At 39.8% G+C, this 282,345-nt stretch overlaps 2 protein-coding genes across 2 annotated transcripts; one reads left to right on the top strand and one right to left on the bottom strand.

Moving 5' to 3' along the window:
• Positions 1-70,128: 70,128 nt before the first annotated feature.
• On the top strand, positions 70,129-152,251 carry MROH2B (maestro heat like repeat family member 2B). The gene is made up of 42 exons (XM_049859415.1): positions 70,129-70,144; positions 71,268-71,329; positions 74,972-75,082; positions 76,816-76,975; positions 77,656-77,754; positions 84,182-84,336; positions 88,013-88,153; positions 88,759-88,851; positions 88,942-89,011; positions 90,590-90,703; positions 91,540-91,613; positions 93,786-93,908; positions 95,637-95,750; positions 96,531-96,687; positions 96,825-96,865; positions 97,495-97,636; positions 98,185-98,228; positions 100,234-100,341; positions 110,456-110,572; positions 114,774-114,881; positions 115,592-115,744; positions 123,945-123,971; positions 124,724-124,843; positions 125,078-125,157; positions 128,359-128,494; positions 128,591-128,686; positions 128,956-129,045; positions 129,424-129,544; positions 133,833-133,930; positions 136,483-136,635; positions 139,251-139,408; positions 140,286-140,412; positions 140,981-141,168; positions 142,857-142,997; positions 143,787-143,901; positions 144,710-144,856; positions 145,099-145,281; positions 149,569-149,724; positions 150,060-150,194; positions 150,516-150,618; positions 151,603-151,668; positions 152,145-152,251. Exons 1-42 carry the CDS (start codon positions 70,129-70,131, stop codon positions 152,249-152,251), a joined length of 4,749 nt encoding a protein of 1,582 aa, XP_049715372.1.
• Positions 152,252-169,196: 16,945 nt separating this feature from the next.
• Positions 169,197-263,490, bottom strand: C7 (complement C7). The gene is made up of 18 exons (XM_049862925.1): positions 263,311-263,490; positions 257,225-257,280; positions 254,273-254,348; positions 251,295-251,436; positions 248,848-248,995; positions 241,463-241,601; positions 222,335-222,505; positions 220,791-221,034; positions 217,652-217,765; positions 208,045-208,211; positions 205,322-205,550; positions 202,882-203,053; positions 199,434-199,521; positions 196,853-196,985; positions 192,075-192,266; positions 187,868-187,958; positions 175,278-175,462; positions 169,197-172,797 (listed from the first exon to the last, which is right to left on the bottom strand). The coding sequence occupies exons 1-18, from the start codon at positions 263,314-263,316 to the stop codon at positions 172,625-172,627; spliced, it is 2,526 nt and encodes an 841-aa protein (XP_049718882.1). The 5' UTR covers positions 263,317-263,490; the 3' UTR covers positions 169,197-172,624.
• Positions 263,491-282,345: the final 18,855 nt, after the last annotated feature.

The raw sequence follows: 282,345 nt of genomic DNA, 5'->3' as shown, positions 1-282,345 counted from the left end.
ATATTAAGCATTCTCACAAACAGAAATAAGAACAAAAACCATACGTTTTCTTTAATTATTCAATAAATGTAGAAATCTACAACAGCTTGTAAAACAACCTCCATGCATTCATTCAACAAATAATTCCTGAGTGTCTACACTGTGCCAAGTCCTGTTCAGGTGCTGGGGAATCAGCAGTGAATAAAACAGACAAAAACCCTTTCCTTCAGGAAGCTCACATTTATGTAGGGGAAGATATCAGTAAATAAAATAAGTATGTAAAATATATGGTCTGTTTGGTGGTAGTAAGTGCTATGGGAAAAAAATGACGTAGGGAAGGGAAAGCTCCACTTTGAGGTGTTATTGCCTGCAAGGGAATACCTGTAATAACACCCATCACTGTGAGGATAACCAGATTCAAGCGGAAACTACTTTGTTTAAAGTAGTTAAGAATAAACTTCAGGAGTTCCGTCCTCTCAGGAAGGAGAAAAGAGATTTTCTTTGCCTTGGCTAAAGTGCATCACAAAGCTTTTAAGCTGAAGTATGTGATGGAAGAAATATGGTCAGAGAATTGTGAAGGAATAATTTTTAGAGTAAATCACATCGTTCTTATTTAGGCCATACCAGGTAGACACCCATTTCTTAGAGAGGCCAGGATATCATTTTGAATTGGGGAAGAGGAGGGTCTTGAGAACAGTGGTTCCAAATATTAGCTTGCATCTGAATCACCTGGAGGGCTTGTTAGATACAGACTAATCATACAAATGGCTGGGACTTAGCCCAGTTTCTGATTCAGTAGGTCCAAGGTGGGGCCTGAGAATTTATAGTTCTAACAATTTCCCGGGTGATGCTGCTACTGCTGATCAGGGGACCACACTTTGAGAACTCCTAGTTTAGAGAAAAAAAAACAACCAAACCAAACCTGCTGCCATTGAGTCGATTCCGACTCATAGTCGGACCCTATAGGACAGAGTAGAACTAACTGCCCCATAGAGTTTCCAAGGAGTGCCTGGTGGATTTGAACTGTTGACCTCTTGGTTAGCAGCTGTAGCACTTAACCACTACACCACCAGGGTTTCGTGGTTTACTGAAGGAGTTGCCAAACAGATATCCTGAATTAAACCAACCAGCCAAACTCAGTGCCGTGGAGTCGATTCCAACCCATAGCGACTCTATAGGACAGAGTAGAGCTGCCCCATAGAGTTTCCAATGAGCGCCTGGCGGTTTCGAACTCCCAAGCCTTTGGTTAGCAGCCCTAGCATTTAACCACCACAACTCCAGGGTTCCCCTCCTGAATTAGCGATCGAATTTTCAAATGAAACCTACCCAGCCAATCTCCAAGCAGGCAAATGGAAGCCAACTCACTTCCTCTAAAACTCATTAGAACTCCCCCCAAGTTGCGGGGCCAGGGGGTATGCACCACAGACACCTAGCAGCACATTAAATGTGTTAACCGTTCCTCCTCCATCTTGGTAATCATTGGCATGTTGGCAAAATCGAATATCTTGCAATATCAAAAGAGAAGAATGAGGATGGAAAAAACCCAGAAACAGAAAATGAATGTTTCTGGTGTAACAACAGTTGAATGGAACTTTTTATTTCCCGGAATTCAGTAAATGAGACTCCAAACTAAGGGCAAAGAGGCATTAAATACTCCCACGCCGTAAGGAGCTCCATTAATAACTGGGTCAAGAAAATTTCCTCAGGATTGAATTGGTTCTGCTCTACTCAACTCTCATACCAGCCCCACAACTTTCCAGTTTGTGAAACAGGACTAGAGGAGGGAGGGAGCCCTGGGAATCTCCAGCAGCTGCATAAATGTCTACAGTGAGAGTGAGTCCTTTTCCTCCCGTGGTGAAGAGCAGGATCCTGAAAGTATCCACTAAAACTAGGCCACCAAAACCCCAAAAGAATTATTGGTAGGTTGCGGGGGTTCCTGCAACCAGGATGTAAAAACACCACCCTCACCAGCTGGGTGCTGCGGAATCTTAGAGCTGCCGTTGGAGAGGGGAATCCTGGAGGGGTTGCTCCATCCGGGGGGGAGGGAAGGAGTTCTCCCTTGCATCAGCGTGAGACCACTTCCTGCCTAGGGAATGCTGAAGGCACGATGCTTCCAGCAGTGGCCTGCGGTGCTCTGCCTGTGAGAGGGGATTGGAGTGGTATGACTGGGAAAAAGAGGTTGCAGCCCTTTCTCCATTTGAGTCCCAAGGTCCTGCAAAGGAATGGAGAAATTAGGTGGTGCTGTGCCTCTGCACGAAGTTATACAGAATGGAAGAAAGGCAGCAGCTCTGAGGCTCTCCCCAGTCCGGGACATGAGCCTCTGGAAACCATAGAAAAGAAGTACCCCACACGGGGAGGTCTTGGATTAGGAGTAAACCAAATAACCACCCTCAGGCAACTGACAGAAAATATGGGACTGGTCCCAGATTTAATTAAGAGGAGAGAAAAATGGAATTTGACAGAGAGCTGTGATTAGGAAAAAAAAAAGTCTTTCTCTTTACAACCCATAGTATAATAAATGGGTTATACAAACTATTACATTCATATTGTTTGATTAATATCAGTCATTCTTGCTTTAAATTATTTTACATTCTTTTACTTGCAATCTTCCCTTTTAATGGTGATTAACGGGTCTTTTTACCACTTCAGCTACCTTTGTTTTAAAGATTTTTTTTGAGTGCACTAGTCCATTAAAGTTTGCGTTAGGTAAATTTGCATACCATTTACCAGTTAAATTTTCACTCTCATGTTAATATTAATGTAGCAATTTGGTACAAGTGTTAAGAGCTAGTGGTAAAATTATCATCATGAACCAGAGAACAGAACTGAAATGTATTAAATATCTGTAATTTGGACCTAGAATTGCCAACTCAGTCCTAGAAGATTAAATAAATTCCAGATCAAAGGTAAAAAGCTTTATCCTCTTAGGTTACTGGAGATGAAAACTAAGTACTTATGCTTGTAGTTTAAGTAACTAGAAACCAACTCAGATCTTTTTTAAAATATGTATTTTAATTTTTGTTGGTTCCACAGGCAAGATACTGCCGAAATAAATGATACCCCCAGTTTAATGAATTTTATGACTAAAAAAAAAAAAAAAAGACATGTTAAATATCCTAGATGGCCTAGAGGCAGAGACACAGCACAGCTCTATGATCATAATTTTAGATTCCTGTCCTCTGGTGAGGTGACATTCAAGCTTAACTAAAGGTTTTCTCTTTCTGTGTAGTCTTCAGTAAAGCTCTCTAAATTCTAGAATCTGTTCTTGTTTTGTTCTTTTTCCGTAAAAACCTTCAACTCCCACAACCAACATTTCTTAATTTTAAATATTGAGCTTTTATGTTATTCCCAAAAGAGCACTCATAAACTAAATCCAATCCACATGTCCCTCTCTAAGTCCTGATGGTAATGAAAATCTGACAGATCATGATGTTTCTGGTTGGTGTAGGGCACCAGAGTACCCTGGAGCTTGATTAATTGGGTTCTAAATGTCTGGCTGTCTCTAAGGTCACCTTTGTTTTTGTTTTGGGGTTTTTTGTTTTTGTTTTTTAAAATGCATCATGTGTGAAATCAATGAGGCATCAAGTTTCTAACCAAACAATTGGCCTGCAAAATTATATTTGTATCCCACCTGGTTATGAATGTGAGACAGACCACTGCTACCCTATTTATCTTCTTGACAAGTTCTAGCTGCACAGCCTCAGTTCCCCATGTCAACTGTCAGTTATTACAGGCATTCGTTACCAATCAAGGGGCTCCAAGGGACAGATGGTACATTGAAAATCATGCTCACAAATATTTTTATAGAAAGATGTTCATTACATTATTTATAGTAGCAAAAATGACAGACATTAAATGTCCAATAATAAATTATGGTCTCCCCCTATGATGGAACAGTATGAGGCCACTAGCAAGCATGTTTTTAAAAAGATTTTAAGGCACAAAATAAAAAGTAAAAAAGTCAGACTACAGAATATATGTGATTATATCTATGAAATGTGTGTATACAAATATAAATACTTTTAAAAACATTTTGCATCTATCTCTAGATGCAAAAATGGCGCAGTGGCATCCAACCTAGTTTAATTTCAGGGGGTGGAGAGAGAATCAAGAATAGCATCAGCCCAAGGCTGATTTCTACGAGGTGGAGGTCAGACATACTTCCTATCTCCAACCTGTTTACCGGTACTGACACCAGCCATCCCTTTCACGGCACTCTCTACTTCTCTACTGTGTTCAATAATTCCTTGCAATGGCCACAGAACTCATATACCATACTCACAGTTGTGGGATTTATTAAGGAAGTAACAAATTACAATTCGAAATTTCGAATGACTCAGGATACAGTATTTTGATCGGGACAACTTCTCTTGGCTCTCGGCTCTTGGCCCCTCGGCCCCTCACCCTGGCCTCTGCCCTACTTGGGCAAGTTTTTCTTTAACTCTGCTAGTAAGTGCCTGGAGGCATCCCACAGTGCCAACAAGCCTCCTGCCTGAAGCTGCTCAGCTCTCTTGCTCTGTGGTTTGGCATGCCCACTGTAGCCTCCTTAATCCATGGGCCAGGAAGCCCACCGTGCAGTCTTGCACTGGTCTTCTGGTTCTGCTGCTACCGTTTCTCTGCTGCTGGACTCCTGCCATCTCACACCATCTCTGGTATTACAACTTACTCTGGCTTCTGGGTCTCGGAGGTTCTCAGTGCAGGGACTCTGGGTTCAAAAGACACGATCTGCTCCCAGCTATTCTTGATGGTAGTGAGATCCCCTTCCTAGCCTCTGGAATTGACTCCTATTATTAATTGAATTGTATCTCCCAAAAATATGTATTGTAAATCCTAACCTCTATGCCTGGGGTTATAATCCCATTTAGGAATGAGTTGTTATGTTATGAGACAGGATTAGTATACAGTGCATCTTCAGTCAATCTCTTATAAGATATAATACGAGCAGATTATGTAAGCAGGGATGGGGGAAGATTGATGCCAAGCCACATGGAGACCTCCAAAGAACCAGGAAACAGAAGCTGAAGAGATAAGGATCTTCCTCCAGAGCCCAAAGAGAAAGAAAGCCTTCCCATAGAGCTGGTGCCCTGAATTCACACTTACAGCCTCCTAAACTGTGAAAAATAAATTTCTATTTGTTGAAGCCATCCACTTGCGGTATTTCTGTAATAGCAGCACTAGATAACTAAGACAGCTCCCTTTAAAACTAGCAGAGTGGCAAAACTGACTAATCCCCTTGTTAGGGTTCCACATACCTTATTTGTATGGTCCTGGTCCCACAAACATTCCATGCATGTTATTTACATTATTAGCAACCTGCCCATTCCCCTTGGTGGGCCACAAGCACCTTATTTGCACAGTCCCACCTAATCATTTTGTAGGAGTCAGAAGTCCCTGTCTAGAAAACCCCTTCCAAACCAAACCCATTGCTGTCGAGTTGATTCCTATTCATAGTGACTCTATAGCACGGAAAAGAACTGCCACATAGAGTTTCCAAGAAGCGTCTGGTGGATTTGAACTGCTGACCTTTTGGTTAGCAGCCGTAGCTCTTAACCACTACGCCACCAGGGTTTCTACCCCTGGCTAGAAAAAGGGCCTATTAATTCACTGTACTGTGCTGGAATTTGGAGTGATTTTTCTGGGATTTATATTTTCTACACTTTCTAAGTTTTCTGCTTTATGCTTTTCTGTATTTTAAAAATTTTTTACAATCAGCGTGAATTTTTTTATAATTGGGCATGAAAAGTAGTTTAATTTTTTTCTCTTCTGCTTAGATGAGCAGAGCAGATAATTAATTCTGCCTGTATTGACACATTGATAATCAATTGATCATAGAATTCAAATCAGCCCCTTTGGTTTTTGAGTTAAGTGAGGGAAGTGGCAGCTTTCAGCCAGACATGTGAGCTTCACATTCATCCATTCATTCATTCACAAGTATTTACTGACCATCTGCTAAGTCACAGGAATTAGTACTATAATCATTCATAGACTCCTGAGGCACTTACACTATAGTGGGGAGATTTTAAAAGTATGCTTTTAAAAGCGTTATATAGAGTAGAAAGAAGTAAGCCACTAATTACAGGTACAGATAATATCTCAAGGGGAATTTTAAAAAGATGACAGTTCTTATAATAAATCAAGCCTAAATCTTCAAAGTTTGATAACGGTTGGAGACACCAAGTAGCTGTTTTAGACAAACCTTTCTGAGACTCAGTTTCCTTAGGTGAAAAATGGGGAAATACCAGCTACCTCACTAAGTTTTTTCTAGGGACTGGCTGGAGTAAAATACACAGAAACGTCCACACACCCCTACCAGAGAGCCTAGAATGAAATGCACATTCACTGCTTGGCTATTATTATTATTAAACACCAATGGAGAGAGTTGGCTGGACGTCACGTGTTGTTTCCTATCACCTGAGACACTTCCTCCAGTGCCAATCTTGCCATTGAAGCCTGATTTATTGGGGAGTTCATGAGCTAACTAAGAGTATTCAGAGGAGAAAAATGGCTGGAATATTCAGAATTCAAAATAATTAAGCTGATAAAATGTGCTTCTTCATTCTGATCAACATCAGCAATAAAGGTTTTAAGTTCTCTTTAGAATGGATCACCATTCCCTTCCAAGTACATAGTGATAGCCTGAGGTGTACAATTGAAAACCTAAATCTATGATGCCATAGCAATACACACAGAAGACCCATCCGTAGACAATGAAGAAGAAATTAGATCACTTAGTTGCAAACACGCTCCAGGGTTTACTTACTTTGGAAAAGGCTAAGTTTTGCCTAAACTATGAGGGCAAAGACACATCACATGTCAAAGCCCACAAGACCGGAAGTTTGTGCCCCTTATAAAGCTGCAGTAGTCATACTGTTGGTTCCAGAGCACTGCCCTGACTGAAGCATTGCCGTGTAAACACAACCAAAAACACATTGTTTCTTTGGGACACGTCTCAGAGGTAGTAATGCACGCTGGTACATTTGTGTGGCTGTCAAAAAATACTGCTCACCAATTTTGCTGGCTCTCCACTTCCCCTGGAAACAGTAGGATTGCCCTTCCTGGCTCCCATGGGTTACAGTGCCATACAATTTGTTCTGATCAGTGAGATGTGAACGGAAGTACATATGTGGCTTCTGTGCCAAACATTTAATTGCTGGCATGAACATCGTCCAGAGCTTCCCTTCCCCTGTAGCACATTTGAGACACTAGCTGCTCCATCAACTTGAGTCCTTGCCTGAAAAACATGAACAGAATCTCTACCCTCTGCAGACCTTCTATGCATATGTGGCATGAGTAAAAATAACGCTTTCTTGTTTTAAACACAGATATTTGGTGATGGTTTATTTGTTACTTCAGAATCTAACTTACCATGCCCGATATTAGCTCTATGTGTAAAAACTAAAACTGCACCCACTGCCATCTAGTCAATTTCAACTCATAGCAACCCTATAGGACAGAGTAGAACTGCCCCATAGGGTTTCCAAGGAGCAGCTGGTGGATTCAAACTGCCAACCTTTTGGTTGGCAGCTGTAGCTCTTAACCACTGTGCCATCTGGGCTCCTTTCTATGGGCGTTACTGAGTAAATGGGTATTACTATTGCTTTGAACATGGCCTATAATCACTAGTAAGCATGGGGGAAAAATACAGAAACAAATTAAGATTGGAGAAGCGGAGTGATTATGCTTAGTTCTTGAATACATTCTTAATTGCATTCATGATTATAGAGAAATTGATTAGTGGAAAATTAAACTTACAAAGGAAAAATAAATCCTGTGTATAGAGTTTACCTGCTAGGACTAAAAATAAAAATAAGTGCAAAAATGGGAAATACTCTCCTAAGAGACTCTCATTATGTTTAAGTAATTCTATAGAATTCTAGAAGCACTTATTTAAAAGAGCACTTCAAAGTAAGTGAAGCCCCTTGATATTTCTTGATTACCAAATCATTTCCATTATTTTTCACACCAATTGCTTGTCAACGTTGCATTCTAAAGAATTCCAGGCATTTACTTATGATGCAAATGTACAAAAATGGATTTTTTCAACCATCTAATGCTTGGAGGGACTAGTCCTCAAAGTAGAGGGTCGGCAAAAAAGAGGAAGACCCTCAGCAAGATGGATTGACACTGTGGCTGCAACAATGGACTGAAACATAGCAACGACTGTAAGGATGGCGAAGGACCGGATGGTGTTTCATTCTGTTGTACATAAGGTCACTAGGAGTCAGAACTGACTCAATGGTACCTAACAACAACAACAAATGCTTGGCTATAACTTCAAATCTAATTAGTCTACTGTAAACCAAAACAAAAGCAATTTTTTTTTTTTTTTTTACTGTAGCAGATACTATTTATTTTTCCACTACTCCCCAGGAAAAGATTCCATTTAGCCCCCTCCCAGTGGACCATATTTCAGGAAAGACTGGCCCCAGTTCCAACACGAGACACAAGAAGTGAATCCTAGTTGGTTTAACTCAATCCATGAGGTCCCATTTTCCTTGCCCATGTGGTTTAGACACGTGAATGTGATACAATTCTGCTGAGTGGAAGGTGAAGTTCATCTTCTGGAGGACTCCTGAGAAGGATTTTCCCACTCTTCACATCCCAATTGTTCAAAGCCTCTAGCTATGAAGGCTGAGCTTACAGAGGTTAACAGTAGATTTAAATGTTGAATTTTCCTTTGTGGATGGCTGTCTTCTTCATTGAACAACATGCCCATTTTACTCAAGACTAGAAATCTCATTTTTCAGATCATTGTGACTTTTTGCTCTCAGTTCCAAACGATGCCTTCAGCCTTTGGAAGACTTTATTGCCCGCCTCCATTCCCAAAGAGAGTTACTGAGTAGGAATAAAGAAGGAAAACTGCATCTAATCTCAAGGCCCTGTCTGTCAATGCAAGGCACCATAGGAGTTGCTTTCAGAGAACATTGGATAAGCTGAACCGAGGATAATGAAGGACTGTAACCTCTGGGTCCTCAGCCTCTGGAAATCATGCTCTTAGCACCACAAGACTGACCACTGACTAACACTAAGAACTTTCTAATGTGTCTTTACTTTCACCTGGCGTATTAATTTCTTATATTTGCACCATACTGGGACCTTCTATAGGGTCGCTATGAGTCGGAATCAACTCGACAGCAACAGGCTTGGCTAGGCAGGCTTGGGACCTTCTTGTGACAAAGTACCACAACCTTAGTAGCTTAAAACAACACAAATTTGCCACCTTACACTTTTGGAGGTCTGAAGTCCAAAATATGTTTCATTGGGCTAAAATCAAGGGTTGAATTCTCTCTGGAGGCTCTAGGGGTGAATGTGTTTCCTTGCCACTTCCAGATTTTAGGGACTGTCTACATTCCTTGACTCATGACCCCTCCCTCCATCTTCAAAGTCCAGCAAGAGCATCACTCTGACCTCTCTATCATCACATCTCCTCTTTCTCTCCTGCTTCCCGTTTTCTCTTATAAGAACACTTCTAGTTACATTAGGCCCACCCAGATAATCCAGGATAATCTGCCCATCTCAAAATCCTTACCCTTATCCATCCTTTGTGCTGTGTAAAGTAACATAGTCACAATTTTGGAGATTAGGATGTGGATATCTTGGGGAGGAGGGTATTATTCCACCTGCCACACGTGGCACAGTTCAGATATCATTAGCCACGATAGATTTAGGATTCTCCACGAACACGGAAGTTTGTTTTGTTTTTAATGAAAGAGAAATAAATTTAAAAAGTCCAAGATTATCTTTACTAATAGAAAGGGTATCTTGACCTCTTTGCTCCTGACCCCATAAAATAGGACCCAGATCTTCCAGAATATTCCAAAATACTTGGACTATTTCTCAAAATATGGTACCAAAACCACCTCAGGTCATGTTACACAAAATGCCTGTCTGTTGACTGTTTATTACGGTCTTCAACAAAATAATGAGCTAGAGCCAGAATGTAAATCAACAGACTGTTTTCTTCATCTACAAAGTGTTACCACAACAAAAAAATCAACTAAACAGTGTGATTAGTGATGAAGTTGATTCGCATCCTGTCACTGGCTCTTTATCTCATGAAGAACAGCAAAAATCATTTCTCAGACACGCATTTAAAAACAGTTGGCCCTTAACATAAGAAAAAATTCATTCATTCAAGTAATGGCCTTTTGAAAATGGCATAATGTACTGGCCAGGTGGGAGACAGCCCCCTTTTTTTAGATGAACTAGTGTTGCCAATCAGAGATGACAATTTGGGAGACCTATGCCTGCAGACCTCAAAACCACTAGAGCATTGGATCCACTGAGAAAGGGAGGTAAAATGAGGCTAAGACTGGCCATAATTTTACCCCTGGCTCTCTCTTACTAGTTGAGAAGTTCTTTTGAGGCCAATGGATGATGAGGAAAGTAGAGAACAGAGGCCTCCTGACTACCCTCATCAGAACATCTAGAACTGGCTGATTTCTTAGATGTAAAACCTGTTACAGGATTGCTGTGAGTTGGAATTGACTTGATGGCACAAAATAACAACAACAATAAAACCCATTATTATTCAGTATACCCATCAAAATATTTTTGGGAACAAAAGCTATGGATTGAAACATGACAATATACTGGATTTACTCCAAGATCAGGTAGCTGTCTTCCAAATTTCTTGACATAGATGACAGAATGCTTCCAATGTTGCATTCATTTGTTGAAGCATCACATTTGGTATTCTGTCAATTCCTGGAGCCTTGTTTTTCACCAATGCCTTCAGTGCAACTTGGACTTCTTCCTTCAATACCAACAGTTCTTGATCATATACTATCTCCTGAAATGGTTGAATATGGACAAATTCTTTTTGTTACAGTGACTCTGTGTACTCCTTCTACCTTCTTTTGATGCTTCCTGGGTTGTTCAATATTTTGCCCATAGAATCCTTCAATATTGCAACTTGAGGCTTGAAGTTTTTCTTCCATTCAGCTTGAGAAATGCTGACTGTGTTCTTCCCTTCTGGTTTTCTAACTCCATGTCTTTGCACATTCCAAAACCCTTAATGGTGCTTATGAGGAACCTGTACATAGACCAAGTGGTAGTCTTTTGAATAGAACAAGGGGATACTGTTTGGTTTAAAATCAGAAAAGGTGTGAGTCAGGGTTGTATCCTTTCACCATACTTATTCAACCTGTATGCTGAGCAAATAATCCGAGAACCTGGACTATATGAAGAAGAATGCGGCATCAGGATTGGAGGAAGACTCATTAACAACCTGTGATATGCAGATGACTCAACCTTGCTTACTGAAAGCCAAGAGGACTTGAAGCACTTAGTGATGAATATCAAAGAATACAGCCTTCAGGATGGATTATACCTCAGTATAAAGAAAACAAAAATCCTCATAACTAGATCAATAAGCAACATCATGATAAATGGAGAAAATATTGAAGTTGATAAATATTTCATTTTACTTGGATCCACAATCCACACTCATAGAAGCAGCAGTCAAGAAATCAAACAATGTATTGCATTGGGCAAATCTGCTTCAGAAGACCTCTTTCAAGTGTTAAAAAGCAAAGATATCACCTTGAGGACTAAGATGTTCCTGTCCCAAGCCGTGGTATTTTCAATTGCCTAATGTGCATACGAAAGTTGAACAATGAATAAGGAAGGCTGAAGAAGAATTGATGTCTTTGAATTATGGTGCTTGTGAAGAATATTGAATGTACCATGGACTGCCAGAAAAAAAAAAAACAAATCTGCCTTGGAGGAAGTCAAGCTTGAATGTTCCTTAGAAGTGAGGACGTCAAGACTTTGTCTCACATACTTTGGACATGTTATCGGGAGGGACCAGTCCCTGGAGAAGGACATCATGTTTGGTTAATGTAAAGGGTCAGAGAAAAAGAGGAAGACCTTCAATGAGATGGACTGACACAGTGGCAGCAAAAACTGGCTCAAACATTGTGAGGATGGTGTAGGACTGGGTAGTGTTTCATTTTGTTGTACATAGAGTCAGAACCAAATGGACAGCACCTAACACAACACTCAAAGACCAAAATCAGCAAGAAGAGAAATCTTGAGAAGCTTAAATCATTCATCCTGGTTTGTAGGCACAAAAATGTGCTGCCCAGATGTCCCTCCATGCAAGGACTAGCAGCTCAGTTACTGGCAGTCAGTATCAGAGAGACTCTAGCTATCAGCTCCTTCAGGGTTTGTCTCAGGTGCAGAGAACCATATCATCCAAAGTCACACCTTTCCAGAGACAGCCTACATCCAATAATTAAACAAGACAGAGGGAGAATGTCCAGGGCAGTTCATCCCAACACAGGATAACTCTGATACACAATACTCACTCAAGAACTCCGCCCAGCTGGCTGCGGCTTTTCTGGGCCTCTGTTATCACTGTTCAATATCTTCCATTCCCAACCCTGCCTCATCACCCTTCTTTTCACAGGTAGTGATCCTTAATTAACAACTTACACACCAAACTCCTTCTCAGCTACGGCTGCCAAATTTAGCAAAGAAAAATACAGGACTCCCAGTTAAATTTGAATTTCAAATAAACATTTTTTAGTAAAAGTATGTCCCGTGCAATCTCAGACTTATACTTAAAAAGTAATCATTGTTTATCAGAAATTCAAATTCACCAGAAAGTCCTGTATTTTATCTGGCAGTCCTCAACATCTTCTTCCAAAGGACCCAACCTAGGACATTTATTTACACTTTGAAGGGGGTATGTCTGCAGTGCTAACCAAAGGCAAAAAGGTGAGCAATTTGGGACTAAACACATAACCCTGTTTGTAGAATGAATTGTCAAATCTCAAAACTGGCGAGTGATCCCTCCCTCCATCTTGAGCTGAATGCTGGGAAATTAGATTCCCATACCTAAGTAGAGATAAGACTTCTCTAAAACCTTAAACGGGAAATGAAATACCCTTTGCAAATTAGTAGCTGCTTTGATAAAATAGCTTGTCATTTTATTGAGGTTGTATGAGAATCCTTAACAACGGAACTCCTGACAATTTGCCTTTAATTCAGAAATTGCGGCATGAGCTCATATGGGTAGGTCTTTCCAAATGAAGAATCTCCCTGTCTTTAATCCTGGAGGGGAGAAGCTAGTATTGTAAGGAATGGATAGTATTTGGGACCAATGCGTGTCGTCTTTATGAGGTCTTAATGGTAAAGATGGAAGCAAAGGGCCCTGAAGGTAAGCCGGGTGTCTACCTAGGACATTAACAAGGAGTTAGAAAGAAAAAGAGAGTTGAAACAATATTATAGGAAGATGTGATCAGCAAGTTGGGCACTGACTAAGACTGCCTTCTGACTCTTGATAAAAGGGATAAAGATGATATAGATTCATTGCCAGTTCTTAAGACAGTGTTGATGGACCAATATTTAAGCCTAAATCACCTAAGGAGATTTTAAGGAGAGAACAAACAGATCAAGGATAGACACCTTATGGTAAAACTATCAAAATATTATTGGAAGAAAGAGAGTTCTGGTGGACATGTTTCTCTGTAGAGATCAAGGCCATTCATCCTCACCATCCGCCCCACAATAGTCCTTGCCTTGGAGATGAAGGGCTCAGAGGAGGAACAGAAGGGCATTAGCCTTCCCTTATTTGTCACCCTAAAATGAGAATCTCAATAAGATGCCTCCCTGCTCCCCGCCCCCCCCCCCCCCCCCCCCCCGCTTTCAGTGCACTTTGTGAGGCTGATTTCAGTCAAGGAAATAAAAGTTTGTTCTACTGGATTGCAGCCAGTTCAAAACAAGCATGGACAGGAGTTGGAGCACAATTCCTACCAAGCAACAATAGTCATAACCCGTTTGCTTCACCTTCTACAATCATGCTCCTGCCTTTCCACGTTTATGAAGGCAATGCAAAATGGGTGCAGAGGTCAACTTCAACAAACCTGGATGGCTCCAGATCAGTTTTTCTGAGTGCTAGAGAGCCCTTCCTCTGCATTTTCCTTGCTCACAATCTGGCTTCAATCGGAGCCTTGGAAAATTTTTTTTTATAGCTTAGCATGGATTCCACAACTCAGTGGTAGTACGGGACTCCACAGGTATTCATGCTTGGCCTCTTCTGTCATTTTCAACAAAAGCTGAATATGTCTTTCATTTTCAGGTGAAGTTTTCATTAAAAATTCAATTGATTTCTGTCCCCAATTGGGTGAGGGGAGAATATTATGAAAACAAAACAAAGACAGTCTAGAGAATGATCCCAGAAGCTCAGGTTCCCTGGTAATGGGCTGATCAAGGCAGGACAAACTTAGCTTCCCACTGGAATTCAATTTAACTTCTCTCAAGGTTGACAGATGTCAGTAGATGTTGTTCTCAGACATGTTGTCATATACTATTGGGACACCTAGCCCAGATAGTAAATTACCTGCATACAGGGTTGTTCTCATAAAAGTGTAGAGGGCGAGGTTGGGGGAGTAAAAGGAGGCCAGGAAAAACCCCTCTTCTAGATCATGAACCCACTAGCCCCTTTGCCCTACCATCATCGTGCTTCCTCTGCTGGCATTTTGCTATTAAGTTTGCCAGTAAAACCTATATATTAACCCAATCATGAGAGACACTATATATTTGCCTTTATCAATCTTGCCACACCCTGGAAAAATACTTTTTCATCTATTCTATATTTTATATGAACTATATAATTAACATTATGAAGAGGATTTTAATAGCCCCGTCTTACAGATAAAGTTCTAAGGAGATCAAGTTCCCAATCACACGATTGGCCTAGATGGGATTCTAACAAAGGTCTGCTTAGGCTTTGGAGAGTAAGAAGAAAAAGCTGAGGATGATTTTGAAGTGTCTGACTTCAGTGTTTAGAACAAAGACAATGATTTAAGTAACCATATTGAACACAGGAGAAGAATGTTATGGAGAGAAAAACGAATTTAGTTTGAGACATCTTACGTGTCAGGTGTAAAGAGACATGGTAAGCTTTACTAATTGTGTCTCCTAAAACTGATCACAATATACATGAGGAAAAAAACTATGTTAAGATTGTCTTGATATTCGTCAAAACAGCTACCACAGAACTATTTACACAGCGTATTATCAGGATATTTTTGACTTAAGTAAAAGTGTAGAGAAATAACAAAAAGATAGGCTAAACTACAAACTTGGAAGTCTTCTACCAGTGACAGAAGAAAGGATCTGAGTAAATAATCTCCCTGAGAGAATAAAGCCCAGTTTTCTTTTTTGAATTATTCATTCACTAATTCATTTCAGCACTTATTTATTCATTTAACTGGGAGCTTCCTAACAAGTGCTGTTTTAGGGACAAACATAATCTCTGTTCTTATGGAGCATAAACTGTCACAGGGAGACAAAAAATAAATTATTAATTATAAATAATTATTACAAACGTGCTGAGTGTTATGAAGGAAGTAAAAAGAAAACCATGTGATAGAGAATCAGGGGAAGGAATAATAAGAGAACACCTTCTTTAAATAGGATGGTCAGGAAGCACATCTTTGATAAGGGAATATTCGAGTCACGAACGGAAAATCTGGAAGAAGCCAGATACATGAAGTCTTGAGGTAAGGGTGGCAGGCAGTGTGAACAGCATCTGTAAGGACCCTGAGAAAGAGTTGGGGCTTTTATAAGAAATGAAGCTCATTTGACTTCTGCTTCTAAATAGGATGGAGGCCAATGTGCTGCTAAAAATAGGAAAACCAGTCCAGTTGCCGTCGAGTCGATTCTGACTAATAGCGACCTATAGGACAGAGTAGAACTGCCCTATAGAGTTTCCAAGGAGCACCTGGTGGATTCGAACTGCCGACCTTTTGGTCAGCAGCTGTAACTCTTAACCACTGTACCACCAGGGTTTCCAAAAGCCATACAAATTAAAAATAAAATATTTAAGGCCTAAAAAGACTGCAGAAGCAGCAAGGACTAAAGGGAATCAAATTTTAGAGAAAGACACTTTGGGGGGTAAGCTGAGGAACTGCCTCTATCCTGGAGGCAGATGCTAATCCTGGCCATGAACCAGAGGCTAAGCATCAGGGTAGGCATTGGCAGTGGGACAGTACTTGGGGACAGAGAAACCAGTAGGAACTTTTGGTTGTGCAAGGCCAGAGTGATAACTTCAGAGACATGTTATCAGGAGGGACTAGTTCCTCGAGGAAGACAGCATGCTTGATAAGGTAGAGAGCGGAAAAACAGGAAGACCTTCAAAAAGATGGACTGACACAGTGGCTGCAACAATGGGTTCAAGTGTAGCGACAATTATAAGGATGGTGCAGGACCAGGCAGCGTTTCATTCTGTTGTTCATGGGGTCACTATGAGTAGAACCGACCGGACTACACCTAAAAACAACAACAACATGGCTACTTTTCTTCCTCAAATACTGGCTGAATTCTAAAGGTACACAGAGTAAGAAGATAAAATTAAAGATGAAGCCTCAGAAAAGCTGACAGATTTCCTGCAGTGTCTCAGTGCTTAGGAGAAAAAACCTGGGAGGCGAAAAGCAACAAGTAAGAGCTGAGAGCTCTTGAGAAAGTGATAAAACGACAATATACAGATACATTTTTCTTAGGGGGATTTCACAATATGAGAGCATTAGCACATCTAGGGGCTGAGACTCCAGGCAGTGCTGCCTTTATTAGAAAGTTATTTGTGGGGAATTTAAAAAAAAAAAAGGCAGAGCTTCTGGCAGTTCTCCAGGGTAGGTGTGCAAATAAATAAATAAATACTTATGGAGCACCAATATAATCTCTCTTTCACAGTATTCTCCCATTTCTGAAGCTATATGGGGTAGGAGGCTTAAAAGCTAGGTCAAAAAGCTCTGGAAATATTATAAAATTAGATTGTGGTGATGACTGTACAACTCTGTAAATATACTAAAATTCACTGAATTGTATGATATGTAAATTATATCTCAATAAAAGCTGGTTAAAAGAAAAGAAAAGAAACTCTCAGAATTAGAGTGGAAATTCCTGCCATGTCTCACACAGAGGAGATAAAGTCTTGCAAACTTTCAAAGAAAAGCCCTAGAGGACCAAGCCCTGAGAACAGGGTGACCCAGAGACAAACTACAACCTAGACTCAACTCAACTCAGTTCATGAGTGGACTGAGGCAATCAGTTCCATACACTTTATTTGCCTAGCAGAGGAAAGAATGAAACTTTCATGGTGGGAGATACCATCAACTGGGGCCTTTACAGTTTTTCATACATAATATCTCATATTTAATCAAAAATTACTGGCACGTGAACACACAGGACTATATCATGGTTATATAACCAATAACCAAGAGCCAATAAAAGCAGACCTATAGGTGACCCAGATATTGGAGATAAGAGATTAAAATAACTATGATTATCATGTTCAAGAATATAGAAAAAAAAGAAGGAAATATGGCCAATATAGCTGGACCATATAAGAGAAAGGGAGATTAGATTGAAGAGATAGGCAGGAGCTAATCATGCAGGGTTTTCTAGGCCAAGGTAAAAGTATTTAATTTATTTTAAGTGCAATAGAATGGTTTTTCATGGTACAGGTAGTCCCCGATTTATGACATATTCAGTTACAATGAACCGCAGTTAAGACCATCTGGGTTTTTTTGGGGGAGGAGGGGTTATACATCTTATTATTGGTCATATGTACTACATACAATGTTGCAGCACGTAACTTGCTGATGTTACCATTCTCAGATGTTCACTTGCCAATGTTCAATTTTATGATTTACTATTCAAAACACTGCCATATAGATTTAGTTTTCTGAACTAAATCAAAAGCTTCAGTTGCTTGAAAACATGGACCCAAATACCGATCACTTTGCTAAAGTTGATAGGTATATTCAGGAATCAGTGAGATGTTACCACGAAGAATACGAAGAAGAAAAGGACCAGATAGATAACTCTTACTAATTTTCTGACTAGAAACGCCATCCCCATCCACAATATCTAGAACCTTCCACAAGTGGAGTTATTACCACAACTGACAAAATTCTAATGTTGTCCAAATTTTTGTGATTTGTGTATTTTTGTGTATACATATATTAAAATATACCTGTAAGTTTATATGTAATGTTTCTAATCCCCAAAGACAAATAAAGATCAGACTGATAAAGGTATTGATAACAAAAGGCAATAATAATGAAAACTAAAAAAATAAAAAAAGAGGTATATGACTCACATAAGAACTGACTTACAGTGGAGTTATTTGAATAGAACCACGTTGTAAGTAGGGGACTACCTGTATTATGCTGTTGTTGTTAGGTGCCGTTGAGTCAGTTCCAACTCATAGTGACCCTATGCACAGCAGAAAAAAACATTGCCCGGTCCTGCGCCATCCTTACAATCGTTGTTATGCTTGAGCTCATTGTTGCAGCCACTGGGTCAATCCACCTCGTTGAGGGTCTTCCTCTTTTCCGCTGACCCTGTACTCTGCCAAGCATGATGTCCTTCTCCAGGGACTGATCCCTCCTGACAACATGTCCAAAGTATGTAAGATGCAGTTTCACCATCCTTGCCTCTAAGGAGCATTCTGGTCGCACTTCTTCCAAGACATTTGTTCCTTCTTTTGGCAGTCCATGGTATATTCAATATTCTTCGCCAACACCACAATTCAAAAGCATCAACTCTTCTTCAGCCTTCCTTATTCATTTTTCAGCTTTCACATGCATATGATGTGATTGAAAATACCATGGCTTGGGTCAGGCACACCTTAGTGTTCAGGGTGATATCTTTGCTCTTCAACACTTTGAAGAGGTCCTTTGCAGCAGATTTGCCCAATGCAATGCATCTTTTGATTTCTTGACTGCTGCTTCCATGGCTGTTGATTGTGGATCCAAGTAAAATATATTATGTAGGGAAGTACAATAACTCAATTTTCATTTTAGAAGGAGAATCAAGGAAACCAGCTCTATAACTCTAATTGAGCTGAGAAATGATAGTAACTTGGATTACAATTGCTGTAGAAAATATGGAGAAAAGTAGATGGGTTCAAAATATATTCAACATATATTTTGGAGGTAAAATTAACCAGACTTTCTGATGGTTTGAATGTGGTTTATTGGAGAAAGAAAGACATGAAGGACAACTCTTGAGTTTCTGGTTTGAACACAATAGGGTAGACTGGTCGTCGAATAGGTTAGGGAGCTGAGGGAAGCCCAGAGAAGTTGGAAGACCTTCCTAAGACTATCAACTAGTTAGCAACAAAATAAAGACTAGAATCCACGTCTCTGACACACATTCCAATGTTCTCTACCATATTAATGTAACATTCTTTTAGGAATTCATTTCAGTATTATTACATCCATCTGGCACAAACAGCAAAATGCTCAACTACTAGCCAAAAGGTTGGCAGTCTGAGCCCACCTAGAGGTGCCTCGAAAGAGAGGCCTGGAGATTTGCTTCTGAAAGATCACAGCCTTGAAGACCCTGTGTGCCACAATTCTACTCGGACACAGACAGGGTCACCATGAGTCAGAATTGATTATATGGCAACTAACAACAACACATTTTATAAACACTACACAGAAAAATTTTGTCTTTAGGAGTTTAGTTTCTAGAAGTGGTCAAATATTAATTTTATGGCTTCAGTCATGAGTGGCTAATGCGAATGCCTTCAGAACCAGGTTGTTGTTGTTGTTAGGTGCTGTGGAGTCTGTTCCAACTCATAGGGACCCTACGTACAAAAGAAGGAAATACTGCCCAGTCCTGTGCCATCCCCACAATTGTTGCCATGCTTGAGACCATTGTTGCAGCCACTGTGTCGATCCATCTCATTGGTAGTCTTCCTCTCTTTTGCTGACCCTCTACTTTACCAAGCATGATACCCTTCTCCAGGGACTGAGCTCTACCGATAATATACCCAAAGTATGTGAGACGTGGATCTCACCATCCTTGCTTCTAAGAAACGTTCTGGTTGTATTCTTCCAAGACAGATTTGTTCCTTCTTTTGGCAGTCCGTGGTATATTCAATATTCTTCACCAACACCACAATTCAAAGTCATCAATTCTTCAGTCTTCCTTATTCATCATCCAGCTTTCACATGTATATGAGGGGATTGAAAATACCTAAGGCAATGCATCTTTCAGAGCCAGGTAAGTTACATAAAATGTGTAAAGATCAAGTTGTATGGTAACAGAGAATGGGGATTCTGTGGATGAATGTGCAGTGCACAGACATTCAAACTTCACTTTTAAAATGTTTTTAATCACCCTCCTGGCCAACTAAAACATTTTTAAATGCAGTTTATCAACTGCTGCTAATTCGTTCAAATATGTTTAGCAACAACTTATTTTGCTTTTTGGCATAAGCAAAATAAGTGAATCCTTTCCAAGAACCCTCCTCTTGGTTCATCCACTGATGGAAAATTACAGTGTTTCTAATTGCATAAATATTTACATTTAAAATAGAAGTCTAATTTTTATTCCATAAGCAAACAATAAAAGAGAGCCATGTTTAAACCAATGATAAGACTGTATTAGGATCCAGAGATTAACACACTTTTTAACAGCAAAAGTCCAAGTGAAATAAGTGGATTACCTTGCCTGATGCATTTATTATTCCTTGAGATGGGATACCATCTTATCTCATCCTCATCACCTAGGGAACACGCAACAAAAAAAAAGGAAGAATAGAATGATGACTAAGTGGAAGCTGACAGTGATGTGCTAACATATAGGTATTCAACAAGAAACCTAATGAAGAAAAATCATGACATTAACCAAACCAAAACCAAATCCACTGCCGTCAAGTCAATACCAACTCCTATTTTGCACCTAACCAAAACAAAAAACAAAAAAAAACCCTTTGCTGTCAAGTCGATTCCCACTAATGGCAACCCTATAGGACAGAGTAGAACTGCCCATAGGGCTTCCAAGGAGTGGCTGGTGGATTTGAATTGCCAACCTTTTGGTTAGCAGCCCAGCTCTTAACCACTGTGCTACCAGGGCTCCTACTAAACGAAATTCTTTAATGGTTAGAGAAATTGTTTGATTTTGTTCATGTTCCAGTTGGGAAACCATTCAGCGTAAACGTTTCTTGCCAGTTTTGTAATTTCTAATGTATTAATATAGAACAATATTTGGCTGTCTATCAGTGTGGTATGCCATTGGTAAAATGCCTGAATGTCTTTATAAGCTTAGTCCTTGAAAATGTATTTAACGAAAGGACAAAAATTCAATCATTTATTTAACTCACAAAACAAGATAAATAACAGCGACAATGAAACTCTTGAATTTACATAAATATCTTCAAAGCATGTAACCCACAGGACGATCATTATCAAGTTAACATTCTAGAAATTTTATCACCTTTGCATCTGTTTCTCTAAAACATTTCACCTTTTTCTTTTACTCTCAAGATACCTGCCATGGCTTGATTAATGTATGTCATTCCCCACTCTTTAATAAAAGTGGGCAAGTTGACTGATTTCTTCTGCTAGTTTGTTAAAACTAATAGCTTTCACATGACTATACGAATATGGCTGCTTCCCCTCCTGCTTAAAAAACATATGAATTTATGTCAAAAATACTGTACATGTAGAAAGTAAAAGACTGACTTTGCAACATTTCATGTAAACAAATATGAAACTTCTAAGTAATGACATGTTTAATATAAGCCAATACTGAAATAATTACTACTATTCTTTCTACTGCACCTGTTACTATTAATACTACTGACAGTATTAGTAATAATATTTGATTCTACTCAAAGTAGTATTACAAGATTACCCATTAAATAAATATAATACTGACAAATAAAATATTTACACGTATTTTAAAAGTTATATTTGTTCTTTAAAATGATATTGACACCTTGGGGAACCAGAAAGAGAATTAAGTTGGGTTAGGACCCTAGATCTGCTGAGCTGTAAGACAAAACCAAAAAAAAAAAAATCTAAATGTTAGATTTCTAGGTAGTTAATTAGAAACTATAACGTGACACACATTTTACACAATGAGGGTCAATTTTGTGGCATAAATCTGCAGATGAGCAGGGGCTCCTTGTCCATGAACAAAGTCTTTTTTAAAATTTCCACCCTGGCTGGATACCCCATGGAGTTACCAACTAAGTCAGTAAGAGGGAGAGGCAGAAGTTGTGATCCCAAATTTGAGTCAAAAATTTGAAGAAAAAGAGACAATACCAGGAAAAAAAAAAAAAAGATTCATAAGCACAACAAAAGAAGTCTACACCTAGGAATTTTATTATAAAAATAATATTATCTCCATGGTGCTACACACTGCTCTGAGTGTCTTACACAGGGATTCTGCTTCTGGTAATGGAATACCAACTTCCCAACTGGGAACAACTAAGAAATCTGAGCAATTTTTAAACAAAGTCTGTATGAAAGCACCAGAAATCTACCAAGAGAGTGAAGATCTGTGGGACCAATATCCAAAAAGAGAAAGGAAGTCCGACTTTGAAAAATGGTAGCTGAGGAGCTGAGAAGCTGAGAAGAGTTTTTCACCAATTCATGGAGCTGGAGGTACAGAAAATTGAGTTCAGGGACCACTCAAAAAGAAGGGTCTTTTGATTGGACCTGAAAAGAGCTACACCTGAATGATGCTGAATTATAAATAGACCGCATGTAAGTCCATCATAGTCAAAATGTGAAAAACCAAAGACAAAAAAAAAAGAAAGAAAAACAACAGGACCCATACCTCACACCACGCACAAAAAATAACTCCAAGTGGATCAGAGACCTAAACATAAAGACTAAAACGATAAAGATCATGGAAGAAAAAATAGGGACAACGTTAGGAGCCCTAAACAGAATACAAAACATTACCAAAAATGACGAAGAGCAACCAGATAACTGGGAGCTCCCAAAAATCAAACACCTATGCTCATCTAAAGACTTCACCAAAAGAGTAAAAAGACCACCTACAGACTGGGAAAAAATTTTCAGCTATGACATCTCCAACCAGCGCCTGATCTCTAAAATCTATATGATCCTCTTAAACCTCAACCACAAAAAGACAAACAACCCAATCAAAAAGTGGGCAAAGGATATGAACACGCACTTCACTAAAGAAGATATTCATGCAGCTAACAGATAACATGAGAAAATGCTCTAAATGCAAATTAAAACTACGATGAGATTCCATCTCACTCCAACAAGGCTGGCATTAATCCAAAAAACACAAAATAATAAATGTTGGAGAGGCTTCAGAGAGATTGGAATTCTTATACACTGCTGGTGGGAATGTCAAATGGTACAACCACTTTGGAAATCTATCTGGCGTTTTCTTAAAAAGTTAGAAATAGAACTACCGTACAACCCAGAAATCCCACTCCTTGGAATATACCCTAGAGAAATAAGAGCCTTTACACGAACAGATATATGCACACCTATGTTTATTGCAGCACTGTTTACAACAGCAAAAAGCTGGAAGCAACCAAGGTGTCCATCAACGGATGAATGGTTAAATAAATTATGGTATATTCACACAATGGAATACTACGCATCGATAAAGAACAGTGACGCATCTGTGAAACATTTCATAACATTGAGGAACCTGGAAGGCATTATGCTGAGTGAAATTATTCAGATGCAAAAGGACAAATATTGTATAAGACCACTATTATAAGATCTTGAGAAATAGTATAAACTGAGAAGAACACATTCTTTTGTGGTTACGAGGCGGGGAGGGAGGGAGGGTGGGGAGGGTTATTTACTGATTACTTAGTAGATAAGAACTACTTTAAGTGACGAGAAGGACAATACTCAATACAGGGAAGGTCAGCTCAACTGGACTGGACCAAAAGCAAAGAACTTTCCGGGATAAACTGAATGCTTCGAAGGTCAGCGGAGCAAGGGCGGGGGTTTGGGGACTATGGCTGAAGGGGATTTCTAAGTCAATTGGCAAAATAAATTCTATTAAGAAAACATTCTGCACCCCACTTTGAAGTGTGCCATCTGGGGTCTTAAATGCTAACAAGCAGCAATCTAAAATGCATCAATTGGTCTCAACCCATCTGGATCAAAGGAGAATAAAGAACACCAAGGTCACATGATAACTATGAGCCCGAGACAGAAAGGGCCACATGAACTAGGGACTTACATCATCCTGAGACCAGAAGAAGTAGATGGTGCCCGGCCACAACCAATGACTGCCCTGACAGGGAGCACAACAGAGAACCCCTGAGGGAGCAGGAGAACAGTGGGATGCAGACCCCAAATTCTCATAAAAAGACCAGACTTAATGGTCTGACTGAGACTAGAAGAATCCCTGTGGTCATGGTCCCCAAACCTTCTGTTGACCCAGGACAGGAACCATTCCCGAAGACAACTCATTAGACATGGAAGGGACTGGACAATGGATTGGAGAGAGATGCTGATGAAGAGTGAGCTACTTGTATCAGGTGGACACTTGAGACTGTGTTGGCATCTCCTGTCTGGAGGGGAGATGGGAGGGTAGAGAGGGTTAGAAACTGACAAAACAGTCATGAAAGGAGAGACTGGAAGGAAGGAGCATGCTGACTCATTAGGGGGAGAGTAAATGGGAGTATGGAGTAAGGTGAATATAACCTTATATGTGACAGACTGACTTGATTTGTAAACTTTCACTTAAAGCACAATAAAAATTATTTAAAAAAAGAAAAACAGCTTTTGGAAGCAGTTAAGGAAAAAGTTAAAACAAACAAACAAATTAAAAGGAGCAACAATTAACCTGACAACTGTCTTATGAACAGAAATAACAGAAGCCAAGAGGTAATAGCATGATATTTTGAAAGGGCTGAAAGAAAAAAAAAATACATATAAAATTCTACACGCACCAAAAATATTTTTCAAAAATAAGTTTTATAAAAATATTTTCAGAAAAATGCAACAGAGAATTTATCACAAGCAAAGCCACACTAAAAGAAATAACAAAGGTTGTTCTTTAGGTTGAAGAAAAATGATGCAAGTATAAAGGCTCATATGTGGGTAAATAAATGTGAGCTATATATGTAAAATAATAACACTTTTGGGGATTAAAATTAAAAATAAGTAGAAAAATGAAGAGAGAGCTAAATATATAAACACAACACCACATAAGTTATGAAGAGAATAAATGGAGTTAAAATGCCCTAAGGTCCTTGTATTTTGTGAAAAATGGTAACATATTCATTTAATTATGCTCTTTAATTTAGACTTTAATGACTCAAGGATGCACATTGTAATCTCTAACCCAGTGCTATCGAGTTGATTCCAACTCATAGCGACCCTATAGCACAGAGTAGAACTGCCCCCATAGAGTTTCCAAGGAGCGCCTGGGATTTGAACTGCCGACCCTTTGGTTAGCAGCCATAGCACTTAACCACTACACCACCAGGGTTTCCTTGTAATCTCTAGACCAATAATAATTAAAATAATAGTAAGAACATATGTAATTCACAAGGTAATAAAAGGGAGGATGTGCAATGATTAAAAATCATTTGTAATAAGTCAAAAAATGCATGAAGTTTTAAAATCTTTTAAGACAACATGGAGACAGATAAGATAATAAACCTCATACTACTACAGTAAAACCAAAAACAAAACCTGCTGCCGTCAAGTCAATTCCGACTCATGGTGATCCTATAGAACACAGTAGAGCTGCCCATAGGATTTCCAAGGCTATATATCTTTACAGAAACAGACTGCCACATCTTTGTCCTGTGGAGCAACTGGTGGGTTTGATTGTCCAACCATTTGGTTAGCAGCCGAGCACTTTAACCACTACACCAACAGGGCTCCCTACATCAGTAATTACATTGAATATAAAACACATTGTGTCAGTTCAGGTCCTTCAGGAAGCAGAAACCAAGATGGGATCACAGGGACAAGAGATATATTCGAGAAGTATCTGTGAAAGATAAAGGGAAGAGGAAACGTGAGTAGACTGGAAGAGTCTTAGACCACAATGCTGATCTGACACCTGTGAAGGAAGAGGGGTAAAAAAGGAGGGTTGGATAGGAAGAACCTCAGACTGTAGTGCAGCTCTAAGAAACACTCATCAAGGCTATGTTGAAGGCTGTCAGCTGACTACACTCCTTGCAGCATGTTCTCTCTTGAAGAGAGATTTGAGAGACACATTGTATAGATGGCGTGGTCCACTCTTTAGATCCTTATCTCCACACATGTTCGGAAAAAAAAAGCCTCCTGTGAGCGCTTCTTGCTGAAAGGAAAGTTAGTGAGACAAGCTAAAGTGTCTCTTATTACAGTTGATCTTGGGGCTGCAACTGGGGCTCCCTCCTCTACTAAAAAAAATACCCATCCTAAATTCCCCCACACCCTCAGCTATCATTTCTGCATGTTTTAGTGGCTTCTTGTTGATGTTAGGTGCCGTCTAGTCAGTTTTGACTCATAACTATCCCATGTACCACAAAACGAAACACTGCCTGGTCCTGTGCCATCCTCACAATCGCTGCTATGTTTGAGACCATTGTTAAAGCCACTGTGTCAATCCGTCTCTTTAAGGTCTTCCTCTTTTTTTGCTGACTCTCTACCAAGCATGATGTCTTTCTCCAGTGACTGGTCCCTCCTGATAACATGTCCAAAGTATGTAAGACGAAGTCTTGCCATCTTCACTTCTAAGGAGCAGTCTGGCTGTACTTTTCCAAGATGGATTTGTTCATTCTTCTGACCGCCCATGGTACATTCAATATTGTTCTCCAACATCATAATTCAAAGGCATCAGTTCTTCTTCAGTCTTCCTTATTCATTATCCAGCTTTCACATACATACAAGGTGATTTAAAATACTTTGGTTTGGGTCAGGTGCACTTTAGTCCTTAAAGTGACATCTTTGCTTTTTAACACTTCAAAGAGGTCTTTTGCAGCAGATTTGCCCCATGCAATAAATCATTTGATTTCTTAACTGCTGCTTCCACAGGTGTTGATTATGAATCCAAGTAAAATGAAATTCTTGGCAACTTCAATCTTTGCTCTATTTACCATGATGTTGCTTACTGGTCCAGTTGGGAGGATTTTTATTTTCTTTAGATGGAGGTTTAATCCATACTGAAGGCTGTGATCTGTGATCGTCATCAGTAAATGCTTAAATCTTCTTCACTTTCAGCACACAAGGTTGTGTTGCAAGTTGTTAATGAGTCTTCCTCCAGTTCTGATGCCCCGTTCTTCTTCATATAGTCCAGCTTCTTGGATTATTTGTTCAGCATACAGATTAAATAAGTACAGTGAAAGGATACAACCCTGGCACACACCTTTTTCTGATTTTAAACCATGCAGTATCCCCTTGTTCTGTTAGTGACTTACCCAGCAGTAGTACCTAAGGCTTCATTCCTGAAAGGTTTGAGACCCTGGTAATCCTACTGTTCTCGGGACATGGTTGCTGCACGTGTCTATTCACAATCACAATTGGGTAAAAGAGTAGCAAAAGCGACCCAGCTGGATCCATTGTATTTTATACATATTTCTCCCTGCCCCCATTGTGTTAAAGAGATCCTATCTGCTTGGTCCTAGATACTACAGCCCCAATTCCAGATGTACCATTTTCTTCTTATGATAGACTGCTTCTGGGCCTGTCTGGGGATTGTTTGGACTTAACAGGTCTGACAGAACCTGGCTCATCATGAGAGATTAGGAATGAGCGGTTGCTTGGTGCCAGTGAAGCGTTCTGTCTCTATCAGGACCCAGGAACGCCCCAGGAGCTGTTTCTCAAAAGGCGTCACATTCGGCACTGCAGATGGCTTGGTCTTTTTCTCTTTTCCTGCTTGCAGCCACCTTATTTAATACGTACTGTTGACTCATTAACATTGAACACATGGCCAATGGCACTATAGCCCGTGCCTGAAAAAAGTTCATCTAACACACGTACTCTCTCTGTACGGCACATTGCAGCTTTTTGCACTTAAGAACACTAGGAAGCACTTCAACACTAAGCTTGGGGGTCATTTTAAACATTGAAATCATAAAAAAAAAAAAAAGAGCATAAAAATGCTAGAAATACAGCAGTAAATAAACCACAAAAAGAACACTTGTTTATAGTAAGGGGGAAACAAGAAGGCAGAGTGTTACCTTGTTCGACCTTAGCTGGGAACAAGCATGTTGTGTGATTCAATTTTTTGCCACTCTAAGCATGTCCACAAATGACCACAGCAGGACCATCAGTATTGGTTTTAGGGTTACGAATACATTTTAGACAGCAGGCAAATTCACAAATACAGAATCCTCGAATAATGAGTATTGGCTGTACACACTAAAGTATTTACAAGTGAAATGTTATATATACCCATGATTTTCTTTAAATATCCCAACAAAAAGTAAATAAAGTTCACATATATGGAGTGTGCTAGATGAAATTAGAATACCAATACGTCAAGAAGTATTGAAACTGATTTTACGTGCACATGGGGGGCATATGTGTGGTGGTTATTATACATTCTCTTTTTTGTGTGTACACTTGAAAATTCCCATATTAAAAAAGATAAACAGCAAAAGACATTGGAAAGCTTCAGATCTTTTGCTTTCTTAAAGAAAACACCTTGAAACATTTCACCAGGGATAAGAAGTCCTAGGACTCAGGTAAGTCTCACATGAGATCATAGAGGAAGGCTCTTTGATGTGCCCTACCATAAAATCCACCAGCTGCTCTTTGGAAACCCTACAGGGCAGTTCTACTTAGTTTTATAAGGTTGCTATGAGTTGGAATCGACTGAACAGCAGTGGGTTTGATTTGGTTTTATTTGGTATCATAAAAAAAAGATCTACATAATTTGGGGGAGTATTTAAAAGAGGTGTAATTCTTTCATTGTGAAGAGATGGCCTTGTTAAATTATTAATAGAATTAAAAAAAGAGACACTCTGTAACCTTATTAAATGGGCATACTATAGCACTATGTGTCAAACTTGAATAACTTATGAACACATTTTAATGAAAAGCGTTCTTATAGACTAGAGATATCCCTTTAAATTACTTTCATGGTGTTTATTATAGGTATTTTCATTCTAATCCATATACTATTTAATATAAATTGAATGATATTACTATATTGTCAGTGACTTGTTTTTTTCACTTAACGATATCTCTTGGAAATCTTTCAGGAAGGAATATGCAGAGCTGTCCCATTTTTAAACCCTCTATAAATTTCCATAGTATTAGAAATTAGGAAGTAACCAATCTTTGATTATTACAAAAGATTCGGTATTAAACACCTTTGAACATAAATTTTTATGAGGACCTCTAAGCATCAGATTCCCAGAAGTAGAATTTCTGGATCACAAAGTATATGTGCTGTTTTTTTAATTGGTACTGCCAACTGCCCTTCATTTTGAAGATTTTAACAATTTGCAGTCTAAAAAAAGTTTATGAATATCCATTTTTCCACTCTATAGCACACTGAGTATTATAACTTTCTTAATCTTTGCCAATGTGAGGGCATAAAAACTGTTGCCATCGAGTTGATTCCAACTGATAGCAACTGTATTGCACAGAGTACAGCTGTCCCATAGGTTTCCAAGGAGTGGCTGGTGGATTCAAACTGCCGACCTTTTGGTTAGCAGCCAAGCTCTTAACCACTGTGCAAACAGGACTCCAGGCGTCAAATATTATTTTGGTTGCATATTTTTAGAAGAGTACTTAATGTGTAAAAGAGGAAATACTGTACCTGTAAGTGCAGGTCACATATTAACTTTTATTTCCCTAATTGTATGCTGTTAGAGAATAACAAGTGTAATTGTCGCTGCTTCAGAGGAGCAAAACTTAAAGGTGCTCCCATTATCAGGTCTCTTCTGTGAGTAGATACAATGTTTTCTCTGACCACAATACATTTAAGATAGGTGTTAACAACAGAGAGATAAATTTTAAATATCTGCATACTAGAAAATTTTTTAAATATACTTCTAAATAATTCATAGTCCAAGAAGGATATCATAATAATAACTTTTAAATGCCTAAAAATGAATCATAATTAAAATCTCTATTAACTGATAATTAAAATCGGTAACATAACTAGTGAGACGTAGCAACAATGGTGCTTCTTACGTTAAATGATTATCATTGTTTAAAAGCTAACAATTAAAAAGCTAAAAAAAACAGAATATATTTAAAAGAAGTAGAAAGGAGATCATAAAGACAAGAGAAGATATACATATTTTTAAAAATAAAATCGAGATGATCAACAAAACTAAAATTATTTTTAAATTTCTAAAAAAGTAGACAAATTTTCATATGATTTGTCGGGGGGAAACAGAAAAAATAAGGTTTTGAATAAAAATTGAAGCATAACTCTGAATACTGAAGAAATTAAAAAGAAAATGTAGAGATACAACTTAAAAAAAAAAAAAAGGCATTGCCATCAAGTCAATTCTGACTCCTAGCGATCCTATAGAACAGAGTAGAACTGCCCCATAGGGTTTCCAAGGCTGTAATCTTTACGGAAGGAGACTGCCACATAATTCTCCCACAGAGCAGATGGTGGGTTCCAATTACCAACCTTTCAGTTAGTAGCTAAGACCTTAGCCACTGCACCACCAGGGCTTCTTTTTAGGTTTTTGATGTTGTTGTTAGGTGCCATTGAGTCGGTTCTGACTCATAACAAACCTATACACAACAGAACGAAACACTGCCGGGTCCCATACCATCCTCACAATCTTTGTTATGCTTTTAGCCCATTGTTGCAGCCACTGTGTCAATTCATCTCATTGAGGGTCTTTCTCTTTTTTGTTGACCTTCTACCAAGCATGATGCCCTTCTTCAGGGGCTGATCCCTCCTGACAGCACGTCCAAAGTACGTGACACATAGTCTCACCATCTTGCTTATAAGGAGTATTCTGGCTGTACTTCTTCCAAGATTCTCGTTGTACTTGTTCTTAGGCAGACCATAGTCTTCTCCAACACAATTCAAAGGAATCAATTCTTCTTTGGTCTTCTTTTTTCATTGGCCAGCATTCACAAGCACAGGAAGCAATTGAAAACACCAAGGCTTGGGTCAGGCACACCTTAGTCTCCAAGGTGACATCTTTGCTTTTCAAGACTTTAAAGAGATCTTTCACAACAGATTTGCTTAATGCAATGCATCTTTTGATTTCTTGACTGTTGCTTTTATGGGTCTTGATTGTGGATCCAAGTACAATGAAATTCTTGACAACTTCAAACTGTTTCCTGTTTATCATGATGTTACTTACTGGGCCAGTTGTGGGGACTTTTGTTTTCTTTATGTTGAGGTGTAATTCATACTGAAGGCTGTGACTTCTGATCTTCAGTAAGTGCTTCAAGTCCTCTTCACTTTCAGCAAGCAAGTTTGTGTCATCTACATAAATCAGGTTGTTAGTTAGCCTTTCTCCAATCCTGATGCTCCATTCTTCTTCATATAGTCTAGTTTCTTGGGTTATTTGCTCAGCATACAGATTGAATAGGTATGGTGAAATGATGCAATCCTGAGGTACACTTTTACTGACTTTAAACTGCTCAGTAACCCCTTGTTCTGTTGCAACAGCTGACTCTAAATCTATGTAAAGGTTCCTCATGAGCACAATTAAGTGTTCCGGAATTTCCATCCTCCACCATGTTATTCATAATTTATTATGATCCACACAGTCGAATGCCTTTGCATAGTCTATAAAACACAGGTAGCTATGAGTCAGAATTGACTTGACAGCACTGGGTTTTTTGGGTTTTTTTTAAAACATCTTTCTGGCATTCTCTGCTTTCAGCCAGGATCCATCTGACAACGATATCCCTGGCTCCACGTCCTCTTCTGAATCCTGCTTGAATTTCTGGCAGTTCCCTGTTGATACACTGGGGCAGCAGCTTTTGAAAGATCTTCAGCAAACTTTTACTTGGGTGTGATATTAATGATATTGTTTGATAATTTCTGCATTCATTTGGATCACCTTTCTTGGTAATAGGCATAAATACAGATCTCTTCCAGTCAGTTCACCAGGTAGCCGTCTTCCAAATTTCTTGGCATAGGCAAGTGAGCGGTTCCAGCACTGCATCTGTTTGTAGAAACATCTCAGTTGGTATTCTGTAAATCCCTGGAGCTTTGTTTTTCACCAGTGCCTTCAAAGCAGCTTGGATTTCTTCCTTTGGTACCATTGGTCCTTGCACATACAGTACCTCCTGAAATGGTTGAAAGTCAACCAATTCTTTTTTGTATAGTGACTCTGTGTATTCTTTCCATCTTCTTTTGATGCTTCCTAAGTCGTTTAATATTTTCCCCGTAGAATCCTTCAGTATTGCAACTCGAGCCTTGAATTTTTTCTTCATTTCTTTCAGCTTGAGAAATGATGGATGCATTCTTCTCTTTTGGTTTTCTATCTCCAGGTCTTTGCACACGTCATTAAATGCTTTACTTTGTCTTCTTGAGCCACTCTTTGAAATTTTTTGTTCAACTCTTTTACATCATCATTTCTTCCTTTCGCTTTAGCTACTGTATGTTCAAGAGCAAGTTTCAGAGTCTCTTCTGACATCCATTCTGGTATTTTCTTTATTTCCTCTCTTTTTAATGGCCTCTTGCTTTCTTCATGTATGACATCCTTGCTGCCATTCCACAACTTGTGTGGTCTTCAGTAATTATTGTTCAATGTGTAAAATCTGTTCTCGAAATGATCTCTAAATTCAGGTGGGATATACTCAGGGCCGTGCTTTGGTTCTCATGAACTTGTTCTAATTTTCTTCAATTTCTGCTTGAAATTGCATACGAGCAACTGATGGTCTGTTCTGCAGTTGGGCCCTGGCCTTGTTCTGACTGAGGATATTTAGCTTTTCCATTGTCTCTTTCCACAGATATAGTCGATTTGATTCCTGTATATTCCGTCTGGCAAGGTCCACATGTACAGTCACCATTTATGTTGGTGAAAAATGTATTTGCAATGAAGAAGTCCTTGGTCTTACAAAATTCTATCATGCGATCTCTTTGCATCGTTTCTATCAACAAGGCCATATTTTCCAACTACTGACCCTTCTTCTTGGTTTCCAACTTTCATATTCCAGTCACCAGTAATTATCAGTGCAGCCTGATTGCATGCTCCATCAATTTCAGACTGCAGATGTTGGTAAAATTTTTAATTTCTTCATCTTTGGCCTTACTGGTTGGTATATAAATTTGAATAATAGTCATATTAAGTGGCCTCCCTTGTAGGTGTATGGATATTATCCTATCACTGACAGCGTTGTACTTCAGGATAGAACTTAAAATGTTCTTTTTGACTATGAATGCAACCCCATTCCTCTTCAAGTTGTCATTCCCGGCATAGTAGACCATATGATTGTCTGATTCAAAATGGCCAATACCAGTCCATTTCAGCTCATTAACGCCTAGGATATCAATGTTTATGAATTCCATTTCATTTTTGACAACTTCCAATTTTCCTAGGTTCATACTTTGTACATTCCAGGTTCTGATTATTAATGGATGCTTGCAGCTGTTTCTTCTCATTTTGAGCTGTACTACACCAGAAAATGGTCCCTAAAGCTTGACTCCATCCATGTCATCAAGGTCGACTTTGAGGAAGCAGCTCTTCCTTGGTCATATCTTGAATGCCTTCCAGCCTGAGGGGCTCTTCTTCCCACACTATATCAGACAATGTTCCGCTGCTATTCATAAGGTTTACACTGGCTAAATCTTTTTCAGAAGTAGACTGCTGGTTCCTTCTTCCTAGTCTGTCTTAGTCTGGAAGTTCAGCTGAAATCTGTCTACCATGGGTGACCCTGCTGGTATATGAATACCAGTGGCATGACTTCCAGCATCATAGCAACACACAAGCCCCCAGAGTATGACACACTGACAGACACATGCAGGATTTTTAGGTTAGTAAAAAAAAAAAAAAAACCTTTGCCATCTAGTCGATTCCAACTCATAGCCATCCTATAGGACAGAATAGAACTGCCCTATAGGGTTTTCAAAGACCAGTTGGTGAATTTGAACTGCCAGCTTTTTGGATAGCAGCCAAGCTCTAACCATGGGGCCACCAGGGCCCCCTTTAGGTTACTAGCCAAGTGCAAATCATTGGTGCCACCCAGGGACCTTAGGAGTAATAGGAATTATAGGAATAACATAAAAATTGCTGTACTCCAACAACAAGCAAATAGAAAACAATGATTTTTTAAATTTTTTTCAACAGCAGTAAAAATTACAATGCACCCAGGAATAAATAAAACAAATTATGTGTGAGACCTGTACATAGAAAATTGCATAACTTTACTGAAGGATATTTTAAAAGACCTAAATAAGGACAGGAAACCCTGATGGTGTAATGTTTAAAAGCTATGGCTGCTAACCAAAAGGCCATACCACCCTGTGTGATCATGGAAAGAAGGAAAAATAATATCATAAAAAGATTAATTCTCTTCAAGTTGATCTACAGATGCAATACAAGTTTAATAAAAATTACTACAGGTTTGTGTGTATGTGTATCTCTGTGTGTGTGTGTGTGTGTGTGTGTAAATTAACAAGTGATTATAAAATGTATATGGAAGAGAAAAGGGCCCAAAATAGCTGAGAATGATGAGGGGGTACTTCTTTACTACATAGAAAGCTGCTTTTTGTTGTTGTAATAACTCCTGTGTAGATGCATGGAAAGGCAAATATATCAACGGAACAGAATAGAGAGGCTAGAAAAAACTCAACACATGTATGTGATTTTAATAAATGGCAGATGCCTCATGGCAGAATACTGGAAAATGGAGGGGCTATTTAATTAATGATGTATGGGAAAGAATGAAATTTGACTCCTGCCTCAACCATACACACGCACACACACACAAAAAACTATAGATGATTAAGAACATAAATTCCAAAAGCGAAACTTTAAAACCTTCAGAAGAAAACACAAGTGAATATCTTTGATCTTGAGGTAAGAAAGTATCTCACAAAAGATACATGAAAAATATTAACCATGAAGCAGAGTTGATAAATGCAATTCAATATGATTAGAAAATTCTATTCAATAAAAGACATCTTTAAAAGAATTATCAGACAAGCTACAAACCAGAAAGATATTTGCAAACAAATAACCAACAATAAAATAGTATCAAGAATGTATAAAGAATTCTTACCACTCATACAGAATTGTTTTGATAATCAAATGAGACAATGTATAATGAAAAATATAAATTATTAGTTGATTGACTTTAGACAAGTCACGGATGTTTTTAACCGGAATCAGTTACCATCAAGTCAATTCCAACTCATGGAGACCCAGTGTGTTTCAGAGTAGAACTGCCTTCCATAGGGCTTTTACGGCTGTGACCTTTCAGAAGCATATTATCAGGCCTTTCTTCTGAGGCACCTCTGGGCAAGTTGAACTGCCAACCATTTGCGCCACCCAAGAACTCATAATAATTTATATAGCTAACACTAAAGCAGGCCTTCTGAATCCAGTGCACTATCCTTATTCCACAGCTTTCAACTTGATAGAATATTGTACATACACCATACTGCTGCCACTGCTGCTGCTGCTGTTGTTGTTAGTTGCCATCCAGTCGCTTCCAACTCATCCCTCTCAAATAAATGTTGCTGAAGTTTTACTTTCATCTTCATGCTTAACTTTAATATTATAGAAAAAGAGCTAGTAATGACTTTAACCAGACGATGGCCATAAACAAAACCCAGTGCCGTCCAGTCGATTCTGACTCATAGTGACCCTACAGGACAGAGTAGAACTGCCCCATAGAGTTTCCAAGGAGCGCCTGACGGATTTGAACTTCCAACCCTTTGGTTAGCAGCCGTAGCACTTAAACACTACACCACCCAGGGTTTCCAGTGATGGCCATACTATACTAAAAGTCAGGTTACTTCTGTACCATACTCATAAATACGCTCTGGTGAGCTTAGACAAAATAGCATGCATGATTTTCCTCTTTAATATAAGCTTGGTTCTAACATTCCCAATTAGCTTGTAGGAAGTAAATAAAAATTACAGTGCTCTAGGAAAAGAAATTATAATAAACAGTTTTAATGATCCTGTGGGAGCCTTGATGGGGCAGTGGTTAAGCATTAGGCTGCTAACCAAAAGGTTGGCAGTTGGGATCTACCAGCGACTCCTTGGAAACTCCATGGGGCAGTTCTACTCTGCTTATTAGGGTCGCTATGAGTTGGAATGACTCAACAACAGTGGGGAATGATGCTGTTGGACAATATCCTATTGTCCCAGAGTTATTTTTTCTACTTTGGGTGGAATTTTCATTTGGCCTCCTCCTTCCACTCTGTCCCATCTACACAAACTGGCATCTTTCCATCACTGAAGGCTATATTCCTCAGCACTGAAAATATTTCTTCCAGAAAGGGATTTTTTTGTTTCAGGGGATGTTATTGCAGCCCTTGACAGTTCTGCCGTGACAACAAATTTGTTTCCATCCAGTTCTGTAATGTCAATTTGGCTTCAAACATATCACCTCATGCAGTCCCAGCGTGCAGCATCTCTCTGTTATTTCAGACTTCAATCTGCTGCAGGATCTGAGAACACTGTGAGATGTCTGCAATTCATAGCTATTTTCAGAGTTATATGACTTTCATTAGAAATCACAAATCTATCTTAAACCAGTTTAGATTTGTGTTCTGACAAAAATGTTCAGGCCTAGAGAGTTTCAATGAGCAGGTTTAAAAGAATAATTCAAGGAGTCATTCATGCGGAGGTATGAGAGCAGTTAAAATATGCTCATCTGTATCTTTCTGGTGGATTAAAAAACAGTTCTTCTAGGTATTTAATCCATGCCACGCAACAAAGAAAACACCTCAATATATATAAGGTGATGACTTCCTTAAGAATAGATTATAAAATGAGCCTGATAAATAAACTACAGTCCCGTGAAGCAAAGTGAAAAGATATTTGAAAGAAAGCACATTTGTACTTGTTAAGTGTCTGGCATGTTCCAAACATTTTATGCAATCAAAAGAAGTAGGTAATGTTACTATCCCCATTTTAAAAACCCATTTTAGAGTTGATAAAATTGAGGAAACAAAAAGCAGAACCAAGATTTGAATCAAAGTCGATTTAATTCCAAAACCATTGATCTTTCCAGACTTAGGTACTGAGGTGCACATGTTGAATGAGAGTGTGATCTTGATAGACGGCATTAATGCTTCCCTTTCTTCATTGCTTGCCACCTACATGCCCCTTGCCATATAACTTTGAAGGGTTCTCCCACTGTGGATGGGGAGTAGCCCCTCCACATCTTGGTTCCGGTCTCAGAGATGTGACTTGCTTTGGCCAATGGGATATGAATATACATAATGCAAGCAGAGGCTTGAAAAGCATTTGCATGATTGGGCTTGCCCTCTTCCGTCTCCACCACCCATGAGAGTCACTGGGTCCAGGAGGAGAATAAGAAACACGAGAAACAAAGCCACGCAGCCTGGATCAACTGACTCCAGCCAGCTGCAGACGTGTGAGTGAGTGTAACCAAGACTAGTGGAACCTCCCAGCCACACCCTGCTACTTCAGCCACCTCAACTAATTTGCAAATCTGTGAAAATAAACGTTGTTGCTTATGTATTGAGTTTTGGGGTGACTTGTTACACAAGATTTCATGGTGATAGCTAGCCAAGAGATCCCCATACCCTGTCCCAAAATGACATAAGGAATTGGGCTCTGATACATGTTTTTCTTTTTAATGTCCAGGCTGCAAATCCTAAAAAGACTGAACGTTACTCCCACGTACAATGAAGGAAAACCTTTCAGTCAAACAATCCTACAAATGTCCCTTAAGAATTCCTGAAATGTTTAAATATCAGCTGTATTACACAATTAAGCAACTATGAAATAATAAGTCTCAAGACCACAGCTATTTGACTTCAGAGAATATAACCATATTTCAGGGACAAAGATTAGATTTTTTTAAGAGACACTGGGAAGCTGTAACATTGAAAGAAGGTGAGGCATAGAGATCTCAACCTATAAAAAATGTGCTTTAAAATAATTCATATGGAAAGTTTGACTAATTTTTATCTTTTCTTGCTCCATAGAGTATATAGAGTCTCTCCTCCCCCAAAGAACTTACTTAATCCTCATTTGCTTAAGAGAATGATTGACAATGTGAGAATAAACAAATCAGTTGGAAATACATCTTTCCATTTTTGCCTACTATTGCTTTTGTGCCTGTGCACTTGAATTGTGGTACAGGCAAAAAAAATATTGAGTATACTGTGGGCCTCCAGAAGAACAAACGAATCAGTCTTAGAGGAAGTACTGCCAAAATGCTCCTTAGAAGGGAGGATGGTGAGGCTTTGTCTTTCTCACTTTGGACTTTTTATCAGGAAAGACCCATCACTAAAAAAAGATATCATGTTTGGTAAAGTGGAGGATCAGCAAAAACGAAGGAAATACTTCATGAGATGGATTGACAAGGTAGCTGTAAAAATGGGCTCAAACGTATCGATGATTGTGAGGATGGTGCAGGACCAGGCAGTGTTATGTTCGGTTATAGGTAAAGTCGCCACGAGCTAGAGCTGAGCTGTTGCCAGCTGACAACAACTAACACTCAGGGCATGTTTTGTTTCACATATTCTTTAGCATCTGCAGCCTATTTTTTAAAATAAGCCTTTTTGTTTATCCTTGGTATGTTGAACTTTACCCATGCTTTGAGACTCAGTTCCAATTTTCTCTGTAATGAAAGTTTCCATAAACTGTTCTCTTTCTATGCTAATGGCTTGCCACTAACCACAAATAATCTCTGCTGCATAGATCTCCCATAGCAATTTGTCTGCACCTTTTTAATAGACATTTCACACTTCCCAGTTGGGTTTTTAGGTACTTTTTGTGCATATCAAGCCATCTGTAATACCTCAGGTCACACACTCAATTGCATCCAGAAGCCAGAGGGTACAACGATGAGTGAAAAGGGCTGGAAAATGGCAATCATTTGGTGATGGACATTCTCCCTCTCACTGGAAGGGAGAAAGCTCTTCTCAGGATCAGCTAATTTTGCCAATAGGGGCATATAAGCCCAGAGCTAGCAAATCTTCCAATTTTGTAAGAAGATCAAAGAATACAGTCCATACCTAAATCTTACAAAAAATAGACAGCACCCTTGACAGGAAATTTGAAAATGATCCTCCTAAATAGTGATTTAACTCTATTGAGTATTCTGAGGCAAACAGGAGCAGTTTCATTTACCCACAAGTTGAAAATCAGTTAGCTGTGATCTTAAAACTGAGTAAGTAAAGATTTTATGCTATTTACTGAGAACAAATGACTTATTTTATTATCTAAATTTTAAACCCTTTATTATGCCTACTAGCAATTTGGTCAGAAAAATAGCAAAAGAAAGAGGAAGGGATAACAAGAACCACAGTGTTTGTGTTAGGATAAACACTAAATATCTCTAATTCGAAAAAAAGGATACTATGCCCTGAACAGTAGAGGTATTCATTTCTCTCTACGATGCCTTTGTTTGACTGTCCTGATTGGTACTGATATTCAATAATACCTGGGACAGGCTCCTTCTACTATGTTTTTCTGTCATCCCTAAGTGATATACTTATCCTGTGTCAAAAATGGCTCACCACAATATCCACATTCTAGCCCACAAGGAGGAGGAAGGAAACAGAGGTCAGTTTCCTTTCCTTCTAAGAGTATGGCCCAAAAGTTGTACGCATCATGTCTACTCACATTCCGTTGGCTATAGCCATGTCACATGATTCCTTGATGGCAAGGAAGGCTGGGAAATGTAGTCTTTATGGACACAGTTCTACACAGTTAAAGCTTCAATTACTATGAAATGAAAGCCTGGGTATTGATGAGACAAAGTACAGTCTCTGTAACACGCAGATAAAGAGAAAACATTTTGACAAATTTTTAAACATTGATTCTGCTTCAGTCAACGAATATAAATTCATAAGTAAATCTGTCTCTATATACACTTTTTAAATAAAAATTGCTTTTTTCCCTCACTTCCGCTAGATAAATATTGAGGAAAGATATTTAAAAAAAAAAATTAAAACAGAAATAAATTTTCGTCTGCTTGAAGTGGCCACAAGTTTTGATCAAGCCCTTCTCTTGCACATTCAGAGAATTGATATTGGATAAATTTTATTTTGAAATGAAAAGGGGCAAATTTCACCAATGACACTCAAGCAAGTAATCTGTATTTATTCATTAAGTGATTATCTATTGATTGAAGAACAGCCATGGGTAAGGCAATATGTTAGGCACTGAGAATACAAATAGGTAGCACAGTACACATGCCCTTGTCTTCATACAGGGAAGACAGAGTTTAATCACATAGTCACACAAAAGAAGCATGCTTACAGTTGGTGGTGTTGTTATTGTTGTTAGGTGCCATCAAATCATTTCTGACTCAGTGATCCCATGTACAACAGAACGAAACACTGCCCGATCCTGCTCCACCCTTAAAACTGTTGTTATGCTTGAGTCCATTGTTGCAGCCACCGTGTCAATCTATCTTGCTGAGGGTCTTTTTTGCTGACCCTCTACTTTACCAAGCATGATGTCCTTCTCCAGTGACTGGTCCCCCTGATAAAGTCCAAAGTACTTGAGACAAAGTCTCTCCATTCTTGCTTCTTAGAAGCATTCTGGCTGTACTTCTTCCAAGACAGATTTGTTCATTTTTCTGGCAGTTCACGGTATACTCAATGTTCTTTGCCAACATCAGAATTCAAAGACAACAATTCTTTTTCAATCTTTCTTATTCCTTATCTAAATTCCTTATCTAGCTTTCACATATACATGAGGCAATTGAAAATACCATGGCTTGGGTCAGGTACACCTAAGTTTTCAAAGTGATGTCTTTGCTTTTCTATACTTGAAAGTAGTCTTTTGCAGCAAATTTACCCAATGCAATATGTCGTTTGATTTCTTCACTACTCTTTCCATGGGTGTTGATTGTGAAGCCAAGTAAAATAAAATCCTTGACAACTTCAATCTTTTCTCTGTTTATCATACTGTTTCGTATTGGTCCAGTTGTGAGGATTTTTATTATCTTTATGTTGAGGTGTAATCCATACTGAAGTTTGTATTCTTTAATCTTCATCAGTAACTGCTTTAAGGTTGTATCATCAACGTATTTCAGGTTATTAATGAATCTTCTTCCAATCCTGATGCCATGTTTTTCTTCATATGTCCAGTTTATCCGATTATTTGCTTGCCATACAGACTGAATAAGTATGGTGAAAGGATACACCTCTAACACACACCTTTCCTAATTTTAAAACACACAGTATCCCCTTGTTCTGTTCAAACTACTGCCTCTTGGTCTATGTACATGTTAATCTTGAGCACAACTAAGTGTCTTGGAATTCCCATTCTTTGAAATGTTATCCATAATTTGTTATGATCCACATGTTTCAGTTTCTTGTACTGTGGTGGCTTGTGTGTTTCTGTGATGCTGAAAGATACACCACCAGTATTTCAAATACCAGCAGGGTCACCCATGGTGGACAGGTTTCTGCACAGCTTCCAGACTAAGACAGACTAGGAAGAGAGACATGGTGATCTACTTGTAAAAAAATTGATCAAGGAAAACTTTATTAATAAAACCTTACAGATGATAATAAGTGCAATTAGAGTTGGTACAGAGTGCCAGGCAGTGTGTAGGCAATGGGAATATGAAGATAAACAAGCCCTTGTTATAGTCGGGTGCCATCAAGTTAGTTCTGACTCATAGCAAAACCATGCAACAGAGTAGAATTGCTCCATAGGGCTTCCTAGGTTGCAGTCTTTATGGGAGATGATCACCAAGTCTTTCTCCACATAACTTCTTGGTGAGTTTGAACTACCAATCTTTCAGTTAGAAGCTGAGTGCTTAGCCAATTTGCTACTAGGGCTCCTTAAACGAGCTCTTGGAGGACACAAAAAAAAAGTTTTTCATTTAATACTCAAGCACCAACTCTAGCTCTGTATGTATCTTCAGGATCTAAGAAATTTCCACCCGGAAAGGTAGGATTACCTTCTAAGCACCATAGAGCTACTCCTCCTAGATGTGCTGTATTGATATAGCAATTAATTTTTTCTCTAATCGAGTTTTCTGCCTAAAGAGCTGAGTAGTCTGTATGAATAATAGAAAACAGCTCAGGGATGTGTTTTTCCCAAACCGTGCTCACTGCTTCTCTCATGGAAATCTTGTTGAGCAGCCAAAATGATAATTGACTTCATTAAAAGCATCCCAATCATCAGCGTTCAGCAGAAATTGAGAAGGATGCTGGGAAATTGCAATTGCCAAGTGCCAAGATGCTGGGTCTAAATAAAAAGGAGCAAGTTTTCCTGGACAGGAGAGTAAGGTAATCAATAAAGTAGCACCTTTAGATTACATAATATCCAGAATTTTGGAAAACTGTCGTTTCTGATTTTAAGGTTTTTTGTTGTTATAAAAATATAGATAACACAATATTTGCCATTTCAATATTTTTCACACGTACAATTCAGTGAGACCAATTACCTCAATCCTTTCATGCAATCTCCACCAATGGCCATTACCAAATTTTCCGTTACCATCAACAAAAACTCAGTGCTACCTAAACAATGATTCCCTCCTTTCCCCTCCCTCCCACCCCTCACAACCACTATTAAACTCTGATCTCTATACATTTGCCTATTCTAGACATTTCATACTAATGAGATCATACAATATTGGTCCTGCTGTGCCTGGATTATTTCACTCAGCATAATGTTTTCAAGGCTCATGCATGTTGTAGCATATATCAAGACTTCATTTCTCTTTATGGCAGAATAGTATTCCACTGTATGTATGTACCACATTTTTTTTATTCATTCATCTGTTGATAGGTATTTCGGTTGTTTATACCTTTTGGCTATTATAAATATGTACACACTAATATTTTTCTTATTTTGTTATTAATATTTTATGGCTGTTGTGTTTATAAAATCCCACCCAAATCCTCTGCCTCCTTGGACTAGTTGCCCCCTTCTGGCACCTATATGCTCCAGACTGACCTTCACTTAATTCCCATCTTTACCTTTAATAGCAAAGAAGCACCCTGCTCTAGCATTCTCCACCATGCTCAGCAAAATAACAAACCTTCTGAACACCCAATAATTGCATTTTCCAACTCACATTGAGCACCTTATGGCTTCAGTAAGGAAGTAGGAAAGGGGGTTATTCCTGAAGTCAGGAGACCTTAGCAGCTAGCCCTGGTTCTGTTTTTTTCTTGCTGTGTCTGTAATCTTGGGCTGTTGCTAGGCTTTCAGCAGCCTTGGTCTCCTCCGCAGTAAAATGTGGTTTAAAATAACTGCCCTCTCTTACTCTGTGGGGCTTTAATGAGATGAAGGATAGGAAGGCACTTTGAAGATAATGGCAGACCTGTATAAGCAAAAGACATGAGGATCAGCGTATCCCCTGAATAAACTGGATTCTGGATGTTTCATAGGCCCTGAAAATCTAGCTATCCTTGTGACTTTACTCCTTCCCCAAATTCCAATATACTAAAGCTTATCATGATACCTAAAATGTGTACTTTTACAGTTGTTCCTTTAGATTGGGCTTTATATCTCCAGAAGTTTCTCTGAAAGTACACAGTTTTACCCATTATTGCTAACAACTGAGCCCACAGATGAAGACAGTTGGTCAGATTATTCCATTTTCCTCTTGTCAAATGAGCTGAAACACCAAAGAGAATTGGATAAGGCATGGGTAAGTTTGGGCTGAATAAGGAAAATTTAAGCTTGGCTGAGCTACTTGAAGATAACCTTTTATGAGCTTGCATAGGGCACAAGGAGGAAAGAAATTGGCCCCAAAGGAGAAATGTGGATGCACGTACTACAGAGGACTTCATCTACTTAATCACTTGCCTCAAATCTAGACAATAATGGCCCAGTCTGGCCATGAAAAGTAATTAGCTTTCTTTACAAGTTCCTTCCCTTACCTTTTCTGGGAACCTTGGCTTTCTCGTTTATGAAATAAGAATAGAAATACCTGCCTTATAGGTTTATCAGAGGATTAGATATCAAAATAACAAAAAATTACTACTTGATGGTGCAGTGGTTAAGAATTTGGCTGCTAACCAAAGGTCAGCAGTTTGAATCCACCAGCCACTCCTTGGAAACTCTATGAGGCAGTTCTACTCTGTCCTATAAGGTTGCTATGGGTCGACATCAACCTGAGGGCAACGAGTTTTTGGTTTATATGCTCAATAAAATACTGTTTTCTTCCCTACCTATTGTCTGTGAGTCTTTATTGCATGCAGTTCCTACTAGGGGTGCAGAAAGAAGAGTTGGCATAAAAAGGGAAAACAACAGTTAAAGTTTGCCCCTGATGGGATGCTTCTTCCCTTCTTTGGGAACTATAAGGCCTAGAAAGTTCATGTAGTCACGGGCAAGTAAAAAACAGAGACAGGAGACTCTATGAGATGTGAATTGTTATTGTTATTTTTTAGGTGTCATTGAATTGATTTTCAACTCATAGCAACTCCATGTGACAGGGTAGAATTGCCCCCATAGAGTTTTCTAGGCTGTAATCTTTATGGGAGCAGATTGCCAGGTCTTTTCTCTCAAGAAGACATGGAGTGGGTTTGAACTGCCAACCTTTCAGTTAGCAGCCAAGTGCTTAGCCGTTGTGACACCAGAACTCAAAGTAAAATTAAGCAAGCAAATGAATTGTAAACTGGGCCCTAGCCATGTTAATGGGATTCAAAGCTTCAATCCCAGTTAAATAGTGTACTGAGAGAAATTGCAGCTATGGTCCCAGAGCCATCCTCAACATTTAAGAAATTCTTGGGAATGAGAGAGATACAAAACAAAACAAAGAAACACAGAGAGAAAAACCTCTTAATTTTCAAAAAGAGGAGAAAAGCAGATCCTGAAAACAGTAATTGGATACCCAAAAAGAATTTTAGACAGTATTAGTAAATACATAATTAATAACCTTTTGGAAAAAAGTACTTGATGACTGAGAATCTGAACATTTCTCTGAAGCTCTCTGAACATGCTTTATTGATAAGGTTCTTAGACTCTAGGAATGCCATAGACAGTGGATTTTTATTTCAACTGAGCACTTGATAAAAACTCTCACAACCTTGTAGTCAATAGAGAGAAGTATATGATAGATAGATATATATACAGGAAGGAAAATTTATAGACTTGTTGAATCACAATCCTCAAATTGCTGGGTTATCAATATAGGTATAGAAGGAATAATCTGGGACCCAGCTATAGTTTCAATTCCTGCTTGATTGTCTTCGCCCCTGTCTACTCCATCTCTAGAAGCTGACTCTCCAAATTCTTTCTTTATACAGCGTGAAACCATTCCCCTTTCCTAGCAAGTCTTGACAGAAGCAGAATCTACATCAAAAAACTCCTTCTCCAATTATGTGGGAACTTGGAATTAAGTAAGAATTCTAGTGTTATGCGTAGAGTTCATTATCTTAGTCACAATGGGGGGGGGACATATTTTGCTGATACTCCCAACCTTCCAGATCTACTTCAAAGCCAGTTAGACTCAGGATTCAATGAGGAGCCAGGATCAGATCTTGTGCACCTGGGTCATAGTCCTCAAAATGCTAGAATCATTCCCTTTTGCACATATATGAAGAATCCATTAATTGTTATCTTGCCCTTTTACCTTTTAGTAGCTGACTCTTGGGCCATTGACTGAAGTTTTAGGAGGTCACCTAGCTCCTGTAAGCCTTCTTTTCATAGTCAGTCCCTAGTCCTGACCTGACACAATCACCCTTCCTGCCTACCAAAAAGGATCTCCCCATGTCATTTGTAGGTATGTTTTGGTCTGTATTTGCCTGCTACCTAGAACCCTTATATCTGGTACTCTTCTCACCTGCCTAAGTGTACTTGCTTTCTTAGTTCTCCTCTGAATATTTATCCTTCATCTCAATAAAGGCGCCTCTGATTCCCTGATAATCTCCTGGCTAGTCCGGTGTCACCAATTCCTAAACATTTGACTCAGACCACCACATTATAGCCTCTGAATTATTCAAAAATGTTTATTTTTTAATTTATTCACTCAACAAGTATTTGAGTACCTATTATATGCCTTGCACTATTCTAAGAGCTAGGGATAGAGGAAAGAATAAACCAGTAAAAGTTCCTGCAATAATTTAAAGTAGATATAGTCAATTTCCAGCTTGTTGTACTACAGCGGTTTGTGTGTTGCTATGACGCTGGAAGCTTTGTCACCAGTATTTCAAATACCAGCAGAAATGGCTATGGTGGACAGGTTTCATCAGAGCTTCCAGACTAAGACAAAGTAGGAAGAAGGACCTGGCAACTTCCTTCTAAAAAAAATGACCAGTGAAAACCTTCTCAAGAGCAGTAGAACATTGTCTGGTACAGTGCTGGAAGATGGGCTCCTCAGGTTAGAAGGCACTCAAAATGCCACTTTGGAAGAGATGCCTCCTCAAAATCGAGGTGGCCTTAATGACATAGAGGAAGTAAAGCTTTTGGGACCTTCATTTGTTGGTGTGGCATGACTCAAAATGAGAAGAAACAACTGCAAATATCCATCAATAATCAGAATGTGGAATGTACAAAGAATGAAGATAGCAAAATTGGAAGACATCAAAAATGAAATGAACTGCATAAAGATCAATATTCTAGGCACGAGTGAGCTGAAATGGACTGGTATTGGCCATTTTAAATTGGACAATCATGTGGTCTACTATGTCAGAAATGACAACTTAAAGAGGAATGGCACTGTATTCATAGTCAAAAAGAACATTTCAAGATCTATCCTGAAGTATAATACTGTCAGTGATAGGATAATATCCACGTGCCTACAAGGAAGACCAGTTAATACAACTATTATTCAAATTTACACACTAACCACTAATGCCAAAGCTGAAGATTTTCCCCAACTTCTGCAGTCTGAAACTGATCAAACATGCAATCAGGATGCATTAATAATTACCGGTGACTGGAATGCGAAAGTTGGAAACAAAGGAGGATCAGTAGTTGGAAAATATGGCCTTGGTGATAGAAATAATGCTGGAGATCACATGACAGAATTTTACAATACAAATGACTTATTCATTAAAAAAGCCTTTTCTCAACAACATAAACAGCAACTATACACGTGGACTTCATCAGATGGAAAACACAGGAGTCAAAATTCTAAACCCATTGTCATCGAGTCGATTCCACCTCATAGTCACCCTATAGGACAGAGTAGAACTGCCCCGTGGGGTTTCCTAAGGAGTGGCTGGTGAATTCGAGCTGCTGACCTTTTCCTTAGCAGCTAAGTTCTTTAACCACTTCCCCACCAGGGCTCCTTCAAATCAACTACATCTGTGGAAAGAGATAATGGATTCCAACTGCCAATCTTTTGGTTAGCAGCCAAGTTCTTAACCACTGTGCCACCAGAGCTCCTCAATATCATCAGTCAGAACCGACTGTGGAACAAATCATCAATCGCTCATATACAAGTTCAATTTGAAGCTGAAGAAAATAAAAACAAGTCCATGAGCACCAAAGTACAACCTTAAGAATATCCCACCTGAATTTAGAGACCATCTCATGTGTAGATTTGACACTTGGAACACTAATGATGGCAGAACAGATGAGTTATAGGATGACATCAAGGACATCTACATGAAGAAAGCAAAATGCATTAAAAAGAGAGGAAAAAAAGGAAAAGACCAAAACGATTCTGAAACTTACTCTTGAATGTCGAGTGGCTAAAGTAAAAGGAAGAAATGATGAAATAAAAGAGCAGAACAGAAGAATTCAAAGAGCAGCTTGAGAAGACAAGCTGCTTTAGTATCATAATGAAATGTGCAAATTCCTGAAGTTACAAAACCAAGAGGAAAAACTCACTTGGCATTTCTCAAGCTGAAAGAACTGAAGAAAAAATACAAGCCTCAAGTTACAATATTGAAGAATTTTATGGTCAAAAGACTGCACGACACAAGAAGCTTCAAAGGAAGATGGAAGGAATACACAGAGTCACTGTACCTTGTCTGTCTTAGTCTGTACCTGAACAGAAAATTTCAAAGGGCAGCTCCAGAAGACAAAATAAAGTATTATAATGACACATCCAAAGAGCTGGAGATAGAAAACCAAAAGGGAAGAACACGCTCGATGTTTCTCAAGCTGAAAGAACTAAAGAAAAAATTCAAGCCTTGAGTAGCAATAGTGAAGATTCTACAGGGAAAATATTAAACAATGCAAGATGCATCAAAAGAAGATGGAAGGAATACAGAGTCATTATACCAAAAATGTTCAACCATTTCAAGAAGTAGCATATGATCAAGAACCGATGGTGCTGAAATAAGAAGCCCAAGCTGCACTGAAGGAATTGGAGAAAAACAAGGCTCCAGGAATAGACAGAATACCAATAGAGATGTTTCAATAAACTGTTCCAAGTCTGGAAACATTCACTCTTCTATGCCAAGAAATTTGGAAGATAGTTACCTGGTCAATCAACTGAAAGAGATTCATATTTGTGCCCATTCCAACTAATAGTGATCCCATGAAATTCATAAATTATTGAATAATGTCATTAATATCACACACAAGTAAATTTTTGCTAAAGGTAATTCAAAAACCATTTCAGCAGTACATAGAAAGGGAACAACCAGAAATCCAAGCCAGATTCAGATGGATCTTGGCTGAAATCAGAGAATACAAGAAAGATGTTTACCTGTGTTTTCTTGACTATGCAAAGGCATTCTACAGTGTGGATCATAACAAATTATGGATAACATTATGAAGAATGGGATTTCCAGAACACTTAATTTTAATTGTGCTCCTACAGAACATGTACATAGGCCAAGAGGCAATAGTTTGAAAAGAACAAGGGGATACTGAGCAGTTTAAAATCAGGAAAGGTATGCGTCATGGGTGCATCCTCTCATCACACTTAGTCAATCTGTATGCTGAGCAAATAATCCGAGAAACTGAACTATATGAAGAACATGGTATCAGGATTGGAGGAAGACTCATTAACAACCTGTGATATGCAGACAACACAACCTTGCTTGCTGAAAGCGTAGAGGACTTGAAGCTCTTACTGATGAAGATCAAAGAATACAACCTTCGGTATGGATTACACTTCAACATACAGATAACAAAAATATTCACAGTTAGACCAATTTAGTCTCATAATAAATGGAGGAAAGATTGAAATTATCAAGTATTTCATTTTACTTGAATCCACAATCAACGCCATGGATGCAGCATTCAAGAAATCAAAAAATGTATTGCATCAGGCAAATCTGCTGCAAAAGAGCTCTTTAATGTCACTTTGAGGACTAAGGTGGGCCTGACCCAAGCCATGGTATTTTCAGTCACCTCATATGCATGCGAAAGCTGGACAATGAATAAAGAAGACTGAAGAAGAATTGATGCCCTTTGAATCATGGCACTGGCAAAGAATTTTGCATATACCATGGACTGCCAGAAGAATGAACAAATCTGTTGTGAAAGAAGTACAGCCAAAATGCTTCTTAGAAGTGAGGTTGGCAAGACTTTGTCTTATGTACTTTGGACATGTCATCAGGAGGACCAGCCACTGGAGAAGGCATCATGCTTGGCAAAGTAAAAGTAAAGGATTAGCGAAAAAGAGGAACACCTCAACGAGACAGATTGACACAATGGCTGAAACAATGGGCTCAAACACAGCAATGGTTGTGAGGATGGAGCAGGACCAGGCAGTGTTTTGTTCTGTAGTACATAGAATTGCTATGAGTCAGAATCAACTTGATGGCACCTAAGGACAACAACAACATAGTCACTTTGGAAAAAAAAAAAAAGGAATGAATAAACAGTAAAGGACAAAACAATCAAAATAGACTAGAATTATAAGTCAAAACTATTTAGACTAAATGTATAAGAGCAATCCACAAATATTTGAATAGCATTTTAAAACCCCTTTAGCAGTGACAAAGCTGCCAAAAAAAAAAAAGAGAGAAAGAAAGACGACTTGAAATCTCAGACTGAAGTAAAAGAAGTTCAGTGTACACATATCAGTATGGAATACTCTGGTCAGGACTTTTAATATGAGGAAAGGTTTATAGAAAAATAGGAAAGGCAGTAAGAGACCTGGAAACCACGTTATTGGAGGAATTATTAGAAGGTAAGTTTGAAGATTTTTCCTAGAAAATAGAAAATCTACAGAGGTGTAGAGTGGTTCTGGAAATCTCTTCAAAAATTTGAAGTACTGCCAAAAGAAAGAGAGAATGGAAGTATCCTATTAGAAGGAAGAGAACTGTGGACAAAGACAGGATTCCCAAAAGCAAAGAAATTAGCTCATAAGATTGAATTTTCCAATAATTTGAGTTGAATCAAAATGAAATCAGCTGCCAGTGGGAAAGTAGTGAAGTCTCTGTCCCTGAAAGCTTTCCAGCAGAGTCTGAGTGAGTAGCCATCTGCTAAGAATGGGGGAGGGGGGCCTACAGTAGGGAAAATTTGCCATATAGGACCATCTATGGTTCCCTCTAATATTAACGTTTGTCCATGCGTACACACGCTCCACCACACACCAAAAGAAGGAGAGATATTTCCCAAGAATTAGAAACATGTTCAGACAAGCCTGATAATCCACCTGCAGTGGAGAAGCTCTACTCAACAACATAAAAAAAACAAAAAACAAACCCAACAACATGCTCAGGACAAATTGAGACAAAATGGTCCTCGTGAGAACTGCTAATTCAATAGCTTACATAAAACTGTCTAAATTTGGGTGTGCATATGGTTCTCATTTAATAAACATTAAAAGTGACATTTCTTGACAGGCAAGGGAAATATTTAAGTGCCAACTTCAGAGCCACAAATCTGTTTAAACACCAAAACTTGTGAATGAGATACTTAAGCAATTTATAATTTAAATATGGTATGTTCCACTGCTATTCATAAGGTTTTCACTGGCTGATGCTTTTCAGAAGTAGACTGCCAGGTCCTTCTTCCTAGTCTGTCTTAGTCTGGAAGCTCAGCTGAAACCTGTCCTCCATGGGTGACCCTGCTGGTATCTGAATATCAGTGGCATAGCTTCCAGCATCACAGCAACACGCAAGCCCCCACAGTACAACAAACTGACAGACATTGCACTGGGCAAATCTGCTGCAAAGGACCTCTTCAAAGTGTTGAAGAGCAAAGATGTCACCCTGGAGACTAAGGTGCGCCTGACCCAGGCCATGGTATTTTCAATCACATCATATGCATGTGAAATCTGGACAATGAATAAGGAAGACCAAAGAAGAGTTGATGCCTTTGAATTGTGGTGTTGGCAAAGAATATTGAATATACCATGGACTGCCAAAAGAATGAACAAATCTGTCTTGGAAGAAGTGCAACCAAAAGAACAAACAAATCTGTCTTGGAAGAAGTGCAAACAGGATGCTCCTTAGAGGCAAGGGTGGCGAGACTGCGTCTTACATACTTTGGGCATGTTGTCAGGAGGGATCAGTCCCTGGAGAAGGACATCATGCTTGGCAGAGTACAGGGTCAGCGGAAAAGAGGAAGACCCTTAACAAGGTGGATTGACACAGTGGCTGCAACAATGAGCTCAAGCATAACAACGATTGTAAGGATGGCGCAGGACCTGACAGTGTTTCATTCTGTTGTGCATAGGGTTGCTATGAGTCGCAACCAACTCGACAGCACCTAACAACAACAACATACATATACACGTATACACATGAATATGTTTTTTAAATATTCATTCCTACATTTTTAAGTTTGTCCTTGTAGGTACTCACAGCTGAATTATAGAGTTTTGATGTCTTTAAGCTTATTTTCTCTTCTTTTTCTCAATTTTTTTTCTACTACACCAATGTTTTGTAAATAGATGAGAAATTAATTATTCTGATATAACCCACATGTTGCTGAATCTCAATAGGCCGGAGTACGTTCTGCTTCATGTTAACCTTAAAATCATGTTTAGTACTTGTCTCATTTCTCAAGAAGCAAATACATTACAAATGTTATAGGTAAACCATGTAGATTTTATTGATTGTTCTGTTGGGAGAAGGCAGAAGATTCACATAGCCCTATACATCGAAATCAAATTAATAAAATCTCAAATTAAAACCTATAGATTAAGAGACATCTCAACTAATTACAATGGGTGGATAATAATGGAATCCTTATTCAAACAAATAGTATCTGTTGTCCTTAAGGTTGTGTGTCAAATTGGCTGGGCCATGATTCTCAGTGGTTTGGCAGTTATAATGTAGCTTGGCAATCATATGATGATGTCATCATTTCCATGATGAGATTTGACATAATGTGATCACCTCCATGATGGGATCTGCTGTGAGTAGTCAATCAGTTGAAAGAGAGTTTCCTTGGGCCTGCAGCCTGCATCCAATATAGGTGGACTTTCTGGCAAGGTTCAAGGGCTTTTGCTCACTCTGGACCCTGCAGGTGGCTCATGTTTGTCTGACCTACGGCTTTTGAGACTTGAGCTAGCAGCTTACCTGCTGTCTTACCTGCTGATCTTGGAATTAGTCAGTCTTCACAGCCTGTGAGCAAGAGCCCTGCTGTCTGACCTGTTGATCTTGGGTTCATCAGCCCCTGTGGCTACGTGAATCAGGAGAAGCCTCCAACCTGATTCACGGACTTGAGACTTTCCATCCTGTACAACCATATGAGCCATTTCCTTGATATAGATCTCTCTCTATATATATTTACGAGTTTTACTCAGTTGCATCTCTAGAGAACCCAACCTAGGACATCCTCTAAAAATGTAATGAGACTATGGGGAAATTGAACTCTGACTGGAAATTTAATGATATGTAGAAATTTATTGTTAATTTTTAAAGTACAATAATTATATTATGGTTACTTTTTAAGGACTCTTGCATCATTAACTTTTAGAGAAACATTCTAAAATATTTGTGAATGAAACCATTAGATGTCTAGGATTTGCTTCAAAATAATGCATGGATAGAGGAATGGAAGGAGATACCACTGAAAGAAGATTGGTCATAAGTTGATAATTGTTGAAACTGGTGATGGAAAAATATATGAGGGTTTATTATACAATTCTACTTTTGCATATTTTTTAAATTTTTCTTAATTTTTTTAAATAAAATCAAATACCAGTTAGATATTTCTCTTCTTTCCCAAATCCTTCTTTAACCATAAGTCACCAAATTTTCCCGGTTTACTACAGTGCCTCTCCGACTCCTATATTTTTTAAAGCAATTTAAATCTCACCTCGCACTTACAAATTTCACACAGCAAAACAAAATCCTTGCAGCAAACCAGCCATAGTCCCTTAGAGAGCAAATTAAAGATTATTAATTATGCTTGGAGCCTATCACTTGAGATCTTGTTCCTCATTTCAAAACACCTGTTTAATCACAAAAACTAAGTGTAATTCTCCTTGTATATCATTACACTAGAATTTTTAAAACAAAGAAAATAGATTACCCTAATTTCTTATGTCAACAGCATTAGAATTTGTGTGTGTGTGTGTGTGTGTACATGCCTGTCTACCCGTGTGCACATGCATATATAGGTATATGTGTATCGTTGTGTGTGTGACAGAGAGGCACAAAAGCCTAAAGGAAGGTGTCTTTTCTTTTTATAAGTGAAATGTATTTTTAGCGTGTACAGTAATATTCTTGGGAACAAAATAGGTGGCAGCAGTTCACAGGACAACAGGGCAGGAGCAAAATACATACATATAAGAATCTTGGCAGGCTTCTTGCCAAGGTCAAATAAGAGAGACCATATTTACCTTCTACCTAAAACAGCTATTAAAAAAAAAAAAAAAGACAAAACATAAGAGACAACAATTTTCAATGAACACAAGGCAATGCAGGACAGTGATCTCTAAGAAAAGGATAAAAATGAGATGAACTGAATGATTTCCCAAGATTATTGCCTAGAGAAAGCTTTCAGGTCTCAGCACAGGGAAGACGAACCCAGGTAGAGCCTGAAATTCTCCAAGTTGAAGAGATGGAGTCCATAGAGGGCAAAGTAGATACAGCTTATAGTGACTTACAAGGAATCTGGGGCTTATCAAGGAAAAAGATTTGGCCACAAGATAGCAGCTTTGCATAAGCTACTTACTGGGTCCCATGCATTGAGAACTGTGCTCAGAGAGTGGTCCCACACCCAGGAGGTCTTCCACGGGCAAGCGGTGCAGGGATTCTCCAGAAGGGAAAGAGGTCGTGAAAAAACCTTGGGGAAGCAGAGATGGGGGGCAGTGCTTACCTGCAGCTTCCATTATGTTCTTCTGCAGCAAGCTGGGATGTCTCCAGGTCAGAAAGCTCTAAAGGCAGCAGCACCTTTGAGTTCTTATAAATATACAATTTGATCTTGTCTATTTTTATGGCAGGTAGATTTTGGGTACAGTTTACATAAACCAGGCAAGCTCTAAGCAGCTGAAATTTTTCTTATATGGTTTTTTTTTAAAACAACTAGATGTGTATAAATTTGAGTTTGGTTCCAGTGAACTTTTGGGGTTAATGGACCTCAGCTTACCTCGAAGAAGTAAACAACTTGGGACCAATACAGAAAGGCCATTTTTTATTCATTCATATAACAAGTTGATGTAGCAGAATACTGGAGAGGAAAGGGCTGTAAAAGGAGGGAGTCCTGAATATCTGCAGAGGGTGCCCCTCCAGCCTTCAACTGAGTATTGAATAGGGCATGCATACGAGAAAACTGAAGCTGGAGGAAAAGAAGTCATGCAAAAGAAACAGAAGGAATCATCTCCAAAGCTCACACAGACCTGGGAATAAGCCATATTACCTACCAGCTGGAGTGAAAAAAATCTCATAATTCATGGGGTATCTGATAGTACTCAAAAGTATACTGCCTTAGTTTGTTGTTGTTAGCTACTGTCAAGTCAGCTCCTGACTCATGGCAAACCCATACACAAGGGAATGAGACCAATGTGATCCACAGGTCTTCATTTGCTAATTTTTGGAAATAGATCATCAGGCTTTCTTCTCAGTCTATTTACTTCGAAAGCTCCACTGAAAACTATTCAGCATCACAGCAACATCACAGCAGGACTTCACTGAGAGTTGAGTGATGGCTGCATTTTAGGTACTTTGGCCTAGAATTGAACCCAAGTCCCCTGCATGGAGGGCAAGAATTCGACCACTGAACCACCACTGCCTCATTGTCTCGGTAGTGGGATGGAATTAACCCTATATTAAGGTTGTCTTCTACTCATAAGGTTTTCACTGGCTAATTCTTTTCAGAAGGAGACTGCCGGGTCCTTCTTCCTAGTCTGTCTTAGTCTGTAACTGAACAGAAGATTTCAAAGGGCCTTTTGAGAAGACAAAGTAAAGTATTATAATGACACATCCAAAGAGCTGGAGATAGAAAACCAAAAGGGAAGAACATGCTCGGTGTTTCTCAAGCCAAAAGAACTAAAGAAAAAATTCAAGCCTTGAGTTGCAATAGTGAAGGATTCTATGGGGGAAAATATTAAACAATGCAGGACGCATCAAAAGAAGATGGAAGGAACACACAGAGTCATTATACCAAAAAGAATTAGTCAACGTTCAACCATTTCAAGAGGTAGCTTATGATCAGGAACCAATGGTACTGAAGGAAGAAGTCCAAGCTGCTCTGAAAGCATTGGTGAAAAACAAGTCTCCAGGAATTAGCAAAATATCAATTGAGATGCTGTAACAAATGGCTACGCCCTGGAAGTGCTCACTCTGCTATGCCAAGAAATATGGAGACAGCTTCCTGGCCAACTGACTGGAAGGGATCCATATTTATGCCTATTCCCAAGAAAGGTGATCCAAACAAATGTGGAAATTATCAAATAAGATCATTCAAAAGTGACTGAAGCAGTATATCAACAGGGAACTGCCAGAAATTCAGGCCGGATTCAGAAGAGGGCGTGGAACCAGGGATATCATAGCTGATGTCAGATGGATCCTGGCTGAAAGCAGAGAATACCAGAAGGATGTTTACCTGTGTTTTTTTTTTTTTATTACGCAGAGACTTTTGACTGTGTGGATCATAACAAATTATGGATAACATTGCAAAGAATGAGAATTCCCTAACACTTAATTGTGCTCATGAGGAAACTTTACGTAAATCAAGAGGCAGTTGTTCGGACAGAACAAGAGGATGCTGCATGGTTTAAAGTCAGGAAAGGTGTGCATCAACATTATATCCTTTCACCATACCTAATCAAACTGTATGCTGAGAAAATAATCCAAGAAGCTAGACTATACGAAGAAGAATGTATCAGGATTGGAGCAAGACTCATTAACAACCTGTGTTATGCAGATGGCACAACCTTGCTTGCTGAAAGTGAAGAGGACTTGAAGCACTTACAGATGAAGATCAAAGACCACAGCCTTCAGTATGGATTACACCTCAACATAGAAAAAACAAAAGTCCTCACAACTGGACCAATAAACATCATGATAAACAGAGGAAAGATTGAAGTTGTCAAGGATTTCATTTTACTTGGATCCACAACCAACACCCATGAAAGCAGCAGTCAAGAAATCTAAAGATGCATTTCATTGGGCGAATCTGCTGCAAAGGACCTCTTTAAAGTGTTGAAAAACAAAGATGTCACCTTGAAGACTAAGGTGCACTTGACCCAAGACATAGTGCTTTCAGTCGCATCATATGCATGTGAAAGCTCGACAATGAATAAGGAAGACTGAAGAAAAATTGATGCCTTTGAATTCTGGTTTTGGCAAAGAATATCGAATATACCATGGGCTGCCAAAAGAAGGAACAAATCTGTCTTGGAAGAAGTACAACCAGAATGCTCCTTAGAAGCAAGGAGGGTGAGACTGCCTCTTACATACTTTGGACATGTTGCAGGAGGGATCAGTCCCTGGAGAAGGACATCATGCTTGGTAAAGTACAGGGTAGTGGAAAAGAGGAAGGCCCTCAATGAGCTGGATTGACATAGTGGCTGAAACAATGGGCTCAAGTATAACAATGATTGTAAGGATGGTGCAGGACCGGGCAGTGTTTGGTTCTGTTGTGCATAGAGTTGCTATGAGTCGGAACCAGCTTGACAGCACCTAACAACAAGAACAATAAGGTTGTCTTGTCCCCCATTGGAGCCCTGGTGGTGCAGTGGTTAAGAGCTTGGCTGCCTGCAGGCAACCATCTAAGATACATCTACTGGTCCCATCCTGACTGAAGCATGGGAGAATCAAGAAGACCAAAGACAAAAGGGAAAGATTTGTCCAAAGAACTAATGGGCCACGACTACCACAACGTCCACCAGGCTGAGCCCAGAACAACTAGATGGTGCTCAGTTACCACCACTGACTGCTCCAGCAGGGATCACATTAAATGAACCCGGAGACAGCAGGAGAAAAAAGTAGAACAAAATTCAAATTTACAAAAAAAAAAAAAGAGACCAGGCTTGCTGGTGTAACAGAGACTGAAAAAAAAAAAAACCAGGAGTATGGCCCCCAGACACACTTTTAACTCAGTACTAAAGTCGCTCTTGAGGTTCACCCTTCAGTCAAAGATTAGACAGGTCTACAGGGCCAACAATAACACATGTAAGGGACGAGCTTTATAGTTTAATCATGTGTACAAGACTAATAGGCACACCAGCCCAAAAGCAAAGACAAGAAGGCAAGAACAGACAGGAAAACTGGCAATTGGAAACAGAGAATCTGGAGTGAAGAAGGGAAGTGTTGACACATTGGGGGGTTGGCAACCAATGTCACAAAACAGTTTGTGTACTAGCTGTTTAATGAGAAACTAATTTGCTCTGTGAACTCTCACCTAAATCACAATTTTTAAAAATACCAAAAAAAAGAGTTTGGCTGCTAAACAAAGTGTTGGCAGTTTGAATCCACTGGCCACTCTTTGGAAACTCTATGAGGTAGTTCTACTCTGCCTATGGGGTCACTATGAGTCAGAATCTACTCAATGGCAATAGGTTTGGTTTTGGGGGTTTGGTTCCACCTTACAATGCTCCAAAGTAAACTTTCAAAGGATCAAACTGTTTCCAAGTAACTTAACTGTGTCACCAAACAAAGCTCAAAAATATTTATGAGAATACAAAAATAATCAATACCCAATAAGATAAAATTCACAATGTCTGTCATCCAATGTGGGAAAAAAAATACCAGACACTCAAAGACTGATAATAAGAAAAGAAAAATAAGCTATAAATAGAAACAGTAAACAAGAATATTTAAAAAGCAACTGTAATTCTACTGTAGATATTCAAAAAGCTAGAGGAAAGATTGAGCCTGTTAAATAGAGACTCAGAAGACATAAAAAGATCCAAATCAAACTTCTAGACGTGAAGACTACAGAGTCTGAAATAAAAGGTACACCAGGTGGTATAACAGATTAGACAAAACAGAAGTAAAGATTAGTAAACCTGAAGACACAGCAGTAGAAAATATCCAAAACATCCAGAAAAACAAAAAAGACAGGAAAAAAAAATTAACAGAATATCAGTGAGTTGTGAGACAATCTCAAGTGGCCGAACATATATGTAATTCAGTCCCTGAAGAAGAGAGAGTGGAAGGAACAAGAAAAATATTTGAAAAAATGATGGTCGTTTTTCTCCAAACTTGATGAAAATTATACTTCCACAGACTCAAGGAACTCAATAAGCCCCAAATAAAACAAACGTGAAGAAAACAACACTGAAGCACATCATAATCAAATTGCATAAAACCCGTGATAAAGATAGAACCTTAAAAAACGGCCAGAAAAAAAAGACATATTACATACAAAGAAACAAAGATAAGAATGGCAATAAATTTCTTGTTGGAAATAATGTATATCAGAAGACAATACAATAACATCTTTAATGCATTGAAAGAAACAATTGTCAATGTACAATCCATATCCAGCAAAAAATATCTTTCAAAAATTAATATAAAATAAAGAATTGTTCAGACATACAAAAGTTGAAATAATTCACGACCAAGAGATCTGCAAGACAAGAAATGTTAAAAGAAATCCTTGATGAATTAAAACAATATCAGATGGAAAATTGAATTTATAAGGAAATGAAAATCACCAGAAATAATATGTGAGTGAATATAATTTTTTTAATTTCTTTAATCTTTGAAAAAAAAGAAAAATAAATAAGCAGCTGTTTAAAGCAAAGATAAAAGAAATGTATTGTGAGGTTTAAAAGATATATAGAAGTAAAATGTATGATGAAAATTGCACAAAAACTAGGAAAAGGAAAACAGAATTACACTGCTGTAATGTTCTAATACTATATGTGATTTGTAAAATATTGTTTGAAGGTGGACTGTAAGATGTTGAAGTTATATACTCTAAATGCAAAAGTAACACCTAAAAAAATAGTTTTAACTAATAAGCTATCAAAAAAAAAAAATGAGATAAAAATGGAATAGTGAAAAATACCTGACATTCAGAAAGAAAGCAGAAAAGAGGAAGGGGGGACAGATGGGCAAATTGAAAACAAATAGCAAGGTAGAATTAAAGTTGTCTTAAACCCAAACATATCAAAAATCATATTAAATGTAAATGATCTAAACACTCCAATTAAATGGTAGAGATTTTACATTGGCTCTGTGCTGCCTACAAGAAACACAATATAAATACAAAGACATAGATAGGTTAAAAGTAAAAAGATACAAAGAAGATATACTGTGATAACCTAAGCAAAAGAAAACTGGAGCAGCCATGTTAATATCAGACAAAGCAGATTTCAAACCAAAAAATTTTACCATGGATAGAGAGGTCATTTTTATCAAAAGGACATAACAACCTTAAACATTTGTGTACCTGAAAACAAAACTTCAAAATACACAAAGTGAAAACTAAGAGAAATGCAAGGAAAAATAGATAAATCCACAATTATAAAATTTTCAACACCCTTTTTCAAATGATTGATAGAAAAAACAAACAGAAAATCAGTAAGGACATAGAAGACTTGAAAACGCTGTCAAGCAACATGACTTAATTGATATTTACAACTCACTTCATCCAACGACATCGTAGTACGCGGTCTTTGATCAAGATGAACCATATTCTAGGGTTGTAAAACAAGCCTTAATAAATTAAAATTTTTTTTTAATACAAACTATATTCTCTTACCAAAATGGAGTTAAAGTAAAAATCATAGCAGAAAGATATCTGGAAAATTCCTAAATATTTGGGTATTTAGATATTTATCACACCTTTCTATATAACCCATGAGTCAGAGGAAAAAATCAAAAGGCAAATTAGAAAACATTTTGAACTAAAGAAAGATAAAACACAACATATTCAGTTTTGTAGAATGCAGCTAAAGCACTATCTATATAGAAATTTAAAGAAATAAGTGCCTATATTAAAAAAGAAGAAAGGTCTCAAATTAATTAACTGCTTTCACCTTAATAACCCTGTTAAAGGATGAATTTTGGGGTTTTTTTTTTTTGGAATTTTTTGGAGATGCCATGCTTTTTTCACTGATGGAATGGATGCTGAATGATTGTAAGTTGGTAGTTTTTTAATACTTGAAAAAAATCGGGTGCCAATTGCAAGTGGGCCATATAGGTCTCATGTTCCATGAAGTACATGACAAACAGTACATATTGGTCCCATGGCCCAGGAAGCACATCACAAACTGTCTTCAGGGAGGTGAGCACTTTATAAAAGATGGCATCAGGGAGTTGACTAACACAAACAGTCCATATCAGCACCATGTTCCATGAAGCACATCATACATGTGGTACATATCAGTCCCATGGCCCAAGAAGTGAATCAGGAACTGTTTTCACCCCCAAAGTAACTCTTTTACAAGAATATTTCCAAATGTCAGTAACCGTACCTTCCCAATAAAAAGAAGCATATAAACATACTTGCAAGACTTATTCACCAAACAGAAGCCAAAAGACACAAGTTTTATACGATCACTCCTCCACAAAGCATCTCCTCATGTGAATGGTTTTGAACACTCAAATGTGGCGCAGATCAACTTCCTTGTTTTTTAGGCAAATGCATCCGTATCTGCCATGATGCCAGACCATACCAGAGTGGCTCAAATGTCTGCCAATAAGGGAGGCAAAGCCTACCTGGCACTATAGACAGAAGCACGATGACGTCCCTCCACACCAAAGACCCAGAAAACTAAGTAAAACAGAGACAAACATCAATCCTGGAGCCCTAAAGTATCAAGTGACAAGATAAAGAACTCAACTAAGCACCGAATGGGATAAGAAGCTGACAGAGAACAGAGAGAGAGGAGAGATACAGAGTGGAGGTCCTTATCAGCTAATGTGACACGGATTTGCCATCTTGTACTCCCTAGCCACCGAGAACAGCAGACAGGGAGTACAGGAAAGCAGCTACAAGAAGCTTCCAGCGGGAGACAGAGCACCAGGTAACCAGCAATACACGCTTTCCCACCCCACCCTTCTTTCCTCTGATCAGCTTCCACCGCTTCACAGTGGGCTGCAGTTGCTCGGCCAGAGAGGCGCTGGCTCCTTGCCACTTGAATTCACCCTGCCCACACTGGCCAACTCCTTCAGTGACATTTTTTTTGTTGCTGTTGTTGCTTTTTTCAGCTTCATTTGGTTTCTTTTCCCTCTCTCACCTTCTTCCCTTTCTTTCTCTTGAACACCTAGCTCCATGTGCCATCTCCATTCCTTCTTGACAGGCTGTGAAGCACCACTCAGCTGTGGAACCACTTTCCCTGGTCTAAGCCACCACACAGATGAGATCCCTGGGGGCATTTTTACTTTTTTTTGTTTTGTTTTTCCTCATTTCTCAGTTTCTCATCTCTCTCTACATTCCTTCTTTTCATGTCTCCTGAATACCTGGTTCTGTGTGCCTTCTCTGCCCCTTCTAGACAGGCTGTGCAGTGCTGCTCAGATTGGAAGCCACTTCCCCAGTCTGAGATGGCAAGCCACTGTGCTTCCTTGGGGATTTATTTTTCCTTTCTCAATTTCTCATCTCTCTTTACCATCCTGAACACCTGGTGCTATGTGACCACCTCTGCTCCTTCTTGACAGGCTGTGCAGTGCTGCTTAGCTGGGGACCCACTTCCGGTGGGCTCCCTTAGGGCATTTCTTTCTTTTTTTTTTTTTTTCCTTGATTTCTTGCCTCTCTCTACCACCTTTCCTTTCCTTACTCCCAACTGCCTGGCATCTTTTTTTTTTTTCTTTCTCTTTTTTCCCTTGGTCCTTTCTCCCAACCACATAGCCATATGCGCCTTTCTCTCTCCTCTTTTTTTTTTAATCTAATTTCTTATCTCTTTCTCCCTTACTTCCTTTCCATTCTTCCACCCACACAGCTGTGTGTGCCAAATCTGCCCCTTCTTGATGGGCTGTGCTGCACTCCCTAGCTGGAAAGCAATTGGCACCCCATTTTTTCAAATATTAAAAAAAACTACCAACCTACAATCATTCAGCATCAATTCCATCCATGAAAAAACGTGACATTTCTCAATTTCATCAGTGAAAAAACATGGCATCTACAAAAAATTGCAAAAAGAAACACCAAAAATTCATCCTTTAGTGTGGTTATTAAGGTGAAAGCCGAGGTAAATAATTTGAGATCTTTCCTCTCTCTCCTCTTCCTCTTCATTCCCACACCCACTTAGCTCCATGCACCACAGCCTCCCCCCTCCTCCTGCCTATCTGCACCATGTGCTGAGCATTGCACCCCTGAGTAGCACAGGCATGGTCTACTAGAACCTGCCCTGCACTTACCCCCAGCCCCACCCTGTCAGCCCCAGTAGGTGCCACAAACAGCCCATCTCAGCACCTCCCCTTCCACTGGACCTGCTCTATTTCACCACAGCTAAGCGATTGGCCCTGCCCATTGGACAAGGTGGTGAGAAGTATCATGCCTACAAACAAGCAAACAACAATGAACACCCCACCTACCTGCTCAAATATAACCAAATAAAACAAAAAAGTAGTTCAAAACAAACAAATCTACAATCAATAAATGAAGAAAATAACTACTGAATGTCCAAGAGACAGCAGACAATATCAAAACATATAAAATAAAACACCAGATGACCTTCCTGTAGAAGAAAAGGCTCTGGAACTACCTGAGAGGGAATTCAAATCTCTAATATTCAGAGCTGTCCATGAGCTGAAGGAAAAAGCAGGCAAAAATGAGGAAAGGAAGAGACAAAATCACGGAAAATACAGACAAAATGATGGAAGAACTCAGGAAAATAATACAGGAACAAAATGTCAAAATAAATTCACAACTAGAAATCATACAAAAACAGCAGTTAGAAATCCAAAAGATAAGCAACAAGATTTCAGAAATGGACAGTGTTATAGAAAGTTTGAGGAGCAGGTTTGAAACCATGGAACACAGAATCAGCAAAATTGAAGACAAATACTTGGACACCCTTTGAGGAAAAATCAGAGGAAAAAACAAAGAAAAATGAAGAAACTCTGAGAATTATGTGGGATACAATCAAAAGCAAAAATTTTCAAGTGATCAAAGTTCCAGAGCAAGGCGAGAAAACAGAAAGCACAGAAGGGATCATTGAAGAATTGCTGACAGAAAACTTCCCTAATATTATGAATGATGAAAAGCCAACCATCCAAGAAGCTCAACAAAACCCATATAGGATAGACCTCAAAAGAAAATCACCAAGGCATATCATAATAACACTGGCTAAAACCAAAGACAAAGAAAGAATCCTGAGAACAACTCAAGAAAAATGAAAAGTTACATACAGAATGGAAACAATGAGACTAAGCTCTGATTAGTCAGCAGAAATCATGCAGGCAAGAAGGCAACAGGATTACATACATAAAACCTTGAAAGAAAAAAATTGCTAACCAAGAATAATATATCCTGCAAAACTCTCACTCAAATATGATGGTGAAATTAGGACATTTCCAGATAAACAGAAATTAAGAGAATATGTAAAAATGAAACCAAACTTACAAGAACCATTAAAGGGTGTCCCTCCAGTTAGAGAACCAACAACATCAGATGACAGCCTGAATCTCAGATGCAAGACCACACCGGCCAGATACCAACCTAGGTAATGAACTCTCAAGGATTAATCAAAACAAAACATTTACAAAAAGGAATCAGAGAGATTAATCTGTAAAGAACAAGAGTGTCAGAACAATAAAAGAGGGAGTAAACAGTGTAGATATAAAACTTTCAAATGGAGAGGAAAGCAAAGGCAATACCAAGTAATAAAAGACTGGTTCAAACTTAGGAGGATTAGGGTAAATTTCACGGTAACTACAAAGAAAGTTAGCAAACCTACTCGTCAAAATAAAGAAAAAAACATAAAGCCTCAATAAATGCAAAATCTACAAAAACAAAAGAAATGAAGAAGAAAAAAAAAACACGAACAAAAGGAATTCAGCCCAGGAGAATAAGAAGAACAAATAAAACATCAGCACCACAAAAAAAAAAAAAAAAAAGCACTACAAAATGACAGCAATAACTTTCACCTGGTAATAATTGGGGCAGTTCTGCTCTGTACTATGGGGTCGTTCTACCCTGTACTATAGGGTCACTATGAGTCGGAATCGACTCGACGGCACTGGGTTTTTAGTAATAATTACACAACATAAATGGCCTAAATGCACCCATAAAGAGACAGAGAATGACAGAATGGATTTTTAAAAAACTCCATCCACATGTTGTCTACCTGAGACACACCTTAGAAACAAAGGCATAAATTGATTAAAAATCAAAGGATAGAAAAAAATATTTCAAGAAGACAGCTACCAAAGAAGAGCAGGAGTGGCAATGCTAATATCAGATAAAATGGACATTAAAACAAAATCCGCCGTAAAAGACAAAGAAGGGCATTGTATAATGATTAAAGGGACAATCCATCACGAAGACATAACAATAATAAATATCTACACACTCAATGACAAGGCTCCAAAATACATAAAACAAACTCATATGCCTGCCAATAAATTCCCAGGGGCAGCAGAAAATGTAGCAGGAACATATATGTGCCAGCACCCTTGAAAGATGTAAGAAACTAGGAAACAGAACAAACTGAACCCAAAGCAACCAGAAAAAGAACAGAGAAATAAAGATTAGGGGAGAAATCATTGAACTAGAAAACAGAAAAATAATCAAGAAAATTAATGAAACCAAAAGTTATTTGTTTGAAAACTTCACTAAAATTGATAAATCTCTAGCCAGATTGATTTAGAAATAAAAGAGAAGACACAAATTGCCAATATCAGGAATGATACATGTAAAATTACGATAAATTCTACAAATATTTTTGTAGATTTTTGTTATATTTGTTTAAAAGCTAACAAGAGAATGTTACGAACAACCCTATGGAAATAAATTCAACAACTGGATGAAATAACTTCCTTGAGTGACATAAACCAGTAAAGCTCACTCAAAGAGGGACAGTGAGAGAATCTGAATAACACTATATTTATTTTAAAAATTGAATTTAGAGTTAAAAACCTTCCCACAAATAAAACTCTAGGCTCATTGCTGATTGGAGAACTAATACCAATTGCAAACAAATCCTTTCAGAAAATTGAAGAGAACAAAATGTCTCCCAACTCATTTTATGATATAAGCATTAGCCTGATACCAAAACCAAAGACTTAAGAAAAGAACACTACAGGCCAACATCCCTCATTAGCCTAGATACAAAAATCTTAATAAAATTTCACAAAAATGAATCCAACAATACATAAAAAGGATAATATATCTTTACCAAGTGGGTTTTATCCCAGGAATGCAAGATAGTTTTAACATAGAAAGCTAATCAATACAATTCATCATATTACAACAGGAAAAAGCAAAACTATACGATCATCTCAATAGATGCTGAAAAATCACTTGACAAAATGCAACATCCATTCCTAACAAGAACTATCAGCAAACTAGGAATAGAAAGGAACTTCTTCAATGGGATAAAAAGCATCTATGAAAAACCTGTAGCTAATAAACTTAACGATAGAAAAAACTGAATGCTTCCCCCTAGGATCAGGAACGAAGTAAGGATTTTCCCTCTCACTACTCTATTCAACACTGTACTGGAGTTCAAACCAATGAAATTACTCAACAAAAAGAAATAAAAGGTGTTCGGATTGGAAAAGAAGAAGCAAAACTGTACTTATTTGCATGTGATATTATCAGTTAAATTAGTTAATTAAGATTTCAGGATACACCAATATTTAAACATCAGCATATAGCATTTCTATATGCTAGCAATGAACAATCTGAAATTTAAAATTTTAAAAATACTCTATAATAACGTAAAAAATATAAACTGCTTAAGAATAAACTAACAAGAGGTGTGTAAAGACTGTGCACAGAAAACCATAAAACATTCCTGAGGAAATCAAAGAAAACCTAAATAAATGTAAGTAATACCTTGTTCTGGAATTCCCATTCTTCGCAATGTTATCCATAGTTTGTTATGATCCACACAGTCAAATGCCTTGGCATAGTCAATAAAACACAGGTCAACATCCTTCTGGTATTCTCTGCTTTCAGCCAGGATCCATCTGACATCAGCAATGATATCCCTGGTTCCATGTCCTCTTCTGAAACCAGCCTGAATTTCTGGCAGTTCCCTGTTGGTATACTGCTGCAGCCGTTTTTGAACGATCTTCAGCAAAATTTTGCTTGTGTGTGATATTAATGATATTGTTCTATAATTTCCACATTCGGTTGGATCACCTTTCTTGGGAATAGGCACAAATATGGATCTCTTCCAGTCAGTTGGCCAGGAAGCTGTCTTCCATATTTCTTGGCATAGACAGGTGAGCACCTCCAGCGCGGCGTCTGTTTGTTGAAACATCTCAATTGATGTTCTATCAAATCCTGGAGCCTTGTTTTCCACCAATGCCTTCAGAGCAGCTTGGACTTCTTCCTTCATACCATCAGTTCCTGATCATATGCCACCTCTTGAAATGATTGAATATCAACTAATTCTTTTTGGTATAATAACTCTGTATATTTCTTCCATCTTCTTTTGATGCTTCCTGGGTCATTTAATATTTTCCCCATGGGATCCTTCACTATCGCAACTCGAGGCTTGAATAGTTTCTTCAGTTCTTTCAGCTTGAGAAACGCCGAGTGTGTTCTTCCCTTTTGGTTTTCCATCTCCAGCTCTTTGCACATGTCATAATACTTTAATTTGTCTTCTCGAAAGGCCCTTTGAAATCTTCTGTTCAGTTCTTTTACTTCATCGATTCTTCCTTTTGCTTTAGCTGCTCGACGCTCAAGAGCAAGGTTCAGAGTCTCCTCTGACATCCATCTTGGTCTTTTCTTTCTTTCCTGTCTTTTCAGTGACCACTTGCTTTCTTCATGGATGATGTCCTTGATGTCATTCCACAACTCATCTGGTCTGTGGTCATTAGTGTTCAATGCGTCAAATCTATTCTTCAGATGGTCTCTAAATTCAGGTGGGATATACTCAAGGTCATATCTTGGATCTCATAGACTTGCTCTGATTTTCTTCAGTTTCAGCTTGAACTTGCATATGAGCAATTGATGGTCTGTTCCACAGTCGGCCCCTGGCCTTGTTCTGACTGATGATATTGAGCTTTTCCATCGTCTGTTTCCACAGATGTAGTCAATTTGATTTCTGTGTGTTCCATCTGGCGAGGTCCATGTGTATAGTTACCATTTATGCTGGTGAAAGAAGGTATCTGCAATGAAGAAGTCGTTGGTCTTGCAAAATTCTATCATTCAATCTCTGGCAGTTTCTATCACCAAGGCCGTATTTTCCAACTACTGATCCTTCTTTGTTTCCAACTTTCTCATTCCAATTGCCAGTAATTATCAATGCATCTTGATTGCATGTTTGATCAATTTCAGACTGCAGCAGCTGATAAAAATCTTCTATTTCTTCATCTTTGGTCCTAGTGGTTGGTGCATAAATTTGAGTAATAGTCATTTTAACTGGTCTTCCTTGTAGGCTTATGGATATTATCCTATCACTGACAGCGTTGTACGTCAGGATAGATCTTGAAATGTTCTTTTTGATGACGAATGCAACGTCATTCCTCTTTGGAAATGTGGATAACATTGCAAAGAATGGGAATTTCAGAAAACTTGATTGTGCTCATGAGGAACCTGTACATAGATCAAAAGGCAGTTGTTCAAACAGAACAAGGGGATACTTCATGGTTTAAAGTCAGAAAAGGTGTCCTTCAGGGTTGTATCTTTCACCATACCTGTTCAATCTGTATGCTGAGCAAATAATCTGAGAAGCTAGACTATATAATGAAGAAGAACAGGGCATCAGGAGTAGAGGAAGACTCATTAACAACCCGTGTTATGCAGATGACATATCCTTGCTTGCTGAAAGTGAAGAGGACTTGGAGCACTTACAAAGAATACAGCCTTCAGTATGGGTTACACCTCAACATAAAGAAAACAAAAATCCTCACGACTGGACCAATGAATAACATCATGAAAAACAGAAAAGATTAAAACCATCAAGGATTTCATTTTACTTGGATCCACAATCAACACTCATTGAAGTAGTGGTTAAGAAATCAAAAGAAGCATTGCACCAGGCAAATCTGCTGCAAAAGACCTCTTTCAAGTGTTAAAAAGCAAAGATATCACCTTGAGGAATATGGTGCGCCTAACCCAACCGGTGGTGTTTTCAATCACCTCATATGCATACGAAAGCTGGACAACGAATAAGGAAGACCAAAGAAGAATTGACGCCTTTGAATTGTGATGTTGGCAAAGAATATTTCATATACCATGGACTGCCAAAAGAATGAACAAATCCGTCTTGGAAGAGGTACGACCAAAATGCTCCTTAGGAGCAAGGATGGCGAGACTACATTTCGCATACCTTGAGCATGTTATCAGGAGGGATCAGTCCCTGGAGAAGGACATCATGCTTGGTAAAATAGAGGGTCACAGAAGAAGAGGAAGACCTCCAATGAGATGGATTGACACAGTGGCTGCAGCAATAGGCTCAAGCATAAGAATGATTGTGAGGATGGCTTAGGACTGGGCAGTGTTTCGTTCTGTTGTGCATGGAGTCACTATGAGTTGGAACCAACTCAACGGCACCTAACAACAATAACAACAACTCAGGATATTGAGAGTCTCAAGCTGCCTTTAATTACCCCCATACCTCCCTTACCTGTCAATTTATGGCTCCACCCTCCAAAAGGTGAGTGAGGGTGCTAGAGAAGAGTAGCTGCTGTTCTTACTCAACCACAATCAACACCCCTGAATGGTGTTATCCACACTGAGTGATTGGGCATGGATCTTGGCCAGTGCTTCTCAGTACGAAGAGTCACCTGGAGTATTCATTAAAAACGGAGATTCCTGACCCTCATTCCTATTTACTAGGTCTGAGGTGGAGCTTGAAAATTGGCACTTTAAATAAAGACGCCAGGTAATTTTGTTATAAAGCACTTGTGGACCACATTCTGAGAAATAGTGATATTGACTTGGAAAGCTGAAAATGTTCTTTACCACCAGTCTGCTGAGAACTTCTGTAAAAGTATCTGTCTATGAAAAGAATGATAAATTCAAAGTTTTAGTTCAAAGCATTTGTCTTCTAAATCTGAAAAAGGCTTCACTGACGAAGGGAAGATGGCTAGAGAAGCAGCAGCAGCTGAGAACTGTCATGGGCCCCATCCACATCCAGCCCTAGAGACTCCTAGTACCCTTCCCACTCCCTCCCTAAATCCGTCACATTAACATACGGTCTGGACATACATTGCAGATTGTGGTTATGTAGGTTTGGGGTGAAGGTGGCATTGGGTACAAATTTGGCCCCATGCTAGCGAAGTTGAAAGCATTATGACCAAGAGGTCTAGATAAGAAGTGATTTGAAAACAAGAAGAGAGAATGGAGTCAGAAAAAAGCCTGAGCCTGCAGTGAACCCAAAAGCCACAGCAAATCAGTGAGGGGAGGTGGGGAGGAAGGCAGAGAAGGCTTTGTTTTGCTGCTGTCAGTTGGTGGTTGCATTCAACTGTCCCTGCTGGGCATTCCGTTCCACTGAGCATGCCCAGTTTGTGTGACTAACTTTCACCAAGTAGAACAATCAACAAGATCACCATAAAGGCTTTACCAACACCAAGTCAGTAAAGTGACCACTGAAAACTCTTCCCGAATTCGTGATCAATGGACCCAAGTTTAAGGAGAGGAACTCCTTTGGTCTACAACAATGGTTTGAGGCCCAGTCTTTAATTTCTTCCTTCTTCTCAAATACTCTGGTGTCCACCAAAGGGACAATATTAGGTGAGATGCAGCCATTTTGTTGGTCAGCAGGAGCTCAGAAGCAAGAAAATGTCATAGTGGTAGAATACAGCATCATTCTCCTCAACAGCAAGCCATCGCTGGAAGCTCCCAGATCACTGTACCGATCAAGTGGAAGAGGGACTTTCATTTAGAGAACCTTACGTGAACCTTATATGAGACACTTGCCAACCTGTTTCTTTGATTTTTAACTTTACCCTTTGTGATACTTAGGTGCTATCTCTTAGAGAGCCTGAAATAGCCAAGACTTGACTCACGCCATGGAGGAATCCATAGGTAAGCATCATCGGATCCTGAGGAGTTAGGGTTCTGCTGTGTGTTTTATGTCTCTGTGATCATATGCATAGGTAGAGGCTGGAGGATGGTAAGTCATTGTAGGAGGTCTGTACACCTTAAAAGTTCTATGAATGATATGCTAAAATAAGATTATTTCAATCTGTTCTCCATTTATTCCAAAATAATAAAATCATACTGATTGTAAAGGACCAGTGTTAGCTTGGTTAGCCTGAGAGGTAACTATGGACTTACTTGTTTTAACTATTTACAGTCTACCTGAGGGGAAAGTGGATACATATCATAGAAAGGCAGTTTTTCTATTAGTTTTAAATCCTGTAAGAGTCCTTTGGAAATACTTCCAAGTATGGCTGCCTTTCTCCTTTGTCAAAACACTGTACTATACGGTCAGTATGAGTTGGAATTCACTGAACGGCAAGGAATTTGGTTGTTGTTGTTTTAAAGGGGTGTGGGATTTAATTTGGAGGCTCATGGGAAATCACCTCCTCCGAAAGCATTTCTCCTACCAACTTGTCATGTGGCTTGAAATTCCTCATTTGCTTTGACTCTTTTTTTTTTTTTTCGGTTTTCCAGAGTGCTCGATTCAAATATAAATATTCCTGGAAAGGGCAAGGCAAAAACGTTTAGGCCATTATCAGAAAATAGGAAGTTCCCGCAAACATGAAACCAGAAGAGGGACTTGGCAGGGTAAAGAGGGTGATAAAGAGGAAGAGCATGTGGAAAAAGAGGGAGGGAGAAGGAGCTGAAAATAAACAGCTATAGGGCATCATTGCCTTCAATTCAGGCATAGAAGGGACTCGGCTCATGGAATCTTAAAAAGTCAGGCCTTGCCAGAGAGACTATATAAGCATTTCACACTTGACTGGAGGTTAATAGGGATCCAACAACTTTACCTTCCCCTCCACATTTAATTCAAGTTTTTAAAAAATTTACTGAGTATTTTTTACTTAGTGCTATTTCCAAGTATGTCAGGGATATGAAATATTAGACATAATCCCTGCCATCAAAGAACTAGCAGTCAGACAGATAAACAGAACAAACCTTCTATGACTATTGCATTTCAGCACATCTTACTTCTTTTTTTTTTTTTTTCTGTACGTTTTAGAGACTTTTGGAGATATTAATCTCACTCTAGGCATGCTGAACAAAGAAGATAATATTAGCAAGGTAGGGCAAAAGAGAAACTCTCTTTCCCATTTACCTTTTCTAGTCCACTTGTTGCAACAATTATATAAGCCCTTCTTTGCCTCAACTTTCTTATTTCTCTCTGGTTGTTTACATGACATGCCAGCGTAATGCATTATACTATTTAAACAATGTTTAGTATTTGAGGAATCACAGTACCCAGCTCCAGAAGCTCACAAAAGTATGCTCCTCTTTACAACCTTATACAGGCATATATGAGAAGAGAGGGATGTCAGACTCACAATCATGGGAATTAGGTCCTCCTTACTGCATAATATGAATGCCTCTATGGAAACTCCGGGAGCCCTGGTGGTGCAGTGGTTCAGTGCTCAGCTGCTAACTGAAAGGCCAGCAGCTCAAACCCACCATCTGCTCCACAAGAGAAAGATATGGCAGTCTGCTTCTGATTATAGCCTTGGAAATCCTATGGGGCAGTTCTACTCTGTCCTATCGTGTTGCTATAAGTCAGAATGCACTCCATAGCAAAGATTTTTGTCTTATGGAAATCCCAAAGTTCTCCTCTACTCAACTGCAATGCTATTTCACAACGAAAAAAGATTTTTTTTCCTTTGGGAGTTGAAGACTCTTTTGGCTTCAACAACTTTGTATAAAATAACAATAACTACCCTTCACTAAGTGGGGCTAGTAGCAATTCAGTGGTAGAATTCTTGCCTTCCATGTGAGAGACCTGGATTTGACTCTAGGCCAATGCACCTCATGCGGAGTCACTATCCATCTGTCCATGGAGGCCTGTGTGTTGCTATGATTCTAAGCAGGTTTCAGTGGCACTTCCAGGCTAACACAGACTAGGAAGAAAGGACTGGAAATCTACTTTCAAAAATCAGCCAATGAAAACCCTACAGATGATGGCCTGATCCATAATCAATCATGGGCATGGCGCAGGACTGGCCAGCATTTTGTTCCATTGTCCATGGGGTAGCCATAATTTGGGGGCTGACTCGACAGCAGCTAAGAATAACAACCCTTCATTGAACACTTATCTAGGAAGTAGAGTGTTAGGTGCTTTCCAAACAATAGTCTTTGGAACGTCACAACGTCTTTACGAGGAAGATACTGCTATTTCCATTTGACAACTAAGAAAAGTTAGGTAGAGAAAAGCAATATTACTTGCCTAACTAAGAAAGCAGCAGGACTATATTCAAACACACATCTGACTCAAAAAAAAAAAAAAAAAGAAGCTCCTGATCATTATTCAAGTTGCCTCCTTGTGAAGGGCATGACATACCTTTATCTCTTAATTCAGTGGTTCTCAACCCTGATTGTATATTAGAATCTCCTAGAGTATTTTGAAAATATACCAATGGCCAGGCCCCAGGGCCAGAGATTCTGAGTATTTAAAGCTCCTGAAGAGAGCCTAACATTTAAGCATAGTGGAGACCCATTACATTAATCTCTTAATAGGAATTCACTTTCCAGTAGAGTAACTTTCCCAAACATTGAGAATCTCTGGGCTCCAGAGGTACTAAAGAAGAATTTCCAGGGAAGAGATCCAAGAATATGCCCTTTTAACAAATATCTCCAAATGATTCTTAAGGTAGGCCAAGTTAAGGAAATGCTACAAAAGCTATAGAAACAGCTGGAGTTACTTAGAAATGACAGCTGAGATTCAGACTGTTTGGTTCAAAATGCAACCTCACTACTTACTTTTAATTTAAGCTCTCTGAGACTCCGTTTCCTCACCTGTAAAATGAGTAGACTAGTGGTACCTAAGGCAGAGTTTGATAGATGTTCCAGGTTAAGGACCTGGCACAACTTCTGGAACATGGTAAGGTTATGGTGTATTAGCCTTGCAGAGAAACCACATGAAGCAAGAAAAGCACTCACAGTGATGGTTAGAAGGCTCTGGAAGCACTGGCAGGGAGAAAAGCAAGGACAGACTATACCTAATTCTCAAATTTTCCAAGGACCAACCCTGAGAGGATGTGCAAAGGAAGTTGTTTCACAACTTAAACATAAGTGCAATAACTAGAAACAGCAGGTTCTTGCAAATGTTGGAGACTTCAAGAGTACCATTCTCTCACTTTCAGTTTCCGGAGGCTGTGTGTCCACCTCAGAGATTTAAGAGAGACCTCACACACAGCAGCCGTTCAAGCCACATGCTTCCAGGAGGCTGCAGCTCTGTCCCAAAGGATTCATAACCTCCCCTCCTCAAAGGCGTGCATGAAACAAACCAAACCAAACGTGTTGCCATCCAGTCAATTCTGACTCATAGCAATGCTATAGGACAGAGTGGAACTGCCCCAAGAGTTCCCAGGAGTGACTGGTGGATTTGAACTGCTGACCTTTTGGTTAGTAGCTGAGCTCTCAACCACTGTACCACCAAGGCTCCATGCTTGAAACAAGGCCTTATGGATCTCCCGTGGGATCCAGTTTCATAGCTTAACAACCTCTTCAGGAATTACAGTATGTTTTGTAGTACCATGGAGCCCTGGGCAAAAGGTCAGCAGTTCACATCCACCAACTGCTCCTTGGAAACCCTATGCGGGCTGTTCTACTCTGTCCTATAGGGTCTCTATAAGTCAAAATCACCTCGACAGCATTGGGTTTGGTTTTTTTTTTTTTTTTTCTGTAGTACCATAGTCACTCCCTGGCAGTAAGAGCTGCAGCTAGGGAAATATGAACCTCTCCATTCCCCTGAGTGCCCCACAACAGTGACTTTCAAGAGACTTAGACATGTCAGCTAGTCTGCTTCTGTCTTCCATTAGATCTTGCCATAGTCACCCTCCAACTCATGGCAAGTCCATACACAATGGTATCAGACTATTGTGATCCATAGGGTTTTCTTTTTTTAAGTAATTTATTTTATTGTTGTTGTTGAGAATATACACAGCAAAACATACACCAATTCAATGCTTTCTTCATATACAATTCAGTGACATTGATTATATTCTTCAAGTTGTGCAACCATTCTCACCCTCCTTTTCTGAGTTGTTCCTCCCTCATTGACACAAACTCAAGAAAAAAAAAAAAAACTGCAGTCAAGTCAATTCTGACTCAAAGCAACCCTGTAGGACAGTGTAGAACTGCCTCATAGGGTTTCCAAGGCTGTAAATGTTCACAGAAGCAGGCTGCCACATCTTTGTCCCGTGGAGCGAACCACCGACCTTTCGGTTAGCAGCCAAGCCCTTAACCACTGCACCAAGGCACCTTACTGCCCCCTAAGGTTCTTATCTAATCTTTCCAATTGCTGTTGTTAATTTGATTGCATATAGATAGATCTTAAAAGAACATAATGTGCAAGGCAGACATTATTTACTAGCGAGGTGATCCAGAGGGTTTTCGTTGGCTGATTTTCAGAAGTAGATCACCAAGCCTGTCTTCCTAGTCTGTCTTAGTCTGGAAGCTCCTCTAAAACCTATTCAGCATCACAGCAACACAGAAGCCTCCAGTTAAAATAGTTTTTGAATGAGCTCTGCTTTATATACAATCCTTTGACTCCTAACGATGCATATTATGTTCAGGAAGCAATGATTAAGATTTATAAAGTCCATTGTGTAGTAGAGAGATATATTGTGTAAATTAATTGTGCTATTCATTTGCACTTCAGCTAATCCCTTTTGTTCTACAACCCAAATTTCTGTGTATATACTTACATGTTCACAGGAAGACATTTATTGTCATCTCACTACCATTGTCCAGAACACTGAAATCTTGGATGATGCAATTGTGCAACGGTTGATTTATTATGCTTCTAAGGACATGAGAGACAACAATGTAAGTTTGGTTTCTGACAGTGAATCAGTGTCAGGACCAGAAACATGGTTTTTTAAGTGACCCATATTTGTTCACATGGCTGTCCATTGGCTTTTCTTCATTGTTGTTGGGACCACAGAGCACTGTTGTTTTTTCTCGTGGTAAATCAAATACCACTAGAGGGTCTACTGTTAATCCTGTCACAGATGAGTAGACAGAATCAAAGCCAAGGCAAGTTTTAGAGGTAATATCATCCAACCCACTTTTAGATAAGAAAGTTTTTGTTTGGAAAGGAAAAAAAAAAAAGAGTTTTTCAAAGTAACACAGCTATCTAGTGGCAAAACAAGTATCTTGGCTTTCATGTGAATTCTTGTCCTTTTATGTACATGCTTATCTTTGTCTGCTGGACATTGTGTCTGAAAAATTATTTGTAGAAATAATTTGAGACCTAGGATGATGCTATTTTCTTCCAGAAAGGATTTTTACTTGTTCCTGCCAAGGGCACTAAAAATCTATAACCAGTTTCAAAACTTGAGAATTGGTACGCCACTTGGGTGACTCACAGACGGATTGCAGTCCATGTGAGGACGGGTTTACTTTCAGTTAAAACTTACATCTAAGTACAACCCTTTGGGATCTTAGTCCACAAAAATGGCAGGAGGAACTACACGTTGGTTGACCTTGAACTCTGACTATTGTCCCAAAATGCCACAAAAACATCCTAAACTGTAGAATTTATCTCTCTGGATTTCCTTTATTTTCCAGATCTAAACTAAACTCAATGTTGTTAGCTTCTTGGTGCTTTTTTAAATATGTTTTTAAATACCTTGTCTAGGTCTTTTTATTGTCCTTGGCAGGAGTGTTGATCAAATTTACATAGTCCACCATTACCGGGAAGAGAAGTCCCTCCCAATATCTCCAATACCGAAGATGATTAGACCAAGACAACACTGAAATCTAAATCTCTTCACTCCTAGCCCCAGCTTCCTTTCACTATTCCCTTTGATCTTTCAACCACATTACTTCATATCACTTAAACATAAAAAAAAAAAAAAAAAGAATTCCTACTTTCGTGGTATCTGGTCAATTAGCAAGAAAACATGTACTGACCCCAAGTTCACAAGAACCCTGTTAACACGAGTTTTTTTTTTTTTTTGTACTTTAAATAAAGGTTTATAGAACAAACTAGTTTTTCATTAAACAAATAGTACACTTACAGTTCTGTGACACTGGTTAACAACCCCACAACATGCCAACACTCTCTCCTCCTCAACCTTAGGCTCCCTATTACAACTTTCCTGTCCCCTCCTGCTTTCTCGTCCTTGCCCCTGGACTGGTGTGCCCAGTTAGTTTCATTTTGTTTTATGGGCCTGTCTAATCTTTGGCTGAAAGGTGAACCTCAGGAGTGACATCATTACTGAGCTAAAAGGGTGTCCAGGGACCACACTCTCAGGGTTTCTCCAGTCTCTGTCAGACCAGTAAGTCTGGTCTTCTCTCTCATTTTTTTTTTTTTTTTTTTTGTGTTTTGTTCTACGTTTTTCTCCAGCTCTCTCCGGGACCCTTCATTTTAACCCATGGTTTTTAAGTGCATTCACATTAGCTCTGCTTTCCCAGTTCCTGACACATCACCTAGAGTCCCCCACCATAGTTTTGTAATAGCCCTTTCTTCCTCTAGCCCAAAGCAAGTAAAACTTATAAATATTATGTAGACTATTTCCCCTCCCCAGACTCACTCTTTTCACTTTCTTTCTCAGGTTCTCAGAGAAACCAGAATGCTAGCTGGTGAGGTTTTGGTGTCCCTTGCTGCACATGACTTCAACTCTGTGATGTATGAAGTACAGAGTAACTTCAGGATCCTGGAGCTACCAAATGAATTTGTTGTGCTTGCCCTGGCTGAACTGGCAACCAGCTATGGTATAGAGGGAATACGCTCCAAGCTTGTCCTGGGAACAATAACTACTAATTATCTAAAACCTAACAGGAGTAAATGAAATGTGGAGGGGAGAGTATCTCTGCCTTCTGCTGTACGAAAGAATACTGATGGAGGGTTTTGGCCAGTTATTTAGGCCTACATGAGTCTGCTGATCAGACATTAATCCATGCTGTTCTGAGTATGGCCAGACTCTCTCCCACCTTCACCTTCTATTCCATGTGGTCCTGGGCTTGTGGAATCATATTTTTGTGGAATCATATTCTGTGAACCACTCAACCCTTATTTGCCTTAAAGATTTCCTACCAATTGTTTCTTCACTACTTTATTTAACAGATATTTATTGAGCACCCATGACACGTGCTAGGCCCTGGGAATACAGGCAAATTCTACTGGGAGAGATGGGCATTGGTAAAATAATAATCAAAATAAGCAGTTGCCGCTGAACGACAGGCATAGGTAGCTGTACAGTTAATGCTGTGTTTTAAACAAACCTTACCTTAATTTTCTAACTACAGCCTGGCATTAAGGTAGGGAATGGATGGAACTAGAAGTGTTCTTCCTACCCAACAACAACAACAAATGCTTTTTGTTGACTTAAGGAGTCAAGGTACCCTTATGCATGAGAAGATAATGCCTTTCTCCTCTCGCACCTGCACCGCAGTGTCCCAGAGCATTCCCTTCATGATGATGACCCTGCTCACCATGCAAACTATGCTTAGGCTGGCCGAAGAGGAAAGGATGAAGGAAGCGTTCTGCGTTGGTGGGTATCCCTGTGGCTTCTTCTTCACTTAAGACCAGGCTATAAATCAAGAAAATGTCTTATTTCTCCTTTTACTCTAATCTTGTCCTTTCTAATGATGATATAGCTATCTAATGCCTACCATGTGGCATTAGAGGGGAATGTTCTCACTCAGTCCTCACAATAACTGTGCCAATTAGGTGTTATTAGCCTATTTTACAGATAATAAACTGAGGTCCATGGGAATTAAGCAATTTTCCTGAGGTAGTGACACAGTCAATAGGATGCAGAGGTGGCATTCAAAGCCAGATCTATATGGCCACCCAGTTTATACTCTTTCCATTGCCATTTCTACTAAAAAAAAAAATTTCTACTAGCCTCCTTTAATTTATATGTGATGGTTACGAGAGCTTACCAGCTCTTAACAATAGGCTAAATGTTGGCATCTGATAATAATGCAATATTATAATAATGAGATCCCTAGTGGCATAATGGTTAAGAGCTCGGCTGCTAACCAAAAGGTCGGCAGTTCGAATAAAACAACCACTCCTTGGAAACCCCATGGGCAGTTCTACTAGGGTCATTATGAGTTCTATAGGGTCGCTATGAGTTGGAATTGACTTGACAGCAGCGGATTTTTTTAATAGTAATGATGATAAGAAAACAATCTAATCAAAATACAATCAATCATCCAAAATCAAAGCAATCAAAAAAAATAGGTAAAACATACCACAATCACAAATCCTCTCTACCCCAAACCAAAGTATATCTATAGTAATCAAGGGTCCACAGAGAAGAATGTGCCCTGGGGTTTCTAGGAGAAGGCATTTTCAGTTCAGGGGAGGGCTTCTTCTCTCCAGTTCAAGTTAATTTCTCATACAACAATTTATATACACGTTGTTATGTGATCCCAGTTCCTTTCCCTATAATGTGACAGCACACTCATCTCCACCCCAGATTTCCCATGTCCATTCAACCAGCTCCTGTCCCTTTTTGCCTTTTCATCTCACCTCTGGATAGGAGCTGCCCATTTAGTCTCATGTATCTACATGAGCTAAGAAGCATTCAACTTATGGGTTATCATTTTATGTCTTATAGTCCCTTTGTCTGAAGAACTGGCTTCGGGAATGGTTTTAGTTCTGGGCTAACAGACAGGCTGGGAGCCATGCCTTCCTGGGTCCCTCCAGTCTCAGTCAGATCATTAAGTCTGGTCTTTTGACAAGAATTTGAGTTCTGCACCCCACTTTTCTCCTGCTCCATCAGGGACTCTGTTGTGTTCCCTGTCAGGGCGGTCTTTGGTGGTAGCCAGGTACCATCTAGTTCTTCTGGTCTCAGACCGATGGAGTCTCTGATTTATGTGGCCCTTTCTGTCTCTTGGGCTGATATTTTCCTTGTGTCTTTGGTCTTCTTTATTCCGCTTTGCTCCAGGTGGGTTGGGGCCAACTGATGCATCTTAGATGGCCATTTGCTAGCTTTTAAGACCCCAGACACCACTCACCAAAGTGCGATGCAGAACATTTTCTTAATAAACTTTGTTATGCCAATTCACCTAGAAGTCCCCTGAAACCATGGTCCCCAGACCCCTGCGCCTCCTACTCTGTCCCTCAAAGTGTTTGGTTGTATTCAGGAAACTTCTGACCTTTTGGTTTAGTCCAGTTTTGTTGACTTCCAGGGGAAGGATTCCTGAATGGATCTGGAGACCTAGACTCTGGCCTCTACCAGGTGGTCCTTGACCTTCTCACAGCTCTCAGTTTCACCTCTATAAAAACAGGCATAGGTGTAAAAACATCACATGAAGTGATTGCTAAAATCCCTTCTAACTCTAACATGCCCCGGTACTAATATTTTGTAATATTTAAAAGCCCATGCTGTCAGGAATGCCTTCTTCATCCATAAACCAAGTCTCTTCTGTTTTATTTTTCCCATTTCCCCTTGTTCTGTCCTCATTGAAGGTAATATTTTTATCTGAAACATATTGAGATTTTACTGTGTGCCTCAGCACTGTCCTAAATATGACAGTTCTTCTCTAGGACTTGAGCAGCTATACTGGGTTAATCTACTTCTCTGTTGCTGTTGTTGTTGTTGTTGTTTAAATTCCTATTTATATCACAACTAACCATATGTTCAATAATTTCTGCATTCAATTGGATCACCTTTCTTTAGAATAGGCGTAAGTATGGATCTCTTCCATTTGGTTAGCCAGGTAGCTGTTTTCCAAATTTCTTGGTATAGATGAGTGAGCACTCCCAGTGCTGCACCCATTTGTTGAAACATCTCAGTTGGCATTCTGTCAATTCCTGGAGCCTTGTTTTTGGCCAATGCATTCAGTGCAGCTTGGACTTCTTCCTTCAGTACCATCGGTTCCTGATCATATGCTACCACCTGAAATGGTATTCTTTTTCGTATAGTGACTCTGTGTATTCCTTCCATCTTCTTTTCATGCTTCCTGTGTTGTTTAGTATTTTCCCCATAGAACCCTTCAATATTGCAACTCAAAGCTGAACTTTTTCTTCAGTTCTCTCAGCTTGAGAAATGTCAAGTGAGTTCTTCCTTTTTGGTTTTCTAACTTCAGGTCTTAGCACATATCATTGTAATACTTTAGTTTGTCTTCTCAAGCCACCCTTGAAATCTTCTGTTCAGCTCTTTTACTTCATCATTTCTTCCTTTTGCTTTAGCTACTTGACATTCAAGAGCAAGTTTCAGAGTCTCTTCTGACATCTGTTTTGGTCTTTTCTTTTTTTTTCTGTCTTTTTAATGACCTCTTGCTTTCTTCATGTATGATGTCCTTGATGTCATTTCACAACTTGTCTGCTCTTGGGTCATTAGTGTTTAACACATCAAATCTATTCTTGAGATGGTCTCTTAATTCAGGTGGGATATATTCAAGCTCATACTTTGGCTCTTGTCAACTTGTTTTTAATTTTCTTCAGCTTCAACTTTAACTTGCACATGAGAAATCAATGGTCTGTCCCACAATTGGCTCCTGGCCTTGTTCTGACTGAGTATACTGAGCAAGTAAAATTTTGCTGAAGATCATTCAAAAACTTCTGCAGCAGGAGGTTGACAGGGAATTGCCAGGAATTCAAGCTGGATTCAGAGGGAACCAGGAATATCATCGCTGATGTCAGATGGATCCTGGCTGAAAGCAGAGAATACCAGAAAAATGTTTACCTGTGTTTTATTGACCATGCAAAGGCATTCAACTGTGTGGATCATAACAGATTATGGGTAGCATTGTGAAGAACGGGCATTCCAGAACACTAAATTGTGCTCATAAGGAACTTGTACATCAAGAGGGTCATTTGAACAGAACAAGGGGCTACTGTGTGGTTTAAAGTCAGGAAAGGTGTACATCAGGGTCATTTCCTTTCACCATACTTATTCAATCTGTATGCCAAGCAAATAATCTGAGAAACTGGACTATACGAAGAAGAACGGGGCATCAGGAATTGAGAAAGACTCATTAACAACCTGCATTATGCTGATGACACAACTTTGCTTGCTGAAAGTGAAGAGGACTTGAAGCACTTACAGAGGAAGACCAAAGACCACAGCCTTCAGTATGAATTATACCTCAACAGACAAAAAGAAAAAAAAAATCTTCACATCTGGACAAATAAGCAACATCATGATAAATGGAGAAAAGACTGAAGCTGTCAAGGATTTCATTTTACTTGGATCCACAATCAACACCCATGGAAGCAGCAGTCAAGAAATCAAAAGACACATTGCTTTGGGCAAATCTGCTGCAAAAGATCTCTTCAAAGCGTTAAAATGCAAAGATATCACCTTGAAGACTAAGATGAACCTGACTTAAGCCATGATGTTTTCAATCACCTCATATACATGGAATAGCTGGACAATGAATGAGGAAGACCAAAGAAGAATTGATGCCTTTGAATTGTGGTGTTGGTGAAGAATACTGAATATACCATGGACTGCCAAAATAACAAACAAATCTGTCTTGTAAGAAGAACAACCAGAATGCTCCTTAGAACCAAGCATGGCAAGACTGTGTCTCACATACTTTGGACATGTTATCCAGAGGGATCAGTCCCTGGAGAAGGACATCATGCTTGGTAAAGTAGAGGATCAGAGAAAGAGAGGAAGACTCTCAATGGGATGAGCTGACACAGTGGCTGTAACAATGGGCTCAATCATAACAATAATTGTGAGGATGATGCCTGCCTGGGCAATGTTTCGTTGTGTTGTACATGGGGTCGCTATGAGTCAGAACCGACTCTAACACCAACAACAACAAAGTTCCTTTTGTCCACGTTATCTCACCTACTTTTTTATTTTATTTAAAATTACATTCCGTGTGTTATTGTGACCCTCCTATTGCTTCTGATACAAGTCAGAAAATATATGCATAAATGAATAAACAACTAATGATGAATGATGAACAGTAGAGTTGCATGACTGATTAATGTATTTGCTGTTAATAAGTTGTATACCTGTAAAATGTTGAATTGGCAAAGGCTTTATGATAGATATATGTACGACAATGATAAACAAACAAACAAAAAGGAGTAGCTGCTGAGGCTACTATGTACAACCAAAAACTTCATGGGATATTGTTCCTTGGTTTGATGGCTGCAACGATGGGCTCAAGCATTACAACTATTGTGAGAATGACACAGGACCAGACAATGTTTCATTCTATTGCACCAGGGGTGCTATGAGTCGTATGTAATTGACTCAACAGCACCTAACAACACATCACAACTAACATTGTGCTTCTGGAAACATTAGAGTCTCTAATAACATTTCTACCACCAGTATTGATAACTAAGAAAGAAAAACTGAAAATTATCATGGCAATTAATAAGGAAATTCTCTGCCTTTATGTTATAAGGTTATCTAAGTGCCATTTGGTCCTAAAGCAACTTTATGCATGATTTCTGAAAAGGAAAAGATAGGAAATTTATCGGCTTTCATATACAGTATATATCACTCAATCAATCAATACATAAGCAAACATTGTGCTGGTTGCTATGGATATTATTAATGGACAAGACACCATGCATTCCCTCATGTTGCTTAGAGGCCAGTGGAGGACACACACACAAAAAAAATTATATTAAATTGTAGTAGGAGACCTTCAAAGAAATCTGAAGGAATTTGGAGGAAATGTGGCTAGTTCTAAAACTAACATACTCAGGGTCTCCTCTTTTCCAGAGTATTCTTTGTGTGTGAGGCATTTTTGAGGGTGTGAACTATGAATTTTGTTTTTAATCTAATGAAATGAATGACATGGGGACTGCAGGAAAAAATAGATTATTTAATGCATGTGATGCCAATATATATGGATTAGTGGCCCAAATGGTATTTTTGGAGGTCAAAGATTTATTTTTAAATTTATTGAAGTAAAAGATACACACTGAAAAGCATACAAGTCAGAAGTGTAGTTTGATGACAAAGTGACATATCCATTTGACTACAACTCTAGTTGAGAAATGGAACATTGCCAGCTCCCCAGAAAACCCCCTTTATATTGCCTTCCAATCACACCTTCCACCTTCTCCCCAAGGATATCCACCAAGGGTAACATCAAACCTGACTTTTAACATCATAGATCTGTTTGTGAGATTCATACATGTTATTTTATTTAGCCATAGTCTATTTTCATTGCTGTGTTCCCTTATATGCCTATACCATAATTTATTTATCCATTCTACCGGTGGTAGATACTTGGACTGTTTTCTGTTTGGGGTTATTACCAAAAAAAAAAAACTAATATGAACGTTTTTATGCATTTTTTGGTACTTATATGCATGCATTTCTACTGGTTGTATACCTAGGTGTAGAATTGCTGAGTCATGGGGAAGGTATGTTCGATTTTGGTAGATAACGCCAAAGAGTTTTCCAAAGTGCTTGTACCAATTCACACTTCCACTAGCAACATGTTGCACCATAGTCTTATCAAACACTTGACATTGACTGTCATAAATTTTAGCCATTCTCAATGTTACGTAGTAATAGCTCATGGTTTTAATTTACATTTCACTAATTTTTTTTTTTAATGTGGTCAAGTACTTTTCATATGTTTATTTGGTACAGTCCTAAGATTTTATAGAAACTGTTGTACATTTAAGGAATCCTGGTTACACAGTGGTTAAAGCACTCAACTGCTAACCAAAATGTCAGCAGTTGCTCTGAGGGAGAAATGTGGCGGTCAGTCTGCTTCGGTAAAGATCAACTCTTAGGAAATCCTATCCAGCAGTTCTACTCCACCACATGGGTTCACCATGAGTCGAAATCTACTTGATGGCAATGGATTTGGATTTTTTTTGTTTGTTTTATTATACATTTGCTAATTGGGATCAACTCAACAGCAGTGGGTTTGGTTTAATTTAATTGTCAGTGCTCTTTTCTCAAATTTTATTTTATCATTCTTCCCATCTTTATACTTTACTAAGTCTGTGGTTGTGTTTTTAAAATGCAGCCCTTGAGAAGTTCAGCAAGGCCATTTACAAGTACATCAACCACTGGAGAGATTTCCCCTATCCCAGATTAGATGCCAACCGACTCTCTGACAAGATCTTCATGCTGTTCCGTTATATAATGGAAAAGTGGGCCACCGTGGCCTCACCCATGCATGTGAGTAGGGACCTCGGAATGCCACAAGGTAGCTCTTGTTCCATGCGGGTTGAACTCCTGTTCTCTTTTTGTAGTAATAATTAAGCTCAGTTCTTTTGAAAAGCTACAGGGGAGTATTCTATCAGGTTTATCAAATCTTGCCACCTATTTCAAATCACCATTCATTCAACTAATATTTCTTGAAATGCTATGATATGCCAGGCACTATTCTATATACTGGGGATATAGTAGGGATTGAATAGACCAAAATCCTGATATTCCAATGTGCAGAGAGATCAATAAACAAGATAAAATAAGTAAAATATGTAGAATCTTAAGTATTTCATGTCCTTTATATCATAATTCACATTTCAGCTGAGTCACTTGTTAAGAAAAAAAGAGTCCAAACAAAGTTCCTGTGTTTATGAACATCAAAGTCAAAATAGCATCTAAAGAATACACTTGGCTGTTTCAAAATAGTGTAATGCCTTATAGAGAACAGTTTATATGTATTACAAGTACATTCACCTATACAATTCCATCCACATCTTTAATTGCTATTTTTTTTTCAAGTAGGCTAAGTTGTATCCTATTTAGTTTTCTTGTCTTTATTGCTGTGTTACATATATAAAAGGCCTACCAATTAAAGTCCTTCTCTAGCTCAGTTTCTTTTCTACACATTAAGCTCTCAAAGCATTTGTTTTAGAACATGCTGCGGGTAGTTAAATCATTAGCAAACATAGAACTTTCAATACATCCCCGTAGACACCTGGGAAACAAAAGTCAATACAAACTTGATGGCTGCTCTCCTTGTTCACCACAAGAAGGGTCAGGCAGGTAAACAAGAAAGCACACAAAGCAGTAAGGAAGTACATAGAGGGACACACTTCACTTCCCTGGTGTGCGCTGAAAAGGCAGCCACATTCAGCCCTGCTGTCCATGAAGTTGTTTGCTACAGGGAAGGAGCTTCCCTGAAGTGCAAGTAAAACTACCTCGAGGTTGGAGATAACATGCACACTTGAGTGACTGTTATGGGTGAGGGAGAGAGGGAAAAACAGGATGAAGAAGCAGAAGGAAATGAAACCAGAAATATAGTCATGACCAAATAACGAAGAGCCTGGGATGCTACACAGGCATTTGGGCTTTTTCTTGCAAGAAATGAGAAATCTTTGAAGGGCTTTAAGCCAGGATCTGAGTACTAGAAAAGGCATTCTAATATTACCTTTGAAGATGGATGGGGTATAGGGGTGGACATGTGGTCGCTGTGAGTCAAAATCTATTCGATGGCACCTAATGAGAACAAAACCAGTTAGGAGGCTACTGAACTATTCCAGGTCATAAATGGTAAGGGAATATACTAATGCAGCATCAGTGGTGCTGGTCAAAGGATCAGATGCTGGAGGATAGAAATCAACAAGACTTGGAACTGCGTGGATGTTAATAATAAGGGAAATGGAGACACCTGGGATGACTCCTAGATCTCTGACTTGAGTGATCATGGAGTCATTAATCAAGATGAATAAAATGGGGAAAAACAGATTTGGGGAAGTACAAAAGCATTTTTAATTTTAGACATTTTGACTTGGATACCTATGGGACATCCAAGTGGAGATATTATTAGTAGGTTTGGGTATATTTGGGATTAGAGTTAAGAAGGAAAGCAAAGGCTGGATAGATAGATTTGGGCATCAGTATATAACTGATGGAGCTCTGGTGGCACAGTGGTTAAGAGCTCAGCTGCTAACCAAAAGGTCAGCAATTTGAATCCGCCAGCCACTACTTGGAAACCCTACGGGGCAGTTCTACTCTGTCCTATAGGGTCACTATGAGTCGGAATCAACTTGACAGCAACGGGTTTGGATTTTTGATTATGTAACTGATAACTGAATAAATGGTTTGGGTAGATGTAATCAAAGAGGGTATGTAGAGTGGGGAAGTGCCAAAAACAGAGCCTTAGGGAGAATCGATATTGAAGGGGCAGGCAAAGTGAGAGGGACCGATGATGGAGAAGTCAGAATGTACTGCTAGCAGGGCAGGAGAATCAAGTAGAATGAGATCTTCTAAACTAAAAATGGAGATATTTTCAAGAAGCAAGGAGGGATCTAAAAAGGCAATTGGTACAGTGCCCAAGTAAGAAAATTCTGAAAAGTATCCATTGCATGGAAATATGTGGTAGAAGACATACACCTAGCTGACACGCAGTCCTGTGTAAAATAAATGGTTGTTATTATTAGCTATAGGAGTCACTGGGTGGCACAAATGGTGAAACTCTGGACCACTAACCGAAAGGTTGGTGGTTCAAACCTACCCAGAGATACCTCGGAAGAAAGGTCTGGTGATCTGCTTCTGAAGTCACAGGCTTAAAACCCTGTGGAGTGCAATTCTATTCTGCACATTTGGGGTCGCCATGAGCCAGAATGAACTTGATAGCAACTAATAACAACACTATAGTCACTCAGTTTTCAGGTTGTTTGTTGTACAGCTGATACAAATAGTTTATCATGCAATATTAGGTTGAAAAAGCAGAATATAGAACTTATATTAAAGAATGTTGTCAAATTTTAAGAAATTAAAACGTAAAGAAAAATATAAGAAAGAATAACCAAAAAGAACCCATTGCCTTCAAGTCAATTTCCACTCATAGCGACCCTATAGGACAGACTAGAACTCCCCCGCAGGTTTCCAAGAAGCAGCTGGTGGATCCAAATTGCTGACCTTTTGGTTAGCAGCTGAGCTCTTAGCCACTGCGCCACCAGGGCTCCAAGAAAGAATAGGCCAGGTAAATAAAAAATATATTAAAAATATACAAAACGGAGATTATCTATGGGTACTATTTTTGCTTCATCATAATTCCTGCATTTTCTAAATTTTTATAATCACTATATTTACATGTATATTTTATATTCTGGGAATTATTCATTTTCAATGTCAATGAAAGACAGACTATAGTGAATTGAGGGGTTATTGGGGGGGGTGGGAAATGAAGGTAGCAAATGTAGACCACTCCTTCAAAAAGGTTTGCCTGAGAGAAAGGAAAGAGAAAAAAATTAGGTGAAGACTGTAGTGAAGGTCACGGGGAAATAAAATTTTTAACATAAGGGAAATTTTAGACTTGTTCATAAATTGTAAGAAAGTGACTATTTTCGAGGGGAGTTTAAAACTGGGGGCAAGTATTGAGATGAATGTTACTATAGTTAGAGATGTCAAGGATATAGATACAGAGATGTAGAAGTAGCAGTAGCTATAGCTGAAAAAACCAACCAGTTGCTGTCAAGCCAATTTAGACTCACGGCGACCCCACGTGTGTCAGAGTAGAACTGTGCTCCATAGGGTTTTCAATGGCTGATTTTTCAGAAATAGATTGCCAGCTTTTTCTTCCGAGACACTTCTGGGTGAATTCAAACCACAGCATTAACCATTTGCATCCCCCAGGGACTCCATAAATATCTAGCTATAAAGATATGTAGAACTAGATACATAGGCACATATACAACTCCACCTCATGCAATAATCTCAACCCTGATTTTTTTAACTATATGCTTTGACTTTACTAAGTCCAGAGAATGTCTTATAACTCTCTTTAGCTGAAAGTGGTAAGGGAAGGTTTTCAGGAGTACATAAAGCCTTCCGACATCTGAGAAATGCATAAAAAGCATAATGAAGCATTAGAAATGGTGTTTGTTTGTTGCCTTTGCAGACTTTGGCCATTGTTAAGGCCCATGGCCCCACAGTGAGCCTGCTGCTACACCGGGAAGATCTCTGTGAATATGCCCTGGGCCAGGTTTCCTGGCTTCTGAGCCAGTACAAAGACAAAGAAATTGATTTCCACGTCACACAGGTAAGAGCCACACCTTAAAAGAATTGATTCAGAAAGCCAATTGCAACCATTCAGAAAGATAAGTCCCAGGAGTGGCTAAGAAACTTAAACACCTATTTAAAAAAAAAAAAATTTCAATACTTGTTGGAGAATAGGAGGTACAGAAGAGGTTGACATAGCTCAATGATGGAAACTCCAGGAAAGGACTTAAAATGTTTATTCCAAGTCCAAGCTGCTGAGACATTGAAATGAAGCAAGGTGGTTCTTGTTGTGCGCTGTCAAGTCTTTTCCGACTCATAGCGACTCTATAGGACAAAGTAGAACTGCCCCCTCAGGGTTTCCTAGACTGTATTCTTTACAGGAGCAGGTTGCCAGGACTTTTCTCCCACAGAATGGCTGGTGGGTTCCAAAAGGCAACCTTTCGCTTAGCAGCCACGTGCTTAACCACTGCACCACCAGGGTTCCTGAAGAAAGGGGCGGGGGCAGAATTATTAGAGAAAACTCATAACTGCAGGAAGGTTATGGATTGTTCTCCTTACAAAGCATCAGTTAATTATCTGCTTTCCACACACTGTGCCGCTGCTTTGTGGGCAGCCTGCAGCTAACCTTTGAGGCCTTCCATTTAGAGCCTAAGACAGATATTGACTGCAGCAGTCCTTTACGATATTGACCTTCCTAAGAACTTGAGGAGATCCATCTTTTTCAACTTGCTCCACCAGGTGAGAAAACCATGATGTCAAATCTGATTGTGGAATTTTAACTGATTTTCCTTTTTCACATCTACCACCTAATATTTCCTCCCCATTCAGGTCTGCAGAGTGCCAGAGCCTCCAGTAAAAGAAAATGAACTTGAAGCTTCAAGCTGTTTCCTTATTCTAGGTAGGACCAAGGATCCCAAGGGTTTTTAATAAAAATCTCTAGGTGACGTCTCCAAGTGACAATGATGACCATGATGAAGGGTATACACACTGTCACATTAGTTACTTTCACACACATACAAAATATTTCTTCTATGTCTGCCCTATGCACACAAGTTCCCACGAAGACAGGGATATGTAGGGTAACCAGTCGTCCCACTTGGGTTAGAGGCAGGATATTTAGTACTAAAACCTGAAAAGTTCCAGGCACACTGGCCTGAGTTGGCATTCCTATGAATGGTAAATGCTTTTTTTTTTCTTGGTATTTGAGGTTATTTGAAACTATGTCAAACCCAAAGTCACCCTTTTTTCTCCCAGGTCATCTCTTAGTACCCAAGCCTCTCTGGCCATCTATCAGTCACTCTGTGTCTCTCTCTTCCTCCTTCCTTATCTCGTTTTCCTTCTTGCTCTTGTACCACAATTCCCTCCATCACCTGGTTAGAATATCTGACCCAGGTGACGTAGGAGGCACCAGGATCATAGGGTCAGGAAACAAAACTATGCTCCAGAATGTAATGAAGATAAGGGACAGTGGCAATGATGGCCAGGCTTATAGCCCCTATACCTCCATACTACCCCAAAATGTGTCATTTCTACCACTTCATTGCATACCTTTCTATTATGCTCTAGTTCTCCCCTAATTGACCCTTCTGCTTCTATACTTGTCTCTTCCCTATGTCCCAGCATAATTAACTAACTGGCTTTATCCCTGACAATTTACAACACAAACACCTCTGCTCCAGCCAAGTATTTCTTCACTTTTCCCTGATTCCTGCCCTACCCCTCCATCGATCTAACTTCCCAGCTGGTATTCTACCTACAAAAAATGTCAGCTTTCCTTCAAGTCCCGCTTTCTTCAGGAATATCCAAGGTGCTAAAAATAATAACAGCAAAGGCTTTCATTTATCAACTACCCGCAGCTTATATGACCCTAGCATATATCATCCCATTCTATAGATGAAGAAACTATTTAAGCCCAGAGGTTCAAATAGTTTGTCCAGACTCACAAAATAGCAAGTAGTTGAGCTAGGATTCAAACACTGGTCTTTCTGAATTGAAACCGTCAGTGTTTTTAGCCTTTCCACACTGTTGTTTCTAAAATCCTATGGAGCTTGTCTTCTTCACCACTTGCTTCAGGATTTAATGTGAGAACTACAATGACAATTATGTCATGGCCTTTCATGGAAGTCTTTCAGGGATATGAATCATGCATTCCATTAGTCATGGCAGCCTAGTGACTAGAAGGGGCAGATTGAATATAGAGAGAGCAATACATGGGAGATTCTGCTCTTTCTCCTTCATCTGTAACAGTCTGCAGGGGTCACTATCAGAAGAAGTGGGCCTAGGTATAGAAAGCCTTCTTAGTGACCAAACTGTATGATTAATTCTGTGGTACTGAAGAATATTGCAATAATGAGATCAAACTAGCAACCTAAGAATGACCTTGACAATCCCCTTGGAATCGCCTCTTCCCAAACACAAGTATTTTACCTAAGATGAAATTGAGTTCTTACAACTTAAGTATTTCTTAAACCTACAGCCCATTCCAACCCTGCAGACCTGATGGAATTTTTTGATGAGCAAATAAGAAGTAATAACGAAGCCATCCGAATGGGAGTCTTATCTTTGTTAAGATCAACTATCAATGCTGAGGGTAAGCAATAGGGAAGAAGCCAGAGTGTTTTATTTTACACCAAGAAGCAACCTTATGTCAATGTATTCTTTAACCCTATCCTGTCTTTGAGATGTTTATACAACCTCACATTCAGGTGAATCCCAGTCTTTTTGGTCTTTTAAAATAGGCATTTTCTGTTAACACTCTTCTTTCATGCTTGCTGTGGAAGCACTCAGTTGAGAAGAATGAGTAGAATATTTAAGAACCAAATTTAGAATTTAGAAGATCTTAGTAAGTTAGCTAAGTGGCCCAAAACATAAGAGGAGGTGAGGATATGCAATATTCTAGATATTGGTACAGTTAGAAAAGAGCACAATTTAAGGAATTACCATACTTCATTGATTCTGGGAAGCACATGTTTTTGTAATATTGGAATGCATTTTAAAATTGGGAACATCTTTAATTTTAAAATTGATATGTTGGATTCAATAAAATATGATAGTTCCTTTTGTACAGCACGATAAAGATTTCTAAAATTCAGTTAATATTAGGATTTATCGAAGAATCTGCAGATAAGAAATATGAAGTAATCTCAAAAAATTTAGAGCTGATCCCTCTGGCATGATATATTGAATCCACTTTGGAACTTAACATTTTAAACAAGTTAAAGTGCAGTGTAATAGAGAACAAGGAAGCCAGTAATATCCTTGAAGTATCGTAAAAGAAGAGGTTAGGTAGAAATTTAATAACAGGATCTTAAGGACAAGAGACATTTCAAATATGTACCATAACTCTAATGAGTTTTCATCAATCCTAGAATAAATATACTCTATTCCTACTGAATTGGTCTCTCAATTTTTCCCACTGTCTTTCAGAGCCCAAGTTGAGGGATCACATGACTTCAATTGAAAGAACAGTCAAGGTCATCATGAGTGACCCCAGTGTAAAAGTAAGAGAATTGATTGATAGATACTTTTATTTGATTGATGGTAGTTTTAAGAATGAATGAAATGGTTTTGACTTTTTAAGGATCAACTTATGAAATTGCTTTATAAAGAACTCAGTGATCAATTCCATTTTTAAAAGAACTCTACCTTTTCCAAAAAGATGAAGTACACCAAGGTAAAATCCTACTTTCAGTTCAGATGCTTCTGGGTAGAAAATAAATTTTTGCCGATGGCACCACTATGCCATTCTCTTCAAATAGTTTAATAATAATTAGTTATAAAGATAATATATATTCCTCCAAAAAATAATAACCCTGAACACTGTTCTTAGCATGGGCATCCTATTTTTCAACCAGAAAGTGCTTAGTGCAAGTCCTGCCATAGTAGGTTGCTCAAATATCTCCTGATTGATTAATTAAAATGCTTGATATTAGAAAAGATATAGAACTTATGCTGGTACAAATCAAAGAGTTGTTTGTTTTTTTGTTTTGTGTTTTTAATGAAAATCACATTTTGTTTTGAATTAAAACCCTACACGGGAACCAATGATGAGGAGAAAATGCCCCTAAGAGACTTCGGTTGCCTGTGACTATGCTTAAAATAACAAAAACTAGACAACTAAATAACAATGGAGTGATTATTTATAAAATCCCGATCCAGCAGCTTACCAACCCAATAGGAAAAATAGGAGAAGAGTTTAGGGTAGTGTTGTAGGGTAGCAACTTTCACCAAAGCCTTGTGCAACAAAGAGATTTTTATTGTGACATATCAGAAAACAAAAATGAGAAACTGGCTACAAGCACTCAGGCTATGAACAGACCAAAATCCAAAGAAGTACAATCTATGAGTGCTTTTTATACAGTTTTAACAGGCGCTGATTCATTATGATCATTTCCAATCATTGGGGCGTGTACCTATGAGTAAATTACTTACAGACCATCATTGGTTAAAGTAAAGACAAAGAAATAAGATCATTACTGGGAGACCTTTTCTTGTTCTTTCTTTTCTAATTTTGGTCTCTTAGCTCAAGGGTCCCAGGTCTGTCACATGACGGTTGTTTTTTATTTGTTATGTGGACTACAGGTGATATTGGGTAGATCTTTAACCTAGTGTAAATTGTTATTTAGTTTTGGTACGCACGTCTACAGTCCATTGAACCGATTAGAGCACTCTGTCCCATCCCTTTGGTGTAGTTTCTTATTGTTTGAAGTCCTATAGATTCTGACAAACAAGTTGGCCTTTTGTGGTATGGTCTGCTCTAGTTAGGTTAGCCCTTTATCAGCAGAATAAAAAGAGTACAGGAGTTTTAAGGAAGGCCAGCTCCTTAGGTAAAAAATAGAAAGGAGGTGCACCTCTTTTCCCCACTCATGCAGACTTTTCAGTGCCTTTATGCTAACTGCTTCTGCCACTGTATAGCCCTGCTTTCCTGGTCAAGTCATTCCATTCTTCCTACCCTCCATTAAAAGAGTCATTCACTAAATGATTAAACATTAGCTTTCTGTCCTCCAGGGAAGCAATATGGTAAACAAATTAAAACCAGATTATTAATAAGTGACAATACAGGTTCATAATCCCTTACTCCAGTCCCTGGGGTCAGGTATATTTCAGAATTCTCAATTTTTTTAACTTCAAAAAACCAGTCCACAATTAAACCCATTAATATTTCTGCAGCAGAATGTATGCATACACACGTTACGAAGAATAAATAAGCCTACAAATAGCTTTTAATTAATTCAGTTTGAGTCTTGCCATCAAATGAGTTTGTGCTAAATGTAAGGAAAAAAAACCCAGTGTTCAGAGTTTTTATGATTTTGAAATTGTAGATAAGGAACTGTGGACCTGTATTTCAATACACTATCTTTCATTGAGGACTTTAAAAATGAGGCAATATTTTAGCACAAAGTTACCAAAATTTCATAATGTATAGCAGTAAAAATATATGTCCTTGGGGACTGGGAAGAAGGTTTTGGTTCAAGAGAATCTTTATCTTAACCTTAAAATCATAACCTATAGGTTACCACCTGCTTAGTTTTCTTACGGTAATAAAGATCATTTAATTTACACTCCTGTTTTTAAAGGCTCCCAGTAAATAACCCATAAGGGTTAAGGAATAAAAAAAGCTAAAGTTTCAATATGCCCAATATAGTGCTGCAAATGTATTTTTCTTACTGTAGGTGAGAAATTCCATCCTTCTCCTCATCCAAACCATGTGTGAAAAGAGCTACATTGAAGCCCGAGAGGGATGGCCTTTAATTGATTATGTCTTCTCCCAGTTTGCAATATCCAACAAGAATCTGGTATGAAAAGGGTGCAGTTTTGAGCATTGTACCAACAGAGTCACTAGGGTTGGTGTCACCAAGTGCAGTAACTCAGGTGTCACTGCCCCCATGAACCTTCTCCTACACCAACCATATAGAATCCTTAGTGATGTTTACTATCAATTTAAATCGTAGACTAGTGTGTGATATAGTTGTAAGTTGCTTAAATGTAATATTTCTTAGATTATATGACTACTAACAACAAAATTGTTTTGTAAAATCATTCTGCATTGAATTACAACATTATTAGTAACCGAGCAGAAGGCTTTTTTTATTTTATTTTTCTCCTTTTCTTTTAATTACTACTTCATTCTCAAAAAAGTTATTGATTTTTTTTTAAGTTATTGATACAGGTTCACAAATACTAATTACCATATATTGTAACTAAAGCACCCAGAAAATTTGACAAAATCACCAAGTATAAAAAACACTGCTGCAACGAAAATGTGTGCTTGTGGCGGGTGCAGACAAAACCACGTAATTCCAAGCATCATTGTAATTGAGTAACGATGACAGCTCTGACCAGAGAGCATTAGAAGGTTTAAAAAGTAAATTAGCATTGAGTTTTAGCCTTGTAGGTATATTAGTATATTGATACTTGTAAGCTGAGTTTACAAAAAATGTTTCTGTTGTTAGAATTAACTACAGGGATATAAATTTCTACTGAAACACTGCACAAAATTTTAGACAGTCATTTTGGTGTCATCCCCTCTGACAGTGCCACCCAGTGTGGTCCACACCTCCTATATGCCCCTAGTGATACCACTGCATTCTACTATAATACATGAGGTAGAAAACTGGCTTAATAAAAAAATGGCTGAGATTCAATCGAATAATTGATTTAAAGGTATTTGTATTTCAACCTTATCACTTTTATTGATGAATAATTTTTCAGTCTCTAGTTTTCTCAGTTCCTTTTGACTAATATCACTTCTAAATTATGCAAAACACAACCAGGACCAGTTGTCATCAAGTCTACTCCAACTCATGGTGGGTGACCTATGTTTGTCAGTGGAACTGTACTCCATAGGGTTTTCAATGGCTAATTTTTTGGAAGTAAATGGCCAGGCTTTCTTCCAAGGCACCTCTGGGTGGACCCAAACCTCAGCGAAGAACATTTGTATCAACCAGTGATTCTATAACAAACACGCGATAGATTAAAGTATAGTTTTTCCTAAAGACAAAACAACCTGGCCTCCAAAATCCTGGGAGGTAGATTGTAGAGGGGTGGAGAGAATGGATTGCATGCGATAAAAGCAAGAGACACCAATACTTGCTCCATTGGGGTCATCTCCCCTTAGATGACTGTGCTGAAAAGCAAGTGCTTAAGAGCTTAGTAATCTTAGCAATTTTGTCACAAGTAAAATTACTCTCCATTCCACTAGCAGGCAGTATCTTTGAAAATCTTTCCCCAGAGTAAATTGCAAAGGCCTGAGGAGAGCAGGGGGAGGGAATAGCTTCTGCTCCACAATGCTCACAGTTTTAGCTTTTCTGTTTTAGCCAGAGATGTGTTTTCTAACTCATTCCTCCAAAGGACACTTTAAAACAGGGATTAGATGCTGAGGACCAAGACCACTGGGTTCCATGAGCCCCTTAAGTTGAGTAACTACATCCTCCACTCCAGAGTGTGAGAGCACATCCAAGTAAGGTCTGACAGGGGAAACATTAAGGATAGCTAGCCAGTGATTTATTTCGTCTTTCTTAAAGGAGAAATTGATGAAAACTAACTCCCCTGAAGATGAGAAGGGGGAGAAATCTGTCCAAGAAACAAGTCTTGAGGTCTTAAAAACCCTGGACCCACTGGTCATTGGAATGCCTCAGGTAACAGTATTTAGTCACCACTTTTTAGGATTGGCTTAGGGGTGGATTAAGAGCAAAGGGATGAGATATGAGGTCAGATGTAACTCATAGGAACTGGAGTAGGATGATATGATAGGAATGAAAACATGGAAGGGCATGAGAGATCCTATGATGATAAAAGGACTGGGCTTGGTGGTTGAATATAGATGGCAAGAAAGAGGAAAGAGTCCAAGATGACACCAAGGTTTCCATTAGGACAAGGTAGCTTTTCAAGAGTTATGACACATACTGACTAAAGAGACTACAGAAGTTCCAGATATCCAGAGAAAGAAGACCAGAGCCTGAAGCAGAGAGTAACAGCAACCCAGTCCCTATTTTCTCCCAGTGGTTCTCACTTGGGCCGGTGTCCTTCCCCCTTGGAGCTTTTTGGAAATATGTGGGGTATTTTTGGTCATAACGTTGGCAAGGGGCTTACTGGTACTTGGTGAATGAAGCCCAGAAATACTACATATCTATCCTGCAGTGCCTGGAACAGTAAAGAATTTTCTCACTCAAAATTCCAACAACAGCCCCATGAGAAACACTGACCAACACTCCCTACAATTAAAAAAAAAAAAAAAAAATTAGCACCTGAAAATGGATGTGCTATGCAGAGATTTTATTTAATGATTTCATTTGACTTGGCCTTAATAGTGAAATGATAACAAATGAGAGAAAAGTTTCTAAATCAGAGAAAACTGCACAGTGAGGACCAGGGAGAAGTAATGGAAAAAGAATGAACAATCATTATATTTTCCACAGGTGTTATGGCCAAGAATCCTGACTTTTGTGGTACCAGCGGAATATACAGGAACTTTGTCCCACCTGTTTAATATCATCAGAATCCTGATTATGGCAGAGGAGAGGAAGAAACTTAATGGCAAGGAGTCAACAGCACTTGTCATCTCTACTGGAGCTGGTTTGTATATTCAAAAACACAGCAAAACTTTTCTCTGATGAGAGACTTGTTTCCTATAGCACTTGGATCTCATATCCAAACCAAATATGAATTCTTCAGCCCCCACAATGATAATGAAAATTGCTTTCTCTTTCTAGTCAAACTTCCTACACCACAGCAGCTACTGGCCAGACTTCTGGTAAGTGAGTAACAAAGAACCAATGTGGGAAAAGTTTAAGCTGGTGTATATCTAAGCTCCAAACAAGCACTAATAAAAATCACATACATACTCCAAACGAAAATACAAACTAAAATGACAAATACATTTTCTGCTATACTAATGACACTCATGAAGGTTTATTATGTCAAGATTATCTTCCCACTCTGAAATGCTTGTGAACTTTATAAATTTTAATGTAAGCATAGGCTGAATCTGATCCATACATACCATTCAAATCCCATTATCTATTTCTTGTATTTTCCTTTTCTCCCTTTGGCTACATCTGTATCTATGTACTCAAGTACTATTTCCACATGCCATTATTTCATTAATAGATGTATCTGAGTATTGGTACCTTCCACTTATTTTGGTTGGTGTTCTCTACATATTTTTTTTCACCTTTATCCTCGGTGGGGGGAAAAACTGGGGGGATGGATTTTCTAAATGTTAGTTTTGCTCTAGAATAAGTCAGAATCAACTATGCTGATTCGTTAGAAGATTATCCAGTGTAGGAATCAAGAGAATCTAGAACAATGGTAAAATAAGAAGGTAGGTGGGCCTTCTAAATACCCCTGAAATTGATTAACATTTTCTTTTCTGTCCTTCAGGTAATATCTATGCTCGCCAGTTTAGGGAAATTGCTTGGGGCTGGTGCAATAGGACTTTTGAAGATATTGCCTGAGATCATTCACCCAAAATTGGTAGACCTCTGGAAAACACGCTTACCTGAGCTTCTACAACCTCTGGAAGGTACAAGGGAGTGGGATCAGGTCTTTATCCAAGCAGGCAAGAACGCAAAGAAATGAGAACCGTTTCTCTGTCTAAAGCCATTATTGTTCATTTTAGACAATAATACAATGACCTTGATATGCAAGGTAGACAACTGTATTTTTTCTTGACTATGTTCTATTTCTCTACCAAATACTCGTACTACAAGAAGACCTAGTGGGTAACATCCTCAGCAGGAACTTTCACTTTTGCTCTAGTCCTTTTCTGTTTCTTTCACTTGGTATTTTTCTAGAAGGTTGTTATTATTCATTCAGATTCAAATATTTAAAATAAGGTCATTTCAGTACTTACTGTTGAAATTAGCAAAAAGCCTAGATTGTCATGGATTGAAGACCTTTTGTCCACCAGACTAGCTCTTCAAAGTCACCAGCATAGTAAATTTCATATGAAATAACCATTCTGAGTACGACGGGAGCATGAAATGGAGTCCCAACATCTACGGGATACTGGCAAGGTAGAATTTGAGTCTTGATTTTTTTTGCAGTTACTGCATCAATTTCTATTTTCAGGAAAGAATGCTAGTATCACACTATGGGAAACCATGCTGCTTCAGGTAAGAGTGCCCTCTAGGCTAATTGTTGACAATGGGGTGATGAAATCAGCTAATATTACTCATCTTAACTAAAAAGGACAAAATTTCAAAAGGCAGTAAACGACATTTCCTTTTCTTGAGAAAACTACTAGAATGTTAGAAGTGGTTGTTTAAGGATTATGCTCTTTAAATCACAACTTAAATAACAGCCTTGAGTCTTCACAATTTGATGAGTTTAAGATAGTTATGAAGGTTTCATTTACTAATATTTTTATCTGTGCCTTTCTTAAGTCTCTAATTTTCAGGTTTTTCCTCTCCTTGCAACTGTATTCTTTTACTAGTCATACAAAGAAACAGAGATTAATACAAATCCCGTTTTTATATTCCTAAACACAACTCTTTTTTCCTGAATCGTCTTCTCACTGTCTTTTTCCTGATATCTACAAACCAAAAGTGCTACATTGTGCTCCTTTTCCAGACAAGAATCTCCTTCTATTACCCATAAACTCTATGGACCTTTACAACTAAACAGTGGCCACCAAACCAAAAAAAACCCATAGCCATAGAGTCGATTTCGACTCATAGCAACCCTATAGGACAGAGCAGAGCTGCCTCATAGGGTTTCCAAGGAGTGGCTGGTGGATTTGAACTGCTGACCTTTTGGTGGTAGCAGCCAAGCTCCTAACCACTGGGCCACCAGGGCTTCGCATAAGGCCAAATCCCAGAAATGGCAAATTGCAGAGTTGGACATTGGCTTTACAAAGATTTCAGGGACCTAGAAGTGAGCCAAGGAACCCATGGACAGGGAGCTTTTAAGATAGCAGAACTTCAGTTCATCGACCACCTACATTGGAACACCTATGCTTTCTTAAAAGTATCAATTTTCAGTGACCTCTCCAGAGTGTCTCCACCTTTTATCTCAACCCCTTCTAGAATCAGGATCTCTGGGGGTGGTACTCGAGAATTGACGTGGTGATTCTTATCCGTTATAAAATTTGAAAACCATTCTCTACTCTCCTAATCCTCAATTCTAGGATTCACCTCCTCTCCTATATCCTTGTCTCTTATCTCCCCTTCCTTCCTCAAAATTCTTACCTTATTTTCTTCTACTAAAAAAAAAAAAATGGCTGTTTTTACTAGGAAAGGAGGTTTTTTTCTCTAACAGGAAAACGTAAGAACAATTTCTTACCCTTTCCCAGTCTTGGGTCTACCTCTAGCCACCTTTTCCCATAACTATCTGCGAGTACCTTATTCCCTTAAACTTCTAAGGCTGTTTAATTTCTTCTCTTTGAAGGACCCATTGAATATCCTCCTATTTAAAAAAAAAAAAAATGCATTCAAACCCTTTCATTGACCTCAACATTAAGTGCCCTTTTATAAGCTTAAAGCTGAGAAAATATGTAAGGAATAGTAGATTTTGAAAATTGCAATTGATTTTGTCCTCCAAAAACATAATGACAGCTTTTTACATATTGTTAGACATGGGTTCAGGGACTGATTATGGTTCTGGCTCAGGAGAATGGTGAAACCAGGAATATTTAGTTAATAAAGTTGAGGTTAGCAGAAATGAACCTATACATCTAATTAATTGTTTAAGACACTTAACCTTATATTCCAAGAATCCTCATCCCCTTTTTTTCAGTATTTAATAAAACATGTATCAACAAATGGAGATTTTTCAAATCTATCAAAACTTGAAAAATATTAATTTAAGTTTCAGCTAGGATTTGTTTCTATTTTAAGTCTTTTGGATATTTTTATTTAAGAGGGGGAAAGAAAAGGCACTTACCTAGAGTTATTTCCAAGTTCTGCATATTTTATTCTTAATGAGATTTTAGAACATATTGAAAAAATGGCCTTTAAAATAAACTAAGAGGAAAAGTTCCAAAGTAACTAGTTATTTTATGAGGAAAGAGATAATACTAATCAACATATATTTGTATTTCTAAAAGATAATAAGAATGTAAAAAAAAAAAAAACACATTGAACAGTCACATTTATATCTAACTTTCACTTCCTACAACAGTTGCTCAAAGAATCTTTGTGGAAGATCAGTGACATGGCCTGGACCATTCAACTGAGTCGGGATTTCAACCACCAAATGGCAGGTTACAGCAACACCTCCACTGAGAAGGTTGGTTTTTCAGTTAAAAGGACCTTGTGACCCAAATTCACTGCTCAAATTCCATTTTGTCTGTACTACAACCAAAAGGAGAGAGGAACGGTTAGAAAAAGAGTTTCCTTCCTTTTAAGGCCAATTCCTAGAAGTTGTGTACTACTTCTCTCAACATCACATTTGGCCAAAACTTAGTCACATAGCCGTACCAAGGAAGACCGAAGTGTAGTGTCTACAGGATAGGCATGTGCCTAACTAAGATTTTAGGGTTCTTTTCTAGAGGATGGTGAAGAATGGGTACTGGAAGGCAAATAGCAGTTCCTGCAACAGCACTGGTTTAATGTCAGCTTATGTTGTGGTTTCCATTGGGCAAGTTTTGTGAGGCTATCTACTAGAAACAATTTAACAAAAACTTAGAGCTAAATGAATTCTCAAAGGTCGATTCTTCCATTCTTCCATCTCCAAAGGGCCCCTACCTAACCCTTCGTATTGTAGCCATCCATTGTAAATGGGGTTTGAATCCAGTTTCTTCTGTTTACTTCTTATGTAGCCTTGTTGTTGTTGTTGTTGTTCGTTGTTGTGGAGTCAGCTTTGACTCATGGTAACCTTATTTGTAGCAGAACAAAAGGTTGCCTGATCCTGTGCCATCTGCACGATCATTGGTGTGTCTGAGTCCATTGTTGTGGTTACTGTGTCAATCCATCTCATTGAGGGTGTCCCACATTTTCACAGACCCCCTACTTTACCAGACTTTATACGCCTTTCTAGTAACTGGTCTTTTCTGATGACGTGTCCAAATTAAGCTAGTCAAAATCTTGCTATCCTCATTTCTAAGGAGCACTCTTTTTGTATTTTTTTCTAAGACTGGTTTTTTCATTCTTCTGGCAGTTCACAGTGTATTCGATATTCTTCGACAACACCACTGGTTTTTTCATTCTTCTGGCAGTTCACAGTGTATTCAATATTCTTCGACAACACCACAGTTCACATGTATTAATTCTTCTGTTTCCTTTTTCAGTATACAGCTTTCACATGCATATGAAGTGATTGAAAAGACCATGGCTTGCTTGGGTCAGGCACACCTTAGTCATCAAAGTGACATCTTGGCTTTTCAACACTTTAAAGAGGTTCTTTGCAGCAAATCCTTTGCAATACAGAGGTTCAGTATACCATTGATATCTTGACTGTTGCATCCATGGGTGTTGATTGTTGATCCAAGTAGAATGAAATCATTGACAACTTCAATATCTTCATTTTTCATTATGTTGTTTATCAGTTCAATTGTGAGGATTTTTGCTTTCTTTACATTCAGGTGTGATCTATACTGAAAGCTGTAGTCATTGACTTTTATCAGTAAGTACGTCAAATCATCTTCATTTTCAGCAAGCAAGGTTGTGTCATCTGTGTACCTCAGGCTGTTAATGAGTCTTCCTTCAATCCTGATGCTGCATTCTTCTTTGTAAGGTCCAGCTTCTTGTATTATTTTTCCAGCATACAGATCGATTAAAGTAAGGTGAAAGGATACAACCTGATGCACAAATTTTTTAATTTCAAGCCACATAGTATCACATTTTTCTGTTTGAACAACTGCCTCTTCATCCATGTACAGGTTCCACAGGAGCACAATTAAGTGCTCTGGAATTCACCACTCATCTATCACTTTGTTGTACTGTGGTGCCTTGCGTGTATGTGGCCTTAGGTAAGTTATTTAACCTCCCTGAAGCCTCAGAGATCACAATAGAGGTTCATGGATGGTGCTGGAGAAAAATGTAGAACAAAATTCTAACTCACAAAAAAAGACCAGACTTACTGGCCTGACAGAGACTGGAGAAACTCCAGGAGTATGGCACCCAGATACCCTTTTAGCTCAGTAATGAAGTCACTCCTGTTATTCACCCTTCAGCCAAAGATTAGACAGACCCATAAAACAAAACAAGACTAAAGGGGCACGCCAACCCAGGGGCAAGGACTGGAAGGCAAAAAGGGACAGGAAAGCTGATGAAAGGGAACCCAAGTTCGAGAAGGGAGAGTGTTGACATGTCATGAGGTTGTTAACCAATGTCATAAAACAATATGTGCACTGTTTAATGAGAAGCTAGTTTGTTCTGTAAACCTTCATCTGAAGTACAATTAAAAAAAAAAAAAAAGATTTACAGCCTTGGAAATCCTATGGAGCGGTTCTACTCTGTCCTGTAAGGGCACTATGAGTCAAAATCAACTTGATGGCAGTGGGTTTGGTTTTAGTGGTTAGACTGTCTGATTTGGAACAGAGTACTAATTCTCCAGATTGGTCTATCAAGCCTGCAGAAAACACCCACTGGGAAGATTTAGTGAGCAATGCCTCATTTTCTAATCATACAAACAAGCCCCATGTGTTTTGTGTAATACCATTGATCCGATAGCTTCCAGACCACAATATTTCTCCAGGATAATAATGGAATAGGTAGTGTCTTAGTCATCTAGTGCTGTTATAACAAATACCACAAGTGTTGTTGCTTTTAGGTGCCGTTGAGTCAATTCTGACTCATAGCAACCCTCTGTACCACAGAATGAAACACTGCCCAGTCCTGTGCCATCCTTACAATAATTGTTATGCTTGAGCCCATTGTTGCAGCCAATGGGTCAATCCATCTCATTGATGGTCTTCCTCTTTTCCACTGACCCTGTACTTTACCAAGCATGATGTCCTTCTCTAGGGACTGATCCCTCCTGACACATGCCCAAAGTATGTAAGATGTAGTCTCACCATCCTTGTTTCTAAGGAACATTCTGGTTGCACTTCGTCCAGGACAGATTTGTTCATTCTTTTGGCAGTCCATGGTATATTCGATATTCTTCACCAATATCACAATTCAAAGGCGTCAATTCTTCTTTGATCTTACTTATTCACTGTCCAGTTTTCACATGTATATGGTGTGATTGAAAACACCATGGCTTGGGTCAGGCAAACGTTAATCTTCAAGGTGACATCTTTGCTTTTCAACACTTTAAAGAGGTCTTTTGCATCAAATTAACCCAATGCAATGTGTCTTTTGATTTCTAGACTGCTGCTCCCATGGGTGTTGATTGTGGATCCAAGTAAAATGAAATCCTTGACAACTTCAATCTTTTCTTCATTTATCATGATGTGACTTAATGGCCCAGTTGTGAGGATTTTTGTTTTTTTTAAGAGGCGATCCATACTGAAGGCTATGGTCTTTGATCTTCAACAGTGTTTCAAATCTTCTTCACTTTCAGCAAGCGAGGTTGTATCATCTGCATAACAGAGCTTGGCTTGTTAATGAGTCTTCCTCCAATCCTGATGCTGTGTTCTTCTTCATATAGTCCAGCTTCTCGAATTATTTACTCAGTGTACAGATGAAATGGGTATGGTGAAAGAATACAGTCCTGTCGCACACTTTTCCTGACTTTATCCACTTAGCATCCCCTTGTTCTGTCCGAAAAACTGCTTCTTGATCTATGTAAAGGCTCCTCACGAGCACAATTTAGTGTTCTGGAATTCCCAATCATTGTAATGTTACCTGTAATTTGTTATTATCCACACAGTCCATAGTCAATAAAACACAAGTAAACATCCTTCTGGAATTCTCTGCTTTCAGCCAGGATTCATCTGACATCAGCAATGATATCCCTGGTTCCATGCCCTCTTTTGAATGTGGCCTGAATTTCTGGCACTTCCCTGTCAATATACTGCTTCAGCCTCTTTTGAATGACCTTCAGCAAAATTTTGCTTGCGTGTGATATTAATGATATTGTTCTATAATTTCCACATTCGATTGAATCACCTTTTCTGGAAATAGGCATAAATATGGATCTCTTCCAGTTAGCTGGCCATGTAGCTATCTTCCAGATTTCTTGACAAAGACTTCTAGTGCTGCATCCATTTGTCGAAACATCTCAGTTGATATTACATCAATTCCTGGACCCTTGCTTTTCGCCAATGCCTCCAGTGCAGCTTGGACTTCTTCCTTCAGTACCATCGGTTCCTAATCATGTGATGATACCACAAGTGGATAGCTTTAACAAAGAGAAATTTATTTCCTCACAACAAAGTCGGCTAAAAGTCCAAATTCAAGGGAAGGCTTTCTCTTTCTGTTAGCTCTGGAGGAAGGTCCTTGTCCTCAATCTTCCCATGGTTGAGAAGCTTCTTAGGCACAGGGACCCCAAGTCCAAAGGACGTGCTCTGCTACCGGTGCTGCTTTCCTGGTGGCATGAGTTTCCCATTCTCTGCTTGTTTCCCTTTCCTTTTATCTCTTATAAAATAAAAGGCATTGCAGGCCATACCCCACAGATATTCCCTTTACATTGGATCAGGGATGTGACCTGGTAAGGATGTTACAATCCCACCCTAATCCTCTCTAACATAAAATTACAATCACAAAATGGAGGACAACCACACAGTACTGGAAATCATGGCCTAACCAAGTTGATACACACATTTTTGGGGGAAAATATTCAATCCATTACATTGTACCCTTTGGCCCCCAACAAATCACATCCTTGCAACATGCAAAACATATTCATCCCATCATATCATAGAAAAAGTCTTAACTCCAAGTACAAAATCCAAAAGTTCCTCTTCATCTGTGAAATCTAGAATACAAGTTATCTGCTTCTAAAGGTGTAATGGGAGAACATGCACAAGCTAGACATTTCCATTACAAATGGGAAAAATTGGAAGGAAAGAAGGCATAACAGATACCAAGTAAGTCAGCAGAACACATTACATTAGCTCTGAAGGCTTGAAAATAATCCTCTGTTCTCCGAGACCATTTACACAATGGTCCTGCCCTCCAGACTCTAGGTACTGGCCATACTCTTTGGATCCTGAGTGGAGGCCCCTTGGCCCCTGGCTTCAGCTCTGCCTTCCAGGCACACTGGGACAGCAATACTCCTCCCTTAGCTTTAGGCACACAATTCTCCTAGTCTATCTGAGTGGCAGCTCCACTCTTAGAAACACCAGAGGCCGTGGCTCCACCCTTTGAAACCCCAGAGGTCCTGGCCATACCTTTTGAGGCTGAGACAGCTTGGCTTCTTGTGTCCCGTGTCTCTTCAGCTTCTGCTTCCTGGTTTCTTGGCCTCTTGGTTCCTTATGCCTCACACCTACATCTGCCCTGCTGGGGCATATGTTTCAAAGCTCAGTAGCTCCACCAATAAGTGCTAGGAGGCACCCCACTCCACCAGGAAGCCTCCTGTGCAGAACAGGCACAAGCTAGACACTCAGCTGAGAGATGCACTCAGCTCTCTCACTCTGTGGGTCAGCTCCAGTGATGTCTGGTGCTGGTCTCCTGGTTCTGCTGCTGCCGGTTCGCTGCTGCTGCCACCGGTCCTCTACTGCTGTTTCTCACCATCCGCGCCTTCTTCGGTGTTAACAGTTCTCCTTACTTTCTTCTGAGTCTTCTCTCCATTCACAGTTTCAAAACCACTTCTACATTTTAGGTATCTGTTAGCGCAACACACCACTCCTGGTACCAAACTCTGTCTTAGTCATCCAGTGCTGCTGTAACAGAAATACCACAAGTGGATGGCTGTAACAAAGAGAAATTTATTTCCTCACAGTAAAGTAGACTAAAGTCCAAATTCAGGGCATCGGCTCCAGGGGAAAGCTTTCTCTCTCTGTCGGTTCTGGAGGAAGGTCTTTGTCCTCAATTTTCCCATAGTCAAGGAGCTTCTCAGGGCAGGGACCCCAGGTCCAAAGGACGTGCTCTGCTCCCAGTGCTGCTTTCTTGGTGGTATGAAATCCTCATTCTTTTGTAAGATAAAAGGTGGTGCAGGCCACATCCCAGAGAAACTCCCTTTACATTGGATCAGGTATGTGACTTGGTAAGGGTGTTACAATCCCACCCTAATCCTAACTAATGTAAAATTACAATCAGAAAATGGAGGACAACCACACAGTACTGGAAATAATGGCCTAACCAAGTTGATACACACATTTTTGAGGGACAAAATTCAATCCACGACAAGTATGAAGAGCAATTCAAGCAATGAGCTGCATAGATTTCTCTAATCCTTACTCTGAACACCAGGAAAGTAAGAGTCTATCAATTAGCTTTTGCTACATAACAAACTACCCCCAAACCTACTATCTTAAAATGACACACATATTTAGCTCACAGGTTGGCAGTTTGGGTTGAGTTGAGCTGAGCAATCTTCTGGATCTTTACTAGGCTCACTCAGGTTTACTGGGAGTTGGCTAGTCTAGACTGTCTCAGCTTAGACAGTTTGTTTCTGTTCCTTCTGTTCCTGTGATAGACAAGCTGTCATGGTGGTAACAATGAAGTATGCAAATTCTCTTGAGGTCCGTGCTCAGAACTGTACTCAAAATAAGGCTTCATGACCTTATTTTTCTAGTCATATAATAAGTACCTCCTCTTGTGAATTTCTTCCTTGTGTCTCACCTCCACAAGAATATAAATAAGCATATATACTTCTGCCACATTCTACTGGCCAACACAAGTCACAAGGGCAGCCCAGATTCAAGGAGTAAGGAAATCAACTCCTCTCTTTGGTGGAAGTTACCGCAGAGTCCTACCTCAAAGGGACATGGATAAACATAGAATAGAAAAATTGTGACTATTTTTGCAGTTTACCACAGTTTTTCTTAGTGCTAGTTTCCTGATTTCTGGGATTCCTACCAAGTACCAAAGAAAGAATATATTATGAACTGAATCTGACCAAAATCATCAGAGAAGCAACAGATTAACAAGACTGGGAGGCATTGAGGATAACCCTTTACACATGAGTCGTATTTCCCTCTGGCTGACATCAATTTTTTCTGCAGCACAACTTTTCCAGACTTCTTCCCAGTCTTTCACCAATGTGGAGTTAGACAGATCTTCGCAGCTTTACCCCTAAATACTGTTACTTCAGTTGTATGAAGTTTTCCTCATTATAATTCCATTGTCATGTAGTAGAGACCTTTTGCCTGGGCAACCAAGACTGAAGTGGGAGATATCTGGTCAGATTCTCACTATTGTTGTTGTTGTTGGGTGCCATTGAGTCAGTTCCAACTCATAACAACCCTATGTACAACAGAACATAACACTGCCCAGTCCTTAGCCATCCTCACAATCATTGTTAAGCTTGACCCCACTGTTGCAGCCATTGTGTCTATCCATCTCATTGAGGGTCTTCCCGTTTTTTTGCTGACTGTCTACTTTACCAAGCATGATGTCCTCCATGGACTAATCCCTCCTGATAACATGTCCAAAGTATGCAAGACGTAGTCTCGACATCCTTGCTTCTAAAAAACATTCTGTTTATACTTCTCCCAAGACAGATTTGTTCATTCGTTTGTCACTCAATGATACATTCAATATTCTTCCCTAACACCATAATTCAAAGGCGTCAATTCTTCTTTGGTCTTCCTTATTCATTATCCAGCTTTCACATGCATATGAGGCTATTGAAAACACCGTGGCTTCGGTCAGATGCACCTTAGTCTTCAAGGTGACATCTGTGCTTTTTAACACTTCAAAGAGGTCTTTTGCAATATGTTTGCTCAGTGTAATGCACCCTTTGATTTCTTGACTGCTGTTTCCATGGGTATTGATTGTGGATCCAACTAAAATGAAATCCTTGACAGCTTCAATCTTTTCTCTCTATATCATGATGTTGCTTATTGGTCCAATTGTGAGGATTTTTGTTTTCTTTATATTGAGGTCTAATTCTTACCAGAGGCTGTGGTCTTTGGTCTTCATCGGTAAGTGCTTCAAGTCCTCCTCACTTTCAGCAAGCAAGGTTGTGTCATCTGCGTAATGCAGGTTGTTAGTGAGTCTTCCTCCAATCCTGATGCCACATTCTCTTTCATATAGTCCAGCTTCTCAGATTATTTCCTAAGCATACAGATTGAATAAGTATGATGAAAGGCTACAACCCGACACACACCTTTCCTGACTTCAAAACACACAGTATCCCTTGTTCTGTTTCAACAACTGCCTCTTGATCCATGTACAGGTTCCTCATGAGCACAATTAACCATTCTGTAATTCCCATTACTTGCAACGTTATCCATAATTTATTATGATCTACACAGTCGAATGCTTTTGCTTAGTAAATAAAACATAGGTAAACATCTTTCTGGTACTCTCTGCTTTCATCCAGGATCCATCTGACATCAGGAATGATAGCCCTGGTTCCATGTCCTTTTCTGAATCTGGCTTGAATTTCTGGTGGTTTCCTGTCAATCTATTGCTGCAGCCTCTTTTGAGTGACTTTCAGCAAAATTTTACTTGCATGTGATATTAATGACATTGTTTGATAATTTCCACATTCAGTTGGATCACCTTTCTTTGGAATAAGCATAAATATGGATCTCCTCCAGTGGGTTGGCCAGGAAACTGTCTTCCAAATTTCTTGGCATGCACAAGTGAGCAACTCCAGGGCAGCATCTGTTTTTTGAAACATCTCAATTGGTATACCGTCAATTCCTGGAGCCTCACTTTTTACCAATGCCTTCGGTGCAGCTTGGACCTCTTCTTTTAGTGCCATCAGTTCTTGATCATATGCTACCTCCCGAAATGGTTAAACATCGACCAATTCTTCTTGGTGTAATGATTCTGTGTATTTCTTCCATCTTCTTTTGATGTTTCCTGTGTCACTCAGTATTTTGCCCCTAAAATCCTTCAATATAGATTCTCACTACTTAAGGCTATTCTTGCTCTAATAGTTGAGATAAGAGCAACCACTCCATCTGTTTTATCAGCTTTAATGTCTCCCTTTCATCCTGTCAGATTGATCATCACAATTTCTCTTGAATATACCAATTTAACTTCGTGTGTTTCTACTAATATTTTCTTTATTCTGTGCCATAGATTCTCCTTTCGTTAGAATGACCAATCAATAGATTCAACCCTCTGAGCTCTACAGGGTACTTGAAGTGGATCTCCACTGGGCAACTTTTCCTCTTCCATGTGACAAGATAGAGATTCTAAACAAAGAGATGCCAGTCTGATGTCATATACTTGTAAATGATATGAATCTTAGAAAACAAATCAAAGCTCCATGACTATGTTTTTCTAGCCATATGAGAAGTACCTCCTCTTGTGAATTTCTCCCTTTTGTCTCACCTCCACAAGAATATAGAAAGACATATAGGCACATATGGAAACCCTGGTGGCATAGTGGTTAAGAGCCACAGCTGCTAACCAGAAGGACAGCAGTTTGAATCCATAAGGTGGTCCTTGGAAACTCTGTGAGACAGTTCTGCATATATTCAAGCATGTGCTGTGGTGTTCAAATGCAAGCTACCACTTGGCCGTCCCACTTCCCCAGCCACAGCTATAAGTCTTGTCTGGCTTCTAGTCAGAGAGAACAGGAATCCATGTCCTACTTGCCTTTCCTTCCTCCTGACACTACAGAAGTAACCAGAATAAGGCTGATATAAGAAATCCAACATTCTCACCACTCTAAGGTATGTGGCAGTCATCAAATGATTCCTCACATACTCTTTCACCAATATTCCTCCATTGAGAGGTTTCCCTCCCTAATTTACTCAGAGTTCCTTGCTGGAGATACAGTAAATACGCCTATTGTGACTTTTCTTGACCCCTGACACTGTTCTGGGTCAGCACTACTGGCCAACTCACCCTATTCCTGGGATAAAAATAACAGTAGATCTTACTAAGTATTACTTTCAAAACCATAATAAGTGAAATCTCCTAAATTACAAACTAAGTTAATATGTCTTAGAGGTTGAGATTACCTGATAACATCATCTTCAAAATAACCCTATTTTCATTGAGCATGTTTATTCAGAAAGCATTTACTGAGCACTTATTAGCTACAAGGGACTGCACACTGGAAATAATGAGTAAAACCCTCTCCTACGAAGAACTCATGGTCTGAGTATAGAGACGAACAAGAGAAGATCTCAATAAAAAGAGAAAGGTATTACAGTGGTAGAGCATAAAGCATAGAGGGATGCAGAAAGGAGCACAGGAGGAGGACAGAGCTTGCAGGAAGCAAACAATTTCAAGAAGAGATAATGCTTGAGGCTTATGAGCTGTTATTAATCAGTTATTAAGTCACCCCAATGTCTTTCCTTCAGATGACCACCTTAACTCTTTCCAACTTTTGAACAGAGTCTTTCATTCCAAACTTTCACATCCACTTGTCTTTTGTTTTCCAGAAGTTCCTTTGGAAAGCCTTGGGAACCACCTTAGCATACTGCCAAGACACAGGCTTTGTAAGCTCACAGCTTAGGGAGTTTCTAATTGCTCCCAATCAACTAGGGGATCAAAGACAGGTAGGAACCTTTCCTCTTAATTGTCTCTTATTATCATGATGATTAATCCCATCCACAACTCCCACGGAGCTTATGATAATATTTTATTTTTTCTAGAATTATCCATGAATATACTCAGAATCATAAAAAAAAATTTTTTTTTTTATACTCAGAATCAGTCAATAGAATTTTTTAGAAAAAAAATGAGGCTTCCCTGTTTAACTATATTATTTAATCACATTTGTGAAAACGTTGAAAAACTAATTTCAATCTTTCTTGCTTAATAAGAGTATCTTTAATATATTTTGACTTCTGACTTTGTAACTTAGAGTATCATTGTAAACACCAAAACCATTGAATTTACAAGCTGAAAGTGGATTTATAGACCTTTGGTTTTCAACCTAGAGAGAATATAAGCATAAACTGGAGAGCTTTGACAAAGCGCATTTGCTTTTTCCCAACCATAGCCTAGGGTAGAAAGCAATAAAAGGGAGCTTATTAAAAGGAAAAACTCCCCAGGATTTATACCACTAATAAATACCACCTAGTATAAAAATAAGGAGCCCTGCTGGCGCCATAGTAAAGTGCTCAGCTGCTGACTGAAAGGCTGGCAGTTCAAACTCACTCAGCCTCTCTGCAGAAGAAAGACATGGTGATTTGCTCCTGTAAAGATTACAGCCTAGAAAACCCTACAGGGTAGCTCTACACTGTCACATGGGGTCCCTATGAGTCCATCTCAACACAACGGCGCCTAACAACAACAGCAAAATTATAAAAATAAATTACTGTAGTCTGTTGATAGATGTACTCTCTTCAGGAATTCTGAAATGTTCAGAGTTCATTCTCCCACACTAAATGGCCCCAAACCATGAAGACTTTACTAAATTTTTGAAGCTGCCTTTCTATTACTACTGTTTCTCTTTTTCTTGTCAGATACTGAGCTATTACTTATTGTTCTCTGCACTATTTCTAACACCATTTTCCCCAGTCTTAGTTGATCGTTTAATTCTGCTATGGGCTGGGAAAACAAAGTAAGTTTATAAGCACATAATAAGACTCCCATTCAAGGTCAGGGTTTCAAAAACATTCTCAAATTCCTTTTTTACTTTACTGGGCTGAGGGCTAGGGACCATGGTCTCAGGGGACATCTAGCTCAATTGGTGGTAAGTAGCGTCTGGGGTCTTAAAAGCTGCGAGTGGCCATCTAAGATACATCTACTGGTTCCATCCTGGCTGGAGCAAAGAAAAATGAAGAAAACCAAAGACACAATGGAAAGACTAGGCCAAAGGACTAATGGACCACAACTACCACAACCTCCACCAGACTGAGCCCAGAACAACTTGATGGTCCCCAGTTACCACCACTGATTGCTCTGACAGGGATCCCAGTAGAAGGTCCCATACAGAACAGGAGAAAAATGTGGAATGAAGTTCCGGGACACCCTTTTAACTCATTACTGAAGTCATTCCCAAGGTTCACTCTTCAGCTAAGGATTGGATAGGTCCATGGGGCAAACAATAACACACATGAGGAACATGCATCATAGTTCGATCATGTATACAAGACTAAATGGACACACCAGCCCAAAAGCAAAGAAGAGAAGGCAGGAAGGGACAGGAAAACTAGATGAATGGAAACAGGAAAACCAGGGTGGAGAAGGTGAGAATGTTGACATATCTCGGGACTGGCAACCAATGTGACCAATCTGTGTATTAATTGTTTAATGAGAAACTAATTAGCTCTATAAACTTTCGCCTAAAGCACAATTTTTTTTAATCTTTTTTTTTACTTAATCTCAATGAAGTTGAATTTGTTTTCAATCCCCTAAACAAGACTTTCCCATTCATATAACTCCAGAGCTCTGATTGTGGAATCAGACTACCCAAAAAAACCCATTGCTGTCAAATCAATTCTGACTCATAGCAACCCTATGGGACAGAGTAGAACTGCCCCTTAGGGTTTCCAATGAGCAGCTGGTGAATTTGAACTGCCCACCTTTTTGGTTAGCAGCCATAACACTTAACCACTACGACACCAGGGAGTCGGACTAAAAACCAAAACCCAAACCCATTGCCGTCGAGTCAATTCCAACTCATAACGACCCTATAGCGACCCTATAGGACAGAGTAGAACTGCCCCATAGAGTTTTCAAGGAGCGCCTGGCAGATATGAACTGCCAACCCTTTGGTAACACTTAACCACTAGGCCACCAGGGTTTCCGGGCTCAGACTAGCTGGATTCAAATCTTGGCTCCACGATATACTATCTATATTCCTCATGATCCTCTGAGGGAAAATAGGGAGAAATAGAACCCATCTGAAAGGTTATATTCATATACAGAGTTTAGTGAGTGGCTTCATGGGAGGAGAACATTTGAGATTTGAATTGCAACTTTGAAGAGCTGAGAGAGAAAACTAATGAAAAATAACAGAACATCTATGCAAATCTGAAGGCCCAGTTGAGGTTGAAACTGTAAACTTCTACTGCCAGCAATTTTCTGAGCAGAAATAAGTAATAGGTGAGCTGGAGAATTAAGAGGTACCCAAGGCTTCAAATTGGTTCCAACTGGTTCAGTCATGACCAACAAAGCAAAACTGGAACAGACCCAAATTTTTACCATCTGGATGCTCCAGAACAGTAACCAGAAAGGGAAAAATTACAGGTCGGAGCCCTGGAATGAGAGACTCGGAAGAGGCATAGTGAACCCTTTCAGGAGCCTGATACGTGAGATTGGATTATTGTCAAGCCTGTGGGGAGCAGTGCATGTTCAAATAGGTACATCAGCCACCACTTTTGAGCAGAGCAGCCCTGTTTCTGACTCTGCTCAAAATCCAACAAACAAAAGATTTGGTTGTTATGCAATATGCACTCTGCCCTTGTTTTCTAAAAGGGAAATTAGTTTTCTAGCAGGTTCAGTGTGTTTAAGTTTTCCTGTTCCTATTCACCCAAATTTAAAAAATTCAGATCTGTTTCAGTGTTGCTTCCATGGCCATGACTGAGCCAGGAAGAATGAACTGGAAGCCCTGGACATATCCAGGACTTGGACTTTGCCAGACTTAAATGAGAGAAGGACAAAGGGACATAGATCATAGAGTGGAAAGTTTGAGAGAGAAACAAGAAGTCAGGAAGATAAGTTGGGAGAGAAAAAACACAGAGCATTATGGGATAAGAATACAAGGAGAATAAAAGACACAGAGGACTTTATATTAGGGCTTGGTCCTGAAGCCCCAAGGAAGGAATACAGAGCTGTCAGGCCACAAGCTTTTAAAGAATCATTCCAAGAATCCTCTGCCGATGAAATGTAGGTAGCCTGGTATTTAAGAACTAATAACAGCACTAGTCAAGGCCTTGATGACAGTGGTATGGTCTCTGGGTTCTTGTGGTGGCTCTGGCAAAGTTAAGCACCAGATGAGATATAATAGGATTCACAAACGAATTGCCACAAAAGTATTATGTGAAACCAGCCTGGGGCAAGAGAGGTCGGGTGGGAAGAATACGACCAATATAACCTTAGAGTGTGGAACAAGAGCTACCAACTTTCAAAAATGTAACCACTTAAGATATAATAAAGTTTCAGCCCCAGAATGACATTTTGAAGATATTTGTCAACTCAAGCTCAAAAAGTGCTCCATTGGCTTCCCGCCAATATAAGGTTTTAAAAAATCAAAATCTTAACCTGGCCTAAAAGGCCCTACTAGAACCAGCCCCTCTTCCTCTCTGACCTCATCTTGCACTGCTCTTCTTGGTGGTTCACCCAGATACTCTACCCTCCTCTGTGAACATCAGGGCATTTGCACTTACCTTCTCTCTGTTTATAATGGTCCTTCCCAGGTGGTCCAATGGCTTACTCTCCCTCACCTATTTCAGTTTTCTGCTTGGTGTCACCCTGCTAATGAGGTCTTCTCTGACCACCCTATTTAAATGGCAAACTTCCCCCTGCTCTCACCAGCTATTCCTCTTTCCTGATTTTCTTTTCTGCATAGCACTTATCACCATCAGACATACTATATATTTACATGTTTACTGAATTTACGTGTTTACTTAATGATACTTCACTGTCACTTCATTGTAAGATCCATAAGGATAGAAATTATGGTAAGTTCTGTTCACTACTATATCCTCAGCACCCAGAATAGTGCCTGGCACATAACTGATGCTCAATAAATATTTGTTGAATGACTGAATGATTAAACTCAAACTCTCATACCTTTTCTGATTTTAGGGAATAACATCTATTTTAGGATACTGTGCTGAGAACCACTTGGATATTGTTCTAAAAGTCCTTAAAGCATTCCAAGATCGAGGAAAGTTTTTCGTGAATCGATGTAAGGTAAGGGCAAATTATACTGATTGTATACTTACTCCTGCCTCCAGGGCCTCATTTCAAGTCAGGACTGCCCAAGCCCAGGCCTTGTAGAATGATCAGGTATGTAAAAAGTCTCCTCCATTTTTCTCTGTCACTAATGCTGAGACCCTGAGTAGCACAAAAGATTAACACACTCAGCTGATAACAAAAAGGCTGGAAGTGCAAGTTCAGCCAGACCCTCCTTGGAAGAAAGGCCTTGTGATCTAATTCCAAAAAATCAGCCATTGAAAGCCCTGTGAAGCACAGTTCTATTCTGGCACACATAGGGTCACCACGAGTAGGAATCAACTCCATGGCAACTGGTTTTTTGGCTTAATGCTGATCTGGAAGTTCATAGTGAGCTCTGGGTGTGCCTAGGTTGGTCCCTCCATCAACTCCTCAAGTCTCTTGAACAACCCCTGCTTTCCCTGGTGAAGATGGATTTGATCAATAATAATTAGCATAAATTTTTTCATAGTTACTTTTCTTAAAGCCCTCTAGGTCCATGGTACAGTCCTGGGTCTTTAATTTGGATAAGCGAGAGTGCATAAATTTTTGAACTCATTTTAATCATCCCAGTCTGATTCCTTAAGCCCTGTAGTGTTCTGTAGAATTGGGCAAGGGGGAGAAAGAACCATGAAAGAAAAGGGAACTACCTTGTTCACATTTTTCATGTCTCCTCTCCCTGATTTCAGGGTCTTTTCTCGGGGAAAAAAAACCTGTCCAAGACTGACATCATGGTTATCTATGGAGCCGTGGCCCTCCATGCTCCCAAAGAGCAACTTCTCGCCAGGATAGATCAAGACATTGTGTCCCAAGTGCTGCTCCTTTACAACCAGTGCTGTCAGGTAATAGCCACCATAGGCTGCATCTATTTCCAGGCTGGCGCTCCCAAACCTTGATGGGGTTCAGCTCTGGGGACTCTTCAGGGTCAAAAGATTCTGCTCAGACCAAAGAATACAGGCCAAAGGAAACATAGGGCCTGTCATGTTTAGAGATGAAATATGTGGGAGCAGAAAAAAAAGTTATTATACAAGAGGAACAGATCATTTGTTTTTTTCCTAAGGCCTTGGGTAATTTATGTCCTACCACTGTCCCTCCCAGTTTATGTCCTACCCTAGATATCTTCACACATAAATTGAGTCCAAAGTGACTTTACCCTTGTTTGAACTTAAAACAATTATTCCCGTGCTACTTTTGGACAGTTAGCTTATAACCTGTTGCTGCCAAGTCAATTCTGACTTATAGTGACCACATGTGTGTCACAGTATAACTGTGCTCTATAGGGTTTTTGATGGCTGATTTTTCAGAAGTAGATAGCTAGGCCTTTATTCCAAGGTGCCTATGGGTGGATTTGAACTGCTAGCCTTTCAGTTAGCAGTCAAGTGTTATACCGTTTGCACCGCCCAGGGATGCCAGCTGGCTTATTGCTTCCCTGTAATCATGCTCCACTGCTAACCAAAAGATTGGTGGTTCAAGTCTACGCAGAGGCACTTCGGAAGAAAGAAATGGAGATCTACTTCCAAAACATTAGCCATTGCAACTCCTATGGAGCACAAGCATATTCTGACACACATAGGGTTGCCATGAGTCAGAATCAACAGCAACTGGCTAACTGGATTTAATATTCTCTGAAGTGTTACTTCCCCCACGTGTCCATCAGTTTCTCATACTGTGGGGGCTTGCATGTTGTGATGCTGGAAGCTATGCCACTGGTATTCAGATACCAACAGGGTCACCCATGGAGGACAGGTTTCAGCCAAGCTTCCAGACAGGAATCAAATCAACTACACCTGTGGAAAGAAACAATGGAAAAGCTCAATATCATCAGTTAGAACAAGGCCAGGGGCCAACTGTGCAACAGACGATCAATTGTTCTTATGCAAGTTGAAGTTGAAACTGAAGAAAATCAGAGCAAATCCTTGAAAGCCAAAGTACGGCCTTAAGTATATCACACCTGACTTTAGAGGCCATCTCAAGAATAGATTTGGCCCTTTGAACACTAATGACTAAAGACCGGATAAGTTGTGGGATGACATCAAGGACGTCATATATGAAGAAAGCAAGAGATCACGGAAAAGACAGGAAAGAAAGAAAAGACCAAGATGGATGTCAGAAAGACTCTGAAACATGCTTTTGAACGTCCAGTACCTAGAGCAAAAGGAAGAAATGATGAAGTAAAAGAACTGAACAGAAGATTTCAAAGGGTGGCTCAAGAAGACAAAGTAAAGTATTATAATGATATGGGCAAAGAGCTGGAGATAGAAAACCAAAAGGGAAAAACATGCTCAGTGTTTCTCAAGCTAAAAGAACTGAAGAAAAAATTCAAGCTTCAAGTTGCAATAGTGAAGGATTCTATGGGGAAAATATTAAATGATGCAGGAAGCATCAAAAGAAGATGGAAGGAACACAAAAATCATTATACCAAAAAGAATTAGTCAATGTTCAACCATTTCAAGAGGTAGCTTCAGACCAGGAACCGATGGTACTGAAGGAAGAAGTCCAAGCTGCACTGAAGGCATTGGCAAAAATGAGGCTCCAGGAACTGATGATATTCCAGTTGAGATGTTTCAACAAACAGATACAATACTGGAGGTGCTCACTCACCCATGCCCAAAAATTTGGAAGACAGCTTCCTGGCCAACCAACTGGAAGAGATCCATGTTTATGCCTATTCCAAAGAACGGTGATCCATCCGAATGTGGAAATTATGGAACAATATCATTAATATCACATGCAAATAAAACTTTGCTGAAGGTCACTCAAAAGAGGCTGCAGCAATACATCAACAAGGAACTGCCAGAAATTCAAGCCAGATTCAGAAGAGGATGTGGAACCAGGGACATCATTGCTGATGTCAGATGGATCCTGGCTGAAAGCGAAGAACACGAGAAGAACGTTTACCTGTGTTTTATTGACTATGCAAAGGCATTTAACTATGTGTATCATAACAAATTTTGGATAACATTGTGAAGAATGGGGATTCCAGAACACTTAATTGTGCTCGTGAGGAACCTTTGCACAGATCAAGAGGCAATTGTTCCGACAGAACAAGGGAATACTGAGTGGGTTAAAGTCAGGAAAGGTGTATGTCAGGTTGTATCCTCTCACCATACCTATTCAATCTGTATGTTGAGCAACTAATCCGAGAAGCTGGACTTTAGGAAGAAGAACGGGGCATCAGGATCGGAGGAAGACTCATTAACAACCTGCGTTATGCAGATGACACAACCCTACTTGCTGAAAGTGAAGAGGACTTGAAGCATTTACTGATGAAGATCAAAGACTATAGCCTTCAGTATGGATTATGCCTCAACATAAAGAAAACAAAAATCCTCACAACTGGACCAATAAGCCACATCATGATAAACGGAGAAAAGATTGAAGTTGTCAAAGATTTCATTTTACTTGGATACGCAATCAACATCCACGGTAGAAGCAGTCAAGAAATCAAAAGACACGTTGCATTGTGCAAATCTTCTGCAAAGACCTTTTTAAAGTGTTGGAAAGCAAAGATGTCACCTTGAAGACTAAGGCCATAGTATTTTCAATTGCATCATATGCATGTGAAAGCTGGACAAAGAATAAGGAAGACCAAACAAGAATTGTGGTGTTGGTGAAAAATATTTAATATACCATGGACTGCCAAAAGAGTGAACAAATCTCTCTTAGAAGAAGTCCAACCAGAATGCTTCTTACAAGCAAGGATGGCAAGACTGCTTCTTACATACTTTGGACATGTTGTCAGGAGAGATCATTCCCTGGAGAAGGGCATCATGCTTGGTAAAGCACAGGGTCAGTGGAAAAGAGGAAGACCCTCAATGTGACGGATTGACACAGTGGCTGGAACAATGGGCTTAAGCATAACAACGATTTTAAGGATGGTGCAGGGTTGGGCAGTGTCTCGTTCTGTGGTACATATAGGGTCGCTGTGAGTCAGAACCAACTCCACGGCACCAAACAACCACAACAACAAAATATTACTTAATGGTAATTGTTTAATCCTTCATATGATATTACTTACAAACTACTTAGAACAGTGCTTCACAATAGTAGGTGCTATTTATGTATTTTTAAGTGAATAAAATTGAATTAATCTACTCAATCCACCCTGTGTTGGCCTATGCTCCTCCACCACATTCATTGCAGCCACCCTGAACCTCCTTGACGCCCTTGGAACATATCAAGAATGTTCCTGCCTCAGAGCCACCAAGCAAAGTTGCAATTCTTTTGATCAATTCTGTCCCTGACAGCACTTTCTACAAACCTTTAATAAAAAGCCTTATGTTGTTGTTAGGTGCCATCGAGTTGATTCCGACTCATAGCAACCCCATGCACCATGGAACAAAACACTGCCTAGTCCTGCGCCACCTTCACAATTGTCGTTAAGCTTGAGCCCTTTGTTGCAACCACTGTGTCAATCCATCTCGTCAAGGGCCTTCCTCTCTTTTCAATGACCCTCTGCTTTACCAAGCATGTCGTCCTTCTCCAGCGACTGGCCTCTCCTGATAACATATCCAAAATACACGAGACCGCGGTCTCACCATCCTCACTTCTAAGAAGTGTTCCGGCTATACTTCCTCCAAGACAGATTTGCTTGTTCTTCTGCCATTTCACGGTATATTCAGTATTCTTCGCCAACACCGTAATTCAAAAGCAACCAATCTTCTTGGGTCTTCATTATTCATTGTCCAGCTTTCACATGCATACAAGGCAATTGAAAATACCATGGCTTTGGTCAGGTGTACTTTAGTCCTCAAAGTGAAATCTTTGCTTTTTAATACTTGAAAGAAGTCTTTCACAGCAGATTTGTCCAATGCCATATGTTGTTTGAGTTTTTGACTGCTGTTTCCATGGGCGTTGGTCGTGGATCCAAGTAAAATGAAATCCTTGACAACTTCAATCTTTTCTCCATTTATCATGATGTTGCTTATTGGTCCAGTTGTGAGGATTTTTGTTTTCTTTATGGTGAGATGTAATCCATACTGAAGTCTGTGGTCTTTGATCTTCTTCAGTAAGTGCTTTAAGTTTTCTTCACTTTTGGCAAGCAAGGTTGTGTCATCTGCAAAATGCCGGTTTTAATGAGTCTTCCTCCAATCCCAATGCCACCTTCTTTATATAGTTAGGTTTCTCAGATTATTTGCTCAGCATACAGATTGAATAAGTATGGTGAAAGGACACAACCTTGATTGTGTTAGTCATCTAGTGCTGCTATAACAGAAAATATCACAAGTGGATGGCTTTAACAAAGAGAAATTTATTTTCTTACAGTCTAGTAGGTTACAAGTCCAAAATCAGGGTGTCAGCTCCAGGGGAAGGTTTTCTCTCTTTGTCAGCTCTGGCAGAAGGTCTTTGTCCTCAATCTTCGCCTGGTTGAGGAGCTTCTCAGGTGCAGGGACCCCATGTCCAAGGGACCCGCTCTGCTCCTGGTGCTGCTTTCTTGGTGGTATGAGGTCCCCTGTCTCTCTTCTTTTATATCTCAAGAGATTGCCTCAAAACACAATCCTGTAGGTTGAGTCTTGCCTCACTAACACAACCGCCGCCCATCCTCCCTCATTAACATCATAGAGGCAGGATTTACAATATATAGGAAAATCACACAACAGGGGGAATCATGGCCCAGCCCAATTGATACACACATTTTGGGGGGCCTATGACACTGATGCACACCTTTCCTGACTAAAGCACACAGTAGCCCATTGTTCTGTTGGAACGATTGCCTCTTGGTCTATGCACAGGTTCCTCATGAGCACAACTGTTTTGGAATTCACATTATTTGTAGTGTTATCCATAATTTATTATGGCCCCCACAGTCAAATGCCTTTGAATAGTCAGTAAAACACAGGTAAACATCTTCCTGGTATTCTCTGCTTTTAGCAAGATCCATCTGACGTAAACAGTGATATCCCTCGTTCTATGTCCTCTTCTGAATATGGCTTGAATTTCTGGCAGTTACCTGTCAATGTACTGCTGCAACCACTTTTAAATGATCTTAGGCAAAATTTTATTTAGATGTGATATTAATGACACCGTTCAATAATTTCTGCATTCTGTTCAATCACCTTTCTTTGGAATGGGCACAAATATGAATCTCTTCCAGCCGGTTGGCCAGGAAGCTGTCTTCCAAATTCCTTGACAGAAACAAGTGAACGGTTACAGCACTGCATCCATTTGTTGAAACATCTCAATTGATATTCTATCAATTCCTGAAACCTTGTTTTTCGCCATTTCATTTAGCACAACTTGGACTTCTTCCTTCAGTGCCATCAGTTCCAGACCTTATGCTACCTCCTGAAATAGTCAAACATCAATAAATTATGTTTGGCACAGTGACTCTGTGTAGTCCTTCCATCTTCTTTTGATGCTTCCTGTGTCATTCAATATTTTGCCCACAGAATCCTTCAAAATTGCAACTTGAGGCTTGAATTTTTTCTTCAGGACTTTCAGCTTGAGAAATACAAAGCGTGTTCTTCCTTTTTGGTATTCTAACTTCAGGACTTTGCACATTTCATTATATTTTGTCTTCTCAAGCCACCTGTTGAAAACTTCTGTTCAGCTCTTCATCATTTTTACTTCATCATTTCTTTTGTTCATTTTAGCTACTCTATGTTCAAGAGCAAGTTTCAGAGTCTCTTCTGACATACTTTTTGGTCTTTTCTTTCTTTCCTGTCTTTTTAATGACCTTTTGCTTTCTTTGTGTGTGATGTCCTTGATGTCATTCACAACTCATCTGGTCTTCCATCATTAGTGTTCAATGCGTCAAATCTATTGTTGGTATGGACTCTAAATTCAAGTGGGATATACTAAGGTCATATTTGTTAATATACAGACCTGTATTTTTATATTTGTTAATATACAGACCTACAGAATCAGCATCCCTGGGGAAGCTCTATTTGAAACATAGGTGATTCTTATGTAGCTAACCTGATACTAGTCAGCAAAATGGCTGAATTGACAGTATGTATAAGACTCTACGGTGGCTTGCACATTGCTGTGATTCTGGGAGCTATGCCACTGGTATTAAAGATGTATGCATGAATCTCATCCATAGCCAGCTTTAGGGAGCATCTTGATATTGAAGATTATACCTTATAGTCCCATATCTCTTCTTCAGTGTTTGATGTTTGATACATAAGTAAGTGCTCTTGACACTCATTCATGTGTGTATGTGATAAGAAAGGAATCACGGGGCGCTTACAATATTGTAGATAGACGTATGTGCTGGTGGAAGATGGAGGACAGTGATCCTCGCACCTGAGTTGTATCAGAATTACCTGGAGAGTATGTTAAAAATAGAAACACTGAATGAATCACAATCTCCAAGAATGGGTCACAGACTCCGTATTTTTTACATGCTCCTTAGGAAGTAATATGATGCACCCAGGATTTGATAACCAATAATGAGAATGGAAAACACAACAAAAGATGTTTTATATTAAATTAACTTTTAGACGATCATTAAGGAAAACACTGACAAAAATAAAAGAGGAAAGGAGGTTAAGATATTTTATTAAGATAAAGACAACTGTACATTTTCAGGGTACAGTCAATTCTCTTGTAACACAGCATACCCCCTCCTAAAAAACCACTGTGCTGTGCCAAAGCTCACAGTAAAAACCACAGAAATTACGGGGAAAATGGGTTAGAGGCACAACACTCAAAAACATTTTTAAGTGTCATGTTAAAAAAAAAGTTAAGTTGAAGAAAAAAAAAGTTAGGACCTAATAAAAAATTTAAAAACCAGTAACACAGTTTTACACATGGTAAATAGTTTAGAAATACATAAATTCTATTTTTTAAAATGACAATCTACCTAAAAAATGTAAAATCTGCTTGTGAAAGTGAGTGTGGGAAGAGTTACAGTTTGTGATTTACTATAAGATGGTGGAAGGATCATTAGCTGAAGTTTGACAGATACAGAGTCTTAATGCTGGATACGGATAGAGGTGGCTGATGACACAGAACAAACTGAGATCTGTTGGTAGGTGTTTAAGATGTGTGTGTGTGCATTTTGAGTACTGGTAGTCCCTGACTTACCACAGAGTTCCATTCCAATGACTATCATAAGTCGGTTCTGACGTAAGTCAGATACCTCTTTTTTTTTGTTTTGTTTTCATTATTATTACTTTTTATTATTAGTATTTTTATAAATCCAATCTTTTATTTGTCTTTGGGGGTTGGAAACACTACATATAAACGTCAGCAAATGACACTCTGCTACACTGTATATAGTATATATTACTAACGATAAGATTTTTTTAAAAAGTTGTAAGTGCAGTTCGTTGTAAGTTGAATATGTCGTAGGTCATAAGTCAGGACGACCTGTAGTCCTATGCAGCTATTCCTACGTCCGAGTCCTACGTGGCATAAAGTAAACAGTTAAGCATTCAGCTACTAACTGCCTGGTGATCTACTTCCCAAAGATCACAGCCATTGAAAATCTTGTGGAGCGAAGTTCTACTCTGAAACACATGGGGTCACCATGAGTTGCTGTCAACTCGAAGGCAACAGGTTTGGGTTTTGGGGGTTTATTCCTATGTTACTCAGTTCAACTGAGTGTCGCTTTCAGCATTCACTTAGTTTTCTCACCGATAAAGTCACATATAATCAAATGCAGAATTCAAATTCACATTATGTTCAATTGTTCCCTTACATATCAACCGCGGTAGAACGAATTTGTATTTTCAACAAGAGTTGTAGCAGAATTGACTGTACTTTCAGTTCCTGAGTCATCTGCCTCTTACTCTTCATTTTATATCTTTTTACTACTCTTCTTCCCCCCAAGGGCCTTTCCCATTTTCCTTACCTTTAAACTGAGTAGGAAGCCTCGAAACCCAAAGGCTTGAAGTCTTTACCCTGCCTTGGGTAGCTTATTTACAACTCACTTGGGAAAAGAATCTGCCAGTGTCTAAGGTCTCACTTAATAAATGGAAAGAAATGAGTAGGGACCCCTGGCAAGACTCTGTGTCCTGGTTCCCCTTTTCCTTTACCCTGATAGGTGGATGCCTGTCCACTGCTCACTATCTGCTTTTGTCTTTGATTTTTCAGGTTCTGGGCATGTCTGTGATGAATAAGGTATGAATAAGGATAAATAAGATGAAAGATACAGATATAGGTGATATAAATACAGACATAGACATAGATATGTTATCATGTCTTATATACATAGATGTGTGTTTGATACTTATATATATCATGCATGCTCCCTGGAAGTGCAGTAAGCATAGCATGTCCTCTTGATTCAATTCCAGAGCAAAAGACCCTGGTATTTACTAATTAATCCAGCTCTGAAGTCAAGATTCCTGAGCCTAATCTAGAACAAAACAAGGAGTTTTATTCTAGTTCTAGGTGTTCTGGAAATTAAACTATAGTGTTTTTCAAACTCTGGGTTGTGACTCACTGGTTAGCCATAAAATCAGCTTAATAGATAGCAACCAGCAAATTCTTCTGTAATGAAATAGAAAAAGTAGGAGAGTACATCACATATAGCATTGATGTTAAAAAAAAAATTATCTTGATTATATAATGTATGAATGTAGGTGGTGGGTAGAATTGCAAACTGTGTCTCATACTGTGGTTTATGGTCAAAAAAGTTTGAAAGTCATTACTCTGAAGAAACCTCAACCTGTGGTGAGTGATAACGGAAGAGATTAACCTTCGTTTTTCGACTCCCCTGTAAATTTGATGCTAAGTTAGAGGTAGAGGTGCCAAAGGGAACAAAGATTCTTGCTCCTGTCTGGGCACATATTTCAACCCCAGGTTGACTGTTTATAGACTCCGTGTAGTACTTAAGACCTTGGCTTGCACCAGGAATCCTTTTGCTTTAGGACATGGATCTGCAAATGAGTTTCACAAGAAGCATCACGGAGATTGGCATTGCTGTCCATGATACTCAGGAGCAGGGTTTCAGGTTTTCCTACAAGGAAGTGCTGCTCGGTTACATGCTGGTGAGTGTGCATAGAAGGCATCAGGAAGGCCCTGGAAAATCCCAGTACCAACCGTACAGGGCTGTCTTTTTAAAAAAATGGATAAAACCCACCAGTCCCAAATAACACAGATAGATCTCTGCTGTACTTCTGACCCAAGGCACCCAAGGGTCTGATGAGGAGGCAGAGGTATTTGGGAAGGTCAAAGGCCCCCAATCCTTTCTGAATTGTTTCACCTCCTTGTTTGTGTTGCAGGACTTCATTAGGGATGAGCCTCTGGACTCATTAGCAACCCCTGTTCGGTGGAAAGCCTTAATCGCCATCAGATACCTCAGGTAGAGAAATTCTCGTTTTTCTCATTGAAAAGATGTTTCCCATCCCTACCTCCTCTCCTGGTCACTGACTTACCTACCAGTGCAGATCCCAGTGCACCCTCTCAAAAGTGGGCATGCCTCATCAGTGGGCTTAAAATAAGGGCTTTTTCTCCTTCTAAAGAGTGAAGAGCTGGATGAGAGGCAGGTCATTTGGTAATTGACAGGGACTAAACTCAGAGGGATCAGATATGAAAATACATGAAGATAGACATTTCTGTGAAAAAAGACATTTTTCTTCCTAGATCTTGGCCTCTGGGCAAATTTTAATATTCCAGTTCAAAATTTATGATAGCTCTAATCACATTCTATTTGGCTAGCTGCAACAAACCTAAAGAAGAAAATACTTTTTAAGCTAACTTTTAAAATAATATTTTTCTTGCAGTAAAAGAAATATGAAAAAACACTCTTAAAAAAAAGAGAGAAAGAAGTAAGAGTTCACTGTTAAGATTTGGAAAGTACAGAAAAATTCTTAAAATGATGAAAATCAGTCTCCTATTGCCAACATTTTGGTATATTTCCTTTAACTCTTTTTCTAGCCATTCATTTTCATCACAGAGTTGAGATCCTTTTCTGCATATGATTTTCATCCTGCTTTTTCTCACTTCACCTTACATATTCCCACAGTATTACCAATTCTTCACAAAGATAATTTTTAATAACTTCCTACCCATTAGAAACCCTGGTAGCATAGTGGTTAAGAGCTACAACTGCTAACCAAAAGGGTGGCAATTCAAATCCACCAGGCGCTCCTTGGAAACCATATGGGACAGTTCTACTCTGTCCTATAGGGTCACTATGAGTCGGAATTGACTCGAAGGCAATGGGTTTGGTTTTTGGAATAACCCATTGTATGAAATATGCCTTATCTTACTCCTATTGCTACATTTAATGTGTTGCCTACTTAAAAAAGAAAAAAACTATGAATAATCCTTTCTTGAACACTTGTATGTAAAAAGTATTCTCCGGGCTTTAAGCACAGAAGTTGAGAATTTGGTTCAATAAATATTCTCCAGTGGCATTTCATGTATCATTGAGCTGGGTTCTAAAAGGACAGTGATGGACGAAATATGGCCCTGCCCTAAAGGAGTTTTAGCTTACTGGGGAAAATAGATACAAAACACACACTCATAATTTCTCTAATAAGTGATGAGAGGCAAAATAAGGGAAGTCAGAGGTTGTCATGTCAGCAAAGATGAGGGAGGGTTGAGGAAAGCTCAAATAAATAAATTTTGAGGCTGAATTAAGAGCTAACCAGGCTCTAAAACAGTGTTATCACTTAGAAACATAAGGCTAGCCACGTATATCATTTGAAATTTTCTAGCAGCCACATTTAAAAAGGTAAAAAGAAATCAGGTTAATTTTAACAGTATATTTTAGTTAATGCAATATATCTGGTATAATATTCTTTCAACGTGTATTCAATAGAAAAAGTTAATGTGACTATTTATTTACATTACTTATTATACTAAATCCTCAAAATCCAGTGTATATTTTATACTGCCAAAAAGCCAAACCAAGTCCTCAGACCTTCTGTTAGCCCAAGACAGGAACCATTCGCAAAGCCAACTCTTCAGACAGGGATTGGATTGGACAATGGGATAGAAAATGGTACTGCTGAAGAACGAGCTTCTTGGATCAAGTAGGCACATGAGACTATGTTGGTATCTCCTATCTGGAGGGGAGATGAGAGGGCAGTGGGGGTCAGAAGCTGGTGGAAAGGACACAAAAAAAGAGAGTGGAGGGAAGGAATGTGCTGTCTCATTACGGCAAAAGCAATTAGGAGTATATAGCAAGGTGTATATAAATTTTTGTATGAGAGACTGACTTGATATGTAAACTTTCACTTAAAGCACAATAAAAAATTACAAAAAAAAACCAAAAACCTATTGCCATGGAGTCCATTCCAACTCATAGAAACCCTATAGGACAGAGTAGAACTGTCCCATAGGGTTTCCAAGGAGTGGCTGGTGGATTTGAACATCCGACCTCTTGATTAGCAGCTGAGCTCTTAACCACTGTGCTACCAGGACTCCATTTTATACTACAGCGCATCTTAATTCATGCTAGCCGCAATTCAAGTGTTCAATAGCCACGTGTTGCTAGTGGCTACCAGCGCTTGGGAAGGGTAGCTCTAGAAATTGCAAACTAATCTCTAGTGAAAGAACGTAGATCCTGGGGCCAGAAGTGGAGGAAGAGATGAACTGTGAAGGGGCGTGAAAAAAACCAGGTGATAGAAATGTTCTATATTGATTGTGATGGTGAATTCGTGGATGTATACATCTGTCAAAACTCATTAAATTGTATGCTTTAGATTGATTAAATTATGCTGTACATAAATTATACTTCAATAAGTCGATTTTTTAAGAAAAATCAGCCATGCAATAAAGACAAGAAGACTGTTCAGTATATGTCAATGCATTCAACACTCTCAACAGAGCTTTCCCAACTGGTGCAACCTCTTTCACCCTGCTCCTACACTATCATCCTTCTTACGTTCTTTGCTAATTTGGTAACTGACATGTAGTGTCTTATTGTCTTAATTTGCATTTAATAACAAATAAAATTTTTCATATTCATTGAATGTTTTCATGTTCTCAACTCACGTCCAGGTTTGCTCATATCTTCATGATGTCTGTAGTAAATGTCAAGAAGGAAAGAGAAAAAGAAAGGAAGGAAAGAAAGAGGAAAAGGGAGAGAGGGAGGGAGGGAGGAAGAAAGGAAAATTCTAGCATCTCTCATTCAGGTCTGTATTCATAAGAGCCTATAGTATGGAGAGACATGCAAAATCAATAAAACTTACTGCCCCAAACTTAGAATCTAATTGGGGACATCTCGCACACACACGCACATACCCACACATTCTGAAGAAAACCAGTAGGTTAACGTTATCACAGACCATATAATAAAGTATTAAGTAATACAGAATGAGTGATGATTTGCATATCACTTTAATAAATAAGACCTGAGGCATATTGACTGTCCACCAATACAGTTTGATCCTATATCCCCAACCTTTCCCTATTCATGTTACACCCCCGTCAACATCCCAGCATCCCAGAAAATGTATCTGAACCCTTCAGAATTGATTGGCAGTCTTTGGGCTCTCTACTCAATTTCATGTGTCATCATAACATCCATTCCTGCACATGGTTCTTGTTTCAGTAAACTGAAACCTCAGCTCTCACTAAAAGACAATCTCAATATTCTTGAAGAGAATATTCGGAGGCTGCTGCCCCTTCCACCTCTGGAAAAACTCAAAAATGAGGGCCAGACTGACAAGGACAAGGAGCACATTAAAGTAGGTCGGGGTGAGGCCTGAGCAACACCAAAGGCTGCGGTGGGACTTGACTCTCTCACAGAAATTTGAACCTCACACACTCACATTTGCTTTCAGTTTCTCTATGAACAATCCATAGATGCTCTGGGCAAGCTTCTGAAGACCGTGATATGGGATAATGTGTCTGCGGAGGAATGTCAAGAAATGTTTAATGTGAGAAGCGCCTCTCCTCAAATGGGTTCCCACATTCCCTCCTCTGCCATCCATTGTGCTTCCCAAACTTGACCACGTCCTCTTCCCAGGAAAATGTCCACCTTGACCCACTTAACCCACTATAGAGGGTCAGTCCAGTTAAACATTGTTTGTGGGGCGGTGAGCATCCTGTAAAGAAGAGGCAGAGAAAAAGCAAGAGTGAGAGAGAGAATGAGGATGAAGGAATATAAACAATACCAAGGAGAGGGTGTTTATTCTTTGACCAACAGCTTCTCCGAATGTGGCTTGTTTCACAAAGAGAGTGGGAAAGAGAAAGAGCCTTTCAGATCACGGCAAAGGTCCTGGAAAATGATGTTGAGGTAAGTAACCCCCTAGAATGAGAGGATTCCATTGCCAGGATCTAATTCTCTGAGGCCTCTGGAAAATCGAAGCTCCTTCTTTGAAACAGATCTTCAGTCCCCAAATGGAGTGCTTTCCTGAGAACCCCTGAGTGGTGTCTCCTAACTCGAGTGGGGTGCACACTCCAGAATTAAGCCATTTGGTTATCTTTGTTGTCTTGCTTGCTTAATTTTCCATTGCTCTGAAGGAGTCAGGACTTTTTAGAGGAAAGTTCAAGATTTCTTTTCATTCTAAGAACCTGCAAGAAGAAAATAAGGGGTTTAGTTTCTGGTGTTGGGAATATCCTGGGACAGCATCAAACCACCGCCTCACTTTGGGGTGACTCCTTTGTCCTGCAGGCTCCAGAGAACTTTAAAATTGGCTCTCTCCTCGGGCTTCTGGCTCCACACTCCTGTGACACCCTGCCCACCATCCGCCAGGCAGCTGCTAGCTCAGCGATTGGTCTGTTCTGCATAAAAGGTGAAAGTTGGAAAACCTAGAAATGAATAGAAGATACCCAGTTTTTGTTTTTTATTCTCAGTTTATCCCTAGTGCATCAATATGCCTTTCTTTCCTCTGCCCTCACTGTCTCTCCCTCCTGCTCCCTCTCCCTTTCCTTCTCTCTCTCTTCTCCCCAGCTCAGCAATTTCTGAATTCTAATACTCTAGTATGTCATGAGTCCCTGCATGGCACAAACGATTATGAACTTGACTACTAGCCAAAATGATGGCGGTTCAAACCCATCTAGAGGAGCCTTGGAAGAAAAGCCTGACGATCTGCTTTTGAAAAGTCACAGCTCTGAAAACCCTATGGAGCAGTTCTATTCTGCACACATGGGGTCGCCATGAGTCTGAATTGACTCCATGGCAACTACCAACAACAATTATAACACTTTTGTCACTGAATTTGTCTCTCTTGAATCTAAACCAATTTTTTCCTCAGTGGCTTTTTCTGTTTTTTGGTTTGTTTTTGTTGGTCTTTTAGCAAAGATAATCATGCTAAAGCATCATAAATATCCACTAAAGTAGATAAAATGTTTTGAGAGTGTCCATTTTAAATTGCTGAGCAATTGAGCATGTTAGCAACACTTCCTCTGTTAGGTGATTTTCTTCTGGAGAAAATTGCACTACTATTATGGTGCTAAGTGATTTTCAACGCTCTTGAAGGGAAATAACTTTGTGGGGGTGTTTTCAGCTTGAAGAGCAGCACCTCCGCCTGTTCTCCAACAAGTACATGTGATTAATTGTCAATATCCGTAAATACAAAGAATTTTGAAACCTCAGTCTTAGACCAAAATCAACAAACATGGCTTCCTGTCCCAGTTAAATTAGCAGATCTTTCACCAAGGACAGCCTGACACTGTGTGTGCACAATTTTATGCAGACCAGGAACACTCGGTGTAGGTTAGCTACCATCTCATGCCCAGGTACCTTTCTTCATTCATTAGGTACTCACAAAATATTTATTGAGTGCTTTTCCATCTGTCTGGCACCCTTCTGATGCTGGGGACACAGAAACATTAGAGTTTTAAGACTTGTGTAAGAAAAGTGTTAAAGACAAAGGGTGAGATTTTGTTGGGGAATACCTATGACCTACCTACCAGTTGTCATCGAGTCGATTCCAACTCATGACCACCACATGTGTGTCAGAATAGAACTGTGCTCCAAAGGGTTTTCAGTGGCTGATATTTTGGAAGTAAATCGCCAGACCTTTCCTCCGAGGTACCTCTGGGTGGACTTGAACCTCCAACCTTTCAGCTTAGCAGCCTACACATTAATCATTTATACCACCCAGGAACTCCAGTTGGTGGAGTAGTCAGTCAAGAATAAAAATAAAATTTTTCAACAGAATCAGAGTAGGTGTGCATGTTCCTTGGAAGATGAAGAGATAATGCAGTAAGGAAAAATGCTCTTACCAAGCCAAAAAAAGTGAATGAAAGAAATAAGACAGATGGAACAGTTCCAGTTAGGGGAGAAAGAAAATGTGCCAGAGAGGGACATCACAGGAATAAAAGGAATTTGAATTCTATTACTGTTCTACCCATTTTTCCTTTAGCCTACTTTATTTTCCTGAAACATGTACAACTTCAGTTCCTTGAACAATCTCTTTGTTAAGAAGAAATCCCATACTCCATTATTTACATTAACTCCTTTTTCCTTTATTAACCCTATAGCATAACTGAGTGAGAGGAAGAACATGAATTAAACATCTACTAGGTACAAAGTAATTACTATGGCATTAAATTAATACTCATGTAATACTCATGGATGTGACTCAGTGAGTTTGGAAATGAAGGATCTGAGAATAAGAAATTCACCAGTTACTTGAAATTGTTAAGTGCCCTCCAGTCTATTCCAACTCTTGGAGGCCCTGCATACAACAAAACAAAACACATCCGATACCATCTTCACAATCCTTGCTATGTTTGAGCCCATTGTTGCAGCCACTGTGTCAATCCATCTCTTCAAGGGTCTTTCTCTTTTTTACTGACCCTCTCTAACTTACCAAGCATGATGTCCTTCTCCAAGGACTGGTCCCTCCTGATAATATGTCCAAAGTACTTAAGACAAAGTCTCCCCATCCTCACTTCTAAGGAGCATTCTGGCTGTCCTTCTTCTAAGACGGATTTGTTCCTTCTTCTGGCAGTCCATGGTATATTCAGTATTCTTTGCCAATGCCATAATTCAAAGGCATCAATTTTTCTTTGGTCTTCTTTATTGTCCAGCTTTCACATGCATATGAGGCAATTGAAAATGCCATGGCTTGGGTCAGGCACACCTTAGTCCTCAAAATGATATCTTTGCCTTTTAATATTTTAAAGAGGCCTTTTGCAGCAGAATGGCCCAATGCAATACATCGTTTGATTTCTTGACAGATGCATCCATGGACATTGATTGTGGATCCAAACAAAATGAAATCCTTGACAACTTCAATCTTTTTTCCATTTATCATGATGTTGCTTATTGGTCCAGCTTTTATTTTCTTTATGTTGACGTGCAATCCATACTGAAGGCTGTGGTCTTTGATGATCAATAAATGCTTCAAGTCTTCTTCATTTTCAGCAAGCAAGGTTGTGTCATCTGCATATCACAGATTATTAATGAGTCTTCCTCCAATCCTGATGCCATTCTCTATACAGTCCAGATTCTCAGGTTATATGCCCAGCATACAAATCAAATAAGTATGGTGAAAGGATACATAACACTGATGCACACCCTTCTTGATTTTAAACCAAGCAGTATCCCCTGATTCAGTTCAAAAGACTGCCTCTTGGTCTATGTACAGGTTCTACCTGAGCACAATTAAGTATTCTGGAATTCCCATTCTTTGCAGTATTATCCAGAATTTGTTATGATCCACGCAGTCAAATGGCTTTGCATAGTCACTAAACACAGGTAAACATTTTTTTGGTATTCTCTGCTTTCAGCCAAGACCCATCTGACATCAGCAATGATATCCCTCATTCCACGTCCTCTTCTGAATCTAGCTTGAATTTCTGGCACTTCTCTGTCAATGTACTGCTACAAGCATTTTTCAATTATCTTCAGCAAAGTTTTACTTGTGTGTGATATTAATAACATTGTTCGATAGTTTCCACATTCTGTTGGATCACCTTTCGTTGGAATGGGCACAAATAGGGATTTTTTCTAGTCAGTTGGCCAGGTAGCTGTCTTTCAAATTCCTTGGCATAGACCAGTGAGTGCTTTCAGCATTGCATCCGTTTGTTGAAACATTTCAATTGATATTCCATCAATTCTTGAAATTGTTTTTTGCCAATTCCATCAGTTCAGCTTGGACTTCTCCCTTCAGTACCATCAGTTTTTGATGATGTGCTACCTCCTGAAATGGTTGAACATAAACCAATCATTTTTGGTACAGTGACTCTGTATATTCCTTCCATCTTCTTTTGATGCTTCCTGCTTCATTCAATATTTCATCCACAGAATCCTTCAATATCGCAACTCGAGGCTTGAATTTTTTCTTCAGTTCTTTTGGCCTGGGAAATGCTAAGCAGGTTCTTCCCTTTTGGTTTTCTAACTCCAGGTCTTCACACATTTCATTTAACACTTTATTATGTCTTCTTGAGCTGTCCTTTGAAATCTTCTGTTCAGTGGTAGACCAGTTACTTAGATAACTGAAAATAGTGGACTTGGGCTTTGAATCCAGGTCTGTCTGATCCCAAAATCCATGTGTTCCATTGAGCTAGGCTGCCTTCCACAAAATGGTTCAAGTGTTGGTTTCCACAATTATTATACATATAGTCAAGGAACAGAAAATTGTTAGTTTAGATTTATAAACTAATATTAACAATCTCTTATGCAGTTGTTGATGTAAACTTCCTTAAAAAGTTTCTTTTTTATTCCCCCCATAGTAGCTCACTGCAAAATGAAATTCCAACAGAGATGACAGGATTACGGAGTAGTTAGAATCTGGGCTTTGGTGTCAAACAGACAGGGTTCAAATTCTGATTCTTAAATGGCTTTACCTCTCTCAACCTCAGCTTTCTCATCTGCGAAATAGGAATAATAACAGGAGCACCTACCTCAGATGATTTTTATGAGTAATGAGATAATTCTGTACAGAGGATTAAGCATAGTACCAGGCATGTACAATCTACTCAGTACATGATAACTATGATACTTGCCATCTTATTAGGTGTCTTTTGGTGCTTTTGTTAAAGGCATCCAGTAACACATCAAAATATAGCCAGCCTCTTTAACCCCCTTTGGGTCCTTGAACTCATAGATTTCCTCTTTGTTGATTGTAGGCATCCACCTGGAAATGGAAAGACTGCAAGGTTTGCAGGAAGGCCTGGAATGTGATGATGTGCAGGTCCAGATCAAGATTTCTTCTAAAATAGCTAAGGTAATTGATGTGAAAGACTGACCAAGGGATGTAAAAAGGATTCTGGGTTGGTTTCTAAATAAGGAAGCTATGTACAGCCCACTACAGATGAGGGCAACTGTCTACCTGTTTGAGCAAATGAAAGACCTTTTATCCACTTCTTTTTTAACTCTGGCTACAAGTGCCCAGTCAACACGGAGACTGATTATCCACACTCAGGAAAATTTTGTGAGCCAAGTGGTTTTCCCCAGGCTCTGGGAGGCAGTTGAGGGGAGTGGAAGGAACAAGGACATTGGAGTCAATCAGGTGCACCCTGTGTGCACTGCTAGAAGCACAGTCTCCTCATCTTGAAAAAAAAAAAAGACCGTAACCTCAGAGTTGTTGTGAGAATTTGTCCATTGATTCATTCATTTATTCAATCATTTATTCATTTACCTAATATCTCCTGAGCACTTATCATATGTTAGGCTAAGTTTTAGCCTCTAAGGATAGAAAAAGAAAATACCTGCTTTCATTAATCTTGCATCCATGTAGAGAGAGCCAGACAAATAAATATAATGTCAGGTAGTGATAATTGAGAAAAATAAAGCCAAGAAAGGGAATAGAAGCAGGAAAGGCACGATGCCCCAGAGAAGGCCACTCTGAAGGAGTGAACCATGGGTGTGTCTGAAGAAAAACAGTCCAGGCAGAGGGGAAATAAGAAGTGCAAAGGCCCTAAGGTGGAGAAATGGATGAGAAATGAGATCTAAGAAACTAGCCCAGGAATGATGCAGGGGCCTTTGATGTCAGAACCACGATTACAGCCTTGTTAAGGACCTTGGCATTCACTCCAATTGAAATCAAAAGCCAACGGGGAATTTTGCAGAAGAATCAGGGCCACTACGTATAATTGTGCCAGTTGTGAAATGTGCAAAGGCACCCCAAGTGAGGTGGCACCATTCATAACTTAGACATTGTAATTTATATGTGTATTATGACAGTTTTCCATGGATGGCAGTAAAGTATGGAACAAAATCAGTACATTATGATAATATTTTTACAGAGAGAAGGGAAGTATGTTGAGGATGGGGTAGCTTTGCCTAATTTGCAAAGGCCCCCTGTAGGCTAGGGATGGTTCTGAGAGGAGGAACATGATGTGACTTATATTTCTGAAGTCATTCTGTCTGCTGGGTGGTGACTAGACTATAGGCTGGTAAAAGAAGATTAGTGAGGTAAGTTTGGAGGATACTACAAGAATCCAAGTGCTATTACGGTGGCTTGGACTAAGGTGGCAGCAACAGAGATATTAAGAAAGTGGTCAGAATATAAGAGAAAAGCCAGTTGGAGGGACAGGGAGGAACACATTAAATGCTGAGGAAGTACTCAAACATTGAGTTCCTTCCTCTCCTCCTAGAAAAAACACCCATCTCAGTGTAAGAACAAAACAGATGACCATTGAGCTCAGACGTTAGGCAAGTATTTAGGCTTACATGGAACAGAAATAGTAGTCTAGTCTTTTGATGTTGGAACCATGGTAACCTAGTGAAGGGCTGGTATGTGGCAACTAATCTTGGAAAAGAGCTCTTTCTTCCCAAAGATAGTCCTGTAAAATATCATCAGACTATTTAATGCAGGGAAACCCTGGTGGCGTAGTGGTTAAGTGCTATGGCTGCTAACCAAAGGGTCTGGCAGTTCGAACCCACCAGGTGCTCCTTGGAAACTCTATGGGGCAGTTCTACTCTGTCCTATAGGGTCGCTATGAGTTGGAATCAACTTGACAGCACTGGGCTATGGGTTATTTAATGCAGAATGAAGTCATTTGTAAATACGAATGTTTTCCTATCTACACACTGATAATCATTACCTTCTTGATTGAGTAAAGCCCCAGGCAGTTCTCCTCGAACTCACTCAAATTGCCAAATTTGCCCACCACTTTCATTATACACACAGACATGTACTCGTACTTACACACTGATATCAACCAAACATTCTGTAGCTTTTGTACCCACGCACCAAGACTATAAACTCTTAGTTTAGTTTTCTTGACCATTTATTGACTGTTCTTAACACTGGGACCTGGAAAAGCAAAAGCAATGAGGGTTTAAAACAATCCATGCTATCTATATGGATACTGTAAGACACCTAAGTATATAGCACGGCACTTAGTACATGTTGATAAGCTCACCTGAATTCTCAAGCCTTAGACATTCTTTGGCAGATTTAAGACATTTCTATGATACATGAAATGTCTGTGAAAGTGCTTTAAAATATATAAATTGCTATATAAACATTACATGTTATTTTTCCCTGATGGAATATACCAGAACTTTAGGCTTGGAGAGAGAACTTGCTCAGCAATCCTGGAATTCAATAAACCTGGAATGATAGTAAGACAATCTCATGGAAATTTTGCTTACAGTTAAAAGGTTATGTTCTTGTTCCATTTTAGGATTTTTCTCCAGTTAGTATAACCCCAGTCATATGCTGTCTGGAAAGCCTAGTGGTTTCTAAAATGAGCCTGGCCAGCGTGTTGCAGGTGTCCAGACAGACAGTAAGGTGGTTGCTAACATGAATCTTTTTGGGTGCATCCTCAGATGGTCAGTAAATTCATACCAACTGATGAAGTTCAAATGTTCCTGGAGGAAACACTGGATGGTCTAGAAAGCCTTAACCCCACTTGCACAAATGCCTGTGGCGTATGGATGATCGCTGCCCTGAAGGAGCAAGGTGCTGCCTTGGAAGAGCAGGTAAGCTGACAGCTTGTCAATCAAGCAGAATTCTAATACTTTTGAAAGGCCAAGTTGGAGCCTGCTGATTGATTTGTCCTTTGGTGGGCAACAGGCAAGAACATGCACAACCTAGAGATGATGCAATAGAGACTCAAGACTCAACACGAGCCTTGTTGTCAAGTTATTAACAACAAGGCTCGTGTTGAGCAGCTGGGTCAAACTGTCCTTATTGCCTTCCAAATTGTCCTTCTCTGGCCAGAGGAAGCAGCTCTAAACCAGGGTATTGGGATTCTGGAACACTGAGCTGTTAGATCTGAAAGGATAAAAGTAACCACACGGATGCTGTTGAGACAGCTACTGAGGGCCAGCCCAATCCATGATCCCTCTGCCACTGTTCTGGCTGCTCTTCTGTACACTGTAGGGTTTATTCTCCAGTGAGCAAGGAGAACAGCATTGAGAAAGTCCTTTTCATGGATTGAATTATGTCCCCCCAAAATATCTGTCAACTTGGCAAGGCTATGATTCCCAATATTGTGTGATTAGCCACCATTTTGTCATCTGATGTGATTTTCCTGTGTTGTAAATTTTACATCTATGATGTTAATGAGGCAGGATTAGAGGCAGTTGTGTTAACCAGGCAGGACTCAGTCAAGAATATTAGGTTGTGTCTTGAGTCAATCTCTTGAGATATAAAAGAGAGAAGTGAACAGAGAGACAGGGGGACCTCATACCACCAAGAAAGCAGCACTGGGAGCAGAGCATGTCCTTTGGACCCAGGTTCCTGCATGGAGAGGCTCCTAGGCCAAGGGAAGATTGATGACAAGGACTTTCCTCCAGAGCCAACAGAAATAGAAAGGCTTCCCCTGTTGCTGATGCCCTGAGTTTAGACTTCTAGCCTTCTAGACTGTGAAGTCTAGTTGAAGTCATCCACTTGTAGTATTTCTGTTATAGCAGCACTAGATAACTAAGTCATCACCCCTCTCTCCCTACTGGAGGTTTAAGCAGAGTGAACAGGATTGAAATTCAGTAAGCTGGGTTAAGAGCTCCAAATGAAGATGCTTTATCTTCTTTCCTCAAGTCAGAAACAGAATAGGGGCAATATAAAGGTTAATGAAGAGGAAAAAAATCTTTAAATGAAAACATCTCAAGGGGAATGGGAGAGAGAACTTCTGGTCCCATTAACCCAGAATTGCTCACATTCGATTAAAAAACTGTTCCCCAAATCATGGCTTTTTGTGTAAGAACATGAGAAATGGCCTCTGAGCTAATTATGTTCCAATCATTTTTTTTTTTAATTTATTGGAACCATCTCGTGGGGAGGGCACTAGATTAGGCATGAAAGAATCAAAGGTAATAAACTTGGTGTGTCCATGTGTTTGTGTGTATAAAATAAACCCATTGCCATCAAGTCGATTGTGTCTGATAGTGACCCTATGGTACAGAGTAGAACTACCCCCTAGGGCTTCTAAGGAGCAGCTGGTGGATTCAAACTGCCAACCTTTTGGTTAGCAGATAAGCTGTTAACCCCTACACCACCAGGGCTCTGTGTAAAACATAAGTGGGAGATATCCACACAATAGGTAAAGGCTTATAATAGATCCTCACCAAGCATCACTGAAAGGGGGTTATATGGTAATCATATTTGAAGGATATTTATGATTAAGGAATTATTTAGGGAAAATGTTATGTTTAACCTAAAAAAAAAAAAAACTATCAAAAATTTTAGATGCCTTAAGATCTTGTCTTTCCCAAAAAATAAGCGAAATATCTATTAGAAGAAAGTTAATTTAGATTAGAAAATAAGCCTGTGCATGTCAGAAATCCAAAAGTGTAATATCATTCCCTACTGCCCACAGGTTAGCTTCCAAATTCAGAAAGGTAGCCTTCAAGGTATCCTAGGATCTGGCTTCAGTTTTCAATCAAGCCATCTTCCCTTCATCACCCTCATTCTCTCTGTGTTCCTAAGGCATCTTTCTCCTATTCCAGAACATCTTTCCAGCATTTTCTTGTGCCTATTCTCACGGTACTGTTTTTTTTTTTTTTTTATTATTTTATTCTCTCATACTTTTTGATTTTATATCTTTGCCTGTGTTCTTTCTGACGAGGATGCCTTTCCCCATCCTCTCCCCCTGCCTTTTGAAATTGCTACATTTTCTTCAAGACCGAGACCAAATGCCCCTCTGCGGTGACCTCGGTTGCTTCTGGATTCCTCCTTCAGTTGTATGCACCTCTGTACACCATTTGCCATATACTGCCTTGTGTACAGGCCTTTGGGTATAGGGCTGATATTATTTATTAGAACATTCACTCCTTTTGCAAAAGGGCTACATATTATTCCTTTTGAAAAAGGGCTACTATTATTCGTCTTTGGTAAACGCCCTACAGCACTTACCATAACACCTGACATAAGGTAGCCTTTTACTAAATGTTTGCTAAATTAAATTAAGAGTAAATATCCAATTCACCAATAATACTTCTGAGCAAGAGGTAGACCACGTTTAGAATTTTTTTTTTTACAGCTATTTATAATTCATCAACCCCCCACCCACAATATGCTGATAGTATGTTCCCTTAGCCATTCATATGGAGGGGAAATGGCTACTTAGTGTTTGATTTGGCTTACTTTTTTTTAGCTATTGGAGATCTTGAACACAATTTACCATCACATGCCAGTCCTCAGACAGAAAGAGGAAAGTTTTCAGTTTATACTAGAAGCCATATCCCAGATAACCAGCTTCCACACGGATGCAGTTGTTGCCAACATTTTGCAGAAGCCTCTGCCCTTTGACAGGTAAATTCTAATTGAGTTGATCTCTTCTCCTAGGAAAGGCAGCTTCTGCAAGGCATCGGGGAAGGATTTGTTGTTTGAGGAAAACGCAGCCAATAAGGGTTGAAAACGTCTCACCTTAACAATAATTTTAAAATTGGTATTTGAAGCACATGTAATGTTTTCTCGAGTGGTTTTCAGATATACCCTCTATGAATAATATGGTAAAACCTTCAAAAGCCAGAGCCCGTGTAAGGTGGAAACCTGTCAGAGAAGAAAAACTCAAATGTATTCCACTAAAACCAGCAATAGAAAAGTGGTAAGACTGCACCCTGTCAAAGATGGAAAACTCGAGAGACCCAGAAAAACAAGGCAGCCCTGTTAAGTTCCAGCTCTCACAGGTTTCACTGTAATAAGATTCCTTGGGGAAAAAATACACCATAGGAATAAGTGAGTATTGAACCAAAAAAAAAAAAAAAACCCATTGTCATCAAGTCGATTCCGACTCATAGCAACCCTAAGGACACAGTAGAACGGCCCCATAGAGTTTCCAAAGAGCCCCTGGTGGATTTGAACTGCCACCTTTTGGTTAGCAGCCATAGCACTTAACCACTACAGAACCAGGGTTTCCAAGACAGTATTAAGAAGTGACTATTTTGCCTTTTTCTGGTTGCCCAGAATGCACCTACGTGAGCAGTTTCTGTCTTAGAAAACCTCAGTTTTGTAAGGATAGGATACTGGATCATTTAAATAAAACATCCTTCTTACCCCCAAGCTTGACAGCGTGTTCATCTGCCCTTGAAATTTGTGTTAATCATACTGTGGTTTCAGAATGAGTCAAATGGTAAAGTTCAAATTCCAAAGGCTTATGCTTCATCAGCTTTCTGTCTTGCCACCCTAGGGACACAAAGACACTGTGGAAGGCGCTGGCTGAGAACCCAGCCTCCAGTGGTAAGCTCTTGCGAGCCTTAATAGACAAACTGGAGAAAGGGTTGGAAGATGACATAGCCACAATGGATGCAATATCAGTGAGTTGGACAACCCATCGCATTCCTGGAAAGGTGCCCTATTCCATGATCTGCTGTCACCCGGGACTTGGTGAAGTAATATGAATCACACCCCGTCCCCTCTCGTACCCTGATTTTAACTCCACTCCAGTTTGCACTGGACTAATACGGCAGTGGGTGATACGGCAGTATGGCAATAATTTTGTCTGTGGCTGATCATCTTTAGAAGTAAAATTCTCAGCAGTCCAAAGAAAATCTATGTATTTGTACTTTTAAATGAGTCTACAAGATATCCAAAGCACCCATTTTTGTTGAAAACCCCAGTAATGAAAAACATTGCATTTTGTATGAATGATGTCCCCTGACGTTTGGAATCACCCAACACAGCAGTTCAGAAAAAGAAACAGTCTGAGTTAAGAAATTTCCCCAAAAAATGACCACGCTCCTTTTTTTTTACATTTTTATATTGAGCATGGTCAACTTGGAGAATAATTTTGGGGGGAGAAAATAAACTTGGGGATCAGCCCAAAGAGAAGATGTCCTCAAAAGAGAAGAACCAGCCTGACCAGGAGGTCCTTTCTCCCCACAGGTGGCCTGTGCTATGCATGAAGTGGTATCAACGGGCACCCCTGTCTCAGGCCTGTACCCAGAGCTGTTCACCCTCCTCTTGAAGCTGGTCAGCTGCACACTGGGCCAGAATATGCCCACTGCTGCCTTGAACTGGAGGCGACGGGTCATAAAGCAGGGAGAACTGCAGCAGGTTGCAGATCCCTGCAGGTAAATTGCCATGCTGAGAAAGCCTTTCACAAATGCCCTGATCCCACACTTCAGGAGGGGGCTGTGGGTGTCAGGACCTGTGCCCTCTGTCCTGGCATTAACTGTTGTTATTGTTATTGCTGTGGAGTTGATTCTGACTCGTGGTGACCCGGCGTGTACAGAGTAGAACCTCTCCATAGGGTTTGCAAGGCTGTGACCTTTCAGAAGCAGATCACCAGGCCTATCTTCCAAGGCACCCCTGGATGGGTTTGAACCACCAACCTTTTGGCTAGTCGTCAAGCATTTACCCATTTATGCCACCAAGAACTCCAGTATGGCATCAACTACCTGTGAAGAAGTAAAACTAGTATGACTTTCCCTAAGACTTTGATACCAGGCTTTAGAGGTTTTTTGTTTGTTTTGTTTTGTCTCTCTAAGCCAGTGCCAGTAGAAATGCCCAGGACAGTCATATAAGAAGTAAAACCAAACCAAACCCATTGTCACCAAGTCAATTCTGACTCATAGCAACCCTGTAGAACAGAGTAGAACTGCCCCATTGGGTTTCCAAGTAGTGGCTGGTGGATTTGAACTCCTGATCTTTTGGTTACTAGCCAATCTCTTAACCACTGCACCACCAGGGCCCAATAAGGAAGAAAGTGGCTGTTTTCTTCCCTAGAGAACTCACTGTATTTCCTCTGGTTTCTTTCAAGGACACTTTCTAGAAAAGCTGGATTTCTGTGATAGTCAAGGCCACCAGCAAAAGAAGAAAAATAAATATAAATACCATGTTTCATCAGATCTAAGACTTCATCAATTGAAAAAACACCATTATTTTGTGTGCCATTAAGGATAGGAAAAATGACTCCCAACTCAGCCACAAACCAATGTTTTCTTATAACTTTAGATGTTTATTTTATATTTATCAAGAGAGCTCTTTCAGGAATATTAGGTACAGATTTTTATACTGTATCACATTGCTCTGTTTCTCTGCCCTTTTTAGTCCATAACTTTTTATCCCAACATCAAATCATAGTGTAATCTCATCTAAGATCTTTCAAGCAGCAGGTAGACTCAACACATTTGCTCCAACCATACATGTAACTTGACAAAAATGACAATACAAAGAGCCATACCTAAATCTGTGCATGGGCAGGCCATGGCAACTCCATCACAACTGCTGTCTGGCCAACAATTGTAACCCACTCCATTGCAAGATGCATCCTGATTCCAGAGATGCTACAGTGTGAAAACTGTGTTTTAAAATCAATGAAATACGGTATTTTGCACTTTCTATCCTTCACCAAACAAAACCGAACTCACTGCCATTGAGTTGACCGTCGAGTCTGACTCATAGTGACCCTATAGGACAGAGTAGAACTGCTCCCAAAGAGTTTCCAAGGAGTGCTTGGTGGATTCGAACTGTAGCATTTAACCACTACGTTACTAGGGTTTCCTTTCTATCCTTAGGCCTTTATTTTTTTCATGGAGAGTCGACAAGTTTTGTGGCATTATTTACTGATTCAAGTCATCTGGAGTCCCCCTTGGCCCCAAGACTAAAGTGTGAGAGCCGGACTGCCTATGTTCTTTCTTGCACGGCATCAATTAATCCAGAGATGGGGAGCATTGTGGGGGGCAGGAAGAGTGAACTGGGGAACTCATAATTCCCTGTATGGGTGGACTTACTTTTGTGGTGCTGGCTGTCTCTTCAGGCTCTCAACCATGACTCTGAAATGTGTGCAAGCCCAAGCCATGAGAGAAGGTCTCGCAAAAGAATCTGATGAAGGGGACAACCTATGGTCTCTCCTCAGCAGTCCTGGTACTCACCACATAGGAGTATGTGCACTGGCAAGGTAATAGGCAGATATTCTAGAACAAAATACAAAGGAAAAAAAACAAAAACAGAGTGAAAATACGATACAGGCAGTCTCCAGGTTATGAACGTCCAACTCACATACAACCTGTAGTTACATACCAGCCCCCGTAAGCCTAGGATATTAAAAATTTGAGGTACATACATACAATGGTTCATAATAACAAAGGGTTGTGACACCCATCAAAACGTTATCATTACTGTGTTATCATGTTAAACATGTTTTATTGTATCTGGAAGTGTTTCTTTAATGTTTTCTATGCATAGAAATGTACACTACATATTATACACCAAGACAAACATTTGACTAACTGACATTAGATACGAACCGTTCCTAATTGTTCCAACTTATCTACAAGTTGGACTTAAACGCAGATTTAGAAATGGAACTCTTTCATAGCCTGGGGACTGCCTGTATAGGCAACTTCACTGAGAGTAGTTGACTCTCCCAAGACTTAGAGTCAAAGGAGAACAAATGGGGGAAAGAACAATAAAGTCAAAGAGGGAAGGAAATAGACAGGAAGGCCAGCCAAAACTCACCACCACCACCACCCTCAGAAAAAAAGGTGATACAAGCGAATATCTGTAGTCAAGGTACATTCAAATTGGGCATTTGGACAGGCAACTTCAAAGTTCAAACCTTGGCGCTCTTTCATTAAGCATTTCTTTTTAGATCATTTCTTTGCCTGGTAGATAAATAAACTAGGATTTCTTCTGTTGTTCAGGGGAAAAAAATTCTCTGCTAAAATTAGAGCCTTGCATTTTCTAGGAGCATGGCTGTGTGGCAACATGGAGTCATACTGGACATCATGGATCACCTACTCGTGTCTCTCACCTCCTCCTCAGAGAATCACCGGATAACCGGCACTGCGTTCTTCTCTGAGGCAAGGGACAGCAGCCATCACAGCAGGCTCTCTCAATCCCCTTAGGGTAGTTATCTCAGGGTCAAGAGTTCTGTGAGAGCTGGAGTTACAGAAGAGGGACCTTCAAGGGGAGATTTAGGAGTGGAGGAAGCTACCTGCTGCTGAAGATGCAGCACCTAAGCAGGAAGGGAGAGAGGAAGAAGAGCCCACCCTTGATCTCCTGCCTTCTGGCCTGCAGAAATCAACCTTCCACAGCAGAAAAGGGCTGAGGATAGTTCTGGGAAGGGAAAAGCAAAGAGTGACCAACAAGCATATTATCGCCCCCTTCAAATTCTGGGATAATGGCTACCCCAGCCTATCCAGAGAAGGAACATCATCAGGGATTCATATTTTCCCTGGTGGTACAGTGGTTAAAGCACTTGGCTGCTAACTGAAAGGTCAGTGGTTCTAGCCCACCAGCTGCTCTTCAGAAGAAAGATGTGACAGTCTGCTTCAGTAAAGATTTGCAGCCTCCGAAACCCTGTGGGGAAGTTCTACACTGTCCTATAGGGCCGCTATGAGTCAGAATCGACTCTATGACAGACTTTGGTTTTGGTTTGTTATCTGCCCATTTAGACTAGAAACAGCCTCTTATCTAGGTGTTGTGATTTGCATTCCCATGTAACCTTCAGCTGCAGGCTGCTCACATCTAGAGCTTAGCTCCTGCCTGACTTGCTAATTCACCCAAGGTCTTCCTCCCCTGCTCTTTAATTGTAGTTATTGATTCTTTGGCACTCTCCTGAAGGGAGGCCACTCCCTTAACTAAGGGGGAGGAGTGTGTTGATTTCAGCTCATGAAGGAGCCCATCCTTTGGAAGCATGGGAATCTACGAGATGTGCTGATCTTGATGGATCAGAGTGCCTGGGACTCCAATGCCACCCTGAGGCAAATGGCCATCCGAGGCCTTGGTAACACAGCTTTGGGAGCCCCTCACAAGGTAAAAGGAGTTCTCTGGAAATAATTCATTTAAGTAGAGTTTTGAAATAATTACTTACTAAACCACATAGAGCAGTTGCATAGAAATTAAGTGAAAATCCAGATAAATTGCTGAAGTGGTGGCTCTTGGGCTGAAGTACACAGGACCGTAACAGAATTTCCATTGCCTAGGTTGGGAACTCCTACCCTATTCCAGGATGCATAGATCAACTTCTGAGATTAAGAGACCTTATTTCAAAATAGGTAAAGAAGCATAAGCAGATAATGTTAGAATCTATCATCAGAGGCCTGTATCACCTGGCCCGCACCGAAGTCGTCTGTGAAAGCTTGAAGGCTCTAAAAAAGATCCTGGAGCTACTCACAGACCGAGATGTGAGCTTCTACTTCAAAGAAATAGTCCTGCAAACAAGAACCTTCTTTGAAGACGTAAGTGAGCCCATTCAGGAATCTTCCCTTCCCAGAAGAAGTGAGTGAAAAGAAGAAGGTTCGAGGTAGTGCTTTTAGCAGACAATGCCAGGGTCCCACCCATATTCCCTGGCTGGCCCCAGAGGTCACCTGCAGACAATTTCTGTATACTGTGTTGGTTCCCTGTGTCTCTCTGCCTGAGGGATCTGTGGGGTCTGTGGATCATGATTGGCCTGAGCAGGGTGTGCTAAAAAAACTTGGAAGGAAATGCCCTGGGAAGCACTGAAGAGGCAATAAAGAACAAGAGTTTGTAGATAAATTCCCCAGCTTCCTTACCCCTCAGAAGGATTGAGTTCCACTTACCCGAAGAGTAGCCCACTCATTAAAACTCCCTTCCTTAGCTTTCCTCCATTCCCTATCTCATCCCTACTCCTCTGGCGTGCTTCCTCGTCTCATCTCCCAAATAAACTACTTGCACCTAAATTCTTGTCTCAGGGTTTGCTTTGGGAGAAATACAAATTATAACAGTACTCAATGCAGGACCAGGGTCTGACTAAAGACTATGTCTCCTCCGGTGCTATCTTTTCCGCTTCCAAAATTCAAAGACTCAAAATGCTTGTGCTGTTCGTTTAGTTCAGGGGTCGCAAACTACAGCCCATGGGCCTGACTTTGCAAATGAAGTTTTATTGGAACCCAGTCATGCTCATTTGTTCACATATTTCTATGGCTACTTTCACACTACACCAGCAATGTTTATTGGTTGCCGCAGAGACCACGTAACTTGCCAAGATTAAAATACTTACTCTCTGGCCCTTTAAAGAAAAAAAGTGCCAACCCTTTATCTAGCCTTTGGCCCTAATTTCAAAAAGAGATCATCTACCAATCCTAAGAAGAAAAACAAAAACCAAAACCATTCCCATCGAGTCAATTTCAACTCATAGCAACCCTATAGGACAAAGAACTGCCACATAGTATTTCCAAGGAGCACCTGGTAGATTTGAACTGCCGTCCTTTGGGTTAGCAATTGAGCCCTTAACCACTGAGCCACCAGGGCTTCCAGTCCTAAGCAGAGGAGGGTCATTTTCCTTTATTCCTTCCAAGAAACTTGATTTTATTATTTATTTCTGGTTTATCACTACCATTCATGTGAAATTCTCTTTCATGTCTAACTGAAATCTACTTATTTTGTGATCTAAACTTGTTTCTTGGTTGTCAGGGGAAATAGAAAACTGCTGGTTGCCCTTTCTAGTGCATCCTGCATAAACATTAAGGCTTTATTAAATTACCTATTTACCTTCTAGTCTCCAGACTGAGAAGTCTTCATTTCCTTCATTACTCCTCATTAACCCAATCTTTCAGCTCTTTAAATATTTTACAGGGCAGGGACTGATTTGGACCCCTAAATAAGGTCTGAGTGGTATTGAATAGGATATGAAGAAAAATTACCTCTCAATTCCAACCTCTATTTATCCACTCCAATAGTTTATTTGTATTTGTTTTTTGGGGTTTTTTTTAACCCTTTCTTCCTGAGTGACAAGTTATTAACCATTTTGAACTCTAGATTTCTGTTTGTACTAGAGATCCCTGGGTGGCACAAACAGTTCGCTCTCGGCTACTAACCAAAAGGCTGGCAGTTCAACCGCACAGAGTAGCACTGTGGAAGAAAGGCCTAGTCATATGCTTCCATCTAGAGGACAACCAAGAGAGCCCTATAGAGACAGGTCCACTCTTTAACACATGGGTCACCATGAGTTGGAATTGACTTGGCGGTAATAGTCAATAATCCTCCAGGTTTGCATTTTCTTCAGTTTCTTTCTTTTTTTTTTTTAAATGAGCCAGCCTATTCCTGGCCTTTGAAACCAACTTTCTGCTTATTTCCAACCACGCTCTCCAATTTATCAACATCACTTTTAATTCTCACCTTGTTCTGAAAAATGCTTATGGGCTCCTACCCAATTTACTATCTTCTGCAAAAATAATAAAGATGTTCTTTTTTTTTCATTACACAGATAATTGATGACAATCTTTAAGAGCAAAGGGCTGAAGTCCCCCCTACAGAATTTCACCTGTTAGGTTTTCCTGGGTTGTTGTTGATCCAATGATAATAATTCTCTTGGACCTGAGCCATCAGTAAATCACAAGGCTACCCAAGAATATTGTGGCCAAGATAACGTTTCTCAGTGTTATTGCAGGAAAAAAAAAATCTGAAATCTTTCTGATGGTTTAAATAGAACTTCCTCATTTCTAACAGCTACAAAGTCCATCGTATTTACGTAGAAGGAAAGTCTGACAAATCTTGGGTCTTAATAATGACATGTTATTATTGCCTAGTAATGCTAGCTTTCTGCAAATATGTTTGCTTTCTATAATACTTTACTCCTATATTCTTCTATAGACTGTGCAAACCTGTAATATTTGGGTTTTTTCTTTCCCTTTTTGCAAATATTTAAGTATTTCAAATATTTGAAGTATTTTTTTCCACTTTTTCTTAACGCCAATTGGTTGATGCTTCCTAGGCCTGGTATTAGTTCATTGGTTTGGGAAAATTTTTAAGATTTTTTTTAAAAGTAAATGCATCATCTAACTTTTGGGTACTTTCTATTGGTTTTCTTTCACTTCGTAAAAAGAGAACTTTTAAAAATATATCCTGACCTTATCCCTACTATATTTGAAGAATGCATTTGTACTTCTGTTTCCCTTATAAGAAGTCACATTCATTTATTCATTAGGCTTTTCTGACCTTTTCCTGGAGCCCTGGCTGCGCGGTGGTTAAGAGTTTGGCTGCTAACCAAAAGGTCGTCAGTTTGAAGCCACCAGCTGCTACTTGTAAATCCTATGGGGCAGTTCTACTCTGTCCTATAAGGTCTCTATGAGTCGGAATAGACTTGACTTGGCAACAGGTTTGGCTTTTTTTGGTTTTTTGTTTTGTTTTTCTGTTTTGTTTTTTTGGCCATTTCCTTACAAGCCATCTTTATTTCTTCTGGAAGCACAGTACTAACCTCCTCTTTCCTGGCATTTTTATGTATGTGCCACTTTCTATACACTTTATTTTGCCATCAAAATTTACTCTTCTCTCTTCCCACCCTTGTATTCACGGGAGTGCTTTTTGTTGGCCCTTGTTTATTGTTTATCTAAATAATGTTCTTCTACTCAGGACTACTTTTCCTTTTACCCTTTTGCCTTCTTGTAGATAATTTCTAGGCCTGGGGGGAAAAAAACTTCTAGAACATTTATTTAACTTCATTTCCTTCCTTTGTTGCAACTCTGCAGCCTGAACCATATCAACAAAACATCCAAGATAACAGAAGGCTGTCTTCCTCTACCACCTTACCCTTTGGTTCTTAAAATCATGGCTGACCATCCTGGATAACAAGCCAGGAAGTACTGTAACTTGTCATACTCAGGAATAGGGCTAGACACTTGTTTTTTTGACCTATTTCTGAGATCCGGGACCTAAATTCCTGAGCTGCCTGTACATGCTTTAGAAAGTATTTGAGATGTTGGAGAAGAGTCCTAGGCCTTGGGCAATTTAGATTTGAAGTTGTTGTTATTAGTTGCCATCAAGTTGTCTCTGACTCATGCAATCCCCTGTCCTCGCAATCATTAGCATGCTCGAGTTCATTGTTGCAGCCACTGTGTATTTTGTGTACCTTCCAACCTAGGGGGCTCATCTCCCAGCACTACATTGGACAGTATATTTTTGTGATCCATAGGGTTTTTTCATTGGCTAGTTTTTGGAAGTAGATATCCAGGCCTTTCTTCTTAGTCTGTTTTAGTCTGGAAACTCCGCTGAAACCCATCCACCATGGGTGACTCTGCTGGTATCTGAAATACTAGCGGCATAGGTTCCAGCATCGTAACAACACACAAGCCACCACAGTATGATAAATTGACAGGCAGATGGTGGAAATTTAAAGACCCCATAACTTGAGGCCAGTGATACAACCAGGCTAATCTGTGTTAGATACAACACAAGCAGGAGCTGTCCCTCGCTTCTGCTGCTAAATCCCCCTGTTGATCATTCCCGTGGTCACACTTCCGTACTAGCTACTCAAAGGCAGAAATCAAGTCTCCAGCTGTATCTTATCACTTAAACACCAGGCCCATGGTTATTTAAACTTGGAGCAGTGTAAGGAGAGAATTTCTGGAAAAGAAATCAGGTTATTAGATATGATCTGTGATAAGAATACACTCATGCCTCAGTTCCAGGCTTGCTTTGCTGAAGTGGGGCAGGGAGGGGACAGGGAAGGCCAGCAGGGACTGGCCAGTGAAGGAACACTCATCCATGAGATGCATCTGTTGTCACAGGAGCAGGATGATGTGAGGCTGACTGCCATCTGCTTATTTGAGAATCTGGCATCACTAACCGGAAGAAGGTGGAAGATGTTTTTTGCTGAAGAAATAAAAAAGAGCATGATTTCATTCCTTCTGCACCTCTGGGATCCCAACCCCAAGATTGGAGCTGTAAGTGGCCCAGCACAGACACCTGCTCCTCCTCCTCTCCCCTATAGCTGAGAAATGCTAGCAAGCCCAGTCAAGCTGTACTGAGGGGCAAGATATGAAGTAACCACTATGAACTGAACCTGAAAACTGCTCCTCCAACTGTGGGTTCTCTCTTGCCATGTCTTCCTGGGCTCGTTCTTTCATTATTGAATCTAAGAAGGTGGCCAAGAATGGTTATAAGGTCCTTCAGGCTACTGACTTTTACTGCTCCTGTTTTACAATATTCAGCCTTTTTTCCCTTCTGGAATGTGTATCCTGGCATTGTGTGCAGTGACACAGAAAACTCTGCTTTCTAGGCTTGCCGTGATGTCTTGATCATCTGCATTCCTTTTCTGGGCCTCCAGGAACTCTATGGAATACTAGACCATCTCCTTGATGGCCAGGATTTACCAAGGGCCAGGGATTTCTATAGGCAATTCTGTGTGAAACTGGTAAGTGTGAAATAGATGCTTGCTTCAACAAAAGGACCAGTCAAATCCCAGTAGGGCAAACTATGTAGCAGGAAATCTCTGGCCAGGGCCAGAATTGTCTTTGAAGGATAGCAATGATTCCCGATATTCTCATTACCCTCTGCTCCTTTCCCAGCTCCTGACTGGGATCTGTTCTCATAGGCTCCCGAAACTCATGATTAGTCCTTAAGCCCCAGTGCCTTCTTTTTTAAATTTAAATCAATAATTCAATGAATGATAGCCATAAGATAACTCTCAATAAAATAATTTATGGCAGTGTGAGTGTTCACTCATCTCTTCCAGGCAAAGAAAAACCAGGAAATTCTGTGGATCCTACACACACACTCATTCACCTTCTTCAACAGCAACTGGGAGATGATCAGGAGTGCAGCCGTCAAACTCACAGGTGTGGTCATCTCCACATTCCCTACTCAGTAACATCCTCTCTTTCCCATGTAGATTGGCTTTGAAGGGAAGCTCCACCACTACAAACATTAGTAAGACAGCGACAAAATAAAAAGAAGGCCAAAAAGGAACTCATTTTATGTCTTGCAACATCTTCCCTCAATGGAACCTATTTTATTTTGCAAAATGAAAATGTATAATCCCTTTTGACTTCCCAACACTTACTCTCCTCCAATCAGATCCTTCTCCTTACTGGACCCTCATTGTTTCTTCCAGTCTCCAAGTCTTTACTACAAGCCTGCTGTCCCTGCCTAACTGCCTTCCCCCTCCTCATTCCTTTACATAAACCATACTCAGTCTTCAAAGCTGAATTTAAGCTAAGAGCTTCAGCAGCAACATTACACAAGTGGAAAGAATGCTGGTGTGGGGACCAGCAGACCTTGGCTCTGCTATGTGATTCTGGACAATTCCCTTACCTTGTGTTATCTCTTTGTCCAATCTATAAGATAAAAGATGAAAATAAGGGAGTCTCTGAGGTTAGTTCTATTATGAAATTCTAACTCTTACCATGAAGACTGTTTCAACTAATATGGGCACAATCAATAGGCTCTATTGGACATCTTCGGACTGAGTTAAAAACCTAAGGATTTTTTATTGGGTCATGCATTGTAAACTTTTTGAAGACAAGGATTACAGTATATCTTACACTCCCTTGAAACATACCCTTGAAACCTTGAGAACAACTGGTACCCCCTGTGTGAGCTTTCCCAAGTATACCTTGGGTAAGTGAGTGACCAATTCCAAACACGGCACTCAAGACCTTATGGAGATCTCTTTCACATCATCCTTGGAGAAAGTCAGGCAGTTTGCTCATTTACTAATGTACTAAAGGTCATCTGCCTTCTGACTTGGTGCAGAGTCAGACCTGATCTACCTTTCGTGGCCTCTTCACCTAAAATGTAACTTTTTCTCCTATTGACTTTAGATGCCATTGTTCTCAATTTGACCAGCCAATATGTGGAGTTATTAGACAAAGAACAGCTGACCACACGTGAGTGCCAAACACCATTTCTGTCCAGTTTATTGATATATTCTCAGGGAAGGAGAAACTATTGCTGCTCTGAGTTCCACATTAACCCAGAAATTGAAATTCTTAGTATCTGGTGTTGTCTCTGACGCTCCCTGGACACTGGGGTTTCTCCAGAGCCTAAAGTACCTCCTACCTCCACCCCTTTGCAGGCATCATTCACAGCAGGCTATGGTTTTCCAATTGTCTGTAAATCTACTGATCACAAGAACAGGATCTTCTCTTCCCCTATTTCAAGGTTAATGTCGTTTCTCAACAAGTGGCTCCAAATGCTACTTTTTGGGGTAAATGTGAGCATCAGGGACTAAGCCCCCATGGGCTGATCCACAATGGTGAGACGTGTGGTACTGTGTATGTAGATGGGCCTTGACCTGTGTTGCCCTTCCTGCTGGATTCTGGCTTTCCTCATTCACTGAATTTTGCTATTCTTTCCCTTTCAGGGCTCCAAGCACTCCGGCAAGATCCTTGTATCAGTGTCCAGCGAGCAGCTGAAGCTTCCTTGCAGAACCTCCTGAGAAGGTGTAAAGAGATAAGCATCCCTCTGTGAACCATCAGGAAATAAACTGCTAGGCTTTTTCTAAAACTGACCCCTGTCTTCATCTAAAAACTCCTATCTTTGCAGCATCTTGAGGAAAGAGTTGACACCTAGAATGGGGAACTTGAAAGGGTGGTATATTCTTCACTCTGCAGAACCTCCCTGGTGACTTCTATTAATAGAAATAAACCCTGCAATCCACTTCAGGGATCACCTACAATTGGAGTGGTGACCACCATATAGTTTTGCACAGGTTAGCTCCTGTTTTAGTTATCTAGTGCTAGTGCTGCTGTAACAGAAATACCATAAGTGGATGATTTTAAAGAAAAGGAATTTGTTTTCTCACAGTTCAAGGGGCTAGAGTTCCAAACTCAGGACACCAGCTAAAGGGAAATGCTCTCTCTCTGTGTCTCTCTCTGTTGGCTCTGGGGGAAGACACTTGTCCGAACTTCTGTAACCCTGTCTTTCCCTTGTTCCTTGGCAATCTCCACGTGCCAATTGTCTTCACCCCATTTGTGCTTGCTTTTTTCTCTGCCTAATCTCCTTCTTTTATACTTCAAAATTGGTTAGGTTTAAGACACACCCTACACTAATATGGCCTCATTAATGTAATAAAACTCTATTCCCGAATGTGATTAATCCACAGGTATGCTGTTGCTGTTAGGTGCCATCAGGTCAGTTCTAACTCACAGCAGACCCAAGTACAACAGAACAAAACACAAACCAGTCCTATGCCATCCTCACAGTTGTTGTTATGCTTGAGCTATTGTTGCAGCCACTGTGTCAATCCATCTCATTGAAGGTCTTCCTCTTTTTCTCTGACCATCTACTTTACCAAGCAAGATGTCCTTCTCCAGGGATTGATGCCTCCTGAAAACTTGTCCAAAGTACGTGCGATGAAGTCTTACCATCCTGGCTTCTAAGGAGCATTCTGGCTGTACCTCTTCCAAGACAGATTTGTGTGTTCCTCTGACAGCCCATGGTATATTCAATATTCTTAGCTAACACCATAATTGAAAGGCATCAATTCTTCTTCAGTCTTCCTTATTCATTGTCCAGCTTTCGCATGTATATGAGGCGATTGAAAATACCATAGCTTGGGACAGGTGCAACTTGGTCCTCTGACATCTTTGCTTTTTAAAACTTTAAAGAGGTCTTTTGCAGCAGATTTGCCCAATGCAATATGTCATCTGATTTCTTGACCGCTGCTTCCCTGGGCATAGATTGTGAAACCAAGTAAAATAAAATTCTTGACAACTTCAGTATTTTCTCCATTTATCATGTCGTTGCTTATTGATCCAGTTGTGAGGACTTTTGTTTTTTTATGTTGAGGTGCAATTCATACTGAAGGCTGTAGTCTTGATCTTCATCAGTAAGTGCTTCAAGTCCTCTTCACTTTCAGCAAGCAAGGTTGTGTCATCTGCATATCGTAGGTTGTCAATGAGTCTTCTTCCAATCTTGATGCACTGTTCTTCATATAGTCCAGCTTCCTGGATTATTTGCTCAACATACAGATTAAGTATGATGAAAGGATATAACCCCGACACATACCTTTCCTGACTTTAAACCACGCAGTATCCGCTTGTTCCACTCAAACGATTAACTCTTGGTCTAGATACAGGTTCCGCATGAGCACAGTTAAGTGATCCGGAATTCCAGTTCTTCCCAATGTTATCCACAATTTGTTAGGATCCATACGGTGGAATGCCTTGGCATGGTCAATAAAATACAGGTAAACATCTTTCTGGTATTCTCTGCTTTCAGCCAGGATCCATCTGACATCAGCAATGATAGCCCATGTTCCATTTTCTCTTCTGAATCCATCCTGAATTTCTGGCAGTTTCCTGTCAATATACTGCCACAACCGCTTTTGAATGATTTTCAGAAAATTTTGCTTGTGTATAATATTAATGATATTTTTCAATAATTTCCACATCTGTTGGGTCACTTTTCTTTGAAATGGGCACAAATATGGATCTCAACAGTTGCTTGGCCAGGCAGCTGTCCTCCAAGTTTCTTGGCAGATTCGAGTGAGTAACTCCAGAACTGCATCCATTTGTTGAAACATCTCAACTGGTATTCCATCAATTCCTGAAACCTTGTTTTTCACCAACGCCTCAGCACATCTTGGACGTCTTTCTTCAGTACCATTTGTTCTTGATCACATGCTACCTCCTGAAATGATTAAATGTTGACCAATTCTTTTTGGTAGTGTCTCTGTGTATTCTTTCCATCTTCTTTTCATGCTTCCTGCATCATTCAATATTTTCCTTGTAGAATCCTTCAGTATTGCAAGTTGGGGCTTGAATTTTTTTCTTCAGGTCTTTCAGCTTGAGAAATGCTTAGCGTGTTCTACGGTTTTGGTTTTCTAACTCCAAGTCTTTGAAATCGTCTGTTCAGCTCTTTTACTTCATTTCTTCTGTTCACTTTATCTACTCAATGTTCTACAGCATGTTTCAGAGTCTCTTCTGACATCCACTTTGGTCTTTTCTGTCTTTTTAATCACCTCTTGCTTTCTTCATATATGATCCTTGATGTCATTCCAGTGCTCGTCTGGTCTTCAGTCATTAGTGTTGAATCCATTAGATCTATTCCTGAAATGGTCTCTAAATTCAGATGGGGTATAATGAAGGTCATACTTTGGCTCTCGTGGACTTGCTCTAATTTTCTCCAGCTTTAACTTGAATTTGCTTATGCATAATTGATGATCTGTTCCATAGTCAGTCCCTGGCGTTGTTCTGACTGATGATATTGAGCTTCTCATCATTTCTTTCCACAAATGTAGTCCACTTGATTCCTGTGTATTTCATGTGGCAAGATCCACTTATATAGCCCCTGTTTATGTTGTTGAAAAAAGGCAATTGCAATGAGGCCGTCATTAACCTTGAAAAGTTCTATCATGTGATCTCCAGCGTCATTTTTATTATCGAGGCCATATTTTCCAAATGCTGATCCTTCTTCTTTGTGTCTAACTTTTGCATTCCAATCACCAGTAATTATCAATGCATCTTGATTGCAAGTTTGACCAATTTCAGACTGCAGAGGTTGATAAAAAATATTCATTTTCCTCATCTTTGACCTTAGTGGTGGGTTTGTAAGTTTGAATTATAGTCCTATTAGCTGGTCTTCCTTTTAGGCGTACAGATATTATCCTATCACTGACAGCATTGTACTTCAGGATAGATCTTGAAATGTTCTTTTTGATAATGAATGCAATGCCATTCCTCTTCAGTCCCGGCATAGTAAACCATATGATCCATATATGATTGTCTGATTCAAAAAGGCCAATACCAGTCCATTTCAGCTCACTAATGCCTAGGATATCACTCTTTATGCATTCCATTTCATTTTTTGATGACTTTCAATTTTCCTAGAGTCATATTTTGTACCTTCATGTTCTGATTATTAATGAGTTGTTTGTAGCTGTTTCTTCTCATTTTCAGTCATGCCACAGCAAACAAATGAAGTTTCCGAAAGCTTGACTGCATCCTTGTCATTAAGGTTGCCTCTGTCTTGAGGAGGCAGCTCTTTTCCAGTCGTATTTTGAGTGCCTTCCAACCTGATTGATTCCTCTCCCAACACTATACCAGACAATGTTCCACAGGTATTCATAAGGTTTCCACTCATCAATTTTTTAGAAGTAGACTGTTAGTTCCTTCTTCCTGTTCTGTCTTAGTCTGGAAGTTCCACTGAAATCTGTCCACCATGGGTGACCCTGCCTGTGTTTGAAATATCAGTGGCAAAGCTTTCAGTATCACAGCAACACACAAGCCACTACATTATAACAAACTGACAGATGCTTGATTGTCCATGGGCATAGGGGTTAGGATTTTACAACACATATTTTTGAGGGACACAATTCAATCCATAACAGCCCGCTATCTTGGGGAGCTTAAATTTCAACAGATAGTAAAAAGTGACAGAACCTGAAACAATTTTGCTGCCACTGAAAAGAGGGCCACTGCTGGTTTTCACATTTCCCCTTTCCTCTAATATCTTTGTCAGTCTTGAATTACTACCTATGCTCTTCTCTTTCTAAAATGTAGTCTAAGGGTAAACTTTACCTGTCTTTCCTCTCTCAGGTTGTAATTTATGTGTCAAGACTATGTCAGGCGATTTTCTATAAAAGATCCTTGCTGACATTCTGTTAACTCTCATGACTTCTTTTCCATTTTTTTCTCTGAGCAATCCTGCCTTTAAATTCTGTCTGTGTGCACGCATGCATGCTCACATGCATCTGTCTGTGTGCATGCATCCATACATGTGCGTGTTAACCTTCTATAACACAACACTTTACTTTCTTACAAATCCCACTTGGAAGGTGGCATGTATGAAATTACGTACATAAAAGAAGTTTCTAACACAGAGCCTGACACTCACTTAACAGTAACACCATCATGATCCCTCATTAGCAACATTATTTAATTGATGTAGACCTTTACAATATCTTCACAAATTCCTATTACTTATATGCTAAACTCTTCATCCCCAAACTCTGTGAGGAAACATCTTTTGTTTCTACAGAACCTTCAGAGTATTGAACCAGCTCCCATAATATCCCCTCAATGATTCTTCCCTTCTGGTTTTCCTATCTCTTTATAGTATCCCCTCTCACATCAAATAGGGCTGACCTGTACAACCAATCAATAAGGAGCTCTCATGGTACAATGGTTAAGCACATGGCTGCTAGCCAAAAGGTTGGCAGTTTGAACCCACCAGCCACTCTGAGGGAGACAAGACCTGGCAATCTATTTCTGTAAAGATTTCAGCCTAGGAAACCTTATGGGACAGTTCTACTCTGTCCCATAGGGCCACTATGAATTGGAATTGACAGCACACAACACCAACAACATGCAACCACTATAATATTGCAGAAATGGCAGGGTGTGGTTTCCAAGGCAAGGTCATAAAAGATATTGTGCTCTCTTGAATCATTCACTTGTGGGAAGCCATCTGCCATGTTGTGAGGATATTCAAGCAACCTTATGGATAGGTCCATGTGGAGTGGAAGAAAAATGGATGCCTGCTGCTAACAGGAAGCATAAACTTACTAGGCATGTAAGTGAGGTATGTAGGAAATGGATCGTTGAGCACCAGTTAAGTGTCAAAATGATTGAAACTCCAGCTGACACCTTGACTGCAGTCTATGGTTGCAACATAAAACTTGAATTTCAGGTAAAATGAATATATTTTTAGTAGTCCCAGTTATTGCATAGGACATATCTATACCTAAAAATTATTTGTTGTTTATCTGAAATTCAAATCTAGTTAGGCATCTTGTATTTTTATTTGCTAAATCTGGCAATCTACTGTAATCTAACAAGATTTTCTGAGCCAGAACTATCAAGCTAAACCAAAAACCAAACTCATTGTCAACAAGTCGATTCCGACTCATAGGGACCCTGTAAGACAGAGTAGAACTGCCCTGCAGAGTTTCCAAGGAGCTTCTGATGGATTCAAACTGCCAGTGATTTGGTTAGCAGCTGCGGCACTTAACCACTACACCACCAAGGTTTCCCCATCAAGCTAAGCTACTCTCAAATTGCTGAACCTTGAAACTATATGAGATAATAAATTTTTGTTGTTTTAAACCACTAAGTTTTTAGTTAATTTGTTATGCACCCACAGGTAACTGTTACACAAAGGATCATGACCCCACCAAATTTCTGTGTTAAATGTATGTGTGGATTTTCTGAGTGGGTTAAATTCTCAATGGAGTGCAGCTATTCCCAAGTGTGACATATATGAAACAGAGCAAGAAAAAAGAAGGTAAGCAGTATGAGTTTAGTAGACTACTTAGGCAGGTTATATTAAGTCAAATGACTTTTTAGGTCAGCATTGTGCAATAGAGGAGGACTCAGTGGATAAGAGCTTGGCTGCTAACCAAAAGGTCAGCAGTTCCAAGCTGCCAGCTGCTCCTTGAAAAACCTATAGGGCAGTTCTACTCTGTCCTATAGGGTTGCCAAGAGTCAGAATCCACATGACAGCAACAGGAGTATCTGTGTGTGTCCAGTAGAACTTTCTGAGGTGGTGGAAATGTTCTATATCTGTACTGACCAATATAGGTAGCCACTAGACACAACTGAGCACTTGAAATGTGGCTAGTGCAAATCAGAACTTCAATATTTAATGTTAATTAAATTTAATTTTAATAGCTACGTGTGGCTAATGACCCACCAGATTGCACAGTTTCAGAGCATGGGACAAACAGAATTAAAATAATTTGCGTCAAGTCACTCTAGAACTAAAGAACATCCTCGGCATCAATATAAACTCACTGAGACAGGAGCTTGTCTAATAACTCATCATATATCCCCATCACCACTCCCTACTCATCCTAGCATCCAGCAAAGAGCTTTCTGATAGATCGGTTGATGGAGATTAAGTAGAATGGTCACATGAAACTCATATCACTACTGAAACTTCACCCGTCTAAACCCTAACGTTAAAAGGATTCACTCTGATAAGAATTTCCAAAACTCTTTTTATCATATCCTGGCTCTTACCACTTACTAGTCATGTGACTTGGGAAAATTATATAATCTCTCTGTACTTCCGTTTCCACAACTGTAAAATTAGGACATAATTATCTACTTCAGGGTGCTAAATTGAGGATTAAGTGAGTAATATGTAAATTACTTAGAAGCCTGGCACAGAATAAGTGTTTAATAAATTTTAACTGTGTAATATAAATAATAATATTAACAAATTTATCATCAAAATCACAAATATTAACGTAAACTCAGTGATTGATATGTAAAGCCAGCTGATTCTCCCCACCTTCCACCCCCATCTGGCCATAGTTCTGGCCGTGAATATTGCTGCCCTGCTTGGGAGGCTGAAGATGAGGCAATTCCTCTGTTCAGGAGATCTCAGTTCTGTACCTGGTACTCCTATCCTGGCTCCTTCGTAGTTACTGCCATACTCCATCCAAGCCTTCTTACTTGCTTTCATAACATACAGCATAAATCAGAGTCAGGCTTTGTGGCAGGAGAAATTTGGACTTCCATTCCCTCTCCATCGATAATTTCTTTTAACCTCCCCCCCGTGCCCCATCCACCACTATTCCCTCTCAGAGAGTCACCAACAATTCTCCTTAATGCCTCTTTCTACTGTGTCCTCCAAGGGCACTCTACGGTTTATCTCTATGGTTCAAACACAGCCATGTTGATCCAAGTGAGAAAGACTCTCAAGAGTCTCAGGAATTAGAGAAGAAACGCATGTTAAAGTAATCTTGAAGAAAATATTTACCAGTTGCCGTTGAGTTGACGCTGACTCACGGCAACCCCGTGTGTGTCAGAGTAGAACTGTGCTCTGTAGGGTTTTCAATGACTGATTTTTCAAAAGTAATCATACGCCTTTCTTCTGAGGTGCCCCTGGATGGACTTGAGCCTCCAATCTTTTGGTTACCAACCAAGCCTGGTAACCATTCTCACCATGCAGGGACTACTGAAGACAATATAGATTCTTTTTAATCTCGTTCCTGTTGCTTGCCTCATTACTATGTGCACGTTTAATCATTTTTTTGAGCCACGTTTACTGTAGGGTGGAGATTTTGTAACATTCACTCACTGCCTAATGGGCTAGCTCTGCTTTGGAGGACTCTGAATCACATTATGTTGCAATTCAGTACTCTGTCCTTTAATCTAACAGTGAGAACCAGTGTTTTGCTGGTAAATCATAGTTGTTTGGCTTGGCTGACCATGCTACAAAGAGGGGAACAAAGATCACAGATGGGAAGGAAGAAATAGGCTGCCAGATCAAGAAGCCAGAGGCATTGCTGACCTGGAATTGTCCATACACTGCCATCATTTCAAAGGACAAAATGCAAGAAGAGACAATGATGTATACTTTAAAAGAATCAAGAAAATAACCAAAAGAACAGTGTTTGTTTTCTCAACAGACTCTGAGATTAGAGTAAAAATTCTCTAATAGTATTTTATTACCTGATTTCGTCTCCAGCCTCGCCATTATCCTTCAGGTTATTGAAGTACAGAATGAGAGATCACATGGACAATCAGACTTCATAGGAACCTGTGATAATCAGGAGGCTTTGGTCCAGGCCCCTGTCAGACAAAAACTCACTGACGAGGAATTGCATATAATTATAACCTGAAAACTCTCATTTCTTGGAGTTTCTCTTTCTTACTCATTCATCAGAGATATCCCTTAAACCAGGACAGTAGAAATCATGACAGAGTCAAGAGAAACACAATGAAGGAACAGTGAGGTCCATTACAAAAATATGTGTGTGTGTATATGTGTCTAAGCATATATATAAATTCTCCAAGGCCTGAAAAATGATATTTGCTTCCTACCTCTGCTTTGTCAAACTTGATCCAACAAAACATTCTTACTTGTTCGTATTCCTTCTGGACAAACTGTTCTGCATTTTGTTTATTGAATTATGTGGTTATACTGAAAGCAAGATCAATTTGAATACAATTTTCCAAATATACGTGAGTCACAACTTCCTTTTCAATTACAGAGCCACTGAAAAGTACAAGATAAGAACTCCTTCCTTTACATTGCCCACCACTTCCTCCAAATCTTCTCAGAGGTAAATCCTAAGGATTAAATTGGCCTATCCTCTAACAGTTTCTTGTCTTCACAGCGGTCACAAAAAAGGCTCTGTCTTGGAGATGGAGAGCCTGGAGAACTGCTTATTAGCCTACAGGACAGATTAACCAGGCCATTTTGAATTTTGCATAGAGGGTAGAGGAGAGTTAGAACCCATCTTTACCTCTTTCCCAGTATCATAAGATCATTAATTACCCCACATCCCAACTTGAGAGGCCCTGCTCAAGGTTGATATTGACATCATGAGAATGCGCCAGAACCGTGGGTAGGGGCAGATGAGTCTTGTGCTCAAGGCTCCTGAGATGGCAGTTTTCCTGTCTGTTACATTCTATAAAGGATAGAATGGAGCCCCATCTGACTACAGCAGAAAGGTTATATCAGGAGATAAAGATGGCTAACGAGCAGAGGGCCAAATATTGAGAGATGAATTACACTTTATCCAGAAGACATTAACATTAGGTAGGCAAAAAGAATGTCTTTTTTTTTCTTTTTAAGTAAGGAGAAGAGCAATGTCTTCCTACTTTATCAAAAGAAATGTTGAAACAGCAAATGTTTTGTTACATAATACATTTACTGCAGTGATGAAATGAAATGGATGAACGGACACCAGAAAAAAATGTAATTCTGTTCTTGGTCAAACTAATATATCAAACATTTGTTATAAGCAGCTGTTGTTTGCAAGGAAGGTTCTTGATTCATTTCAAGTAAAATATTTGTAGAAATTTAATTTCTTTGGTTTTGTCTGTTGAGTCAGGTCATTCTGTGGCCTTGTCCTCTCTCATATAATGCCGTCCATATTCTTAATGACGGTGGCAAATGAAGTGGCAATACTACTTCAAAGCTGTATTAGAAGTTTCAGAAATGTTTGGAAAAGTAAAAAAATATTTGATTTTCACATGAGTACATTCATGGCTACGTCCTCTTAACATTTCCTCTGTGTTCTTTTTTAATTTTTTATTATGCTTTAGGTGAAAGTTTACAGCTCAAATTAATTTCTCAGACAAAAAGTTCCTGCACACATTGTTATGTGACCCTAGCTACTCCCTCTGTAATGTGATGCACAATCCCCCTTTCCACCCCAGGTTTTCCATGTCCATTCAACCAGCCCCTATCCCTTTCTGCCTTTTCATCCTGCCTCCAGACAGGAGCTGCCCGTTTAGTCTCATGTATCTGCTTGAACTAAGAAGCACGTTCTTCACGAGTATTATTTTATAGTCCAGTCTAATCTTTGTCTGAAGAGTCAGCTTCAGACAATGGATGTTTCTACCCATTACTACCTCCTGGTTTTCTGAAATTATCAGTTAAGAGCAGTTAGGGTGCAAATAAATGGCTGGATTTCCAGGTGGTTATACAACAAACATTAAATCGGCCCATAGCCCAAAGGCGCCATTCTTTTCTTTAATTGTGCTTTAAGTGAAAGTTTACAGCTCAAGTTAGTTTCTCATACAAAAATTTATACACACATTGTTATATGACCCTAGTTGCTCTCTCTGTAATGTGACAGCACGCTCCTCCTTTGACCCTGGATTTCCATGTCCATTCAACCAGCTCCTATCCCTTTCTGCCTTCTCATCTTGCCTCCAGACAGGAGCTGCCCATCTAGCCTCCTGTATCTACTTGAACTAAGGAGCACACTCTTCACGAGTATTATTTTATGTTTTATAGTCTAATCTAATCTTTGCCTGAAGAGTCAGCTTTGGGCATGTGGTAGTCCTGGGTTAACAAAGAGTCCAGGGGACATGTCTTCTGGAGTTCTTCTAGTCTCAGTCAGACCATTAAATCTGGTCTTTTTATGTGAATTTGAGTTCTGCAACCTATTTTTCTCCTGCTCCATTGGGGACTTTCTGTTGTGTTCCCTGTCAGGGCCATCATTAGTGGTAGCCGGGCACCAGCTAGTTCTTCTGGTCTCAGGCTGATGGAGTCTCTGGTTTATGTGGGCCTTTTTTCTCTTTAGCTAATATTTTCCTTGTGTCTTTGGTGTTCTTCATTTTCCTTTGCTCCAGGTGAGTTGGGACCAAAAGCTCCTTGCAAGCTTTTAAGACCCCAGACCCCACTCACCAAAGTGGCAAAAAGAACGCCTTGATCAAGGTAGTGAAATGGTGAAATCAGGACTTTAGGATGTGACTAACAGAGTAGATAAACTAGTAAATCTGATATGTAATGGGCTTGTGGACTAAGGAAATACATAAGAAAAAAAAACAAAAGAGAATATTGCCTGGAAGATTGAAAGGGGTGAGTCAAAGAAGACTCTGAAGGCTTAAACTTTTATGACCAAGAGAACAACTGAGTGTTGAGAGAAAGAATTTAGTTAGGATGAAAGAGGATGAGCTTAGAATTTTAACTGTCTCCAATTAGTGCATTGCCAATATTGTTTTGGTTACTTTCTTGCTTCTTTTTAAATAAAGTATACTTTACACTACGGTGATTACAACCAAAAAACCAAGCCCATTGCCTATCCAGTCAATTCCGACTCACAGGGACCCTACTGGACAGAGTAGAACTGCCCCATAGGGTTTCCAAGGAGTGGCTGATGGATTCAAACCGTCAACTTTTCAGTTAATGAACACTTAACCACTGCACCACCAGGGCCCGTTGATTACAAGTATATAAAAATAATAAATTGATGATTGAAATGATTTTGGCTACTGCAAATATGCTGATAATTCCTCAGACTTTATCTCCCACCCAGATCTCTCCTGAATCCCAGGCCTACCTTTCTATTTTCCTTTCCTTACAGCACATCTCCATTTAGATGTCTCAAGCTATATCAATCATAAAATGTCCAGACACTGAACACATCATCTTCACTCTTATGAATTGAATTGTGTCCTCCAAAAATATCTGCTGTAAATCCTAACCTCTATGCCTGTAGCTATAATCCCATTTGAGATTGGGCTGTCTTTCTTACGTTAATGAGACAGAATTAGTATGGGATGTGTCTTGAATCAATCTCTTCTGAGATATAAAGAAATCAAACACAAGCTAGCAAGCAGAGATGGAGTAAGATAGATTCCAAGACACTTGGAGATCTCCAAGGGACCGGGAAGCAGAAGCTGAAGAGACAAAGATCTTCCTCAGAGCCAATAGAGAAAGCTTTCCCCTAGAGCCTGCACTCTGAATTCAGACTTCCGGCCTCCTCAACTATGAGAAAATATTCTGTTTGTTAAAGACACTCACTTGTGGTATTTCTTTTATAGCAGCACTAGATAACCAAACCCCTATATCTGCATTCTCTAGCTCTGTCCTATCATCTGTAAGCTCAGTTCCAAACCTAGAGCCCAGGAAGTGAGCCACCACACTCCCCACCTTCGCATCAACTATGTTTAAGTCATCAAGCCTTTCCTTAGGAAACCGTGGTGGTGTAGTGGTTAAGAGCTATGGCTGCTAACCAAAAGGTCGGCAGTTTGAATCCACTGTATGGAGCAGTTCTACTCTGTCCTATAGGGTTGCGATGAATCAGAATCAACTTGACGGCAACAGGTTTTTTTTTGTTTTGGTTTTGGTTTTTTTGGTTTTTTCAACCCCTCACACCCTCCTCTTCATCTCACCTTAGCTGGGGCGTTTACTATCATTTGCTTGGATTACTGAAGAAGCCTCCTAACTGGATTGGTATGCCTCTTCTTCTAGTGTTGCTTCCTCCAATTGCGACCAGATTGATTTTATGTTTTTAAACGAAATTCTGAAAACGATCTTCCCTCCATACTTACATACATTTAGTGGTTCTCCATTGCCTTCATGATAAAATGCAAACTACTGAGCTTAGCCTGATGGGTACCCATACCCAGTAGGCCTATCCATTTCACTGAGTACGTGTCCACCCTTGTTTCTCACCTTTCTCAAAACTGTCCCCTTGCAACCTATCTCCAGAGTACCAAACTACTTAACATTCCCCAAAAGGCTGCAAAAATGTCTTAAGCATACATCTTATTGTTACTAAGTGAAAAAGATTCAAGCAGAGTTAATAGTTTAAAAAAGAGGAAAAAAATGCCAAAGTAATCACTTGAAGACCAAAGAAAAAGAGGGCTGACAACAGAAGAAAGGAAAAAGAGAAAGAAAAGGGGAAAAAAGAGGAAGAGGAGGAGAAATGTTTAGGCTATAATAAAGGTGAAGTTGTCATTACACCTTCATTTTACAGGGCAATAACCTCCATTAACTTGAAATATGAATAGCCTGGTGAAATGAAGCAACTCCATTTCCTAAGATGGGAGTTTAGTCCACAAACTGCAAAGGCATGGAAACAAGAAATGCCCTTCATCCTGATCAGGAGGGGAAAAATGCAGGAGAGAATTTCAAATTCTCATGGAATCCAGGCTTTCTGGATCTATGGAGGCTAGATGAACCCCCAAAACTACTGCCATGAGATAATCTTTAAACCTTAAACCAAAAACATCCCCTGAAGAATTCTGAAAACCAAACAACAGCTTAGCTTAACTAGTAAAGAATGTCTGCCTTGAGCATTATGCTCTTTCAAGATCTACCTATATGGGATCAAATTGACAACAGCAACTGGAATGATTAGATAGGAAACTTAGGGGGCAGTTGAGTTTATGTTAATTGAGGAGGAACAACTCAGAAAAAGAGTGTGAAAATGCACAACTTGAAGAATGTAATCAATGTCATTGAATGGTACATGTAGAAACTTGTTGAATTGGTGTGTGCTTTTCTGTGTTTATCCTCAACAACAACTACAAAATAAGTAAAATTAAACAAAGAAATGACCTCAGTCATTTGCATGCACTTTTGGGAAACAGACTCCCAATTAATCCATATTTGGACTTGAATGAGAAACTCTTTTAAATGCTATGTAAGAAACTTCTGCCTTCAGCCATAATAGAGTAACAGAGACTGGCAAGACACAACTCAATCATAGTATTGACAGGTCTATCGTTGTTAGCTGCTGTCTTAGTTTCTTAGTGCTGCTATAACAGAAATAGCATGCGTGAGTGGTTTTAAAGAATAGAAATTTAATTTCTCATAGTTTAGGAGGTTAGAAATTCGAATTTAGGGCACTGGGTTTAGGGGAAGATTTTTATCTCTTTTCAGCTTCTGATGCTTGGTTCCTTGGCGATCTTCGTGTGGCATCTATCTTCCTGGTCTGTGCTTGCTTGCTTCTGTGCCTACTCTGCTCCTTTTATATCTCTAAAGTGATTGGCTTAAAACACATCCTACACTGATATGGCCTCATCAACATAACAAAGAAAACCCTATTCCAATTGGGGTTACATCCACAGGTATAGAGGTAAGGATTTACAACACATATTTTGGGAGGACACAATTCAATACAGAACAGGTGTCATCCAGTCAGTTCCAATTCATGGAGACCCCATGTACATGTGCTGAGTAGAACCGCTCCATATGGTTTTCAAGCCTGTGACCTTTCGGAAGCAGATCAACAGGCCTGTCACACCAGGCTCCTTTGGGTGGGTCCAAACCTCCAACCTTTCAACTAGTAGTTGAGTGTTTAACTATTTGTGCCACCCAGGGACTCCACGGGTCTACAGGACAGTAAAGGGACCAGTACTACAGTGAAGCAAGATAAGCACTATCCTGGGAAGCAAAACATCCATTTCCAGGACTAGGCCTTCGATTAACTCACCATGTGACTGACTGGACCAGTGACTGTAAAATGGAGATTTTATTTAGCATCTACAGCCAGCGTACTGGACAATGGGTGATATAGAACCATACAAAACAAAGTCTCTCCTCTCATCAGTTCAGAGGTGGGTTTTGGGCCCGGAACTCCTCAAAGATGCCTTTCCCTCACACTTTTAACTCTTTAGTCACTATTGGTTTAACGGTATACCAGCCACTTTTTATGACTTTGTAGGTAGTGTGTTGTTCAGGTTCTCGGGCATTTAGTGTCCAGGTGGGTCCCTTTTGAAACGCATGAAGCTCAGCAGAGCAGAGTTGGAGCCTCATCGTTGTGTAGGTTATTAGGTGATGCTTCCTGAACGTGTTAGTTTTGTAAACATTTGCCTTTTTTTCCTTTACTTCTGTGAGATAAGGCTTGCAAGCATGATTATGGTTTTCCTGTGTGATAGGGAGCCCTGATGCATTTGTTTTGGTTTTTCTGTGTCATATCTGGAAAACCAGAGGCTCCCCATGTAACCTAATGGAAAGGCATCTGCAATAAATTCTCTGCTTAGTTTTTACTGCTATATTGTCACACCACAGATCAGTCGCACTAGGATGCCACTAGCCTTAATGGAGGCTTGTATTACCAGATCATATTTCTCAAAATCCGTATATTACCAACCAAAACTTTAAACACACTCAATTAGCAAGCATCCATTCCAATACTAAAAACACATGCAATCAAAAAAAAAAGTTTTTTAATAAAATTTGGTAACAAAAAGAATCTGTGCACCATGTTCACACTAAATGAACAATCGTTAGTTTATTCTGAGACTCAGTATACTCCAGAAGGCTCATGATCATCATACCAAAGCTATTTAATTCTCTAGGGCCATCCAGTGCATGAGCCTGCCCATGTTTTCCATCACACCTGACTTGAAGAGTTCTCAGTGCACACTGATCTGTGCAGAGTTTCTGGACATAACTCAGTTGTGGTTCCTTGACACTGTCATAAAGCACGTTTGGTTTTTATGTTGTCTGGTGATATGCTAATCCTGAGCCTTTTGTGTAAATCACTTTCTCTTGAAAATGTCAGGAAAAATTTTCCCTCGATGAGCAAATTCCATTTCACTATTACAGAAAATTCCTTTGACTTCTCTGTGTTCCCAGCTGAATTGATCAGCTTACTTTTATTTCATGAGTGCCCACATTGGCATTGTTTATGATATAGGCTTCCAGGAAATGCCGCCCTGTCTTGGACATCACTGATCTGTCGTGCACCTAAGGCTCCTCTCCTGGAACACAGGACAAGTCCCCTCTCCTAGGAATGCCTGGGAATAACAGTGATAACAGAGCGGTTCTTCATGTTTGTCCTTTTACAGGAAATTGTCCTCAGCCTGTGAATCAAAAAGAACACTTTAATGTTCTTTCATCTCCTGTCCACTTCCACCCCACCTCTTCTGAAGTAATGACAGCCTTCCCATCGGGTCTTGTTAACCCTTAGCTGAAAAGGCAAATTTCCTAAGTGATTGATGCTCTGAGTGTAAGTCTGAAGCCTTGCCTTTAGAGCCTGAGGGGAATAAATAAAAAGACAAATTGTAGGTGCTTTGGTTGCCACAGCAGGGGTTCCTATCATGCCATCAGCTTTCTTATCCCCAAATGTGTGAACTGCCTGAAAGACCAAAGTAATTGAAAGGCATGCATAAACCTCTCTGGTTTCTCAGATATTAGCAGAAATTGCCTCCTACCGCGATTGCTTTCTGGCTGAATGTTCTGAAAGGGAAACATTTCATTCCTGGTACAAGTATTGACTACACTTTAACTGGTTTGCTGAGGACAAAAAAAATCCCAGGGGACTGGTAGCTAGGAGGACTAATGTGGCTGCTCTGTTCTGCCAATACCCGACTAAGAATGGTTTCTGTCTGTTTCTGTGTCTCTGTGTCTGTCTGTCTGTCTCTCTCTCTCGCTCTCTCTCTGTCTACCCCTCTACGCCCACTCCCATTCAAAAGAGGGAAAGAGAAGCAGGGGATGTACCTTAACACCCATTTCAACTGTACCCAAAGGATGCAGACTCTTAGTTTATTTCAAGCTTCTGACGAATCCCTTTGCTAGCTATTATGCGGGTCCCGCAAATAATTCAAATGCCTATGATGGATTGTTATGGATTGAACTGTGTCCCCCAAAAATGCATGTTCAATTTAGCTAGGCCATGATTTCCACTATTGAGTGATTGTCCACCATTTTGTCATCCGATGTGATTTTCCTACGTCTTGTAAATCCTACCTCTGTGATGTTAACGAGGCAGAATTAGAGGCAGTTTTTTTTTTTTTATGTTAATAAGGCAGGACTCAATCTACAAGATTGTGTCCTAAGTCAATCTCTTTTGAGATATAAAAGAGAGACAGGGGGCCTCATACCACCAATAAAGAAGTACTGGGAGCATAGCGTGTCCTTTGGACCCAGGGTCCCCGCACTGAGAAGCTCTTTGACTGGGGGAGGATTGAGGACAAGGACCTTCCTCCAGAGCTGACAGAGAAAGAAAGACTTCCCCTGGAGCTGGGCCCTGAATTCAGACTTCTAGCCTACTAGACTGTGAGAGAATAAATTTCTCTTTGTTAAAGCCGTCCTCTTGTGGTATTTCTGTTACAGCAGCACTAGATAATTAAGACATGGATGCATATGTGCTAGAGTATGTGAGGATAAGAAACTTAGGTAGGAACAGAAGAATATAGAGAACAAAGTATAGGAATCAATAATACTGAATAGTATACATACTTGATTTTAATCAAAAGGAAAAGTCATCTATATTAATAGGAAAACAGCTAGCTGTTTCAGGGGATGATAGGAAAACCAGCTGCCCAGAACTGTTGCCTTGGGCAGCTACTCAGTAACTGGACAGGGAAACCACAGTCCCATGTTAAGCTGAGATGGGGCATGGACTCACCAGCTGAGAGGGGAAGCCAGTTAACAGGCTAGTTGCCAGGTGACTCAGGAGAGTCCCAGGGGCCATTTGTCAGATAGTCCTGCTTGCCGTTCTGCATTCCACCACGCCCCACCTCAACGTCAATAACCTTCCCTCTGCTTCAACGGGATTCGCAGTGTCTTGGACTGTTGGTGGGGATGGGGAGGTTGAACACAGAGCAGCTTGGATGGGGCTCTCCAAATCTTAGGGCATTGATGAGCAGAACTTCTGCTGATCAATTATTAGGAAATGTGTGCAGAATCACAAGAAGATCCTCCAAAATGCAATTGGAAGCCCTGCCAAAGTGGCTGCTCTACCCAGTGACTTGCAGTCCCACTTAAATGGTTAGCAATTGTCTGCAGGACCTGGCTTGCCTTCCACCTAGCTCCCGGAAGTAAATGATGGCTAATGCACTAGCCAATTCCCTTTTCTTCCTTTTTGTCTGTTTCAGACTTTAATCCCAGCACTGCTTCTTGCCTTCTTCTCCAAGGCTGGGTCCCATCCTAGCCCACGTGACACTCGCCTGGCCTGAGGCAGTACCAGCTGCCATGGAGTCCATTCTGAGTCACGAAGACCCCATGCTTGTCAGAGTAGGACTGTGCTCCATAAGGTTTTCAATGGCTGATTTTTTAGAAGTAGCCAGGTCTTTCTTCTAAGACACCTCTAAGTGGACACAAACCACCATCATTTTGGTTAGCAGGCAAGCACATTAACCATTTGGACCACCTAGGGACTCCAGAGGAAGGTTGCCATCGAGTAGATTCTGACTCATAGCGACTTTAAATGACAGAGTAGAACTGCCCCATAGGGTTTCCAAGGAGCGCCTGGTGGATTTGAACTGCTGACCTTTTAGTTAGCAGCCATAGTTCTTAACTGCTATGCCACCAGGGTTTCCAGAGGAAGGTTAGGTGGGGGAAATCTCACATTCCCTCTATTCTTGGTCCAGCCTATTTTCATGGCATAAGCCATACCCTCAACTTTTCTCAAACCCTTCTCTTTAGAAAATGCTTACTTATTTTGGAAGTTTTTAAACATTTCTAAAATTTTAAATTGGAAGATACTTTCTTCCTGCAGACCTGCTGAAACAATCCTAATTCTCCAATAGACAACAGGAATGTTTCCCTCTGACTCAAGGAAAGTTTGAGTACAAGAATGTCCAGAAAAGAAGAAAAAAGCCCCCAAATTAGTATTTCAAGAGAGGATTTCTCTACAACCACATTCACTGCTCTCTCCGTCCCCACCAACTAGGAACCCTTGGCTGTCGTTAGCTGCTGTGGAGGCGGCTCTAACTCATGGTGACCTTATGTGTAACAGAACAAAATGTCGCCCATTCTTGTGCCATCTTCATGATTATTGGTACGTTCGAGTGCATCATTGCATTAATCTTCTACTTCTCTAATTCTGCTGAAAATGCTTTCTCAAATCTCTTGTCTCAGGGTCTGCATCTGGGCCTGGGATTTTTAAATCTAGCCCTCTCCCCAGGGTAAGTGCAAATGGTTAAGTGCTCAATTACCAACCAGAAGGTTAGCAGTTCAAACCCACTCAGAGGTGCCTTCTGAAGAAAGACCTGGCAATCTGCTTTGAAAAGATCATGGTCTTGAAAACTCTAGAGCCAGGGATAGATTACCCAATAAGCAAGTTATGCACAGGCTTACTTGTGCCTACTTATTTATCTGTAGTGCACAATTTCACCTGTTTTTCAAAGATGTGGTGATAACCCATGTGAAAACTTGTTCCCTGTTCACTGCAGATTAGTAAGTAAACACAAGTAAGCCCGTGCATACCTTGCTTAATGTAAACCCGTGCATACCTTGTTTACTGGTTAATCCAACCCTGTGTGGAGAAGTTCCACTCGGCAACGTGTAGGGTCAGAATGATCAAATTCAGCTCAATGACAACCGGCTGGTTACCCAGGGAATAAATTAGTTCCACAATACCTCTGACAAACGCGATTGGCTTCAATTAAACCTTGTCTGATATTATGAAGTTTTCCTTCAGTTTAAACCTGTTTCGACTCTGGGTCTTTGTAATTTTCACATATTATATCTGAATCTTCTCTCCATGGACAATTTGATTAAAAAAAAAAAAAGCTGAACCTGGATCAGACATAAGACTTCAGGGAAGAGCACAGTAACCCTTCCTCATGGTAAGAATCTCTAAACAGAAACATAAGAAAAATCCAAAATATTCCAAAAAATAGTATCTTCAAGGAGTTTTTTAATCACTGCCATTATAACTGAAGTTTTGCTAAAGTGTATTTATCAGTAAAAGAAAAATACAGTGATATTAGTTGTATATAACAGCACATTTCAAACTGCATTTAAACCCACTCATTTCACCTCCCACAGTTGCTTTGTTGTTTTGATGAGAGAAGAATAAGGAATAAATAGAAGGCCAACGCTTCATACTAACCTACCTGGTTATCCTCTGAAAAATCTAGGAGTGTATCTGAATTAGGGAAAACTGTCCTCTCAAATATGCAGTCACACTCAGTAGCTAGGTAAGAACTGATGCTTCCATCAAAAAACAAAAAAGGTCAAACCACAGGTCTCATGTTGGACACATATTAAAGGAAAAGCCCCAAAGACTGAATGGTATTTATTCTCAGACCAGAAGGCAGATGGCACCGTTACCACAGCGTGACAGTTAAGTGTTTCAGTCTCCTGACAAGAATAGGACCTGCGACCCCTCCATGCAGTGCTTGATTCAATAAGGCGAATTGTGAGATTACTACTTGGGATGGACGGAAATCATGGCATCTGGCTTTTTTCATCCAATGTCTGCTTTGAATGTGGTTTCATTCAGGGAAGCCAACCCCTGTAATCAGGCAATCGTGTTCTTTCTTTTTTTCCTAATCAATTTGTAGAGTGTGTTCTGGCCCAGGGGCTGGGTCGATTACACTTAATAGAATCATAGGGCTGAATGGAACATTCCGGTTTCTCTACTGTAATTGTCTAATTCCACAGATAAAAAAAAAAAAAATAAAGTCCAGAGAAGTTAGCAATTTTTTCCAAGAACACACAGACAGTTCATGCAAAGGTGAGTCCTGACGTTAAAAAACAGAAAGAAAAAATTTAAAAAAAAGAGTATCTGGATTCGGGTTTGGGAGAGCAAAGAGCTGTGCTTATTACACACATGGCTGGAAGCTGAGCAGCAGAATGCACCTTGTGCTGGGAAGGTTGTCTGAAAGTAAAAGGTCACGCGCATGCTTGAATCCGGCCACAGCTGGCTGCTGGCTTCTGAGCAAGGCCACAAGCAGCCTGCTGGGTTTACGCCGCGCAGGGCATGATGCTGGTGATGGAGACACTCTGGCCCCGGCACCTCAGCGCCCCAGCCTCACACTCCGTCATCGTCTGCTCCTGGCCGTTCACGTCCACACAAACGCTAAACCCTTCTGCCTCGCACTCCGAAGCTTCTCGGCAGACACATTTGCTCAGCTGAGCTGGAAAAATACGAGAGGGTTAATGGCACATCGTGGAGGTGTGGGAGTGAAACACACCACCTCCAAAGTAACCGTTTGGTGACTAAAGAGCTGCAGAAGCTCCCGCCTCTAGCAATATAATAAACTACCCCTGGAAAAGCAGTAGGACCAGGAAATTGAGGCTTTTTCTTGAATGTAAATCTTTATGGAAGCAGATTACCAGGGCTTTCTTCCGTGGTGCATCTGGGTGGATTCAAATAGCTAGCCTTTCAGTTAGCAGTCAAGCGCAAACTGTTTACGCCACGCAGGGACCCTTTCCAGGACAGAGAGAGAGAGATAAGAAAATAGTTAAACTTGCTTTGAGAGAGAGGGTATGAAAGTGCAAAAGGTTACACACACCAGAAAAGCAAACCAGAAATGAGTGGGGGTACACATTTGGAATACGCCAGCCAGATGTCTCCAAAAGGAGAGTAACAAGGTCAGCCAGATGACTATGGCGACTGCCAAACCCAAGAGACCCAGGTGTGGCTAGAGTTATGTATGTCATCATCAGTGCTGCAAACCACAACAGGAGTGAGGGGAAAGGGGGCCAGCGAATACAGGCCAGGAGAGGGAGGGTCTGAAGAGCTAGCAGAGAACTTAAGGACCACACAGTCCAGCTCCCAAATTTACAGACAGGGAAACCAAGGGTAGTGACTTGGCTGTAGCAATCCAGACCTTTCCTTTTCATATTGCCACAGTTGCTTATAATGTCTCACTGTTGTTGTGTGCTGTTGAGTTGATCCCAACTTACAGCAACCCATGTGAAGACTAGAATTGCCCCATAGAGTTTTCTTCGTCATAATCTGTACTACAGATCAGCAGGTCTTCCTTCCTCCCATGGAGCTGCTGGGTAGGTGCATGTAATGTGTGACTTGAGCACTTAAGCTAAGCTATAAACAATTTTTTTTATAAACAATTTAAAACTGACAAACAACTTTTTTGTCACAGATTCTTTTTAATATTACATTTAGCTACCTGGTTATAGACACCTGCTTGGCTGTTACATGGCATGGCATAGCCCTTAGTTTACCTATGTTAAGACACCCCAGTGTGCATCCCTGATCATGAACATACGACTCAAGTTATCTTGTTGCAATGGGAGCTAACCTCCCCTCACCGGACTCTGATCATGCCAGACCAGAGGGACTAAACCACACAAAAACCCGACCTCTTTGTTCTTGGAATGAGAGCTAGGCAGAGGCAGGATCACACTCGAATCTCTGACCCTCTCTAAAGGCTAACACTTTGCCAGAAGCCCTGCCAAAGACACTGCACACCACCCCAGCTATGAGGAACCGCCACTACAGACGAACTTCTGGTCAAGCCTTCCTCCTGAGACCACTCATCAAAGGTAAATGCCAGAAGGCTGAGGAAGATTTGGGCTTTAGTCGCTGGCGTAACTTTACCCTATCCTGATTCTCCATGTCTAAATGTTATGTCTTGGGGTCTTACCTGTGTGCTGTGCCATGACCGTGTTGCAGTAAACTAAATGAGTTTATGCATGACAAACCTGAGCATTTCTCCATTTATTTTAAAATGAAATCCCCAGGAGACACAGGATAGCCAGAACAGTGGGAGGTGTGCCATGCCTTCTTCGAGATCATTGTAGGAGCTACTTGGCCATAGCATTAGCAAATATTAAATCACAACATGAGAAAGTAATTCTTTTTCTATTCTCTTCAAATCCTGATTACCTCTTGGAGAAAGTGTCACTTTGGTGCTAGTATGCTTTTAACACTCCTCTAACACTTGCTAAACTCCCTTTAACACAAAGAAAAAGCATCCTTCAAACTCAGAGTTCTGCCAGCTGCAGTATGTGGCTAGAATCTAAAACCCTTCTTGTTTCATGGCACTTACCTAGTGTTTATGGCACAGTGGTTAAGTGCTTGGCTGCTAACTGAAAGGTTGGCAGTTCCAACCCACCGCAGCCTCTCCTGGGAGAAAGGTCTGGTGATCTGATTCCATAAAGATCACAGACTAGAAAACCTTATGGGGCAGTTCCACTCTGTCACAGAGGGTCACTGTGAGTTGAAAGGACTTCATGCACCTAACAACAACAGTATTTACGGCAAGAAATACTGGCCTTCCTTTTAAGGAAGTGACATAAAATTTCTTTTAAAAATATAAAGTTATATTCCTTAAAAAGTCTATTTAAAATGGAAAATGAGTACACACATAATATGGATAATAGAAGGACACAGTAAGAATCATGGTGGTGGGACAGGAATCACAGAAGCTTGGTAAGACATTCAGGCCATCAGAGATCGGTTCTTGTCCTCTTAGGAACCTGATCTGCACCCTCCCCAGGGACTGGAGTGGGGAAGGACAGGTCACTCTCAGACCAGTAGATCCTCTGGGATCTACTTTGATACACTGCTAAACTAGAAATAATAATAGTTTTTCAAATCTCAGTATTATTACTTTAACATTTTTAGAGTTAAAACACAAAACGTTCTTACCATCACAGCTTTCCCATAGTGAACACGCACCACAAGCTTTCTCGGTTGCAGCAGGCAGAGTACAGCTCTCCCTGCCGGCAAGGGTGTAATTTCTACCCCGACAGGCAAGAACATGCATCTTGCAAACCGTCAGAGACAGGGTTCTTTTACTTCTCTCATCTTGAGCACATACGTCCAAGGAGGATCTGAAAAGAATTTTTTAAAAATTACATTACAGGTAGTCCCTGACTTCAAATGGGGCTCCATTCCAACGACTCAGTCCTAAATGGTTCTAACATCAGTTTTAGTTTTCATTATTATTGCCTTTTATCATCAGTATCTTTATAAACCTGATCATTGTCTTTAGGGGTTGGAAACATTACATATAAACTTACAGATATGATGTTGTTGTTGTCATCACCATTAGGTGCCATCGAGTCAGTTCTGACTCATAGCGACCCCACGTACAACAAAATGAAACACTGCCCGGACCTGCACCATCCTCAAAATCATTGTTGTGCTTGAGTCAATGGACTCTGTTGCAGCCCCTGTATCAATCTGTCTCGTGGAGGATCTTCCTTTTTTCTTTTTTGCTGACCCTCTACTTTACCAAGCATGATGTCCTTCTCCAGGGACTGGTCCCTCCTGATAAAATGTCCAACTTATGTGAGAACAAAGTCTCCCGATCCTTGCTTCTAAGGAGCATTCCGGCTGAACTTCTTCCGAGACAGATGTGTTTGTTCTCCTGGCAGTCCATGGTATAGTCAATAGTCTTCCCCAACACCGTAATTTAAAGCACCAACTCTTCTTCAGTCTTCCCTATTCCTTGTTCAGCTTTCTCATGCATATGAGGCGATTGACAATACCACGGCTTGGGCCAGGCACACCTTAGTCCTCAAAGTGACATCTTTGCTTTCTAACACTCGAAAGAGGTCTTTTGCAGCAGGTTCGCCCAATGCAACACATCGTTTGATTTCTCAACTGCTGCTTGCGTGAGTGCTGATTGTGGGTCCAAGTAAAATGAAATCCTCGACAACTTTAATCTTTTCTCCATTTATCATGATGTTGCTTATTGATCCAGTTGTGAGGATTTTTGTTTTCTTTATGTTGAGGTATAATCCATACTGAAAGCCATAGTCTTTGATCTTCATCAGTAAGTACTTCAAGTCCTCTTCACTTTCAGCAACAAAATTGTGTCATCTTCATATCGCAGGTTGTTAGTGAGTCTCCCTCCAATCTTAATGCCATATTCTTCTTCATATAGTCCAATTTCTTGGATTATTTGCTCGGCAAACAGATTGAATAAGCATGGTGAATGAATACAACCCAGACACACACCTTTCCTGATCTTAAACCACAAACGACTATCTCTTGGTCTATGTACAGGTTCCTCAGGAGCACAATTAAGTGTTCTAGAATTCCCATTCTTTGAAATGTTGTCCATAGCTGGTTATGATCCACTCAGTAGAATGCTTTTTATAGTTAATATGATAACACCAGCAAATTATGCACTGCAACATTGTATGTAGTACATATTACTAACAATAAAATGTACAAAAAAAAGAGATGGTCGTTTAGTGCTGTTCGTTGTGACTCAAATACATTGTAAATTGGGGGCTACCTGTATTTACAAGATTTCCGTTTTTAAAAGCTGAGAATGAGAAGTTCAGAGTAAGGCTCTGAGCTCAGTGCCTCCAGTGTTAACACCCTCAGCAAAAGACAGAAGGGAAACACTAAGTCTCTTCGTTCCTAGGCCCAGTCCCCTCAGATATTCGAAATGAGCAATATATACTCTTTGTTTGCTCACAATTTTTAAAAGCTTAGATATCTAATTTTGATCTAGTTTCATCTAGAACAGATGACATACAGTAAATAAAAAGAGAAGGCAGGTTCTGTTAGCAACAGTGAGTGGACTGACAACAAGGAAGGGGACAGAAAATCAACAAAGAACAAACCCTCAAAGAGATCACAATCAAAAGCAAGAGAAATTCATTGCATTCAGCAGCCTGAGGGTCCGTGCCCATAATACACATTGTCCAACAAGTGTGACTCTAAATAGTTCAGGACAGATGAAACTATATTTTTCAATGCTATTTATAAACCCTGGTGGCATAGTGGTTAAGTGCTACAGCCGCTAACCAAGAGGTTGGCAGTACAAATCCGCCAGGTGCTCCTTGGAAACTCTATGGGACAGTTCTACTCTGTCCTATAGGGTCGCTATGAGTCGGAATCGACTCGACAGCAGTGGGTAGGTATTTATAAAAGTATGTGTGTTTACAAAATGAGAATATTTCCATAAAACTTGTTACTTTTTTCTTAAGCATTGGTGCTCAGACTGTGAGATCCAGCTATTTACAAGTGTCACTGATAAAAAGAATCACATTTGTGAATGATGATAAAGAAGGCATTACTGTACAGAAATCTTAGACAACAGCATTTTTTATACTAAAAGGGGTAGAAAGAGTCTACATGCCCATATTTTATTTAGCTCTGGTATTTTCTTCTTCTTAAGGAGCCCTGGTGGCATAATGGTTAAGCACTCAACAGAAAGGTCAATGGTTTGAACTCTCCAACTGCCCTACAGGAGAAAAGACCTGCTGATCTTAAAGACCTTCGATATTAACTCACTGCTGTCAAGTCAATTCCGACTCATAGTGACCCCATAGGGCAGAGTAGAACTGCTCCATAGGGTTTCCAAGGAGCGGCTGGTGGATTCGAACTGCCAACCTTTTGGTTAGAAGCCAAGCTCTTAACCACTGTGCCACCAGGGCTCTACCTTAGAGATTACAGCCTAGGAAACCCTGTCGGGGGAGTTCTACCCTGTTCTATAGGGATGTTATTAATCAGAATTGACTCTAAGGCATACAACATTTTCTTCTTTGACCAAGGGATACATTAACTTGAAGTTGTTTACATAACAAAATTAGTCCTTGTATTTGTCTTTTAATCTCTTTATTTAAACTTTAGACAGAACTACTCAGACCAGTGGAAAGACCCTGCCTTCTTGTTATCAGTGCTTGATATGATATACAGAAATGATTAAAAAAAAAAAACTCACACCATCTCTGTAAACAACAGGCCACACATTAACTATTAAACACATCAGAAAGAGGATAAAAGTGAATCAAAATAAACAGTGATTGATAGAAAGTAACAGCAGAGTCCAAATATTACCTCAGATGAACCTGAGCTGACCACCATTTCTGTTTACACCATTTAGTCACAGTCCCCTTCACACAAGAAGTTACTTATTATAGGGTATCACCACGATTGATCACCATTACCCATAATAGCCATGATAATTGGAAGTCAAATAATTGATAAATTAGTGTTTTAATTGTTGACATTGAAGGTGATCAGTAAGTCCAGGAGGAGCCGGGTATCTCCGTTTGCCTCTCCAGATCCACTCTCCACCCCTCTCTGCCCACCCTGAGAGGCTGACATGTATGGACCATGTCAATGGACTCCTTGCCCTCTCCCTAGCTTTGGCTGGATTTGGTCAATGAGGAGGACATTAGAGGAAGGGTGTTTATTCTCCTGTCTCAACCTCTGAGGTCTGTAAAATGAGGGACTCGGCTCCTCTTCAGTTGCCAGGTCCACATAGCACTCTCTGTCTCCAGGGTTTTCGTAAATGCTCCCCTCCTTGCTCTAACAGGCTTCTGGATATACAGCACAGCTGTTACTAGCCCAGAGTTGCTGTCCTGCGGCTTCAGGCTTCCTTTACCCTGCCTGCACATTTGTAAATAATCTGCCTACTAAACCTCCTATTGTACTAATTTAACTGTGCCATCTGTTTCTCACTAAGACTGAAACACAGACATCCAGTAACTACTTCCCATATCTTCCTACAATAGACTGATTTCAACTTGGGTTGTTTTTGTTGTTGTTAAGTGCCATGGAGTAGGCTCAGACTCACAGTGACCTTATATACAAAAAAAAAAAAATGGTGCCCAATCCTGTGCTAGCCTCATAATCTTTGCTATGTTTGAGCCCGTTGTTGCAGCAGGTATTTTATTTTATTTTTATTGTGCTTTAAGTAAAAGTTTACAAATCAAGTCAGTCTCTCATACAAAACCTTATATATACCTTGCTATATACTCCTAGTTGCTCTCCCCCTAATAAGACAGCACATTCCTTCTCTTCACCTTGTGTTTTCGTGTCCATTCAGCCAGCTTCTGTCCCCCTCGGCCTTTACATCTCCCCTCTAGACAGGAACTGCCCACACAGTATCATGTGCCTACTTGATCCAAGAAGCCCACTCCTCGCCAGTATCATTTTCTGTCCACATTTTCTGTCTGAAGAGTTGGCTTCTATAATGGTTCCTGTCTTGGGCTAACAGGAGGTCTGGGGACCATGACCTCTGGGGTCCCTCTAGTCTCAGTCAGACCATTAAGTTTGGCCTTTTTACTAGAATTTGTGGTCTGCATCCCACTGCTCTCCTGCTCCTTCAGGGATTCTCCGTCGTGCTCCCTATACAGCAGTCATTGCTTGTAGCTGGGTACCATCTAGCTCTTCTGGTCTCAGAGTGATGTAGTCTTTGATTTATGTAGCCCATTCTGACTCTTGGGCTCATACTTACCTTGTGCGTTTGGTGTTCTTTCTCATTTGCTCCATGTAGCTTAAGACCAACTGTTGCATCTTAGATGGCCACTTGCTAGAGTTTAAGACCCCAGACACTACTCTCCAAGATGGGATGCAGAATGTTTTCTTAATAGTTTTTATTATACCAGTTGACCTAGATGTCCCCTGAAACTATGGTCCCCAAACCCCACCCCTGCTGTGCTGGCCTTCGACGGGTTCAGTTTATTCAGGAAACTTCTTTGCTTTTGGTTTAGTCCAGTTGTGTTGACCTGTCCTATATTGTGTGTTGTCCTTCCCTTCACCTATATTAGTTCTTGTCTACTATCCAATTAGCGAATCCCCCTCTCCCTTCCTCTCTCCCTCCCCCCATTAACCATCAAGAATATTTTCTTCTCTGTTTAAACTGTTGCCTGAGTTCTTGTAATAGTGGTCTCATACAATATTTGTCCTTTTGCAACTGACTAATTTCACTCAGCATAATGCCTTCCAGATACCTCCATGTTATGAAATGTTTCAAAGATTCATCATGGCTCTTTATTGACGCATAGTATTCCATTGTGTGAATACACCATAATTTATTTATTCATTCATCCATTGATGGGCACCTTCGTTGCTTCCATCTTCTTGCTATTGTAAACAGTGCTGCAATGAACATGGTTATGTGTATATCTGTTCGTGTAAAGGTTCTTCTTTTTCTAGGATATATTCCAAGGAGTGGGATTGCTGGATTGGATGGTACTTCTTTTTCTAGCTTTTTAAAGAAGCACCAAATTGATTTCCAAAGCGGTTGTGCCATTTTACATTCCCACCAGCAGTGTGTAAGTGTTCTGGTCTCTCCACAGCCTCTCCAACATTTATTATTTTGTGTTTTTTGGGTTAATGCCAGCCTTGTTGGAGTGAGATGGAATCTCATTGTAGTTTTGATTTGGCATTTCTCTAATGGCTAATGATCGTGAGCATTTCCTCATGTATCTGTTAGTTACCTGAATGTCTTCTTTAGTGAAGTGTCTGTTCGTATCCTTTGTCCTTTTTTCAATTGGGTTGTCTTTTTGTTGCTGAGTTTTTGCAGTAACGTAGATTTTAGAGATCAGCTGCTGATTGGAGATGTCATACCTAAAAAGCTTTTTCCAGTCTGTAGGTAATCTTTTTACTCTTTTGGTGAAGTCTTTGGATGAGCATAGGTGTTTGACTTTTAGGAGGTCCCAGGTATCTAATTTCTCTTCTGGTGTTTGTACATTTCTAGTAATGTTCCGCATACTGTTTATGCCACGTATTAGAGCTCCTAGCGTTGTTCCTATTTTTTCTTCCATGAACTTTATTGTTTTATATTTAGGTCTTTAATCCATTTTGAGTTGGTTTTTGTACATGGCATGAGGTATGGGTCTTGTTCCATTTTTTTGCAGGTGGATATCCAATTATGCCAGGACCATTTGTTAAAGAGACTGTCTTTTCCCCATTTAACAGACTTTGGGCCTTTGTAGAATATCAGTTGCTCATATGTGGACGGGTTTATGTCTGGATTCTCAATTCTGTTCCATTGGTCTATGTATCTGTTGTTGTACCAATACCAGGCTGTTTTGACTACTGTGGGGGTGTGATAGATTCTAGAATCAGGTAGTGTGAGACCTCCCACTTTGTTCTTCTTTTTCAGTAATGCTTTACTTATCCAGGACCTTTTTCCCTTCCACATGAAGTTGGTGATTTGTTTCTCCATCTCATTAAAAAATGTCGCTGGTATTTGGATCGGGATTGCATTGTATCTATAGATCGCTTTGGGCAGAATAGACATTTTTACAACATTGATTCTTCCTATCCATGAGCAAGGTATGTTTTTCCATTTATGTAGGTCTCTCGGTTTCTTGCAGTAGTGTCTTGTAGTTTTCTTTCTATAGGTCTTTTACATCTCTGGTAAGATTTATTCCTAAGCACTTTATCTTCTTAGGGGCTATTGTAAATGATATTGATTTGGTGACTTCCTCTTCATTGCTCTCTTTGTTCATGTAAAGGAATCCAACTGATTTATGTATGTTTAGCTTGTACCCTGATACTCGGCTGAACTCTTCTATTAGTTTCAGTGGTTTTCTTAAGGATTCTTTAGGTTTTTCTGTGTATAAGATCATGTCATCTGCAACAGAGATACTTTTACTTCTTCTTTGCCAATTTAGATGCCCTTTATTTCTTTATTTAGCCTTATAGCTCTGACTAGGACCTCCAGCACAATGTTGAATAAGAGTGGTTATAAACGGCGTCCTTGTCTGGTTCCTGTTCTCAATGGGAATAGTTTCAGTTTCCGTTTAGGATGATGTTGGCTGTCAACTTTGTATAAATGCCCTTTATCATGTTGAGGAATTTTCCTTCTATTCCTATTTTGCTGAGAGTTTTTTATCATGAATGGGTGTTGGACTTTTTCAAATGTCTTTTCTGCATTAATTGATAAGATCATGTGATTCTTGTCTTTTGCTTTGTTTATGTGGTGGATTACGCTGATTGTTTTTCTAATGTTGAACCATCCCTACATACCTGGTATGAATCCCACTTGGTCATGGTGAATTATTTTTTTGATATGTTGTTGAATTCTATTGGCTAGAATTTTGTTGAGGATTTTTGCATCTAAGTTCATGAGGGATATTGGTCTGTGATTTTCTTTTTTTGTGGAGTCTTTACCTGGTTTTGGTATCAGGGATATGCTGGCTTCATAGAATGAGTTTGGGAGTATTCCGTCCTTTTCTATGCTCTGAAATACCTTTAGTAGTAGTGGTGTTAACTCTTCTCTGAAGGTTTGGTAGAATTCTCCAGTGAAGCTGTCAGGGCCAGGGCTTTCTTTGTTGAGAGTTTTTTGATTACTTTTTCAATCTCTTCTTTTGTTATGGGCTTATTCAGTTGTTCTCTGTTTGTGTTAGTTTAGGTAGGTAGTGTGTTTCTAGAAATTTGTCCATTTCCTCTAGGTTTTCAAATTTGTTAGAGTACAAGTTGTCATAGTACTCTGTTATGATTCTTAATTTCAGTTGGGTCTGTTGTGATATCACCACTCTCATTTCTTGTTCCGGTTATTTGCTTCCTCCCCTGTTTTTCTTTTGTCAGTCTGGCCGATGGTTCATTAATTTTGTTAATCTTTTCAAAGAACCAGCTTTTGGTCTTGTTAACTCTTTCAATTGTTTTTCTGTTTTCTATTTCATTTAATTCTGTTCTAATTTTTATTATTTGCTGTCTTCCGGTGCCTGAAGGTTTCTTTAGTTGCTCTCTTTCTATTGTTCAAGTTGTAGGGATAATTCTTTGATTTTGGCCCTTTCTTTTGTGTGTGTGTGTGTGTGTTTATTGATATAAATTGACCTCTAAGCACTGCTTTCACTGTGTCCCAAAGGTTCTGTTAGGAAGCGTTTTCATTTTCATTGGATTCTATGAATTTCTTTATTCATTGAGTGGGTCCTTAATTTGTTCTATAATCCAATCATTTTTGAGCAAAGTGTTGTTCAGTTTCCATGTGTTTGATTTCTTTTTTTCCCTGATATTCCTGTTATTGACTTCTAGTTTTATGGCTTTATAGTCAGAGAAAATGCTTTGTAATATTTCGATGTTTTGGATTCTGTTAAGGCTTGCTTTATGGCCTAAAGTGTGGTCTATTCTAGAGAATGATCCATGTGCATGGGAAAAGAAAGTATAATTGGATGCTGTTGGGTGGAGTGTTCTGTATATGTCTATGAGGTCAAGTTGGTTAATTGTGGCACTGAAATCTTCCGTGTCTTTATTGGGCTTCTTTCTGGATGTTCTGTCCTTCACTGAAAGGTGCGTGTTGAATTCTCCTACTATTATTGTGGAGCAGTCTATCTCACTTTCAGTGCTGTTAGAGTTTGTTTTATGTATCTTGAAGCCCTGTCATTGGGTGCATAAATATTTAATATGGTGATATCTTCCTGATATATTGTCCCTTTAATCATTATATAGTGTCCTTCCTTATCCTTTGTGGTAGATTTAAGTTTGAAGTTTGTTTTTTCAGAAATCAGTATAGCCACTCCTGCTCTTTTTTGATTGTTGTTTGCTTGTGTCTTTAAGTCTAAGGTGTGTCTCTTGTAGGCAACATATAGCCGGATCATGTTTTTTTTAATCCAGTCTGCAACTCTCTGTCTCTTTATTGGTACATTTAGTCCATTTACATTCAGCGTGATTATAGATAAGTATGAGTTTAGTGCTGTCATTTTGATGCCTCTTTTTGTGTGTTGTTGACAGTTTCATTTTTCCACTTACATTTTTGTGCTGAGAAGTTTTTCTTTGTAATTTGTGTGTTCCTCTTATTCATTGTAGTTGAATTTGTTTTTGCTGAGTCTTTACATTTATCTTGTTTTTTATTTTGAAGTGTAGGATTGTTAGTCTTCTTCATGGTTACCCTAATATTTACCCCTATTTTTCTAAGTTTTAACCTAACTTGTATCTCCCTATATTGCCCTGATTTCCTCTTCATATGGAAGATCTATGCCTACTTTATTTAGTCCCACCTTTTACATAATGACATCACTGATTCCCTGTTTTGAGCATTTTTTTATCTTGATTTTTTGTGTGTGTGATTTTCCTATCTGAGTTGATATCTGGTTGCTCTCTTCTGTGTTCTCATGTTGGGTTGATGTCTAATAATATTGATTTTCTAGCCAGAGAATTCCCTTTAGTATTTCTTGTAGTTTTGGTTTGGTTTTTGCAAATTCTCTAAGCTTCTGTTTATCTGTAAATGTCTTAATTTCACCTTCATATCTGAGAGACATTTTTTCTGAATATATGATTCTTAGCTGGCAATTTTTCTCCTTCAATGCTTTGTATGTGTAATCCAATTGCCTTCTTGCCTGCATGGTTTCTGCCCAGTAGTCCGAACTTATTCTTATTAATTCTCCTTTGTAGGTGACTTTTTGCTTATCCCTGGCTGCTCTTAAAATTTTCTCTTCACCTTTGGTTTTGGCAAGTTTGATGATAATATACCTTGGTGACTTTCTTTTGGGATCTACCTTGTATGGGATTCGATGAGCATCTTGGATAGATATCCTTTCATCTTTCACAATGTCAGGGAAGTTTTCTGCCAACAAATGTTCAGCAATTCTCTCTGTATTTTCTGTTACCCTCCCCTGTTTTTGTATTCCTATCACTCTCAAGTTATTCTTCTTGATAGAGTCCCACATGATTCTTAGGGTTTCTTCATTTTTAAAAATTCTTTTATCTGATTTTTCTTCAAATATATTGGTGCCAAGTGCTTTATCTTCAATCTCACTAATTCTGTATTCCAGTTCCTCAATTCTGCCCCTCTGACTCTCTATTGAGTTGTCTAATTCTGTAATTTTATTGTTAATCTTCTGAGTTTCTGAAGGTGCAGCAGATATTTTAAAGCATCAGCTTTGGAGGCTGACAAACCTGGGATTTCTCTTTGTTACAACTTTATCTTAAGGGCAGTTATTGTAATCCCTCTCTTCAGAATGAAACTTACAAATCTGAAAGACATACTTAATTAAAACCCACTTTAATACAATTTTCTACTGAGAGAAAATTCATCCAAAATTGTGCTATGAATGACTGAAGCAGACATTTTAGAAAGGCAATTCATCTCATTGAGCGTCTCCCTCTTTCTCACTGACCCCCTACTTTACCAAGCATGCTGTCATTCTCCGGGGACTGGTCCCTCCTGATCAAATGCCCAAAGTATGTGAGATGAAGTATCCCCATCCTCTCTTCCAAGGAGCATTCTGGCTGTACTTCTTCCAAGACAGACTTGTTCATTCTTCTTGCAGTCCATGGTATAGTCAATATTCTTCGCCAACAACATAATTCAAAGGTGTCAATTCTTCTGTCTTTCTTGTTCATTGTCCAGCTTTCAAATGCATATGAGGCAATTGAAAAAAGCACGGCTTGGTTCTGAAGCACCTTAGTCCTCAAAGTGACATCTTTGCTTTTTAACACTTTAAACAGGTCTTTTGCAGCAGATTTGCCCAATGCAAGGCATTGTTTGATTTCTTGACTTCTGCTGCCATGGCTGCTGATCGTGAGTCCAGGTAAAATGAAATCCTTGACAAGTTTAATCTTTTCACCACTTATCATGGTGTTGCTTATTGATCCACCTGTGAAGATTTTTGTTTTCTTGATGTTGAGGTGTAATTCATACTGAAGGCTGTAGTCTTTGATTTTCATCAGTAACTGCTTCAAATTTTCTTCACTTTCAGCCAGCAAGGTTATGTCATTGCATACCAAAAGTTGTTAGTCTTCCTCCAGTCCTGATGCTACATACTGCCTTCTTCTTCATACTGTCCAGCTTTTCTGATTATTTGTGCAGCATGCAGATTGAATAAGTATGATAAAAGGATACAACCCTGACACACATCTTTTCCAGTTTTAAACCACGCAGTGTTCCCTTACCAACACCCATGCAAGCAGCAGTCAAGAAATCAAGCAACGTATTGCATTGGGAAAATCTGCTGCCAAAGACCTCTTTAAAGTATTGAAAACTAAAGATGTCACTTTGAGGAATAAGGTGTGCCTGACCCAAGGCTTGATATTTTCATTCACTTCATATGTGTGTAAAAAGCTAGACAATGAATAAGGAAGACCTAAGATGAATTGATGCCTTTGAATTATGGTGTTGGAGAAGAATATTAAATATGCCATGGATGAACAAGTCTGTCTTGGAAGAAGTACAGTTAGAGTCCTGCTTGGAAGCAAGGATGGTGAAACTTTATCTCAGGTACTTTGAGCATGTTATCTGGAGAAACCAGTCTCTGGAGAAGGACATCATGCTTGGTAAGGCAGAGGTTCAGCAAAAAAAGAGGAAGACCCTCGACGAGATGGGTTGGCACAGTGGCTGCAAGAATGAGTTCAAACATAGCAACAATTGTGAGAATGGTGCAGGACAGGGCAACATTTCATTCTATTGTACATCGGAACCAACTTAACAGCACCTAACAACAACAACGGTATCCCATTGTTCTGTTCCAATGACTATGTATGGGTTCTACGTAAGCACAATTAAGTATTCTGGAATCTCCATTTTTCACAATCCCATCTATATTTTGTTTTGATCCACACAGTTGAATACCTTTACATACTCAATAAGACACAAGTAAAATCTTTTGTTATTCTCCACTTTCAGCTGAGATCCATATGACATCAGCAATGATATTGCTTGTTCCACATTCTCTTTTGAATCTGGCTTGAATTTCTGGCAGTTCCCTTTTGATGTACTGCTGCAATCATTTTTTAATTATCTTCAGCAAAATTTTGCTTGTATCTAATATTAATCATATTGCTTGATAATTTCCTCATTCTGTTGGATCACCTTCTTTGGAAGGGGTACACATGTGGATCTCTTCCAGTCACTTGGCCTGGTAGCTGTCTATCAACTTGGGTAGCATTATTATAATGCAAATTTAGAGCCTATGTGTCAATAATCAGAAAAGCAGCTATTCTTTATTCTATCAGTATTGCTGTAACAGTTTCTGTCCCACAGGAATTTTAGCCCTAATCTTCTAAAGCTGTAAATCCTCAGGTGACAGTTTTGTCATTTTGCTCCATTTTATATATAGAATAAGCAGTGCTCAAGTGGTCCTTCAGCCTCACTCTCTAGCCAGATTAGAACACTGCTTCACACCACCACTGTCAGCCCTGCTGGTGCAGGGAACTAACAGGCGGCAGCGGGCCAGACTAAAATGCAAAGATCCTTAACTGTGCCAGTGGCAAACAATGCCTTCAATCTAAAAGAGACTTCTTGTTGTTGTCGTCTTTGTTAGGTGCCTTTGAGTAGATTTCAACTCATAGCAACCCTATGTGACAGAGCAGAACTGCTCCATAGGATTTTCTGGGCTGAAATCCTTACTGAAGCAGATTGTCAGCTCTTTCTCACAAAGAAGTGCTGGGTAAGTTCAAACTGCCAACCTTTTGGTTAGCGGCCAAGCACTTCACTGTTTGTTCCACCAGGGCTCCTTCTAAAAGAGACTAGCATCTAAGAAATGACCCATTTATCTTGAATAAAAATAAAACTGGCTGAAGAAAGCAAAGACAGAACTTACCCACATTCGTATGGCATTTTACAAACGCATCTTGAATCCTGCAGTTTCTCCCATCGCTGACATACAGGCACTGCCTGTGTCATATGGGCTCCTAAAAGACAAGGATGAGGGAGAGGCAGTGGTTTGGAAAATAGGAGTTGTTTCATGGTAAATAAAGCATTATTTCAGTTGTTTGACTAGAATCCATAACATTCTCAATCGACTGCAACAAATGTGTACGGTAAACAAACAAGACTCTGTAAAGCATTTAATTAAAAAAAAAAAAAATTTTTTTTTTTTTTTTTTTAAGACGTACAGAATTCCTGGGGGTTCCCTGCTAATAATTTCATTGATAATGAAAAGCCAGTTCTTAAGCATTTGCTATTTGCCAGGTACTTTTTAAACATTGTGATATTTAACCCTTCCTAACACACGCCCATTTAAGAGATGAGGAAACTGAAGGTTAAAAAACAGGAAATCAGTGATAGTTCACACATTTAATAAATTGTCCAAGTCAGGAGTTAAGTTTAGGTTCGTCTGAATCCAAGGCCCAAACAGCAGGTTCTCTCTCAAGAAGTTGGTGTTTAGAAACTGTTTGTTGTTTTGACTGTGTTTTACCCATCGTGCCTGTGATAGGACCTAAAGCAACAACACAATTTGGCCTACACAGAGAGCTTCCTGGTATCTCAAGGATACATAACAACCTCTTACATGAAAATGTCCAGATAGTCTCCCCTCAACAGTGAGTGAGTGTCTATTATTTACATTCATAAAATTCCTTCCATTACCTTTGTATTTTCTATAAATTGATAAAAGCCAACCATCATTCAATTTTGACAGCAGAACACCCTGATCCAGCTGACAAGAGCATAATTGGATTGTCATTGCCACGGCCGTCCCTAACTAAAAAAAAAACCCAGTGCCCTCGAGTCGATTCCGACTCATAGTGACCCTATAGGACAGAGTAGAACTGCCCCACAGAGTTTCTGAGGAGCGGCCTGGCAGATTCAAACTGCCGACCCTTTGGTTAGCAGCCATAGCACTTAACCACTATGCCACCAGGGTTTCGCAGCCCTAGATACAATGTGAATAATCTAAACATGCTGAGAGTTCCACCCCTGCCAGTTTCACTGAAATGGATTCAGTGGCACATGCCTTTGCATCATAAAACTAGGTCCCTCTGTGATATATCTATAAAGGTAGTTTATGTGAAGAGCATGTTCTTATGGTACACAAACTATGGGCTACTTCTTTACTTTGGAAAATTTAAGTGCTTTAGACAGGGACTGGACAATGATTAAGGAAGACTGAAGAAAATTTGATGCCTTTGAATTGTAGTATTGGCAAAGAATATTGGATATATACCATGGACTGCCAAAAGAACAAACAAGTCTTTCTTGGAAAAAGTACAGCCAGAATGCTCCTTGGAAGCGAGGACAGCGAGACTTCATCTCACGTACTTTGGACATGTTATCAGGAAGGATCAGCCCCTGATGAAGGACATCATGCTTGGTAACGTAGAGGGTCAGCAAAAAAGAGGAAGACCCTCAACAAGATGGATTGACACAGTGGCTACAACAATGGGCTCAAACATAACAATGATTGTGAGTGTGGTGCAGGGCCAGGCAGTGTTTCTTTCTGTTGTACATAGGGTCGCTGCGAGTCAGAACCGACTCAACCGCACCTGAGGACACTAAAAACATCTAAATCAGTGGTTCTCACCCAGGGATGATTTTGCCCTCCAGGGGACATTTGGCAATATCTGGAGGCATTTTTTGGTTGTTATTAATTTGGTAGTTAGAGATGTCTTGGCTACTGACATCTCGGGGGTGGAGGCCACGGATGCTGCTAAACATCCTACAGTGCACAGGACAGTCTCCCACAGCAAAGAATTTTCCAGCCCAAAGTATCAATATGCTGGGGCTGAGCACTGATCTATATGTACCAAACCTAAAACTCAGTGATAAAGCAGTGTGAATTAGTTCTGCATCACGATTAAAAATGTATTTGTTAATCATTAATAAAAATGAATTTTTAGATTTTAAATTCTTCTTATTATGTCTTTGTGAAAAATCACTGAGAGAATTACCTAACCCAAGAATTTCTGCATTTAAGAAAAACATAGCTTCGTTAACCTCTACAGACTGGTTAACCAAATAAACATGTACTTCAGGGACATCTTAAAGCCAAATGCCTTCACATCAAGATGAAATACTGACACAGCGGGTATGCCAAAACATCTGCTTTGGAGGCTGACATACCTGGGATTTCTCTTTGTTACAAGTTAATCTTAAGGGCAGTTATTATTGTTATCCTTGTCTTCAGAAGAAAACTTACAGATTTGAAAGACATCCTTAATTAAAACCCACTTTAATAGAACTTTCTACTGAGTGGGAGAAAAATCATGCCAAGTTGTGTTTCAGTGACTAAAACAGACATTTTAGAAAGACAAGCAAGCATACAATCTACTGGGAACAAAAGTGCAACCTCATCAACTGTACCTTGTTCTGTTTAATTTTAGAATTATTGGTACAGGTCCATTACTTTAAACAGTTCCAAAAAACCCATATTTATGCTTCAGAGTATGTAGAAAACAAAGCAATTGTCTTCCACTGGTGGCCTTTGGCAGCTAAAGAGCACATCAGGACTGGCATGGAAGGCCTTCGATCCAGCACGGTCCTCTCCTGCTCTATCACCCGTCAGAGCCACAGCTCAGAGCCACCATCAATAACACAGTTCCCTGCAGCCTGCGCCCTCTCTTTAGTTATAAATGTCTAATTCACCTAAAAATATCATTCAAGGAATCAAGTACTTCATCCTCACTACTGAAAGACAAACTTCAGCACTGAGTAAGAAGCAAGTGTTAGAATAAATAGGTGAAGCACGGGGCATTTTAAGGGGAGTGAAATTATTCTGTATGGTGGACACAAGATACAACGCATTTGTCAAAACCTATAATACTGTACAACGCAAAGAGTGAGTGCTGATATAAATTATGGCAACCCCATGTGTTATAGAGTAGAACTGCTCCATAGGGTTTTCTGGGATATAATCTTTACAGAAGCAGATTGCCAGGCCTTTCTTCCACAGCACTGCTGGCTGGGTTTGAACTGCCAACCTTTAGGTTAGTAGCCAATCACAAACCACTTGTGCTACAGGGACCTAGCTAATGTAAACTATGGACTTTAATTAATAATAAGGTACCAATATTGGTTCAGCATTGTTGGTTCAGTAACATCAGTATTGTTGGTTCAGTTGTTGCTGAACTTCAGTGTTGGTTCAGTAACAAGTGTACCACACTAATGCAAGATGTTAATAGTAATAGAAACAGGGTGCGGAGGGGGAAGGGGGTACATGGGAACTCTGTACTCTCTGCACAATTTTTCTGTACACTTACTGCTGCTCTAAAAAGTAAAGTGTATTTTAAAAAATATGTATTCGAGAAAATAAGAATAGTATACAAAATAGCATGCAAGTGAATTGTTCTTCTTATTTTTAATTGTTACAAGTACAGTAGTTTCTGTTCATTTTAAATATATAAACAAATAGAAAATAGGAGGTTATTTTAAAACCAAAGCCATTCCATCTCACATATCTCTAAAAAGACACACTTTGGTTTCTAAAACCCTTCCTACCTAATTTCTTAAAAGGCCATTTTAATTTGCCTGGTGCTCAAAATACTAGATTTTGGCATTTCCAATATTAAGAGCAACTTCACAAAGCACAACTTTTTCTTCCATAACTTTTGCTTTGCAGTGTCAAATTTCCACTTAAAATAAAATTTTCTATTTCAATGATACCGATCAACTATTTGAAAACCCAGAAGTGGGCATACAGAATTTTATATAAATTACAATTTCAACTCTGTACTTATAAAAAGTACAAGAGGCGGGGAAAAAGGGAAAGAAATCAAAAACCAGCTTTCTACAAAATCTTTTATTTTCTTGGCACCATAACAGCTATAAAGAGCTCATTTTCATATGCAGGATTTAAGGTAGACGTTTCAGAATCACCGGGACTATTCTTGCCTTTGTTTGCTTTCCATTAGTTCATCCGTGTCATGTGAAGAGAATTGGTTATCCAGACTACTAACTGGCCTCCTTCCCATAAGGGGCAGGGAAGGGGGAATGACTCACAGTGATGGGGGTGAATGTCAAGAGGGACCGCTGAAAGGACTCTCATCCGCCTGACGAAAGATGCCCTCGGACAGATGCAGAGAGCGGCTCACCTTTTCGCACACACTGGACATTCTTCATCTCAGGACTCCACTTAAGGCTAGAGCCACAGAGAAAGACTGAAGGACCTTCTAAGGACATGCCACCTGGACAGGAAAGTGTCACCTTCTCACCCACTGCATAGAAGAGCTTGTGGGGATGGCTCTGCATGCCATCCTTCAGTGCAGGTAGGACACAGGCTATTTCTAAATATAAAAGGAAGCAGAATACAAAGGTCATTGCTTCTCTAAACTGTCTTTTTTTTAAAGATGACAACTTTGATTGGTACTGATACACTTGTTCTTTCTCATAACATTAGAGAATGAAGAGGAAGAGGTAAGTTCACTCTTAGGGTGCGCTGAGTGACACTCCCCACAGTGCCTGGCATGTAGTTGACCAATGAATGGAAGTTCAAGATTCCAGAGAGGAGGGAAGCCTAATGTGGTGACTACAACATTTGATAATGGTATTCTCCTTGTATATTTGAAAATTTGAAGAAAAAAATCTGAAAGGCTGCCAAATTGAGGAGAAAGCTACAGCTCAGAGGCTGAAAGCTGAGTAGTATTTTTGGCAGTCTCACAGGTTAAAAAAAAAAATCCATTGCCATCAAGTCAATTCTGACTCATAGCGACCCTATAGGACAGAGTAGAACTGCCCCATATGGTTTACAAGGAGCACCTGGTGGATTCAAACTGCCGACCTTTTGGTTAGCAGCTGTAGCTCTTAAACACTACAGCACATTTGGAGACCAGTTCTGGACAAAAGGAGAGGCCCAGGTAGAAACCTTGTACTCTCAATTGGAATCCCTTAATGGCTACAGCCAAAAAGTAAAGGTAAACCAGAAAAGTAAAAATACAGCAATAATGAAGGCTGAAGCCTAATTTCAAAGTAGCTCAGATCCTCACTGGATTCTACCTTAATTGCCTGCCAGAAACAAAGCTAAATCTTCTTTAGAGAAGATAACATTGTCCAAAGCCTCAAATTATTTCTTCAGTGTTTAACACATAATGTCTGGCATTCAATCAAACTAATCAGACATTCAAGAAGATAAGAACTAACCAAAATCCAATCCAAAAAATGACAATAGAAATAGACACACAGGAGATCCAGATGATGGAGTTAACAGACGTGGACCTTGAAATAACTGTGATTAATATGTTGAAAAAAATCAAATAACAAGATTGAGAATTACAACATAAAACGAGAAAGTATAAAAAGAACAGAAAAAAAGGAATATCTAGAATTGGAAAGATGAAATTAAGAACTCAGTAGAGTCCTTAACAGCAGATTGCACACAACTGTGCAGAGAATTGTTGTTGTTGTTAGGTGTCATTCAGTCTATTCGACTCATAGTGACCCTGTGTACATCAGAATGAAATACTGCTCGGTCCTGCGCAGTCCTCACAGTGGTTGGTACTCTTGAGACCATTTTGCAGCCACCGTACCAATCCATCCCTTCCAGGGTCTCCCTCTTTTTCGCTGACCCTCTAGTTTACCAGACATGATGTCCTTCTCTGGGAACTGATCCCTCTTAATAATATGTCCAAAGTATATGAGACATAGTCTCACCATTCTTGCTTCCAAGGAGCATTCTGGTTGTACTTCATCCAAGACACACTTGTTCATTCTTTTGGCAGTTCAGGGTATATTCAATATTCTTTGCTAACAGCACAATTCAAAGGTGTCAATTCTTCTTCGGTCTTCCTAATTTATTGTCCAGCTTTCTCATGCATATATGACGATTGAAAACACCATGGCTTGGGTCAGGCAAACATAGTCTTCAAAGTGACATCTTTGCTTTTCAACACTTTAAAGAGGTCCTTTGCCGTTGATTTGCTCAATGCAATGTGTCTTTTGATTTCTTGACTGCTGCTTCCATGGGTGTTGGTTGTAGATCCAAGTAAAATGAAATCCTTGACAACTTCAGTCTTTCCTCCATTTATTATTATGTGGCTTATTGCTCCAGTTGTGAGGATTTTTGTTTTCTTTATGTTGAGGTATAATCCATACCAAAGGCTGTGGTCTTTGATCTTCATCAATAAGTGCTTCAAGTCCTCTTCACTTTCAGCAAGAAAGATTGTGTCATTTGCATAACAACAAGTTGTTAATGAGTCTTCCTCCAATCCTGATGCCCCATTCTTCTTCAAATAGTCCAGCTTGTTGGACTATTTGCTTAGCATACAGATTGAATAGGTATGGTGAAAGGATACAAACCTGACACACACCTTTTCTGACTTTACACCACACAATATCCCCTTGTTCTGTTTGAACAACTGCCTCTTGAACTACTTCTGGGTTCCCCTTGAGCATATAAGTGTTCTGGAATTCCCTTTCTTTGCAGTGTTATCCATAATTTGCTATGATCCACAAAGTCAAATGCCTTTGCATAGTCAATAAAACACAGGTAAACATCTTTCTGGTATCCTCTGCTTTCAGCCAGGATCCATCTGACATCAGCAATGATATCCCTGGTTCCGTGTCCTCTTCTGAATCTGGCTTGAATTTCCAGCACTTCCCTGTCAATATACTGCTGCAGCTGCTTTTGAGTGATCTTCAGTAAAATTTTACTTGCATGTGATATTAATATTGTTCAATAATTTTTGCATTTGGTTGGATCACCTTTCTTGGGAATAGGCATAAATATGGATCTTTTCCACTCAGTTGGCCAGGAAGCCGTCTTCCAAATTTCTTGGCATAGACAAGTGAGCATCCATTTGTTGAAACACCTCAATTGGTATTCTGTCTATTCCTGGAGCCTTGTTTTTCGTCAATGCCTTCAGTGCAGCTTGAAATCTTCCTTCAGTACCATCAATTCCTGATCATCTGCTACCTCCTGAAATGGTTAAACATCAACCAATTCTTTTTGGTATAGTGACTGTATGTATTCCTCCCATCTTCTTTTGATGTTTCCTGTGTCTTTTAATATTTTTCCTGAAGAATCTTTCAATATTGCAACTCGAAACTTGGATTTTTTCTTCAGTTCTTTCAGCTTGAGAGATGCTCAGCATGTTCTTCCCTTTTGGTTTTCTAAATCCAGGTCTTTACACATGCATTATAACACTTTACTTTGTCTTCTAGAGCCACCCTTTGAAATTTCTGTTCAGCTCTTTTACTTCATCATTTCATCCTTTCACTTTGGCTACTGTACATTCAAGAGCAAGTTTCAGAGTCTCTTCTGACATCCATTTTGGTCTTTTCTTTCTTTCTTGTCTTTTTAATGACCTCTTGCCTTCTTCATGGATGATGTCCTTGATGTCATTCCATAACTTGTCTGGTCTTTGGTCATTAGTATTCAACATGTCTAATCTGTTTTTGAGATGGTCTCTAAATTCAGGTGGGATATATTCAAGATCTTACTTTTGGCTCTTGTGGACTTGTTCCAATTTTCTTCAGTCTCAACTTGAATTGCATATGAGCAGTTGATGGTCTGTTCTGCAGTCGACCCCTGGCCTTGTTTGACTGATGATAATGAGCTTTTCCATCATCTCTTTCCAGAGATTTAGTCGATTTGATTCCTGTGTATTCCATCTGGCAAGGTCCACTTGTATAGCTGCCATTTATGTTGGTGAAAAAAGGTATTTGCAATGAAGTCCTTGGTCTTGCAAAATTCTATCATGTGGTCTCCAGCATTATTTCTGTCATCAAGGCCATATCTTCCAACTACAGATCCTTCTTCTTGGTTTCCAACATCCACATTTCAATCACCAATAATTATCAATGCATCCTGATTTGCACGTTCAGTCAATTTCAGACTGCTGAAATTGGTAAAAATCTTTATGGTAAAAATTGCCATGAGGGACCCTGCTGGTATTTGAATATCAGTGGCATAGCTCCCAGCATCATAGGAACATGAAGCCCCCACAGTATGAAAAATTGGCAGATACATGGGCGGTGTATTATTAAACTGGAAGATAGGTCAATAGAAAATATTTAGAATGAAACACAAAGAGAAAAGTGATAAAAAACAAAGAAAAGAATGTAATGAAATCATTCGGCCTAAAAATATATGTAGTTTGCATCTCATTAGGAAAGGCTCAAGAATGGGACAGTAGCCACATATGAGGAGATAATGGTCAAGAATTTTCTGAAACTGACAAAAGGCATTAAAGCACAGATTTAAGAAGTGCTTTGAACATCAGCCAGGATAAATTTAAAAAAAAAAAAAAATCACATCTGGGTACATCAGCATAGACCTGCTGAAAAACAAAGACAAAAAAAATCTTAAAAACAAGAGAAAAAAATATACGATTTCCAAAGAAGAAACAATAAGATTGACAGCTGACTTCTCACTAGAAAATAATGAAGTTAGAAGGCAATGCAGTAAGGACATTAATTACTAACCTAGGATACCTTACCCAGTAAAAATATTCTTTAAAAATGAAGATTAAATAAAGACAGTTAGAATATAGGTTCTTGTTGTTGTGTGCTGTCAAGTCAATTTCAATTCATAGTGACCCTATAGAACAGAGCAGAACCACCCTACAGGGTTTTCTAGGCTGTAATCTTTACAGGAGCAGATCAGTAGGTCTTTCTCCCAAGGAGTTCCTGAGTGCGTTTGAACCGCCAACCTTTCGGTTAGCAGCTGAGTGCTTAACAATCGAACTACCATGGCTCCTAACTAGAGAATGCAGAGAGCTTATTCAGAGCACTACTGAAACTTGGGCAGGGTCATGTCTGCCTCTCATTAAAGAGAAGTCAAGACATAGGCCACACAGTGAGTGGTTGTCTTGATTCATTCTCTTCCACATCATTCTCTCATCTTAAATTATATGGTACAACAAAGGCTACTCACTCTGACAATGCATTTTTCCAACAAGCCACTTTAAATCTTCTCCACATCTGGCAACAGGGTCTCCAATAAGAGAATAGCCTTCATTACAAGTGTACACTATGTTTTTCCCAACAGGAAACTTGGCACCTTCACTCTAAGCAACAATAAAAGATGAAGAGAGGTAGACTTGTCTATTTTGCATTAGTAAAATATTTCTTTAGATATATTTTGCCTAGAAAGTGCATCTTTTTTTATTCATTAGCAACCTACAGTCAAATAACTGATTTAGAAAATTGTCTATAAAAAATTGTCTAGAAAATTCTCTATAAACAACATCAATACCACCATAAATGAAATAAGGACATTAATGGCACGACACTGTACTATATTGATTGCTTTCAAAACACCAAGCACTGCGTTACACACTTTACTAAAGTTATTTTAATGGACACTGCCCAAGTAACTTCTTTCCCTTGTATTTTTGGGAAAAAATAGTTTCTTACTAGTTTTTGGAACCATGTTAAGGTGTTATGTGCTATTCATTGGTAACAAATCAAGCATTAACTGTTTGTACTGCATAATAAATGCCAGTATGAGCAGTCAGAAATATTCAAATCCTATCAGCATGTTCATTAAAGTTTAAGTTTCTCGCTGAAAACCTTTAGGGGAAGCACAGTGTTGATCTTCTCCCATTTTCTCCCACCCCACCCTCCAACTCCCCCCAGTAAGGGAAGTGCTGTTGGAGTTGGTCAGATTCAAGGACATTTCATTAGCCTATAGTGTCAGGAGGTGAGCTTTCATTGTGAAGCAAGGAAGAATTTGAAGTCTGAGCCTGTGAGTGAGTCATCATGCTCTTTGGAGTGTCTCTTGGCCGCTTTCCTTGTCTATCTGGTTCCCTCCTATCCAAAATGATGGTGAAGAAACTCAGGAAGAGGGCTTGGAACTGGTACCAACACCAACAATGCTGTAGGCATTAAGACAAAATTCTCTTTTCATTGTTAGTATTGCTCCTCCTGGCTCAGTGTGGCTGCTCCATTGAGTGGTAAGAAACAGAGGACTCGGGTTCATGTTGAGGTTTGAGAAAAATGGGCCAGAGAAGGACCTTGCCCTGCTTTGGTTCTAACCCCTAGGCCTTCCTCAGCCTCTCAGAAGAGACTTCCACATAGAGAAGCCTAACTCAACATTGTTCAAACTTAGCTCTATATCAGAACCAGTTGTAGCAATTTAATAAAATACAGGCTCCTGGAGCTTCTAAATCAGAAGTTGAGGATGAGGTGCAGGCATCAATCTCTATTTTTAAGTTCCCTAGGTGACTCACATGTAACCAGACCATGGAGCTGTGTTTGGAACCCATGGCTCCTTACAGGGCATTGCACGCACTACAGTGTGGGACAACAGCTTCATGGTTTCCTAAAGCATATGTGTTTGCTTGGCCTCATTCTCTGAGCATAAGTTTCCTTTAGAAACATCAGAACCTTGCTCAGGAACACAATTCCTTCACGGATTGTGGCAACGGTGGTGGGGCAATATGGATATTACAGATGGTAGGTTCATTTTCTCTCTCACTCATCCCTCTTCCCTTCTCCACTCCACACACTTGCACACCACTTCCATATCCCAGTAGGACCTACATTTGGGGAAACTATGGAAGACTCTTGAGGAGCCCTGGTAGTGCAGTGGTTAAACCCTAGGCTGCTAACCAAAAGGTCAGTGGTTCAAACTTGCCAACTGCTCCGGGGAAGAAAGATGTGGCAGTCAGCTCCCATAAAGATTACAATCTTGGAAACCCTGTAGGGCAGTTCTCCTCTGTCCTATAGAGTCACTATGAGTCAGAATTGACTCAATGGCAGTGGGTTTTTTTACAGCAATCTCTTAGCTTGTATGCTCAGGGCCTGGAATTTGGAAGAAAAAAATCCTTCATGGAAAAGGCAAAGCTGGTAGTATTGACAGAGTCCTGATAAACAATATCCACTGTGTAAGCCATGAAGAGACTTCACTGGGATTTAGATCCAAAGCCAAGCAGTGAGGCCAGCACTAATTAATATGGTCCCAAAGCCAAAAAAAATTCTCTGAGTGACAACTGGCAAGTGACTCGTGTTCCTTCCTGAAAAAGAAAATCATTGAAAGTACAGTGACCCCTATCTCACCAGACACTGGCTAAATGTCTTATCGGCTTCAGGAATAAAACTAATACTTCATCCCAAGTCTCCACATTTATGGGGAAAAAAGGCCTCTTACAATGGTAAGAGTAAGAAAAGTTCTCTACATTGAAGAAGTTGCTTTTAGATTCCTGTCTTACTGTCCAAAGTGGAAATGTTTAGTAACCCTCTGGCATGATTACATTTGTAATTCACTGGGTAGCCATATTGATTTCTCTTACCACAAAAGATATACTGCCCTCTGCAGAGTTCTAAACACGTTGGGCCCAAGGGGAAAAGTCACATACTAAAACCCACATCACTAAAAGTAAAATGCTCACATAAAATATTTTTAGCACTTTTTCACCATGGAAGAAGGAAATAGATTATGGCATCAGTAGAGAAATGAAATTGGGAGCAAAGGGCATATGTAAAAGAAAACAGAAGTATCTTTTATAACCAACTTGAACAAATCCGTCTTTCAAGGCAGGGGGTGATGGACAAAATTCTGTTGGAACCAAAGACAAAGGAAAACAATGTGGTTCAAGTAATCTGAAAGGAAAAGGAAACATGTAATTAATGTGATTGGCTTCCACAGTTTAATAAATATTTTGCACAACAGTAAATTTTTCATTCACATCATGTTGTGATATCACCTTGATATGATATTTTTGCCATTTTCAGAACTGAACAGCTTATCACGTCCAATGATAAAGAGCTCAAATGTAAATTCAAGCGAGGAAAAAACTTAAACAGCTACTCAGTCAGTAATATGAAAAACAGGCAGAATGGAAAGAAAATAAATAATTGTCTATGAATAACACACCTACTTTATATGATTTCTGGAGGTCAACTGACTCAGAAAGTACTTATTCTCCTGATATTTAGGTCAGAAATTTCCTTAACCCTAACTTAATTCTGTCTTTAAAATAAACACTTAGAGTTAGTGATCCTGTCAGAGAGCATCAAGTAATAGTAACTAGTTTTTACTGAGCATTGGAAACCCTGGTGGCATAGTGGTTAAGTGCTATGACTGCTGTCCAAGAGGTTGGCAGTTTAAATCCACCAGGTGCTCCTTGGAAACTCTATGGTGCAGTTCTACTCTGTCCTATAGGGTCACTATGAGTCGGAATCGACTCGACAGCAGTGGGTTTGGGTTTGGTTTTGGTTTTACTGAGTATTTACAAGGTGGTACTGTGGTTGAGAGTTAAGGCTACTAACAAAAAAGTTGGCAGTTCAAATCCACCAACCACTCCTTGAAAACACTTTGGGGCAGCTCTACTCTGTCCTATAGGGCTGCTATGAATTGGAATTGACTCCATGACAATGGGTTTGGTTAAGTACCATGGCAGTTCCCCTTGATGTGTGCCATCAAGTCAATTCCAACTCATAGTAACCCTACAGGAAGGAATAGAACAGTCCCATAGAGTTTCCTAGGCTGTAATCTTTACAGAAACAGATTGCCAGGCCTTTTCTCCCACAGAAGAAAGCCACTGGTGGGTTTGAACTGCTGATCTTTCAGTTAGCAGCCTGGCACTTAACTACTGTACCACCAGGGCTCCTTGGCAGTTCCCTGTATATTATCTCAGTTCACACTCACAGCAACCCTATGGGATAATACAGAAAAAATAAAGGCCCATAAAATGTGAATAACTTGTCCAAGGTTATAAACTGATAATACCAGGGCTGCATTCAAGTTCAGTGGGTTAGGTTCCTTACAATCATGCTCTTCCTATCTCTCATAAGGCAATGAGAGAGAACAAGGAGTCACAGAGTGTCTATATTTTTTCAGAAGTATATGTGACTGATACCAGATCCTTTGCTGAAAGCAAGTTTTGATCAGGTTTGGGGCAGGAATCCTAGGCCTAAGAGAAAGACGAGAGAATTAAAGCCCTAAGACCATCTTACCAATCCAGAGTCTTGACAGGTCACCATCACTGCGACCATCTCTAGGGAGGGCGATAATCATGATAATGATAATGATGGCATCCACCATTATGCAATAATTTTCAAGGACCTCTGAGATCAATATACCACCAGAATTATCTCCACTCTAGAGATAGGAAATCTGAGTGAAAGCATTACAAATAGCCTATAAGAGGTACCTCCTTCTCAGCTGAGTTCCCTCTACTGTCGCAACATTCAGGAAACCCCAAAATGTGAAGCACTGGTCATGATTTTCTTGTTTGTACAGAGGAGAATCAAAGGGGAACATTTCCACTCCCCTGAGCACCAAAAAATGAAAATTCCTTTAACGTCTTTTCCGAGGCGCTCCCTTCCCTTCAGCTTCAGTCTAACAGCAAGGGAAATATGCTCACTTGGTCAGAGACCTCCGCCAAGCCCCTAATCCTCCCTAAAACCCAGCACGCTCTTTCTGCAGTCATCTCACGTTTGCCACCTTCCTCAGTCAAGAGAGATTGGCAATTGGCAGATTTCAAGGAACCAAAGACTTTAGAATGAGACATCCCAGCCCCCTATGCTTCAACTAAATTCCCATATGTCTCATCTCTTTCTCCAACTCAAATGGCCTTCAAATTATCTTACTTGAACCTTTTGCCAAAGCCCTGATTAGATGTTAATAAAGACAGTTTAAAACAGCGAGATTCGGCGTAAAGAATTCTGACCTAAAGGTTGGGTTCATCAATTAAGCTTTTTTTGAGATAGCTTTTGCAAGGTCCTGAAAAATGAGAAGTTGGTGGCAAACTACTGGGCTGGCTAATCCGTTGAGGTACGATCCACCGCAAACGTTTGGGTGTATGCTTAATCAAATGGCAATAATAATAATGCCCATTGCCTCCTGACTCAGAGGGACCCTACAGGACAGAGTAGAACTGCCCCATAGGGTTTCCAGGGGGTGGCTGGTGGATTCTAACTGCCATCCTTTTGGTTAGCAGCCAAGCTCTTAACCACCGCGCCCCCAGCAGTAATAATAATCAGTGGTGTATCTGAAAAGCAGTACTAGCTAATGTTTATTGAACACTTACTCTGCACCAGGCACTGTCCTAAGCACTTAATTGCATTAAATCCTGACAACATCCTATTATCATTTTATCCACCCCATTATCCTTTTTTTTTTAATCCTCAGTTTATCTTTAAAGTGTTAAAAAGCAAAGATGTCTCTTTAAGGACTAAGGTGTGCCTTACTCAAGCCATGGTGTTTTCAATTGCCTCATATGCATGCGAAAGCTGGGCAACGAATAAGGAAGACCAAAGAAGAATTGATGCCTTTGAATTATGGCTTTGGAAAGAATATTGAATATACCATGGACTGCCAAAAGAACAAACAAATCTGTCCTGGACGAAGTACAGCCAGAATGCTCCTTAGAAGCAAGGATGGTGAGACTTTGTCTCACAGACTTTGGACATGTTATCAGGAGGGACCAGTCCCTGGAGAAGGACATCATGCTTAGTAGGAAGACCCTCAGCTAGAAGGATTGACACAGTGGCTACAACAATGGGCTCAAGCATAGCAAAAATTGTGAGGATGGCACAGCACCAGGCAGTGTTTCCTTCTGTTGTACACAGGATCGCTATGAGTCAGAAGCAACTCCACGGCACCTAAGAACATTATCCTCATTTTAGAAGTACAGCAAGTCACATGCTCAAAGTCAAACAACTACCAAGCAGCAGGTCTGTCTGATACCAAGGCCGCTGCTCTGATCCACTCAGCAGTACTGCCACCCAGTTACAGCCCTTTGTAACACCAGCTCGGGAAAATCCAAAGCACGTGAGTGCAAGTTGGCTATAGGTGTTTCCCTCCTTGCACTGACCCCAGTGCTAAGGGATAAAGCAGCCACACATAAAAGTAGCCATTTAACTCTTAAGGCTTTCAATAGCAGCAAGCAGTAGTGCACGTTTACTGCACAGGGCACTGTGTTCCATGGAACTGTCAGGAACTCTGGTCTTCTTTACCGAAAGTGCTCCAACTCCTCGTCTTCGCATTGCCTGCTTTCCGATGTTTCTCCAATACAGGATTGCCCTCCCCCACTGGGAGGCGGGTTATTGCATTCTCGGCTCCTTGTTTTCTTCCCCTCAACACAGGGGCCCCAAGGGGACCAGCAACTCCAACCTCCATCAACCCCTCCTGTAAGGTAAGAGACGTTCATCAGTAAATACTGGGAGAGGAGGATTCCAAAGCTTAGCTCTAGGCTTCCTGTCTACTGGGGGAGGAGAAAGGCTTTGGAGATACTTTACTTCCACTCTGTTCACTGGGGTTTTCTAGAATGGCCAGACTGTCTCCACACACACCAATGTTAAGGCTGCATTAGCATCCTTCTAGTAATAATTTTTTTTTTTTTTTTTTTTATAATACGGCTCACTCAAGGCACTTTAATGGACGTTGTATCATTTATTTACTTCTCACAACAATGAATTGAGGTAAGCAGGAGATCTGTTAACAACCTCGCTTATGAGGAGATGAAGAGTAAGCGGCTAAATGCCATGCCCAAGGTTCTAATGGCTGACAAGAGGCACATCTCAGACTGTAACCCCAATTTTCTGGCTGAGTAACCCCAGGCTCCTGTCATCAGTCCCCAGTCTCACAATAAGGCATGTTCCTATTTTTAAAGCAATAACTGAGCAAAGGAAGAACATACACTACTGGGGACTCCCAGGCTGCTAACCCCAGGCCTGGCATTTTACGTACAAATGAGGAAATACATAAGTAGAAGTTCTTTTAAAATCACTTCTTTTACCTCCTTTCAGCATCTTTTTCCAATCGTCAGGCACTTCCTCAACTCACCCCGACCACCTCCACCTTCTGTCCTAGGGACCTATTCAAGACCCACATTTCAAGTATTTCCCCCATCTTATGCCCTGGGTAAAACCCAAACCAAACAATTCCAACTCGAAGCAACCCTGTAGGACAGAGTAGAATTGCCCCATAGGGTTTGCCAGGCAGAAGCAGACTGCCACATCTTTCTCCCATGGAGTGGCCGGTGGATTCAAGCCAAGCAACTTAACCACTGTGCCTCGGGGTGACAAGAGGGAATTTGTACCCCATTCTAAGAGCCTTGCTTTCCTAGTTAGGAAGTGACCTCAGAAACCATTACCGGAAAACATATCCTGGCAGATGGGTGTGTTATTGCTCCCTCATTCTTTCTACCATGTGTAGCCCGCATCCCTCTTTTCCCTTTACTCCACATCCTCTCATCAGTATCACACACCAAAACAAAACTAATTTGCATATTTCCCATGGCCTGCCTTATACAGTCATAATTAAAAATTGATTTGATAAAGTAGCCCCCTCAGTTTCTTTTTTTTTTTAAGTTTCCATGGGTCAATTCCAACTCATGATGACTCCATGTGTGCTGAGGAGGACACTCCACAGGGTTTTCATCTCTGTGATCTTTAGAAGCAGATCACCAGGGCTTTCTTCCAAGGCATCCCTGGGTGGATTCAAACTGTCAACCTTTCTGTTAGTAGACAAACAATTAACAGTTTGCACTACCCCAGGAATGCAGGATATTAAAAGGGGGGGATAATAATGTTGTGATTGCTGTCCCAATACTTACCAGTTAGGGGTACCTTCAGTTTAACAAATAACTGGAAATTCAAGTCACAAAAGAATGGATCACAATACAAGTAAGATATTTAGGGAATATTTGGGGAGTTGTTTAGAAATGAGGATACCTTCCTGCTGCTTGTCCATAAGCAGCCATAATTCAGTCATGTATTCATTAAATGGACCTTTATTTAGTGAATTCTATGAATCAAGTCCTATGTTATGCTCAGGGGGTAAATAAAGGCATCTAACGGCCCCAAAGGGAGCAGCTTTCTAGTGGAGAAAAATGTATGAATACATATTAAAATGAATGTAAATATATAAATTGTAGTCATATTTTGCCAACACATAAAGTCGGCTTCACATAGCCCTGTACTAAGTGCTCGAAGCACCAGGCACACTGCTCAGCACACAGCAGGTGTTCAACAAATATTTGTGAACGACTGATTGTACATAATACAAAATAGAAATAAAGATGCTTCAAAGAGTTTACCACCGAACAGTTGGGCAATGCAAACACAAGCTGTAGAGACCTACGGTAGACAAAACCTTAATGACACAACTGCGGAAGGATAGAAGATGGCTCAGAGATAGTTCTGTTTTACTGAAGAATGAGAGGTGGAGGGCATGGTAATTCTGTTCAAACAGGAAAATTGAGAGACAGCAAAGGGCCTTGACCACAGTAGTAGTAATATGGAAGTGGTGAAGAGAAAGAAACACAAAATTCAAATGCCCAGTGAGACTTTCACCTCTCCATGCACAAAGATACAAAATCTCAGGGGCCACAGACAACAGGCAATTCCCATTCCAGTGTGTCCAGCCTAATGGGAGACAATCCAGTGCACTGACCTGCCCGATTCCCTACGAGGACTCCTTGCTCACACGCCACACCAAACGTGTATGGTTTGCAATGGCACTGACACTGGGTCCCCTCAACAGTGGCCAGGCCACCATTTTGACACGGCCGGCAATGGCAGGGGTCAAATTCATCCACGTACTCCTCCAAAGCCCGTTTCAGGTAAAGTCTTTTCACGGAGGCACAGGGCATTTCCTTTACCAGCTCATATAGAGGTGTCAGCTATAAAGACAAAGACAGCAGAGTCAGCAATCAGTGCTTCAGGCACAAATATCTTCCTTTTGACGTTTAGACTCAATCCCCACTACAACAAAATCAAAAGCCACCCTTATGTTGATTCCTGTTGTTTCTTGTTCAGTTAAAAAAGAGTAATTCACTCTCTTGGCAGCAAAATCAAAACAAACCTAGGGAAAATTAGGTTCCAGTGAAGGAGAAATATTTTTTTGTCCAAGTATGAATTAAAAAAAAAAAGAACAGGACAATCATTTTCCAATTAATGGAAGACTGTTCTGAGGACTATACATTTCCACTGCAGTAGAGGATAGAAGAAAAGGAAATACACCTAAATTCTAGCAAAGAAGCAATGTCCTGACTCTGAGAAGCTTAGCATGTCTCTCTGGTGGAGACCATGGCATCTCTCCTCCTGGAGAATTTTTAAAATAGGTAGACAGCTTGGTTCTGGGTTGGGTATTTCAAATGAAAACCATCTTCACGATCATAGATGTTCTGGTAAAGATGTAACAGCCTACTCTTCTGAAAAACCGAGAGGCTCTGGTTTATGTGTGCTTGCCAATTTCTGCAGTGTAACTGCTCTCACCATGGCTGATTTCAAGCTACCACCGCGACGTCACTGAACAGAGTTGGGAGATACATACCACGTGCTCGAGAGGGAGTCCGTGCCACCTGGCTGCAGCACACCACTGCAAGTCATTGGCATCAACACAGACAGCCAGGTAGAGTTCCCCTCCTCTCTTCCCGAGATCTTCTGAACGGTGCATGGCTTTGCATGGCCATATACTTGCAGACTGTCTTTTCTTTGCTCCTTTCCTGCCCAGCTATGATGGTTACAGTTTTGTGTGTACATGATTGAGCATTGGAAAGAATGTCTCCCTTTTCCCCTAATCAACAATTTAGACTTTTTAAATATTTGCATAGGATGTCAACAAGGGATGTAGAACAGGTTGAATATTAAGATTTTAAGATAAGACTTCGCAGGAAAGTTTCCACCTCCCACCCTCACCCTTATCTGGAGGCAAGTGTGTGCAGCATTGTGTTAGGAGGGTATTTAAGGAGCTATTGTAATTTTTGAGTTTGTGAAAATGTCCATGACTCTTTATCTCTGAAAGTCAGGCTTTACCTGGGGCATTGCTTGACTCTCCCGGCAGGGAATAGATCCTATAGAGTCAGTTCTGCTGTGAAGCTGGTTTTGAAAACGTACAGTTGTTCGTTTGCGACTGATAGGAGGGAACCATTTGAGCATAATACAAATTTTGCTCTTGCTTATGTATTATTTCGTCCACAAGAAGCACTGGGTGAACACAGAAAACTGTACACAGCTGAGCCGAGTTACACAGGAACACACAAAATGCACACAGGCACATCTACCTCAGTTCACCCATGTTATAAACCATCCCCATCCATAACTGGTGTTATAGCTAGCTGTCAGTCTGTTTTTCAGGTTATTCTCTTTCTACCACTTTGCAATAATTTACAAGCTGTAACCCTTCCATGATCCATTTCCACAAGCAAGCTTCAGGGCTTTTTCAAAGTAACGTGTCAAATTTATTGCAGTATTTATGCATTGCTTAACAAATTAACATATATAAAACCATGCTACTGTTTTTATTGGTGCCTGTCTTTTCTAGAGAGCCCAGGGTGGTGCGAATAGTTAGTGCACTCAGCTGCTAACTGAAAGGTTGGAGATTCAATTCCACTAGAGGTGCCTCAGAAGAAAGGCCTGGCAATCTACTTCTGAAAAAAAATCAGCCACTGAAAACCCTATGGAGCACAGTTCTACTCTGACACACACATAGTCACCATGAGTCAAAATCAACCCAGAGGCACTGCCAACTGGTACTAGCACTCTCTTTTTAGGAGTATCACAGATGAAGTTTTTTAGTATCGTGCTCCTGGTCCCATTTTTCCCATAAACCCCGTGGTTTTTATTGTGCAGTTTTGCTTAGCACCATGATTTTTAGGCCACGTATGTTGCTTTATGAAAGAACTAACTGGATCAATGAGACATCCTAAAATTCTGCCAGCCAAATTGGTTCTATCTTAATTTGCATTACTCCAGAACCCTATAAGCCGTGGCCACAGGAAGAAAGGTGGTCTGACAGATGTAGCAGTCCAAAAGATGTAGCAGTAGACAAGCCTAAATGCCTTCCAGTGGCACAAATCAAAAAGTCCTCTGAATTTGGGACCGAGGAAAGCATAATCAAATTTAGGTCATAAGTAAAAAATGCTAATTTTGTCATTAACTTCTTTGGGGGTTTACAAGACATTTACCCTTTGCAATTGAAATGTGCACACACCAAATAATGTATCTACTATTTCTTATTATTATGTATACGTGCATTTCATTATACAAAACACAATTGGGATACAGAAAATGCTAATCGCAGCAGTCTCTGTTTAACCACCTTGATTGAATCTCATTTTTCCAACGCAAATAAGCATGCCTGCCTCCTGCTGCTTCCAACAGAGCATCACATACCTTTTGTTTTATGACTTCAGGAAGATTAGTCACAGATCCTGCCCAGGCAGAATATCGCCCTTTGTTTCCAGCGGGATTGTCCACCTCTAGGAAACTAAGGCCAGCTACAAAGCCTGAACTTCCCCCTCTGACAAATGGGTCCCCTCGCAACACATTGTTCTGGGTTCCTGTACAAGGAGAAATGAAATAAAATAAGTCAGGGTGCACAAGGAAATGAAAATGAGAACATGGAAGTGAAAAGTCTATCAAATATTTAAAAACAATCTAGCGGGCGGGGCCAAGATGGTGGACTAGGTGGACGCTACCACGGATCCCTCTTGCAAAAAAGACTCGGAAAAACAAGTGAATCGATCACATATATAACAATCTACGAACTCTGAACAACAAACACAGACTTAGAGACGGAGAACGAACAAATACGGGCAGACAGCAATCGTTTTCAGAACTAAGAGCCAGCGTACCAGGCAGGTGACCTTCGGAACCCGGGCTGGGGCAGAGCCCGGGGGGCAGACGGCACAGACAAGGGGCCCCACCCCGAACCCATCCCGGGAGGAAGTCTAGCTGGTTGGTGCGGGCGGCGTAGTGGCGCAGCCAGTGAGAGGAACACCCGGGAGCCAGTGACTGATCTTGGAGCGGGGAGAGCAGCGTCCCAGCTGGGGAGCCGTCCCGCCGGGAGTTTGGCGGGAGGCGGGCGAGGCACGAGCGTGGGGATCACCTATATTTCCCTAAAGTGACCCCGGGAGGGGGTGCCCAGACGTTCGTGAGGGCCACGTCCACCCAGTGCACGCGAATGGTGCAGCGCACCGGAGGGAGAAATCCCCAGGAGGAAGTGACTGGTCTTGGAGCGGGGAGAGCAGCGTCCCACCGGGGGAGCTGTCCCGCTGGGATCTTGGTGAGAGCGGGCGGGGTGTGAGCACATTCTCCTGAATAGACCCCGGGGGCGGGCCCAGCTGTTCCTGAGGGCCACGCCCACCCAGTTCGCACGAGCCCTGCGGCGCACCTGAGGGAGAAATCCCCGGGCGGAAGTGACTGATCTTGGAGCGGGGAGAGTAGTGTCCCAGCCGGGGAGCCGTCCTGACGGGATTCTGGCGGACGGGGGCGGAGCATGAATGCGGGGATCAGCTCTATATTCTGTGGTGCTACACGCCTAGCTCTCTGATCCCTCCCCCACCCTCCCCAGGCGGCTCCATTAACATCCGAATACCCTGAGCCAGAAGGAGAATTCAGATAGGGATCTGACTGCATTTTTTTTTAGCTGATTACCTGAAAAATCTAGTTTCCCAGTGATGGCTCGGAGACAGCAGTCCATATCAAACCACATAAAGAAACAGACCATGACAGCTTCTCCAACCCCCCAAACAAAAGAATCAAAATCTTTCCCAAATGAAGATACAATCCTGGAATTATCAGATACAGAATATAAAAAACTAATTTACAGAATGCTTAAAGATATCACAAATGAAATTAGGATAACTGCAGAAAAAGCCAAGGAACACACTGATAAAACTGTTGAAGAACTCAAAAAGATTATTCAAGAACATAGTGGAAAAATTAATAAGTTGCAAGAATCCATAGAGAGACAGCATGTAGAAATCCAAAAGATTAACAATAAAATTACAGAATTAGACAATGCAATAGAAAGTCAGAGGAGCAGACTCGAGCAATTAGAATGTAGACTGGGACTTCTGGAGGACCAGGGAATCAACATCAACATAGCTGGAAAAAAATCAGATAAAAGAATTTAAAAAAATGAAGAAACCCTAAGAATCATGTGGGACTCTATCAAGAAGGATAACTTGCGAGTGATTGGAGTCCCAGAACAGGGAGGGGGGACAGAAAACACAGAGAAAATAGTTGAAGAACTCCTGACACAAAACTTCCCTGACATCATGAAAGACGAAAGGATATCTATCCAAGATGCTCATTGAACCCCATTTAAGGTTGATCCAAAAAGAAAAACACCAAGACATATTATCATCAAACTTGCCAAAACCAAAGACAAACAGAAAATTTTAAAAGCAGCCAGGGAGAAAAGGAAGGTTTCCTTCAAGGGAGAATCAATAAGAATAAGTTCAGACTACTCAGCAGAAACCATGCAAGCAAGAAGGGAATGGGACAACGTATACAGAGCACTGAACGAGAAAAACTGCCAACTAAGGATCATATATCCAGCAAAACTCTCTCTGAAATAAGAAGGAGAAATTAAGATATTTACAGATAAACACAAGTTTAGAGAATTTGCAAAAACTAAACCAAGACTGCATGAAATGCTTAAGGAGGTTGTTTGGCCTGATGACCAATAATATCAGGTACCAGCAAAATACAAGGTCACAAAACAGAACGTCCTGATATCAACACAACTCAAATAGGGAAAGCACAAAAACAAACAAAGTAAGATTAATTCTAAAAAATAAATAAATAAACAAAATAATACACATAACAGGAAATCATGGAAATCAATAGATAAACGATCACAATAATCAAAAAGAGGGACTAAATATAGGAGGCATTGAACTGCCAGATGGAGAGTGATACAAGGTGATATAGAAGGATACAAGTTAGGTTTTTACTTAGAGAAATAGGGGTAAATAATAAGGTAACCACAAAAAGGAATATCAATTCCATAACTCAAGAAAAAAGCCAAGAAAAACGTAACGACTCAACAAACATAAAGTTAAACGTTATGAAAATGAGTTTCTCACAAGCTACTAAGAAAAACGTCTCAGCACAAAAAAGTATGTGGAAAAATGAAAAGGCCAACAACACACATGAAAAGGCATCAAAATGACAGCACTAAAAACTTATTTATCTATAATTACGCTGAATGTAAATGGACTAAATGCACCAATAAAGAGACAGAGAGTCACGGACTGGATAAAGAAACACGATCCATCTATATGCTGCCTACAAGAGACACACCTTAGACTTAGAGACACAAACAAACTAAAACTCAAAGGATGGAAAAAAATATATCAAGCAAATAATAAGCAAAAAAGAAGAAGAGTAGCAATATTAATTTCTGACAAAATAGACTTTAGTCTTAAATCCGCCACAAAGGATAAAGAAGGACACTATATAATGATAAAAGGGACAATTGATCAGGAAGATATGACCATATTAAATATTTACGCACCCAGTGACAGGGCTGCAAGATACATAAATCAAATTTTAACAGAATTGAAAAGCGAGATAAACACCTCCACATTTATAGTAGGGGACTTCAACACACCACTTTCGGAGAAGGACAGGACATCCAGTAAGAAGCTCAATAGAGACACGGAAAACCTACTTACAACAATCAACCAACTTGACCTCATAGACTTATACAGAACTTTCCTCCCAACTGCTGCAAAATATACTTTTTTTTCTAGCGCACATGGAACATTCTCTAGAATAGACCACATATTAGGTCATAAAACAAATCTTGGTAGAATCCAAAACATCAAAATATTACAAAGCATCTTCTCAGACCACAAGGCAATAAAACTAGAAATCAATAACAGAAAAACTAGGGAAAAGAAATCAAATACTTGGAAAATGAACAATACCCTCCTGAAAAAAGACTGGGTTATAGAAGACATCAAGGAGGGAATAAGGAAATTCTTAGAAAGCAACGAGAATGAAAATACTTCCTATCAAAACCTCTGGGACACAGCAAAAGCAGTGCTCAGAGGCCAATTTATATCGATAAATGCACACCTACAAAAAGAAGAAAGAGACAAAATCAGAGAACTGTCCCTACAACTTGAACAAATAGAAAGTGAGCAACAAAAGAACCCATCAGGCACCAGAAGAAAACAAATAATAAAAATTAGAGCTGAACTAAATGAATTAAAGAACAGAAAAACAATTGAAAGAATTAACAAAGCCAAAAGCTGGTTCTTTGAAAAAATTCACAAAATTGATAAACCATTGGCTAGACTGACTAAAGAAAAACAGGAAAGGAAACAAATAACCCGAATAAGAAACAAGAAGGATAAATTCTTAGAAAAATACTACCTACCTAAACTAACACATTCAGAAGTAGAACAACTAAATAGACCCATAACAAAAAAAGAGATTGAAACGGTAATCAAAAAACTCCCAACAAAAAAAAGTCCTGGCCCAGACGGCTTCACTGCAGAGTTCTACCAAACCTTCAGAGAAGACTTAACACCACTACTACTGAAGGTATTTCAAAGCATAGAACAAGACGGAATACTACCCAACTCATTCTATGAAGCTACCATCTTCCTGATACCAAAACCAGGAAAAGACATTACAAAAAAAGAAAATTTTAGACCTATATCCCTCATGAACATAGATGCAAAAATCCTCAACAAAATTCTAGCCAATAGAATCCAACAACACATCAAAAAAATAATTCACCCTGATCAAGTGGGATTTATACCAGGTATGCAAGGCTGGTTTAATATCAGAAAAACCATTAATGTAATCCATCACATAAATAAAACAAAAGATAAAAACCACATGATCTTATCAATAGATGCAGAAAAGGCATTTGACAAAGTTCAACACCCATTTATGATAAAAACTCTTACCAAAATAGGAATTGAAGGAAAATTCCTCAACATAATAAAGGGCATCTATGCAAAGCCAACAGCCAATATCACTCTAAATGGAGAGAACCTGAAAGCATTTCCCCTGAGAACGGGAACCAGACAAGGATGCCGTTTATCACCACTCTTATTCAACATCGTACTTGAAGTCCTAGCCAGGGCAATTAGGCTAGACAAAGAAATAAAGGGTATCCAGATTGGCAAGGAGGAAGTAAAGCTATCACTATTTGCAGATGATATGATTGTATACATGGAAAACCCTAAGGAATCCTCAAGAAAACTACTGAAACTAATAGAAGAATTTGGAAGAGTCTCAGGTTATAAAATAAACATACAAAAATCACTTGGATTCCTCTACATCAACAAAAAGAACACCGAAGAGGAAATAACCAAATCAATACCATTCACAGTAGCCCCCAAGAAGATAAAATACTTAGGAATAAATCTTACCAAGGATGTAAAAGACCTATACAAAGAAAACTATAAAACTCTGCTACAAGAAATTCAAAAGGACATACTTAAGTGGAAGAACATACCCTGTTCATGGATAGGAAGACTTAACATAGTAAAAATGTCTATTCTACCAAAAGCCATCTATACATATAACTCACTTCCAATCCAAATACCAATGTCATATTTTAAGGGGATAGAGAAACAAATCACTAATTTCATATGGAAGGGAAAGAACCCCCGGATAAGCAAAGCATTACTGAAAAAGAAGAAGAAAGTGGGAGGCCTCACTCTACCTGATTTGAGAACCTATTATACAGCTACAGTAGTCAAAACAGCCTGGTACTGGTACAACAACAGGCACATAGACCAATGGAACAGAATTGAGAACCCAGATATAAATCCATCCACGTATGAGCAGCTGATATTTGACAAAGGACCAGTGTCAGTCAATTGGGGAAATGATAGTCTTTTTAACAAATGGTGCTGGCATAACTGGATATCCATTTGCAATAGAATGAAACAGGACCCATACCTCACACCATGCACAAAAACTAACTCCAAGTGGGTCAAAGACCTAAACATAAAGACTAAAACGATAAAGATCATGGAAGAAAAAATAGGGACAACCCTAGGAGCCCTAATACAGGGCATAAACAGAATACAAAACATTACCAAAAATGACGAAGAGAAACCAGATAACTGGGAGCTCCTAAAAATCAAACACCTATGCTCATCTAAAGACTTCACCAAAAGAGTAAAAAGACCACCTACAGACTGGGAAAGAATATTCAGCTATGACATCTCAGACCAGCGCCTGATCTCTAAAATCTACATGATTCTGTCAAAACTCAACCACAAAAAGACAAACAACCCAATCAAGAAGTGGGCAAAGGATATGAACACACATTTCACTAAAGAAGATATTCAGGCAGCCAACAGATACATGAGAAAATGCTCCCGATCATTAGCCATTAGAGAAATGCAAATTAAAACTACGATGAGATTCCATCTCACACCAACTAGGCTGGCATTAATCCAAAAAACACAAAATAATAAATGTTGGAGAGGCTGCGGAGAGATTGGAACTCTCATACACTGCTGGTGAGATTGTAAAATGGTACAACCACTTTGGAAATCCATCTGGCATTATCTTAAACAGTTAGAAATAGAACTACCATACAACCCAGAAATCCCACTCCTCGGAATATACCCTAGAGATGCAAGAGCCTTCACACAAACAGACATATGCACACCCATGTTTATTGCAGCTCTGTTTAGCAAAAAGCTGGAAGCAACCAAGATGTCCGTCAACGGATGAATGGGTAAATAAATTGTGGTATATTCACACAATGGAATACTACGCATCGATAAAGAACAGTGACGAATCTCTGAAACATTTCATAACATGGAGGAATCTGGAAGGCATTATGCTGAGCGAAATGAGTCAGAGGCAAAAGGACAAATATTGTATAAGACCACTATTATAAGATCTTGAGAAATAGAAAAAACGGAGAACACATACTTTTGTGGTTACAAAGGGGGAGGGAGGGAGGGAGGGAGAGGGTTTTTTATTGATCAATCAGTAGATAAGAACTGCTTTGGGTGAAGGGAAAGACAACACACAATACAAGGAAGGTCCGCCTAATTGGACTGGACTAAAAGCAAAGAGGTTTCCGGGATAAAATGAAAGCTTCAAAGGTCAGCGGAGCAGGGGCTGGAGTCTGGGGAACATGGTTTGAGGAGACTTCTAAGTCAACGGGCAAAATAATTCTATTATGAAAACATTCTGCATCCCACTTGGAATTGTGGCGCCTGGGGTCCTAAATGCCAACAAGCGGCCATCTAAGATACATCAATTGGTCTCAACCCACCTGGAGCAAAGGCAAAGGAAGAACACCAAGGCCACACGACAACTAAGAACCCAAGAGACAGAAAGGGCCACATGAACCAGAGACCTACATTATCCTGAGACCAGAAGAACTAGTTGGTGCCCGGCCACAATCGATGTCTGCCCTGCTAGGGAGCACGACAGACAACTCCTGAGGGAGCAGGAGGCCAATGGGATACAGACCCCAAATTCTCATAAAAAGACCATACCTAATAATATGAATGCGACTAGAGGAATCCCAGAGACAATGCTCCCCAGAACTTCTGATGGCACAGGACAGGAACCATCCCTGAAGACAACTCATCAGGCATGAAAAGGACTGGTCAGCGGAGGGGAGAGAGATGCTGATGAAGAGTGAGCCAATTAAATTAGGTGGACACTGGAGAGTGTGTTGGCAACTCTTGACTGGAGGGGGGATGGGAAGATAGAGAGAGAGGGAAGATGGCAAAATTGGCACGAAACGAGAGACTGAAAGGGCTGACCCAATAGGGGGAGAGCAAGTGGGAGAAGGGAGTATGATGTATGTAAACCTACATGTGACAGACTGATTGGAATGGTAAATGTTCACTTGAAGCTTAATAAAAATTAATTAAAAAAAAAAAATCTAGCATCTAACATGAGATGCTTCGTTAAAACCAAAACCAAACCTGTCGCCGTAGAGTCAATTCTGACTCATAGCGACCCTATAGGACAGAGCTGAACTGTTCCACAGGGTTTCCAAGGCTGTAATCTTTATGGGGTTGGAGCCCTGGTGGCGCAGCGGTTAAGAACTTGGCTGATAACCCAAAGGTTGGCAGTTTGAATCCACCAGCCACCCCCTCATAACCCTATGGGGCAGTTATACTCTGTCTTATAGGATCACTATGAGTCAGAATCAACTGGATGGCAACAGGTTTGGGGTTTTTTTGTTGGTTTAATCTTTTTGAGAGCAGATCACCAGGTCTTCCTCCCTCAGGGCAGCTGGTGAGTTCAAACTGCTGACCTTTCAGTTAGCAGCTGAGCACAGAGGCATGAGCTGTAGCCTCTCTGTATAGACCCCAACGGGTTCCCTGGCTCCCACTAAGACAAGTAGCCTGGTGCAACAGAGAAAAGCCCAGATGTGCAGCCCTGTTTCCTGCATCTGAATCACAGGTCTGACTCTACTAACTGTGCTCTGGGGACATCTTCCTGTACTTCACTGTCCTCATCTGTAAAATAAGAAAACATAGTATCCACCTCTTAAAAAAAAAAAAAAATTTTTTTTTTCAGAAATAGTAAGCATCATGTGTTTGTTAAATACAAAGTAAAATAAAATACCGTGAACAGCTTCCAATCACCAGCCCAGATGATGATTGAAGTCAACATCTTCCAATAATCCTACTTCCATTTCTATTTCCAGATTATTATTTTTTCACCTTGTTCAAAAAACTCATCCTTCTTTGTCATGTGAGCTTCATGAAGACAGGTACTTTCTCCGTCACATTCATTGCTATATGCCCAGGGCCTAGAACACCTCCTGGCATACAGGCCACCATCACTACCACCAGTTGCCACTGAGTCAATCCCGACGCATGGTGACCCCATACGCATCAGTGTAGAACTGCCCTCCATAGGTTTTTCGATGGCTGATTTTTCAGAAGTAAATTGCCAGACTTTTCTTCTGAGGCACCTCTGGGTGGATTAGAACTGCCAATCTTTCGGTTAGTAGCCGAGTGGGTTAACCATTTGGGCCACCCAGGACTCCATGAATAGTTGACAAATGAAGTGAACTGAACGAGTAAATAAACCTGGTTTTACTACTCTGTTTCGCTCCTCCTGGCAGTCATCTGTCACTATCCCAAGAATCCCCGCTAACTTGCTGAGGACTTTGGCATCTGGGTCAGTCTTCACTTTCACCCTGATTTCTGCAATCACCCCAAGAGAATTTATATTCTAATACCACTCTGTCCATGAGCTTACACGATATACTGCAATCTGGCTTCCAACTCTACCACACTACAAAATCTATTTAAAGGCAATTAGCTGTTATTTGCTAAATTCAATGAACATTTTTCAGCCCTTGAGTTCCTTGATTCCCTAGCATTTCACCCTATTGACCACTCCTTCTCTATCTTCTATGTCACTGATCTCTTCCCGCTTCTTATCGTCTGTCTCAGACCACTCCTTCTCAGTCCCTCTTCTTTCCCTACAACTTTCCTTTGTAAATTTTCATCTAATCACTCCCTGCATAAAATCTTTTAATGACACCTTAGAGCCATCAGGATGAAACCTAAACTTTTTAACAGGGCATCTCAGATCCTTCACAATCAGCTTATCCTTGCAGTCTTTTTTTTCAATCACTCAAAGACTGCTGCCCGCCTTCTCCGCCCTCCCCATCACCACCACCACCAGCGGCACACACCAAAAACACTAACAGCACTGAGTATCTATGTCACAGGGTGAAACTGAGCCTTCTCTTGATATTGCCATTTATCTACCCTTGTTTGCCAGCCATCATAGGGGAGGAGGGCAGTATCCACTGAAAACATATTTACCATACACAGGCGATGCTCAGCGCCTTCCCCACCCTGCACGATGCCATATTGCTATGACATAGGAATGAGAGATCAGAGGTGAAAATAGCCAAAGAGAAGACATACACGAACTTCAACACCTCTAAATCTTCAAAAGCCCTAGAAGAGAGGGATAAAGGTTATGCTTGTAGTGCAAATTGCCCCCTCTCCTTTACCTGCAGCCAATTTTAAGGCTTCTTCCAGGTCCTTGCATTTGCTGCTTGATGTTTTCACAACGAAAAAATTGAAACCTGAGGAAGCACATTCCGTCATATCTACTGAACTATAACCTGGAAAAAAATGAAAAGGTGTGTGTTTAATTTCCACACTCACTGGAGACCTCCTTTGAGAGGTGGTCAGGTGTGACAGTGGGGGAAGGGATTGTTTCCTGCTACCAAGCTCTCGTCTATCAAGAGGGACAGGATTGGGGGTGGCAGGGGAGACCTGATGCTTGGGGGACACTGAGCTTCTGTTACAGGTGATGGAAAAATTCAGGAATGGTTAATGATGATGGTTGAGCAACACGATGAACATATTTAATGTCACTGAACTGCGCATGTGAAAATTGTTGAAATGGCAAATCTTTTGTTTCCTCTATATTTACCACAATAAAAAATGTGTTTTGTTTGTTTTGTTTTGCTTTTTGAAACAGTGACAGGCCCCAGAGGTCATGGTCCACAGACCTTCTGTTAGCCCAAGACAGGAACCATTCCCAAAGCCAACTCTTCAGACAGTGATTGGACTGGACTAGGACAGAAAATGATACTGGTAAAGAGTGAGCTTCTTGGATCAAGTAGACACATGAGCTATGTGGGCAGCTCCTGTCTGCAGGGGAGATGAGAGGGCAGAGGGGGTCTGAAGCTGGCTGAATGGACACAAGAATAGAGTGGAGAGAAGGAGTGTGCTGCCTCATGGAGGGAAACTAGGAGTATATAGCAAGGTGTGTATAAATTTTTGTATGAGAGACAGACTTGATTTGTAAACTTTCACTTAAAGTACAATAAATTTTTTTTTTAAACATAAAAAAACAAAAAAGAGTGACAGGGTATGTAAATTGTCAAGTGCTCTAGAAGGTCAAAAACCAAAACCAAACCCATTGCCATCGAGTTGATGCCAACTCATAGTGACCCTAAAGGACAAAGTAGAGCTGCCCCATAGGGTTTTCAAGCAGCGCCTGGTGGATTCGAACTGTTGACATTTTGGTTAGCAGCCATAGCCCTCAACCACTAAGCCACCTCAGGAGAAGGATTATTTGTTTCTTTTACATTTCAGGAGAGGAGGAGACAAGGGTGATGTCTACATGAAAAAGTGGAGGAAGGAGAAATTGAAAGTCCATTAAGAATTCAAACATTCATCCAGCAAATGCCATTTTTCAAGATATATTCAAGCAGGAGTGTGATGGTCTCCAGCCCACTTCTGGAGTCCCCAAACCTGGGTTCTACTGCCTCAGTCTCTCCATCTTTAATATTTGTGGTTTCTAACATCTCCTTCCCATGACTCATAATCTTAGAATGTGACAATTTTTACTCAAAAAAAAAAAATTGGGGGGGGGTTAGTTCTCGAGTAGAGTTTTGCCAATGCGAAGAGAAGAAAATTGGAAAGGAGAATAGAAAATAATGAAGCATGGAAATCTATTTCTTGTATAATTTTATTAACTATAATGAGAATGTTGTTGTTAGGTGCTGTCAGCCTCATTACTTCTTAAAATAAAGAACAATTGGGGAGGCACATATTATATCCCTGGGGCTTTGATTACATTTAAATTAAAACTTCTAGAAAGAATAGAAACTGCTCAAGAGTGAAATTTTTACTAAACAATTACCAACTTGGAAAGCTTAAAAAAAAAAAATCCTCTCCATTTCTTTTAAATGCTAAAGAAAAAAAAAAATGGGTAGCGAAACTGAGGTTAGACTAAGCCAGTTGCTGGACTGATTTTCCAAAGAAACATTGGCCCCATGTTTGCTAAAGAAACCAGTGCTTATACATTAATTTCATAGGCATTCCAGTCTTTGTGAGGTTAGAAAAGTTCAAATTCTAGTTAAATTTTATTTGGTAGAGATGTACCAAAAATACAGAAAAAAAATATTGTAGCTAACCCACAAGGGAAGGCTACAAGACCCCCTCTGAATTTCATGTAAAAAGTCTGTCTTCCAAGATCGTAGGGAAGTCTTTACTGCAGAGGAGACCATGAAGATGAATATGATTTGGAAAGGTGAAGGAAGTATGGGGTTAAGCTAAAGACAAAGATGGGTTGGTAAACTGGGCCACAATGTCTGGAGAGGAGTAGGTGCTAAAAGATCACTCCTTTCCCTCCAGCATCATTGGTAAACTGGGCCACAATGTCTCTGGACAGGAGTAGGTGCTAAGAGACCGCTCCTTTCCCCCAGCATCAGGGCAGATGAGAGCCTCCTCCTCTCACCTCGAGGTCAAAACCAAATAACCAAACCCATTGCTGTCGAGTCAATTCCAACTCATAGTGCCCCTATAGGACAGAGTAGAACTGTCCCATAGAGTTTCCAAGGAGCACCTGGTGGATTCAAACCACCAACCTTTTGGTTAGCAGCCATAGCACTTAACCACTATGCCACCAGGGTCAATGCTGCATTCTGAATCTGCCAAGAATCAGGTAATTCTGACAGCAGCAGCGCAAACAGTGATAAGTCAAGCTGGCTCTGGAGCCGGTTAGACCAAAGTTTAAATACCTCCCTTACAATCTATGTGACGCTGGATAAGTCCCTTAATAGCACCGACTCTCCATTTCCCCAATCTGTGGGACAGGGATTATAATGCCCACCTCACTAGGCAGTAGTTAGGATTATTGCTAACATATGGAACTCAGCTGCCATAAGGAAGGCACTCGATAAAGTTTAGCTATTGTTACATGTACTAGTTAGCAAGCAAACTTGTGATATTCAGACCAGACTGTTATAAAGGAATGTGAGTAGTAAAGAACAGAGGTAAATAAAATACTTTTGAAAAATATTTGATTTCTGGAATATCAACAAATTCCTCATTTGGGTTTCCTTGAGGAATACTGTTTCATCAGCAAAATGGAAAAAGTATTTGAAAATCCACTCAGCACCTCTGATTGGTTTAACTCATATTTCAGGGTGCCATCCAAAAGAGTCAGGAGGCTTTTCTTAAAACATGTCAGCTTTTGAGTGGAGTATAATGGGTTCTTGAAAATTTGGGTTCTTTTGCAATTTAAATCTATTCATCAAATTTAAGAGTTCTAAAGTTTAAATTAACTACATGTTATTTTCCCCCATTAAAATCCCTGTGGTGCTTTTATATAACAATTTTCTAATACTCTACCATTTTTTTTCATTTTTTCTGAGTCCACATAAAATAGAAATTTGTATTCTCCTCCTAAGGATCCAGACTGCAAATAATGAGTCCCATACTGATCAATTAGTCTTCGGTAGGTGCTGTAATCATAGAGAGAGGGGAGGTGGGAGAGTTCCTTCCAGAATGTCTCAGCAAGGTGCAAAAATTCCGGATTGTTATTGATGAATTGAGCCACTTCCACAGTGTTCTGAATAACCATCAATTGATAACTCTAAGGATGAAGAAAGAGTAAAAGGAGTTTTAGGTACAGACAAAAAGACAATGGGAATAGCTCCCTCTTGGATGTTTCCATCAACCAACTGCCATTTCCAATTAACCTAGATTATGAATTTCAATTTCTGATGCATGATAAGATCTCTTCTAAGACCACCCTCTGGAAGTAATCTAAGGATTTTTGGAGTCCCAAACAGGAAGAAATGTCTGAGTGATACCTAATTTCTTTTATACATGACCTCTAAACCCCTAAGGCCTAGTTGGTATGCTTTCCCCAACTAGAAAAAGAGAATCAATTTCATTAATTGCAAAATAATCTCACAAACAAAAATATAAAAATGACACGTCCCTAGGGCCCACATCTTGACGTTAATTTAGAGGCAAGGAGATTGTATAACTTATCTCCCGTACTGGAAGTTAAGCCACTTTATAATAAAGTTTTTTTTAACCCTTGGTAAACATCCTTAAAGTTATCCAAGATAGATCTACCTTATACCAAATCTCCATTTATATGAACAATATTATATGGAAGTGATAAATGATTCTACAGCTTATATTCCCACAGTCAGCTTCTTACACATAAAACAAATGAAATCAATATTCCTTTATACCATCCTTGCCTGATTTATTAATCAAGTTACCTACTTTAAGAATGAGATAAAATATGCAGATTATGAATGATCAGCCTGAAAAAGTCTTCAGCAATAAGTGTTTATCAACTAGTCCAACCTACCTCATTTGTTCAGATTTCCCAAGATGAAACTTTTAATATTTCAAAAACAATAATGTTTAAAAATAAGTCATTTAACTTCCTTGGGAAAAAAATTTGGTATCTCAAAAATTATGAAGTTTTTAAAATCTTTTAGTTTCCTACACCTTCTAAAAACATTCAACCATTAGAATTTAGAAAGCACTTATAAGCCACTAATTGGATTTTTTTAATTGTGTGTGTTTGACACTTAAAATAGTAGTGTCAATAATCATGAATGAGACATTTGGGATAGTTTTTTGCTTGGGGGTTTTAATTAGAAGATTTCAAGGTAAATTATTTTTTCTAAGATTTTCAAATAAGATCAAATATTTTAATGAGCAAATAAGCATAATATGTAAGTATATATATTATCAAAGAGAATTAATAAGACATGGCTATACATTTTTGAAGAAATATATTGTGCCTTTAAAGAAGTACTATTACCCTGATTAAAAAATGAAAGCTTTTCGTAAATATACTTATGTTCAAGTTAGCAATACTTAAAGCCAGTATAATAAGGAAAAATTAGCTGATATTTCATACAGACCTTTTTTGTATGAATTTCACGGTTAGTTGAAGTATGACTGTACGAATCAGATGATGAAGATCTGAAAAAGGATTTCTTCCTACGAGATGATGTGTGTATTGTCGACGTATGGTGTACATAAGACCAACTGCTATTGTAAAATTCATAATTAAAATCATTATTTACTTTCACCTGGAAAGAAAATAAAAAATTTTACTATAACCAAAATAAGGCCTTGGATATACCCATGATACTTTTATCATAAATCCCTTAACATGAATGCTTCTTTATACAATCTTCCCAAAAAGACAAAGCTCTTCACTGAGGAAGAAAAATAATAAACTTTGACGCAATGTGCAGGGGGAAGGAGAGCATATGAAAATTCAGTGCACTTTTTTTTCTTTTTTATTGTGCCATAAGTGAAAGTTTACAGTTAAAGTCAGTTTCTCATACAAAAACTTACACACACATTGCTATGTGACCCTAATTGCTCTCCCTATAAAGTGAGCACACTCCTCTTCTCCACCCTCTGTTTTCCGTGTCCATGCAACCAGCTCCTGTCCGCTCTGCCTTCTCATCTCATGTCTAGATAGGAGCTGCCCACATAGTCTCATGTGTCTACTTGAGCTAAGAAACACACACCACACCAGTATCATTTTATGTCTTATAGTCCAGTCTAATCCTTATCTGAAGAGCTGGCTTCGGGAATGGTTTTAGTTTTGGGCTAACAAAGAGTCGAGGCTCATGTCCTCCGGGGCCTCCCCAGTCTCAATCAGACCATTAAGTCTGGTCTTTGTAGGAGATTTTGAGTTCTCCATCCCACTTTTCTCCTGCTCCATCAGGGATTCAGTGCTGTGTTCCCTGTCAGGGCAGTCATTGGTGGAAGCCAGGCACCATCTAGTTCTTCTTGCCTCAGGCTGATGGTTTATGTGGCCTTTTCTGTCTCTTGGGCTCATATCTTCCTTGTGTCTTTGGTGTTCTTCATTCTCCTTTGATCCAGGTGGGTTGAGACCAGTTGATGCATCTTAGATGGCCACTTGCTAGCTTCTAAGACCCCAGGCACCACTCAACAAAGTGTGAGGCAGAACGTTTTCTTAACACAATGTGTTATGCCAATTGACCTAGATGTCCCCTGAAACCATGGTCCTCAGACACTCCACCCTGCTACTTTGTCCCTCGAAGTGTTTGGTTGTTTAGGAAACTTCTTAGCTTTTGGTTTAGTCCAATTGTGCTGACTTCTCCGGTATTGTGTGTTGACCTTCTCTTGACCTAAAATAATTCTTGCCTACTACTACCTAGTGAGTGAATATTCCATCCCTCCCTCTCCACCCTCGTAACCATCAAAGAATGATTTCTTCTGTGCTTAAGCCTTTTCTTGAGTTCTTATATTAGTGGTCTCATACAATATTTGTCCTTTTACAACTGACTAACTTCACTCAGCATAATGCCTTCTGGATTCATCCATGTTATGAGATGTTTCACGGATTCATTGTTGTTCTTCATTGTTGAGTAGTATTCCATTGTGTGAATATGTGAATATACCATAATTGTTTATCCATTCGTCTGTTGATGGGCACCTTAGTTGTTTCCATCTTTTTGTTATTGCAAACAGTGTTGCAGTGAGCATGGGTGTGCATATATCTATTCATGTGAAGGCTCTTATTTCCTAGGATGTATTCCAAGGAGTGAGATTGATGGATCATATGGTAGTTCTGTTTCTAGCTTTTTAAGGAAGTGCCAAATGAATTTCCAAAGTGGTTGTACCACTTTACATTCCCACCAGCAGTGTGTAAGTGTTCTGGTCTCTCCACAACCTCTCCAACAATTATTATTTTGTGTTTTTTGGATTAATGCAAGCCTTGTTGATTTGCATTTCTCTAATGGCTAATGATCACGAGCATTTCCTCATGTATCTGTTAGCCACCTGAATGTCTTCTTTGGTCAATTGGCTGTTCATATCCTTTGCCCATTTTTTAATAGGGTTATTTTTCTTTTTGTTTTTGAGGTTTTGCAGCACCTTGTAGATTTTAGAGATTAGACGCTGATCGAATTTGTTGTGGCCAAAAAGTTTTTCCAAGTCTGTAGGTTGTCTTTTTACTCTTTTGATGAAGTCTTTGGATGAGCATAAGTCTTTGATTTTTAGGAGCTCTGAGTTATCTACTTTCTCCTCTGGTGTTTGTACATTCTTACAAATGTTTTATATACTGTTTATGCCATGTATTAGGGCTCCTAGAGTTGTCCCTATTTTTTCTCCCATGATCTTTATCATTTTAGATTTTATATTTAGGTCTTTGATCCATTGCGAGTTAGTTTTTGTGCATGGTGCGAGGTATGGGTCTTGTTTCATTGATTTGCAGATGAATATCCAGTTATGCCAGCACCATTTCTTAAAGAGGCTGTCTTTTCCCCAAATAACAGGCTTTGGGCCTTTGCAGAATATCTGCTGCTCATAAGTGGATGGATTTACATCTGGATTCTCAATGCTGTTGCATTGGACCATGTATCCATTGTTGTACCAACACCAGGCTGTTTTGACTACCATTGGTGGTATAATACGTTCTAAAATCAGGTAATGTGAGGTCTCCCACTTTGTTCTTCTTTGTCAGTAATGCTTTACTTATCCGGGGCCTCTTCCCTTTCTATATGAAGCTGGTGATTTGTTTCTCCATCTCATTAAAAAATGCCATTGGAATCTGGGTTGGGATTGCATTGTACCTATAAATCACTTTGGGCAGAACAGATATTTTCACAATGTTAAGTCTTCCTATCCATGAGCAAGGTATGTTTTTCCACTTATGTATGTCTCTTTTGGTTTCTTGCAGTAGTGTCTTGCAGTTTTCTTTGTATAGGTCTTTTACATCTCTTGTTAGATTTATTTCTAAGTATTTTATCTTCTTGGGGGCTATTGTAAATGGTATTGATTTGGTGATTTCTTCTTCCACATTCTCTTTGTGTAGAGGAATCCAACTAATTTTTGTATGCTTATGTTGTATCCTGATCCTTTGCTGAACTCTTCTATTAGTTCCAGTAGTTTTCTTGAGGCTTTTGGGGGGTTTTCTTTGTATAAGATCATATCATCTGCAAGAAGAGATACTTTTACTTATTCCTTACTAATTTGGGTGTCCTTTATTTCTTTTTCTAGCCTAATTGCTCTGGCTAAGACCTCCAGCACAATGTTGAATAAGAGTGATGATAAAGGGCATCCTTGTCTGGTTCCCATTCTCAAGGGGAGTGCTTTCAGACTCTCTCCATTTAGGATGATGTTGGCTGTTGGCTTTGTATAAATGCCCTTTATTATGTTGAGGGATTTCACTTCTATTCCTATTTTGCTGAGAGTTTTTATCATTAATAGGTGTTGGATTTTGTCTAATGCCTTTTGTTCTTGTCTTTTGTTTTATTTATGTGATGGATTACATTGATTGTTTTTTCTAATGTTAAACCATCCCTTTACACCTGGTATGAATCCCACTTGGTCATGGTGAATTAGTTTTTTGATATGTTGTTGAATTCTATTGGCTAGAATTTTGTTGAGGATTTTTGCGTCTAAGTTCATAAGGGATATTGTTCTGTAATTTTCTTTTTTTGTGGTATCTTTACCTGGTTTTGGTATCAGGGTTATGCTGGCTTCATAGAGTGAGCTTGGGAATATTCCATCATTTTCTATGCTCTGAAATACCTTTAGTAGTAGTGGTGTTAACTCTTTTCTGAACTGGTAGAATTCTCCAGTGAAGCCATACGGGCCAGGGCTTTTTTTGTTGTTGGGAGTTTTTTAATTACCTTTTCAATATTTTCTTTTGTTATGGGTTTATTTAGTTGTTCCGCCTCTGTCTGTGTTAGTTTAGGTAGGTAGTGAGTTTCTAGAAATTTGTCCGTTTCCTCTAGGTTTTCAAATTTGTTAGAGTAAAATTCAGTTCACTTTCTGCAGAATTTTCCAGTAAACCTAAAATGGTGCTAAAAAATAAAGGAAAAACTTTAACTACCACTTAGGCCAAGCCTGTATGAATGTAAGTGTACAAATGTAAGGAGTAAATTTTATTCTGTGATTACTATCTGTTAAGCAGGAAATATGGTATCAGTAATGGCAATCCTGAGTGACTCACAAAATACATTTCTATATGAACATTTTTCATTTTCCTTGAATGTCAGCATTTAACACTGAAGTGAGCAAATTAACAAAGCTGCCCTGACAGAAAACTGCAAGCATTTGGTTCTCAATTTCTCATCTAATATAGGGGATCAGAGATACAAATAGGTCATGCTAAGCAATTAAATCATTCAGACTCAGTTTTGGAATGTTTGATGTGATCCAGTAATGAATTTAATTTTCTAATTCTGTTTGACTTAAACAAATGCTAAAATTATAAACTTTTCTCTTATTTTAGGTGGTAGAAGAAAAGGATATTCCAAAAGAATTTTAAAACAGACAAGAGGTTAGTCAAATGTGGCTAACCAAGAGGTGACAGCTCTATTCAAGTATGTTTTATAATCACCTTTATTTACTCTAGATCAAGTGTCAAAATGAAATGCCCACACAGGCCTGGCAAGTAATATAAATCTTTCCACTGGAAGCAACCAGGGAAAAGTATGGTGATAAACGACGAGCACACATTCTGTGTAACAAAGGGGTCACCCAACACTCAGGCTGAATTGTGTCCCCAGATATATGTGTTGTAATTCCTAACCTCTATGCCTGTCGCTGTAATCCCATTTGGGAATGGTTGTCTTCACTGTGTAAAATGAGACATGGTAAGTGTAAGTGTGTCTAGGGTCAATCTCTTTTGAGATATAAAAGGGATTAAAATAAGCAAGCCGGCAAGCAGAGATGGGGTAAGATAGACATCAAGACACATGGAGATCTCCAAGGAACCTGGAAGCAGAAACTTAAGAGTGAAAGCCCTTCCTCCAGAACCAACAGAAACAGAAAGTCTTCCCCTAAGGCCTGTGCTCTGAACTCAGACTTTTAACCTCCTAGACCACCATGTGCCTGTCAGTTTGTCATACTGTGGTGGCTTGCATGTTGCTGTGATGCTGTAAGCTACGCCACCAGTATTTCAAATACCAGCAGGGTCGCCCATGGTGGATAGGTTTCAGCAGAGCTTCCAGACTAACACAGACTAAGAAAAAGGACCTAGCAGTATACTTCTGAAAAAACCGGACTGTGAAAATCTTATGAATAGCAGCAGAACATTCCCTGACATAGTGCCAGAAGGTGAGGCCCTCAGGTTGGAAGGCACTCAAAATACGACTGAAGAAGAACTGACTTCTCAAAGTAGAGTCAACTTTAATGACATGGATGTAGTCAACCTTTGGGACCTTCGTTTGCTGATGTGTCACAACTCAAAATGAGAAGGAACGACTGCAAACATCCATTAATAATTGGAACATGGAGTGTATAAAGTATGAATCTAGGAAAATTAGAAGTCATCAAAAACGAAATAGAATGCGTAAAGACTGATATCCTAGGCATTAGTGTGCTAACATGCCCTGCTATTGGCCATTGTGAATCAGACAATCATATGATCTACTATGCTGGGAATGGCAAATTGAAGAGGAATGGTGTTGCATTTAACATCAGAAAGAACATTTCAAGATCTATCCTGAAGTACAACATTGTCGATGATAGGATAATATCCAAGTGCCCATAAAGAAGACAAGTTAATATTACTATTATTCAAATTTATGCATCAACCTCTAATGCCAAAGATGAAGAAACTGAATATTTTACCAACTTCTGCAATCTGAAATTGATCAAACATGCAGTCAGGATGCATTAATAATTACTGGTGCTTGAAATGCAAAAATAGGAAACAAAAAAGAAGAGTTGATAGTTAGAAAATATAGCCTTGGTGATAGAAATGACTCCAGAGATCCCACAATGGAATTCTGCAAGATCAACAACTTCATTGGAAATACCTTTTTCCAACAACAGAAACGGCAACTGTGATGGTTTAGATTGTGTGTCACCTTGGCTGGGCCATGATTCTTGGTGTTTATGCGTGATCACCCCCATAATGAGATCTGCTGTGAGTAGCCAATCAGCTGAAAGGGAGTTCCCTGGGCATGTGGCCTGCATCCAAATATTAGTGGATGCCCTGCCTATCGCCTGCTCTGGATCCTGCAGCTGCCTCCTGTTCCTCTGACCTCCGGTTCTTGGGACTTTAGCTAGCAGCTTACCTGCCCATCTTGGGATTCGTCAATCTTCATGGCCTATGAGAAAGAGCCCTGCTCTCCAACCTGCCCCCCTTTGGTTTTCCAGCCCCTATGAATCCTCTATCCTGATCCAGGGACTTGGGACTTTCCAGCCTCTACAATTGTGTGAGTCATTTCCTTGATAAAAACCTCTCTATATATATTTATATGCTTTACCCGTTTTGCTTCTCTGGAGAACCTAGCCTAAGACAGCAACACATGGACCTCACCACATGGAAAACACATGAAGAAGCTCAATATCAGCAGTTAGACCAAGGCCAGGAGCAGAACAGATCATCAGTTGCTCATATGTAAGTTCAAGTCGAAGGTGAAGAAAATTAAAACAAGTTGACGAGAGCCAAAGTTTGACCTTGAGTATATCCCACTTGAATTTGGAGACCACCTCAAGAATAGATTTGACACATTAAACACTAATGACTGAAGACCAGAGGAGTTACGTGATGACATCAGGACATCATACATGAAGAAAGCAAAGGTCATTAAAAAGACAGGAAAGAAAGAAAAAATGAAAAAAATGTCAGAAGGGACTCTGAAACTTGCTCTTGAAAGTCAAGTAGCTAAAGCAAAAGGAAGAAATGACGAAGTAAAAGGGCAGAAGAGAAGATTTCGAAGGATAGCTCGAGAAGACAAAGTAAAGTATTATAATGAAATGTGCAAAGATCTGGATTTAGAAAACCAAAAGGGAAGAACACACTCGGGATTTCTTGAACCGATAGAAATGAAGAAAAAATTCAAGCATCGAGTTGCAATACTGAAGGAGTCAATGGGCAAAATATAAATGACACAGGCAGCATCAAAAGAAGATAGAAGGAATACACAGAGTCACTGTACCAAAAAGAATTGGTCGACGCTCAACCATTTCAGGCGGTAGCATGTGATCATGAACCAGTGGAACTGAAAGAAGAAGTCCAAGCAGCACTGAAGGTATTGGCAAAAAACAAGGCACCAAGAATTGACAGACTACTGATTGAGATGTTTCAACAAACAGATAAAGCACTAGAGATGCTCAGTAGCCCACACCAAGAAATTGGGAAGAGAGCTACTTGGCCACCTGACTAGAAGAAATCCACATCTGTGCTCATTCCAAAGAACTGCGATCCAACAGAATGTGAAAATTATCAAACAATATCATTAATATCATACGTGAGCAAAATTTTCCTGAAGATAATTCAAAAAGAGTTGCAGCAGTACATTGACATAGAACTGCCAGAAATTCAAGCTGGATTCAGAAGAGGACTTGGAATGAGAGATATCATTGCTGATGTTAGCTGGATCTTGGCTGAAAGCAGAGAATACCAGAAAGATGTTTACCTGTGTTTTATTGACTATGCAAAGGCATGGATCATAACAATTTATGGATAACACTGTGAAGAATGGGAATTCCAGAACACCTGTACATAGACCAAGAGGCAGTCATTTGAACAGAACAAGGGGATACTGCGTGGTTTAAAATCAGGAAAGGTGTCCTTCACCGTTGTATCCTTTTACCATACATACTTATTCAGTCTGTATGCTGAGCAAATAATTCGAGAAGCTGGACATTATGAAGAAGAACATGGCATCAAGATTGGTGGAAGACTTATTAACAACCTGTGATATGCAGATGACACAACCTTATTTGCTTAAAGTGAAGAGGAGTTGAAGCACTTACTGATAAATATCAAAGACTACAGCCTTCAGTGTAGATTACATCTCTACATAAAGAGAATGAAAATCCTCACAACTGGATCAATAAGCTACATCATGATAAACAGAGAAAATATTGAAGTTGTCAAGGATTTCATTGTACTTGGATCCACAATAAACATCCATGGAAACAGCAGTCAAGAAATCAAATGACATATTCCACTGGGCAAATTTCTCTACAAAAGATCTCTTTCAAGTGTTCAAAAGCAAAGATATCACTTTGAGAACTAAGGTGTGCTTGACCCGAGCCATGACATTTTCAATTACCTCATACACATTCAAAAGCTGGACAATGAATAAGGAAGACTGAAGAAGAATTGGTGCCTTTGAATTATGGTGTTGGCGAAGAATAATGAATATACCGTGGACTGCCAGAAGAATGAACAAGTCTGTCTTAGAAGAAGATCAGAGTGCTCCTTGGATGGCAAACTTTGTCTCATGTATCTTGGACATGTTGTCAGGAGAGATCAGTTCCTGGGGAAGGACATCAAGCTTGGTAAGGTAGATGACCAGCAAAAAAGAGGAAGACCCTCAATGAGATGGATTGACACAGTGACTGCAACAATGGGCTCAAACACAGCCATGATTGTGAGCGTGGGGCAGGACCTGGCCGTGTTGTGTTCTGTTGTACATACGATCACTATGAGTCAGAACTGACTTCAAGCCACATAACAACAACGACAACTTCCTAGAGGGTCATTGAAAAAAAGGAAGACCTTCAATGAGATGGACTGACACCAGTGGCTGCAAAAATGGGCTCAAACATAGCAATTGTGGGGATGGCAAAGGACTGGACAGTGTTTTGTTCTGTTGTACATAGGGTCATTATGGGTTGGAACTGACTCGACGGCACCTAACAACAATCTCCTTAATTGTGAGAAAGTAAGTTTCTATTTGTTAAAGCCATCCATTTGCAGTATTTCTGTTATTGCAGCAGTAAATAACTAAAACGGCCTATCATTGTGTTCTGCCACTGATGGTATCTTAGTTGTCTAGTGCTGCTATAACAGAAATACCGCAAGTGGATGACTTTAACAAACAGAAGCTGATTTTCTTATAATTTAGGAGGCTAGAAGTCCAAACTCAGAGCACACTAGGGGAAGGCTTTCTCTCTCTGCTGGCTCTGGAGGAAGGTCCTTGCCTCTTCACCTTCTGCTTCCTGTTTCCTTGGAGATCTCCATGTGTCTTACCATCTGTCTTACCCCATCTCTCCTTTACTCTCTCATTTAACCTCTTTTATATCTCAAAAGAGACTGATTCAAGAAACATCCTACAAAATCCAGTCTCATTAACCTAATAAAGAAAACTCATTCCCAAATGGGATTATAACCACAGATACAGAGTTGGGATTTACAACCCATATTTTTGGAGAACACAGTTCAGTCTATAACACATGGGTCACCAGGTTCTAGCATTGATGGGTTATCAGGTTGTAGCACTGACATACTGTCAGAATCTAGCAGTGACAGATGTCTGGTTTTTCAAGGAACAGAAAGATAAATCTGACTGTATGTACAATCTCTTAATTTTTAAAAAAAATATATAGAAAACTAATTTGCTAAAATGCCAACATCTATGGGGATTAAGTAAAACATGCAAGAGAACTCTCTCTCACAGTGCCTGCTCTACACAAATATTTAAATCAGACCCCTCACAAATATTTGTGTTTTTATTATACATTCAAACATGTCCATGTGTGAGATAAAAGACAGAAAATTAAAATGAAGAAAATGATACACTTTAGAAAAACTAAAGAATATGACAGAATATTATGCAGCCGTATTTAATTACACCAGTGAAGACAGAATAACTTCTCATATGTCACGTCAAAATATGACAGGTGTCCGGTTAGCTACAGCTATGCAAGTACATGCCCAGTCAAAAACAAGACTGGAAAGATATACACCAAGACGCCGGAAAGTATTATATGACTTTTATCACTGCCCCATGCTGGAAATTAGACATACATGCTAAAAACATGCCTGAAGATAAAAAGATGGATTTAATCATGTTTTATTAGAGGATTAATTTCATCACATTGTGCCATTGGTTTGTTTAAAAGTCAAATGCTAAAATTCAGCTCAGGCTAAAATGGAGAACGTATGCAATGACGTTGACTAAAAAGACGGCATTATCTACAGTGTAAAGAGCCTGATGGTTCCGTGGTTAAAGCATGTGCCGTTAACCAAATGTTTGATGGTTCGAACCCACCAGCCACTCCACAGGAGAAAGATGTGGCAGTCTGTTTCCATAAAGATTTACAGTCTTGGAAACCCTATAGGGTCGCTATAAGTCAGAATCGACTGGATGGCAGTGATTTTTTGTTAGCTTGTTTTGTTTTATTTTGGTACCTAAAGTGTTAGAGACTTCTACAGTAAATAGATAACTCTTAGTCGTATTTGGTTTTCGATAGACAAATTTTTTATTATTATTATTATTGGGGGAAAAAGTTATCTACCTTCTTTTCAATGCAAACAAAATTTAGCCTGTTTTCCCCATCTTCAGATCCACAATTCAAATACTTGATTCCTGATTTATGCAAATAAGCCTCAACCATAGCTGCAAGAATCATCTTTCTTGAGGTCATGTGATCTCATTCATTTTTCCTTAAGCAATACCCCCTTCCTTCCAGTTTAGATCCTAAAGTCACCCTCAGTGGATCCTACCTCTGAAATCACAAAGGCAAACACCTTGTCCTCTGACATCTCTTACTCTTTTGACACTCATTCTATTACTACCATGCCTATTATTTAACTTTGCAGACAAAAATTCTTCAACTCATTCTCCCTTCTCTCTCCATATCAGTCCCTTCATTTTTTTCACTTCCATCCCATTGCAACTTAGACTTCAATAGTGCATGACTTCAACCATTCTCTTGCCAATGAACTTAACTTCCTTGCCTAGACGTCCTACTACCATGTTTGCCTGTCAAAAACCTCACCCTGGTTCAATGCATGCTGCTAAACTATTTAGCATTGCTACCGAAAAAAAAAAATAATTAATTACACAGCTGAACAGATTCTTGCCACTATAAATCCATTCATGATTTTCAGCCTCAATGGAATCTTCAATATTATCCAGCGTTCCTATAATTCCCTAGCCAGTTCTCTCTCTCTCTCTCTCCCACTATGTCAAATATTTCTGCTATTTCTGCAGCCACTTCAATCCTCCAATCCTATAACCACTTCCTTTACGCTCATCATATGACCTTATGTTCTTCTTTACCAACACTCCCACTCTCAGAGACCCCTTAAACTCCTGGCTACCAAATCTATGTACTTGTTAACATTTCTTCCCATCTTTTCTTCCACAGATGTCCCTCCTCCTACCTAAAGCTGATTTCTCTGTCTCTTTTTTTGTATTATATTCCCTCCCACCATTTCAAAGAACTTATTAAATTGATTGATCATTCCCTGTCCTACACTTTCAATTTCTCTTTCTGTACTGGCTCACTCCTATCAACGCTTATATGTATTCTAACCCCACCAGCTGAAAAAAAGAAAAGCTTTTCCTGTGACTACATTTTCCCTCTCTAGCTACTCCCTACTTTTCACAGCTCACCACCTTAAATGAATTGCCTACAACTAAATGTCCTTAGTTCCTCACCTCCCATTCACTCTTCCACCTCTAATTATCTGACGTCCACTAAGATCTCCAGTATCTCACTTATTTCACTCGATAGTAAAAACTTCCACCATCATTCAACACTGCTGACTACCCCTCCTTCTGAAAACATTTCTGTTGGCTTCCATGACACCACATTCCGCTAGTTTTCTTCTTTTCTCTCCAGCCGTTCCTTCTAAGACTCCTCGTCACTCTTCTACACTCCCTCCAAGGGCAATAAAATCTTCTACCCTGTGCAGAGATATGACTAAGGTATGGCAGGTAGGGCGCATGCCCTGGGCGCTGCTGGGGGAGAGGCACTAATGAGCAGTTTCTATTGGCCATAGCAGTTTCATCATCAGTCGTGAGAGAGCATTCAGCAATTTAAAACTCATTGCCACAGGGGCTATTTTCTGTAGATAGGCCCCTGAGCCTATGACTACAATTACCAAACACAGGCTAATAACACCGAATGTACATCTCCAGCCCAGCTTCTTCTCCTGAGTGCTCAGACATCCATAGATCCTTAGACTGACCTCCCTTTACTCATCTCAGTCAACTGTCCCTTCTCCTGGTCATTCATCCAAGTCAGAAATCCATTCATATCCCTGACTGCTCACTCTCTGTCGTTCCCCATATTCAATCATTCTACAAGACTTTTCAGGCCATTATCAGCTCCCGTGGGCATTATCACAACAGCTTTCTAACCAGTTTTTTTGTCTTAGGTCTGCCATCTTCCAATCCATTCGTCACCTGGCAACAAGAGTTGTATCATAGAATTCCTCTCTCCAACGGCCCTTTTTTAATCTGAACTACTTAACTGACTAAAAATGTCCCTTTTTTTTTAACTCTCAACCTCAGTTTTTGCTGCTCCTCACCCTTCACTCTGTAATCCAGCCATATTTAACTTCTTTCAGTTATTCAGAAGTGTTCCTCCTCCCTCTGGAAACCCTGGTGGCATAGTGGTTAAGTGCTACAGCTGCTAACCAAAAGGTGGGCAGTTTGAATCCACACAGGCGCTCCTTGGAAACTCTGTGGGGTAACTCCCTTCTGTCCTATAGGGTAGCTATGAGTCAGAATCAACTCAACGGCAGTGGGTTTTCCTCTTCCCCTCCCCCTCCTGTAAATATAATATGCAGCTAAGGTCAGGGGTCTGGAGTTAGACTAAACCACTTACTGTGAGGTGGATTCTGATTCATGGCAATCCCACATATTTCAGAGTAGAGCTGTGCCCCATCGGGTTTTCAATGGCTGTGATCCCCGGAAGTAGATCACCAGGCCTTTCTTCTGAGGAGTCTCAGGGTGCATTCAAGCTGCCAACCTTTCAGTTAGTAGTTGAGCACTTAACGATTTGCACCACCCAGGGACTGCTAGGGTTCAAATCCCAGGTCTGTCATCTACCACCTCTGTGATTGTGGTTAAGTTATAGCATTTCTTTGCCTCAATTTCTTCACCTGTAAAACATGGATGACAGTTCCTTCCTTCTTGAGTTACGACAAGAAAAAAAGATCCTTGTAAATCCCTTAGAAAAGTGTTTAGTACATAAAAGTCTCTTAATAGATGTAAGTTACTTTTCTCATTATCTAAATTATTCCTATTTCAGAAGGTAGACTGAGAAATTCATCAGGTGTCTAGTATTCGTGCCAATAGAGGAAGCTGAGGCTCAGATAACTTAGCATTAGTTAAGTTTGTCTTCAGAATATGTTTTCGTTATTCATTTGATATCCATCTGGGATCCCTCTTCAGAAAATATAATGAAGTACATCCAAGACCAAATAAAGGAGGATCCAAGAAGGTATTTCTTTTCTCCATCCTGATCTTTATTCATTCCCATCTGCAGCACATCATATGCTGAGAATAAACACAACAGACTATCAGCAGTCTTCCAGGCTGAACTAACCAGAGCGGCACCTTCCCAAAGCAACCCGGAGCAGGAATGTGCTATGGTTTCAAAGGCCTTCTTTGTATGAAAACTATGAATAAACAGAGAATGTGTGTAACATCAAAGTAAACGGCTTACCCAACAAGAAACCGGGTTTGTCCTAAATAAACAATAATGATGATAACCAAAACAAAGATTATAAGAGAGGTTGACTGATTCTGTTTTATGTTTATTTACTAATATTCATGTTCCAACAGAGGAGCCCTGGTGGTGCAGTGGGTAAGCTCTTGGCTGCTAACTGAAAGATTGGTGGTTTGAACTCACCAGCCGCTCCACAAGAGAAAGACGTGGCAGCGTGCATTCATAAAGATTAAGGCTTTGGACACCCTATGGGGCAATTCTACTCTGTCCTATAGGGTCACTGTGAGTGGAAATCAACTCGATGGAAACAGGTAAATGTTCCAACATGCCAAAAGTCACTTTCCATACAATACCAACCACCTCATCCAAAACCAAAAACTAAACCCACTGCCGTGGAGTCGATTCCCACTCACAGCGACCCTATAGGACAGAGTAGAACTGCCCCATAGAGTTTCCAAGGAGTGCCTGGCAGATTCAAACTGCTGACCTTTTGGTTAGCAGCCATAGCACTTAACCACTACGCCATCAGGGTTTCCAACCACCTCATAGAGAGCTAGAATACCCAGTGTGCCCGAGGTCAATGTATTTGAACTACCAAGGACGTTCACTGCCTCCATATCCACATTGGGATTGAACACCTACGTGATTGACTCACCGGCGTGTTGATTTTACCCCACTTCCCTCAAACTCAAGCCTCAAAACATCTCTATTCTTTGCTCAATAACAGGCTATAATTTCCCTCTACTTCTGGCAAACACCTTTGAAGTCAGTGATTGGAAAATTTCAGATGTCAATCCAAAATTCAAGCCATGCTGAGGAAAATGAATGTCAGGATCATGCTGTTACTAAATTATTCCTCTTCTTTAGAAGCTGCAGCCTTCCAGCATGCCTACCTTCCAACTAAGAAATTCTCTTCCTTATTATTTTCTCTGTTCTGTAGCTTTCTAAATTTGACCAAAAAATATACAGGAGACTCTCCCCTTTCTAATTATGACAGAATTAGCAACACATCCTTCTAGAAATAGAGAAAAAAATTATATGTGCCCATCTCACGTTCTCCCTTTGGCCAAAGGTTAAATCATAATACGTATTGTTTGCCATGTGGAATTTAGAGTTGAAAAAGAAAATAAATACAGTAGAATAATAAAAGGTTTTAAAGTCTCACAGACCTACATGCAAGCTCTGTCGTTGTTGGGTGCTGTCAAATCAATTCCAACTCATGGTGACCCCATATGACAGAGTAGAACTGCCCCATAGGGCTTCCTAGCCTGTAGTCTCTACCAGAGCAGATTGCTAAGTCTTTGTCCCACGAAGCAGCTGGATGGACTCAAACCACTAACATTTCAATTAACAGCAGAGTATTTAACCATTGCACCACGAGGGCACCTTACCCAAGCTCTAAAACCAAAAAAAAAAAAAAAAACCTGTTAGCCCAGTGTAGTCAATTCCAACTTATAGCAACATTATAGGACAGAGTAGAACTGCCCTCACAGGGTTTCTAAGGAGCAGCTGGTGAATTTGAGCTGCTGACTTTTTGGTTAGCAGCTGAGCTCTTAACCACTACACCACCAGGGCTCCATTCAAGTTACTACTTACTAATTTGGGGACTTGGAGCAAGTTGGCTTAAGTCCTCTGAGCCTTCATTTTCACATATATGAAAGAGCAAATTATTACTTAACTTCCAAGGCTATCGTGAGGATTAAACCTGTGTAGATTGCCTATGATACTGCAGATACCAAAGTAGATATTTAAATCTTCAGATCAGTTTCACTTTCAATTTTTATTCAACAACTCTTAAATGTAACTTATTTTATTGTAAATTGGAAGATGGTGAGTTTGCTATTTATAATCAAAGCTGCTTTCTGGAGAGCGTTAATCTTGGTACATGAAAGCCTCTTTTGCCTGAATAAAAACAGTTTTGTTTTACAAATTTGGCAGTAACAGATAAGGAGAACCACACTGGATGTTTTTGGAGTTCTGAGGAAAATGGAAAAAAGGAGGGAGAGAGGGGATCTTGGAATAAGGAAGCAAGAAAGAGACTGAAACAGGATGAGACCAGAAGCTTCATTTCGTCAAGGCTGTGGAAGGACATTTTAAGATCAAAGCTGCCAATTGTTTTGTCTGAATCTGTTTGCACTACTACAGCAGAAAACCTTTCCTCTGTCTTCTCTCCAAATCTTCCCCAAAGTCCCTAAAGCCACAACTGTATTGCATAGTGGATCATGCGTAGAAATCAAGGAATGGGATGCATTTTATCATTAGGTGTATTGGACGGAAATAGCATGCAAGAAGCAAAAGCTTGAAGGTGGAGGAGACACTAAGGCCAGAAACAAAATAAGAAAGTCTAGCCTGACCGATGTTGGTGGGGATGTGAATTGGTACAACCACTTTGGAAACTTTACCTAGTAAAGTTTAACATATACATAATCTACATGTAAGCAATTCAAGTCCTAGGTGTATGCCCTGGAGAAACCATAGCCCATTTGTACTGGGACTCATGTACAAAAATGTTCAAGTCATTTTCATAAGAAAATGCTTGTAAATAATCAAATGGATAAAATACGGTCTGTTTATGTAATAGTACACTGTACTGCAGGAGCCCTAGTGGCACAATGGTTAAGAGTTCAGCTGCTAACCAAAAGGTCAGCAGTTCAAATCCACCAGCCACTCCTTGGAAACCCTATGGGGCAGTTCTACTCTGTCCTATAAAGTTGCTATGAGTTGGAATCGACTCATTGGCAACAGGTTACAGTATGGATTACACCTCAAGATAAAGAAAACAAAAATCCTCACAACTGGACCAATAAGCTACATCATGATAAACAGAGAAAATATTTACATTGTCAAGGATTTCGTTTTACTTAAATCCACATTCAATGCCATGAAAGCAGCAGTCAAGGAATCAAACAATGTATCACACTAGGCAAATCTGCTGTAAAAGACCTCTTTAAAGTGTTCAAAAGCAAAGATGTCACTTTGAGAACTAATGTGCACTTGACCCAAGCCATGATATTTTCAATCCCCTCATATGCAGTCAAAAGCTGGACAAAGAATAAGGAAGACTGAAAAAGAATTGATGTCTTTGGATTAGGTGTTAGCAAAGAATACTGACTATATCATGAACTACCAGAAAAACAAAAAAATTGTCTTGGAAGAAGTACAGCCAGAATGCTCCCTGGAACATACTTTAGACATGTTATCTGGAAAGACTAGTCCCTGGAGAAGGACATCATGCCTGGTAAGGTAGAGGGTCAGGGAAAAAGAGGAAGACCCTTGAGATGCATTAACACAGTGGCTGCAAAAATGGACTCAAACACAGCAACGATTGTGAGGATGGCCCAGGACAGCAAATTGTTTCCTTCTATTGTACACAGTGCTGCTATGTGTCAGAACCAACTGGATGGCACTTAACAGCAACACCATTCTGCAATAAAAAAGACACTTGAACCAAAGCGAATCAATCTCAAAACCATAATTTTGAGCAAAAGAAAATAAGTCATAGAAGACTACATACTATATATTTTCTGTGTATATAAATTACAAAACACAAAACTAAACCAAAAAAATTTTGTTTAGGGACAAACCAACCCAAAAAACAAACTCAATGCTGTTGAGTTGATTCCAGCTCCTAGCGACCCTATAGGACAGAGTAGAAGTGCTCCATAGAGCTTCCAAGGCTGTAAATCTTTACAGAAGCAGACTGCCACATCTTTCTCCTGCAGAGCAGCTGGTGGGTTTGAACCGCCAACCTTTTGGTTTGCAGCCAAGTGCTTTACACACTGTGCCACCAGGGCTCCTACATTTAGGGACAAAGACTTATGAAATAAACCTATATAGAAAAACAAGAAAGTGATTCATACAAAATATAAAAAAGTGGTTGCCTGAGGTATGGAGAAGGGATGTGATCAGAGAGCGCACATATACAATATTCTATTTCTTAAGATAAAAAAACCCATTGCCATCGAGTCGATTCTGACTCATAGCAACCCTAAAGGACAGAGTAGAACCGCCCCATAGGATTTCCAAGGAGCGGCTGGTGGGTTTGAACTGGCAACCTTTTGGTTAGCAGCCATAACTCTTAACCACTGTGCCACCGGAGCTCCATTTCTTAAGATAGGTAATGGGAATATACGGATATTTATTATTTTGTTCCACTTATATGAAATATCTAGAATACGCAAGTGTATGGAGACCAAAGCTTATTAGTGGTTACCACGGCGGGCAGAAGGGAGGGGGAAAGGGGATTTGTTGCTTAGGAGACACTGAACTTCTGTTAAGAGTAATGGAAAAATTTGGAACCAGATAATGGATGGGTTCACAGCATGATGAACATAATTAATGTCACTAGATTATACATGTGAAGAATGTTGAAATGGCAAATATTTTGTTACATATATATTTGTTGTTGTTGCTGTTAGTTGCCAGTGAGTCGACTTCAACTCATGGTGACTCCATGTGTTACAGCCTAGAACTGCTCTATAGGGTTTTCTTGGCTGCAATCTTAATGGAAGCAGATCACCAGGCTTTTCTTACTTGGCACTACTGGGTGGGTTTGAACCACCAACCTTTAGGTTAGCAGTCGAATGCAAAGCTTTTGTACCACCCAGGGGCCTTTCACACATATGTTTGCTGTAATAAAAGTTGCTTTGTCTTCTAGATGGTGCCCGGCCACAACCGATGACTGCCCTGACAGGGAGCACAGCAGAGAACCCCTGAGGGAGCAGGAGAACAGTGGGATGCAGACCCCAAACTCTCATAAAAAGACCAGACTTAATGGTCCGACTGAGCCTAGAAGAATCCCAGTGGTCATGGTCCCCAAACCTTCTGTTGGCCCAGGACAGGAACCATTCCCGAAGACAACTCATCAGACATGGAAGGGACTGGACAATGGGTTGGAGAGAGATGCTGATGAAGAGTGAGCTACTTGTATCAGGTGGACACCTGAGACTGTGTTGGCATCTCCTGTCTGGAGGGGAGATGGGAGGGTAGAGAGGGTTAGAAACTGGCAAAACGGTCATGAAACGAGAGACTAGAAGGAGGGAGTGAGCTGACTCATTAGGGGGAGAGTAAGTGAGAGTATGTAGTAAGATGTATATAAGCTTATACGTGACAGACTGACTTGATTTGTAAACTTTCACTTAAAGCACAATAAAAATTATTTTAAAAAAAAAGTTGTTTTGTCTTTAAACTATATATATATGTTACTCACATTTATATATATATATATATGAAATATTTTACAATTTCAAAATAAAAGCATTTGTACATGGGCTGACACTGTGGCAGTCCTAAAGGGATCATCATAAGTAGTCATGACCAAGGCCCTGAGTTTTAGCACCCATCCAGGGACACACAGTAAGGTCCTGGGTCCCTGTAGGTCACAGAGTGGAAAATGAAGCATAAAGATATTTTGTCTACTTGGGATCTAATTGTCATCACCGCCCTGTCCCCAAGTTAAAGAATACCTATTCTCTTCAAGTCTACATAGAACACTTAAAAAAAATTCGGCTGCATATTAGACCACAAGTAAATTCTCCACAAATACCAAAAGATCAGTATCCCATAAATTAGGATTTCTGACAACAATTCACAAATTAGAAATAAATTAAATCAATGTAATTAGGTACCTGGAACGTATAGGAGAGGACATTGCCACTCAGTCGGTAGAAATCTCTCCCGTCTCCACTAAACACCTTTCTGCACTGACCACCAAAACTTTTTGTGTTGATGACTCGGTTCCTAAACTTGCCAGTGAGTGCATTGTAACTGTCAAAAAAAAAGAAGACGAAGAAGAAGAAAGGAAGAAAAGGCAGTTAGAAACCAGAAATAGCACTTGCTGGAAAAGGCATCATTAGAGAACTTTAGAAATTCTTGAAATGCATTACAGTTAAGCATTTTATTTGAGAGAGCTTAAATAAAGAAAACAGCATCCTAATGCACACTGTACATTATCCAACTTTGCCTGTATGTTATAATAGCTAGTACTAATAGCTGAGGAAATCCAACATCCTTTCAGCCTAAGAACATATTTAGGAAGCACACAGCCCTGTTGTATCTATGGCAACAGCTGCTTTTGAACTGAATCTACAGATAAAACTGTACAATTAAGGCTACTCTTGAGAAGAGAAGGCTCTCTACAACGCATTTAAACTAATTGCTTCCTGGCATGCTGAATGATATATTCTTAGAGTAACTTTATCCTGTATCTCTGTTAATAAATTTTAAGATATTATAGAAAAAGTAGTATCTACCCATTGCTTTAAAACGGATTCTTTTAAAGCCTTGGAAACTTTATTTGGGTCAGATGACCGCTAAATGTTCCTCAGAATTCTTTTTGAAAAGAAAAACACAGGATTTTCCCAACTTCACTTGGAAATGAAAGTTTCCAGGTGGTTTGGGCAATCGTTTTTCATTCTCTTACAACACACCATTTCCCTGCTCTTTCTCTCTCTCTCTGCTATCACCCTCTCGTCTCTTCATTAGTAAGAAGTCCCACATTAGTGAATCAGGCCCTTCTCTCTCTCTTTCCCTTTACCCCGGTTATGGATTGAACTGTGTTCTGAAATATGTGTTGGACAAACTCTAACCCCTACACCTGTGGATATAATACTGTTTGGGAATAGGGTTTTCTTTGTTATGTTAATGAGGTTGTGTGAGTATAACCAAACAAAACTAAAATCGTTGTGATTCCAACTCATAGCGACCCTATAGGACAGACTAGAACTGCCCCATAAGGTTTCCAAGGAGGGGCTGGTGGATTCGAACTGCTGACCTTTTGGTTAGCAGCCGAGCTCTTAAGCATTTCCCCACCAGGGCTCCATATCTGTGTAGGGTGTGCCCTAAACCTAATCACTTCTGAGTTATAAAAAGGAGCAAATTAGACACTAATTGGGGAAAGTAGATGCCACATGAAGGTCACCAAGGGCTCAAGGAACACCAGGGCTCTGGAAGCTAAAACAAGGATCTTCCTGCAGAGGCAACAGAGAGAGGGCATATATAGCCAGTGCCTTGAATTCAGACTTCTAGCCTCCTAAACTTGGGAAAATGTATTTTCCTTTTTTAAAGCTACCCACTTGAGGGGGCCAAGATGGCGGACTAGGTAGACGCTACCTCGGATCCCTCTTGCAACAAAGACTCGGAAAAACAAGTGAATCGATCACAAAGATAACAATCTACGAACCCTGAACAACAAACACAGATTTAGAGATGGAGTACGAACAAATACGGGGAGGCAGCGACTGTTTTCAGAGCCTGGAGCCAGCGTCCCAGTCAGGTAACCTTGGCACCAAGCTTAGGTCTGGGCCCAGGGGAGCTGAACTCAGAATCTTCTGACGGAGCAAACAAGGGGCACAGCCCTACCCCCCTGAACTGACCCCGCTAGGGGGCCCAGCCAGTCCGCGTGGGCGGCGTGGCGACGCGGCTAGTGGGAGAAGTCCCCGGGAGGCAGTGACTGGTTTTGGAGCCAGGAGTGCAGCATTCCAGCTGGGGAACCTTGGCGCCAGACTTTTGACTGGGCACTGTCACAGCGCAAGCACGGGGTGCAGCCCTACTCCCCTGAACTAACCCCAGGAGGGGGCCCAGCCGGTCCGCGGAGGCGGCGCGGTGACACGGCTGGCCGGACGAGAAGTCCCCGAGGCAGCGACTGATTTTGGAGCCAGGAGTGCAGCATCCCAGCAGGGGAACCTTGACATTGGGCTTTGGACTGGCAGCGGAGGATCTGACCACGGCTTCAGCGGGCCAGACCCTCGGGGGCAATCTCCACACAGCCAGCACACATAGGCGACATGCCCCTCGGGAATCTCAGATAAAATAGTCATTCCAAGCAAGATAAGCAACTTTGGCTATATTCCGAGGTGCTACTCTCCTATTTCTCTGAGCCCTCCCCCACCCTTCCCAGGCGGCTTCATTAACATTGGAATTTCCTGAGCCAGAGGGAGAACGGCTCCGGCTCCGCGGCGGCTTTGCTTTTCCCCCCCTTTTTTTTTTCTTTTTTGGTCTTTTCCTAACCCATTCTTCCGGCCTGAGAGAAGGAACCACAAAAAACCCAGGGACGAAAAATCCATCCCTAATTGGACTAAAAACACAGAACCAGCTACAGCCAAGCATATATGATCCAAATCTCGGACTTTCATCCTTACAGGGAACAAGGTGGCAGTTATAATCCAAAGGCAGTTCTGATAGGGATCTGACTGCATTTTTTTTTTAACGGATTTTCTGGAAAAACAAGTTTCCCAGGTCTGATATCTCTGCGTATTCAACAGAGCCCTAACTGACCCACAACACGGAACTGAGGGCTGAAGCTCCCCCCAGACCACCTAGCCTCTTGCCTTAGGGGTCTAAGGAGGGTGACATCTACCAATCAGTAGAGGTACTTGCATTGGGGGCCTAAGGTACAGCTGCAGTGCCCTCCCACAAAGGTGCTATAGGAATAGAGACACACCTACCTCACTGACACTTGGGGGAAGCCTGTCAGCATCCTGATCCCCCTGGAGGGTGAACCCCAGCTGCTAATAGAATCTGGTGCACACAACTATCACCACTGCTTCTCGAGATGGATAGGTGTTAGGCTGCAGCACACACTTGATGACCCAAAATCAGATTCTACTCAAGAATAGTGAGTAGACTCAGGCATATATATCTGGCAACAGCCCAAACCAGCTGGTAATAGGTCATAAGTAAGTCAAGGGCTACAACAAACAAGACAGCACAATCTAGTAGCCCATCCACGTATATTGAAAGAAAACAAAACAAGATAAGACTCAGTGAGCAATTATAGAATAAACCACTTTTTTTTTTTTTTTATATCTTAGTGATGGCTCGGAGACAGCAGTCAATATCAAACCACATAAAGAAGCAGACCATGACAGCTTCTACAACCCCCCAAACAAAAGAATCAAAATCTTTCCCAAATGAAGATACAATCCTGGAATTATCAGATACAGAACATAAAAAACTAATTTACAGAATGCTTCAAGACATCACAAATGAAATAAGGCAAACTGCAGAAAAAGCCAAGGAACACACTGATAAAACAGTTGAAGAACTCAAAAAGATTATTCAAGAACATAGTGGAAAAATTAATAAGTTGCAAGAATCCATAGAGAGACAGCATGTAGAAATCCAAAAGATTAACAATAAAATTACAGAATTAGACAACGCAATAGGAAGTCAGAGGAGCAGACTTGAGCAATTAGAATGCAGACTGGGACATCTGGAGGACCAGGGAATTAACACCAACATAGCTGGAAAAAAATCAGATAAAAGAATTTAAAAAAATGAAGAAACCCTAAGAATCATGTGGGACTCTATCAAGAAGGATAACTTGTGTGTGATTGGAGTCCCAGAACAGGGAAGGAGGACAGAAAACACAGAGAAAACAGTTGAAGATCTGCTGACAGAAAACTTCCTGACATCATGAAAGACAAAAGGATATCTATCCAAGATGCTCATCGAACCCCATTTAAGATTGATCCAAAAAGAAAAACACCAAGACATATTATCATCAAACTTGCCAAAACCAAAGATAAAGAGAAAATTTTAAAAGCAGCCAGGGAGAAAAGAAAGGTCTCCTTCAAGGGAGAATCAATAAGAATAAGTTCAGACTACTCAGCAGAAACCGTGCAGGCAAGAAGGCAATGGGATGACATATACAGAGCACTGAAGGAGAAAAACTGCCAGCCAAGGATCATATATCCAGCAAAACTCTCTCTGAAATATGAAGGCGAAATTAAGATATTTACAGATAAACACAAGCTTAGAGAATTCGCAAAAACCAAACCAAAGCTACAAGAAATACTAAAGGATATTGTTTGGTCAGAAAACCAATAATATCAGATACCAGCATAACACAAGGTCACAAAACAGAACATCCTGATATCAACTCAAATAGGGAAATCACAAAAACAAATTAAGATTAATTAAAAAAAAATGCTCATAACAGGGAATCATTGAAGTCAATATGTAAAAGATCACAATAATCAAAAAGAGGGACTAAATACAGGTGGCATAGAACTGCCATATGGAGAGTGATACAAGGCGATATAGAACCATACAAGTTAGGTTTTTACTTAGAAAAATAGGGGTAAATATTAAGGTAACCACAAAGAGGTATAACAACTCCATAACTCAAGATAAAAGCCAAGAAAAACGTAACGACTCAACAAACATAAAGTCAAACACTATGAAAATGAGGATCTCACAATTTACTAAGAAAAACGTCTCAGCACAAAAAAGTAAGTGGAAAAATGAAATTGTCAACAACACACATAAAAAGGCATCAAAATGACAACACTAAACACTTATTTATCTGTAATTACGCTGAATGTAAATGGACTAAATGCACCAATAAAGAGACAGAGAGTCTCGGACTGGATAAAGAAACACGATCCGTCTATGTGCTGCCTACAAGAGACACACCTTAGACTTAGAGACACAAACAAACTAAAACTCAAAGGATGGAAAAAATATAACAAGCAAACAATAAGCAAAAAAGAAGAGGAGTAGCAATATTAATTTCTGACAAAATAGACTTTAGACTTAAATCCACCACAAAGGATAAAGAAGGACACTACATAATGATAAAAGGGACAATTGATCAGGAAGACATAACCATATTAAATATTTATGCACCCAATGACAGAGCTGCAAGATACATAAATCAAATTTTAACAGAACTGAAAAGTGAGATAGACACCTCCGCAATTATAGTAGGAGACTTCAACACACCACTTTCGGAGAAGGACAGGACATCCAGTAAGAAGCTCAATAGAGAAACGGAAGATCTAATTACAACAATCAACCAACTTGACCTCATTGACTTATACAGAACTCTCCACCCAACTGCTGCAAAATATACTTTTTTTTCTAGCGCACATGGAACATTCTCTAGAATAGACCACATATTAGGTCATAAAACAAACTTTTGCAGAATCCAAAACATCGAAATATTACAAAGCATCTTCTCAGACCACAAGGCAATAAAACTAGAAATCAATAACAGAAAAACTAGGGAAAAGAAATCAAATACTTGGAAACTGAACAATACCCTCCTGAAAAAAGACTGGGTTATAGAAGACATCAAGGAGGGAATAAGGAAATTCATAGAATGCAACAAGAATGAAAATACTTCCTATCAAAACCTCTGGGACACAGCAAAAGCAGTGCTCAGAGGCCAATTTATATCGATAAATGCACACATACAAAAAGAAGAAAGAGCCAAAATCAGAGAACTGTCCCTACAACTTGAACAAATAGAAACTGAGCAACAAAAGAATCCATCAGGCACCAGAAGAAAACAAATAATAAAAATTAGAGCTGAACTAAATGAATTAGAGAACAGAAAAACAATTGAAAGAATTAACAAAGCCAAAAGCTGGTTCTTTGAAAAAATTAACAAAATTGATAAACCATTGGCTAGACTGACTAAAGAAATACAGGAAAGGAAACAAATAACCCGAATAAGAAACGAGAAGGGCCACATCACAACAGACCCAACTGAAATTAAAAGAATCATATCAGATTATTATGAAAAATTGTACTCTAACAAATTTGCAAACCTAGAAGAAATGGATGAATTCCTGGAAAAACACTACCTACCTAAACTAACACATTCAGAAGTAGAACAACTAAATAGACCCATAACAAAAAAAGAGATTGAAACGGTAATCAAAAAACTCCCAACAAAAAAAAGCCCTGGCCCGGACGGCTTCACTGCAGAGTTCTACCACACTTTCAGAGAAGAGTTAACACCACTACTACTAAAGGTATTTCAAAGCATAGAAAATGACGGAATACTACCCAACTCATTCTATGAAGCCACCATCTCCCTGATACCAAAACCAGGTAAAGACATTACAAAAAAAGAAAATTACACACCTATATCCCTCATGAACATAGATGCAAAAATCCTCAACAAAATTCTAGCCAATAGAATTCAACAACATATCAAAAAAATAATTCACCACAATCAAGTGGGATTTATACCAGGTATGCAATTTATGCAAGGCTGGTTTAATATCAGAAAAACCATTAATGTAATCCACCACATAAATAAAACAAAAGACAAAAACCACATGATCTTATCAATTGATGCAGAAAAGGCATTTGGCAAAGTCCAACACCCATTTATGATAAAAACTCTCACCAAAATAGGAATTGAAGGAAAATTCCTCAACATAACAAAGGGCATCTATGCAAAGCCAACAGCCAACATCACTCTAAATGGAGAGAACCTGAAAGCATTTCCCTTGAGAATGGGAACCAGACAAGGATGCCCTTTATCACCGCTCTTATTCGACATTGTGCTAGAAGTCCTAGCCAGGGCAATTAGGCTAGACAAAGAAATAAAGGGCATCCAGATTGGCAAGGAGGAAGTAAAATTATCTCTATTTGCAGATGACATGATCTTATACGCAGAAAACCCTGAGGAATCCTCCAGAAAACTACTGAAACTAATAGAAGAGTTTGGCAGAATCTCAGGTTATAAGATAAACATACAAAAATCACCTGGATTCCTCTACATCAACAAAAAGAACACCGAAGAGGAAATCACCAAATCAGTACCATTCACAGTAGCCCCCAAGAAGATAAAATACTTAGGAATAAATCTTAACCAAGGATGTAAAAGATCTATACAAAGAAAACTACAAAGCTCTACTACAAGAAATAAAGCTACCCACTTGTGGTATTAGAGTTACAACAGCTAGCAAACTAAGGTACCCCACCAACACCAAGGGTGACTAAGAGTCCAGGTTTGCCCAGGACCAAGGGGTTTACTTGGATATGGGACTTTCAGTGCTAAAACCAGGTCAGTCCTGGACAACTGGTCAATCTACATCTTACCACATTAAAAAAAAAAAAAAAATGTTTCAGGATGTGGCAAAGAGCTCTGAGCCAATGAAGAGTCTTGGCTATTAGGTGATTTGCTTTTAGACTTACCAAGCCATAAAACAAAATGAAGCAAAACGAAAGACTATATTTTTTAGTGTGTGCAGGAGGCTGCCCGGAACCTTACCCATTTCCGGTTAATTCCACGTTTGGAGGAGGTTTATCAATGTCACAGGAAGGTCTGTTTTCTGAGCCTTCACATCTGTCTTCATCAGAACTATCTTCCTCACAGTCAGAGTCCCCATTGCAAACCAAAGATCTGCTGATGCACTGACCTGAATGAAAGAAATGAAACAGGGTTAAGGCGGTTCCCCTCCCACCCCCCACCACTGCCCAGATAGTCTGATGGGAACGCCTCAGGGTGTCTGGGTGAGGCAGCACACAGAATAGATTCTGACCTTGGTCAGACACAAAATGGAAAATAGAACCTGAATTCAAAATTCCAGGTTCTTCACCCAACATCATTAAGCAGTCTTTCTGAATCCTCCAGAATCACGCAATGCCACCTACTGGGAAGATAGATTCACCTCCTGCTCTTCGGTTTTCAATAATTTTTTTCTGTAATCTCTGACTGAGATCCCAAAGGACTGCTTTTCTTGGCGATTTAGATATGTAAGCTTTGAAAGCATGGGAACTGGGCCAAAGTGTTAAAACTTAACATTTCTTTAGCATCTACTCTGTGTAAGGGTTGGTTGCAAACCAAAAGGTCGGCAGTTCGAATCCACCAGCTGCTCCTTGGAAACCCTATGGGGCAGTTCTACTCTGTCCTATAGGGTTGCTATGAGTTGGGATCAACTCAACGGCAACAAGTTTGTTTTTTGTTTGTCTGTGTAAGGCACTCTTCCTGGGTGTCTGGGTACAAATACAATAAAAATGGTCTCTGTCAGGCTTTTTATTTCACTTGCTGTCATAGAGTCAAACTCATAGAGACCCTATGGGACACAGTAGAACTGCCCCATAGGGTTTCCAAGGAAACAGACTACCACAACTTTCTCCTTTGGAGAAGCTGATGGATTTGAACGGTCGAACTTTTGGTTAGCTACCAAGGGTTTTAGCCACCAGGGCTTCTATGAAGACATACCAAAAGCCAAATCAAACCTGTTGCCAGCAAGTTGGTTCTGACTCTTAGCAACCCTATGAGACAGAGTAGAACTGTCCCACAGGATTTCCAAGGAGCAGCTGGTGGGTTCAAACCACCAACCTTTTTTTAGCAGCCAAGTTCATAACCACTGCACCACCAGTGCTCCCTATGAAGACATAGACCACTGTAACTCAGTACCATGACTGTCATGATTATACATAAGCCCAGGGTACCAAGGAAGAACAGAAGGAGGGCACTAGATGATTTGGCCCCTGTCTACCTCCTTAGCAACATCTCCAGCCATTTTCCTACTTAAACCTTATGCCTTAGTCATACCGGGCCATTGGCATGCTTTCTGTTTTCCCCCTGTTACCTGTACTTACAGTTCTTTCTGGTAGAAGGTTATTCTCTCCTATCTCCGACTTGTCCCTCAAAAATCAAACTAAACATTAGCTTCTCACAGTAGCCATATCAACCCCGCAGACTAGGGTTCATGTCCTCCTTCTGTGTCTTTATAATCTGCTCTGCACACAACAAGCATAGCACACAGCCCACTGTACTGTCACTCAATCCAATGCAGCAAACATTTATTGAAAGTCTACTGTGTACTAGGAACTCCAGATGCAAAAATGAAAGAAATATAATCTATGTCTTCGAAGAGTGCATAGTCTACCAATAGAGACATCCAGGCAAACAAATAGTCATGATTACAGGGTGGTAGAAGATTCATAAGGAACACAGAGAAGTGAAAAGTTAATTAGCGTTTTCAGTTGGGGGGTCAGGGAAGGCTTCCAATAGAAGGCATTATCTGATTTCGGTTTGAAAGTAAAATAGGAGTTTGACGGAGATGAGGAGAGATTATTTATTTATACACAATTCTGTCCATAAAACCATAATGTTTTTGAGGAAAGAGACTTTTATTTCATTTCTATACCTACAACCCTCATCACTATACCTGGAGTATAACAAGAATAGTAAATGTTTGCTCCGGTCTGTTGAATTAATCTGACTACATAAATGCAACAGACAATAGATTAAACAATATTCATGCCAAAACTGTGTTTTAAACACACTGTAGACAGAGATGACCTGCATTATTCATTGATGAGCTAATGGTTTGTTTATCTTGTAGACATAACAATAATTTGAGCAGTAACATTGCTTTTGTTCAATCTCAGTGTTGATACTAGACTCACTCTATATCTTCACCAAAAACATGACGTTATAAGCTGCTGGGTCCGTCAATAATCATAATTCTATTTAAAGAGGCAAAGCATAGTTCCACCTCTATTACTAGGTGCCTGTCTTTGCATTTGAAAGAATGACAGCTGAATGAGTGATTAATATGCCAACAAAAGTCCTGCTGATGCTTGAGGGGAATTAATTTATAGGCCAATATAACTTCAGTAAAATTAAGCAAGTATATATTGAACAAGTTATCAAGTAGGATTTCAGTTTACAGTCTGGATCCTAACACCATGGGAACAAATTACCTGAAGAACACCTGAAACGCTCTCCACATCCCTCTTCTACTGGGCATCCTCGAGTAGGTTCACAGGATTGTGTTTCAAAAGCACTTCCAACGCAAGGTAGGCCTCCATACTGACCATAAACAGCAATCGACCGCCTTCGAGTCTACACATAAGACAGATAGTGCTTTTAGATATTTCCAGTTTTCTTTATCTGAGAGAAATTAATGCAATTGGAGACGCAATGTCCGGGAAATTGTTCTGGCATTCTGCAAAAATGAAACCTCCAAAATCAATGAACCCACAGACCCACTTGTCCTTGAGTTCAGTCACAGTGGGATGATTATTTATAGAAAGCTCCCAGCTATATATTTACTTTCAGTGTTGAGTGCAAAAAAAAAAAAAAAAAATTAGAGAATCTATAAGAAAGTGACCTGAAAGAGTCAAGCTTGGCTAGTTAGACATATAAGCCAATAGATTACCATATAGAATGATTAATATTTTTGTCAAAGTTCTGTACCAAGAGCTAATCAGAAAGATAAAATAAATTATGCCAGGAGGAGGGTAAGGGTCTTGGACAGTAGAATAGCGGTAAAGTGGAGGTAGGGAAATCTGTACAAACTTGATGGCATTTGATTTGAGCTAAAAAAAAAATTTTTTTTTTTTAAACTTTAAGCTTTTTCAGAAACAAGGCAAGGAAGAGTACTCAGAGGAAATATGCTACCATGCAGATCAAGTTTACAAAACAGAAACCTAAGTAGTCCAAAGATGAAGCTACATCTACAATGGAATTTTACCAGAGAATTAAACATTGAACTCTGAAATGGAATATTAAACAACAACAACACTGAACTCTGAAACGGGAGATATGTCAAAAACAAGCTCTGAGGGATAAGTAGTATTAGAAAACAGAGGAAATAATCAGACCGAGTGAGAAACTTACAACTAAAATTCATTTAATTTTCATTCAATATGAGGGCATGTATCTAATTAAACAAAACGAAGGACCTACCAAATCCTTTTCCTCCCCAAGGCAGCCAAAGGTGCGTCTTTTAGGCCTCAGCCTGTACTCACCCCTCCCCCACTAATACAAGTGAACTGAATCTGAGATTCCAGAGGATTTAAACCTTGAGCAGAAACCAAGGGCAAGCCAATATGGAATTTATTCACCCATCTTAAATTGGGTTTGAAGTGGGGATTTCTTGAGGCAAACGGTCCCAGTAATGTAATTTGAGATCTGAGCAGACTTGTACCAAGCAGAGGCTAGGCCTGGTGCCTTTCTTGTGTATGAGCAGAGGAGTCATGGAGCAGTGAGTGGGAATGGAACCCAGTACAGTTTCTTGATAAATTTCCAGTTTCTGTTTTTGACTGATGAAGACATCTCTCATATGTGGCTTATTAATTTGTCCTTTTCTGAGGTTCCAATGTCCTAATCCAACAGATTGTGTTGTTTGTATAAGTAATCTTTTCCCTTCCCATATTGCCAGTGCCCTTGATGGCTGCCCACTCTCAGTTGTTTTATTCCCACCTGTCAAACTCTCATCTCATGGCCCTTTTTCATTTTCACTTGTCTCTTTCTGCATAAGAATTTTGTTTTTATAAGCTAGGAAGGTGGCCATTGTGTGATGACCTTCTACTCAAAGGAAAAAAAAAAAACTAATGTGAAAATGCCCTCTAGCTATTTCTAGTTAGAGTTCTTTCTTAACTTGTTTTTAAATTATAAGAATTTCTATGTGCTTTGTGTTTGCTTGACTTTCACCTTGTTATTCATGTACCTGTTTGCCTATAATCAGAGTTGTCATCTATTATATTTGCTACGAGACAAACTTTGCATTTGTGTAACTAATAAATGCTTGATGATTATCATGGTGCTTCAAAACAGAAATTGTCCTCTATAATATGGTTCTGTTATTTTAAGAATTAAAAATTATTTTTAACTACACATTTTTATCTGAATTAAACCACTTTAAAAATATTTACCGATAATGTTTGCGATCTTTAAAACAAACATTATATTTCTAGGCATTTACCCCAGGAAAATTATCAGGAAAAAGGACAGATATCTGTGTTCAAAAATGTTTATTAAAGTTTTATTTATAATACTACAAAATGAAAACAACTTAAAATATTCAACAACAGGAAAGTAGATAAATAAGTTTGGTATATTCATATAACAAAACATTACGTAGCTGTTAAAATTCACGTGTATAGTACTACATAAGATTAAAATAGTAGGGTAGAAAACTATGAACAAATAATCCTACTTTTAGAAACTATAAACACACAGAGAGAAAATAAGCTGAATGAATATATACCAAAATGCTGCTATATTGCTTTTTTCTAAATGGTGAAATTATGAGTAGTGTTTTCTTAATTTATAGTTTTCTGTATATTCTCCAGTCAACATTTCATATATAATTATTTAAAAACATACCTTTTTAGAAATACTTTAAAATCTCTAGTCATGTCTGATGTTTTATTTTTATCACTTAGGAACTAAAAGTTGAATCCAGCGAATATGAAACAGATTTTAAATTAAGTACTAATTTCATTTCATGCCATCCCTATTTCTTTATTCGTTAAGGAGTTATCAAGTTGACTTTAACTTTTATCTTATGTATATTTCTAGGTCAAAGACAAGACTTAGAAAAGGTTTCAAGAAAAATGAAAATACAGAAATTACTGTAATTGTTGTGGTTGTTAGGCGTTGTCACATCAGTTCCAACTCACAGCCACCCTATGTACAACAGACACAAAACACTGCCTGGTCCTGCGCCATCCTCGCAATCATTGCTATAATATATTACATAATATGTTATATTATATTCTATATTATAATAAAAAAATTAATTATTAAACAAGTCATACTTCTCTCCCTTGAAAATTACTGGTATAATTTTTAAGAAACATAAAAATAGCTTTAAAAGTCAGTACTATTTTGGCCATATCTAAGGTAATTCTGTGGATAAATAATCAAGTACAAAGATTTTTCATAGTGCTACCTGAGTCTTGGTACAGCCATCGCATTCTGACCAAGGAGCATAGGAATCCCACTGGCAATTGATTGGAGAGGAGGCACTGTCACAGGGTCAAATTGTCCATCACAAAACAGGTAGAAAGATAAGAGAGAGGGCACACAAAGAAGAGTCAAAATGGAAGTACATAACCACCACAATTTTTTCTCTAACAGACACTAAAAACATCCCAAAATGTGTAAAAATGTAGCAGCGTTACCCATTTTTTTTTTTTTTGAGATAAATTAGTTTAACCAACATTTATTAATAATGTGCCAGGCTATTTAAACACTGGAGTTATAGAAATTAAAAAAGAGATAGGCCACTGACTACTGATGGAGAGGGAGGGCAGTGACACAGATGTATAAACAAATAGTCATAATATATCTAATTTAATAGATTTCATAACAGGAATGTGTACAGTATAAAGTGTTAAGAAAATATAGCTAAGGGAGGGATCAGTAGTCCAGGGGAAAGATGAGAACACATAGGAGGAAGATATTAAGGCCTTCGAAGGGATTCTGAATAATAAGTTGAAGAGTTATCCAAAAACTTTCAAGTGAGAGAGAAGAAGCTCTAATAAGACCATACAAGGAGATTTCATGGGCCATCCCAGTTAATTGATCTAATAATGTGTTCAGGGCTTCTATTCTATCTCCTAGTTCATTGTTTAGTGCCTGGAGTCTTAAAAGCTTGCAGCAGCCATCCAAGACATAACAATTGGTCTCTGTTCACCTGAAGCAATAGATGAAGAAGGAGAGTCAGAAATAGGAGGAAGAAATGTAATGCGTGGCTAATTGTCTGCATGAATAAGTGTTTCCTTTGCCGTGAGACCAGAAGAACTAGATGGTGTCCAGGTACCCTTACTGAACATTTTGAGCAAAGATTCTATAGAAGAATCCTTATCAAAAGTGGAAAATATAGAACAGAATTTCAAATTTTCATGGACTCCAAACCTTCTGGATCCATGAAGGCTGCATCAACCCCTGAAACTATTGCCCTGAGATAGTCTTTAAACCTTAAACGAAAAACATCCCCTGAAATCTTCTTAAAATCAAACAATAGTTTAGCTTAACTAGTAAAGAACGTCTGCCTTGAGCATTATGCTCTTTTAAGACTTAATCCATATGCGATTAAATTGACAACAGCAACTCAAAAGATTAGATAGGAACCTTAAGGGGAGGTGGTTTTACCTCAATGGGGGAGGAACACCTTGAAAAAAGAGGGTGAGAATAGTTGCACAACTCAAGGAATGTAACCGATGTCACTGAATTGTTCATGTAGAAACTGTTGAATTGATGTATATTTTGCTGCGCATATTCTCAGCAACAACAAACACACCCCAAAAAATCAATTATATATATATATTTTTAAAAACCCTAGGACGAGTGAAAAACTAAAAACTGGCAGAGGTTAAATGGACAGGAACTTATTTTTAAACGCCTTTCCTCCACTCCCCTAACCCCCACCCGCCTTTTAAGCACCCACTCAAGCAGGAGGCAACTTGAGTTGAAACAACTGCACACAAATGAAGTACATGTAGAAAATGCAGAGTTGACTTAAATTGAAAAATAAGCAGTAAATGAGGTTTCTGACTTCTTATACAGTGCTCAGCTCTGGCCCTCTGAGGGAAGTGGCATGGGTCAATCCTAAGAAATTCAGGAAGTCTTGCCTAAAACCTTGCTCTTCAAAGGATAAAGGAACCAGGACTCCTGCTCTCCGGGTTTTGAGCACATTCCTAGACTTAGAGACAGTCAAGGGGATTCTTACTTTCCTTAAGACAGCAAACCCGTTGCTGTCAAGTCAATTTGGGCTCATAGAGACCTCGTAGGACAGAGTAGAACTGCCCTGTAGGGTTTCCAAGGAAGGCATGGTAGATTTGAACTGTTGACCTTTTGGTTAGCAGCCATAGCTCTTAATCACTCTGCCACCAGCCTGTCAGGTTACCCTGAGTCCCATTCCAGAATTGTGTGTGTCTCACGTGTTCCTCTGCCACCGATTTTGCTAGCCTGTAGTTTTTAACATTACCTCTGCCATATCTCTGATATGGCAACAATCATCCAAATACCTCAGCATTTTTGACCCAGAAACAATCTCAACTTACTCTTGTCTATTTTGTGTCCAAGAGAAAGCCAAAGTCTTCCCCAAACCTCGAGTCTTAGGAAGGGAAGCTGGCTTAGTCTCATCTCCCCCGGCACCCTGTGCAAGCCCTTATCACATTTGTATTGTAATGGGCTCTTTCATACTTTGAATCACCCAGTAACCTCTCAGTGCAGTCGTACTTCTCTTTGTCTCCCCAATACCCAGCATAGTGCTGGCCACATGGCCTGAGAGTTGGATGAAATTAATTGACCTGGCCCTGTCCCATCAAACTGACAGTGAAAGCAAAACAAGGCCATGAGTAAACGATGATGGCTGTTTTCCAGTCCTCAAGAGCAGATAGAACTATTTCCTTTAAAAACTCTCAAACTTTGAAGTCCAAATGATGTTTTGCAAGGATTACATTCAAAGATCAAATTCTACTTGCTCTAGGGTTTGTAGGTCTGCCAGGATTCTCTGTATTTCACGTAACATAATGGTACTTGGCCAAGCAAGGATGCTGATGTGTTTTTAATCTTCAAGTTTCTTCCTTACAGGGAAAAAAAATTAAAGTAAAATAAGAATAATAGTAAAATATTCTTTTGCTATCCTTGCCTTTTCTAAAAATGTAGCAAGAGAAAAAAAAAGTCTTGGAGGTATAAACAGAATCAGGCTGCAATGGAAAAATCAAACCTTAACAAAGAATGGCCTAAGAATAAAAAGAGTTTTTTAATTGTGGTAAATACATGTGTAACAAAACATTCGCCATTTTAACTTTTTTTTTTTACATGTACAGTTCAGAAAAGCATAATTTTTAATAATTTCCACACACAACCCGCCCCCCCCCAAAAAAAACCTCACCTTAAAAAAACTCGGAACTGTCCTATAAATCCCACCAAAATGAATAAACTGAATGCCTGGTGAACAAAGAACAATAAGGCATTATTTTAGTTTGCATTTATTGAGTCGAAAATCAATGCATTTGCGAAGTCGAGATCTGTGAATTGGGAGCAGAAGGGAGTGAAGGAACCACAGACAAGGCTACAAGATTCTGTTTTCTTTTCGGTCTCTATTTTAAATAGAAGTTTAATACCATTTTGTTGATCCCGCCTCCTACTGTTCATTTCTGGAAAAACAACCACGGGTTGGGTATTGTTTTGGCTTCTTTTTTTTTTAGTGCTACAGGTAAAAAAATTGACAAATTTTTTTTTTTTTTTTTTTTACTTCTCTAGTGCTGCAGGCACAAGGCCTCAAATATTTCCTTAGGGTCCCATCGTCTTTGAATCCCTGTCTCCCCTCCCCCTCTCTCCAACTTCAGCACCCATGTGGACACCCACAGGGTAGAAAGCCTGGAAGGCGTGGCCGTGGTGAGTGCTGAGAAGCTAAACGGGAAGTGAGCTTCAAAGATAAGTACTCAAAAGTTGAGATACAGCCCTAGGCACGTCCTTAGTACTTAGCTCAGTGTTTAAAACAACTCTGAGAACTTTTCTAATCATCTTTATGTGAAAGCATAAGCCAGAATATCGAGCTCGTAACCACTGCACCACCATGGCTCCAGACAGGTTACAAAGCAGTGGTTAAGAGCTTGGCTGCTAACCAAAAGGCCTGCAGTTTGAACTCATCAGCTGCTCCTTTTCGACATGTGGTTTGCCTTGGAAACCTTACGGGGCAGCTCTGCACTGTCCTATAGGGTTACCGTGGTCAGAACGGACTCGAAGGCAATGGATTTGTTTTTTGGGGACAGGTTATAAAATGAATTTTTTTCTTCTAGACCCTTCCACTAGCCCTCTTAGATCGTCAGTCCTCCTATTAGGTATCTTCCTTTCAATTGTAAAATCCTGCTTGCCTATTTCTGGTTTGTATTGTCCCACAAATCTTTAAGCCTATTATTATTCTGATTATCCAAAGATACAGAGAGGCGTGGAACAGCTGTGAGTAGTCTGGAAATAGGTTTAAAAAAATGTGGGGGATGCTATGAATACGTTAAGCACAATAATTTTTGCTTGCTTTTTAATTATAAACAGTTTATTATTTTTTTCACCATCATCCCTTTCCTCTGAGCCATGTCCACTCATTTTATTCCTGTCCCTGGGAAAGCCTCTCCTAGCTTTACTAGTCACTCTCAGGCATTAACAAATAGTTACATTTTTCAGACAACAAAAATTCTAGAACGGTCTAATATTCAAACTTCAATTTCTCATTCAATGTAAAATTTTTCTCCTATTCCCAATTTCTGGGTGCCTACAATGTGAGAGAGGTGGGGTCCATGTCAAAATTCCTCCACCTCTTTCTTCTACTTCTCCCCCAAAGTCAGAGCAGGAGTGAGAGGGGAAGAGTCAAAAACGCTCTTGCTTGAGACTAAAGGGGCACGTCAGCCCAGGGGCAAGGACTAGAAGGCAGGAGGGAACAGGAAAGCTGGTAAAAGGGAGCCCAAGGTCAAGAAGGGAGAGTGTTGACATGTCATGGGGTTGTTAACCAATGCCATAAAACAATGTGTGTAAAAAAAAAAAAAAAATGTGTGTACTGTTTAATGAGAAACTTGTTTGTTCTGTAAACCTTCATCTAAAGAAAATAAAAATTTTTTTTAAAACTCTTGCTTGGCTGATCCAGTCGGAGTTCAGCTAGAGGTGAAGCAGGGTGTCAGGCATTGGAATGCTGATTCTTTCCTTCAAGGGGTGTTTGTTCTTTGGATGATCCCCCAGTGGGGATCTGTAACCTCTGTTCTCCGGCACAAATGATTCATGGCTTTGTTCCTCACATATGGTTCTCACCGGAGCTTACTTCCTGGCAGTCTTTTCCATACTGCTGCTGGGTGGCTGTCTGTTAGGGTTGCTTCATCCTGCAGGCAGTCTCTCTCAGAAAAAGTCCCTGACAGCCCAAGTCTGGTTCCCTTCCACAGGTCCACATCCAGTCCATACCTGTACGTGTCTTTGACCTGCCCCGTTCTGGAAGCCCAGGCTGTTCCTGATACTGCTATGTTGATTTACTCTGCTATGAGGCAGGCTGGCCAGCCTGTTCCTTTAGATTTTCTCAAGCAGGAGTGTGTATCAGTCCATATAACACCCATACTCCAGGGCACACAGCTTTTAAGTCTCTACTTGCATGCCCCGAAGACAGAGATAGCCTAAACATCACTACTTTGTTTGTAATAATGCATGGACGTTTTAAAATGTGAGAGTACCGAGAACTTATCGTTCTTGGCCTTTGTGCCTCAGCCAAAACTAAGGCATCATGAAAATAAAAATGTTAACATCCTGTTAAATTTTTAACATTCTGTTACAAGCTTGTCAATGAAATTTTAGGGACTATGCTTTCTTTTTTATGCTTTTAAGCAGAAGTGCCTTTGCCATCTCTTATTTTGCTATATACATGCTTTTTCATACACACATCCCTTACTATAACCCATCAAAATCTGCTTATTACAGGCCGATTCAGGTCATGAGTTATACAGGCTGATCTACTAAACCAAACCCAACCAAACCCATTGCCATCGAGTTGATTCCAACTCATAGAGACCCTACAGGACAGAGAAGAACTGCCCCTCAGGGTTTCCAAGGCTGTAAATCTTTACAGAAGCAGACTGCCACATCTTTCTCCTGCAGAGCAGCTGATGAGTTCAAGACACCAACCTTTCAGTTAGTGGCTGAGTGCTTAACCACTGTGCCACCAGGGCTCCTTCTGAATCTATTATTAGCTAGGAGAATTCCTTGAAAATTTGCTAGCTGGGTATCTGAAAAGGAAGCCATTAGCATTCCTGCCTTCGGGGGAGCTTATCATCAAATGGACAAGCTAGAACAATCACAGATAGATACAAGTTACGTGAATGACAGAAATAAACAAATATCTAAGTTGATTCTAAAAAAGAATTACTTAGTGGAGAATGTATGGTAGATTTGTTTTGCATCAATGTAACTAAGTTGGAACTACATTTTCCAGAATTCCCTTCCCTTCTTCCTTTTCACAGAATGAGCTCTACCTTCTGCCTCCTTCCTATAATGTGTTCCTGCTACAACCATCACATCTAATCTTGTAATTCTCCCGAGGTTTCAAGTATGGCCTTTGTGTTTGTTTGTCTAGGCATGAGCCCATTCTGGGCCCCAAATAAATGCACGAATTCCAAAAAAGCATGGAAAAATCAAATCTAATTCATCAGCTTGTCCTAATTAGCACATTGATCAATAAATTCCAAAGATAGGGCACTGTCCAGATAAATAAGAGGGCAGGTTTTTAAATCACTTTAATTATATCTTTATTAGAAATAAATATCCATTTGCAAGTCCTCTAGCAATAAAGAAATGTGAAAGAGCCCAATAATGTGATGGGGCATTACACAGCCATCATAAGCATGTTTTTATAGATTGTCCAAAACAGGACAACGTGCTTATGATATAATGAGAAAAGAGATGCAGGTACAGTTTGAGAACAATTTAACAAAATGTGTACATATTCACATAAAAGTCTGGAAAGAAGTAAATTAAAACATTAACAATTTTTATCTCTGGTTGAAGAAATAATAGCTATTATTGCCTTCCTTAAATTTTAAACTTATTTTTACCATTAAGGTAGCAGTATAGCCAGGAAAAGGAAATTGGTTTAAAGGCACAAACACCATCACAGTACAACTGGTAGTAGACAGCTGACAACATCACATCGGCTCTGGATGTAGCAAGGAAGCAGGAGGTCCCGACGTGCAAGGTCACTGTGCCTGGCCATATGGAAGGCCCATGTGAGGGAATGATACCCTGTACCACAAACCCCACGTTCAGCCCTGGGACGGTGGAGCAAGAGACTGAGCCGCAGCCAGCTCAGAGGAAAGCAAGCCTCTTTTGTCCCAAAGCTTTCCTAAGATACCACAGAAGCAAGTTATTTCCTGTACAAGGGACACAGAGTCAACCAAAGTGATTCTGGGACCACCTGTGTGATTTAGTTCACATGGATGCCAAGATAAACGAGACCTACCACCACCTCCAGCTTCACTCTCTCTTAAAAGGCCAGACTTGGGAACCACTACTGGTTTCAGGAAAAAAACTAGTCGCCGTTGAGCTGACCCTGACTCATGGAGACCCCAACTCACGGCATCCTCATGTGTGTCAGAGTAGAACTGTGCTCCGTAGGGTTTACGATGGTTGATTTTTCCAAAGTAGATGGCCAGGTCTTTCTTCCAATGCATCTCTGGATGGACTTGAACCTCCAACCTTCTCATTAGCAGCTGAGCGCATTCATTGTTTGCACCACCTAGGGACTACATTTTCAGGATAGGACAGCCAAGGCTTCCCTGAGTTTCCCTTTTCTGAAGCCTGTTGCAGAAGCATGCCCTTTGGTTTTACTGTTAAAACTATGAATATCTACTTTGAACTGTAGAGAGCAACTCTGCCTGCAACTTGGAGAGAAAGAGTTGCTTTATTTGTTGATAGTCTATCATCAATTGAAAGATAAAAGTATATACATATTTCTATTGTGCTTTAGGTGAAACTTTACAGAGGAAATTAGTTTCTTAATCAATAATTTATACACAAATTGTTTTGTGACATTGATTGCAATCCCCATGATGTGTCAACATTCTCCCCTTTTCCACCCTGGTTCCCTGTTTCCACTCTTCTCATTTTCCTGTCCCTTCCTGCCTTCTTGTCTTTGCTTTTTGGGCAGATATTGCCCATTCGGTCTCATTTACATGATTGCACTACGAAGCACGTTCCACATGTGTGTTATTGTTTGTTTCATAAACCTGTATAATCTTTGGCCGAAGAGTAAACTTTAGGAGATAAAAGTATGTTTATTTTTGTAGCAGTAAAATAGCATAACAATCAATTATTGTGAGGGCTGTTTTTAAATACAAAACAATTATTGAGATGTCTCATTGTAAAATAAATAAGGACATAGATTGAGAGTTAATACAACTATTAGGAGAGAGTATGAATTTTGAAAGGAATTTATTTTTGAGGTAACAATTCTTCCTCAATTTTAAATAAAAATACAAGGCAGGCTATTAGAATTTAGATTACATCATAATTTTACCTTTGTAGCATTACTTGCTGTTCCCGTATAACATTAAACAGATTAACTTTGCAAGTTCAAAAACCAGAGCACTGGGTGGTTTTGGGTAAGCCACGAGTTATTCAAAATCTCTATCTCATCCCTCATCTAACCCCAGGGGAAAGTAAGTGTGGATTGAATATTGCAAATAGACAGCATAGTAATTACAGAGCAATCGACCAGCTGACAGTGCTGTGAAATTATTGCTTCAGCAGTATAATTCAAAAAGTTTTAAGATTAAATTCCGAAATTTATAATAATAAAATTGCAATAATAATTTCAACTTACTTTGCAGCCCAGAAATCCAGTCTATGATGGTGATTTCTGTCTTTGGCCTTGTCTTTGACTTAACAGTAATTTTTTTTTTTTTTTTTTTTAGCGTGGGCCATTTTGTATGGCCAACATGTTTATTTGGTAAACCGCTAGTTTCATTCCATCTACCTTTATCTTCTATTCTCACAATCCTGGTTCTCTTATCCAGGATTCCAAATTCTAAAGTTTCAAGTCATCAAATCCACTTTTATATGAGGTTCTTAGCCAGATAGGTCAAATCATGGGGACCAATTGCATGACTCCATTTCAAGCAAAAAAATACAACACAGATGGGATTTTCTCCCTGAGAAATAACAACAATATTATTGTATTTCTTCGTGGCTTTCTTGGGATTTTCATAAACATTGTCTCCATTTCTTGATTCTCAGCCTTCTGAACCAGCAATTTAAATCCAAGACAAGAAAAAGCAATTCACTTTGGCTGAACTCTTAAATATTTTCAAATAAGGTTTTTAAAAATCACCTCAGATTGTTTTCTTCTCTATTTTCCTATGTCTCTCTCCTTATCTGATGTCTTTTGGTTAAGTATTACTGCCTTTTGAGATAGCTCCATTTACAAAAGTAATGAAATTATTATCTTACCTTCATGTTTGCAAAAACATTCAGGGCAGAAAAGAGGTAAAAATTTTCCTCTGTGGGAACTGGGTGAGTTTTTCAACAGCAGGAAAAGCCCAGCAGCCAGCCTCCCTCTGTCTCTCCCTGGTGTGGATTAACTTGGCATTCATATACAGAACAAGTCATCCTGTGACTTAGCTCCTACCCCAACCAGATTCTCCAGGGACACGATGAGCCTGCCCCTGTACTTAGCCTAAGTCTTGAAGCCAGATGCATTTTATCAATGACTTAGACCTTAGCTAGAGCCAACTGGGACTGTTTAGAACTATAATTCTGAAAAACATATCTGTAAATCAGAAAAGGCAGCAAATGTTCTCAGATCAGTGTTTAAGTGATTTTCAACCAAAGGACATTCTGTGTGTAAGGCAAGAGATAAGCTTCCTTCCTGTCTCAACTACTGAACTAAGCAGATGTTTTCATGATTCTCGTAAAGGGTGCTGTATATCAGACTTTGCGATTAGTGGGAAAAAGATCTAAATGCAGTTCTTTCACTCAAAATGTAAGTGGAACATTCTGGACTAGAATTTTTTTTCTAAAAAAATAAGCATAACAATACAATATGCATCTCTTCATGCTTCTGCTTTCATACTATGATCATAAAGATCACCATTTTTGCAAATACATTTGAGGGCATCACCGATTTTCCCAAGAGCCTCCCTTAGTTCTTTGACATTTAGATCATTCTGTTGGAAAGTTTTTATCATGGATCATCCTCTATGCCCACTTCATCATCTTCAGATGTTACCTCTGCTTATTCTGCTGGATCCTCATTTGTCCATGACTTTGCATTTATTCCAGCAGTTCTCCAACATCGTTTTCATGTTTTCATGAAATTTGCATCTTTTGCAAAGTTTCAGATTTCCTGTTGAACAGCTATAGCTTTATTTGCATTGTTTGAGAATCATGGCAAGGACATTATGATTAGGATAGATATAAGTATGAAGTTAGAAAGGAAATTCGAGCTAAGACTAATTTTTATAAGTAAACAATCCATTAATGGATATTTTCCAATTTAATGACTTTCTCCTCCTGTATCGAAGAACTTGGATAATTTTCTTTCCAGAGACTATGCTTTCTACATCATTTGGTCAAAGTGTTAGTAATGTGTGTGTGAGAAATTTTTGCCACAAAGAAAACAACCCTTGACTCCTGAAAGAAATAATTTTTGTATTCAAATTCCACTGCAGGAATTTCAGGTGTCATGGACTCTTCTTAGGTACTCAATGTGCAATTCCTCCTTCAGTGGTTGCCTTCGTATGGGTTCTCCTAGAAGTAGATTCTGAGACAAAGATTCAATTGCAAGTAGTTTTTTTCTGAGATGTGAGAGTAGAAGTAAGTCTAGGAAAGAAAGGAAGTCAGTAAAGGGTGCTTTGTGATGCAAATTACTATGTGGGCAACTGTAACTCAGACCCAATGGAGAACTTTGGCAAATAGTGCAAAGCACATCTCATTATTCCAACTAAGGAGTAATGTCAAAATATAATCAAAACTCACTAAAATTTGAATGTAAGGTTTATTCTGAGCGATTATTCTATATGTGTATAAGGAGACAATTTGATGCCAGAAAAAGCGAATGGCTTGAAGAAACTAGATACGCTGAGGCTTACAAAGAGAAAAGGAAGGAGAAAAATGGAAGCTCAACCATCGTCCAATCTTAACATGGTTGATGAAACACTGTCTTCCCTCATTTGGAGCCCTGGTTGCGAAGTGGTTAAGAGATCGGCTGCTAACCAAAACTTCGGCAGTTCAGATCCACCAGCTGCTCCTTGGAAACCCTATGGGGCAGTTCTACTCTGTCCTATAGGGTCACTATGAGTCAGAATCAGATAAGATAAAACAAGATAAGCCAAGTTTACACTGCTGTAGAAGAGGCTCTGGCAGGCTTTTGCAGTTTGGGTCAGACTTTTTAGGGTTAATATTTGGTTTTGTGGGTAAGAAACACCTTAAAATCAAAGTAAGATGCCTGTTATTCATTTTCCTATTCATCAGTCAGCATACTGGAGCATTTATTCACCAACACCCTGTCCATCATTGGCTGAGCAGCTTCTGGAGACATTGACTTTCTGGCACTTTCTGATTGCTCTATGAGCAGGCTGAGCATAAACCTGCAGCCACAAAAAAAGTCCTCATGTAGAGAGTTGCAGGTATTTGCAGTTATTTTTAGGTACTTACCTTTGTCACGTAGAGGTAAATGCTGAGGGGATATAAGCAGGACAGAAATAACATTTGCTGTAATAGCTTTCCATTCATTCACTTATTAATTAATTCGTTCATTTTAAATTCAATAACTATTTACTGAGGATGTATAAGTGTGATAGGACATGGGTTTTGACAAGCAGAAGGGTGGGCAGAAGCCTTCTAGCCTTCTTTTTTCTTCATCCCTTATAAGCTATAAGAACCACATTAGCCCATTTAGAGTATACTCAGTCTTAAGGGTGATTCACAGGCATGGAAATGTAGGTATAAGCATTTAGAGCTTGAATTGTTCAGCTCAGGTAGACCACAGACTTTAAAACTTTAAAAATCTTGCACAAACTGCCTTTCTCCAAGTGTTTTGCACTCTGCCATCTCCACATCTTTGTTCTCACATGAACAGTGTGCCTTCTGTTGGGAATTTCCATGAAGGAGCCATTGGAACAAGGAGTTTAACTAGAGATCGGAGCCAGACTGTGGGAAGTTTGACCACCAGCATAAGTTGTGTGGATTTTACCCAATGTCCAGTAGGAACTCACTGGAAGCTTTTAAAAAGGATGTGACGAGATCAAAGTGGTGTTTTAAAACGATTGACACAGTGGTTGTATGCAGATTACATACCAGGGGTAAAGTGGGGAGGCAGGAAGAGTGAGTTGGAATTTATTCAGTAGTTCATACAAGGGACATTCAGGACCCCATTTAGGAAGGGACAGTCAAAAGAACTGGAAGAATCTACAAGGCTTTGTATCTGATTGAACATGGTGTCAAGCCTGATTGGCTGAGAGAGCTGGAAGAATTTTTTTTTACAATTTGTATTTTATTATATCACGTATGTCATTTGTCTATCCACAGTTCTTTCCATCATTAATCTATTTTATTTTTTTTCTTTTTTAATTGTACTTTAGATGAAGGTTTACAGAACAAACTATTTTCTCGTCAAAAACTTAATACACACATTGTTCTATAACTGGTTAACAACCCCACAACATGTCAACACTCTCCCTTCTCAACCCTGGGTTCCCTATTGCCACCTGTCCTGTTCCTTCCTGCCTTCCAGTCCCTGCCCCAGGGCTGGTGTGCCCTTTTAGTCTTGTTTTGTTCCATGGGCCTATTTGATCTTCAGTTGAAGGCTCAACCTCAGAAGTGGTCTCATTACTGAGTTGAAAGGGTGTCCAGGGGCTATACTCTCAGGGTTTCTCCAGTCTGCTAGGCCAGCAAGTCTGGTCTTTCTTTTTTGAGCTGAGAACTGGAAGAATTTAAGAACAAATTAAAGGAGCAGATAAGTAGGAAGTCAAAGAAGAAGCGATGTTTTGGAGAGGGGACTTTCTTTTTTTTTTTTTAATTTTGGAGAAAACATCCAACATATAACTTGAAATGTAGATCTCTTTGGGAAGAGCTATGTGGGTTAGGGATGTAGTTGGAGTCACTGGCATGAAGATATATCACTGAAATCGTGGGAATAGATGAGATCTTGTAGATACTGATCACAGTGACATAACAAACCACAAAAAGTGCCCCGATTCAGGAGGCAGGAAGACGGAGGAGTCAAAAGGGAGAGAGGTTACAGAAGGAGCAGAAAAAAACAAAACAATGTAGTGTCAAGCCAATTCATGAGAATTTCAAGAAAAATAGTTCAGTCAACAATGACAAATGCCATATGGAGGTCAAAGAAAATTGCATTGAGGGATTGTTGAGGGAAGATCATGCCATTTGGCAGTTAGGATATTGTTGATGAACTTAGAACAGAGTTTTCCAACATATTTTCTGCAGAACTCTTTGAGACACTTTAAGAAAGAAAAAAATAATATTTTGGTTAAGTAAGTTTAAGAAACTGTGTATATTATAGAGCAGGATTTCTCAACCTCTGAACTATTGTCATTTTGGGCTGGATAATTCTTTGTCGTAGAGGGTCAGCAAAAAAGAGGAAGACTCTCAATGAGATGGATTGACACAGTGGCTGCAACAACGAGCTCACACATAGCAATGACTGTGAAGATAGTGCAGGACCCGGCAGTGTTAAGTTCTGTTGTACGTGGGGTTGCTATGAGTTGGAACTGACTTGATGGCACCTAACAACAACAATTCTTTGCTGTGGAGGGGAAGGAACTGTCCTGTGTCCTGTCTTCTGTTTTGCTACACTCTAGAATTTTTTTTTTTTAGTTACTGCCTCCAGTAGTGATAAGCAAAATGTCTCCAGGCATTGCCAAATGTGCCCTGGTGGAGAACCACTGTTACAGAATCTACTTCTGACAAATGCCTGACCTTGGAGATTCACAAAGCACAGTGCTTTGTAAATTAAATGTTATGAAAAGTTCTACACTAAATAATTTTTTTTTAACTTTGTTCAACCCAGAGTTTCCCAAATTTATGTGACTCCAGAATTTATATTTCCACTAACCCCCAAAACTTGTATTCCAGGGGACACACTTTGGCAAATGGTGCCTGAGCCAACAGTAGAACACAGAGGGAGAAGCAGATTTCTGCCCAACATGGGGAGGATTAGCGAGGGCAAAGACCTGTCCCCGTCTCCTGCGACAACATACTCCCTACTCCCCCCGTTTGTCCTCATTTGCCTTAGTAGCACCTCAAAAACTGTTAATGTCTTTGGACTCTAATGAAACTATAAGGCCACCGAGGGTTATCAGGAAGCTGTTCTGGTCCACCTCAGAGATATTTGAAAACATTTTTCATTCGCTAGCCATTTTATTCTGTTCTGAATTGTCCCAACATATTCAGCTGGGAACAACTCTGGGGGTTTATGAGGAACAAACTCACTGGAGAAGAGGAAAACTCCCTTTTCTCTCTGAACTTATCTGATCAGAATCAAACTGCCGGAAATTGGAGCAAAGAAGCAACAGTACCCCCTAGTGGCAGGCATAAGTAAAACAATCGCGAACTTAGCATTAAGGCCTGGAGCTAAAACACCACGAGGGAGGGAGATCCATTGACCCTTCTTAAGCTCTCTGTCAAGTGCTTGCTAAGCTAATAAGTACACCAGGTGGTATGCTTGTTCTATTAAAGTGTCACTGTCTGAACAGTTTAAGAATGAAAAAGGGCTGTCAGGAAAAGCCTTATCCCAAGGAATATTTCAGCAAATAAAGATTGGTAAGTGTTTTATCGTTATACTTAACAAGATGCTGTTTATCTCGGCTGGTCGCACTGCATTAAATGCTGTGATTTGTGCACAAATACAAAGCGAGCTTCCTAGAGCAATACTCCCTGTTGGTATCCAGTCCTTCACTAAAATGTTGTTTAAGGTTTAAATAGATCAAGAAATATTTACACAAATTCACACTTTCCTTTTGGACAGGCGTCATTGCCCTTTAAAAATTGCCCTTTACAACACTGGAAAACCTTTGCCCTGGTGGCCCTGATGGTTTCAGATGACAAGGATCAAATTAAAATCATGATTTTGAGAAACAGTTTAAACTGAGAAGAACACATATTTTTGTGGTTACGAGGGGGAGGGAGGGAGGGTGGGAGAGGGTTATTTACTGATTAGTTAGTAGATAAGAACTACTTTAGGTGAAGAGAAGGACAATACTCAGTACACAGAAGGTCAGCTCAACTGGACTGGACCAAAGGCAAAGAAGTTTCTGGGATAAACTGAATTCTTCAAAGGTCAGCGGAGCAAGGGCGGGGGTCTGGGGACTATGGCTTAAGCAGACTTCTAAGTCAATTGGCAAAATAATTCTGTTATGAAAACATTCTGCATCCCACTTTGAAGTGTGGCATCTGGGGTCTTAAATGCTAACAAGAGGCCATCTAAGATGCATCAATTGGTCTCAACCCACCTGGATCAAAGGAGAATGAAGAACACCGAGGTCACACGATAACTATGAGCCCAAGAGACAGAAAGGGCCACATGAACCAGAGACCTACATCATCCTGAGACCAGAAGAACTAGATGGTGCCCGGCCACAACCAATGACTGACCTGACAGGGAGCACAACAGAGAACCCCTGAGGGAGCAGGAGATCAGTGGGATGCAGACCCCAAATTCTCATAAAAAGACCAGACTTAATGGTCTGACTGAGACTAGAGGAATCCCAGCAGTCATGGTCCCCAAACCTTCTGTTGGCCCAGGACAGGAATCATTCCCGAAGACAACTCATCAGACATGGAAGGGACTGGACAATGGGTTGGAGAGAGATGCTGATGAAGAGTGAGCTACTTGTATCAGGTAGACACTTGAGACTGTGTTGGCATCTCCTGTCTGGAGGGGAGATGGGAGGGTAGAGAGGGTTAGAAACTGGCAAAACCCTCAGGAAAGGAGAGACTGGAAGGAGGGAGTGGGTTGACTCATTGGGGAAGAGTAAGTGGGATTATGGAGTAAGGTGTATATAAGCTTATATGTGACAGACTGACTTGATTTGTAAACTTTCACTTAAAGCACAATAAAAATTATTAAAAAAATTATAATCACGAAGAGCTAAGACGTTTTGTCGTGATGGTTTTCTACAATGGTAGGCACTGGCTGAATTTTAGAGAAAGCCTGGATCTGTTAGGGTTTCAGAACGTCATCTGGGTTTTCATTTATCAACAAAATGTATGCTGTGGCAGTAGCCTGCGAGTCCAAACTACATTTTACTTGGTTTAAATTTGAATTTAGTTAAACAGCTCTAAGAAGGGAGATCTAGAATACGTGGATTTCAGTGGTTCTGTAACTGCACTATGAAAAGTCCTGCAGAGGAAGAATGACCACCAAAGGATCAAGTCGTTTATTTGAGCTACACTTTAAACTTGTGGTGCCTAAAAAGGGGAGGTGAGGGGGTGGATCTGACCAAGAGTGCAGCATACAATAGCCCTAAAGTAAAAATCAATTACTTTCAGAAAATGTCAGGCTGTCCCATAAATCTCAAGCTTTACCTCCTTAGACTGCTTTAAACAGGTATGTTTTACTGTCAGATTCACCATTACATATTCTACGGGCCATGAAAGAAGTAAAATCCTCTTCAAACGTCTGCTTAAAAATCTTAGAAACCAGTGGACGACAGTCACAAACACATAACTAGAAACTTCTCCTTAATAGTAGGAATTTTCCTGAGGGGTGGTAAGAGATAGGCATTAGGCATTAATCTGAGTTTCACTGGTACAAATAGGTGCTTCAAGATAGACAGTCTGGATTCAAAGATTGAACAAGGTGCTTGGTCTCACTGACCCTCTGTTTCCTTATCTGGAAATGGAAATAATATTATCTAATTGCTGTTGTTTTTGTTAGTTGCTATTTAGCCAGCTCCAACTTATGACAACCTTATATAAAACAGAATGAAATGTTACCAGTCCTGTTAGGATAGTTACATTAAATGAGAAAATCCAAATAGAGCAATTAGCACCATGCCTGACTTATAGTAAGCTTAGTCCAATAAATATTAGCCAATATGCACAGCACAACTGGACTAACCCAAAAGCTAAAAAGTACCCTGTGTTACTAACAGCACAAGGCCATCTGACAGAAATCACTATCACAGACTGTGATACATCATAGATCTTTACTTTAGCGCACTGCCAACATATTTCCTTAATTTTTACATGCCCATGTTTTCAATTTTATGTTCTTTCACAATGAGCATATGGATAAAGTTCACTGAACAAATATATTGAAATATGCAAGAAGATGTAACAAACTACCCACACTCATAAAGGGATCAGTAATCACTCACCCCGCTAGTTCCATCTCGCAGTTTATATTCTTTATGATGTAAAGGACTCCTCAAAGGTACCCATCATTTTCCATTTTAAAGCTGCAATTTTACTGACAAAAATAATAAATATGGCCTTTATGAAATAACTTGATATAAAAATACAAAATTAACTTTTAGTCAATACCTAAGTAGTAGTTTAAAAAAAAAGAAAAAGCCCATTGCTGTCAAGCCAATTTCAACTCATAGTGAGTGATCCTATAGGACAGATTAGAACTGCCCCATAGGGTTTTCAAGGAGCACCTGGTGGATTCAAACTGCTGACCTTTTGTTTAGCAGCCAAACTTAACCACTACACCACCAGGGTCTGGCCTGCCTGCCTGTTCCTCAGCAAATGCCCTACTTCCTGTGTTACTAACAGCGCAAGGCCATCTGAACTGAACCCCCTTAGTTTCTCCTCTCTCTCCTTTTCCCTAGCCCAATCTCCCATTCTGCCTCAATATCTGTCTTTACCCGTATTCAACTTTTCTCCCTTTCCTATCTTGAATGAAGATGATTCTGGATCATTTTCTAGGCTACCCCATTGGCTTATTTCACTTATCACACCTCCTCCTATTGCTTGAGCATCAATTATCACTTCCCTCGTAGCTGACATCTCTTCATCTTAACTGGCTTCTTTCCCTGTGACCTCTTTAAAAGAGGGAGAGACAAGAGACAGAAAAAAAAAAGAAAGAAAAAATCCCCTTCCCTTAATTCTTGTGTCTTCCATGGTCCTTTCCTTAATTGTCACACATCTTTCTGCATTTTCTCAGACCTCAAAGCCTGGCTTCTGCTCCCCTGAGAATCACCAAAAACCCCTGATTTAGCAAATGTAATGCCTCTTCTCAGGCTTCATCCTTCTCTACCCCACTGCAGGATTTCACGGTTGAAAACAAAAGTCTTAAAAGTCTTAAGATTTCCATCACATTTCTTGATAATGGCTGCCTTAATGATAAGAAATAGAAGGGAAGCAGGACTGGGCGTGAAAAGGGACTTCGATTTCAACTTTATTGTTTAATTTCTATTATTTAAAAAAAATAAAATACAAAACAAGAAAAAATATCTTGATCTGAGCAGTAGTAACATTCAGGGTGGTAAAAAGTCATCACGTTTATATCTGCCAACTTACCATAGGTAGATTACACTTCATTTTATAAAAGACAAAAGAAATAAGGTAAAATGTTAATCATCAAACTTGAGTGATGGACACCTGGTGCTTGTTAAAGGAAACTCTGCTTTCTTTGTTGTTGTATTTTCTAAAAGATATATTTTTCCTGCCCTTGGCTTTCTCAATGTTTTTCTTTCCTACGTCTAATTTTTCTATCACTCCTAGTCAGACTTCATTTGTTTCTTCTTATTTGCTTAGCTTTTATATTAAATAATTCCCAAGAGTCCATCCTTGGCCTGTTTCTCCTCAGTCTACACTCTCTCCCTGAGGAAACATCACCCACCCGTAGTAAGTTCAATTCTCACCTGTGTACTGCCCCATTCATTCTTTCACAAAGAATATTCCCTTCCCAAAACCCAACTCCCCTCTCACCTGACATCTCTCCTAACTACCCAGCCTCAATTTCCAACCACCAACTGCCATGATCTGTCACCACCCCTCTAAATCAGGCTTTTGTCAGCTGAACTTGGCTCCCTTTCAGCTTCTACTGGTGTGGCCCTGCTTTTTGGGAGGGAATGGAGCTTGCAAGAAAGAGAATCAAACAAATCTTGTCTCAGATTTAGGTTTTGCCAGTTGCGATGTATTATTCTCTTAAGCCTCATATTTTAACCCTGAAATATGCTTAACGAAATCTTCTTTATGAGGTTAATGAGATTCAAGAGATATAAAATGCACACTGCAGCATCCTGAGCACATCTAGGGCTCCACAACCCCCCATGAATAACATGAATATTGTTGTTATTAGGTGCCATGGAGTCATTTCTGACTCAAACTGACCCTATGTACCACAGAACGAAACACTGCAAGGTCCTGCACCATCCTCACAACGGATATGAATATATATGTATAATAATAATAATATTTGTGTTGAGGGGTGCGTGTGTGTGTGCGTGCGTGCGTGCGTTCTTGTGTGTGTGTGTGTGGAGAGAGAGAATTCCTGAGTGTTGCCATTTCAGCTCACTAACGCCTAGGATATCAATCTTTATGAGTTCCTTTTCATTTTTGACGACTTCCAGTTTTCCTAGATTGATGCTTCATACATTCCATATTCTAATTACTAACGAATGTTTGCAGCTGCTTCTTCTCATTTTGAGTCGTGCCACATCAGCAAATGTAGGTCCCGAAAGCTTGACTCCATCCATGTCATTAAGGTCGACTCTATTTTGAGGAGGCAGCTCTTCCCCAGTGCTGTTTTGAGTGACTTCCAACCTGAGGAGTTAATCTTTCTGCACCATATCAGACAATGTTCCACTTCTATTCGTAAGATTTTCACTAGCCAATTTTTTTAATTCACTAACCAGATCCTTCTTCCTAGTCTGTCTCGGCTGGAAGCTCTGCTGAATTCTGTCCACCATGGGTGACCCTGCTGGTATATGAAATACCGGTGGCATATCTTCCAGTATCACAGCAAGACACAAGCTATAACAGTACAACAAACTGACAGACACTATTGCATCGTTAGCCTTTCAGTCCCAACTTTGGCAGGGCCCAGCAAGTGATACCAACACTCCTGGCTCTCAAAGCTCCCACTCTGGTCCCACCTCTTCCTCCAGCCCACTCTGCTGCCACGACTGAACAGATCATCTACTTCTTATAGGATTCCTTGGCTGCAGCATAACCACTGCCACCTTGAGAACTGTGGTAGCTCAATCAAGTGGATTAAGCTGATTTGGCACGTGCATAGTGGATTGTACAGTTCATATTCCCAAAAAGCAGAGAATGCTATCCTTCTGGAAGTGCAACTTGACAAGTAACAATAGGCATGACCTTGCTTGAGCCCTTTGACTTTAAGGACAAATATAAGCAGATGTTCTTAGGAAAAGTAGACAAGCACACATAGTTCTATAGGTATTTTGCTGGTAATCTTGTCTCTGGTGGAGTACCTGGAGTCATTTCTTTCCTTCGTCTACTCAAATTTTCCTAGAACCCATTGGGCAGCTGATGCTGGAAAATCTGACAAGTAAACAGATTTAAAGACCTGAGGGACTGTCATATGAAAATCACTAAATCTGGCAATACTTGAGGTCTGGATGAAGGTATTCTTATCAATAGGCTGCCCTGCTCTGGAGTATAAGATGCAGCAAATGGTGTGCTCTCAGAGTAGGGTGGACCGGATGATCTCCCAGATAGTGACAGCCATGGCCAGTGTGGCCTCCTACACCTTTGATACTGAGAGTCAGTGAATGCTCCTGCAATGTGGCCACAGAGGAGCTACAGATTTTATACGGGAACCCTCAGCTGCTGGAGGAATCATTTCAATGATGCAGATTCCAAAGCCTTTTCCACGGTGCATGATCCAAAATTCTCAGAGACTGGGTGGGTCCTTTGTGTTTGTCCTATTTGATGAATTGAAAAAAGCCATGTAGATTTGGCCAAACTAGAAATGGGAACCAAGTGAATAATGTAGCATATCAGCATACTTACCATTATAAGCAACTGACCTTTGAGAAATTTCTGGTGTCATTTTTGTCTGGGCAACATCATGTTCGTAGGAGGCTAGGGTTGGTGGTTTCAGTTCACCAAGAAGTGCTTCAGAAGAAAAGCTTGGCAGCCAACCTCTAAAAGATCACAGCCATCGAAACCCTGTGGGGCTCAGTTCTACTCTGACACACAGGGTGTTCCCATGAGTTGGAACCGACTCTACAGTAACCAGTAGTGGATCCTCTAGGAAAAGGGAACAACGTGATCACATCCAGCCATTTGCCCCGATGCTTCCATGGACTGATTGTTTCAGGTTGGGCAGGAATCCAGAGATGAGGCAGCTCAGCCAAGCAGATTTGGCAAACAATTAATGGAAATACTTTTTTTGTGGGGCTCCAAATTGTGTTTAAGTATTTATTTTGACAAATCATGTCTCCACTTGTACTTAAGTCCTACATAATGTTTTGCATAGCTGAATATTTGCGATTATGTCCTATGTGGAACATTCAGTTGTAAAACAATAAATACACAGAACACACTTGAGAAAAGATCTGTTGAAAGGAAAAGCAAGAGTTATGAAAGAAAAACTGCCTTCCTTACCATTTTGTCTCTGGCTATCCCTGGATGAGAGAGCTCTTTCTTTTCATCTCCCTTTTCCCTTACAAATGAGAAAAATATATGTGAAAGTGTCCAATCAGATGCCTGACACATAGTCAGAAATAAATGTTATTTCCTTTTTCTTTCCCATTTACCCTTCACCTCCCAGCCCATCTAGTGTGCTACAGAACATGTTAACGCCTACAAGTAAGCCACAAAAATAGCAAACTTTGGAACATTGAACCAGAAATTGTAAGAGTAGTACACTATAACCAGATGGCTTAAAATAATTGATGTGCTCTACCTGATGCCTATTTAATAACTGGCTAAGAGACTATTTTTTATACCCTTATGACCATTCTCCCCTTCCTATATAGTAATAAAACTCCCCCAGTTAGCTGGGTACATGATAGCCTGGAATAAAGACTAAAATTTTATAACCTCCCTTGTGGTTGCTGTAGCCATATGGCTGAATTTTGGCCAACAGAATATCAGCACAAGCAGTGTGCACAACTTCCTGGAAGTAACCTCATAGGAAGTGTCTTAGGCTAGGTTCTCTAGAGAAGCAAAACCAGTAAAGCGTATAAATATATAGAGAGATCTACATTAAGGAAATGGCTCATACAGTTGTAGAGGCTGGAACATCCCAAGTCCATGTGTCAGGCTGGAGGCTTCTCCTGATTCACTTAACCCACTAAAACCCACCGCCGTCGAGTCGATTCTGACTCATAGTGACCCTATAGGACAGAGTAGAACTGCCCCATACACATAGCCCCAGAGAATGGCAAACCCAAGATCAATCAGCAGTCAGACAGCAGGGCTCTCGCTCACAGGCTTCAAAGATGGGCAAATCCCAAGATTGGCAGGCAAGACAGCAAGTAAGCTGCTAGCTCAAGTCCCAGGAACCAGAAGTCACAAGAACAGAAGCCAGCTGCAGGATCCAGAGCAGGCCAAAGCCCACGAGCCTTGCCAGAAAGTCCACCTATATTGGATGTAGACCACACCCCCAAGGAAACTCCCTTTGAACTGATAGGCTACTCACAGCAGATCCCATCATGGAGGTGATCACGTTACATCAAATCTCATCATGGAGGTGATTACATCATTACACGACTGCCAAACTACATCATAACTGCCAAACCACTGAGGATCATGGCCCAGCCAAGTTGATACACAATCCTAGCGATCACAGGAAGGAACCACGCCTTTTCCTTCCTTTTTCTCCTTGTTGCTGATTAAATTGTTGACAAGATGGCCAATGTTGGACCAGCTATGTTGAACCATGAGGTTGAAGCCTTGAAAGGGAGACATTATATTCAAAGTTTAATATATCAGCCCTAGATTAGAAAAAGTTGGACAGACCTGGTTTTAAATATCTAGATTGTCATTGATGTGTAAAGACTCAAAAGATACAGAAGAGGGCAGTATAATGATATCTTTTCTAAATTTTAGAGCTGAAAACAAGTAGGAAAACCTGAAAATATTTAGATTGTTCCCACTTTTTATTTTCTTAAAATGATACAAGATCATAAGATGCAGGCACTGAGAAGAGTAGAGGACACCTCCTCACTGCACAGGAAAGAGGAATTATTACAGGGTGGAAAGACTGGGAATCGAGGCTGGCTTCAAATATCAGCCCACTGGGAAAGTCTGTTAATCTCGAAGTTTGTTTCCTTGTGGATGAAATCAACTATGAACGTCCGCCCACAAGGCCATTGTGAAGACTAAATGAGATAACATATATTTACGTGTGTAGCACACTGAAGCACTAAGTATATAATACTCATTCAGGCAACACTGTTTGATGCAACTCTATCTTCAACTACTCAAAGACTTACAAATGACATTCTTATTTACCACTTCCTTATCACGCATTGGAGCCCTAGTGGTGCAGTGGTTAAGAGCTACAGCTGCTAATCAAAAGGTCAGTAGTTCGATTATGAGCCCAAGAGACAGAAAGGGCTACATGGACTAGAGACCACATCATCCTGAGACCAGAAGAACTAAATGATGCCCGGCCACAACCAATGACTGCCTTGACAGGTAACACAACAGAGAACCCCTGAGGGAGCAGGAGAACAGTGGGATGCAGACCCCAAATTCTCATAAAAAGACCAGACTTAATGGTCTGACTGAGACTAGAAGGACCCCGGCAGTCATGGTCCCCAGACCTTCTGTTGCCCCAGAACAGGAACCATTCCTGAAGCCAACTCGTCAGACATGGATTGGACTGGACAATGGGTTGGAGAGAAATGCTGATAAGGAGTGAGCTACTTGCATCAGGTGAATGCTTGAGAGTATGTTGGCATCTCCTGTCTGGAGGGGAGATGAGAGGGTAGAAGGGGTTAGAAGCTGGCAAAATGGTCATGAAAAGAGAGACTGGAGGGAGGGAGCAGGCTGTCTCATTGGTGGGGAGAGTAATTGGGAGTACGTAGTAAGGTGTATGTGGCTTTTTGTGTGAGAGACTGACTTGATTTGTAAACTTTCTCTTAAAGCACAATAAAAATTATTTTTTAAAAAAAGGTCAGCAATTCAAATTCACCAGTCTCTCTTTGAAAACTGTAGGGGGCAGTTCTTCCGTGTCCTATAGGATCGCTATGAGTCTGAATCAACTCGACAACAATGGCTTTAATGACACATCAACCCTCTTTGGCCTGATTTCTGTGCTCTTTCTCCTTTAAACTATACTGGCAATGACCACACAGTTGACAAATGTTCTAAGAAACCCTGTGTTGTTAGATGCCACTGAGTTGGTTCCTACTCATAGCAACAGAACAAAACACTGCCCAGTCCTGCACCATCCTCAAAATCCTTGCTAAGTCTGAACCCATTGTTGCAGCCACTGTGTCAATCCATCTCATTGAGGGTCTTCCTTTTTCGCTGACCCTGTACTTGACCAAGCATGATATCCTTCTCCAGGGACTGATCCCTCCTGATAACTTGTCCAAAGTACATAGGATGAAGTCTCGCCATCCTACCTTCTAAGGAGCATTCTAGCTGATCCTAGGGATCCTTATAAAGGAGCTCTGGTAGTGCAGGAGTTAAGTGCTTGGCTGCTAAATGAAAGGTCAGCAGTTTGAAGCCACCAGCTACTCATGGGAGAAATGTGGCAACTGACTTCTGTAAAGGTTTACAGCCTTAGAAACCCTATTGGGCAGTTCTACTCTGTCCTATAGAGTTGCTATGAGTTGTAATTGACTCAATGGCAATGAGTTTGGAGTTTTTTTTGTTTTTTTTTTTTTTTGAGGACCCTGGAGAGCTAAAGCAATGTCCTGGCACTTATCATGCAATTAATGTTTTTTTCTCCTTTCTTACGGGAAACAAATGAGAACAGCAAATTGTGACTAATACTCACAAGGAACTGTGTTTAATGACATTGCAACAGATGAAGTATGCAATGCATGCAAAATTCTTGTGAGAAATCTCTCCACATCCAAAATTGTGTTTCTTTAATGTTTACTATTGGTCCCAAAGGAAAGAAACTTTCCCATTGATCCATCTCAAATCAATTAATGACCTTTAGGCTGAACCAAATTATTTCTGTTACCCCATAAAAGATTATGGGGGCAGTGGTGGTTCAATTCGATGTGGGGGATGTGGGGGGGGTTCAATGGTAGAATTCTTGCCTTCCGTGCAGAAGATCTGGGTTCAATTCCCAGCCAACACACTTCATGTACAGCCACTACCCATCTGTTAGTGGAGACTTGTGTGTTGTTTGTTCTGATTACCTCCTATTAAGCCCATTGGTAAATTCACCACCCTAAATGGTTGGAGATGGCCACACACGACACCCAACATTGGAATGATGAACAGAAGTTTATTAGCCGTATATACATGCGGTCTTGGAGAGAATACCGTATTCTTTGCAGGGCCACACAAGGGTTGTACTCTGGAATAGATGAAACAAGAAGGGGTGTGGGAGGCAGGCTTTATAGTAACAAGAGGGTGAGGTGCCCCTGGTTTCCACAGGAGAATGTGATTTGCTTGTTTGAATAATTTCACAGGCTGGCAGGTAAGTGAAACCCATTGAGCACCCTGTGGAGTACAGTACATCTGTTGATAGGGGAATTATCCAGGTGGGGAGCCTTTCTCAATGGGTGGAAGGCGCATCTGGCAAGAAGAGTGGAATGCACAGTTAGGGCTTTGGGGCCCTGTGAGGCTCAAAGATGTCAAGGCAGTCCATGAAATTTTAGTCTTACGATACACAAGTGCATTGGGCATATGACCAAGTTTGGGCCAATGGGTTGTAAACGCAGGCAATATGTGTAATTTCCAAGTCATCTCTAACTTAAAGTCAGGCTGGTTTCTGTGAACTTTGGCTTTTCTTACCTTTCTGTAGACTGGATCAAGGAAATGAGGGCGACAATATTTTGGCACATTCTTTTTTTTTTAAATGAAAGTTTATAGATCAAGTCAGTCTCTCATACAAAAAGCCACATACACCCCACCGTGCACTCCCAGCTGCTCTCCCCTTAATGAGACAGCACATTCCTCCTCTCCGCCCTGTATTCCCCGTGTCCATTCAACCAGCTCCTGTCTCCCTCTTCCTTCTCATCTTGCCACCAGCCGGGAGTCGCCCACATAGTCTCATGTGTCTACTTGAGCCATGAAATTCACTCCTCACCAGTATCATTGTTGGGCGCATTCTTTGAGACATATGTTCCCCACAAAATAGGGCACCATATTTTGGCATGTTCTTTGGAACACATGTTCCCCACAGAATATGTATTAAAATCTATATTTCATAACATAAATTCAGAAAGACTCCTTGATTCATCATGCCTTCTATTACTGAAAACACATAGGTTTTTAAACAAAAATTTTTTTTAAGTAATAAGGTCTTGAAAGGGTTAAGTAACGTCACCATATTTTACCGATAACAGTATTTGTGAAATTATTTTGAAAATGTTAGTATATTTTCACCGACTGTCTTAAAAAAAGGAATGGAAATTGTCTAAATTAAAGGGCTGATGTTAGTGATAAGAAACACAGGCCGCATAAACTAAACACCTTTGAGAATAAAAATTGAAATCATTAAGTGTGTTGTAAGTGATGAATCAATTTACCTCATTTGGATTCTTGTTTAGATTTCAAACTGCATTTCCTAGTGTGGAAAAAAGGATATAATTAAGGAACAGGTACAAAAAAGTTTATTATCAAAAAGTGTATACGGAGCTAATTATATCAAGTGGTCACTTGAGACTGTGTTGGCATCTCCTGTCTGGAGGGGGGATGGGAGGATAGAGAGAGTTGGAAGCTGGCAAAATTGTCACGAAAGGAGAGACTGGAAGGGCTGACTCATTAGGGGGAGAGCAAGTGGGAGTACGGAGTAAGGTGTATATAAACTTATATGTGACAGCCTGACTTGATTTGTAAACGTTCACTTGAAGCTCAATAAAAGTTAATTAAAAAAAAAAAAAAAGTGTATACAAAAAGATAAAGTTGAAATCAAATATTTTATACTTTTCCTTATTCTCTACACTCTCTGGGGGTAAAATTTTCTTTACAAGATGTAAATCTAATGTTTGCCTTTGTTACATTCATCCCTAGTCCACACTCAATATATATACAGAATAAATATATATTCTCAGAAAAAAATACATGAAAATGTTATTGGTGAGTTATAGGATTACATTACTAGCTACTCTGAGTTATGATGAAGCCCTGGTGGCGTAGTGGCTAAGAGCTTGGCTGCTAATCAAAAGGTCAGCAGTTTGAATCCACCAGTGACTCCTTGGAAACCCGATGGGGACGTTCTACTTTGTCCTATAGAGTCAGGGTGAGTCAGAATGGATTTGGTATTTTTAGGTTCGAGGTATGGTATAACAATTTATTTTTATGGTCTTTTCTATTTTGTATATTTCTGCATTTTCAACACTGTCTAATGAAGGAACACAGAGATTTACAGTATTCCACAATAACAGGAAGATTTCTCGTTCTGTTACCATGTCTTCTCAGTTCCAACGCCTTGCGTATAAGAGATGCTCAATAAATAAATTCAAAAGCAGAAAAAAAAAAAAAGAGAGAGGAGAAAAGGAGAGAAGAATGAAATGGAAAAGGAGGAGTTTGTGTTGGGTAGCCTCTATTTGCTCCTCTGTATCCACTCCCCACCCTGCTCAAAGCCTAGGAGGCTGACCTGCACGAGCTGGTGTGTGGGCCCCTAGGCCTCTGGTCTCTGGTTGGTTTGACCAACGGGATGCACTGGCAGGAGCTCAGAGGTGGGGAGGTGATATTTACTCCCCATTCTACTTCCCTGTGGGTCACTGCAGGCTGCTGTACCCCTCAACCAACCAGACCCAAGACCCTTTCCACATGATCTTCTGATTGGAGGAATCATTCATTCCCCTTTCCCTTAGATCTTGGGAATGGTGCCTTCCTTTTACTAGATCCAGGGTACTGTGCTCTTCTTTGTGGGTTTTTTTTTTTTTTTAACACCTTGCCCAAAACAAAACCCATTGCCATTGAGTCTACTCTGACTCATAGAAGACACTAAAGGAGAGAGTAGAACTATCCCATAGGGTTTCAAAGGAGCACCTGGTGGATTTGAACTGCCAGCCTTTTGGTTAGCAGCCGTGGCTCTTAACCACTACTCCACCAGAGTTTCCACACCTTTCCCGGTCCCTTATAAACAGTGTCTTTATTAAATTCTCTTCAAATTACCTAATTTGAATGGTCCATATATTTATTGCCCAGACTGATACTGAATTTGTTGGTGATAAGAACCCAGTGGTTTCTATCCTCCAGAAACTAATCTTGAAGGACTCAGAGAAACTTTAAAAAAAAGAAAAAAAACCGCGACCATTGTTCATTTCAAGAATGAGCAATTGAACAAGTTTAAGCAAAAGAATTATTTTCAGTTGAGAAACTCCACTTCTACATCAAAGATCTTGTAGTTATGAATTACTTATTATACTTTTTCTGCTGCTCAAAGATAACGATAAC

This window comes from Elephas maximus, chromosome 2 (genome assembly GCF_024166365.1).
Source record: "Elephas maximus indicus isolate mEleMax1 chromosome 2, mEleMax1 primary haplotype, whole genome shotgun sequence".
Classification (NCBI taxonomy): Eukaryota; Metazoa; Chordata; class Mammalia; order Proboscidea; family Elephantidae; genus Elephas; species Elephas maximus.
The sequence above is the reverse complement of the archived record's forward strand: the minus strand, read 5'-3'. Positions and strand labels throughout refer to the sequence as shown.

Bases quoted from the DNA above. Each gene is read 5' to 3' on its own strand.
- MROH2B (XM_049859415.1), top strand. The intron at 98,229-100,233 runs GTAAGAGTGCCC...TTCCTACAACAG, and splicing joins GGGAAACCATGCTGCTTCAG to TTGCTCAAAGAATCTTTGTG. The intron at 142,998-143,786 runs GTAATAGGCAGA...TGCATTTTCTAG, and splicing joins GGAGTATGTGCACTGGCAAG to GAGCATGGCTGTGTGGCAAC.
- C7 (XM_049862925.1), bottom strand. The intron at 205,551-208,044 runs GTATGTGATGCT...TTGTCTTTATAG, and splicing joins CTGAAGTCATAAAACAAAAG to CTGACACCTCTATATGAGCT. The intron at 172,798-175,277 runs GTAAGAACGTTT...GTATTTTTCCAG, and splicing joins ACTATGGGAAAGCTGTGATG to CTCAGCTGAGCAAATGTGTC.